The 288,358-nt window shown below is 46.7% G+C and overlaps 1 protein-coding gene, 1 non-coding gene and 1 pseudogene across 4 annotated transcripts; all 3 read left to right on the top strand.

Moving 5' to 3' along the window:
* Nucleotides 1–73,953: 73,953 nt before the first annotated feature.
* Nucleotides 73,954–253,713, top strand: MVB12B (multivesicular body subunit 12B). 2 transcript variants are annotated; one of them, XM_050760566.1, is made up of 10 exons: nt 73,954–74,135; nt 87,917–88,039; nt 128,487–128,594; nt 134,032–134,128; nt 139,870–139,999; nt 143,370–143,492; nt 169,237–169,331; nt 228,653–228,708; nt 231,213–231,272; nt 249,844–253,713. In XM_050760566.1, the coding sequence occupies exons 1-10, from the start codon at nt 74,055–74,057 to the stop codon at nt 249,928–249,930; spliced, it is 960 nt and encodes a 319-aa protein (XP_050616523.1). In that variant the 5' UTR covers nt 73,954–74,054; the 3' UTR covers nt 249,931–253,713. The 2 variants fall into 2 exon arrangements, with proteins under 2 accessions (XP_050616523.1, XP_050616524.1); XM_050760567.1 differs by lacking the exon at nt 73,954–74,135 and adding an exon at nt 81,162–82,819.
* On the top strand, nt 174,278–174,371 carry LOC126938162 (small nucleolar RNA SNORD116). The gene has a single exon (XR_007719988.1). It is a non-coding gene; the product is annotated as a small nucleolar RNA SNORD116 (small nucleolar RNA).
* On the top strand, nt 250,140–253,713 carry LOC126937261 (uncharacterized; annotated as a pseudogene). The gene has a single exon (XR_007719694.1). The product of XR_007719694.1 is annotated as an uncharacterized LOC126937261 (transcript).
* Nucleotides 253,714–288,358: the final 34,645 nt, after the last annotated feature.

The following is a 288,358-nucleotide window of genomic DNA, read 5'->3' as shown; positions in this document are numbered from 1 at the left end:
ATATAAAATAGATTCATCTCAACCCATAAGCCTTAGCTGATACTTTTATTAGGAAAAAAATAATTTATGCTTAATGCTTAATGGGAAAAACACTACAAGCGTTCCCATTAAAGTCAAGATAGAACAAAAATGTCCAATATTACTCTATTGGACTATTATTTAACGTTGTTCTGGAATAAATAACCAATGTAATTAAAGAAGGACATTAGAGGTATGAAAATAAGAAAGTGGGATATTAAATTATCTTTATTTGAAGATGATATGATTGTATAGCTGGAAAACCCAAGAGACTCAACTAAAAAACTGTTATAAACAATAAGATTGTTCAATAATGTAGCTGGCAACAAAATTAAAAGGAGAATCAAGAGTATATATGTATTATTCATACCCATATGCACATATTCAGTATTTTATCATAATGAGATATTAAGTAATTTTATCATAATCAGATAAAATATTCAGAATTTTATCATAATGAGATACTCATAATGAAAAATGTGTAATAGATAAGTGAATAAAGCCTTGAGATACTACTGAGGACCACACATGATGACTTTAACAATGGAAAGTTATTTTATGTTCTTGGGTAGGCAGTTTCAGTATGAATATGTCAGTTCTTTTTAAATTAATTTACAATGTATCAGCATCCCATCAAAATGCCAACTGTATAGTATGATGAAACCAGCCAATTCTAAAGTTCAGATAAAAATGAACAAACCAAAATAAGAAACTAATTCTTAAATGCCAAGAAATTAGGGGAAAATAGTGCACCAGATAATAAAACACATTGTAGGGCTGTAATAAGTAGAACAGTGCAGTAATGGCCCAGTACTTACATACACAGATGTCAACGGTAGTTTAATGTATGATAGAGGTGGCATTTAAAATCAGGGTGGGGGAGCGGAATATTGATCATTCAACAGTAGATCTTGAGATAACCAAGCAGTCATCTGGGGGGAAATAGTTGAACCTCGACTTTGTATTTTACATGAAAATAAATTCCAGGCTGGGCCTGGTGGCTCATGTCTGTAATTTCAGTGCTTTAGGAGGCTGAGGCGGGAGGATCTCTTGAGGCCAGGAGTTCGAGACCAGCCTGCGCATCACAAGGAGACCGCCCCCCAATCTCTGCAAAAAATAAGACAATTAGCAGGGCATGGTGGTGTGTACCTACAGTCCCAGCTACTCAGGGGGCTGAAGGAGTTTGAGGTTACGGTGAGCTATGATTGTGCCACTGCACTGCAGCCTGGACAACAGAGTGAGACCCTGTCTCTCTAAAACAAACACCCCAAAACGATCAAAATAAATTCTGGTGGCTCAGATATTTAAACATGGAAAATGAAAGCGTAAGCTACAAGAGACTGTACTTATAATCTTGGAATGGCAAAGACCTTTCTAATATGACATACACACAAAAAACACCCAGAAGCCATAGGAAGATTTGTAAATTCGACTACATTTTTTAACATTTGTAAAGCAAAAAGCATAAGAAGTTAAATCCCAAGAAACTGCAAACTGGATGGGATTATTTGCAACTCATAGAACAAATGAAGCATTCCTGAAAATGGAAAAGAACAAGAGCAATCCCAAGAGGGGGGAAATGTACAAAGGCTCCAATGCATACATTTCTCAAAGGGTGTGATATGGCCCCCAAAGAGCAAAAATTGCTTCTTGAGGGACAAAGTATCTCAGACATTGCAATGGTCTGTGGCCCTCCAAAGCTGTTGTCTTAATCCACTTATTTTTCCAGATGAGTTTTAGAATAAAATTCCATGTGTGTTACTTGGAGTTTCAAAAATTCTTAGATTAATTGGGGGAGAATTAACATCTGCAGAAAATCTGCAGTCCACTGTTCTCATTCCGGAACATTTCTTGCCGATTCTCAGATATTTCTCATTCATTCAAGCGTCCTTTCATATAAAGTTTTATGGCTCTTCCCACGTAGGTCTGCACATATGTTTTTAGTTGTTTAATAATTTGGGTTGGTTTTTTGAGTTATATTTTTATCCCAATATTACTTTATACATATTTATTCCTACCACATTTATTTTATAAACTGCCACTTTACCAAATCATATTAGGTTTTGACTCTTTACCCCTCCATTTTATTTAATTTCCAAAATGAAAGTATCATTATTGTTTTCTGGATATAAAAGTACTACCCATTCATCATTTTAAAATGCAAAGAACTTAGAAGAGTAGAAAGTGAAAGCCCTTCAGTAAGTCTACTTTTGGGGTAACCACGATTTCTTATTCGCTCTAAGTATTTTTCAGTTAATTATCTGGGGTTCCCAGATAGAAAAATCATCTCATCTTTAATTAACGTATGACAAGGTAATGTTTGGAGCATTAAATCAGTGCATTTTCTTTAAAAAGTAATTTTAATTATGAAATATGTTGAATATACAAAAAAAGTATAGAAAGTGATGACAGACACCCATTTCAGCGTTACCAGTTTAACACTTTGCCATACCTATCCCTCCCGTATTCTTTTCTCACTCTGCCTCCCCCAAGAATACTACTCTCCTAGAGTTGGTGGATGTCATTCCCATGTGCTTACAGCATAAGTATATATCCACGGCAATGTATACAAGTCTCTTGCGTGTTTTTTTAATTTATATGAACAGTGGCATACTCTTCATATCTTTTTAAAATCTGATTTTTATATTTACTCCTGTTGATACATATAGATTTAGTGCATTCCTTGTATCTGCTTGCTAGTATTTTATTGCATGAATATTTTTCCATTTCCTTTTTAAGGTACTGTAGTATTGTTTCTCTTTTTAAACTACTTCATGCAGTACATGAGAAACATTTTTATTCAGGTCTCTTAGGCACATGGGAAAATTTATCTAGGGGAGATACATGTAAGTGGAATTGCTAAGTCACAAGTTAGGTGCACCTTCGTCTTGATTAGTCCAATACTACCAAAATCTCTCCAATGTTGCACCAGTTTACTCTCCCACCAGCAAGAGTTCTTGTTCCCCCGAATCTTCTCCATCACTAGGTATCATCAGCTTTTAAGTTTTGCTGATCGATAGATGTGAAATGTATCTCCTTGTTGCTCTAATTTCATCCTGATTACCAGTGAGTTTGCAGAGTTTTTCACTTTTATTTACCATTTGGATTTTCTCTTAGAATTCTCTGTTTAGAGCCTTTGCCCATTTTCCCATTTTTCTTCTTATTGATTTGTAAACGTTCATTATATATTGTGGAGACTAATATTTTGTTGCAAATAGTTTCTCCCAGGTGGTGGTTTGTCTTTCACTTTATGATATGTTTATTGTACATAAATATTTTATTTTTAGGTAATAAAACGTATCAATTTGCTTTTACGATGTAGTGCTTTTTCTATCTTACTTAGCAAATCCTTCCCATCCCAATGTTCTAAACATGTGTTCCTACATTTATTTTTATAAAATTTTGCAAATTAGTCTTTAATCTACCTGGAATTTATTTTTATATAAAATAAGGTGGGAATCTAATTTTATCTTTTCTATGTGAATAAATCACCCCAGCATTGTTTTCTCCCTTTGTTTAATTTTAGAAAATGTCAAACATACACCAAAGTATAAAGAGAGAATAGGATCATAAACTTCATGCGCTCATCACCCAACTTCAATAATGATCTAATCACAGCCAATCTTATTTCACCTCTACCTCCAAATACTTCTTCTCTTGAATTATTTCGAAGGAAATCCAGACATCAAACAATTTCACCTGTAAATATTTTAGCATGAACCTTTAAAAGTTTAGATATCTAACCACCATAACACTATTAAATCAAAAAACAACCCCTTTATATCAATAAACAAATTTCTACAAATTATATCATTTTCTTTTTGCAGTTTGTTTTAATCAAAAACCAAATAAAGTCCATCCACTGCATTTGGTTGGATGTTTCCTAAATTTATTTTAATCTGTAAGTATCTCCTTTCTCATTTTTTCCTCTTGAAAATTCTTTATTTAAGAAACTGGACTGCTTGTTCTGTACAGAGTCCCACATTCTAGATTTGCCTGATTGTATCCTGTGGTATCCTGTAACGTGTTCATCTGCCCTTGTGTTGCCTGTAAGCTGAAAGTCAGTCAGTCAGTCAGCCTAGCGACTTGATCACATTCAGGTTTGATGTCTGGTAGGAGCATTTCCGACAGGATTTTGTGTACTTCCATCAGTAAAGGATATAATATCTAAAATCACATTTTTGGGATGTTAGCAACCATGGGAGATTATTCTCTAGATCCATCGCTTCATTAGGGCTTTTTCAAAAGGTGATATTCTAATTCCACTACTCCTTGATCATTTATTACAGCATCACTTATTAAATACTCCATCGTGTTCTCACCATTTGTGCAAATCCCTTACACACGTGGGTCGGTTTCCAGACTCTTTTACGTTCTTTTGACCTATTTGTGTGTCTTGGCACTAATACCACATTATTGAAACTACTCCATTTTCTTAGCTGGCAGGAGAACCTATCACTGAACTCATAGGCTGATACACACACTTATCAAAAAAAAGAGCTCTTTTTGACTCTCTGTGATTGCAGACATATTCTGAAATCAGCTTATCAAGTTCCAGAGAAAACTCTCTTTTTGTTTTGGAATGGTACTGCATCAAATCTATATATTAATTTAGATAAAATTTTCATATTTATGATATTGAGTCTTCACAGCCATTAACGTGACTTATCCATGGATTTATATCCTTCAAAGAAGTCTTCTACATCCTTCAAAGACGTTGCATAATGTTCTTTTTAAACTTCTTGCATATCTTTAGATCTTGTGAGTGGAATCTTTTTAGAAATTACATTTTTAAATGATTTGTTGCTGGTATAGAGGAATGCAATCAATTTTTGTACATGGAATTTGTATTCATTGGGCTTGGCAAACTCTATTATTCTGATAGTTTGTTGGTAGATTTCCTGAAAACTTATTTCAAGTGTGAGCAAGGGTATTTTTACCTGGGAATAATGACACTTCTATCCTTTCCAATCCATATATTTATCTTGCCTTATTAATTGTGTTTGTCCAGTACAATATTGAATACATGTGGTCATAGCAATCAGTTTTACTTGTTTTTTTTTTTTTTTTTTCTCCTTCTTCTTTATTTTTAAATGGAGACAGTCTCATTATATTGCCCAGGCTGGTCTCAAACTCCTGCGCACAAGCAATCCTCCCACCTTGGCTTCCCGAAGTGTTGGGACTAGAGGCTTGAGCCACCACACCCATTTTTGTTTATTTTTGCATTTAATAGGAATGGTTTTTGCTATTCACAACTAGATAGTATGTATAGTGTAACTTTTTTATACATACCTGATATGGTTTGGATCTGTGTCCCCACCCAAATCTTACCTTGAATTGTAATAATCTCCACGTGTCAAGGACAGGACCAGGTGGTGATAATTGAATCATGGGGGCAGTTTCCCCCAAACTGTTCTGGTGAGGGTGAGTACGTTCTGGCGAGATCTGATGGTTTTATAATGGGCTTCCTCCGTTGTTCGGCACTCATTTCTCTCTCCTGCCATCCTATGAAGAGGTGCCTTCTGCCGTAATTGTAAGTTTCCTGAGGCACGCCCCCCGACCCCAGTCATGGGGAAATGTGAGTCAATTAAACCTCTTTTCTTTATAAATTACCTAGTCTCAGGCAGTTCTTTATAGCAGTGTGAGAATAGACTAAGACAATACCCCTTATGAAACCAGGCATGTTCCTCTCTCTTCCCCAGATAACGTTTCGTAAATGAGCATTCAATTTTGTCATATGCTTTCTCCCACAATTGTTGAGCTGATAATATGGTTTTTTTTCTTTTCATATATTACTGGGCTAACTATGTAAGTACTTTTTAAGATTAAACTTTCATTCCTCAAATAATCTCTACTTGGTTATAATGTTTTCTTCCGTTTTTCATGTATTACTCAATTTGTTTCACTAATACTTTATTAAAGATCTTTGCCTCTGTGGTCATAAGTAACTGTGTTACAGCAGGCGATCCTAGTAGTCGCCTTCTCTGTTTTGGTATTAAGGTTGCATCAGCTTCATAAAATGTGACAAGGCACTTTCCTTCTCTCTCTATTCACTAGAACATATTGTACAGGATAAAGATTTTCTAGTCCTTGAGGTTTTGATATATCTCACTTATAAAATCATCTACACCTAGTAATTTTATTTTGTCTTGTTTTTGTGGTTATAGTTTAAAATACTGATATGATTTTATTAATGTTGTAGATCTATTCAAGCAACCCCTTCTTGGGTCAGTTTTATAAATTCCATTTATCTTAGAACATTGTTCAAACTTTTAATTTATTGTTGCAAAATTCTTCATAGCATCCTCCTTTGACTTATTATATCTGAAGTTTTGTTCCCCTTTTCATTTTTAATGTTATTTATTCGTGCCTTTTTCTTGATAAATCATGCTGGAAGTTTATATATTTTATTAATCTTTGCAAAGAATCAATTTAGGGTCTTGTTTCTCTTCTCTTCTGTTAATTTGTTTCATATTTAATTGATTTCTATGATTTTCTTTGTTCTCATTGTTATCATTGTCCTTGGAGTTTACTTATCTCTATTTTTCTGGAATTGGATACTTAACTCATTGATGTTCCATCTGTTTAAAGTACTTTCTTCTTTCAGTATTGCTACTCATATTTTTTTAAAACATGGCACTTTTATTTTTGTTTCATTTCCTAAATTAACGGGGCATTTTGGCAATCTACTTATAATTGATTTCTAATTTTATTACACTGTTATCAGACTATATGATCTGCATGACATTGCAATTTTCAAAAACTAGTCTGGTCTAGTACTAGGGTGACTTTTATAACTATTCCATAGATACTTGTAAAGACTAATTGTTCTCAAAATTTTCAATATAAGGTTTTAAATAACTTTATTCTTTCAACCTTGTTAACTGTGTTGTTCAAATCTTCTCATCTTTACTAGCTTTACTTTTCATCTCTTTGACGTATTAATAAGAGAGAGCACATTAAATATCTCCATGATTGTGGATTTGTCTTTTTCTTGTAATTCCAGAAATATTTTGCTTTATATATTTTGAATTTGTTGTTAGATGCATACAAGTTTAGGATTCTTACATGTTTCGGGTTGTTTCTTATCATCTTATAACATTACTCCTTGTTTCTATTTTTTATTTTTTGGTCTCAAAATCTATTTTGCCAGATCTTAATATAACTTTTAAATTTGTTTTTGGATTAAATTTCTCTAACATAACACCTTCCAGTTTTTAAAAAATTATCCAGTCATCACTGGGCATGGTGGCTCACACCTGTAATACCAGCACTTTGCAAGGCTAAGGTGGGAGAATCACTTGAGCCCAGGAGTTCAAGTCGCGGTGAGCAATGCTCACGCCACTGCACTCCAACCTGGGCAACAGAGCAAGACCCTGTCTTTAAAATAGGAAAAAAAAAAAAAAAAATCATTCTGACACATAATCCTTCACTATAGACCTGTTCACTTCCCCACCCCCAATCTAAGTATCGTTGTCCTTTAACTGGCAAAATTATTCCGTTTACACTTATTTTGAGTACTAACATACATTTCCTTGATCTTATTTTGAGAACTTTCTGTTTGCCATCCTTTTTCCTTACTTCCTCTCCCCCATCTCACCTCCTCATTTCCTGCTTTCTGTTTGATCAATCAGATTTGTTTATTTCCTCTCCTCCTTTCTTCTCCTAATTATTTGGAAAGCTTTATTTAACATCTGTTATATTTCTCTGCTTTCAGATGGTATGCTTAAATTTTTATAATGCATGCTTGAATGACCAAACTCTGAGTTAATCAGTATTCATGCCCTTGTCTCAAACCATTCAGGCATCTGATAACCACCCCCTTCCACATTGTCCATATTATCCTTGTCTAGAAATTTAATTCCACACTGTTTTAAAACTTATCCAAACTAATGCCCTATGTCATATCTAGTCTTCTCACTGAACAGCTGCTGAACTTTAATTTGTACTCCTACAGCTCTGGCTTTTGCAAACTTCCCTCTTTGTTTCTATCATCTGGGTGTGTGTGTGTGTGTGTGTGTGTGTGTGTGTTTATGTGTAAGGGAATAAATAGAACCCATACTTTGAAAGTATTACGGAATATTTGATCCAGGATTTCTAGGAGGATTCTAGGTGAGAGAAAAAGGGGTACCACGTCATCTCAGTTTGTTATTTCCTAAATTGAATGTCACGTCAAGATTTTCTAGGCATTCATATACATGAACTTAGAGAAGAAAATTTTGTTAAACATATAGAGTATTATATTGTATACACTTTCCTGCATCTTTCTTTTTTCTATCGGTAATAAGCATCTTTTCTTGTCAATATCTATGTATCAATCTGATTCATTTTAATGATTACAGTGTACTGCATAGTATGGATTTAAAATAGTTTATTGAACCACATTCTGTTTGATGGACACTTAGATTATTTCCAAGTTTTGCTATTATAGAGAATGCTGCAGCAGACAGCATGTACAAGCTGCCTTAGGAATGTGTGACAATGTTTCTTGCTCTAAGGTAGCAAAGACATGGAATTATGTTATAGAGTGTACAGTTTTTCATCTTAGTCCTGCCCAAATGCCCTTAAAAGCGGGAATGCCATTTTGAGTACATATAATACAAACTTCATATTGCTCTTATAATGTATGAATGTATTACCCCCATCTTGCCAACACTTATTACATTCAAACTTAAAAAAAAATTGCTAAGGTAATGAGTGAATAGTAGTACCTCTTTATTTTACTTTGCAGCAAGTTCCCTGATTATTAGTAAAATGAAGCATCTTTTAAAATAGGATTAGTGACCATTTTAATTTCCTTTTCTGTGGATTGCCTATCCACATCCTTTGTCCATTTTCTGTGGACAAAGATTGCTGGATTTTTTTTTTCTTCTTGATTTGTAAGAGTCCTTTCATCTTGATCCTAATCCTTTGTCTCTTAAATAGGTTGCCAATATTTTTAGCATGCTTGTCATTTTTCAAAATCCTTTGTAGTGTCATTTATCATGCAGAATTATGACTTACAGTGTAGTCAAATTTATTAAACTTTGCATTTATGGCTTTTGGTTTCTGTGCTTTATCTAAGAAGCTGCCTGTGCCCCAAGTTGATATTAAAATCTCCTACATTTCTTCTAATACAGTTGTTTTACATTTTCCTCTTAGGATTTTAATTTATTGAACTTTTTCCTTATGGATAGTGTGAGGTAGGATCTAATTTTATTCTTTCCAAATAGTATACAATTTTTCCAATATCATTTATTGAATACTACATAGTTTCCTCAAGCATTTGGCATTGTATCTTGTTTAAATTAATAAATCAATGAACACGGTATAGCTGAACTCTATTCAGTTTTGTTAATTGAATAGTCTTTTCCAGCACCAATAGCACACCGTTTTAATTCCTATTATTTTATAAAATTATGACTCTTACAGAACAAAAAATAGATTATTTTAAATATTCCTCTGGTCAATTCATGTACATTTGTTCTTCCACATTAACTTTAGAACCAGCTTGTAAAATTCCATGAAAAATCATATTGAGTTGCAATTGATATCTCATTGATTTTAAAGGCTATTTTGAAATAATTTGTTTTCCAAATGCTTTAAGCTTTTTATTGGCTTAAACTTCTGTTATGAATTTTTCGTTTCATTGCATGCAAGAAAATACAGCCTTCTCCCAGCAGTAAATGCTAATTGAGAACCTACTCAGTTGTATAGCCACTGTACTAGACTCTGAGGATTGAGTGGTCATGAGACAGACATTTTCTCTGCTCTCTTGTGGCTTAAACTTCCTACCTTTTGAAACTTATTAGCATTTCCTTTGTGGGTTAGAAGAATGATTAATTTTTTTTAAATGCTAACTGGAACGTGTTAAGATTGTATACTCTATATTTGTAGATTGCCGATTTTGAAATGTATCTAGTAAACAACCTTATTAATGAAATTATTCATATCTCTCATATTTTTATTTCTTTTTGCCTACTTGATTTGACAAAGACTAAGCGATGCAATAATATTAAGGTCTCCCATTAAGATTGTGACTTTGCAAAATTCATCTTAGTATTTCTCATAGCTTTTGCTCGTATATTGCTTTTTAAAAAATACCATTTGTTAGATTTTTTAATAAAGAAAATGTTAAAGAATATCCCATAATCCCACCATCAACATAATCTTTGCTAACCCCCATTGTGTGTGCCCATGCATGCACACACACATGGCTAGGAAATACAAATGGTAGAAAAACACTGAAAACAAAAACTCAAGTTTTCTGTGTCACTATCCCTCTTTCCACTGTTAACCATCGGCAGGCTTTATCTTTAGTAACCATCTTTACCTCCAGTGCTGTCCCATAGAAGCTTCCGTTTCTGGAACTTCAGTGACGAATTGGATGTGGGCTCTATCTAATGACACAGCCTCCATCACATCTTGGAGCGGGTGTTCTCAAAACCCTACCCCAGTCCTGTTGCCAATGCCTCCTGCTCTGAAAGTCCTTAAGGCTAAGAAGCCTGCCTTCTAGAGCAGTGCTTATCAGGCGTCTATGTGCACGCAGATCCCGAGGCATGCTGATAAAAGCCAGATTCTAATTCAGTGGGCTGGTGTAAAACCTAAGATTCTGCATTTCTTTTTCTTTTTCCTTTTTTTTTTTTTTTTTTTTTTGTTTGAGACAGTGTCTTACTCTGTCGCCCAGGCTGGAGTGCAATAGTGCGATCTCGGCTTACTGCAACCTCCGCCTCCTGGGTTCTAGCGATTCTCATGACTCAGCCTCCTAAGTAGCTGGGATTACAGGTGTTACCACCGTGCCCAACTAATTTTTGTATTTTTAGTAGAGACAGGGTTTCACCATGTTGGCCAAGTTGGTCTTGAACTCCTGACCTCAGGCAATCCACCTGCCTCAGCCTCCCAAAGCGCTGGGATTACAGGCGTGAGCCACCGCGCCCAGCTGTTCTGCATTTCTAACAAGGTAACCAGAGTGATGTTTGTGGGCCACCCTTTGAGGAGCAAGGGCCTGTCCTTAAACTTGGCTGTACTTCGGAATCCCTTGGGGAGTTTTATAAAATACTAATATCTGGGTAACACCTCCCAGAAATTCTGATTTGGTATGGGTTGCAGCCTACACACAGAGCAGCTGAAAAGCTCCCAGGTAATTATAATATGCAACAAAATTTGAGAACCACTGTTCTACAGATGCTGTCTCCTTCATCTCCACACTTGCTTTTGCTGCAAAGTTACACTCAGCAGGTGCTTGAACGGATGCAGTGCGTGCGGCTTTGGTAGGCTTTTCCCCTGGCGTCCTAGAGAGGACCAAGCTCTCTGCCATGTGCTTCTCAGAGTAGGCTTTCTTTGCCTTGGAAAGTTCCAGGCCCTGAGGATGCTTCTCACTTTGTCTTATTCTGCAATCATGGGGCATGTCCCTGAAGTTTCATGCTCCCTCAGGGTTCCCCTTCTACCAGGAAGGCACTGTTTTTGTCTTGTGGTATCTCCCAGAGTGAGAGATAACAAAATCAGAACGTTCTGGCTATGCTGAAAGCATCCATTGAGCAAATATATCTCACCCCATCTTTACTTCCTAAATCAGATCGTCTTCCCAGGAGATCTTCTCCATCATCCAGCATCGAACCGAGGCCTGCCTCCATCTGCCATTGTCCTACCTGACCCCCCTTTATTCAGCTTTATCTTTGCAGTGCCTTTCCTTAGAAAAAGTGGTCCTCAGAGTGGGTCCCCAGGCAGTCACCTCAGCATCATCTGGGAATTAGTTAGAAATTCAAAATTCTCAAGCTCCACCCCAGACCTACTGAAGCGGAAACTCTGTGGGCGGGACCCAGCAATTAGTGTTTTATCAAGTCCCCCAGATGATTCTGATGCCTGCTCAAGTTGGAGCACCCCTGCCTGAGAGCATCAGATGATGATTAATTTGGCCTGGGATAGTGTTCAAGCATCACTAGGTTAAAAAGATTCCCCAGGTGAATCTTAAGTGCAACCGGGGCAATGAAAACTGCTGTAGAGGGTCCTAATTCCTGAACAGGCCATTTCTCAGGGACCGAGTAATACCTTGATCTCCAGGTACAGTGGTTCTGGCAACTTGAAACTCACCTAGTTAGTGATGCTTCTAGGATTTTATACTGATCTTCCTCTTTTCTTAAATTTGTCTGGATTTTCTGTAACTCTTGGGATTAGGTGCCCCAGTATCTAAGGGGAGAGTTGTCATCTGCTCCAATGGTACGTGCTCTCTCTCTCTCTCTCTCTCTTTCTCTCGCTTTCTCTCTCTTTCTTGTTTTTCTCTCTTTCTTCTCTTGTTCTCTCTCCCTCCACCCCCCCGTCTCTCTGTGTGTGTATGTGTGTGTGTGTGTGTGTGTGTGTGTGTGTAAGGGGTTTCCTGGATATGGTTCCCTCGGGAAGAATCATTCTAATCTCCTCTCTGAGACCTTGCTTCTCTTCCTTAGTGAATTTCTGTGCCCTCAATTACCGTTTCTGGTCTAGTAACAGCTTAGACATGGCCCCTTCTCAAATGCTGTGCCTACATTTATTTCCCTTTCCTGTAAGTCTATTCTGCCTTCAAGATCACATTTGCCATTTCATATCCATCCAGTCTGTTCCCGAGATCTCAATGTTTCTCTCCAGAAAATCTGTCTCTTCCTCCAGCTTAGTGGAGCTGTTTTTAATTCTGTTTCCTTTCTTCTACTGCGTCTGTTGTGATCATCTGAGGCATACTTTGCTCCAGACACCCTGATTTCCTGGACAACTGAATTCTCAGAGACAGAGTCCTTCAAGTATGAGCTTCCTTAGCTCTTTTTGTAATGTTTTGTGTTTGCGATGTTACTGAGTTGTTCCTCTGTGAACCTAAGATGATAACACATCTCTTTATAACAGATTTCCTGTTCCTTCTTTATGTTAATAAAATATGCTATTTTGAGAGTGAAGCCTGGAGTTGAATCTCTAAATCCAAGGCCATGATTATTCCAGAGGCAACTGTAGACCATATGGTGGGGTATGTGGAGCCCAAGAGCCTGTGGGGAAGCCACATTAATTCCCAGCTCTCCTTAGCCCTGTACCACAAGGCAACATAGAAAGACGTGGGGTTTTTGGCAGCCTCTCTCCGCTGTCTACCTCAGCCTCACAATAGCAATACAGTGGTGCAGGCTCGCAAGTGGCATTGTAAGGCATGGAACTTGGATGCAGTATAAATTGTACTGAAAAATCATAATAGCGATAGGTAATTGTTCCTTCTCTTAATGTATAAAAGGTCTGTGTGGGCCGGGCGCGGTGGCTTACGCCTGTAATCCCAGCACTTTGGGAGGCCAAGATGGGCCGAGGTCAGGAGATCGAGACTATCCCGGCTAACATGGTGAAACCCCGTCTCTATTAAAAATACAAAAAAATTAGCCGGGCGTAGTGGCGGGCGCCTGTAGTCCCAGTTACTCAGGAGGCTGAGGCAGGAGAATGGCGTGAACCCGGGAGGCGGAACCCTTGCAGTGAGCTGAGATAGCGCCACTGCACTCCAGCCTGGGTGACTGAGCAAGATTCCGTCTCAAAAAAAAAAAAAAAAAAAAAAAAAAAAAAGAGGTCTGTGTGGCAGGATATCAAAGAGATATCTGCACTCTCATGTTTATTGCACCACTATTCACAATAGTCAAGATTTAGAAGCAATCTAAGTGTCCCTCAACAGACAACTGGACAAAGAACATATGGTACATATATGCAACGGAGTACTATTCAGCCATAAAAAGAGAATGAGATCCTGTCATCTGTAACAACATGGATGAAACTGGAGGACATAATAAAGTGTTAAGTGAAACAAGCCAGGTACCTGCTTGGGAGGCTGAGACAGGAGAATGACATGAACCCGGGCAGTGGAGCTTGCAGTGAGCTGAGATTGTGCCATTGTACTCCAGCCTGGGCGACAAGAGCAAGACTCCATCTCAAAAAAAAAAAAAAAAAAAAAGAAAAGAAAGAAACCAGGCACAGAAAGACAAGCTTCACATGTTCTCACTTATTTGCGGGAGCTAAAAATTAAAACAATAGAACTCATGGAGATAGAGAGTAGAGGAGGGTTACCAGAGGCTGGAAAGGGTAATGTCGGGGAGAGGAGGGATAGTTAATGTGGACAAAAATATAGACAACAGGGTGATGATAGTCAATACAAATTTATTATACATTTTAAAATAATTAAAGGAGTATCATTGGATTGTTTGTAACACTAAAGTAAGGATAAATTCTTGAGGTGATGGCTACCCCATTTACCCTGATGGGATTATTATGCATTATATGCCTGCATTAAAGTACCTCATGTACCCATAAATATATATATACCTACTATGTACTCACAAAAATTTAAAAATTTTGAAAAAGGTCTGTGTGGTAGCCTGAATAATGATGTTTCTGTCCAAAGATGTTTATGGCTTAGCCTCTGGAGCCTATGGCTATGGTAAAGGGATATTGAAGATGTGATGAAATTAAAGATATTGAGATGGAAAGATTATGCTAGATTACCCCAGTGGGTCCTAAATGTAATCATCAGGGTCCTTCTAAGAGGAGGCTGGAGGCTCAGAGTGAGGAAAAGTTGGTGTAACAACAGAAGAGAGACAGATGAGAAGATGCTACACTGTTGGCTTTGAAGGAGGAGGAAAGGATCACCAGCAAAGGAAGACAGAGGGCTTCTAGATGCTGGAAAAGGCACGGAAATTGATTCTAGATGCTGGAAAAAGCACAGAAATGGATTCTGTCCTAGAGCCTCTGGCGGGAGCATGAATATGCACCTATATTTTCAAGGTGATTATGCTCCTTGATTCTGACCCAGTGAAACCCTTTTAGACTTCTGACCTCTAGAACAGCAAGATAAGAAGGTTGTGTTGTCTTAAGCCACTAAGTGTGGTAATTTGTTACAACAGCAGTCAGACACTAACAGAGTCTATATATGGGTAAACTTTATTTTACCTATAATCAAAGTATACTGTCTGCAATGCCTGTCCACAGGGGCCCTGAGGCCTACTGGCATCTTCAGAGAACCTTGGGGCCCGTGCTGAGGCAGGCACTGTTTTGCCCTTTTGCCCAGGGTTAGCTGCAGCAACTCTTAGCCTAAGGCCTCAGGAACCAATTCAACCCACTTTTGCCAAGGCTTATGCCTGTATAAAAATAGCAGCTTGCCTGTAAACAAAAAAAAAAAAAAAAAAAAAAAAAAAATCTGATGGCCTGGTCCCCTCAAAAGCCTCGGTCCTTGAGTATTAATTTGCTCCCCATGTTCCACTGCTTGTTCAGTAGGCACTAGGCCCAGTGTGTCAGCTAGGAACGCTATCCTGAATATGCAAACTTCGCCACCCTAACTGGGGCCTTCTTCCCCCGAAGGATCCAGCCTGCCCCTGTACATTTATGGCTTATGGGGGGTGACCAGAATGGGTGCTTCCCATAGACAGCTGGCTCCTGAGAATGGAAGACGAAGCAGCTGAGCTACCCAGACCCAGCTCCTGCCTTCAAACTTCCCTACCAAGCATATCACCTCCCACTTCCAAAGACAGAACCCAGGGAGCAGACAGAGGCCAGGGGTGCTACCCAGAGGGACCTCTCTCCTCCTGGAAGGAAACAGCAGAAGTGAGGAGATGAGTTTCTCCCAGCACACTCATTGAACACTGTGCACCAATCAAGCCCAAAGTTCTACAGAATCTATCTCATTGAGTCGCTGCAACGACCCTATGGAGATCAAGTCTATTCGCATTACCATTGAGTTCTACACTGAAACCCAGAGAAGTGAAGCAATTTGCAACAACTACTAAAATAATTTTGTGCTTCCAATCAACTAATTCAGCAAGCATCTCTGTTCTGCCATGTTCTTGAGTTGATCCCAATGGCCCTTCCTCCAGAAACAAGAGCAATGCTGTGGTTGAGTGCCAGTGAGCATTGGTGGGTAGGAAGTTTAGTTCTTCTTCCTCTGTTTCTCATTTGCTATGGAGCCCCCACTGATCTGCACCTGGCCTTCAATATCATCACCCATGTGAAGCTTTGCAAGGCACGGGGGGCCCACACATCTCCCATAGGTCAATCCTGCGTAATTCTGGAAAGTCAGCCCCGAACGTTGCAACTGGAAACAAAATTTTGTTTTAGAAAAACAAATCTGACGTTGTCACTCCCCTGCTGCAAACCCCTATATGGTACCACATTGCTCTTAGGAAAGTTGCAACTGTTTAAAATGGCCCATGAGGTTCTGCCATGTCTGGTAACCTATTCACCTTGCTAGTCTCATTTCAAGTCACCTCCTAATTTCTTTTTCTAATTGAATTTTAAAATGTTTATCAAAGTACATGTATATGGTTTAGAGTCAAATAGCAGCATGAACTTACAACAAAAACAATAGTCCCCACTATATCTTCAGTTTACTCTCCCACAAGACAGTCACTTTTCATGCTTTCACTGGTCTGCTATTTACCTTTGTACTTCAAAATAATGGTTTATACTGCTAGTTTCACATTTTTAAAGAAAATCTGTTGACTTTTTAGTAAAAAAGAAGAGTATTTAGTTATCTTACACCACACCACACATATCCCCCTTTTCCCATCCTTCCAACATAGTTACATCACAATTTTTGTTGAGTACTCAATATTTATATAAGAACTGTATAAATATTGACCATAGCTGAGTCATGTAGTGTACTATTAATATATGCTTTTCTTGCATGATTTTTGTTTTCTCCAGAGTTAATAATTGCTTTGTTTTTATCATTTGCTAGTTTTCACCCATTTTTCCCTTTGCCTTTCTGTGGGATCTCATTTCCTGGATCCCATGCTTTTCTGTTTCTTGATTTTTCTCCCTCGTTTAGCTGTAGTCATATGTCTTCCAGTAGCATCTTGAGAAGGAACACATAAGAGCTAACTTTACTTTTTATCTTGCATATCTGAAAATGTGTTTATTCTACTCTTAGGGACAGTTAAATTATAGCTACATGAGCTTCAGAATTCTTGGTTGGAAATAGTTTTTTCTTATAATTTTTAAGTCTTTGTGTCACGTAGCTTGCAGGGTTGCTGTTGGGAAGGTATACTGTTCTGGTTCCCAATTCTGTCCATGTAACTTTTTCCTTTCAGGAAGTTTCCAGGATCTTCTCTTTATACTTGATGTTCTGAAATTTCACAACAATATGCCTAAGTGTGGGTCTTTTTTCATTGGGCTACAGTGTTTCCTTCCTTCCATCCTTCCTTCCTGCCTGCTGCCTGCCTTCCTGCTTTTCTTATTTCCTTTGAGACAGAATCTCACTCTGTCACCCAGGCTAGATTGCAGTGGTGTGATCACGGCTCACCGTAGCCTCAACCTCCTGGGCTCAGGCAAATTCTTCTGCTTCAGCCTCCTGAGTAGCTGGGACCACTGGCACAAGCCACCATGCCCAGCTACTTTTTTAATTATTTGTAGAGATGAGGTCTCCCTATGTTGCCCAGGCTGGTCCTAAACTCCTGGGCTTAAGCGATCCTCTCGCCCCAGCATTCCAAAGTGCTAGGATTATAGGCAGGAGCCACTGTGCCTGGCCTGGAGTGTTACCTTTCAATACTGAAATTCAAGTCCTTCAATTCTGGGAAATTTTCTTGTATTTTTTTTATAATGTTCTCCTTTTTGCTTTCCCTTCTCTTTTTCTAGAACACTTATTACCATCATTTTAGACCTCCTGAATTGATCTATTTCTTCTCTCTTTCTTGGTCTCTGATAGTTGGATGTTGGACCTCCTGGATTGATTATTTGATTTTCTCATACTTTATACCCTATTTAACAATACATTTTCTTAGCTGGGCAACATGGTGAGATCCTGTCTCTATAAAAAATACAGAAAAATTAGCCAGGTGTGGTGGCACATGCCTGTGGCCCCAGGTACTTGAGAGGCTGAGGTGGGAGGCTCACTTGAGCCCAGGAGGTCCAGGCTACAGTGAGCCATGATTGCACCACTACTCTCCAGCCTGGGTAACAGAGCAAGACCCTGTGACCAAAAAAAAAAAAAAAAAAAAAAAAAAAATCTGTTTTTATTCTAACTTCTGGGTTATCTGAACTGTATCTTCCAACCCTTTTGCGTTATCTCAACATTCCCTTAAAAAATATATATGTAAGGCCGGGCACGGTGGCTCAAGCCTGTAATCCCAGCACTTTGGGAGGCCGAGACGGGCGGATCACGAGGTCAGGAGATCAAGACCATCCTGGCTAACACGGTGAAACCCCGTCTCTACTAAAAAATACAAAAAACTAGCCGGGCGAGGTGGCAGGCGCCTGTAGTCCCAGCTACTCGGGAGGCTGAGGCAGGAGAATGGCGTAAACTAGGGCGGCGGAGCTTGCAGTGAGCTGAGATCTGGCCACTGCACTCCAGCTTGGGCGACAGAGCGAGACTCCGTCTCAAAAAAAAAAAAAAAAAAAATATATATATATATATATATTTATATTTATATATATATATATGTAACATTTAAATCTTATTTTATGACTGCAATGTATTGTCTCTTTTTCCTCCTAGTTGCCTTTTTCTATTTTTCTGAATCTTTGGTCTCTGGCTTTCGTTATAGAGTTTTCCACAAATACCTGGTGACTCTTGACTGTCATTCACGTTTAAAAGTGTGGTGTAAGAAGCTGACTGGGGCCGGGCGCAGTGGCTCACGCCTGTAATCTCAGCACTTTGGGAGGCCAAGGTGGGTGGATCACCTGAGGTCAGGAGTTCAAGACAGCCTGGCCAACATGGTGAAACTCCGTCTCTAGTAAAAATAAAAATAAAAAAGTTAGCTGGGCATGGTGGCCTTTGCCTGTAGTCCCAGCTACGGGGGAGACTAAGGCAGAAGAATCACTTGAACTCAGGCCAAGATCACACGACTGCACTTCAGCCTGGGCAGTAGAGGGAGACTTCATCTCAAACAAACAAACAAACAAACCAAAAAAACAAGCTCTATGCACCCGGGTGGGGCCTAAGGGTGACCAGGCCAAGACTGAAGATTTCATTAGAAGGCTTCAAATATCAAATCGTGGTCTCTATAGACCTTTTCCCCATGCCAGGTGGTTTCCCCAGAAAAGAATTCTCTAGTCTCCTGACCTGGAGAGGGAGGGAGACATGGGAACAGCTTGAAGCCCAACTGCCCACATCCTGTACACAGCATGGGAGGACAAGGTGGGAATTCCACCCTTTAATTCTTTCATGTGTTTTCCTCCCAGTTTTAGTCTGGAACTCACTCTTTCCTTTGCAAACGCCCTAAATCCTGAGTCGCCTCCAGTCAGCTTCTCAAAGATTCAACTTCTTGTCTTCTGCTGTGCTGGGAGGTATAGTTGCTTGCCTGGCTAAATGAGGTTTCAAGCTGTCCTCTCCTGTCGCTCCCTCTCTCTGCCCTGTGGTCCATGCCTGTGGTCCCAGCTACTCAAGAGACTGAGGCAGAAGAATTTGCCTCAGCCCGGAAGGTTGAGGCTGCAGTGAGCCACGATCATGCCACTGCACTCCAGCCTTGGTGACAGCTTGAGAGTCTGTTTCAAATAGAGAAAGAAGTGCCAGCCTCCCGTGTCTGAGCCTTTCGCAGGTCCCCAGGTCCCAGGGGCTGGTTATTTTGCTCCTGGCAGGCTCCCCTTCCTGCAGGCTGAGATGTCAGCTTTCTCCACTTTGCAAGTCCCTTACCACATCATCCATCTGCCCTCCAGCTTCCAAAATCTTGTGAAAATCTCCTGTCTGCTTTGGTCTCCTCTCCTGTTCTCTTTATCCTGTGGGTTTATACGTTTTTAAATTCCACTAAAGTTCATTTTGGTGAGGTTTCAGGAGCGGGTAGGAAAAACACATCTTCAAACAGCCATCTTATCTAACGTTCCTGACATTTCTCCATGGTTCTCTTTGTGTGAGCAGCATCTGCTTCCTCTGCAGTTCTCAAACATGCCAGAGTCGTCCTGCCTTTGTGCCTTTGTGTGTGCTGCCTCCCCTCCTGGAACACGCTCCCCTCCTTTCACCTGCTTGTCACCTGGCTCACAGTGACTTATCAGACACGCGTCAGCTTAAAAGTCGCCCTTCAGAGAGACTCCCCCAGTCCCGCGCCTCCTGCCTACCTAAAGCGGTTCTAGTGACTAATTTGTCACATACCAGCACTGCTGCTCCTGAATCTTCTGTGACCCATTCTTTCCCTCTCAGACTCAGGAGGTTTTCAGAAAGAGATAGAAAAGCCAGGAGGGGTTCCTTCCCGGAGCCTGGAGCACCCTGCGGGAAGCCCCTCGGGCCTGGGCTTCACTCACCCTCTGCACCGATGCCTGGCTGCTGCCCTGAGTAGCTGAGCCCATCCCTGGGATCCCTTCCAGCTGCTGGCCAGGAGCAAGAGGTCAGCTGAAACAAGGCCTTCTCTTTGTTCTCCCAGCCTCCCCACGCATCCTGGATCTTTTCGTTGCACTCTGTTTTTCTCTGTTCCTGTCACTCTCTGTGTGTCTCTCTCTCTCTCCGTCTCAGTGTCTCTCTCCCTGGCTCTGTTTTCTCCTCTCCTCCTCCTCCCCACCCACTTTCTCTTCTCCCATTCTCTCTCTTCTTTCCTGTCTACCCACATCATTTCCCCTTTGTCTGTCTCCACGTTCCTCCCGCGCCCTCCCTGGCTCTGGCTCTGAGGTTCCCTCTCTCTCTCTCTCCCTGGTACCCACGCACTCAGAAGGCACCTCCGCCTCCTTTCACTGCCTCTCTTCAGGTGCGTGGCTGCCAGGGCCTTCCTGCAGCGAGACCCAGGTGTAGTGTGGCCCGGTGGCCGACCGGACCGCCTGCTGTCTCACACCCTTGTAAGGTTACTATTTATCTAGTGCAACCGAAGTTGGCGCACACATCTGGCGCCTGGTACTTAGTGCAATTATTTATGATTTCCACCAAGATTTAAAAGCTCATCGCCGGCCTTGTAATGCAGTAACTGATTGCGCTGCTAATGTAATTAAGAAAAGATTATGATGTCCACGTGGCGTACCAGATGGTGGCATTCATAGTAATCGGCGTGCACAACTGGCAGACAACTGCACAAGGGCAGCCGAGCGGAGGCAGCTGGAGACCAGCATCTTCCTCCAGTCACTCAGGAAGGAGAGGAGACTGCTGGGAGTGCTGGACAGGGAAGGGTGGGGAGGGGAAGGGGAGGAGAAGAACCCAAGAGGAGAGGACGGCTCCAGCTCCCCTGATCTGTGGCTCCTAAGTGGGCTCTGTTTTTGCACACACACGCACATGCACTGATAAAGTTTTGCTCATACACATGCACTCAAGGGCACATGCAGACACACACACACACACACACACAGACCTCCACGAATAAGGGACTCTTGCCTTCGTGTATTCAAAAACTTTGATGAAGTGTCTAGTTGTGCTAAGCCCTGAAAATATATCAATAAATAAAACAGTGATTCCCTTCCTTGTGGAGCTCAACAGATTACAGAAGGAAAACCCACTAATCAAATTACCACAAGAATACATGAAAAGTTGAATTGCATTTAATATTACAGAGGGAGGTGGATTGTGTTATGAGGGCTTTGTGGGGCGTTTTACCGGGTTGGGGAGTTCAGGGAAAGCTTCTCTGAGGAAATAACAACTGAGGTGTGATCTGAAGAGTGAGTAAGAGCTAACAGGTGATAACAGAAAGCAAAGGTGTTTGAGCAGAGGGAGCATGTGCAAAGGCCCTGGGGTTGGGGGTGGAGTGGGGAGAGCACAGCTAATACACGAGTCTAAGAAAAATCCAAGGCAAACTTAAAGAAGAAAAACAAAACTGTGTGCCAAGACTTTTAATAAAGCTATGGTAATGAAAGCAGTGTGGTATTGGTGCAAGGGTGGACAAACTGACCAATGGGACAGAGGAGAAAGTCTGGAAACAGACCTACACATACACGATCCCTATAATGACAAAGACAACACCATTGCCCAATGGAAAAGGAGTGATCTTTTCAGTAAATGGTGCTGGGTCCATTGGATATCCATAAGAAAATAAGTGTGTCTTGACCCCTATCTCACACCACACACAAAAATCTATTCTAGATTACTGTGGAACTTTGCAGAGCTAAATGTGAAAGGTAAAACAATGAAGCTTTTTTTTTTTTTTTTTTTTTTTTTTTTTTTTTTTTTTGAGATGAAGTCTCGCTCTTTCACCCAGGCTGGAGTGCAGCAGCACAGTCTCAGCTCACTACAACCTCCGCCTCCCAGGTTCAAGCAATTCTCCTGCCTCAGACTCCTGAGTAGCTGGGATTACAGGCGTGTACCACCATACCTGGCTAATTTTTTAATATTTTTAATAGAGATGGGGTTTCACCATGTTGGTGAGGCTGGTCTCGAACGCCTGACCTCAAGTGATCCACCTGGCCTCAGCCACCCAAAGTACTGGGATTACAGGCATGAGCCACCATGCCTGACCCAGCCAACAATAAAAGTTTTACAGGAAAACATAGAACAGCTCTATGACCTTGGAGTAAGCAAACGTGTCCTAAACAAGTCACAAAAAGGCTATGTAAGAAAAGAATTTATAAATTGAATATATTAAAATTTCTATTCCGAAAAGATACCAGCAAGAGAGTGAGAAGCTAATGGAAAGAGTGGGAGAAGATGTTTACAGCTCATTTAATGAAGAACTTAGATTCATAAGATACATAAAATTTGCTACGACTCAATAAGAAAAAGACAAACCACTTTTTTTAATAGGAGAAAAAAACTTTAACAGGCATCTCACAAAAGAAGATATTCAAAAGGCCAATACACATATGATAAGGTGCTTGACTTCATTAGTCATAAGAGAAATGCAAACCAACTAAAATTACAAGATACTGCTACTACCCACCATGATAGTTAAAAAGACAAAACATCAAATATTAAAGAGGACATGGAGAACAAGGACTCCCATTCACTGTAGGTGGGTACTTCGGCAAATTCATTATCTACTAAAGCTGAATATATGCATACCCGTGGCCCAGCAATTCCACTTCTTGGTATGTGCCACACTAAATGTTTATCATGGACATGTACTAAAGTGTCCATAGTTGTACTGTCTAGTCAAAAACTCAAAACTATCTAAATGCCCATAAATAATAAAATGAAAAAATTTATCAAAATAGATAAATTGTGGTATATTCATGCATTTAAATATTATACAAAAATGCAAATAAGCAAATTACAAAAGGGTCTGATATCATAGAACCTTGGAGAGACTTGGCCTCAAAGACGCCATGTGTAAGGGAAAGTGGGAGTGGCACATGGGGCTTAAAACAAGGGGGTTGACTGAAGGCTGGTGGATAATGCTATCTATTCCTAGACCACCCAACCCTACTCCTACACGCAGAACACCCAGAACTCCAGTGTCTAGCCACCAGGCAAGAGGTCAGAGGGTTCCTCATTGGAGAAGGCCCCAGCAAAAAACACTACCTCATTCTAGCCCTACCTCATTTGGGGTCTTCGGCCCAACTACTCATGTACACAGGGCTCCCAGTCAGCTTTTCATTGCCTGCCTCTTAAATATAAACAGACAACCGAGATAAAATAAGAGAAATCAAGTGTATAAACAGAAAACGTGACTCCAGAGGAAAATCAAGATAACATGCAAAGTAGAAGAGTATTTCAAAAGAATCAAATTAGTGTGCTCAGAAAAATTAAAGATGAAAAACTTGTGACTAGACTGTACTGTACTGTCCATAAAAAAGGAGCTATCAATAAGAAAGGACTCTGAGAAATCAAAAATTGAAGTGCTGAAGTGAACAATTCAATAGAACTAAAAGATAAATTTAAAGGATTTTCCCAGGAGGTAAGATCAAGATAAAGGAGGCAGAAAACACAAGAAAATAAGAAACATAAAGGATTTATTTAAGGGTTTCAATAGTTGACTAATGGTAGATCCAGAAAAAATTTATTTTAAAAGGGGACATGGAGGAAGAATTAACAAAGATATAATACAAGAAGTTTTCTCACAGCTGAAGAATACAAATCTACAGAATAGACAGAACCACTGAATGCTCAACAAAGATGAATGCAAAATAATCAACATATAGACACACTGCCGTGAAATGTCAGAACACCAAAAATAGGCAATATAAAAAGCTTCAAGAAAGAAAAATATGTCATACATAAAGGATTAAGTACCAAAATGCCATCAAATTTTCAATAGTAACTAACATTGGATGCAATATTTTCAATATCATCAAAATTCTGAGAGAAATCACTTTCAACTGAATTTATATGCCCAGCCAAACTATTGATCAATGTGAGATTGAAAGAAAGAGCCTCAGAAAGTTTACCTCCAGTGCACTCTTTTTAAAGGAAATTATTTGAGAATGTGCTCCAGCAAAATGAGGGACTAAACCAAGGAAAAGGATACATGGTATCCAAGAAACAATGTGCCAACCCAGAGAAACAGCAAAGAGAAATCTCAGAAGAGAAGCAATGCACAGAGCCAAGGAGGAGCCAATCCACATTGTAGATGGAGTTCCTGGAAAGGGAGGGTATAATAAAATATGGAATTGGATGGGAAGGCTGGAAACAAATGAAAATATGATAATGGCAAATAGCACAAGCGGAAAAGGGCAGGTAGAAATTCCAGGTTGGGGGTTGGGGTGCGGAATGGTATTACAAAAATAAAATACAATCATAATACACGACTTGGCTCTCCAAAGGAACAGTATTTAAATAGTGTTTTTTGGCGTGGAGGGGTATAAGCTAAACGCTCACCTATCACAGCAGGAATACAATGACTAATGAAAGATACATAATAAATCAAGAAACAGAAATGGAAGCATATTATTGCAAGTGATCAGAGATACTGTAACTAGGAGCTGTAAAGGAGCTGAAAAGTGGCTTCTGGGATGAGAACTAGGGATTCAGGGTGGATGTGGGCAGAGAGGTATTTTTTTAACCAATGTATGTAACACACTGATGTCTTTTTTAATGGCCTTTAACTGTGGTTGCTGAGTAGAACTCTGATTACAGGTGGTCAAGAACAGATTCAGGGAAACTGGTTAGGAGAATATCGCATCAGTATCAGCAGGAAACAAAGGTTTATTGGACTAGATTTGTGGTTGGTGGAGATGGGGACAAGATGATGGAAAAAACGCCATTAGGAGATCAAATCGACAGTCCTTGCTGGTGGGTTGGGTGAAGGGATAGTGAGAAAGATGGGGATCCAGGGAGGACACCTAGTTTCCTGCTTGTGTATGTGGGTGGACAGTGGCCCTCCACTGAGAATCCTGGTCAAGAATCAAGTTGTTAGGAGGAAGTAGTGGACTCAGATGGAGACAGGTAGAGTTTAAGGTGCTTGGGAGGCAGGGAGGAGAAGATGCTAGACAGGAGATTATAAACACAGCTCTGAGCTCCCATCACATACCCCGGGCTAGGCAACAAGCCTGTTAATGCAGGTGAGCTCTCCTAGGGAGGGACTGAGGATGCCAGAAAGAAGTAGTTGATGGTATAAGGGTGACACTGGTCTCACATCAGATATATCCAGCACAGAGACCTGAACTGGTACAGATCTCAACATAGTCACACATCCTTACAGGCACACTTGTAACTCAGACCCCCCAAGGATTAGCCCTTACTTCAATTTTTTTTTTTTTCGAGACAGGGTCTCACTCTGTCACTCAGGTTGGAGTGCAGCGATGTGATCACAATTCACTGCAGGCTCTACCTCCCCAGCCCAATCAATCCATCCACCTCAGCCTCCTCAGTAGCTGGGACTACAGGTGCATGCTACCACACCCGGCTAGTTATTTTTTTATTTTAACTTTTTGTAGACACGTGGTCTCACTATGTTGCCCAGGCTGGTCTCAAATTCCTGGGCTCAAGTGATTCACCCACCATGGCTCCCCAAAGCACTATGATTACAGGCATGAGCCACTTTGCCTGGCCTAATATTAAAATAAGATAGTTCAAGCACTCATCCCCATGCTGTGGAAGACCTCCTCCAATATTTCTATCCTTGGGTTTCCAGAAAGTCCCTCCTGAGTCAGATCGCACTGTAGCTACCCTCAGCACGGGCCCCAGCCCCTAACTGTGGTCCTGACTTCCAACTTTGGCTGATTGTATCCACACCCTGCCCCATTTATTTTCCCCAAATGGCACCAACAAAGGTTGTCGAGTGTAGCAGACTTCTATTAAAATGTAGGGACAGTTACAGTACACAACAGGAAGCAAATTAAAACTCAGTATCAGGCATCATTGTTCCTAGAAATTTATTAGCTGTACTGCCTGTACAGGGAATTCTGTACTGGCCATGACTTCCCTTGGAATCCCTCCCTCCCTCCCTGTTAGGGTCCTGTTCATTCCTCTGGCCTTTCCTCCCCTCTCCCTTTGTCTTGTCTCTGCATCCTCCATCCCCTGCCTTCCAGGCTGACCCCAGAAATTATGCAAGAAATTCAGCTCTCTGTTCTCCTTCACCTTGCAGACCTTGCCAGGCCACTTACAACACCCAAGGGGGCTGACAATTTATTTCACCAAACAAAGAGCCATCTCTCATGAGATGAATGATGTCCGTCCCCTAGAACGGTAAACTGGCTGCCTTCTGGCCATTCTTTATTTTTATTTTATTTTTTATTTTTTCAGAGGCAGGGTCTCACTCTGTTGCCCATGCTGGAGTGCAGAGGCATGACCATAGCTCACTGCAGCCTCTAACTCCTGGGCTCAAGCAGTCCTCCCACCTCAGCCTCCCAAGTAGCTGGTACGACAGGTGAGTACCACCACACCTGGGTAATTTTTTATTTTTTGTAGACACAGGGGTCTTGCTATGTTGCCCAAACTACTGGTCTCAAACTATGGGGCTCAAGCAATCCCCCCGGGCCTTGGCCTCCCAAAGTGCTGGGATTACAGGTGTGAGCCACCACACCCAGGCTGGCTGTTCTCTAAAAAGCACCCCTCACACACACTCATATGCAGGCATCTACATTTACTTTTACATTTGCTCATGTGCACACATGCTCATAATTGCATGTACACACTCATGTGTACACATTCACACTTATACACACTTGGACATGCAGATGGGCTAAAGGCTTTTCACAGTGAGCATCTAGGGGTAGATGGAAATCACCCCCTCAGGTTAACCCCACCCCCAGTGTGAATGTGTGCATGCACATGTCCGTGCATACACTGACTCTGCTGCTTTACGCACTGAACCACTTTAAGGGAGTCTGTTCCTGAACCCGTGCCTGTTACCTGGGGAAAGGCCTCCCCTCTGCCCAGAAGCTAGAACTGAGCTGGTGAGCCTGAGTTGGCTAGGACTGTGCTGGGGTCTAAAACATGGCCCTGTCACAATGTCACAGAGGCGGCCTCACCCTGGGCAAACAAGCCAGGAATGGGGGGCTGTGGCAGGAATAACAGCCCCCTCAAAGACGTCCATGCCATGTCCTAATCCCCAGAACTTGGGAATATGCCAGTACCCACGTGCACAAGGGGGCTCTGCAGACATGATTCAGCCGAGGATCTTAAAATGAGCTGGGCAGGCCCAATGTAACCACAGGAGTCATGAGGGAAAGGGAGGCAGGAGTGTCAGAGAAGATGACAGGACAGTGGGGGAAGAGGTCAGAGGGCTGGGACATGGGCTTTGAAGATGGAGGAAGAGGTCCCAAGCTAAGGAATACAGCAGTCCCTAAAAGTTGGAAAAGGCCTGGGAAGGCTTCTGCCCTAGAGCCTCTGGAAGGAATGCAGCCCTGCCTTCCTCTTAATCTTAGCCCTGTAAAGCTCCATTTAGACTTCTTCACAACTGCAAGGGACTACATTTGTATTGTTTAAGCCACTAAATCTGCTGCCATTTGTTTTGGGTTTGTTTTGTTTTGTTTGAAACAGAGTCTCACTATGTTACCCAGGCTGGAGTACAGTGGTGCAATCTTGGCTCACTGCAACCTCCACCTCCCAGGTTCAAGTGATCCTCCTGCCTCAGCCTCCCGAGTAGCTGGGATTACAGGCATGTGCCGCCAGGCCCAGCTAATTTTTGTATTTTTAGTAGAGACAGGGTTTCACCATTTGGCCAGGCTGGTCTCAAACTCCTGACCTCAGGTGATCCACCTGCCTTGGCCTCCCAAAGTGCTAGGATTACCAGGTACGAGTGACCACACCCAGCCTGCTGCCGTTTGTTACTGCAACATTAAGAAACTAGCACAGGTGTTTAATTAGATCCCATTTGTCAATTTTGGCTTTTGTTGCCATTGCTTTTGGTGTTTTAGTCATGAAGTTCTTGCCCATGCCTGTGGCCCGAATGATATTGCCTAGGTTTTCTTCTAGGGTTTTTATTGTTTCAGGTCTAACATTTAAGTCTTTAATCCATCTTGAATTGATTTTCATATAAGGTGTAAGGAAGGGATTCAGTTTCAGCTTTCTACATACGGCTAGCCAGTTTTCCCAGCACCATTTATTAAATAGGGAATCCTTTCCCTATTTCTTGTTTTTGTCAGGTTTGTCAAAGATAACATGGTTGTAGATGTGTGGTATTATTTCCGAGGGCTCTATTCTGTTCTATTGGTCTATATCTCTGTTTTGATACCAGTACCATACTGTTTTGGTTACTGTAGCCTTGCAGTATATTTTGAAGTCAGGTAGCATGATGCCTCCAGCTTTGTTCTTTTGGCTTAGGATTGTCTTGGCAATGTGGGCTCTTTTTTGGTTCCATATGAACTTTAGTTTTTTTCCCAATTCTGTGAAGAAAGTCATTGGTAGCTTGATGGGGATGACATTGAATCTATAAATTACCTTGGGCAGTATGGCCATTTTCACAATATTGATTATTCCTATCCATGAGCATGGGAATGTTCTTCCATTTGTTTGTGCCCTCTTTTATTTTGCTGAGCAGTGGTTTGTAGTTCTCCTTGAAGAGGTCCTTCACATCCTTTATAAGTTGGATTCCTAGGTATTTTATTCTCTTTGAAGCAATTGCAAATGGGAGTTCACTCATGATTTGGTTCTCTGTTTGTCTGTTTTTGGTGTATAGGAATACTTTTGATTTTTGCATATTGATTTTGTATCCTGAGACTTTGCTGAAGTTGCTTATTAGCTTAAGGAGATTTGGGGCTGAGACGATGGGATTTTCTAAATATACAATCATGTCATCACAAACAGGGACCATTTGACTTCCTCTTTTCCTAATTGAATACCCTTTATTTCTTTAAAGAGCTTCTGCACAGCAAAAGAAGCTGCCATCAGAGTGAACAGGCAACCTACAGAATGGGAGAAAAATTTTCCAATCTACCCATCTGACAAAGGGCTAATATCCAGAATCTACAAAGAACTTAAACAAATTTACAAGAAAAAAATCAAACAACCCCATCAAAAAGTGGGTGAAGGATATGAACAGACACTTCTCAAAAGAAGACATTTATGCAGCCAACAGATACATGAAAAAATGCTCATCATCACTGGCCATCAGAGAAATGCAAATCAAAACCACAATGAGATACCATCTCACACCAGTTAGAATGGCGATCATTAAAAAGTCAGGAAACAACAGGTGCTGGAGAGGATGTGGAGAAATAGGAACACTTTTACACTGTTGGTGGGACTGTAAACTAGTTCAACCATTGTGGAAGACAGTGTGGCGATTCCTCAAGGATCTAGAACTAGAAATACCATTTGACCCAGCCATCCCATTACTGGGCATATACCCAAAGGATTATAAATCATGCTGCTATAAAGACACACACACACGTATGTTTATTGCAGCACTATTCACAATAGCAAAGACTTGGAACCAACCCAAATGCCCACCAATGATAGACTGGATTAAGAAAATGTGGCACATATACACCATGGAATACTATGCAGCCATAAAAAGGATGAGTTCATGTCCTTTATAGGGACATGGATGAAGCTGGAAACCATCATTCTGAGCAAACTAACACAGGGATAGAAAACCAAACACCACGTGTTCTCACTCATAGGTGGGAATTGAACAATAAGAACACATGGACACAGGGTGGGGAACATCACACATCGGGGCCTGCTGGGGGTGGGGGGAGGGGGAAAGGATAGCATTAGGAGATATACCTAATGTAAATGATGAATTAACGGGTGCAGCACACCAACATGGCACATGTATACATTTGTAACAAACCTGCACGTTGTGCACATGTACCCTAGAACTTAAAAAAATAAAATAAAATAAATTAAAAAAGAAACTAGCACAGGTGCCCTGAGGTGCTGCCAGCTCTTGGAGGCCAGAGATCAGGTGTTACCTCCAGCGAGACTCAAGTTCGGACCTCCCTGGGTCATTGCCCTGCAGCTATCTGAGGAGCTCACAAAGACTAAGGAGAAAAGTTCTTCCCAGGCTGCCAGGGAGCATGGGCTTTCCGGGACTGCGTGATGTGGCAGCAGGAGGAGGAGGAGGCTCTGGAGAAGGAGTTAGGCCTGATCATGAAGCAGCCCCTCCCCAGAGGCCACTCCTGCAGGAGGTGAAGCTGGAGGCCAGGGACCTCCTTTGAGGAACAGTGGCCACGAGCCCCTGGGTGTGTGGCTAAGGAAGGGGCAAACTCTGCCATCCTTCAGTCTCCCTTTGGAAGGGATTCCAGGTTCTTTAGCTGATGATAGCCAAGCCCCCAGCCTCAGAGGGGAGCCAGTCAATTTCAGCTCGTGTTAATTACCAGACCGGGCAACTTAGGTGCGGGTCTGTGCCGGCCATCTCTGGACCCCACGCTGGAAGAGCTGTCCAGCAAACACCAGTGAGCATGTGTAGGGGGCGGCAAGGGACAGGAAGACCAGGCCTATCTGGGGTTGCTACAGAAAAGGGGATCCTCTTGGGCCCATGCAATCATCCAGCCATGTTCCTGGGCCTTCTGAATGGAAAATTCCAGGGCATCCTCAACCTTAGTTCCTCACACACTTAGATGAGATCCTAAGTGTCTCTCTTGACTTTGTGCTCATAATTCCAGCAGAACCCATGGTTCTCCTGGGCTGTGGCAGCACAGCCTCCAGTATAATCCCAGGAAATGACCTTGGATGAATGTCTTGAGTTCTGTAGTCCTCAGTCTCTTTCTCTGTGAAATGGATCATGTAATAGTTATCAACCTCACAGTGCTGTTGTAAGGATTAGGTGAAATAATGAGTATAAACTCCCTGGAATAAAGCATAAGAAAATACCTCTTTTTAAAAATCTTTTAAAGTCTGGACACCAAATTTCTGGATCACATTCTGGCCCGTCACCATCTGATGCCCACCAAGCACTGGCTATCCTAAGAAAGTGAGTACCCTGGGCCATCCGGAATTTTCTGGGTTTTGCAAATGATTGGATCCCACCCCCACACTGGCCACTTTTCCAACTCCACTTCCCTATTGATAAATGTTCTGATGTAAATGACGAGTTGATGGGTGCAGCACAGCAACATGGCACAAGTATACATATGTAACAAACCTGCATGTTATGCACATGTACCCTAGAACTTAAAGTATAATAATAATAAAAAATTTTAAAAAATTTTAAAAAAAAGATAAATGTTCTCAAAAATTGGTGGAGAATCCTAGAAATCCTTTCTAAGTATTTATCTATGAATGCTAAAGGACAAGAGAGCAAGAGTGGTGTTTATTATGGTGAAAATGGAAAATTCCATGGCCAATAGCAAAGGTATTATTAAACATACAAAATGGGTTTGCTGACCAAAATGTTATGCATTGATATAAAGGTATCTATACATTTTCTGAAAATTATGATGATGTATCTGTATGGAAATAGAAATATGTTCATGATATATTAAAAAGCTCATTATTTAAAACTATTTTTAAAATAATTATATATGTAACATATAATACATACATTTTGATGTATATATGTGTGTTTATGTCAGATACACACAAATATCTTAGATTTATGCACACATCTTATATACATATACACATATACATATAACTTATATTTTAAAACATGTATATGTGTATATCTGCATGTGTGTATGAATGTATATACACAGAAAATGGAAAAACAATCTGGAATTAAATAGACCAAAAAGTTAGTGATTGAAATGGTTATTACTGATTAGTGGAATTTCAGCTGCTTTTTATTTTCTTCTTTATAGCTTTATGCATTGTCTGAAAAAAAGGCAATATGTATATACTAGTCTTTTCGCAATGTTAAAATAAGACATTTTACACACACAAACAGTATTGATGATGTAATAAAATATCATGAAACCACCAATCAACTTAAGACATATGTTACTTTTATTGACAGGAAAATTACTTTATTTTTTAAAATATGTGTTCCATGTCTTTGTTATTGCAAACAGTGCTGCAGTGAACATATACATGCGTGTGTTTCTTTAATAGAATGATTTATACTTCTTTGGGCATATACCCAATAATGGGATTGCTGAGTCAAATGGTATTTCTGTCTTTAGGTCTTTGAGGAATTGCCACACTGTCTTCCACAATGGCTGAACTAATTTACACTCCCACCAAGTGTATAAGCACTATTCACAATAGCAAAGACTTGGAATCAACATAAATGCCTACCAATAATAGACTGGATAAAGAAAATGTAGTACATATACATCATGGAATACTAGGCAGCCATAAAAAAGAATGAGATAATGTCCTTTGCAGGGACATGGATGGAGCCAGAGGCCATTATCCTTAGCAAACTAACACAGGAACAGAAAACCAAATACCACATCTTCTCACTTATAAGTGGGAGCTAAATGATGAGAACACATGGACACATAGAGGAAATGAAACAAAATAGGGCTTTTCAGATGATGGAGGATGGGAAGAGGGAGACGATCTGGAAAAATAACTAATGGGTACTAGGCTTAATAACTGGGTGATGAAATAATCTGTACACCAAACCCCTAGGACACAAGTTTACCTGTGTAATAAACCTGCACTTGTACCCCTGAACTTAAAATAAAAGTTTTAAAGAAAAGTTTTCTATTATTATTCAAATAAGAAATATATAAAAATAAAGTCTCTAGTTCACCTCATTTTTATTGAATTATGAAATTTTATTGAAAAACTTTAAAATGTAATATGAAAAATTGGAAAATATATGCCATATTTTTGGATGGAAAATCTTAATATAAAATGTCAATTCTCCCAACAGTAATGTATAAATGTAATGAATTACATAATAGTAGCATTATAACTCATTATAATGAGTTACATTATAATACCATCTGATTATAGAACCATTTTTAATTGGATGAAATGACAATAAAGTTCCTGTAAAAAGAATAAATGTCTAAGAATGGTCGAAAAAAATATAAAGGGAAATATCTTGCCTTGCCTTATAGATACTAAAATATACTATAAAGCCACTAGAATCCAACAATATGGTATTGGCATAGAATTAGTGGATTCACAGAAAACTCTGGAACAGAATAAAGAACCCAGAAATATGTCCTAGTATGAAAATTTAATACATAATAAATACCTCCTTAAGAAAAAAATATTAATAAACAATGCTAGCAAAAAGCAGCTATTTGTAAGAAAATGAAGTTGGCTCCTTCAAACCATATAAAAATTTAAACTCCAGTGGGTTAATAAGACTTCAATGTAAAAACAAAACATGAAACCTTAGAAAAAATTTTAGGTGAATACATGTATAATGCAGTATGTAGGGGGTCACTTTTACCTATGACAAGAAACCTAGAATCTATAAAGAAATAATCATTTTTGACTGCATAGAATTTAATCTCATCCAGGAAATTTTTATTTCAGATATTTTATTTTTTGGTTCTAAAATTCCCATTTGCTTATTTTTATAGTCTATTTCCAACTGAAGTTTTCTATTTAATCATTCATTGCTAGTATATTTTTCTTCATGTCCTTGAGCATAGTTATAACAGCTACTTTTAAATTCTCGTCTCTTAATTCTAACCTCTAGGTCACATTAAGGTTATTCTCCATTGATGGCCTTTTCTATTAATATGGCTCACATTTTCCCATTTCTTCATATGTCTAGTAATTTTGGACTGTATCCTGGACACTGTCAATGGTAAGTTGTAGAGACTCTGGATTTTATTATGTTCTTCTGAGTATCGACTTTTTATGTTAGCAGGCAGTTAACTTGGCTGAACTCAAAGTTCAAACTCTCCCCTCTGGTAGGCAGCAGCTGAAATCTCTGTTCAGTTATTTTAGCCACAGTTAGGATTCGAGGAGCCTCCCAAATGAATTCACAGTTCAGAAAACAGCCTGAAGTTTGGGTGCAGTTTTTAAGGAGAATTCGGAACATATCCCCCATGGAGTTCTCCTTCCTGGAATTTCCCCCTTTACTTTTCAATTTCTGTGAAGTCCTAGATTCTTCCCTGTGATTCCTTAGCAAGTAAGAATGCAGATTTCTATCCAACTTTTAACTGACTTACGTGGTGTTATGTGGGGCCTGCAGGGCAGTGACCCAGGGAGACCTGAACTTGATGGTAGCCAAGCCTCCAGCCTCAGAGGGGAGCCAGTCATGTAAAATGTAAAAATAAGAAACACTGTCATTCCCTTCTTACAAATGTCAGATGTTATAATTTCTGCCTGGTTTGGGTCACTTTTAGTGCTCCCACATAGCCTTTTGTCCAGAATTTATAATTGCTATCTGTGGGAGAGATTGTCTTTTACAAGGTACTCTGTCATTATTGGAAGTACAACTCTCTGACTACATACAATTTAAACTTTTTTAGGCCGGGCGCAGTGGCTCATGCCTGTAATTCCAGCACTTTGGGAGACTGAGGCAGGTGGATCACTTGAGGTTAGGAGTTCAAGACCAGCCTGGCCAACATGTTGGAACCCCGTCTCTACTAAAAATACAAAAATTAGGCCAGGTGTAGTGGGTGCCTGTAATCCCAACTACTTGGGAGACGGAGGCAGGAGAATTGCTTGAACCCAGAGGCAGAGGTTGCAGTGAGCCAACATTGCCCCACTGCACTGCAGCCTGGGCACCAGAGTGAGACTCTGTCTCAAAAAAAAAAATAAATAAATAAATTTTAAACATTTTTAGATGGCTAAATGTTCCCATAAGAAAAGCTAAAAGACAAGTACTGAATTTGGGGAAAATATATTCGTAACACCTATGACAGAGAAAGAGTTAATTTTTAGCTCTTACAAATTGTTAAGCAAAAGACAAAGCATCCAATAGAAAAATATTCCCAGGATATGAATAGGCTCAGAGAAGAGTAAACCCAAATGGCCAATAAACATATGGCTCAACCTCCTAGTACTCAGGGAAATGCAAATTAAAGTAACAATGAGATAGCACTTCTCACCCATCATACTGGCAAAAATTCAAAAGAATGTTAACACCTACTACTGATGAGAGTGATAAGAAAAGTATATTTTCATACATTGCTGGTTCAAATGAGAACTGATACTGCCTTTTTGGAAAGCAATATGGAACAAATCTATTTTAAAGATCTAAGTATATGTAGGCTTCAACCCAACAATCCCACTCATAAGAAATTTATCCCAGAAATAAACAAAAGCACTCGGATGTAGGAATATATAAAGGTGTTAATGTCACAATATTTGTAGTGGCCGAAGAGCTAGAAACAATCTGTCAATAGAAAAGGGTTTAAATCATTACACGGTCATGCCATGGAACAAGATGCAACCATTAAAAAAAATAGATTCAGCCAGGTGTGGTGGCTCATGCCTGTAATCCCAGCACTTTGGGATGCCAAGGTGGGCAGATCGCCTGAGGTCAGGAGTTCGAGACCAGCCTGGCTAACATGGTGGAACCCCATTTCTACTAAAAATACAAGAAATTAGCCAGACGTGGTGGCGTGCGCCTGTAATCCCAGCTACTCAGGAGGCTGAGGCAGGAGAATCACTTGAACCCAGGAGGTGGAGGCTGCAGTGAGAGCCAAGATCGTGCCATTGCACTACATACATACACACACACTCTATATATATCCATATATATTTAAATCCTATTTTCTTTTTTGATAAAAAGCTCAGAAAGAATAATGAAGGGGATGGGAGGAAACTTTAGGAGGTGGTGAAAATGTTTATGGCCTTGATGATGATGGTTTCACACATATACACTTATCCCTAAACGCATCAAGTTGTATAGATTAAATATGTACAGCTTTTTATATGTCAATCATGTCTCAATAAGGCAATTTTTTAAAAAAGAAAAGAAAGAGTCAGAAGAAGAAGAAAAGATGAAAGTGTAGTCTTCTGGGAGTTTCAGAACCCAGATTACAGAGTCTAACCTGCCCCTCCTCCACTGCGTCTCCTCCTACCTCTGTATTCCTGACACAGGTGCCTGGGGCGCTGTCACAGGAGGTCCTGGGCCTGGGACCTCCATCCTCATGCATTCTTCTTAAGGAACTGTCTCCTGCCAGCACCAAGTATCCCTTAAAAAGGCACCATCTCAGCAGCTGGAATGGTGCAGCACCGGCACAGGCACCCCCAGCTCTGCCAGACAAGGAGGTCCCGTCCTCTCTGTGACTCGAATACATCACCATACACCATGGATGGTGCTGGGACTTAATTATGTCCTCTACAAATTCATATGTCAAAATTCTAATTCCCAATATGATAGTATTTGGAGATGGGGCCTTTGGAAGACAATTAAAGTGATAGCAGATATTATTGGATCAGTGTTGAACTTCTTGGGTTGACCATGGTACTGTGGTTATGTAGGAGAGTGTCCTTGCTCTTAGAAGATGCTCTGAAGTATTTTGAAGTGAAATGTTCTGATGTCTGCAAATAACTCCCAAATGAGGCTGGGTAGGGGAAGAAAACAAATGTTGCAAGACGTTAATAGGTTAGTGAAGCTAGGGGATGGTAACTATTCTTTTCTTTCCATTTTTTGGTGGAGTTGAAGTTTTTCAAAATAAAAGTTGTAGGAAAGCTGGGTCCGTGTCTGGTCACTGGCCAGCTCCCCACGGCTGCTGTGTTGATCCTCCCCATTCTCCCTCCTGATCCTTCTTCCCCACCCTCCAGTCTGTTCTCACAGAGCTGCCCAAGAGATTGTCTTAAGACATGCCATTCCCATGACTAATGCTTTCTTTTTTTTCTTTCTTTTTTTTGATAGAGTCTCACTCTGTTGCCCAGGCTGGAGTGCAGTGGTACAATCTTGGCTCACTGCAACCTCCACCTCCTGGGTTCAAGTGATTCTCCTGCCCCAGCCTCCCAAGTAGCTGGGATTACAGGTGCATACCACCATACCTGGCTAATTTTTGTAGTTTTAGTAGAGGTGGGGTTTGACCATGTTGGCAAGGCTGGTCTCAAACTCCCGACCTCTGGTGATCCGCCTGCCTCAGCATCCCAAAGTGCTGGGATTACAGGCATGAGCCACCATGCCCGGCCGTCCTAAGGCTTTCTTGACTCCTAAAACAAAATCCAAATTCCTTACTGAGGTCTCTAACTCTTTCCACGATCTGGTCCCACTGGCCTGCCATCCTCAGCACACTCGTTGTACCCCAGCCTCAGGGCCTTTGCATAGGCTGTTCCATATGTCTGAACCCTCTGCTCCCAGATTTTCATGTGGCTCTCTTTTTCTCATTATTCACACATCTGCTCAATGTCATCTCCATCGAGAAGCCCTCCCTGACTACTTTTACTTAAATAGCTTCCCCATTCCGACCCAGTCGAACTCTCTCTCTCAACCCAACTTAATTTTCTTCTCAGCTTTTGTTTTGTTTGTCTCCCCTGCTGGAATGTAACATGCTCCCAAAGCAGAGGCTCTGTCTAGTCAATGATGCTCTCTTAGCACCAAGAACAAAGCCCCACACATAGTAGGTACACAACTAATACGTCTTGAATGAAGATGTAGATAGTCACTGATACAGACACATATAAATGCATGTGTTTACACAAACACACACTGTCACACAGGAAGACGCACAACTGCTCAGTAAAGTACACACAGAGAAATAATCACAGACATATCTGTGAACAGCACACAATTACGTAGCTCATATAAACACATAAACACACATTCATACAAGACATTCGGATGGACTCATGCACTAACACACATTAATCTTTACCTATACATCTACTAATCCACACACATACAAACATTGACATGCACAATCACGTACACCCAGACACAAAAACATGCTCACACAGCCACACATGTATGAAGAGTCAGGAGTGCAGTCATGAACGGACACCTACACACACACGCTCACCCTTGCCTGGCCTGGGACTGATGCCCTTGCTAAGCCTGGCTTGGATGGGCACCACTGGGCCACTCTGCAACCCTTGGCCCAGAGGACCTCAAACCTCCTGGCAGCACTCTGAGAGGGGGTGGGGGCTGCTAGGCGCCCCTAGAATTATGACTGCTCTGAGGCTGCCGTTAGGAGCAGCAATGTCACCGAGGCCATTAGCTGCCTGGGCAGGGCCGTAAAACACGCCTGGCTCGGCACCCTCTCCTCCAGCCACGTCTGTGTCTGCGGTCACCCTGCCCACAGGGCAGTGCCGAATGACAGAGACAGTGGCCTCTCATGGCCAGGTGCTAATGAGACGAGGTCAGCAGGAAAAAGCTCCCCAGTGCCCCCAGGTGGCTAATCACCTGGCCGGTCGACTGACGACCCTATGGGGTCAGGGCAGGCAGCAGGCAGTGGTTCTCAGTGAGGCAAGGCAAACTGGTCTATGCTCTGCCAGGAGCCAGCTGGATCCAGCAGAGGCTGGGGCTAGAGAGGCTATGGCCACCAGGGGAGGGACTGAGATGAGACCTGGCCCCCCCAGGTTGGGCTCTGCCAGTGCCTGGAACTACCAAGGCACACTCAAGGCCAGACACCAAGCAGCAAGCCAAACCCAGAGCCCAGCAGCTGGCATAGCCCAAGCTGCTCCAGGCCCTCTGCCCGGTGTGCCCAGGATGACAGTCTGAGCTCCCAAAGTCTTCTGGGAGCTGGATGTGCCCGTTGCCCCAGCACCCTTGTGGGAGACCCTAAGGAACCCTCCGTGGCCATCCTCCCCAGCCCCTGGTCACAGGGAACCTTTGCGTGACGTCCCCCTGCTGGGAGCAGGAAATGGAGGGACAGCTTCCAGAGGGGTCCCTACCATACATCCAAAAGCCTAGAAGCTGAAGAGAATGCAGTTTGTTCAGGAACTCAGTGACATAGCTGTGAAGAAGGACCAGCATGATGGAGGGTGGTGGTGGGAGGGGACACGGTGCGTTCAAGGCTTGAGAGAAACCCAGGCTGGCTGGAAAGGGGTGGGGGAGCTGAAGAACAGATGATGCCCAAACCGTGCAGGCCCAAGACAATGATTTGGGGTTTGAACCTGAGAACACTGGGAGCCACAAACGGGTAAAGAGTGATGCGATCTAATTTGACACCATGTCTCTGGCCGTCTCCTGCAGCATATGGCCATTATTCCAATACAGAAGTACAGAGGTGGACTGGGACAGGAAAAGGGGAGGAGACATCTTACATTGTGTCAGGGACTATGCACCAGCACCCCATGTTTTGCCAAAAGAATGCTGCTTGCACCTGGTGTTAAACCGAGAAGCTGGGTTCCATTCATTCATTCGTTTATGAACGCATGCATTCTTGTATCTACCATCACATAACCCTCATGGAGATAAGAAATAAACCAGCTCCTGCTGTCCAGGGGTGTACTGTTCAGTAGAGGAGGAGGAAAAGGGAAGGGGCAGGAGCTGGAACCAGCATTTATGGAGCGCCTGCTGTATGCCTCACAATCACCCACTGAGGGAGGTACTTCCCAGGCCGTTTCATAGACAAGGAAACTGAGACTCAGGATGAAGCCACCAGTCCACATTCTCACAGAGGGCTCCAGCCGTGGGGGCAGAAAGGTTTCAGAGTGACAGAGAGCAGCCTGAGCTCCTCCAAGGGTAATTTCAATCCTTGACTTCAGGCGGAGCAAGGTTCTGAAGTTCCCAGAAAGGATGAGACCCTCGGGGATTGGTCTGAGGGCCCAGCACTGCCTCCCCCTCAGCTGTGATTAATGCCTGACAGTCCCGCCACTTGCAGGGAACTCATCAGACTAATATTTCCTCATGTGAACTCCGTGTCGCCCTCAAATGAGAAATCCCAGCCCCTTCGCGTTCCGTGCCCCAGATGAATGGGCTCCCGTCCCAGGGCCCGTGAATGATGCAGCCCACGTCTGCAGAGGGAGGTCGATAAAGGCCCTTTATCAGCAGAACCATGGCTCCCCATGACCAGCCATTGGACCTCAGCTCCCCTGTCACGCTGCTCCCCTGGAGCTGACCCTGGATGCCTGCCAGAGACGGGGAGGCAAGGTCGGTGCCCAGCAGATTGGAAGAAAGGGCTCTGTAAGGGAGAGATAGGCCTTCTCCAGCCCTGCCTCCCATAGCTGAGGCTCTTGGGGATCAGCCGGAAGGGGTGGGGTCTGCCAACATTTTGCGGTGAGCCCAAGGAAGGCGTAAGCATGTAGCCAGCTAAGAGCAGATGCCTGCTGAAGGTAACCTAGAACCTCCAAAGTTCTGTGGAGTGGAAATGGAGGGTGTGGAACCAAGTGGTTCTAGGAACAGAAAGTGGTTGGTCTAGTGGTAAGAGAAATAGAGAAAATAGAAACAGTACCCAGTATCATTTCTTGAGTGCTCACCATGTGCTAGGCATGGTGCCAAACATCAATACGCGTTGTTGCACCTACTCCTCACAGAGCCCCGTGTAAAAGGAGGTATGATCCCCTTTTACAGGCGAGAAAAGTGAGGGCTAGAGCAGTTAAATGATACTCTGAGTGGAGGTGTCAAGATTCAACCTTAGATTTCCCTAGCTTCCAAGTTGTGCTTTTAGCTATTCATCATGCAGACATTCAACTGCTACTTGTGAAATGGCATCTTTGTGCCTGGCATTGAGCCAAGTGCTGGGAATACACAAGGCAGACATGGTCCCTGCCCTCATGGAGCTTCCAGTCCTGTGGGGAGCTGACCTCCCACAAGGGGACTGTGGTGCTTCAGTGGGAATGTGGGTGAGGCCTGGGTGCTCAAGGAGAGTCTCACCAAGGAGAGGGTAGCACCTTATCTTGTGCTTAGCACAGTGCTTCCTAGGAAGAAGCCAGTTCAACCCCGAGTGTGGGTCCTGAGAACAAGTCCTCCTTGAGGTGGCCAAAGGTGGGAAGAATCCAGGGCTGAACGTCAAAGCACTGAAGGCCAAAGCCAGGAAAAAGAGAGCAGCCATCCTGCCCAGCAGGTGCCCATGGGCTGATAGCGGAAGTGGAGTTGGAGTGTGGATGGGACAGAATCAACCAGAAGGAAACCTGGGGTCTCCTGCTTGAAGGAGGCAGCCAGAACTATGTGGATCCTGGCTGCGGGGCAGCTTGGGCTGGACTCCAGGTGGAGACGGAGAGGATGGATGTCCACACCCAAAAGGGATCTCCCCGCTGAGGGTGCTCCCTACCCCGACAACAGGAGATACGTGGAGTCAGATACACAGCAGGTGATCCACCTGTGGGAGGCCCCGAGCCAGAGACTCAGGGAGCAGGTGTGACTCAGGGGTGAGCTGGCATGCGTGATGAAGGGAGTTCAAGCCCCAGACAAGCAGGGTGGGTTCCAAGCTCAAGCTCCAGGCCCTGCAGGAAGAGGGACAAGGGTAAAAGCCAGATCTAAGTGGACCCACAGCCAGAGCGCAGGGTGCTAAGAGTAACATTGAAGGTCACCTGCTGACAATGCTGTGGCCAAGCGGCCACTCTCCAGTCAGTCAGGGTGGGCCTGGGGCTCCCACTGGGAAAGACAGGGTAGGCAGAGCCACCCACGCCTGGGGCTGCCAGGAGCTGGAAGGAGGGGGTGGGAAGAGCCTCAGTCCTGGCTGCAGAAGTGCTCCTCTCTCCTGCATTTTACCTGTAGTTTGGCTCTAGGACTTCATCATGTGCAGTTTCCCGTATTGTAAAGGATGGACACATCACACCCTCTGACCTTCTCCCTCCCTGAGCCCCACCTGTGCAAGGCTCCACCCTGTTTCTGAAGCTGCCTTGAACCTGACCCTCAATTCATCCTTGACCCTTACCCTGTCCCTGACCCCATTCCTGAGCCTCACTCCATCCTGAAATTTCTTCCCTCTCTGGGCTTCAGCCCCTCCCTGTCTTTTCACCCCTTCCTCAGTCCACCCAGTTCTAAGCCTCTCTCTTCCCCATCTGGTTACCCCATTTCTGACTCCTGCCCCACTCCTGCCATCCCACATCCCACCCCAGATCCCTCCCCATCCTTCCCACCCACACTGCCTCTGGAATGGGGTCAGGATTCAGCAAGGCTCTGGGAAGAGAGATGAAGGTATCTGTTGTTCATATTCCCTATAAATTATTTCAAAGCTGATCGGGCGCGGTGGTTCGCGCCTATAATCCCAGCACTTCGGGAGGCCGAGGCAGGCACGTGAGGTCAGAAGTTTGAGAGCAGCCTGGTCAACATGGTGAAACTCTGTCTCTATTGAAAATACAAAAATTAGCCGGACGAGGTGGTGGGCGCCTGTAATCCCCGCTACTCGGGAGGTTGAGGCAGGAGAATCGCTTGAACCCAGGAGGTGGAGGATGCAGTGAGCCAAGATTGTCCCACTGCACTACAGCCTGGGCGACAGAGTAAGACCCTGTCTCAAAAAATAATAATAATGATTATTTCAAAGCTGAGAGGTTCCTGTTTTCTTTGTGGTGGGGCAAAAATGGGAATTTCAAAATCTACTTTATAAAACAGGTGGGAATTTCAAAATGACCTCATTAAAATGCCAGATACAGTATCAATCCACACCTTGAGACATCAGAATAGTGGTCCCCCTTGTGCGAGGAGGGAGGATTGAGACTGGAGCAGGACACAGCGGGAGGGGGACTTCTGGGGGCGAGTGATGTGGTTTCTGGAGTTGGATGTTGCAAACACAGGTGTATTCAGTTGGTAAGATTCATCAAGCAATATATTTATTATGTGTGCACTTTTCGGTATCTATGCTATAGTTCAATAGAAAGTTTTTTTGTAATGCTCTGTAGCCTGGGCAGATTGGACCCTTAGGGCAACAGAGCTGGCTGTTGGGTCCCTGTAGCAGTGGGGACATGCCACCCTGGGGGCCTTTGGAAAAGCATAGTCTGGTTCTCTGTTCCCAGGACAGCTTCATCACAACAGGATGCTCACGAGGAGCCCCCCGCCCCCCTCTGCTCAGCCACACACCCCATTGTCCGCTGGGACCCTGCCTTGGTGCCAGCTGCCTTTCCTACCCTAACAGCTGTATTTTTCAGGTACAATATGACAGGCTCAATCTATTCCTGTTATATATTTCCCAGTAAATGGACAAGGTGAAAACAGTGTCAGTTCAAATCACTATCATGACACTTAATTCTGATTTACTGTACCTTTTGCTGCAATCTTGAAAGTGCCTGCATCCGTGGTGAGCTGGATCGCCCAGCCGGGCCCCATGGGGTCGACGTTAAGATCAGCTTCAATAAAAGAATTTAGGGTAAGGCAGCCCCAGGTGGGCGGGGGGCAAGCTGGGGCCCAGAGGACCAGCCAGCGGAGACGCTGAAGCTGCTGCTGCTCTTCCACACCTCCCTCCCTCTACTCTTTGTCCCCAGCCCGGTGTTTGCAGCAGCTGGGAAATTTATGGAGGCTCCATAAACGGGTTTTACAGACAGCTGTTAGAGCGTGTGGAGCAAGGCTTGGCTGTCGGGGGACCCAGTCGCAGGCTTACAGCCAAGACACTTAAATATTATGGCCCCACATATATAAAAAGTGTGCTGCGCACGTCCTCGGCTGCCTCCCTCCTCCTGACCCGGGAGCACGGGGTCTGGCCAGAGAATAGCAACGCTCGCAGTTGCTGGCTCGGCAGAGACAGAGTACCCGCCGCAACCCCTTGCTGCAGCCCCTGCAACCACCACCAGGAAACTCTGGCAGGGCTGGGAGCAGAGAGACTCATCCAAACAGCACTGCCAGCACGTGCTGGCCCCCGCCTGCCCCTGCCCTGCTGGCCCACTGCGCCAGGCTCAGCTCACCAAGTTCTCTTAGCCTCAGGGCCTTGTTCCAGCTGTTTCCACTACCTTGAAAGCTCTCCCGTCCTTTCTCCCAGTCCCGCAGCCTTTTCTTGGCCAATTCCTACCTACCCTTCCAGAACCCAGCCTAAATGGTGCTTTCTCAAAGGCACGGTCGTCACCCTTCAGAGTCAGGTCTCCTGCTAGAAATGCTCATAGCCCCCATGGACTTCTTCATAACATTTATAACAATTGTAATTAAATAATTATTGGTGTCATTATCTGTTTAATGTCTCTCTTCCCCACTGGACAATAAACTCTGTGAAAACAGGGACTCTATCTGAATGTATCCCTACTGCTTTGTGCAGGGCCTGGCACTCAGTGAATATGCAATGAATGACGGCATGCCTGCATGAATGAATATGCAAAGATGAATTCCACACAGCCCTCAGACAGAATACAGTGAAATGTGCTCAGTTCCTAAGAGCAAGAGAAGGATTCCGCAAAGAGAAGGCACTCTACAAGGGGGAATCCAGACAGGCTTCCAGGAAGAGGCGCCATCAGACCTCATAGTATAAGTAAAGAGCTTTCATTCAGAAGCCCCAACCGTGAAGCTTAAAATGTGAGACAGTGGGCCGGGCGCGGTGGCTCACGCCTGTAATCCCAGCACTTTGGGAGGCCGAGACAGGAGGATCACGAGGTCAGGAGATCGAGACCATCCTGGCTAACACGGTGAAACCCCGTCTCTACTAAAAATACAAAAAAAAATTAGCCGGGTGCAGTGGCGGGCACCTGTAGTCCCAGCTACACGGGAGGCTGAGGCAGGAGAATGGCATGAACCTGGGAGGCGGAGCTTGCAGTGAGCCAAGATTGCGCCGCTGCACTCCAGCCTGGGCAACAGAGCAAGACTCCGTCTCAAAAAAAAAAAAAAAAAAGTGAGACAGTGAATGAGTCCCTTAGTCTCGGTGAGCCTCAGCTTCCCATCTCTAAAATGGTACTGATGATGGTGCCTACATCACATGGTTATTGTGAAGGTCAAATGTACTTAGTACAGCACATGTAATAAGAGTTCCTTAAACTATATCACTAGTAAACACAGCCGGAGCTTGGTAATGCCAGGCAATGGGAATGACATGTATGAAGGTATTGATGAGAAATAAATATTTTCTGCTGCCTCAGAAGCCATGCCTTGTATCTCAGAAATTCACCCTGAGCTATTTGACCAGGAGAGAGTGTCTGACCTGATAAGAGTCAATCGTAGGCGGCTGGTCAGTGACCTATGACCTAAGGCCAGTGAGATTTCCTCTCATGAGTGATTGATTGAAGAGATATGAGAAGAATTGGCAGGAAGAGCAGAAACTGTAAGTTCCATGATGAAAATATCATGGCACAACAAAATAGAAATTAAGTAAGTGCAGGGGTCAGAGAGAGCCAGTTCAGCCCATCTCAAGCCTTATGATGGAAGTCTTATTTTTTTCTGTTGGAGGAGGCAGCATAGTAGTGCAATTAAATTCGACTTCTCGCTCACAAGGGTACCAGCTGTGTGACCCTGGACAGAATACTTAACGTTTCTGAGATTCAATTTCCTTGTTTGTAACATAGGGATGATAAAAGCATTATCTCAGAAAGTTGTGTGGATTCAATGAAATAATGTGGTGGACTATATTACTGGTATCCTCGCCAAGACCAACCAGCCTGTTTTCAAAGATATTGTGACTGCTTACGACTTGGCACTACCCCGGGGCCTCTAATCTTTTATGGATAGAAAACAGGCTGAGAGGCTGGGCGTGGTGGCTCATGCCTGTAATCCCAGAACTTTGGGATGCCAAGGTGGGCACATTGCCTGAGGTCAGGAGTTCGAGACCAGCCTGGCCAAATGATGAAACCCTGTCTCTACTAAAAATAAAAAATTAGCTGGGCGTGGTGGCATGCGCCTGTAGTCCCAGTTACTCAGGAGGCTGAGGCAGGAGGTGGAGGTTGCAATGAGCCAAGATTGTGCCACTGCACTCCAGCCTGGGCGACAGAGTGAGACTCCATCAGAAAGAAAGAAAAAGAACGAAAGAACGAGAAGGAAAGAAGAAAGGAAGGGAAAGGAAAGGAAAGGGAAGGAAGGAAGGAAGGAAGGAAGGAAGGAAGGAAGGAAGGAAGGAAGAAAGAAAGAAAGAAAGAAAGAAAGAAAGAAAAAGAAAGAAAGAAAGAAAAGAAAGAAAGAAAGAAAGAAAGAAAGAAAGAAAGAAAGAAAGAAAGAAAGAGAAAGAAAGAAAGAAAGAAGAAAGAAAGGAGAGAGGGAGGGCGGGAGGGAAGGAAGGAAGAAGGAAGGAACAAAGGAAGGAAGGAAGGAAGGAAGGAAGGAAGGAAGGAAGGAAGGAAGGAAGGAAGGAAATAAAACAGGCTGTGAAATATGCCTAACCCTCAAACTGAATATATTCTCCAACATGGAGAAAGGATAGATGGAGACTATGAAAACTGCCAATATTTGGCCAGGCATGGTGGCTCACACCTGTAATCCCAGCACTTTGGGAGGCCGAGGTGGGCAGATCACAAGGTCAGGAGATCAACACCATCCTGGCTAACATGGCAAAACCCCGTCTCCACTAAACAAAATACAAAAAATTAGCCAGGTGTGGTGGCGGGCACCTGTAGTCCCAGTTACTTGGGAGGCTGACGCAGGAGAATGGCGTGAACCCCAGAGGCAGAGCTTGCAGTGAGCTGAGATCGGGCCACTGCACTCCAGCCTGGGCAACAGAGAGAGACTCCGTCTCAAAAAAAAAAAAAAAAAAAGAAAGAAAGAAAGAAAATTGCCAATATTCAACCATTTTGGTTCACAAAAGTGGTCCCATAGAGTTCAACATTAGAAGAGGAAGGATCCCTCAGGATCCAAGAGCCCTGGAGAACACAAGACTAGGGCATTCCTTCCCGGAGACAGAATCAGAACCTGATCAAGGAATATTCCCTGTGCCCAGTGAAGGAACCCTTTGAAATGTGTGTACAGCCTGATTTCAAAATTTTCCAGTGCTCTGACTGCCATGTGACTCCCATTCTGATCCCTTCAAATAGGAGTGTTTAACTGAGATTGCCCTGTTCCATTTCACTATGGCATATTGGGTGGGAGGTAGCCAGTCTTTTTGGTTCATAGATCTCTGAACCAAAATGAGCCAGTTATTTCTTCTCCCTGATGAGTTTCAACTTGATCACAAGATCATACAAGATCCTGGACTTTGGGCTTCAGCCTGAACTAGTGGCTGGATGGAACTTTGGATTGCTTGCCTGGAGGTGAGCATGTTCTACATGTAGGAGGTAGAGGGAATTGAACATTTGGTGACCAGAAGAACAGGGCCAATCCAGATTTTTTTTGGCCACTAATGCCCCAGCCCCTTGAAGTCAGTCTTTGCCATGTAACTCACTTTGACCAACAAAATGTGAGTGGAAGTGACATGTCACTCTAAGCAGAAAGTCAGTTTGTACTAGAGTCAGTTTGTACTTGGCCACATTTTCTTTCCTGCTAAAACAACAAACACAACCAGCAATGGTCCAAACAGAGAATGCTCCAGCAGCCTGTATTCTGGAAGAAAAAAAGTGAATTGCCAAACCCTAGCCAACTTGCCCTGGACAGTAGCATGAGTGAGAAACAGACACTGTAAGACCCTGGGATTTTTGAGATTGTTTGTTACTGCAACATAGCTTGGCTTATCCTGACTGATCCAATCACTTAGCACAGGGCCTAGCTCAAAATAGGTGCCATGATGACTTTTTTCCTATCTCTTGAAAGCCAGAAAATCATATTAAAATTCCTGGAGACATACATAAAGTATGAGTTTGGTTTGGTAAATAATTCAATGGAACTAGAGTGAAGCCTACATGGAGGGGAGTAGTTAACAATAAAAGTGAGAAACTGAGGCTGGGTATGGTGGCTCATGCTTGTAATCCCAGCACTTTGGGAGGCTGAAGTAGGCTGACTGCTTGAGGCCAGAAGTTCAAGACCAGCCTGGGCAACAAAGCAATGCTCTGTCTCTACAAAAACTGTATATATAAAAATTAACTGGGAGAGATGGCAAGCACCTATAGTCCCAGCTACTGGGGAGGCTGAGGTGGGAAGATCACTTGATCCCAGGAGTTCAAGGCCACAGTGAGCTATGATCACACCATTGCACTCCAGCCTGAGCAACAGAGACAGGCCTCCTCTCTGAAACATAAAAATAAAGTGAGACACAGAGGCCAGATTATCAAGGACTTGCAATAGAAGCCATATGTTTGGCTGAACTTATTTTGTAGAGGGTACAAATAAAATCACCTTTACAATTCCAGTGTTAATTTTCCTATCAGAAGAAAGAGTGTCTTTCTTACCCTCTCACACCAAGTTAAATCTGAGATCCCCAGTAGGAGTCAGTTGAGGTTACGGCTATCTCACAGAGAGGAGCAGAAAATCCAATCTGTCCACCAGAGGGAGGGCCTGTGTTCCCGGCTGCTGGCTTCTCTGCCTTTCAGTGTCACAGCTGAAAACAGACCCGCCCAAAGCAAGAGGCATAAAAGAAACAATTGATAGACCTCCCTACGCTAAAATGTAAAACTCCTAAATGACCGCAGACACCATAAACAAGCTAAAAACAAGCTATAGCCTGGGAGAAAATATTTGCAATTTATATAACAGATAAGGGATTAGCATCCAGAATACATAAAGAATTCTAGCAAATCAATAAGAAAAAGACAAATGGCCCAATAGAACACTCAGCAAATGATAAAAAACAGTCGATTTATAGAAAAGGAAATTCAAATGGCCAATAAACTTGAAGAATGTTCAATTTCACTAGTAATCAAGGAAATAAAACATTAAGTGACCATGAACTATATTTCACTCATCGGATTGGCAAAAAAAAAGAAAAAAAATTAAAGCTTGATATGAAATGTTAGTGAGAGTGTGTGGAATTGGGGACTCTTGGATCCTGCTGATCATGATGCAAATTCGTATCACCACTTTGAAGAACAAGAAATCCACTTGCCCGTATCTCCCCTGGAGAGAATGTTTGCACATGTACACAAGGAGACCTCTGTGAGGGTTTTCACTGAAGTACTTTCCATAAGAATAAAAAATTGGACATAGCCCAAATATCTATCAACAGGGGTTTTGCTGAATAAACCATAGCATGGCCATACTATGAAGTATTTAAAAGAATGGGGTAAATCTATGACATCACCTGGAGAGATATTGTTGGGTAAATAAAGCAAGAAGCAAAAAATACTTAGAGTAGTAAATTTTATGTAGAGACAAAGAGAACGAGAAAAACAGAAACACCCAAAATATTTTTTTTACTTTTGTATGGATATGGATGCATAAAAAATATTTGAAACAATGATTCAAAAGGAAATAAGAGTAGCAATCTCTGAGACTTCAGGAAAGGGCTTTGTGTGGTGGTGGTGGTGGTGGTGGTGGTGGTGGTGGTGGTGGTGGTGGTGATGACAGTGGCAGTGGTGGTGGTTATGGTTGAGTGAGTGACAGGAAAGAATTAAAGGGGACTTGAGCTTTATCAATATTTTTGTATTTTTTACAGAAGACAAAAAGGAGAAAGTATTTATGAACTGCTTGTATAATTGAAAATTAATTATTCATAAAGAGAAAAACAGGCTGTCTGGCAGCTTGGTGAACCCCCTCCCACTGACAGAAAGACAGTGCAGAGCTAGGAGCACACACATCCCACCACTGGGACAGTCATTTTTCAGGGTGCAGTGGAGGGAGAAACAGTGTGTTAGTCAGGACAAGCTAACTGCTGTAAATAACAACACCAACATCTCAGTGCTTTAACACAAGTTTTTCTCTCACTCACTTCACGAGTTAATGCAGGGTTGGGTGGAGGCTCTGTTCCACACAGTCACTCAGGGGCCCAGGCCCCTTCCATGTTATGGTTCTGTCACCTCAAGGCGCTTTGCCTTTCAGGCCTAGAAGTAACCATACCTCACATTCTATTGGCCAGAACTGAATCAAATGGTTTCACCTAACTGCAAAGGAGGCTGGGAAATGTAGTCTAACTGGGTGCTAGGAAGAGGAAAATGGCTTGGTGATCATATAGCAGTCTCTGCTACACTCAGCCCTGGTGGCTCCAGCTTCTATTTACACAGTTGTTTTAGGACATATCCCAGCCTGTCTTCTCACAATAAAATGGAACAGGGACCCATTACCTATAAACCATCTAAAAATTCAGGTCTTAAACATAAACCGCCCAATTCTCCTTGCTTGGCACCCTGCAAATAAATGCCTTCCTTTCTCCCACTACAAACCTTGGTGTGGATATCTGGTCCTACTGCGCCAGCAAGGGCACGCCAAATCGGTTTAGGACTCCCAATAGCATCTCCCCCGACCTCCCTGCACCAAGCCATTTTCCCCAAGGCACCCTCATGCTGTCAGTTTAGGAGGAGTTTCCAACTCTAACCATCCTCTGAGCCTAGACCCGCCCTCTGTCCCCATCTCACTGTCTTGGTCATGGAGGAAAAAGGAAATCCCTCCCCATCCCCCAGATCCAAATGAAATGCCCACCCTACTTGTATGCCCCGAAGACTATTTCCTCCAGGAGGAAAGTTCACCTTGCTATACAGGGCTGGGGAATGCAAATTCCACTCAGAAGCAACAGGAAACTTGGAAAAGGTTCTGAGTAGGGCACTGAAGTGATGAAATCCATGCCTCAGGAATTGGTGATGGGGCAGCAGTGAGGGGGGTGAACTGGGTTTGGAGGTGATAACGGGGTCCTGCTGTGGTACTTATGCGACAGGATCACTTAGGCAAGTCTGGGGCATAGGAAGAAGATGAAGACACACTCAGCTCTCCTCAAGATGTGTCCTTGTAGCTCCCAGCATCCTGAAATTAGGTCAGCCGAGGGGATGGACTTCCAGACACTGCCCAGTCCCTGGCACAGGGCAGAGGAGCTAGGACAGGTGGGAGAAGCGCTTGGTGGAGGATGGAGCCCCAGGTGAGCCCCCGTCTTTCTGAGAAGGAGCGGCTGGGCTATGGAACAAGAAGCAGCCCAGGGGAGGGGAAGCTGCACGCTAAGGCTATCTTGAGGGCAGGAATGTGGCCAGGGCAGGCAGGGCCGGATTCATGAGTAGGTACCTGTGAAGTCACACCCAAGCTCCAGTGGGCCCTGAGCTTGGTTTAATGCTCTGCTGTGGCTGTTTTGAAATTCTTCGCAATTTTATCTTTGAACTGTGTTCTGTAAGTAAAGATATTAGGGGCAATGGAGCATGCCGTGAACAGAGTAGATAGCATGCAAAATGCACATCCCTGTTCCCCGTTCCCAAGGGTTTCCATGCCCATGAGCCCAGAATTCCAGTGGACCCATGATAACTGGGAGTCCATGACTTCCAAAGCAATCAGAAGGCAAGCGTGTTACTTCTGCGGCTAAGTGGGGTGCTGAAAGCCCCAAGAGGTCACACTCCCTCTGCAAACCAGAACTTGCTTCAAACAGAAAGAAGGTGTTCTGAGAAACGCGAACTACCAAGCAACCCTAGCATATCCTTTCCTGTCCATGATACTTCCCTGCATTAGCCAACCACTTGGCCAAAAACCACAGCGGGAGCAAAGGTACAGATAGCACAACCATTGTTCCTTTCCTTTCAGCCCTTCCATACTCATCTGTAAGCTGGAGGTAGACAAGTGTTAGGAGAGTGTGCGTATACCTAGAAGTGGAATAAAAGCAGGGAGTGAGTGTTGTGCAGTATTTCTGCGTTCTGGTGAGGACAAAAGTCATATGTCAATGTGAGCTATGAAATATGTGTATTGGTGGCGGGCACCTGTAATCTCAGCTACTTGGGAGGCTGAGGCAGGAGAATCGCTTGAACCTGGGAGGCAGAGGTTGCAGTGAGCTGAGATCACGTCATTGTACTCCAGCCTGGGCAACAAGAGTGAAACTCCGTCTCAAAAAAAAAAAAAAAAAAAAAAAAGGAAATATGCGTATAACGTAGGTGACTCTGCACATGAGTTAAATGCTCTAATGTTTGCATTTAAAACTGACTTTGTAAAATACAGAGTAAAATTTGCACTAATAATTTGAAATTATGTGTTTTTTATTTTTACTTAGAGTGACATTACATAGCAAACTGAAACCATTATAAGTCAATAGAGAGGTCACTGAGGAAAGAAGAAAACTTTTTCTTTTAATTTTTTTTGTGGTACTTTTCTCCTGCTTTTTGAACAGGGGACTTGTTTTCATTTTGGAACTGGGCCCTGCAAATGATGTTGCCAGCCCAAAGGCTTTTTTTTTTTTTAATGGAATCTCGCTCTGTTACTCAGGCTGGAGTGCAGTGGTACAATCTCAGCTCACTGCAACCTCTGCCTCCCAGGTTCAAGTGATTCTCCTGCCTCAGCCTCCCGAGTAGCTGGGATTGCAGGTGCCCACCACCATGCCCAGCTAATTTTTGTATTTTTAGTAGAGATGGGGTATCACTATGTTGGCCAGTCTGGTCTCGAACTGCTAACTTCAAGTGATACGCCCACCTCAGCCTCCCAAAGTGCTAGGATTTCATGCATAAGCCACCACACCCAGCCTGCGAAAGCATTTTGACTTGCTTTCTTCTTGACCAGGGATTTGAACTCTTCTGTAATCTGGCTCTATCTCTGATCCTGGTAGCAAATTGTCCCACGGTTTAGAGCTAGGTTTGAGCCAGGCTGCCTCGATTCAAGTCCCAGCTCAGCTTTTGCTGGCTGAGTGATCTCAGGTAAGTTACTGGACCTCTCTGGCCTCTATTTTGCCGTCTCTCGAATGGGGATTTTTAACAGCACCTACCTCCAAGGTTGTTGAGAAGGCTGCATGAGTGAATACCTGCGAAGTGTTTGCAACAGCCCTTGAGATTTCCAAATGGAACTCAGCTGTGTGAGCTGTTATCACGGCATTTTCCGTAATTCCACTGCCCAGTGGAGAAAGCCCCCAGGTGCCATCTCCTCTTGTATCTTGGTGCCACCAGGAAATTGGGCCAAACTCAGGCTGAGGAAGGGGCTGTGGCAAATGCAGCCCTGGACTTCATGTCTACAGGAGTCCATGCTGCCTTCAGGGCTCTGTGCAAGGCTGTGGAGGCGGTAGTGGGTCTGGGGTGGCACTGGGGGACATTGAGGGTCTCTTGGCCTCCATGTCTGAATTCATTTGCCAGGGCTGCCATGACAAAGGACCACAGACTGTGGCTTACACAACAGGAATTTATTTCTGGAGGCTGGAAGTCCAAGTCAAGTTGCCAGCAGGGTTGGTTTTTCCTGAGGTCTCACTCAGCGTGGAGATGACTGTCTTCTCCCCGTGTCTTCGTGTTCTTTCCTCTGCGTGTGTCTGCGTCCACATCTCCTCTTCTCCTAGGGACAGCAGTCCTGTTGGATTAGGGACCTCACCCCAGTGACCTCATTTCAACCTTTTTTACCTCTTTAAAGGCACTCCCTCCAAACACAGCACGTTCTGAGGTAGGGAGTAGGGGTTAGGACTTCAACACATGAATTTTGAGAGACACAATTTGGCCCACAACAATGTTTGTGAATGTGTGGCCGTTCCCGGCTGTCTGTGACTGTGTGATTGCACATCTGTGTTTCTGTGTCAGAGTCTGTGTGTCTGTCTGTCTGAGCGTCTGACCATAGAGGACTCTGTCCTTATAAATTTTGGGGGCTGGGGCTCCTGGGTCTCGGCTACCTTTGCTTATGAGATCTCAAAAGGGTTCTGTGTGGACTTGACTGTGTCTGTAAGTTGGCCTGCAATCCAGGATGTCATAGGTCGGGGAGACTGGGACCTCTGAGAACAGGATCTGTCCCTGTCTGGGCCCCTGTGAACGTTGTTCCTATCGTGCATCTGTCTATGATCTGAAATCTAAGTGTCTCTGGGCATGTGGCTGTAAGGCAGGATTTGAAAGGAGAGGGGAAGGATCATATTAATTTGAGATTTGAAAGGAGACAGAGTGTTTACAAAAGCAGAGGAACAGCGGGTTAAACATCTGTTGACGATGACGGTGAGGACAGCAGCTGAGGCTGGGCCGGCTCCAGTGTGAGCTCTGTGGCATGTTGACATCTTTAAAACTGTCACAAAACCAGATACAGAAGCAAAACAGTGGGACTGAGGGAATCTGCTGGTGGGGGCCGGGGCGGGCAGCGCAGGAAGCAGAAGGGTCTGGGAGGGGGACTTCATGAAGAGGCTTCTTTGTCTCGGGACCAGGGAAGCACACAGCTGACCCCTCCAACACTGACCTCTTTCTCTCTCTCCACTCATTTTCCCTGCAGCTGAAACAAATCTGTGCACCCCGAGGCCTGGGGCTGCCGGGTGGGTATGGCCCTCACTGCCAAGACCCCACCCAGACTGTGCTGGGGGCTTTACAGGAAGCTTCTCTGTTCCTCCCTACAAGTCTGCAAGGGGCAGAGGGCAATTATGATTCCCATTTAAGAGCTGAGGAGGCTAGGCACAATAGCTCACACTTGTAATCCCAGCACTTTGGGAGGCCCAGGTGAGAGGATCATCTGAGCCCAGGCATCCAAGACCAGCCTGGGCAACATGGCAAAACCCCATTCCTACAAAAACACAAAAACTAGCTGGGCTTGGTGGTGCATACCTATAGTCTCAACTACTTGGGAGGCTGAGGCAGGAGGATTGCTGGAGCCCAGGATGTTGAGGCTGCAGTGAGCTATGATTGCACCACTGCACTCCAGCCTGGGAGACAGAGAGAGACCCTGTCTCAAAAAAAAAAAAAAAAAAAATAGGTGGGGGGGAAACTAAGACCCAAAAAGACACGATGACTTGATCAGGCTGTAGCACCTAGGATTTCAGTGAGGTCTAATTGCTCCCAGGATTCAGAGGATGGTGCTTAGGTAAGGAATGAATAACTTGAACTGAATGATAAAATATTCTTTGTCCTATGAAGTGGAATCTATGTCCAGGTCCTGGTTAAAACCCCCAAGGGCAGTCAAGCATGGTGGCTCATGCCTGTGAAGCCAGCCTGGACAATACAGTGAGACCTTGTCTCTACAAAAATAAGAAAATTAGCCGGGTGTGGTGGAGCATGCCTGTAGTCCCAGCTATTCAGCAGGCTGAGGTGGGAGGAATTGCTTGAGCCCAGAGGTTGAGGCTGCAGCAAGCTATGATCATATCACTGCACCCCAGCCTGGGCGACACAGTGAGATCCCAACTCAATTAAATTTTAAAAAAATCTGACCAGGTGCAGTGGCTCATGCCTATAATCCCAGCACTTCAGGAGGCCAAGGCAGAGGGATCACCTGAGGTCAGGAGTTTGAAACCAGCCTGGCCAACATGACAAAAGCCCGTCTCTACTAAAAATACAAAAATTAGCCAGGTTTGGTGGCTGTAATCTCAGCTTCTCAGGAGGCTGAGCCATGAGAATCGCTTGAAGCCGGGAAGCAAAGGTTGCAGTGAGCTGAGATGGTGCCACTGCACTCCAGCCTCGGCAACAGAGTGAGACTCCATCTCAAAAAAAAAACAAAAAAAACAAAACAAAAAAACCCTCAAGGATGATAGCTAACACTTACTTTTCCCCCACCCATTTATCACAGCCATGTGATAAATGAGGCTGATCATTTTGATCTATTCTTCTTGGAAAACCAATGGCAAATAAGTGACAGGGATACTAGTGGCTCCTGAGCCAGGGAACAGACCTTTCCTGGGGAAGCAAACAGGGAGGGGTTGAGGTTCTCCCGTTCCTCTACTCTCCTCCGCAACCATAGACACAGTCCCGGCATTGGTTTGGCTCAGCTGTGAACTTGGCTTTGAGTCCCAGCTCCGCCAAATGCTAGCCTGCAATTTTTCCTTTCTCTCCTATTCTCCCCTTGTTTGCATCCCTCCTTTTATTTCATCCAATGGGCTTAAATGCTCAGCTCTTTCAGGCTGTTCTTTCATCTCCAAGTCTTGGGGTGCAAATTATCCCCTTGGTTGTACCCACTGGGTCTTTCCCTTGGTGGCTTGTTTGTGTGCTTTGTAATTTTCTTTTTTTTTTTTTTTTGAGATGGAGTTTCGCTCTAGTCGTCCAAGCTGGAGTGCAATGGCATGATCTCAGCTCACCACAACCTCTGCCTCCTGGGTTCAAGCAGTTCTCCTGCCTCAGCATCCCCAGTAGCTGGGATTTCAGGCCCCCGCCACTACGCCCAGCTGATTTTTGTATTTTTTAGTAGAGACAGGGTTTCACCACATTGGCCAATCTGGTCTTGAACTCCTGACCTCAGGTGATTCACCCGCCTCAGCCTTCCAAAGTGCTGGGATTACAGGCATGAGCCACCATGCCTAGACTGTAATTTTTGTCTATTAACTCACATGAAGCAGGGTCTGTCTTCCCTGGGTTCCCCGTGAGCCCTGGGTTGTGTCTATCGAGCTCTTTGAAGCTTGCCTCCATGGGGAGCCGAGATTTTCCTCCGGTCCCAGGTGAGATTGCTTACTAATTTCACAGGGTAAATGCCAGTGGCTCCAGGCTTTACACTGGGGCATGCTGTCGCCCTGGACTCCCATTTGTTTTTTCCATTCCTGGCCCAAGAGATTGGCAAGATTTTTTGCCTCCTTTGCATACCAGCAGGCAAAATTTTTCCCCCCAAGTTTTGATAGGTAGAGCTGCTGTGCTTGTTTATTTGTAAGCATGGTACTCTCTAATTTCCATGATATCAAGGCTTTGGGCCCCATCTGTGAGTGTTGACAAGGGGCGTTTTCCAACCCAAGCATTCCAATGGCCCCTGCACTTTTGGCTTTGACCCGTGGTTGATTTACAAATGTTTTGCTTAATTACCAAATTTTCCTTTTTCCTCTGACCTTTTGTCAGTTCTAACAGATTTTTAGAGTGGATACTAACTAGAAAGGATAGAGCTAGAGAGATGTCTAGAGATGTTATTTTAGTTGAACGTTTAAATACATTGACAATGCCTGATTATCAGCATGCAGGCCAGTTATGGAGCGGCGAGGTCAAATCCCTGCTCCAGGCCTGACTTAGCTGTGCCACTTGGATGCCCTGCTCCACTAATGGTCTCAGGCAACTGGCTGCTCATTGGGAGGACAGTGGGAGCCCTGGGCAGAGTTGTTCTGTCCCTCTTCCTCTGTGGCTCCTGGCTCTATGCACATAGCTCTGTTCCAGCCCATTGCATTCACAGGGCCCAAGGCTCCCAACACCCTCCCTCGCCCCAGCGAGCCCCTCAACCTCACATTCTGCTCACTGTCTCACCTCTGAATTTCCTCTTTTTCTGGTCCCTGGGGCTTCCTTTTCCTTGGCTGTGAACTCAATCATGCATTTATATTTTTTGTTTATATTTTGTCGAGAATTATAATGTACATAGAGCAGGAGGGGGAATTTCCCATACTGGCAGTTATGGCCTAAATGTGTCCTCCTCAAATTCATATGTTGAAACCTGATCACCAAGGCAATGATATTAGAAGGTGGGGCCTTTGGGAGGTAATTAGGTCATGAGGGCTCCGTCCTGTGCCTGGGGTTAGTGCCGTTATAAAAGAGGCGCCAGAGAGCTGCCGTTCCCTTCTACCATGTGAACACACAGCAAAGAGCCACCTATGGAGCAGAGAGCCCTCACTGGAAACTGAATCTGCCGGCACCTTGATCTAGGACTTCCTGGTCTCTAGAACTGTAAGAAATAAATGTCTTTTGTTTTAAATTACCATGTCTGAGGGATCTTGTTACAGCAGCCTAAATGGACTGAGGCATTGGCTCAGTGCACTGCATTAGTTAGAAGTCCCTGACACAATTAGCTACATGACTTTGAGCAAGATACATAACTTCTCTGAACCCCAGTTTCTTCGTGTATAAAATGAGTAGGCCCTACAATAAGAATATCTACATAATAGATTTTGTGAGTTTTCTTAGGCAGAGTCTCGCTCTGTCACCCAGGCTGGATGGAGTATAGTGGTGTGATCTGGGTTCACTTGGCTCACTGCAACCTCTGCCTCCCAGACTCAAGCGATTCTCCTGCCTCAGCCTTCTGAGTAGCTGGGACCACAGGCACCTGACACTGTCCCTGGCTAATTTTTTTTTTTGTATTTTTAGTAGAGACGGAGTTTCACCACATTAACCAGGCTGGTCTCGAGCTCCTGACCTCAAGTTATCTGCCCACCTTGGCCTCCCAAAGTGCTGGGATTACAGGCGTAAGCCTGCACCTGGACCCCAAATAGGTTGTTATAAGGCTTGTGTAGACAGGGGTGCCAAGAGTTTAACATATATGGTGTCTGGAACAGGATTGATGCCCAATAAGTGATAGGTGCTATTGTCATTCCTGCTTCTATTTTACATATAAAGGTCTGCGGCTTAAAGAGATTGAGTAGCTTGCCTAAAGTCACACAGCTGGACAGCGGTATAATCCCCAGATGTTTGCGTTTTCCCAGACCAGGAGCCAGACATAGGAGTGAATAGGTCTTCAGAATGACGTGGGCCACAATCGCTGTCTGAATACAACTTCATGAGAAACCCCAGTTGAGAACTGCCTAGTAGAATCCAGCCAACTCCCAGGTTTGTAAGCAAAGAAAACAATTCCTGTTATTGTAAGCCACTGTTTTAAGAAGGCTGGTCCCACAAAAATAGATAACAGGCACAGTGTCCTAACGCTTACAGGGCACAGTTAACTCCTCAGCAGATGCAAGGAAACACAGAGCTGCATCATTTGTTCATCCATCCTGTATTAGGCCATTATTTCATTGTTATAAAGAAAAACCTGAAGGCCGGGTACGGTGGCTCATGCCTGTAATCCCAGCACTTTGGGAGGCCGAGGCGGGCGGATCAACTGAGGTCAGGAGTTCAAGACCAGCCTGGCCAACATGGTGAAACCCCATCTCTACAAAAATTAGCCAGACATGATGGCTGGTGCCTATAATCTCAGCTACTCAGGAGGCTGAAGCAGGAGAATTGCTTGAACCCAGGAGGCGGAGATTGCAGTGATCTGAGATCGCGCCATTGCACTCCAGCCTGGGTGACATAGTGAGACTCCATCTCAAAGAAAAAAAAGAAAGAAAGAAAAAGAAAAACCTGAGACTGGGTAATTTATAAAGGGAAGAGGTTTAATTGACTCACAGTTCCACAGGCTGTACAGAAAGCATGATGCTGGTATCTGCTGGGCTTCTGGGAAGGCCTCAGGAAATTTATAATCATGGTGGAAGGCGAAAGGGAAGCAGGCATGTCACATGGCCAGAGCAGGAAGAGAGAGAGAGGGGAGAGGTGCTACACACTTTTAAATGACCAGATCTCATGAGAACTCACTCACTATCATGAGGACAGTACCACAAGGGGATGACACTAAACCATTCATGAGAAATCCACCCCTATGATCCAATCACCTCCCATCAGACCCCCCACTCCAATGCTGGGGGTTACAATTTGATATGAGATTTGTTGGAGACAGAAATCCAAATCACATCACATCCACTCACTCAACACACATTTATTAGCTCTTGTGTGCCCTGGGCTCTTTACTAAGCCCTGGGGATTCAATGGCAAATAAGACAGAAACATTGGAAAGACGGGAAATAAACAAACAAAAGCACCAGGTAGTGAGGCGTCAAGATTAAAGTAAAACTTGATGGTATAGAATGACAAACGGGGCTTTTCAACTTTTAGGTGACCAGGGAAGGTTGCTCTGAGGAGATGGCATTTAGGTTGAGGTGAATGTTAAGAGGAAATATGATCTGGAAGCAGACCACTCCAGGCAGAATGCAGATGCCATTGGGGGAGTGAGGTTGGTGTGTTTGAGCCTCCTTCAAGGGCCAGTATGGCTGGAACAGGGTGGATGTGGGAGCCGTGGACAGGAGGGGGTGCCTGAGAGGTAGGCAGGGGCCACAACATGGAGTGCTTTGTAGACCACAGAAAAGATGCTACGTTTTCTTCTAAATGCAATGGGAAGGCACCAGTGGGCATTTTTAGCGAGTGGTATATCAGTCAGAGTAGGATAGGCCACACTACAGTAACAAATAAACCCTAGAATCTCTGTGGCTTGCTCCAATAGACATTTATTTCTCTGCTACATCACAGTCTACCAGGTTTCTGGAAGGTTGCTTCTGAATGGTAACCCAGGAGCCCAGGCTGCCTCCATCTTGTGGCTCCATCACCTTGTAGCTTCAAGGTCACTCTGAGGTTATCTACCTGAGGGCAGGTAGAAAGGGAAGAGAGAATGGGGAATCCCACAAGGTACTTAACTACTGTAGCCTAGGATTAATACACAGCACTTCTGCTCACATCTCCATTGACCAGAACCAGTCACATGGCCAACCTAACTGCAAGGGAGGCTGGGAAACATGAAGGAGCACACCAATATGCTCCAGGGCCCCGGAAGCCTCTACCACAGATGGCAATGTACTCTGATAATATTTTAATTGGCATTCTGGTTTCTGTGTGAGAAATTTAAATCATCAGTAGTGGGAGTTTCAGCCACATCAGACTCTGAAATGACATCCTAACTCCTTCCCCTTTGGGTTTGTCATTTGTGGTCTTATGTGCCAGGTAAATTTTACCTCCTGGAACAAAAAAGCAAATGCTGAAAGTTGTGTCCTAAAGGGACATTCAGGTCAAAGATGTAGTAAAGCGTTCAAAGCCAGATGTTTAATCAGGGAGGCCCTGATTCTCAGACCTTGGGATTTCATGGACTGGAAAATTCCAAAAACAATTTGGAAACCAACAAAGAGTTGCCTACAGAGAAGCCAACAAAGAGTCTGTCTCATAAGTACCTATGCTGTCACCACAATTTCATAAAATAAAGTCCATCTTAATATTTATCAGTTGGAAGGAAATAATAACACAATGAAAAACATTCCAGCCAGGTACAATGGCCCATGCCTGTAATCCCAGCACTTTGGGAGGTGGAGGTGGAGGATCACTTGAGCCCAGGAGTTCAAGACCAACCTGGGCAACATAGCAAGATCCCATCCATTAAAAAAAAAAGAAAAAAGAAAAGGAAAGAAAATAACACTCTTTTCACTGAAAAGACATTTGACAAATTTACACATATCACACACACGTGCACATGTACCACACACTCGCCAGATAGTCACAGGTACTATACATTAGTTGGCCTTCTGGAATTGCCCCTGAGAATCTTTTATCATCATTAAATAAGTGAATCTGTGACATGACCCACTGTAGAAACACATGGAGTTGCCTGTGTGAGAAGCTGCTTGATGATAAATTACCCCGTTTCATTCAAAGAATCACCCTAAAAACTTTCAATTTGGGAGTTACACTGAAAATCAGTTTGTCAGCCAGGCACAGTGGCATGCACCTATAGTTCTAGCTACTCAGGAGGCTGAGACAGGAAGATCACTTGAGGTCAGGAGTTTCAGGATGCAATGTGTGATTATTGTGTCTGTGAATAGCCACTGCACTCCAGCCTGGGCAACATAGCAAGACCCTGTCTCTAAAGTAAAAAATAAATGAAATAAAATCATTTTGGCTTCTTTAACTGGGGCATCTTAATAGTCACCTCGTGTCCCTCTCAATTGGTAGCCATATAGGCTTCTTATGTTAATAACTGCTTATCTATTTGTGGTGTCTTTCCCCTTCATGCCCCCAAAGTGAAATCTGTGTATACCGTGTAGCTTCAGTTTTAAGCCAGAGTATTCCAAACATCCACTTACATTCAACATGTCCGGCCATTTTCATGCATTGTGGCAACACACAGACAGAAATGCAATTCTGTTTCCATCATGCCGCATTGTCCCTATTTCTCATTTCCCTACTTGCATTTCCATCTCATTGACAAGCGCTGGTCTGTGAACTCATGCTCAGAGGCTATAGGGCTGGGTGTGCAACAGGAGCCAAAAGCCAAAACCAAACACAGTGGTCTAGGAACTGTGATTCTGAGAGTCAAGGGTGGCCACATGGGCAATGGGCAGAAGCCTGGGTGAAGACAGGAAGAGTAGACACAGGCCTTGGTGCTTAGTGAGAGGCTATGGAGGACCTCGAAGGGTAAGCTAAGAGACCTAGGAATCTGTCAGGACCTGCAGGAACTGGCCAGACTTCATTCACTTCTGGAGCCTTCCTTCACCAGGTCCCCTTGAGTCCCCATGCCTGCAGTCAGACTGGCCTCCTTGCCATCCCCACACAAGACCTCTTTCTTATATTTTTGTGCCCTTTGCACATGACCTTCCTGCCTGAAGCATCTCCTTCCTGGGCCCCTGCCCCACCACTTCCGCTTGGCCAATGTGTATGTATCCGTCACAAGGAACATGCCTTCTCTTCTTCCGCACAGCTAAAAATAAGTTTGGTGCTCAGTAGAGGCACCTCTTTTACTGTCCTAAGCCTTGAGGCTGACAGCGTGGAGGTGAGGCACAAGAGAAAAAGAGGAGGCAAAGATGGCACCCAGGTTATTGGCTGAGCAACTGGAAACATGGAGCTCCTGATGGATGGGATGGGGAAGACCAAGGGAGGAGAAGGTTTGAAAGAGATGACCAGAGCTGAGGTCTAGATGTGGGATGCCCATGAGCTATTCAAATGGACACGTCCTGTAGGCTGCTGGATATACATGTTCAGGGTTCAGGGAAGAGGACCAGGCTAAAGGCATCAGTCTGAGAATCACTAGCATAAGTGGTTGTAAAAGAATTTTTGGATGAGGTTATGTGGGATGTGGCTCCCACTGGCCCTCAGCCTGGGACACTAGATCCTTCCAACTGGGCGTGGTCCTCCACTCAAGCCTCATGCCTCCCCCTCCCAGCTGTGCACCCTTCATACTGGCCCCAGCAAACCTCTCACCCTTCTGCGCCCTGCACATGTGGACGGCTTTCTTGGCTTGTCTGCCTATTGACTGCCCCTCGTTTCTCAAGGACTGGCTCATACCTTCTTTTTCTCAGTAGCTTGTTCCTGGAAAAGTGAATATTTCTTTTCTTACTTTTCCCACAGCACTTTGACCATATGTATTGACACCTTTGGCAAATGACCTCGCACTATCCTATAATACCTGTGTTGTGGATAAGTATTTTGAAAGAGTGTTTTCTCCTTGGCAGTTCCTTCTAGCACCTTAACCTGGTTCTCATCCCTCTTTAAAAGTTAGGCTTCAGCTGAGTGTGGTGGCTCACACCTGTAATCCCAGCACTTTGGGAGGCCAAGGCAGGTGGATCACCTGAAGTCAGGAGTTCAAGACCAGCCTGGCCAACATGGTGGAACCCTGTATCTACTAAAAATACAAAAAAATAGCTGGGCGTGGTGGTGGGTGCCTGTAATCCCAGCTACTTAGGAGGCTGAGGCAAGAGAATCACTTGAACCTGGAAGACAGAGGTTGTACTGAGCTGAGATCGCAGCCTTGCACTCCAGCCTGGGCAACAAGAGTGAAACTCCATTGCAAAAAAAAAAAAAGATTAGGCTTCATATCTCAAGGAAGAAGTGATCCAAAACAAAAACAAAAAATCAACAGCAAAACAAAAGCTTAATTTTGTAGCTTTGAGTTTTTACATTTCATTACTACAAATCTATGGCATCAAGAGAATAAGAAGACAAGCCACAGACTGGGAGAAAATATTTGCAAAAGATATAACTGATAAAGGACTATTATTCAAAATATGTAAAGAGCTCTTAAAACTCAACAATAAGAAAAAAACTGATTTAGAAATGGGCCAAAGACCTTAACAGACACCTCACCAAAGAAGATGATAACATAAGCATATGGAAATATGCTTCACATCATATGTCAGTAGAGAAATGCAGATTGAAACAACAGTGAGATACCACTATGCAGCTATTGGAATGACCAAAATTTGGAACACTGACAATAGCAAATGCTGATGAGGATGTAGAGCAACAGGAATTCTCATTCGTTGCTAGTGGGAATGCAAAATGGTACAGCTACCTTGGAAGACAGTTTAGCAGTTTCTTGCAAAACTAGACCTACTCTTGGCATAAAATCTAGCAATCAGGCTCCTTGGTATTTACTCAAAGGAGCTGAAAACATGTCCACACAAAAATCTCCACCTGATGTTTATAGCAGCTTTGTTCATAGTTGCCAAAACTTGGAAACAATCAAGAAGCCCTTCAGTCAGTGAATGAATAAATTGTGACACATCCAATCAATGGATTATTGTTCAGCCCTAAAACGAAATGAGCTATCAAGCCATGAAAAGACATGGAGGAAACTTAAATGCATATCGCTAAGTGAAAGAAGGCAATCTGAAAAGGCTACATACGTATTGTTGCCGGCATTGAATCCATATCTGTACAGGTCTGCAGCAACCTCAATTCTTGCCTCCTCAGAAGAAAGAACTCAACTGAGGGGCAGAAGGCAGAAGGAGAGATGGAGGCAAATTTTAGAGCAGTAGTGAAAGTTTATTAGAAAGCCTTAGAACAGGAATGAAAGGAAGTAAAGTACACGTGGAAGAGGGCCAAGCAGGCAACTTCAGAGATCAAGTGTGTGGTTTGACCTTTTGACTTGGGGTTTTATATGTGTGCGTACTTTCAGGGTCTTGCTTCCCTTATCCCCTGATTCTTCCCTTGGGGTGGGCTGTCCTCATGCACAGTGGCCTGCTAGTGTGGATGAGGGAGGGGAGCATGCGCACTGTGTTTACTGGAGTCATACTTATGCTCACTTGAGGCATTCCTCCCGTACCAGTCTAGCATTCCTAGAGGAAGATCATATACCAGTTAAACTCTGCCATTTTGCCTCTTAATGCTTATGCTTGAGCCCACTCGCCCAACTCCTGAGATCTTATTGGGTAGGTGCTGATCGCCAGTTTCAGGTGTTCTCTGACTATTAGAAGACTACCTTTCCCTAGCAACGGATGTTACCAAATATCGTTTTAGGAGACAGTCAACAACCACCTGACCATCAGCTGATGGTCGCTGACATTCCTGCTGTATGTATGTGGGCGAGTGAGGGGAGCCCTCTCCTGCCCTGCTCATGCCTGACCAGCTACCCACTGTAACAGTATGATTCCAACTAGATGATATTCTGGGAAAGGCAAAACGGTGAAGACAGTAAAAAAGTCAGTGGCTGCCAAGGTTCAGGAGGGAGAGAGGAATGAACAGGCTGAATACAGGATTTTAGGGCAGTGAAAGTATTCTGTGTGATACTCCAGTGGTGGACATATGTCATTACACATTTGTTCAGACCCATAGAATGTATACCACAAGAGTGAGCCCTAATGTAAACTATAGAGTTTGGGTGACGATGCTGTTTTAATGTAGGTTCATCCGTTGTAACAAATGTACCACTCTGGTGGGGGATGTTGATAGTGGGGGAGGCACAAGGGGGCAGTAGGGTGGCAAGGGTAGCAACCCTCTGTACTTCCTGCTCAACATTGCTGCAAACCTCAAACTGCTCTAAAAAATAAAGTCTATTAACAAAAACCAGTTAAGACCAAAAACAAAAACAAAACAAACAAACAAAAAAAGCCTTGGCAGAGAAATAGTCTGAAAGAACATATGCTTTCGACTTTTTTTTTAAAAAAAAAGAAAGCTTCCGGAATGGGTGTGAATGTGAGGAAGGCTTGGAAGATAAAACCAGAGGGTTTGGACGCTAATTGTGGGATGGGATGAGCTTGGGATGGGGCGAGCTAGAGATGGCACAGCCATGCTCCTTGAGTTCCAGAACCAACTGAGGTGGGGTTAGGGGCAAGTAGAGGAGATAAGCAAACAGAATCATAACACAGCTTTGGGCCAACACATGGGTCGATTTTCCTGGGACCACCCATTTTCCTGGCAACCTGTTCTTTCTGCAGGAGCAGCTGTGTTCTTTAATGACCCTGTCCTTCTAAATGGCCTTGATCGGGCCAGAGTGGTCACCTGGTCATAGCTAGACCCATTGGAATCTTTTCCCAGGATTTTTAAAGTGAATCTTAGATAGCCAATTCTTATTCAATGGTAGACGCAATCAGAGGATATAAAACTATCAGCAGTCTGATTCTGCCGTGTGGAAGGAGAAGGTCTGTGATCAGAGAATGAAGCTGAGATAAAGGAAGCTCTGGGCTTCTGATTTCAGTTATTCCTGAGTACACCTGTGGCCCTAAGCTTCCTGAGGTTTGCCTGGCGCAGGAAAGTGGCCACATAGATGTGATGGGACCCTGCTGTCTGTCTCAGTTTATTGGGTCTGGGGTAGTTCTGACTTTTACTGGGTCTGTCAGATCATCTCTCCATAAGTCTGGAATTGGAGTTTAGTGATGCCTTGTCAGAGTCTGCAGGCCACTGGGACTGATGTGACATAGACTGTGGGCTGAGAACACCATCATGGCAGCAATTGTTAGACTGTGGACAGAGAGGAGAAGAAGAGAAAAGTGGTGTGTTAGAAAGGGCAAAAAACAAAGGCAGACACAGGGAGAAGAGGAAACAGGAGGAAGCATAACCCCGGAAGAGGCCTGGAAATGTGCTTGCCATACGAGACTGCTTCCATGAGAGAATGCCAGTTGGTTCCATGAATTCTGTTTTATGCCTAACTGGGTTTGAGAGCATTTCTTTTACAGAAAACCAAATGATCACTGAACAACATCTGAATCTCCCTACAGCCTGTGAACATCTTGAGGGCAAAACTGACTCTGTTTGTCTCTCTAAATTCAGAAGCTTGGCCTGGACTCCCAGTGAGTGAAGAAACAGCCATTGTCCCGAGAATCAGGGCTGTATCCAACACAATATGCTTCAGGACTCTGGAAATCCTGCTCCAGAGTTTTGTAGACCAGGTGCAGTGGCTCACACCTGCAATCCCAGTGTTTTGGGAGGCTGACAGGGTAGGATCGCTTGAGGCCAGGAGCTCAAGACCAGCCTGGGTAACACGGCGAGATCTCTGCCTTAAAAAAAAAAAAAAAAAAAATCTAAAAATTAGTCAGGAGTTCAAGGCTGCAGTGAGCTAGGATTGCACCGCTGCACTTCAGTCTGGGCAGCAGAGTGGGATCCTGTCTCAAAAAACAACAACAACAACAACAAACAAACAAACACAAAAAAACAAACAAAGAGTTTTGTAGAGTGAAGTGCCAAGCATCGACTTTAGAATCTAACACCTCCAACTCTTATTTTCCATGATGTAACTTAAGAAAGCCACTTTATCTCTCTGAGCCCTAGTTTTTGTGGTTATAATACGGCAATCACACTCCCTGCTTTACAGGATTGATGTTGGTTATTGAGTGAAATCGTTTAGGCAGAAGGACCTAGTCCAGTGCCTGACCCAGAAGAAATACCCTGTGAATGGCAACGATCATGATTTCTAACAGTTGCGGATAAGGACCGACATTCATTCAAGAATTCTTTGTCGAGTGCCTGCTAAGTCCTACAGTGGTAAATAAAAGAGACAAGGCTCCTCAGGTGCCTGCCCCTGTGAAGCTTACAATCTAAAGAAAGGGAAGTCGCTTTTGTACCAGCTCTCTGCGGCACAAAGGCCCTCTCTATTAGGGAAGGTGTTGAAACAATCACAAGTTGGATCCGTTATTCTGTGGGGCCTCAGTGTCATAAAAGCAGGTCTGCATGTGTTTATGGCCTCTTCATTTCAACAACACTGTTTGTGGGTATCCTCCGTTCATTTCTCACATCCATCCAGTCAAAGTCTTGTGAAAGAGAGCCAGCCACATTTACACACCTGTCCCACAAACATGCTAATTCCACCTGCCTGCTTTCTGCTCCTACCAGCATCTGCATCCCATTTGAGAGCACAGATCAGGTCAAAAACTGTGCAGATCAGGGAAAAGTTCTGTTTAGCCAGCAAGACTCATAACTGATGAGATTTTACTCTCACTCTTTCAAGGCAGAATCAATCCATTCTAGTTCCCACAGATCAATACCAGAAAACAGCCCTAGGAGTAATGATGTATTTATTATTATAATTGAGAGAGCCCTTAAGGAGGACCAAAGAGGAAAGAAGTGAGTGGTGGGGATCTGAGCTCCAGGAAGCTGCCCGAGTTGGCCCTGGACCTGTGCAGGTGAGGCCTGGTAAGCGTGAAGACCTGCTTCACATAGCTCTCCACATTTAACCCATCTCTTTCAGAACAAGTACTGTTTGTGGCATTGAACACTTTCTGGGATCTTATCATGGATGAAATGCACTGACATTTTTTCCCCTGATCATAAAGGTCATATAGTTCATTATTAATTTTTTTAAAAACTTAATTGTTTTCTTCTTTGATAATGAAACAGTGATTTTTTTTTATTGGCCTAGAAATATGGCCAGTTTCAGGAAGTGACTGCCATTGACAAAGCCAATTTCCCATCTTCCCTTGCAGTGAGGAGGTGCAATGTGACCCATTTCTAGCCAATGGTATCTAAGCAGACCTGGTGGGGAGTTTCTGAGAAAGTTTTTGCTGCCAGGCCATGACATCTGAAGCTGGGGGAGGAATCCTGCACCCATGAGGCAACAAGCATGAGCAGAAAGACATCAAGTTAAGGATGTCAAAGAAGTGTGGATGGACACGTATTCTTAATGGCTTCATTCTTTCATAACAAGAACACTGAAGATGATTACTGGCCAGTAAAATAAACGTCTACTGTTCAAGCTACTGTTGGTCGGGTTTTCTGTTATTTTTATCCATATTCCTAAGTGATGCAAATATGCTAAAATAAAAAATGATAGTCTCCGTGTAAACCATTCCCAAGACAAAGCCACTGTTAAACAGTTAACATTAGGTATATATTTTTTTCAAGTATTTTATGCATATGTGAATACATATAAATAATCACAAATACATATAAAATTCATGGACTCATATAATAAATGCCTTCTGTTCTAGAACCGCTTTTTCACTTAACAAAATACCATGATATATTTCTATGTCAGTACAGCTTTTTTTAATGACTCAATCTATTGCTAGACATTTAGGCTATGTCCAATATTTTCTCATCATAAGCAATGCTGAAATAATTATCCTTGAACATACATCTGTGTGCACTTGTCTGATTGTTTATTGTGGATAAATTATTAGACATGGACAAAGGGTACGCAAATATTAAATGTTGACACATCTATCTAGAAAATGTTTATTGAGGGGCTAGTATGTGTAGCACATTTATGCTTAGTGAACAGAACAGATATGTCTCCTGTCTGGGTGGACCTTTTTGTATGCTGGGAAGACTGACAGTTGAATAGGTTAACAAATAGTGTATAGTTAAAAATTGTGATGAGTGATAAGCAGGAAATGAACTAGTGGGGTATGGAAATAACAGGGACCTACTTAGATAGATGACCTGTGAAGGCCTCCAAGAGGGTGACATTTGAGCTGAGAGCTCAAGGATGAGAAGAGTCCAGACCCTACAAGACTGAAAACAGTGCTGTAGGCAGGGTCACCTGGGGAAGAAAGAGCTTTGATGTTTAAGGATCTACAAGGAAGCCAGTGTGGTTAGAATGGCTGAGAGGAGGATGGAGGAGAAGCTGAGTCCATATAGCATGGGTCCTTGAAGGCTGTGCTGGAGCATTTAAATATCATTTTATTTTATGGAAAGTCACTGGAGGGCTTTAAGCAAGGGAGCGCCTGCTGCATTTTTATTATTTATTTATTTTTTATTTACTATTTATTTATTTATTGAGATAGGGTCTCACTCTATTGCCTAGGCTGGAGTACAGTGGCATGATCACAGATCACTGCAGCATTAACCTCCCAGGCCCAAGCAATCCTCCTACCTCAGCCTCCCGAGTAGCTGGAACTACAGGTGTGCTGCACCATGCAAGGCTAATTTTTGTTATTTTTCATAGCGATGGAGTTTCATCATGTTGCCCAGGCTGGTCTCAACTCCTAGGCTCAAGTGATCCTCCTATCTTGGCCTCCCAAAATACAAGGATTATAGATGTGAGCTACTGCACCCAGCCTTTTTTTTTTTAATTTTAAAAAAGTATTTATTTATTTTTTTAGAGACAGGGTCTCTCTGTCATCCAGGCTGGAATGCAGTGGTACAATCATAGCTCACTTTAGCCTCAAATTCCTGGACTTAAGTGATCCTCCTGCCTCAGCTTCCCAAGTAACTGAGACTACAGGTGCACGCCACCATGCCTGGCTAATTTACTGCTTTTTGTGGAGATGGAGTCTCACTATGCTTATTGATCTTGAACTCCTGGTCTCAAGTGATCTTCCTGCTTCAGCATTCTCCAAATGCTGGGATTAGAGGCAGGAGCCGCCACACCTGACCTATTATTATTTGTTAATGATTGTTCTAGTTGCTATTTTCCATTGTTTGGGTAGGGCAAAGCCAGGAGACCAGTAAGGAAATCACTAGAGTGGTCTAGGCCAGATAATATGGTTTGGAGTAGGCTGTATGGAAATATACAATTTTGTATATCTTATTTCTATACGTATATACAAATAGCTCAATAGATTAAAATGGCTATTCCTATTACATACAATAGATATATAATATACAATGGATATACTTGTTTTTATAGGAATACTTATTTAAAAATATACACATTCTCAGCAAACTAACACAGGAACAGAAAACCAAGCACCACATATTCTCATTCATAAGTGGGAGTTGAACAATGAGAACACATGGACACAGGGAGGGGAACATCACACAGTGGGGCCTGTTGGGGTGTGGGAGGTAAGGGGAGGGAGAGCATTAGGATAAATGACTAACGCAAGTGGGGCTTAAAGTCTAGCATGCCGTGAACCACCATGGCACATGTATACCTGTGTAGCAAGCCTTCATGTTCTGCACATGTATCACAGAACTTAAAGTAAAATATATATGTATACACACAGACACACACACGCACACACACAAACAGATCAATGGATAAAAACAAAGCATTTGTAAACAGAACTTAATATATGATAAAAGTGTATATTCTTACACTAGTGGCCCATAGTTTCTTCTGAAGTTTACATTACATTTTCATATTTGTTAGAGCAACATTTTATCATTATTCTTCCATTTCAAAAATTTCATGGGTATTTCCTCATACTTATTTATCAAGATAAGTTTCTTCTTTTTTGTTTGTTTGTTCATTTGTTTGTTTTTGAGATAAGGTCTTGCTCCGTTGCCTAAGCTGGAGTGCAGTGGCATGATTATAGCCTACTGCAGCCTCAAATTCCTGGGTTCCAGTAATCCTCCCACTACAGCCTCCCAAGTAGCTAGGACCACAGGCACACACCACCATACCTGGCTCAATAAAAAAAAATTTTTTTAGAGACAGGGTCTCACTATGTTGCCCAGTCTATTCTCAAGCTCCTAGCCCCAAACAATCCTCCCACCTTGGCCTCCTAAAGTACTGGGATTATAGGCATGAGCCAACACACTCGGGCCAATCAAGGTAAATTTTAAAATAATTTCTTCCTGTTCCATCTCACCTCACCCCTCAGATCATATTGGTTCCTTGATCTGAATTTTACTAAATTTATAAAGTGAGTTGGGGAGATATGGCATCTTTGCACTGTTGAGACTTCCTCCCCAGGGATTTGTTATATTTTTCCAATTATTAAGATCTTCTTTTATGTCCTTCAGTCAGGTTTCATAGTTTTCTTTCCATGGACCTTGCCATTTCTTGTTAAGCTTATGCCTAGTATATACTTTACAGTATTCATTGCTAATGTGAATATGTTTTTTTTTTTTTTTTCCATCACACTTCCTAAATGGAAATAACTGATATTTAGTGTTGTATTTGGAGGTCTCTATAAGTAATACCTCCCTCCCTATTCTAAGTTTGGAACAAACTGGGGCATAGACACAGGAAAGAGATATAAGACAAAAATACTACCTTAATTTTTGATGAAGCTGACTGGAAAAAGTAGCTTTTGATCTGTAGCTAAGTGGGCTTGCTATATTTCTCCCTGATTTGAGTAGATTTATTTCTATAGTGACGGGTAGTGCAGGACAATAGTATCACTCTGTCTCTTCACTTACCCCATAGTGAGAGCACATGGTAATATTTGCTCTCTGCAGTCAGCTGAATCCAAAAAGAGAACTCAGAAGCATCTATTATTGTCTACATTTTCCAAACTCACTCATCTTCCCTTAGAGTGGAGAGAGGCCAGGAGTCTTATTCTAATGGAAGTCCCTCTATATGGAAAAGAAGGCTTCTCCCTTCAGTACCATAAGACAGGGTAAGGAGAAAGAAGAAGAAGGAGAAGGAGAAGAGGGAGGAGGAGAAGCCTTCTCCCTTAACATTTAGGAAAACCATTGATTTTGGTGTTTATCTTATAACCAATCACCTTACCAAAGTCTCTGTGATTTTTAGTTGATTCTTTTTTATTTTTCTTTTTTGGGAAACACTTAAATCATAAGCAAATAATGACAATTTTATATCTTCCCTTCTAATATTTATATTTCTTATTTATTTTTCTTATCTTATTGCATTGGCTTTATTCTATAGCCATTATATCAGGCATCCTTTTGACCCCGACTTAAATGAGAATACCTTTAGTGTTTCACCATTAAATATGTTTGTTCATAGCTTCTGATAAACTTTGTCATGTTAAAAGTTTAAAGTTTCTTCCTATAATAGTTTACTAAGAGTTTTTAGAAATTTGTGGGCCTTAGTTTTGAAGTTTATAAAATACTTTTAAAGCATCTATCCCATTGATAATATCCTGTAATTTGTTTTCCTTTAACAATGCAATGAATTTGCAACTTCCCTAATGTTGAATTTTTCTTGCGCCTCTGGAATAAATCTTGCTTGATCATGGTGGGTTTTGAGTTGTTTTAATAGTAAACTGGATTCAAATGGCTAAAATTTTATTTAATAGTTTTACAACTACTATATACTTAAATGAGTTGGTCTATAGTGGAGGTTCACATATTGAAGATTTATCAGTGAGCTTTAGGAGGTGGTCCTGGCTCAGATGAGTCTGGGAAATGCCAGGTTAAACAAACCAAACAGGTTTCTTTACTTCTGGACTTCACAGAGGCCTTCCTTAATATACGAACACTTATCGTGATTCTCCAAAAGGTACACTATAAACGGCATGCAGTACTTTCTCGAGTTGCCTGCAGAAGCCCATTTTCAAAAACCAAATATTAAATTCTCTGGGGGACTCATGTTCTAGGTTAGTAATCTGCAGTTCTTTTTGGTATTGTCTGTTGGATTTTGGTATCAGGGTTATGCTAAACGTGGGAAATGAAATAATTGTTTTTGTTTCTTTTATTTATGTATTTTTCCTGTGTAACAGTTTAAGTAACATAGGGGTGATCTGTGCCCTGATGGAATGATAGGGCTTGCTGTAAAGCCATCTGAACCCGTGGCATTTCTGAGTAGTGAAGACACTGGGAATGCATAAGGGCACGGCTTCCCTACAGGATGTTTCCCCCGACAGCCCATTCTGCTTGGAGCCCTTTTCTTTAGGATCAAACAGCTATTATGGAAAAGCCTAGAATGTGTGAAAATGAGACTCAATGCGTTAGCAAATCGATGCTGATCACTCCTGCATGGTCCTCAGTTCCTAATGCTCCAGCCTCCTGGCAAGAAACCTTTCAAATCTTGCACACGCTGGCCTCTGTCGGGGTGCTTGGCTGGGCCGTGTGGGGGCATGGTTGGTTAAGGCGAGGAGTCCGCCTTTCCTACCAGCCACTCTAGCTGAGGGTCAAGCTCTGGACCCTCCCCCAACCATCCAGCTCCATTTTATCCTTGGCTTATGCCTTTCCCCAAGTACTGCAGAGTAGGACTCCAGCTAAAAACCTCTTCTAGATGCTTGCCTGAGGCTGGCCACAGAAACCGGACTCTAGGCTTCGGGGGATAAATCATCTAACCAGCATAAGGAGAGGCCTGAGAACTGCTAGGAAATTGGGGTTAGTTTGAGACAACTGGCTGAGTTCACCTTAGGTGAGCTGGTGGGTGGGGGAAGATGAGCTGAAGGATTCTAGGGTTCAGTGAAGCCTAGAATGGCTGGGTGGGCGGAGAGTCCCTAGAAGGGGCCAACTTCTAGCCTGAGGGCCTGGGGGCTTCTAGTGATCTGCAGCCGAGCCGAAGACTGGTCTTGGGTACGGCGAGGCCTACGAGAGCTAAGTGGGCTGAGGGTCCCTGGAAAAGACTAGCCTGGGGGTGGAGACCATCCATGCCCCACGCTCCAGAGGCCGGGGGCTGCCGGGGGCCTGAGGCTGGACTGGGGTCGCTGGCGGGCTCGGGGAGGCCCGGGTGGGCTCACCGGGGCCCTGCCTGGAGCTGACGGGCTGGGCCGAGGGGGAGGCTGGGGAGGCGGGGTGCCGGCCGGGGCGGCGGCGCGGGCTCGGGACGCCAGGGCTCCCTCTCCCTCCTCCTGCCCGAGCCAGCCTCGGGCGCCGGGCGCCTCCCTCGATCCGGAGCCAGCGCCAGCGCCAGCGCCGGGAGGCCCGGGGCCCGGCCAGCCGCCGCGGCCCGCGGAGGGAGCCGCCACCGCCGCCACTGCTGTTGTCGCCGCCGCCGCCAGGCCGCGCCCCGCCCCTCCGCCGCCGCCGCCGCTGCTCCCGGTGAGGCTCGCGCTCGAGCTGCGGCGCCGGCTCCTGCAGCCTGGGCCCCGGGCCCGGCCCCTCCCGCGCCGCCCGGGCGATGAGAAGCTGCTTCTGCGTGAGACGGAGCCGGGACCCGCCGCCGCCGCAGCCGCCGCCGCCGCCGCCCCAGCGGGGAACAGTTAAGTGAGGCCCGGGCGCCGCGGAGGCTCGGCCGAGCCGGCCCTGCAGCCGGGAGGGCGGGCGGGCGCGGGGCGCGGGACCTGGGCCGAGGGGCGGGCGGACGGGAGGAGCCGGGCCGCGCCGAGGCCTGCGGGCTCCGTGCCCGACCTGCGGCGGGGACAGGCCTGGGCGGCCTTTGCCGAGCCCCGAGCGCGCCGCGGCTGCCGGTGCCCGGGCTCGGCCCGGCGGCGAGAGGCGGGAGAAGCTGGGGGACCCGAGTGCCGGCAGCGCCCCCGAGGCCCGGGCAGGTGAAGGGTGCGGAGAGCCACCCCTGCCCGCGTGAGAGGGAGGCGGCCCACCTGGGCACAGACTGGGGACAGTCTGTCGTTTGACCGGCCTGGCCTGGGGTCCTGCTCTCTGTGGTCACGTGGGTGCAGACCAACGTGCATCTGCCCCTGGGGCATGACTGCCTCTGTGATCTGGGCACAGCAGAGAGGATATCTAAACCCTCTGGCACCTGTCTGCAAGGTGACATGCCCAGCCTGGGTACCCGAGACCCACAGCACCCATCCAGGAACATGGTGGGCACGTCGAGCACTCTACAGTGACTCCAGCACCAGTGAGATGCGAGGAGCAGGGGCTGGGACAAGAGCTGAGGCATGGCACCAGGGGACATCACATCCTTAGAGGCAGGCACCAGGGAACGGGGTAGACCCTAGAGCATCTTTTGTCCTCTTTGTTACCAACACACAACTGTTCTAAATCAGCAGCCCGTCTCACCAGGAAAGATGAGACTCTTCTGTTCCCTGCCCCTCAACAGCCTCTTGCGCAAGGCACTGAGGAAGACCACAGCAGGGCAAAAGGCAAATGGCGGTCACCCCTTCCCTGCTCCCTGCCCCCACCCAAGAACCAGAGCCCACTCCAATTGCTGCCACAAAAGCAGACAGCAGACCAGCTCCTCTTAGGGGCCTTTGTCTCTCGTGGTTCCTTCTCAGTATAATCTCATTGTACATTTCTCGACAGCTGGCTGGATCTCATCTCGTTTTAACAGGGCTAGGAAATCTTATCAGCAGCACCAGAAAAGCTTAGAAAGTTAAAAGATAAGCTCTGTGAAGCCTTGACTAGCTGAAAAACTCAGTGTGCCAGGATGTTTAGTTACAGTAGATGGTGACACCTTTCTTGCTTGTTGGAAATCATGTGGGGTACTTGGAGATACTGTACCAGGCTCAGAATCTTTAAATAGGGCCTCTGAGAGCTGCTTCTGCTTGGGACCCGGGCTCCAAGCCCCATGGGAAGCAGTTGATGTGGCGATTACTGGTTCATTTGAACCTAAACTTATCATCGGTAATCCACTTTTCATTCCCTCCTTCTAGGCTTTAGGTCACACTCCTAATTCAGGCTCAAGGCATTTTCCCTGCCCTGTCTCCATCCTGCTAGGGGCCTTTTACCACTTCCAGCTGGAATATTGTGCAGGGAGTTATGTTGTGTGCAGGGAGTTTAGAATTAGACCTCAGCTTAAGTCTTGGCTTTCCTGCTTACTTTGTGCCCTTGGACAAATTATTGAACTTTTCTGAGTTTCAGTTTCCTCATCTGCATAGTGAAACTAATGATCGTATTCATCTCATGGGATTATGGCGTGATGTAAATGAAATATTGCAAGAAAAGTCTAGCTCTGCCTGCTACTATAGCAAGAAGTCAGTAAACGGTAGGGGTTATTATGAGAGGTTTGTTAACGGATGAATGAGAGGAGTAGCTTATTTATTTTTAGAGTTTGTCTTTTTTTTTTTTTTTAAGTTTTTGTTTGTTTGTTTGTTTTTGAGACAGGGTCTCACTGTCACCCAAGCTGGAGTGCAGTGGCACCATCATGGCTCACTGCAGCCTTGAACTCCTGGGCTCAAGAGATTCTCCCACTTCAGTCTCCCAAGTAGTATAGGTACCTGCCACCACGCTCGGCTATTTTTTAAATTGTTATTATTTTTAGTAGAGATGGGGTCTTGCTATGTTGCCCAAGCTGGTCTTGAACACCAGAGCTTAAGTAATCCTCCCGCCTTGGCCTCCCAAATTCCTGAGATTACAGGCGTGAGCCACCACGCCTGGCCTATTATTTAGTCTTTAACAGGACAACCAGGAAGTGATGGTATAGTAGAAAGAACACTGGGCTTGGATTTAGGAGCTCATGTTTGACTCTCAGGCTACCTCCTGGACCCCAGGTGACCCTAAGTGAGTCACAGAAACTTTCTGAATCCCCATTTCCGTAATGTAAAAGTGTCTTAAGAATAAAGCCTACCCCATAAAGCTAATCAGTCAAGAAGGCTGAAGGAGCTAATGTATGTAACTGCACTGGGTACTGTACGAGGTGGGGCTTCTCATGAAATTTAAGTGCGATTCAGCATCCAGCAGCAGATCGTGGTGTTTTTTTCAGGTCCGATGTTTATACAGTCTGTTGAGGGGAGAGCTTTAAGAAAAAGAACACAAGAATATCCTGTGTTTGTACATGTTACAGAACCACGCCACCATGTGAGCACACTGCTGGATACCCTCTCAGGGCCTTGGAAGAAGTGTAGTCTCTATCCATTTCATGGAGGATCTGCTCCTGGGGGGATCAGAATCCAAATGGCATAGGCCCCTCTGTCTGAGTTTGCTGGAAATGCTCCATACTCAAAGGGAGACACCCTTTCCACACTGCAAAATAACGATGGTGCTGGAGTCAAGCCTGGGAAAAGTTGAAGGTGCTATGATGATGATGAAGATAACAAATGACTACATGGCTGGATGTGGTTAGGATAAGCACACTGTGTTGGAGAGCCTCCTTTGCAGGTTGGGTTGTGGAGGGGAGGCCTGGGTTTCTTGAATGAGCTCCTTCTCCCCAGGCTGCTCTGTCTCTCACCGAGGCCCACCCTGGCCAGCATTTCCCCAACTACCCACCCCTCAACCCCGGCTCTCCTTGGCCTTCTACTTGCTGGGCTGCCCTTGGGAATCATGGCTTCCCTGTGCTGTCTGCACTAGTTGCAGTGGGTTTGCCAGAGTCAGGTCTGTCTCCAGCTGCCTGGGAGGCAAAGCCACTGCAGAGTGTGCCTGACATTACCTCCCTTGTTGGGGACATCCTGTGGGCATGCATTTGGTTTACTTGACACGCGTCTGGCGAGATGTGGAGCTTGTCCAGGCAGAAATGTGAGAGCCCTGTGGGCCTGGAGCCCAGGAGTTGCACATAGTAGCTTTGTAGCTCCTACTTCCCTTAGGACTGGAGGGCCATCTTGTTGGACCTGTGGCAGGAGTCAACACGAGTTTGTTCTTTCTTTCTTTACACACACCACACACACACACACACACACACACACACACAAAAACAGATTCTAATCAGCAGAGCAGAATATTCAAAAGAATATCCCCTGATCTTTTAGAAGAGAGAAATAAATGAGTTCATAATGTGCTAAATAAGCCTGTGGTATTGATGAAAATGCAGATTCTAGGACCTCATACTCAGACTTCATTCAATCAGAATCTCTGGGGAACGGGACCTGGAATCTGCATGCTTAACAGACACCTTGGGTTATACTTCTGCTTACCAAAATTAGAGGCCTACAGTTCTTGACGCTTTCTTAAAAAGTGTTAAATACACATAACATAAAATTGACCATCCTGCTCATTTTTAAGTGCACAGATTGGTGGCATTACCCACATTCACAGCGTGGTGCAGCTACGCTGCAGAACTTTTCATCTGGCAAAACTGAAACTCTGTGCTCATAAAACAACCTTCCATTCCCCCTTTCCTCACCCCTGGCAACCACCATTCTGCTTTGTGTTTCTGCGAGTTTGACTACCCTAGGTATTCATAGAAGTGGATCATACGGTATTTGTCTTTTTGTGACTGGCTTATTTAGTTTAGCATACTGTCCCCAAGGTTCATCATGTTGTAGCACATTTCAGAATTTCCTTCCTTTTCAAGGCTGAATAATACTCCATTGAATATGTGTACCATATTTTGTTTATTCATCCATAGATGCATGCTTGAGTTGCTTCTATCTTTGGGCCATTGTGAATAATGTTGCTCTGAACATGGGTCTACAATTCTCTTTGAGACCTGATTTAAATGCTTTTGTGTAGATACCCAGAAGTGGAATTGCTGAATCATATGGTAATTCTATTTATAATTTTCTGAGGAACCACCACACTGTTTTCATAAAATAGTGGCTGTAAGGCTGGGCGCGGTAGCTCAAGCCTGTAATCCCAGCACTTTGGGAGGCCGAGACGGGCGGATCACGAGGTCAGGAGATTGAGACCATCCTGGCTAACACAGTGAAACCCCGTCTCTACTAAAAAAAAAATACAAAAAAATAGCCGGCCGAGGTGGCGGGTGCCTGTAGTCCCAGCTACTCGGGAGGCTGAGGCAGGAGAATGGCGTAAACCCGGGAGGCGGAGCTTGCAGTGAGCTGAGATCCGGCCACTGCACTCCAGCCTGGGCAAGAGAGCAAGACTCCGTCTCAAAAAAAAAAAAAAAAAAAGAAAAAAACATAAAATAGTGGCTGTACCATTTTACATTCCCACCAGCAGAGTGCCAAAGTTTCCAATCTCTTCACATGCTTGTGAACAGTTATTTTGTTGGTATGTTTGTTTTTGGTTGTAGCCATCGTAATGAGTCTAAGGTGAAATGTGGTTTGGATTTGCATTTCCCTAGTGGCAAGTGATATTGAACATCTTTTTGGGTGGTGGTTGGCTATTTATATATTGTCTTTGGAAAGACTTGTTATTCAAGTCCTTTGCCCATTTTTAAATTAAGGAATTTGTTTTTGTTGTTGAGTTGTAGGAGTTCTTTATAGATTCACATATTAACTCCTCATCAGATATATGATTTGCAAATATTTCCTCCCATTCCATAGGTTGCCTTTTCACTCTGTTGACTGCCTTTTGCTGCAAATTCTTGATGCTTTCTACACATTATAACTGTGTAGAAACAATATTATTTGCTATTCCGGTTTTGTAGGGATGGAAACTCAGGCCCAGTTTACTTTAACTTGCCTAAGGTTATGCAGTAAGTCTCAGAGCTGGGATTCAAACTTGGGTCCCTTGGACTCCAAAGGGGTGCACCCCTTCCATTCCTCTGCTCTGCCTGCCATTCCCCGCTTGGAGCTAATAGCATAAGGAGGCCCCATGGAGGTGTGAAGGAAGGGGCGTTGGTTGGAGAAATGTTCAGTTGCAGGCGGGGAAGCATGAACGGAAGGCCTGGAAATCTCTTCCGTTAGACCACTGGGGTGCCCCTTCCTGTAGCTCAACATCATTGCTTAGATCTTAGAAACAACAGAGAAGTGCAGACAGGTTTTTTAGTTCAGTTTGATTGTGTTTTGTTTATTTGTTTTCTTAAGCATTTTATAAGCTTGTTTCAGAGCCCATCTGCTCCTCGCGGTTCCCCGAGCAGTCCCTGTGTGTTCACACCACGGTGCCTTTGTTGAGGCTGTGTCTTCTGCCTGCAAGACTTTCACCACTCCACACACCCCCATCTTTCAGGGAGGTCAGTTCTTTGCTCACCTCTCCCTGCCTGACCAGGCAAAAGGAAGAGTCCCCTCTTTTGCAGTCCCTTTCTCTTGGGGTATTTCCCACAGCCCGTGAGCTCCATGTCTTATTCATTGCTCTATCACCCAGCACTGTGGAGCTTCTCCTTGGCTGCGCGCTCTCCAGTCTCAGTCCCAGCCTGAACCAATTAAATGAGAACCCGAGGATAGGGAATGGGAAAGCTGTGCTTCTACAAGCTCTCCAGGGCATTCTTCCTGCAGCCAGTCTAGACGCCCATTGGCCCCTGACAGGCCCACATCCAGCCTGGCTGCACTGAGTTAGATCTAAATCTGGAATCCCCTGGAAGTGCCGCAGTCCCTTCCCCCCTCCTCTGCAAGTGGCTAACCTCTGGGGTCATGGTGTGTGTCCTGCATGGAGGTATCAGTGACCCCAGACCCCGGGCTTTCATTGGAAGGGGTCTGACAGTTCTGCTATTCCCCCGCCCCTTTATGTGCCCCTGCCCCTTTATGTACCCTCCTTAATCCAGTGAAACCTAGCAATTTTGAGAGGATAGGAATTTTGTTTGTTTATCCTTCCCCATTCATTCATAATCCATTTATTGAGCACCCACTGTGAGGCGGGCATTGTGGTGGACATAACACACCTTTGAGTAACTTATGGTCTGCTAGGGAAAGCGTGTTCTAGCCTTCTGAGAGGCAAGGCTGTGTGTATGTGTACGTGTGCATGAGTGCATGTATGCACATACGTGTGCTAAGACTACATGCTTGGATGATGTCAGGATTCTGAGTGGTGGCACCTCTCTGGCTGGGCAATTGGAGAAGGTTTGAGGGGAATGGAAGGTGCGACCCTGTTTGGTTTTTTTTGAGACAGACTCTCACTCTGTCACCCAGGCTGGAGTGCAGTGGCTCGATCTTGGCTCACTGCAACCTCTGCCTCCCAGGTTCAAGCAATTTTTCTGCCTCAGCCTCCCAAGTAGCTGGGACTACAGGTACGTGCCACCATGCCTGGCTAAGTTTTGTATTTTTAGTAAAGACAGGATTTCACCATACTGGCCAGGCTGGTCTCGAACTCCTGACCTTGTGATCCATCTACCTCAGACTCCCAAGGTGCTGGGAATACAGGCGTGAGCCACTGCATCTGGCCGTGACCCTGGTTTTATTTATTTATTTATTTATTTTGAGATGGGGTCTGGCTCTGTTACCCAGGCTGGAGTGCAGTGGCACCATCTCAGCTCACTGCAACCTCCTCCTCCTGGGTTCAAGTGATGCTTGTGCCTCACCCTCTCTAGTAGCTGGGATTACAGGCACTCACAACCACACCCAGCTAATTTTTGTATTTTTAGTAGAGACGGGGTTTCACCATGTTGGCCAGGCTCAAACTCCTGACCTCGTGATCTGCCCACCTTGGCCTCTCAAAGTGCTGGGATTACAGGTGTGAGCCACCATGCCCATGCATGACCCTGGTTTTAAATGGTGGGGTGGGTGTCTGCAGGGGAGGAACCTGGTGCTCTTGGCTGAACTGTCAAGAGGAAGGAGGGGGAGACTGGAGGGCTGATTCTGAGGCTTTTCCCCATGGAAGATTACCTTTAGATTCATTTCATCCATTCATTCATTCTTTTCTCCATGGAAGATTACCTTTAGGTTCACTTCATCCATCCATTCATTCATTCGTTCATTCATCAAATACCCGATGAGTACCTGCTCTCTTGTACTTAAATTTTGGACTGTAGACCAGCTGTTTTAGTGTCAGCTGGGAGCTTGTTAGAAATGCATGTTCTTAGACCAGCTCAGGCCTACTGAATCAGTATCTCAGGGGGTGGGGTTCAGGAATGTCTGCTTTTCACAACCTCTCCTAGTGATTTTTGCACATGCTAAAGTTGGATAACTCCCACTCCAGAATGTGGACTTTCCATCTCATTATTGTAGCCTCAGTGCTTAGCCAAAGTGGCTCCGTACTCATTTGTGGACTCACTGTTCACACGCCAGGCCCCCGTAGGGACCGGGAATGTGGGAGGATGCTTCAGGGGGAAGATGGCAAGGTCAGCCAAATTTGAAGTATTCCTGAGCCATGTGGGCAAAGACACCAGACAGACACCTCTGAGTCTAAGGAGAAAAGCCTGGCTTGGAGGTATTTTGGAAGTTATTAGCATATGGGTAGAATGACTAGATGACTAAATATATGAAAAAATAATTCTCAAGACCCATGTGAAAGTCCGAGAGGGGTGTGGTGGCCTGGCTGGCCTGAAGACAGGTATTCTGATGATTCTGGCCGGGGCCCCTATTTGCCTGGCACTGAGATGATATTAGTGTTTTTACTCTGTGAGCACTGTGCCCCTCAGGGCAAGCTGTGACTCCTATCACCAAACACTCAGGAACCATTGCTTTTGGGACCCTGGGGATGGTTTCATTTGTAGGCATCTGCCTTCTGTTAGGGTCCTTTTTTTTCCTTCTCTACAGGGGACAATATGACACTATCCAGCAAGACCTGATGGGAGTGGACACAGACTACCCTCATTTGCAGTAATCATGGGCAAGCAGGTGGTACCCACAGTGTACCAGAGAATGCCCTACCCTCGAGTAATGTTCCCTGGTTTGCACAGAGTCAGGCCTGTAAGGGGCAGGGCTTTGGCCAGGACAGTGCTATAGAACTTGATCCTCGATTTATTTTTGGAAAGTGAATCCTGGAACCTACCATTGCTCCTTAAGGGTTGGAGGAATCTGAACCCTAGTCCTGCCTCATGTGGTTTATGCAAAATCTATGTTTGGTAATCAAATGGTTAATAGAAATCTAAGCATAGGGCAGACTGAATAGACATGTGCATACAGTGGATTCTTCTGTTGCAGGGAAGAGGAAGTGCTCACAATTGTTAGTTCCCTAGCTGGAAAATTATTTGCGATCTAGGAGAGCTTAGAAAAATATTTACCTTAGTTGCCCAACAACTTAGCAGTCCTTCTAGCAGCCAGTGACTTGTTGCCACCTGACTATGTCCACCAGCATTTGTCAGAGTGATTTGACTCTGACTGGTCACCAGGTAATCTGTCTAAAGTTCAGAAGGCGTCAGGATGCCACCCTGAAGCTCCACAGTGACAGCCTCTCAAGTCTGTGCACTGTCCCCCACAGGTGACCTCAAAGCCAGCTGCCCATTTAACTGGGCACGGCATGGACACTGGCCCCAGCTCTCAGCCTTCTGAAGAGGTAGGTCTCTGCACCTTTCTGTAAGGAGGTGGTTGGGTTTGTGTGTGGTGTGCATTGGTGAGGCCTGGCCACAGGTTCCCTCCTTGGGGATAGGCAGTCCCTTGCCTGTCCTTCTGACCCTTGCTTGCAATTTGCCAGCAGAAAGGTGTCAGTAATCCTGGGGCACCAGAGGTGGGCATGGATTCTTACAGACCATTGCTGCCGCTGGGAAACAGGCAAAGACCCTCTCTATGAAGGCCAGAGCAGCAGCTTTTACTGGGGGACAACCCATTTCCAGCAGCCACCTGCTCTTGTGGCGTTTCCCACGGCGAATGAAATGTTTATTCTTTTCCCTTCCTCAGCCCTGGAAGCTGGTAGATGTGAGCAGGCAGTTTTTGTCTTTGGTGCCCTTGACTTTGGATTTCAAGCAAGCTGATCGCAAGTTTGCCCTTCTGTAGGGATGTAATTAAGCCACGGTTTTTGTCATTTCAATTACAGTAGCCCAATTTAGCCTGCCCCCCTTTAATACTTTGAAATTACTCTCCTCAAAAGTTGTATGCCAGTCATGCTTTCAGCCTTGACCAGCAGTGCTCGCTGGCGCCGCTTCTGAGCCGGCGTCACCACGGCAGGAGGCCGAGATGGCGGGAGGCTGGAACGCGGGCCCACTGCCCACAGCACCTCCTTTGAAGGCAGCGCCCCCTGCCCCCTGCAGTTGTTGCTCCCTGAAAGCACTTTAAACTCCTCGGCCCACACCCCGCCGCTGGAAGGGCCTCAGTGGAGAGAGGTCTGAGCTTTGTTAGTTGCGTTTTGATTTCAGTACAGGAGTTGATAAAACGAGATAAACCCCAGGCTCAGGAGGGCCGTGGAAATTAAACAGAGATGATATCAAAGTTCCCCTGAGTTTTCAACTGTGATACAGTAGCTCAGTTTTCTCCCAGACTGGGGCCGGGAGGCACGCCTTTGATTCCGAAACAATGTTCAGCATCAGTTAAGCCCAGCACTGCTGACTTTCAGGGATTAAGCACACTGTTGTAGTAATTCTTTGATCAGCTACAAGGGAGCAGTGTGCCGTCTGTATGAAGGGTCTTTATAGTTAAAGTTCATTTCTCCGTGAACCTGGGATGACAGTCTTGTGCTAGGTGCTGCAGTGCCGGGAGCTGGGGCCTCCCCAAGCGCTATCTGCAGCACTGCAGGCGGAAGCTGGAAGCAAGCTTGCTCCTGGCTTTGTTGTGTGGTTTGTATGGTGCTCTTTGAATATGGCATGGTGGAAAAAATCCTCTTGGCTTAGAAAACACTTCACCTTAACCCTCCCCAGCTTTCCCATTCCGTACACATGTAGGCACATGTGCATACGTGTATGTGTATGTGCACACACACACACACGCTACTCTCCTGCCTTGCAGAGGAAGCCTCTCAGGAGCAGACAACGCCTGAACCGAGGCTCTGCAGTCCCCAGCCTTGGAAATGACCTCGCAGAGGCTGTATGCCCGCTCAGGGGAGAGGTCAGAATGGAACCTTCTGGGACCTGATTACCTGCGAGGTGAAAGTAAGAGGACCTGCTCAAGGTCCAGTTTGAGTCCCTGGCATCCCAGCACCTTTATTCCTTACCCAGCATGTATTGAGAATAGACTTAGATTGGCCCAATCCTACAGTTCTGCAAAATCTCAACATTTGTCTTGTCATCCAAAACACTGGGTCAACTTTGGAGGTTCCCTATAGAGACCTTCCTTGCAGCCACAGCTGGGATGGCACAAGATTCGCCATCTTGCTTCCCCCTCCTCCCGATTGGCCCTGCAACTTCCAGTTGGATATGGAGCCCCTGTGAGCTGTCGATCCTGCTCACACCGTGCCATAGATCAACCTATTCCCTACTGTGCGGTGCTCGGATCTCCCTCATTAGGCCTAAATTTACCTCCATCCTACACAAACATGGCCTTAGCTCATTTTTATTGTTGTAAATTATTTATGAGGGGAATGTTGAATCTTGAAACTGAGGTGTCAGGAAAATTAATCCCATGCTACTTTTATCCTTCTGTACTTTTTCCCCCCTTGCTTGACTTATTGAGCTGTGGCTAGAGAAAGAAAAGCTTTGGCATTTTAAAATATAATTAGTGTTGAAACTGCTTTCTCAATTGGATGCCTTTCTGCCTAGTACAATGGAAAACAGACCAGACCCAGGGAGGAAGACCAGTCGTCCCACTCCTGGGAGGTGACCCAGCCACCTACCAGGTTTGATGTGAGCTTCAACTGGGAAGGAGCCTGAGAAAGCTTCTTGAGAGCTGCAAAGCACTGTCCAAATGCTACAGACCTGTCAGTGTGTTTTGTGGGCAGTTTGGACTTTGAGATACAGATGGATGCTGGATGAGGAGCTGTTGATACAACCTGGGGTTGTTGCAACCAGGCCTCAGGATTTGATGTGAGAGGGCCCGCATGAATGGCCTCTTCGAGTCCTCAGCCGCGGGGCCATCCTTCCTGGCTTGAGGCTCCGCGCGGCCTGGGAAACGTGGAGCACTAGTTAATAAATGGCCTTTTGTTAGGAAGGTCAATTGAAGTGCCGGTAGAGACGCCGTTAAGAGTAATTTGCAGTCAGAAAATATGTAATTCAGGGCAAGCGGCTTTGAGTGATGGCCCCTGCCATGGATATCTTGGGCGTTTCTTATTAAAAGCTGCCTTGGTTGGTGATGGCGCTTGTTCCATGAGTCGGCCGCAGCGCGCGCGGCCCGGAGCCATTTGTCCATATTTCACAAAGGCCGCCTTCGTCTGTCCGGGGCACAGCAGCTGGGGGGAAGGAGAGAGAACGGCGGGCGTTGGAGATGCTCTGCGAGCAGCTCTGCGGGGCCCTTTGGCAGGCCAGGCCCAGCTCCTTTGTCTGCCTCAGCCGGGGGCCGTCTGCAGCCATCTTTGAACCTTCTCCTGGGCCGCCGCAGGGCATTGTGGGAGCAGCATGGCTTCTTCCAGGGCCTGGTGACCCTCCCTCCTGCTGTTGAGAGCGGGCTCCAGGCAGAGGGCCATTGTCATCATTGTACCGGGAGGTACGATGTGACCAGGGGGTGTGGCAATGAATCCACCAGCAAATAAGATATTGCTTATTCATGCTTAACCCCACTTCCCTCTCTCTTCTCCTTTTTCTTTGTCCCTTTCTTTTCTCTCTCTCTATGATAGTAGAGTCCATATTATCTTAAAAAAAAAAAAAAAGAAAACTTACCTCACATGTTCTTTATTAAATTCACAGCGTGATATTTTAGCACTGGCAGAATTCGTACATTCTGTTAATGAGTTGTTAATTGCAAAGCATTCTTGGTAACCAACAGCAGGTACCAATATTTTGCAAACTGCAGCAATGTTATTTTCATGTTACCAATACTACGGGATTTTTCAAGTGCTGAGCCCTTTTGATCAGTGCCTGCTCTGGATCTGCAGGTGCAGATATTTAATTCTAAACCTTTACTGGGGACATGCATGTGTATTCACTCAATAAATATTTACTTAATGCCTACTGTGTGCAGGAAGCACTAAGCCCTGTGTTTTATGCAGATAAACCTGCCTGGTAAATGAAACTTGAAAGTAGAAAATGATGCAGTGATGCAGTGTGATACCCCCTGCCCTGGCCGTTTAGAAGCTTATTTTCAGAAGAATTAGGTAAAGCATAACTTTGTTAAGCTTTTGTTGTAAACAGAAGAGGAGACTGCAGCTGTGCCAGGCACTTCCTAGCCTTGATCGAGGACTCAGCTCCATTGCACTGACAAGTCTGTTTCCGGAGCTTTTTGTGGGTTCCACTGACTTCATGGGAGACTTGCATACGGCATTTTGATTGTTCCTATTTAGGAGGCTGCAGTCATTTTTAATGGCCTCTGCCTTTTCTAATTCTAGGCTAGAAGCAAGAATATTCTTCCTGCCTGCTTAGTGAGGTAGGGTGTTTGGTTTGTGTTAGAAGCAGTAACCAGCCTTGAGAGATCTGGCAGACCTACAGCCAGTGGAGTTTAATTGCTGCAGAAGGAGGTGGAATTTGACTTGCTCTTTTTCACTGCTTGTCCTTTTAAAAGTACTTAGGTTCATTTACATATGGTGGTGTCTCTCTTATTTGCTTTCTGGTGCACTGCCACTCCAGCTGCCCAGACCCAGTGCTCTCTATATTCTACCTGTCTCCTCTGGTCACATCAAGAGGCAGTCAGCAGCAGAATAATAATTCCATTTTCCCTCCCTTTCTCTCAAAGTGCCCAGCAAGAATTATGATCATTGTTACTATTTGGCTTTGAGTAAGTGCCCACATGACCCGAGGGTAAAACACAACAAAGGGATCTGCCAGTCCCCTAGGGAGTGACGCCTATCACATTTCTGACCAGTTACCTGGACTTGTATGTCCCACACCCCACCAGCCTTATGTGCTTTTTTGAGCGCCTACTGTGTACCAGGGACCTCTCCAGACCTTTCATTTACATCTATTCTCTTTGACTCTCTTGGTGCTCACAGGAGCTCTGCAAGGGTCAGTATCATGACCTCGTTTTATAGCTGAGAAAATGAAGGGTCCATGAGGTTAAATTGCTTACTCAAAGTCACCAGCTAGTCAGTCATGGAGCCGGGAGTCCAACACCATTCCTTCACCCAAGCCCAGAACACTTATTTCTATGTTTACAACATTCTTTGCTTCTTTGCAAAGCTCTGCCTGCTGAAGGCCTAACCTTGGCTGTGGGTTTGGAAGTCTAGGCCTCCGTAGGAGAGATTGCAAGGGAGAGAGAGGAAAGGTGTTGTTAGGCTTAGCCATGTCTGACGTGTCTTCAGAGCAGCTGCTGGTATCTGTTCAGAAATCAAGCAGCTGATGGCGGAGTTAAGAATGACGTGCTCTTGGGTTTGAGTCAAACTTACCTCCTGAGAGTAGAGACAAGCTCTCATGTTAGCTCAGTGTTCAAAGCTAACTGGAGAAGAGTGGGGACCAGAGGTGATTTGAATTCTTGACCTAGAGAAAGGGTCACATAGGGTCAGGACTCATTCAACTAGTTCAGGTATGTGAACCTCAGGGTATTTGCCCCAAGATTCTGGTTCTGTCTGTTTGAGACTTTATATTATTCACATAAATGCTATGTTTGAATTTTATGCTTTCTTTTTCCTTTGCTGAACCAGGACCAGTCCACCATGCCTGAAGTCAAAGACCTCTCAGAAGCCTTGCCAGAAACGTCAATGGATCCCATCACAGGAGTCGGGGTGGTGGCTTCTCGGAACCGAGCCCCGACAGGCTATGACGTAGTAAGTCAAGATACTAGTTTGTACATTTTGCTCACTGATTCTACAAGTATTTATCTCCTGTGTCCAAGACCCTCTGACCCTTGCGTGTTAAGATGTGCTTCTTCCCTCTAGGAACTTAATCAAGGGAGGGTCTGGAGAGCATCCTGGTTTGGGAGTTAGAAGACCTGAGCCCATCTGGGCCATTTCCTGGCCTTGACCACCTCTATGATGGTCATTTTCACCTTCTGTAAAATTAAGGAGTTAGATTCATTGATTTTCAACTTCTGGTTGTGACATTTCATGAAAAGGATCCAGAGTCTATGAATGACTCCTCGTGGTTGTCATGTGTTGTCATGCATGTGTAAATATTGTAAAGGCATTGTCCTACATCTGTGTAGCTCTTTACAGTTTAAAATGTTTCCTACCTGTGAACTCATTTAACTCTCATGGGCTTTTGGAAGGCTGGGAGGGCAAGTAGCTGTATCGCCTCTTTGCTGATTAGGAGAACCCAAGCTCTGAGAAGTGAAGTAACAGAGTCCCAGTCTTTGGATATGGTGAATCATCAGGACCAGACTCCCTCCAAGTCCAGCGCTGTGGCTGACCACACCACCACAATTTAGTGGAGAACTTTCCTTGCTTTTCAGCAGACATCTGTGCAGGTAGTAGTCCTGATGATTGGTAGTAGTCCTGATGATTGGAACTGGTTATTTTGTTGTTTCCATAGGTAAATTCTGCTTCAGTTGTAAAATTCTGATTACATAGTACAGAGGAACATTACGGGAGTTTAATTAACATGGATATTATCATGTGTTCTGAGATTCTAAGGTGGTCTTAGGTTTACTTTCCTCACTTTGTGACGTTTTGTGCTTATTCACTGAAAATGTGCACCAAGAATACATAAGAGTGAAAGAACACAAATCTCATTAGCCAACACTGAAAACCTCCCACAGCAATTAGAATAGTGTCTGATGTCCTGCAGTGAGGAGGATGCAATGCCTGGTCCAGCAGAAGATGCCCCAAGGCAGCGTTTCCCAACTTCGGCACTGTTGACGTTTCGGGCAAGACAATCAGATAATTCTTTGTGCTATCCTGTGCTTCATAGGATGTTAAGCAGCATTCCTGGCCTCTCCTTAGTGAATACCAGTAGCACCTGTCCCTCCTCCCCTAGTGGTGACAACCCAGAATGTCTCCAGACATAGCCAGATGTCTCCAGGAGCAGGGGGTGGCTGGGCAGAATCAGCCCCCTTTGAGAACTGCAGTGGTCAAGGCAGATCTGTACTGGGTCAGCCAGTGCTGGGTCCTGGGTAAGGAAGGAGGAGCCTGTCCAAATGCTACACATCCCTTTTCCAACTGTTTGAAAGCTCATAAACATTTTAAAAGTGAAAAAGTGAAGGAATCTTTTTCTGACAAACATTTGAGTCTTTCCTGCTGCTTGACTTCAAAGCACGATTTGAATGTATAACTTTCCATAAAATAGAATCATTAGGCATGGCTTTGTGCCACGAAACTCTGGGGGAAGCTAATAAAAATGTTCCTGATTTGAGAAGCCAAAGTATCTTTTGATGAATTAGGGATGAAGCAGCAAGTCATGAATCAAGGCAGGGACTGGGAGTTCCCGCTGTGGGAGAGGACGGGCTCAGGGGTCACTCTCCTAGGAGGGCTTGTAGGGAGCTTGAGCCCAGGGCAGGGGTCTCCCCATCTTCCCATGCCCTCTTTTGTTGATCTGTATCTTTAGCATTCCGTTTGTACCTTTAGGGTCATCCTGCTTGCTTGGCTAGTGGGTGGCAGATGGCCTTTGATAGTTTGGTTTTCTGGAAGTCTTGGTAAGTCTGACAGGAGCAGAATCTATCCCTATCATTTTCTCCTAACATCGAGCTCAGGGCAGAAGAGCGCAGTGTCAAATGAGTAAAATTAATAAGCACATTTCATGATTGTGCTGTGCCGTGCATTTTAGTGGGAGGTGAGCAGGGCAAGGGGCTTGAGCTCATCCGCCCGGTAATTACCCAGCTCTGCACGGCCGAGGTAGAGACTGCTCCGGCTCCCTCTGAAAGCCCTAACAGGGAGAGAGGTGGGAGTCCCCTCTTGGTGCTGGCCTCTGGACTGTGTGCAGACAAGCGTCTCGTTCCCCAGAGGTCTGGCCCCAAGTTCAAGGAAGGCGGGGAGGGCATGGTGAGAAGAGAGACTTCTCATTCCTTTTATCTGGAGTTTCATATTAAGTCAACATCCAAACCAAAGTGCACGGCGCTCTGTGGTGGCTAGGCTGCAGAAATGCTCAGACAGAACTCCAGCAGATGAGGAAGCCCTGCTGCGGATTGGGCCGAGACCTCTCTCTGTCTGGTGTAGCTGCTGTAGGATTAATTTCTCCCTGCACACAGAGCCCGTTGAGTACTGCCACCACGCAGCCCTGCGAGTTAGGCACCAGATGGACTGGTGACCCTGAGTAGCACAACTGCTTTAAAATGAGCTTAGGTCCCATTGCTGCTCGAGGTAAAAGGTGCCAAATGTTCATTTATAAAAATTTAATTCAATAACTTCCCTTCTCTCTGGGTCAGGGGAGCCTTCTTAGGCTAGGGGGCTGGGGATTATATGCTAAACTTCTCAATTTATTGTTCCGATGTCTGCAGTCCTCTCTGAAAGAGCCTCCCTTTTCTGTTCTGCACCCACACTATCTGGGAGTGACTGGTGCTTCTCTCCCCTTGCAGTCAGAGTTGGGGTGAGGCTCGTGCGTCTTCGTGATGCCACGTGCCCGGAGTAGTGACTATATGTCATAGATGACTAGTGTTTGCCAAAGATAGTGCATGCGGTTTTATCCTGTGTGGATGGTCAGTTTTCACAGAATTGTAATGCTATAAGAAGCACTTCCTGCTACAATTCCTGTGTGCGGAATGTAACCTTTGATTTACAAGCCACTCTGGGATGTTGCAGTGTCTGTGGGGCATCAAGCTGGACATTACTGAGAATCATTGTTGGGTGTGTTTCCAGCGATATACATTTTACCTTTCACCCACATTCCTTTGCCTTTCTAAGTAAATGCTTATGACCAGGCGTGGTGGCTCATGCCTGTAATCCCTGCACTTTGGGAGGCCAAGGTGGGCAGATCACTTGAGGTCAGGAGTTGAAGACCAGCCTGGCGAACATGGTGAAACCCCATCTCTACTAAAAATACAAAAAAATTAGCTGGGCGTGGTGGTACGTGCCTGTAATCCCAGCTACTCATGAGACTGAGGCAGGACAGTCGATTGAACCCAGAAGGCGGAGGTTGCAGTGAGCCAAGATTGCGCCACTGTGCTCCGGCCTGGGCAATAGAGTGAGACTCTGTCTCTGAATAAATAAATAAATGAATAAATAAATGCCTACAACTCAGACTGAAACGGCAACACTATATTTATGAGATGACTCTTTTTCCATAAAAAACATGTCTTCCTTTCCTTGAAAATATACTTTTCTTGGTTAAAAAAAAAAAAAAAAAAGTTAGCAACACAGAGAAAGTGAGACGAATCAAACACTCCAGAACATTTTAATTTTACATTGTTTATCTGTCCACCCCATTTTTTGAGTACCTACTATGTGCCAGCTAGGAGCTGGGGAAACAGCGATGAGCAAAACACACACAGCTCTGCCTTCATGAAGCACACAGTCTGGAGAGGAAGACAGGCAATGATGGTTGCAAATAAATAAAAGATGAAACTGGGGGTAAGTGCTTTGAAGGAAAATCCTTATAGATGATTTATCTTTCAGATCTAGCTTTCCAGATAATTCTGACAGCATGAACCCCTTGCATCCTACTTCTAAAAATCACGGATCATTCCTTTCTTTCCATACCTGGAAGCCTGCTAGGTGTTGGAGCCTTTCCCAGGAGACCACCTCGAAGGTGCTCACCGTTCTTCAGCGCCAGCTTTCTTACCTGCCACCACATGGCTCCTTTTTTGTTGTTGGTGACATCTGCGAGGTTGTCCCATGGCTGGGTTCAGCTCCCTGCCCACCTGGCTGCTGCTGCTCTGGCCTTTCTGGCCTGTGCAGGGGTTGGACGCCGCTCTCCCTGCGTCTCCCCCTCCTCTGTGACCCTCCATGGTGTCTTAGTCCATTTGTGCTGCTATAACACAATCCCTAAGACTGAGTAGTTTATAAAGAGCAGGATTTATTTCTTACAGGTCTGGAGGCTGGGAAATCTAAGGTGAAGGGCCTGCATCTGGCAAGGGCCTCAATGCTGCATCATCCCATGGTGGAAGGCGGAGGGATAAGAAAGGGAGAGTGAGCAGGAGGGGACCACACACATCCTTTAATCAGGAACCCACTCCAGGGATAAGGCTGTTAATCTACTCATGAGGACAGAACCCTCAGGACCTAATCACTTCTTACGGGTCCCGTCTCTCAACACTGTTACATGGGGGATAAAGTCTCTAGCACGTGAACACTGGGGGCACATTGAAAGCGTCGCACGTGGCTTCCCATAGAACAGCTGAGACCAAACTTACTTTTAATGAGAACTTTCTGGGACTTTGGGGGATAATGGGAGTGAGATATTAAAACTCAGAGGATCTTGACAGCTGTGGTGGGGGTCCAGGTCCATGCTCAGACCTCTTCCTAGCCAGCCCTCTGTCTTACTGTTGGCTGACTTCATCTTGCCTACCTCAGAAAAGCGTTGTGAGCTGCCAGGCTAAACTGCGTCCTGGTCTCAGAGAGACTAGGAGATATTTTATTCTTTTTCCTCACGCCAATTTAAGACCTCCTCCATTCTCTTCTTGAGAAATCCCACCCAACACACGGGAGTCTTTCTGGCAAAGTAACCCTGAAGTGACAGATCAACCTCAGGCTCTGTGACTCTTTCGGAAAGTCCAGGTAAGGGATTCCCAAGCTTTAGTGGGCCTCAGTCCCCAGGAGGGCCCCGTATCAGAGTTCCTGCCTGAAGGTGCTTTCCACCCTCGGGCATATCTAGAAGAGCAAAGGCCTGATGATAATAAGCATAGGTTTCAGTGGCAGGCAAGGAGCCACTCCCCAGGAGGTCTCTCTGATAACCACATATAGGATAAAAATCCAAATTCTTTGATTTGGCTTTCATGATTTCAGTGTATCTTACAGTTTCACTTCCTTCTACTCATCCTTTCTCCAGCCCCATTGAACGGCTCACTTTCTCACATCCAGAATAAGCAGGAACTTTGTGCCATTGTACCTTTAAACCCTCTTTTTTTCATATTTCTGAAATGCCTATACCCAGCGCCCCAACTTTTAAGTAAAATTTTTCTCATCCTTAAAACCCAGGTTACATAGCCCCTTAGTGAAACTTTTTCTGACCGTTACTCATTCATTTATTTGCTCATTGGTTTCACAAATGTTTATTGGCCACTTAGCTATTGTCCAAGGCACTGGAAATCCAGTATCCTGAGAAGGCCAGGCTCCATCAAGTGAGAGGTGAGAGATGAGGATGGGCAGGGGGGTGAGACCAGATCATAGCCGCTAAGGAGTTTGCTATTATTCTGAGGGTGGTGGGAGTGATTGGGAGATTTTAAGAAAAAAGAGGCTCTTAGCCAGATTTGTGTTTTCCCAAGTTCACTTGGTTGGTACGGAAAACAGTTCGGGGGAGGATAAGCAGTGAGGCAGGTGGGCGTGTGTGGAGGCTGTGAATTTGTGCAGAGTGAGAGCTAGAGCCTGTGCCAGGCTATTGACAGTGGACATGTGAAGCAGTACATGGATCCTGGGGCTGTGGGAACTTGGGACATGGGAACCCAAATACGTATATTCTTTGATGGCAAGAATGGGTTGAATGTTGGGAGTCGGGGGAGTGGGGAGGAAAGGGAAGGATGAGAGTGCCACAGCGTGTCTTGTTGGCCAGGGGTAGATGCTGGTGTTCTCTGCTGGGACAGGAACGGAGACAGCCAGGTCGGGTGGAGGCAGGAGGGAGACTCTTGGGTCAGTTTTGAACACCTTGAGTTTGAGCTGCTTATATGACTCTAGCGGAGCCCTAGGACCGAAGGTCTGGAGAGGGGTCTGGGCACCATCTTCATATAGCAAGGACCGTGGGCATAACTGGGCTTGTCTGGGGAGGGTTGTGGGACTAGAAGAGAGGTTGTGCCATTTCAGACTCCACTGCCGTGGAGGGTCACTGGTTAAGGATGGGCAGAGGAGGAGGCACTCAAAAGGGGACTAAGCCTGAGCATCCAGAGAGGTAGGTGGAAAATTAAAGAAAACTAAGGGGAAAAGTGTATTTCTGTAAGAAGGTGTGGTGAGTAATGTTCAAAGTTGCCAAAGTGAAAGGAGCCTAAAGGGTGTCCATTGGGTTTAATGCAAGGAGATGGTTGTGAACTTGGTGGCAAGCTCAGAAGCAAGGATAGAGTGAACCTGCAAGGTAAGTAGGAGGTGGTAACAAGAGGTTGAGAGTGTAGATGACGTTTGAAGAGGAGAGGCCAGGGCGTAGTGGGAGCTAGAGGATGCCATGACCCCAGGAGCCTTTTCTCCCTTTGTTAAAGGTAGGAAAGTGTTCAGTGTGTCTAGTTGCTGATGAGAAGGAACCAACAGAAAGGAAAGGGTGTAGATATAGGAGAGAGGGACTGGCTGATGAAGCAGGGCCCATGAGGGGGCAGAGGAGTTGGGATCCAGAGCCCAGTCAGAGAGGGGCACCGGGTCATGTTTCTTTAGCCTTTGCCCCGTCCTGCCCCTGCGCGCTGGGAAGCCAGCCTTGGGCTCGGCCTGTGAGGGCAGCACATGGGCCAGCTGCCCTGAAAGTCTCCACTTCCCCTTTTTTGCTGCTCCCCCCTCCCCCTGTGTCTCTTTCTCTCAACACTATTTCTGAAACTAATTAGACAAAGAACCTTTTTTAAAAAACAACTGGACCTTTATAATTTATATATGCCCAAAATGTAATAGGAATTTTCTGAATAATTGGAGTTTCAAATGCTCGAACCCAAATATGAGGGACTATGGGGATCCTAGGAGAAGTCAGCTTCTCTCTGGGCCAGTGGGCTGGGTATAGGGAACATAGGGAGGGATAAGTTTAAAATCCCAAACCTCCAAACGAGGTCCTATTCTTTTACTTACTAAAGTAAGAGAAGGAAAAAGAATCTCAATGGTGATACGAGTTCAAACAAGCTTGCATTTTTATATAGTGCTCAAGGAATTTTAAAAAATCATGTTATGAAAAGCATGTGAAGATGGCAACTATATCTTGTTAAAAACATATGGCAGATATCAAGTGAAAATGTGGGACATTGGCATATCCCGTCTGAGCACAGCTGTCACATGGATTTTCAGAAAGCCGAAGCTGTGGTGGGGGGCTTTTCGGGGGGCAGGAAAATTGCCCTCTTTCCCCATGGGCTGGAGGACAGCGGCAGCCCAAAGCCTCAGGCAGTTGCCCCTCCTGGAACTCTGCCTCCATGAAGCGAATGAGGAAACAAGGGCGGCGGCAGCTTGTTCCGGCTGTCCTGGCTTCCTGAACACAGAGCTTTGCTATCGGGGGGCTACTAACTGCAGAAATAACCACAGACTTTGAGTCCTGCCACACAGATTGGTTTATTTTCAGAACCAGAGCTTGTTTTGATAAAAGGCACCAGGTGCTCCTCCTTTTTGTTTTGTTAGAAAATACATTAAGCTGAGATTTACTGAAAATGCGGAAAGTGGTTTTGTAACTAGCCCTGGGCCTTTGTTCCCTGTGGCCTGGATTAGCAAACCTCTTTTAAGGTCCTTCCCTCCACATTCCCCTTTGTCCTGCCACACCCTGGCCCCAAGGGAGCAGAGCTGCGGTCTGAGAGGATGCACGTGGCACACTTAGCACAGTGCTGGCATCCAGGAGGTGTGCAGGAGGCAAACATCAGCTGTCGTTAGGTGATCCCATTAGAAATAGTGGCCTAAAGCACCTGGTTGCAGAGGAGCTGGTCTTTTCTTCTTCTAGGCTTCCCTTCCCTGCCAACCGTGAATTTTTTGTTTTGACCCAAAGTTCCCACTAATGACTTGTTCCGTAGTTGGTTCATTTGGAAAGTGGTAGGGAACAGGCAGTGTTCTGGTACTTCCTTCTGTTCGCTAAAACTTCCTAATTCCCTATTTAAAAAGCCTTCTAACAATGAAACGCCAATTAATTGGATTGATGAAAAAAGATGAGGCGCTTGCTTTAATTTTTCTTTCATTTTTTTTTTTTTTCAGTTAAACTTTTTATTTTGAGAGAATGGTAGACTCACATGCGGGTGTAAGAAGTACCACAGAGAGATCCTGTTTACCCCGAGTGGTAACATCTTGCAGACTAGTACAATGCCACAACCACGATACTAACATTAATACAGTCAAGATACAGAACACTTGTTTTAAAATGTACCCAGGTTTTTGTTTTTATTCAGATATGATGTGGCCAATAAATTAGGAGAGGATTGCCACTGGAAAGATTATTACTCACAGTTCCCAAGAGGAGTAGACAGGCCACACCCTGCAGGGCCACCTGGGAAAGTGCAGGTGGGGAAGTGCAGGTGGGGAAGTGCAGGGTGGGTCAGGAAGCACAGGGAGCCAGGGAGAAATGAGCCAGGAAGGGCAGTGTCAAGCAGGGTGAGAACACTTAGAACTGATTAAGTTTGAATAATTTTGGCAGGTTCTGGGGTACATGGGTGAGTCCCTCTATGTCAGGTACCTGGCCCTGGGGAATCGTGTCCTGGACTGCAAGAGCCCATGAAAGCAGGCAGATGGAGATAAGAACTCAGCACTGGTTGCTCTACATATCCAAGGTGTGCACACGAGCAAGTCATTCACCTGGGAGGGGCAGTCCCTCCCTGCTTCTGTAAGGCCTCAGGATATCAAAGCATCATAAAATATAGAAAAAACCTGCCATAATACAATTTCTATCACCATAAGGATCTTCCATGTTGTCCTTTTATAGCTACACTCACTTCCCTTCTACTACCACCTTCTTCTTCATCCTTGATAGCCACTAATCTGTTCTCCATTTCTATAATTCTGACATTTCAAGAATCTTATATAAATGGAATTATATAGTATGTCACCTTTTGGAATTGGCTTAAAAAAAAACTCAGCATAATTCTCCTGAGATGCATGCAGAGAGTCTATTGTGTGGGTTAATAGTTTATTTCTTTTTACTGATAAATAGTATTCCATGGTATGGATATCCCACAATTTGTTTGATCATTTACCCATTGAAGGACATCTTGGTGGTTTTCATTCTGGAGCTATTATGAATAAAGTTGCTGTACTCACATGAAGGTTTTTGTGTGGCTGTGTTTTTATTCCTCTGGGATAAATATCCAGGAATGCCTTTGCTAGGTCATGTGGTAGTTGCACATTTAGTTTTTAAAGAAAATGTTAAACTACTTTTTGGGATAGCTGTAATGAATATATGAGGATCCAGTTTCTCTCCATCTTTTCCAGCATTTGTTATTGTCAATATTTTTTTGTTTTAGTCATTCTGACAGGTGTGTAGTGATAATTCATTTGGTTTCACATTGAATTTCCCTAGTGGTTAATGAATGATGTTGAACATCTTTTCATGTGCTTATTTGCCATCTGTATGTCTTTGATGAAAATTTCTTCATGCCTTTTACTCATCTTCTAATGGGATTGTTTGGTTTTTTGCTGTTGAGTTTTAAGAGTTCTTTGTGTATTCTAGCTATGAGTCCTTTGTTGGATATGTGGTTTCCAAATATTTTCTCCTAGTCTTTACTTGCCTTTTCATCTTAGCAGGGCCTTTCACAGAGCAAATGTTTTTAATTTTGATCAAGTCCAATTTATTGCTTTTTCTGTCTGTGAATCATGTTTTGGTGTCAAGTCTGAGAACTCTCTGCCTAGCTCTAGATCCTGAAGATATCTCCTGTTTTCTCCTACAACTTTTATAGTTTTACATTAACACTTAAGTCTGTGATACATTTTTTTCCTTAATTTTTGTATAAGACGTGAACTGAGTTCAAAGTTCCTTCTCCCCTCTTTGAAAGAGTAATTGCTCTAGCATTATTTGTTGAAAAGGCAATCTTTTCTTTTGAATTGCTTTTGAACCTTTCTCAAAAATCAACTGAGCTTATTGTGTGGTTTTCTACTTTCATTCTATGTGTCCATCCCTCTGCCAATACCACCCAATAGTGATTACTGCAGCTGTATGGTAAGTCTTGAAATTGGATACTGTATTAGTCCATTTTCTTTTGCTTATAACAGAATATGTGAAACTGGATAATTTATAAATAAATGAAATTTATGTCTTACAGTTCTGGAGGCTGGGAAGTCCAAGTTCAAGAGGCACATCTGGTGAGGGCCTTCTTGCTTGGTGAAGATTCAGCAGAGTCCCAAGACAGTGCAGGTCATCTCATGGCGAGGAGGCTGAGGGTACTAACATGCTAGCTCAGATCCCATCCTCTTTTTATAAAGCCACCAGTTCCACTCCCATGATAACCAATCAATCTATTAATCTGATGAATGAGCCCTCATGATCCAGTCACCTCTTAAAGGCCCCCCTTTTCAATACTGCTACAATGGGGATTAAGTATCAGCAGGATTTTTTGAGGGTACATTCAAACCATAGCAGGTAGAATGATTCCTTCTACTTTGTTCTCCTTTTCCAAAATGATTTTAGCTATTCCAGTTATTTGTCCATATAAATCTTAAAATAATATTGCCTATATCTAGAAAAAACTTATTGGGGTTTTAATGGGAATTAATGTTAAATCTGCATATCAATTTGAGGAGAATTCACATCCCCACTATGTTGAGTATTCCAATTCATGAACATAGTATGTCTCTTCATTTATTAGTTCTTTCATTTCTTTCACCAGCATTTTGTAGTTTTCAGCAAACAAGCTCTATAATGTTTTGGTAGATTTAAGCCTAAATACTTATTTTTAGATTTTGAGCAATTATAAATGGAATGGTACTTTTAATTTTGATGTTCACATGTTCATTGCTGTTACATAGAAATTCAGTTAATTTTTATAGGTTTATCTTACATCCTGTGACCTTGCTGCACTCATTATTAGTTCTAGGTTTTTGGTTTTGTTTTTTTTAAGATTCCTTGTGATTTTCCACCTGGGCAACAATCTCATCCTTTTTTCTTTCACATCTGTATGCCTTTTATTTTTTTTTTCTTGCCTTATTGCAAAGGGTAGAACATCTAGCACTATGTTACCTGTGAGAGAGTAGACCTTCTTGCCTTATTGCTGATCATAGGTGGAAAACATTCAGTCTTTCACTTTTTTTTTTTTTTTGAGACTGAGTCTTGCTCTGCTGCCTAAACTTGTGTGCAGTGGTGTGATCTCAGCTCCCTGCAACCTTCACTTTCTGGGTTCAAGCAGTTCTGCCTCAGCCCCCAAAGTAGCTGGGATTACAGGCATGCGCCACCATGCCCAGCTAATTTTTGTATTTTTAGTAGAGATGGGGTTTCACCATGTTGGCCAGGCTGTTCTGAAAGTCCTGACCTTGTGATCCACCTGCCTCAGCCTCCCAAAGCACTGGGATTACAGGCTTGAGCCACTGTGCCTGGTCCCAGTCTTTCACTCGTAAGTATAGTATTAGCTGAAGGTTTTTTGGTAGGTGCTCTTTATCAAGTTGAGGGAGTTCCTTTCCATTCCTGTTTTTCTGAGGGTTTTTATCATGAATAGGTGTTGAATTTTGTCAGATGCCTTTCCTGCATCAATTGATATGATCGTGTGATTTTTTTTTCCTTTAGCTTGTTAACATGGTGGATTAAATTGGTTGGTTTTTGAATATTAAACCAGCCTTGCATCTGTGGAATAAATTTCACTTGGTGATGGTATATAATTGTTTTTATTTATTGCTGAATTCTCTTTGATAATAGATTGTTAAGAATTTTTTTCTGGCTGTTACAGATGTCTGAAAAAGAAAGGAAAAAAATGTTGCGTTTGTGTTTATGAGGGATATTGATACGTAGTTTTCTTTCTGTATCCTGTCTTTGTCTGGCTTGGTAATACCAGATTCATAAAATGAATTGGAAAGTGTTCCCTCCTCTTCTGTTTTCTGGAAGAGACTGTGTAGAATTAGTATTAATTATTTTTTAGATGTTTAGATGTGGAAGTCTGGGATTCTTTCTCTGGCCTTGTTGGCATGGGTGGGTGTGGGGCCACTGTATTTTATGTGGCATTTGGCTGGAGTAGAGCAATTATTGTCTAAACGTTTTCTCTCTTGCTAGGCTGCCCCCTGACTAGAGAAAGCAGGCTTTTGTTGTTTTTGTTTGTTTGTTTTTTGGTTTGTGTTTATTGCTGTTTCTGGGTTGCTGATTTCTTTAGCTTCAAGTCTGGGATATATGAGGCAGAAAGAAAACCAAGGAACTCACCACCATGTTGTTCCCTGGGTCATGAGATCCCTAGCTGGTCAGACATATTCTTTCACCTTTCAGAGTCTTCTTGTGTTTGTTTGGTATAATTTCCAGTTTTTTTTAGTTGTACTTACTGGGAAGATTAGGGAAAAGTTTGCTTACTCCATATTCCTGGAAGCGGAAGTACTGGCTTGCTTTAATTTTATGTTAGTTCAGAGTTAGCCAAAGAACCTGTTTATTTCTAAGCCTGTCATAAATCTTTCCAAAACATTTAGGTTTCAACCTTAATATTATATATATAGGCAGGAAGTATGCTATTGTGTTCTTGTAAAATACTTGCTAGTTACTCCTTAAAGTCTGTGAGACTCAAAATGCTTCAGGGCCATCTTTCTCAATTTTTGTGGTCCAGATTTATAGTATTAAAAGGCTGTTTGCATGAGGGATGATGCAAATTAGGAAGAGGAGACATGGCTGGAGATGAGGATTGTGGCTGGTGAGCTGTATTGAAAGGTAGAGACCACTGAAGAAAAGAAAGAGTCCATGAGATGTCTCCAAGAAGGGGAGACAAGACTGGAAGGAAGGATCTGTTCTGGTTCTTGAAGTAGGCAGACATCCAGGGGATCTGTCAACTTGCTTCTGTTATTCATTCATTCATGTCTTTGTAAAGTATTGTTTTGTTTTAATAGCACAAGCATTATACTGCATAAATATACTTTCATTGTAAAAGATTCAAGCAATAAAGCCCTGTCCCCTTCCCTTTCCCAGAGGTAATTATCGTTAACAGTTTGGTCTGTATCCCTCCAATCCTTTCCCCACAAACCTGCAAATACCTATTTATAGAGAGAGGCCCTATAGTTTGGTGGTGACCTTGGTTAAGTTACTTTACCTCTTAGTGCCTCAGTTGTCTTGTCTCAAAAGTGAGGATTAATACCAGGACTTTCCTCACAGAATTGTGTTGAGGATTAAATTAGCTAATGTTTGTGATGTATTTAACAGTGACTGGCAGTAGCGTGAGTGTTGTGGCTGTTACTTAGTGTTATTATTATGTATTCTTATGCAGTACATAATGTGCCTTTTCTTTTTCCCTTAACATTATATGTAAGAAGTCTTTCCATGTCATGATGTGCCACTCAGCCTCTATTCTTCTACTTGTATGTTTCCCTTCTGTAGAGTAACTTAGTAACCACTGCGCTGCTGATAAAAATTTAGATTTTTCTTTTTGGTCTGTGAAAAGCAATACTGATGATGAGTATTCCTATTCATATATCTCTGGGTGTGTGCTGGTGGATCAAAGGATGTGTGCATTTTAAATTTTAGTAGTTACTATACCAGGTAGCTTTTCAAAAATGCTTTACCAGTTTATATATACTCCCAGTAAACAGTATACCCAAATAACTATTTACCCTTGTCCATACCATTACCCTTTATTGTCAGTGTTTTCATTACTTTTCAAAACTGGAAGCTCATTTTGTGAATGTACAGTTCTGTGATTAGCAATAAGGCTGAGCATCTTTTCATGTTTCTTGGCCATTTGCATTTGACTATCAGTTTCCAGTTTTTGTAGTTGGCTCATGTGGCTGGCTTTCTCTTCCTTGTTTCTAGGCTTCCCTCATATATTCTGTGTATGGATTCTTTGCCTGTTGTATGTGTTACAGATACTTTTCTCTTAGACTGTCAATCTTTCAACTTTGTTCATAGTATCACATTTTGTTGATACGTTTGTTCCTCTTATCAAAGTTTTGTTTTGTTTTTATGTCATCATATCTGTCAATCTTTTTCTTTCTTTCTTTCTTTATAATTGTTATTATTTGTTTGGTCTTAATTCTTTAAAAAGACCTGTCTAGATGCTAAAACTAGGAGGTGATATTTTTATGAGAAACAGTATATTTACAGAGTCTCAGAGTATCTTCCACAAAATACTTATGAATTACAAAGGAATAAAAGTGGGGAAACCAAGCAGATACCACTGTAAGCGAGTGATCCAAGTTAACATTACCAGTAATGAGACAAGTAGATGTCCTGTGCCTGCTGATATGCTACACTGAGAAGGACACAGCATGTAAATGACCATATGGATATGAAAACACATATAGCCGGGCGCGGTGGCTCACGCCTGTAATCCCAGCACTTTGGGAGGCCGAGGCGGGCGGATCACAAGGTCAGGAGATCGAGACCACGGTGAAACCCCGTCTCTACTAAAAATACAAAAAATGAGCCAGGCGCGGTGGCGGGCGCCTGTAGTCCCAGCTACTCGGGAGGCTGGGGCAGGAGAATGGCATGAACCTGGGAGGCGGAGCTTGCAGTGAGCCAGGATCGCGCCACTGCACTCCAGCTTGGGCGACAGAGCGAGACTCCGTCTAAAAAAAAAAAAAAAAAAAAAAAAAAAAAACACATATATACACACATGCATAGAAATGCAGTGTATACATATATAAACACAGAGAAAGAGGGGAAGCAAATATAGTAATGTTAACATTTTAGGGAATCTGGGCACAGGGTATATAGGCATTCTTTGAATTATTTTTGTAGCTGATCTTGAAATCTGAAATTATTTTTACATAGAAACTTAAAAAAATTAGAAACAGAAAAGCCTGACTATCCCAGGATAATAGAAATATCATCTATTTTCAGCTAATATACCATCTATTTTATTGATTTGGCTTTTTAAACATCAGAGTTTTATTTTGGAGTGGAGTGTAAAGTGGAGTCTAACTTATTTTTTTCCAATTGTGTAGCCGTTTTCCGAACACTGTCCTCTCCCTGTAGTTTTGATGAGCTGCAGTTGTCATACGCTAGGTCTTTGCATATACATAGATTTCTGCGTTACACTGATGAAAACACTCGTTTCCGATCCCACAGATGAAACCCACAGCAGCTTCTTTTTCCTTAATATAGGGCCTTTATGCAGGGAATACAAGACATGGGGGAAACAGAAATAAACTTTATTACCACCTCCTTCTGACCCCTGATGACCCCAAACCAGACCCCAGCTAGCAGGTGAGGGGCTGATCCTGGAAGCCCGATCCTAGGGGTCTGCAGAAATGCTGGGTGGGCTTTGCTCTTCAGGCTAGGATGTGAGGCCCATGTGCGTAGAGGTTGTAGTAGATATAACAGCAGCTACACTGCAGCAGGCTAGGGCCAGGGGCATTAACAATACTCAGGTTAGGTCGAATCATACCACTGACAGTAAATCATGCCTTTAGCATTCAACGCTACTTTTCTGCTTAAATTTAAAGTACTGCGTTTTGAGGACATTGTAACATCTTGCTTATAACTTAAGGCCTGCAGGCTTCAAATGATCTAGGAAGCAGCCTGCTGACCACAGGAAGAAATTTTGTTGTAGGGTGGCGTTTGCTTGGGGCCCCAAAGAGAGGGATATTCCAGACTGTTTTTAGGCCGTATTCTCTTTAATTAATCAATTTAACCTATTCTTCCACAATAGCTCACTGTTTCAGTGATCGCAGGTTTATAGCATCGTTTTGAAGTTAGCAAATTGTTGATTTTCTAAAAACTGAGGTAAAGTTGCCCGTAACGTAAAATTAACCATTTTAAAGTGAACAATTTAGTGGCATTTAGTACATTCATAATGTGGAACAACCACCACCTCTATCTAGTTCCAAAACATTTTTATCGCCCCAAAAGGAAATCCTGTACCCATTAAAAGTTGTTCCTCATTCTCCCTTCCCTGCCATCCTCTGGCAACCACCAATCTGTGTTCTGTCTCTATGGGTTTGCCTGTTCTCGATATTCCATATAAATGGAATCATATAATATGTGACCTTTTTGGTTTGGCTTCTTTCACTTCGGATCATGTTTTCAAGGTTTTTATAGTGTGTTTTAATGTCTGCTAGAACTATTTCCTTCCTCCTACTCTTTTTCAAAAATGTTTTGGTTACTACCACATATTATTTTTTCTACAATAACTTTAGATTCAACTTGTCAAATTGCACAAAATACTATGTTTTGATCCTCAGTGCAATTGCAATGAGTTAATAAGTTGATTTGAAGGGAATCGACATATTTGCAATACTGAGTTTTCCTATCTGGGGACATGGTTTGAATACTTAGGTCTTGTTTTAGTCCCTTTTAGTGAACTTTTAAAGTATCCCACAGATGTTTTGTCATTTCTGTTATTGTATGTATGTGTTTGGTTTCTGTTGCACATAGATTCTTTTTTTATAGCTTTATAATTGACATACAATAGACTCATATACTTAGAGGGTATGATTTGATGAGTTTTGGCCTATGTAGGTAAATGCCTGGGAAACCATCATTACAGTTAAGATAATGAATGTATCCATCACCCCTAAAATGTTCCTCCTACCCTTTTACAATGCATCCCTGATTTAGCTTGGGTATTTGTCACCCCGAATCTCATGTTGAAATGTAATCCCCCCATGGTAGAAGTAGGGCCTGGTGGGAGGTGATTGGATCACTAGGGCAGATTTCTCATGAATGGCTTAGCATTCCCCTCGGGTGCTGTCCTTTCAAGAGAGAGCTCTGGAGAGACCTGGTCATTTAAAAGTGTGTGGCACCTGCGTTCATTCTCTCATTCTTGCTCCTGCTCTGGCCATGTCACATGCCTGCTTCCGCTTCACCTTCCTCCATAAGTAAAAGCTCCCTAAGGCCCCCCAGAAGCCAGGCAGATGCCGGTGCCATGCCTGTATAGCCTGCAGAACCATGAGCCAGTTAAACCTCTTGTCTTTATAAATTACCTAGTTTCAGGTATTCCCTGAGACTAGCAATGCAAGAATGGCCTAATACAAGCCCTCACTCCCCCAACCCCATTTCTGGGAAACCATTGGTCTACTTATTTTCTGTCACTAGTCTAGGTTGCATTTTCTAGAATTTTATGTAAGTTCTTTATTTTGTCTGGCTTTTTTCTCTAAGAATAATTATCTTGAGATTCATTCATATTGTTGAGTATGTCCATAGTCCTTGTTTGTTTGTTTAATGAGTAGTGCTCTGTTGTACACTTGTATGACAGTTTACCAGTTGAGGGTTATTTGGCTTGTTTCCAGTTTGGGCTATTAAAGTAAAGCTGCTGTGAACATGCATATGCAAGTCTGTGTGTGGACATATGCATTCATTTCCTATGGATAAATACTTAGGAGTGGAAGGGTTGGATTACACAGTAGATGTATGTTTAACTTTTAAAGAAACTGCCAAATTATTTTCCAAGTGGTTGTATCATTTTGTATCCCAGCAGCCAAGCATTAGAGTCTCAGTTCTTCCACATCCTTGCCAACACTTGAGATAGTCATTCTTTCAATTTTAGCCATTCTAGTGGGTGTGTATTTGTTTATGATTTTAGTTTGCATATCTCTAACAAGTTATGATTTTGAGCTTTTTTTGCCATTAGTATGACTTCTTTGGTGAAGCATCTGTTCACATTTTTTACCTGCTTTTCATTGGGTTGTCTTATTCCGTTGAAAGGGTTCTTTGTACATTTTAAGTACAATTCCTTTGTTGGATATGTATGAACTATTTTCTCCCAGTCTGTAGCTTGCCTTTTCATTTTCATTTTCTTAACAGTATTTTTGAAAAGCAAAAGTTTTAAAATTTGATGAAGTCTAGTTTATTAATTTTTTTTCTTTTATAGTTAGTGCTTTTTGCATTACATTTACTAAATCTTTGCTAGCCCTAAAGTCAAGACTTTTCCTTCTAATCCCTTCTGGAAGTTTTATGGTTTTAGTTGTTATATTTAGATCAATGATGTATTTCAAGTTAATGGTTATATGTGGTATGATATATGTATCAAATATCATTTTTATATATAGCCGTCCATTTGTTCTAGTACCCTTTCTTTAAAAATATCTGTTCTTCATTGAATTATTTTGGCACTTATGTCAAAAATCAACTGATCGTAGATATATAGGCACATTGCTAGACTCTGTTTTACTGCATTGATCTATAAGTCTGCCTGTATGCCAAGTCCATACTCTTTGATTACTGTAGCTTTATAATAATTCTTAACACCAAGTAGTCTTTTAACTTTATTCTTTTTCAAAGTTATTTTGGTTGTTCTAGGTCCTTCAAATTTTAATACAAATTTATTTAAGAATAAGCATGTCAGTTTCTACAAAAAAAAAAAAAAAAAAGCCTGCTGGGATTTTGATTGGAGTTGTATTAAATGTATGGGTCAATTTGCAGATAGTTGACATCTTAACAATATTAAGTCTTCAGATCCATGAATGTGGTACATCTCTTCATTTATGTAAGTCCTCTTTAATTTATCTCAGCAGTCTTTTAGTTTTTAGTGTAAAATTTGCAGATCTTTTGTCTAATCTTTTAGATATTTCATATTTTTGATGCTATTGTAAATGGTATTTATCTTTACTTTAACTCCATTCTTGTTTATAGAAATACAATTGATTTTTGTAGATTGTCTTGGTATTCTGCAACCTTGTTAAACTCACTTATTAATTCTTATACCTTTTTGAATATTTCTTACAACTTTCTGTGTAGATAATGATGTCGTGTGTGAATAAAAACAATTTGACTTGTTCCTTTCCGGTCTGTATGCCTCTTACTTCTTTTTGTTACCCCCCTGCACTGGCTAGAGCATCCAGTACGCTATTGAGTAGAAGTAGTGAAATCAAGCATTCTTGCCTTTTTCCAAATCTTAGGGGGAAAGTGTTCAGTGTTTCACCATTTACATATGGCATTCGCTGTGGATTTTAAAATAGATACTATTTAACAGAAAGTACCCTTCCAGAGCGTTTTTAAATCATACATTGATATCAAATTTTATCACATGCTTTATCTGCTTTTATTGAAATTATCATAGGGTTTTCTCTTTTTAATTTAATTTTATTTATTTATTTTTATGGAGACAGGGTCTTACTCTGTTGCCCAAGCTGGTATCCAGTCTCAGCCTCCCAGAGTGCTAGGATTACAGATGTGAGCCACTGTGCCCAGCCTGGGTTTTCTCTTTTAATCATTTAATATAATGAAATATACTGATTAATTTTTGAGTGTTAAACCAAACTTCCATTTCTGGATTAAATCCCCCATGGACATAATAAATTGTCCTTTTAATATATTGTTAGATTCAATTTTCTAAACTTTTGTTAAGAAATTTTATGTGTATGTTCGTAAGGAATATGGATTGGTCTGTGGTTTTCTTATAATATCTGCTTTTAGTATTAGGGTAATACTGGTCTCGTATAATGAGTTGAGAAGTGTTCCTTTCTTGCCTGTTTTCTGAAATATTTAATGTCTATTTGATATTATTTACTCTGTAAATATTTGTAGATTTTACCAGTGAGGCTCTCTGGGCCTGGATGTGGGAAGGTTTTTAAATAACAGTTCAATTTTTAAAATAGATATAGTGTCATTCAGGTTATCTATTCTTAAATGAGCCTTGGTAGTCTGTGTCTGCTAAGGAATTTTTCATTTAATTTAATTTTTCCAATTCCTGGGCATAAAGCTATTCAAAATATTTCCCTGTTATCCTTTTAATGCTTCTAAGATCTGGAGAACATACTCTTTTTTATCCCCAATAATGGTAATTGGTGTCATCTCTCTTTTTTTCTTGCTCAAACTGCCATCCTGGACCAAAAAGTAGTTCTGTTTTTAGTTCTTTCCATTTTATTTTTAGTTCTAGTCTTAGTTTTATCAATTTAATCAATCTTCTCAAAGAATCAGCTTTTGGTTTTATTGACTTTTTCTCTTGTTTTTGTTTTTAACTTTACTGTTCTTACTTTTTAAATTTTTCTTCTGCTTACTTTGGGTTAAATGTTCTACTTTTTAAGGTGGAAGTTTTGGTCATTGATTTGAGACCTTTCTTCTTTTCTAACGTAAGCATTTAATGCTATGAATTTCCCTCTAAACTCTGAATTAGCTGCATTCCTCAAATTTCGTTGTGTTGTGTATAATTTTATTCCATTCACAATGCTATCTAATTTCTCTTCTGATATCTTTTTTGACCCATAAATTATTAAGATGTATGTTTTTTTGTTTCCATGTATTTGGGGACTTCTGGATATGTTTCTGTTACTAAGAATACTTTCCATGTGGCCAGAGAACATAGTTTTATGGCTTACAATATGAGTCAGCAAGCTTTTCTGTAGAGGGCCAGATAATATATGAGCTATATGTGAGCTATATGATCTCCATTGTATATTATTATGTTTTCAACTCTTGAAAAAATATAAAACTATCTGTAATTTATAGTCTATATGCAAACAGGCTACAGGCTGGATTTGGCCTGCAAGCTGTGATTCATTGACTTCAGCCAAGACTGTGATCCATCTTAGTGAATGTTCCACATACACTTGAAAAGAATGTATATTCTTCTTTTGTTGCAGTTGAGTGTCCTACAAATGTCAATTAGGTCAAGTTGGTTGCTAGTATTGTTCAAGTTTTCTGTATTATTACTGATTTTCTGTCAATTTGTTCTATCAATTATTAAGAGAAGGGTATTAAAATCTCTGACTATAATTGTGGATTAGTCTAGTCTAATTTTTCTCAGTGCTGTAAGTTTTTGTTTCCTGTATTTTGGTGTTCAGTCATTAGTTGCATAAACATTAAGGAATGATATGTCCTCGTGATTAATTGACCCCTTCGTTATTATCAAGTGACCCTCTTTATCTCTGTTAATATTCCTTTCTCTGAAATCTGCTTTGTCATATGTTAGTATAGCCACTACAGCTTTCTTTTGATTTGTGTTGGCATGAAACATTCTTTTCCACCCTTTTGCTTTGAACCTATCTGTGTCTTTATATTTGAAGTGGGTTTCTTGTAGACATCATATTATCTAGTCTGACAACATCTTCCTTTTAATTGGAATGTTTAGGCTGTTTACGTTTTACATGATTATTGATGTGGTTGGGTTTAAATGTACTAATCTTGCTCTTTGTTTATTTTTTCCCATCTGTTGTTTTTTCTCCTTTTCCTATTTTTCCAACATATTTTTTATTAATTATTTTTATCTCGTTTTATTTCCTCTGTTGGCTTACCAGTTCTATTTCTTGTTGTTGTTGTTGTTGTTTCTCAGTAGTTGCTTTTGAGTTTATACCACGTATCTTTAACTTATCACAGTCTACTTTTAAGTAATACACAACTTCATGTGTAGTGTAAGAACAGGATGTTTATTGCTCCTCTTCTGGCCCTTGTGCTATTGTTGGCATACATTTTTTTTCTACATATGTCATAAACTCCACAATACATTATTATCATTTTTGCTTTAAAATTTTATTATCTTAGACTTAAAAATAATAACATAGTCTTTTATAGTTATCCCTATGGTACTATTTCTAGTGCTCTTCATTGCTTTGTGTAGATCTGCATTTTCATCTAATATAATTTTCCTTCAGCCTGAGGAACTTTTTTGAACATTTCTCATAGTATTGGTTTGTTGGTGATGTATTCTCTCAGCTTTTGTTTGTATGAACAAAGTCTTTATTTTGTCTTTGTTTTTGAAGGATGTTTGCCTTGGGTATAGAAATCTAAGTTGGCATTTTCTTTCAGTACTTTAAAATTGTTGCTACAAATACAAAATATTAGCCGAGTGTGATGGTGCACACCTGTAATTCCAGTGGCTCAGGAGGTTCAGGTGGGAGAATCACCTGAGCCCAGGAAATCAAGGCTGCAGTGAGCTGTCATTGCATTGCTGCACTCCAGCCTGAGCAAGAGAGTGAAACTATGAAAAAAAAAAAAAAAAAAAAAAAGATGTTGCTTCATTATCTTATGGCTTGCATTGCTTCTTATGAGAAGTCTGCTGTCATTCTTACCTTTGTTTCTCTGTACATAGGGGGTCTCAGGCTGTCTTTAAGGTTTTCTTTTTATCACTGGTTTTAAGCATTTTGATTATGATATACCTTGGTGTAGTTTTCTTAATGTTTATTCTGCTCAAGAGTCACTGATCTTCTTGAATTTGTGGGTTTATAGTTTTCATCAAATTTGTAACATTCTGTTTATTATTAAAGTATTTCTTGTTCACTTCTCCCTTTCTGAGACTCTAGTAACATGTATATTGAACCACTTGATATTGTCCCACAGCTTAAATAGCTAGAATAACACATGGAAGGAAATAACAAAGATAAAATCAGAAATTAAAAGTAAGAGAAAAGGAGGGAGAGATGTTAATTAAGAATTGAGTCTTTGTAAAAAGCATAATAGATAAACGTCTGGCAAATCTAATAGTAAAATGAAATAATATAAAGATAAGGAAAATTTACTTGGGAAAAGGAAAGTAAGAAGATAGGAAATTTCAAAATTACAAAAGAAGATGATGTGTGGCTCTTATGTACAGCCATGTTTGACTAAAATTGAAAATCCTGATGAGTTAGGTAATTTCTACTGTTATCTGAGAAGAAATCCTAAAAAGCCTGTATCCAAGGAAGAAATTGGAAATATTGTTAGAGAATTATTTGCAACAAAAGCACTAGGCCCAAACTGCTTTAAAGTAACATTTTCTCAAATTATCAAGGAACAGTTAATTTTTATGTGATACAAACTATCCTAAAGCTTTGAAAAAAGATTGGAAGCTTCATCATTTGTTTTACAGAGCTAATTTAACCTTGACAATTGACCTTGCTAATGTAACTGGTACTGGTTCCCCCACCTCATTTTATTTTTTAAAATGGTTATTGGTATGGTTTACATGTCTTGCATAAAAGAAAATTAATTTTTGGCCAGGCGTGGTGGCTCACACTTGTAATCCCAGCACTTTGGGAGGCCAAGGTGGGCGTATCCCCTGAGGTTAGGAGTTCAAAACCAGCCTGGTCAACATGGTGAAACCCTGTCTCTACTAAAAATACAAAAATTAGCCAAGTATAGTGGTGGGTGCCTGTAATCCCAGCTACTCAGGAGGCTGAGGCAGGAGAGTTGCTTTAACCCGGGAGATGGAGGTTGCAGTGAGCCGAGATTATACCATTGAACTCTAGCCTGGGTGACAGAGTAAGACTTGGTCTCAAAAAAAAAAAAAAAAAAAAAAAAAAGAAAATTAATGTTTTAAAAATATATTTCTCTTACATTCAACAACCTCATTGAATTATTGTTTCTAATTCCCTCCCATGTTTCCTGGCTGTTCCATGACCCTTTAGATTATGGTTTAGAATGACAAACTTATGAGGTGTATATGATGGGAAATTATGTGATTACAAATTCTACCGTGTGTGTGGGGAGTGGCAGGTGATTGGGGAAGAATGTAAGAAGTGATTGACCTGTGGACTAAGCAAATACACATTCACTCTGTTCTCCACGCTCCTTTCTTAAGGCCTATTGGATTGTCTTCTAGTGCATCTCCCTAACTCCATTCTAATCTTCTCCGGTTTTCCCTGAACTGTTGCCAATGGAAACTTTCCAAAAAATGAGGTTACTCACCTGCTTAGAATTGTCCTCTGGCTCTCTGTTTTTAGACATAAAGACAAATTCGTTGTTTTACTTACCACCAAGTGCTGAGCACCTAGCACTCAGTAAGTGTCTATCCAATGGATAGACTTCACTGGCATCTGAGACTTGTTTAGATTTGCTCCTTCCCTACTTTTCGTGTTCTCATTCTGCCCCCGCTGAACTGTACACAGTTCCTCAGAGGTGCTGTGCCCATCCTTGCCTCTGTGCTTTCGTGCGTGCCCGCCGTTCCTCTCCCCGTGGAATTATGTTCTGGTTCTGTGTGTTTCGATAGCACCTTTTTCCTCCATTGCAGTGCTTACCACTCTTTAGTTACAGTTTAATTACAGTTACCACTCTTTAATTACTTTCCTGTGTACTGAGCCCCATGAGGAGGAGGCCACGGAGCTGTGCCATTCGCATAGGTGTACCCCCAGTACGCAGCACAGGGCCTGGTGCACACATTCTCCACCAGCATGCACAGGACATTTATTGAATTGAATTAGCTGGCTCCTTTCTGTTTTGCCTTTCTGTGTCTGGGATATTGGATGCCAACATCCAGCTAAGTTATGTTTGTGTTAAACATGAATTGAAATGCAATTACAGCTGGCAATGTGGTTTGAGAGCTGAGTAATAGAGTAAATAAGAAGAGTGACTTAGGCATGAGGACCAGTTTATCTCCTTTCCTTTCTTGCCTCCTGTCATTGGGCATGACTCATGAACGGCGCGAGTTCAACTTGTCTTCTCTTAAATCCCATCACTTTAACTCTTCCTGCCCTCCTTGTCTTGATGGGTCTCTTTCAGGGCCCCTTTGTTAAAACCAGCAAGAAGCCCAGAGCCAGGCCTTGCAGTCTGAGTTGGCTGGCGCCAGAGAAGGCTGCACTCCCCACTCCAGGGCAGAGGTGGAGCCAGCACCATGGTTGGGAGTGTGCACGGGGCTGCTGAAGTTTTGGCTGGATCACTAGTTTTCACTACTAATCACATCCTGCTAGGGCCCTAGCTAGGGCAAACACAGTGTATTTTATCAAAGATGTTGCCACTTTACCTTAGACCCATTGCTTTCATAGCCTTCTTGAATTGCATTCAGGAATTGTGTCTTAGGTTTGGACCCACCCTGAGGTTAATTGATTTGGCTTGATAGAAAAACTCCTCCCTTCTTGTTCTTTTGTTTGTTTGTTTGTTTTGTTTTGTTTTGTTTTGAGACGGAGTCTTGCTCTGTTGCCCAGGCTGGAGTGCAGTGGCACAATCTCCGCTCACTGCAAGCTCCGCCTCCCGGGTTCATGCTATTCTCCTGCCTCAGCCTCCCAAGTAGCTGGGAGGTGCCCACCACCATGCCCGGCTAATTTTTTTTTTTTTTATTATTAGAGGCGGGGTTTCACTGTGTTAGCCAGGATGGTCTCGATCTCCCGACCTCATGATCCACCTGCCTCGGCCTCCTAAAGTGTCTTTTTTTTTTTTTTTTTTAAGAGACAGAGTCTCACTCTGTTGCCCAGGATGGAGTGCAATGGCAAAATCTCAGCTCACTGCAACCTCTGTCTCCCGGGTTCAAGTGATTCTCCTGTCTCAGCCTCCCGAGTAGCTGAGATTACAGGCATCCGCCATCATGCCCAGATAATTTTTGTATTTTTTGCATTTTTGTAGAGACGGGATTTCACCATGTTGGCCAGGCTGGTCTCGAACTCCTGACCGCAGATGATCCACCTGCCTTGGCCTCCCAAAATGCTGGGATTATAGGCATGAACCACTGCACCCAGCCTCCAGACTGTGCAGTTGCTTATTAATATGCCTTTCTATTGTTTCTCTAAATCAGCTGGCGTGCTTATTTTATAAACCCACTTTCCTGGGTCCAAAGGGAGATTTCATCAAACTTTAGAGATGGAGCAGAGAAAGAGGGAAGCTTTTATTTATTAAGCCCCCACCACGACGGGCCTGTACTGAGTGGTAAATGGTCGGATGTAGCACTTACCTACGTGGAATTGACAGACCCAGACTGAAGGATTAAAATGAAAACAGAGATTGGAGCACCCTTCAGTGACCCTCTTCCTTCCCAAGGTTAATCCCAGTAGGTGAGTTCTCATTTCCACATCTTCCTGCCTGACTTTTGCTTGGAATTCCCTCCCCCATTGTGCTGTCAATCTCTCCCCCTTCTCTATGTCTTCCTTTCCATGAAGACATGCCCCTGTCCCCTCTGTTCTTAGCAGATGCTGCCTCCGCCACCCTCCCTTCATCTCACTAGCCCCGCCAGCTACCATCTTTGGATGCCCTACTCCCCAAAATCGTCCCTGCCCGCCATCTCCTCTTCATTATCCCCACTCACCCCTCAGTTCCTAAATTGTCTAACTCAGTGGCTCTTTCCTAATCCTTATTCTTCTCGACCTCATCTCGACTTTGGTTATTGTTGACCAATTTCCTCCTTCCTTAATATATTCGTTTTCTGAATGCAGAACTAGTACGTGTTCACTCTAGACTATGTAGAAGATGTTAAAAAGCACAAGGAAAAACATAAAAGCAACCTGTAATTCTACAACTCAGGAAAACTATTGTCCACACTTTAACTCTCTTTTAGTTTGTGTATGTATGTGTGTTTTAGCAGTAATGGGATTCTATTTATATAAATTTTATAACCTGCTTATTATTACATCATATTTTCTTAGTGTATTTTTGCAGTATTTTCTTAGATCATCGGATATTCTGTAGTCCTTCTTTCCTAAAATACTGCATTGCTTCCATTTGATCCCAGCTGCATTCAGCTTTGTTCCTCTCTGACCGCCTTTCTTACAGTAGCATCTCCCTCACTGTGCACCCTGCCCAGCTCCCACCCAGCCTCCTGCACTGAGCACTCTTCTCTCACTTGGCGTCCGGCCCTGCCAGGCGCCGAGCTTCCGACGGCACGCAGCCAGCCTGTGCTCTCCATAACATAACACCGGGCCTCCGTTTCCACCAGCCTGCTGGACAAGCCCACAAATCTTGACTGGCTGACACCTCAACCTGAATATTCCCAAACCGAACTCCTCTTCTGTTTCCTTACCATTCCCAATAGAAGACCCAACCCACAACTACCCTTCTTCCAAATGTTCCCACGAGACAGAAGCCAGAATCCTCCCAAGGATTCTCTGCCAGCCCTGCCTGCCAGCACCCCATCAGGCACTTCTTTATCTTTTCATCCTCCTCTTGTGTCTCTGCTACCACCTGGATGAGGTCCTCACAATTCTTGACGCGGGTAGTTTCTTCTAAGCAGTCTCTGGTGCTTCCCATCTCGGCTCCAGGTTTCTCCTGTAAGTGCCACTCTGAGAATTTCTCCCCCCTGCCCAGGGCTCTCCAGCCATGCTCCCCCTCTTGCTCCCTAGGGTGGGGCAGGTCCTAAGACAGCACCTGCCCTGCAGCCTCCCAGGTTCCAGCTCCTCCCACCAGATCTCTGTGGTCGTATGGTCTGCTGTCTCTGTCTCACCTGTGTGGCCAGTGGTCCAGCCAACCCCATGCTTCCCACACATGCCAGGGAGGACCCACACCCTGGCCTTTTCTGTCCTATGTTCTAGGGGTGTGCCTGCCCGTCTGCCCCTGCTTCGTTTCTGCCTGCTAGCCCTTTATGATACATCCCATCTGAAGACACCTTTGGTTCTGTTTATCCTCCCAGCAGCCTGCCCCTTCTCCTTCTTCTGCCTTATGCTTGCTTCTGAGAGCTCTCAGCACTTGGCGCTCCCTTACAGCACTGAGGTGATTCTGTCTGACACTTCTGGTGACACCAAATATCCATACTGTGTCTGCCCCTGCGCTAGTTGCTTCCACACACAGTATTTATTTCACACAATAACCCTGCCAGGTTACTGTTGCAATCTTGTTTTACAAGTAAGAAAGCAAAGCCTCCAAGAGCTCAAGGGTGTGGCTGAGCGGAGGTCAAACCCAGGTCTCCTACCTCTGCGTGGCTCTCTTCCCTGCGTCCTCACTCCTGATTCAGCTCACCTGGGAGCCATCCTCGAAGGGAGAGGAAGGAGTGCCTTACATATCATAAATGCCTAGTGAATGTCTGCTGAAAGAAAAGGAAAGACTTGTGGCCTGAAGAGATGAATTGCAGCCTAGTGATGATGGCCCATGCTGGGGAGGGCTCTATTTGATGCCAGGCCTGCCTGCATATCTAGGTGTGGAAGGGAAGCAGTGGTTTCCGATGCAACACCAATACTTAGCATAATAAGTGATTACTGTGTACTGACCAAAGCACTTTCTTTGGTGCTGTAACTACAACTGTATGAGCTAGGACCTATTGTTTCCATTTACAGACACCAAAGCCAAGGCTCAGAGAGGTTAGCCAAGGCCACACAGCCACTACTGGTTGGTGAACCCAGGATCTGAATCACATCTGTCCAGTATCAAGGCCCACGTTCTAAACTCTGTATGCTGCTGGCGTGGGAGGCTGGTATTGGGTGATTTGGAGCAAACATTGTTATCCCAGATTCCAGCCAGGAAGAGGCTTTGGAGCCTGCCCTGCTTTGCTTTTTCTTCCTTCCCTGCTCAGCAGATGCACCCTCCATAATGAGATTATCTTGAACTCCCTGGATACTGTGGTAGAGAGAGGGTTGGAAAACCTTGTCTTTAAATTTTTTTTTTTTTAAATATTGCATGACATTTAAAAAATTATCAAAGCTCATCTCAGAAAATCTAAATCATATAGAATGCTATCAACCAAAGAGTGAAAATATTACCTTTGTTTTTTCCTCTAATGCCAATACATCTCGTTGACAGTTTGCAAGTATCTTTCTAGACCTATGTTTTTCTTTTCACCAAAAAAAGTATTTATTTTTAATTAAATAAGGAACAGAAGAATATCTTTTATCTAAAAAAAAATTAAATAGTAACAGCCAAAGCTTAAGTACCTTTCAACCACACCAGTTTGCTCATTTTTCTTCCTGACTTTTTTCTCTGCATTTATATGTAAATGACTTACAGAAATATATCGTTGTAATTTGTGTTTTTAATATAAATTAGATCATGCCATCAGCTCATGCTTTATTTTTATGAAAGATGTACACGTGTCATGTAGATCTTTCTATGTTTTCACACTTTATATAGGTAATATCCTACGTGGGATATATGTCACACTTATCCGTATTTTTCAACATGGGATTTTGTTGTTGTTGTTGTTCGTTTGTTTTTGACAGATTTTCGCTCTTGTTGCCCAGGCTGGAGTGCAGTGATGCAATCTCAGGTCACTGCAACCTCCGCCTTCCAGGTTCAAGCGATTCTCCTGCCTCAGCCTCCCGAGTAGCTGGAATTATAGGCACACGCCACCATACCCTGCTAATTTTGTATTTTTAGTAGAGATGGGCTTTCTTCATGTTGGTCAGGCTGGTCTCAAACTCCTGACCTCAGGTGATCCGCCTGCTTGGGCCTCCCAAAGTGCTGGGATTACAGGCATGAGCCACCGTGCCCGGCCAACGTGGTTTTTTTTCTTAGTAGTGTTCTTGAGATATTTTTCCTTGCTGATACAGCTCTAGTTCATATATTTTCAAGTGGTATAGAATTATATTCCATGAATATACTATAACTTAGTTATTCATTCTTATGTTGGCGAGGATTTGGGTCATTTTCAATAATGCAATACTGTAAACAATGTTGTAAATAATATCCTTTTGTCTCTATGCTAAGGATTTCTCTAGGGAACAAGTTAGGAATAGAATTGCCAGTCATTTTCTCCTTTCTGGATATAATCATGTGCCCTCTGAAGTGGCGTGCAGGAGGTTCAGGTTTATACTCCACTCATTTTGTTAGACATTTGCGGTTTGGTCAGTGATTTGCTGTGAATGGTCGAGCACTGCCATTTTGCTTGTGGGTAATGTCTTTTTCTTATTGCTTGATAGGGGCTTTTTTTTTTTTTTTTTTTTTTTTTTTTTTTTTTCCCCAGAGTCTCACTCTGTCCCCCAGGCTGGAGTGCAGTGGCGCCATCTCGGCTCACTGCAACCTCCGCCTCCAGGTTCAAGTGATTCTCCTGCCTCAGCCTCCCGAGTAGCTGGGATTACAGGCACCCACCACCACGCCCGGCTAATTTTTCTATTTTTAATAGAGACTGGGTTTCACCGTGTTGGCAAGGCTGGTCTCGAACTCCTGACCTCAAGTGATCCACCCGCCCTGACCTCCCAAACTACTGGGATTACAGGCATGAGCCCCTGCGCCCAGCCTAGAGGGGTTTTTTATTTCCTTATTTTGGATGTTAATCCGTTGTCACTGTGCACTGCTCCCAGTCTAAGGCTTCTCTTTTTACTTTGTGTCTTGTGTCCTTTGTAGCATCCAAGTTTTCAATTTTAGGGTAGCAAGATTCATCAGCCTATTCTTTTATAGATGGTTTTGTACATGTCCATCTATTTCTTTAATAATTCTCTCTATTAAAACATAAATATACTCCACATTTTTTTTCTAAAAGTTTGGAAGTTTTGCTTTTCACATTTCATCTTTAATCCATCAAGAATTTGTTTTTGACAAATTGAGGTAGGGCTCAACTTAGTTTTTCCTCTGTAGTGACAATCAGGTGTCTGGGTACTATTGATTCACTAGTCCCTACTTCAGCCACTGATGTGTCACTGGCAGTGCCATGGTAGACCAGGTGTCCTGTGGCTGAGAGGAGCTGGCCTTCCCCTGGGTGAGGACCAGCCACGAGGCAACCTCTCGGCTGCTGATGCTGCTCTCTGCAGGCCTGTGGAGGTCCCAGGCCGTGTCATAGCTTGGCCGTCTGGGTGTGACAGAAATGGGAGCTCTTCTGGCCCAGAGCCTCCCTCCTGATGACCTGGAACAAGGAGGACATACCTGCTCCGACGCGGCCAGGTGCCCTGCCTGCGTGTATCTCCCATTTCCTGTCTCGTAGGCCTCCCATGGAACTGTCTTCCCTGCCTGGCTCCCTTCATCAATCAGGAGGTGCAGAGCCAGGGCTCCTAATCCCTTCGCCTCTTCAGGGGCTTTTGCTGGGAATCGGGATCTGCTTTCTGCCTCCCTGCCCAGCCTCAGGAAGCCGTCCCCTCTATGCCTGGTGTGGCCAAGGCACCTGTGCCACAGGTGGAATGAGGAAAGGGCTATCTTGTGTAGTCTTAGATGCACCAGGCTTCAGTCTTCGTGTATTTTTCATAGCGTACATTCTTTTCATGGTTCAATGGTTCACCCCCTAAAGAACCCTCCTCTCATTAGCCATTCTCTCCATCAACTCTTCCTGCCCCCAGCCCCTGGCAGCACCAATCCACTTTCTGTCTCTAAGGATTTTCCATTTCTAGACTTTTCATATAAACAAAATAATGTAATGTGTGGTCTTTTGTGTCTATCTTATTTTACTTAGCAAATATCTGATTGTGTACTATAAACAAGGCATGGGGCTAGGAACTCAGAAAAATATTCCATGAATAAGGTAAGATCTTTATTTTAAGGACCAGAGATAATAGTAAGTAGGTAACATTTTTTGAGTGTCTGCCATGTGCCAGGCCTTATGCTAAGTACTTCTAGAAATATTAATAGCTTTACTGAGATATAATTCATATACCACAAAATTCACTTTTTAAGAGAGTACAGTCCATTGGTTTTTAGTATAGCCACAGAGTTGCACAATTGTCACTGCTGCCTAATTTTGAACATTGTCGTCACCCCCTAAAGAACCCTCCTCTCATTAGCCATTCTCTCCATCAACGCTTCCTGCCCCCAGCCCCTGGCAGCACCAATCCACTTTCTGTCTCTAAGGATTTTCCATTTCTAGACTTTTCATATAAACAAAATAATGTAATGTGTGGTCTTTTGTGTCTATCTTATTTTACTTAGCAAACTGTTTTCAGGGTTCATCTAAGTTGCATTATGTATCAGTACCTCATTCCTTTTATGACAGAATACTATTTCATTGTATGGCCATGCCACATTTTTATCAGTTGATGAACGTTTGGATTATTTCCTCGTGTTGGTAATTAAGAAAACAACATGCTGTCATGAACGTTTGAGTGCAAGTTTCTATGTAGACACTTGTTTTCATTTCTCTTGGGTATATACCTAGGATTAGAATTGCTGGGTCATATGCTAACTCCATGTCTAACATTTTGAGGAACTTCCAGATTGTTTTCCAAAGTGGCTGCACCGTGTTACAATCCCACTAGCAGTGCAGAGAGCTCGCATTCGTCCATGTCCTTGCCAACATTTGGATTGCCTGTCCTTTTAATTGTAGCTACCATAGTGGTTCTGAAGTGGTATCTCATTGTGGTTAACTGCTTTTTGTGCTTTCTCTCATTTAATGCTTACAGATAACCCTATGAGGTAGATATTATTTCTATTGTCATTTTTAGGTGGGGCTCAGAGAGTAAAAGAGTGACTTTGGAAAACCCTAGTATGTAAGTGGCAGAGCTGGGACTTGAACTCGAATCTACCCAACTCCAGAAATCCAAGTTCTTGCCTGCTGGGATCATCAGGGAGGTTGTAGAGTGGCAGGTTCTTTCAGCCAGGCCCTAAATAATGAGAACATTTCAACAAGACAGATGCAAGAAGTAGCAACACGAGCAAAGGCAGGGAGACCGGAAATGGTGGGGCACAGTTAGGAAAGACCAATCTGAGGAAGGAGAACTAGAGTGGAGAGGGGGTACAGTATCAGGAGGCCCAGAGGGGTACAAGGCCAACAGGGCTGGGTGGTCCGCTGTGTCCCTGTGCCCCGTGAGTGGAGAGGACCACCTGGAGACTGAGGGAGATGCATTAGTCTCAGGGAACAGGTTTATGCTTTTCATTTCTTTTGCTAAAAAAATGAGACATTGGCCGGGCACGGTGGCTCAAGCCTGTAATCCCAGCACTTTGGGAGGCTGAGACGGGCGGATCACGAGGTCAGGAGATCGAGACCATCCTGGCTAACACAGTGAAACCCCGTCTCTACCAAAAAAAAAACCCAAAAAACTAGCCGGGCGAGGTGGCGGGCGCCTGTAAGTCCCAGCTACTCGGGAGGCTAAGGCAGGAGAATGGCGTAAACTTGGGAGGCGGAGCTTGCAGTGAGCTGAGATCCGGGCCACTGCACTCCAGCCTGGGCGACAGAGCAAGACTCCGTCTTAAAAAAAAAAAAAAAAAAAAGAGACATTTCAGCTGAAAGTATAAGAAAATGTTGCAAATAAAATCAGAACTGAAAAACAATTGAGAGTTCCTGCACTCTTCACTGTATTAGTTAAATGCCTCTTCCTTTCACTTTATATTTGTAGAAAGCATCTTGGGCGCACCACCTGTTAGGGAGTCCACGGATGGTTGGATAGGCTCCTTGCCTCTGCTGTGCCCACCCTGCTCTTACTGAGTTTAAGTGGCTCACAGTTGGCCGCTGTCTGGCCTGGGCCAAGTGCGTGTGTTTCCACTGTTGATGATCTAACATACCCAGAGGCCTTTGAGCTTCATTCTCGTTCATTGTGTCAGCCAGATATTTCCTTTGGAATGTCTGCAGGATTTCCTGGCCGCTTTCACTGCTTTCTGTCTGCTGAGTACACCTTTGAGTTGTGGGTGGGCTCTCTTGAAACAGCGGGGTGCAAACAGATTGATGAAATTGGTGGTTAGCTTGTCTTTTGAGAGTTTCTCTTTGGCAACGAGCACTCAATTCCAACGTTGGAAAACCTCTGACGGTTGAAATGATTGACTGCACAGCTCCTCGTTAGGTGGCTTAGTTGGATAGCTGATTTACAAAGTGCTTCTCAAGTTTAAATCCAGCGGATTTTTATTTTTCACCCCATCAAATGAAGTATTTACAATTATTTTTCTTATAAAAGCTATATATGCTCATTGCCAAAAAAGCAGAAATGCAGGGGGAAAAAAAGAACATTAAAAATACTCATAATCTCAACTGTGCAGGGCCAAACAGTGGTTAATGCTTTGCTTTATATTTGCCTAGATCCTTTTCTATACAGATAATTGTTTTGAAAACAAAATATAGGATTGTACTTTACAAACCATGTTGTAACTTACTCTTTCTCCTGAACTTCCCATGTTAGTATGTGTATGTGTACAAAGTTGTTTCAAATGGCTGTTGAGTCTCCTATTGTGAGGATGTCCTCTAATCATTAGAAATTTATCATCACCCACTCTTGCCTTTATAAACTGAGCCTCAATAAACATATCAATAACGCTTATCCCGTCTTACCAGGCTCCAGTTACAGAGCCCCACTTTCTGTCCCTTTAATACAACAACTTTATTTCTACCCTAGGGTCTTCACAGTAGCTGTCCCCCAGGCCCCCGGCCCCCAGATCTTTCAGGGATTAAGGGAATCCCTTAAACCAGGGAGACTGCTTACATTTAACCTCAGGGGTCGTTTTACAGTGAGCATGTCTTACAGGCCAGCCGCAGGTAGCCAGTGCCACTGTCCAGGGGACTGTTCAGGGCTTCCTGAACACACATCATCCTCTGTGACTGCTGCACAGTGGTCCAGAATGAGACCTCTGAACTCAAGCCACAGAAAGCAGTCAGAGACCTGGGCTGTGTGAGAAAAGGGTTTGTAGAGCCCTGTGTCGGTTCTGCGGCACTGGCAGCCACCATCCCAGGGACTCCCTGGGTGCTGCAGCTCCGCCTCCAGGCATCTGCATGTTGAGTTTTGATGAACTCTAGCAGTGGGGAAGGTTGGAATCAGCTGGACTTGCAGCTTTGGACATTGTCACCCACTTGGGAACACACTAACAAGCTAACTAGGAGTGAGATTATGTTGCATTGCTAGTCACGTCCCTGATGGCAGCAATAGCGGCAGCTTGCCTAAAAGAAATAACAAATTATCATACTATCTTCCGTGAGGTATTTCTTTTCTGCTTTTACTTTAACCAAGTGCTGCCTGCATGCACAGTTTAAAAAATCAGAGTGCTCATAAGAAAATATAGCAGCCCCCGCCCTGTCTCCCCACCTTTACTTTTTTATTTCCCAGAGGTGTTTACTTTCCACTTTTTAAGATTTTTTTCCCTCTAGTACTTTATCTTCGTATTTCTAAATAATTTTATTATATTCCTTATTTCTTGATTATTTTCTTCTCTTATAATCTCCTCCCATTAGGCATTATCACAATTTTTGGTGGATTAATACTCAGTGTTCACATAGATTACAATGCAGACATTGGGTACCACTGAATCAAGTAACATATTAGGAGTGTGTGTTCTTTCTCATACAACCTTTTATTTTTTCTTGGAATTAATCAAACTTGTTTCATTCATTTGAGGAGTTGTCCAGGTGCCTATTGATTTTCACAGTACGTTCTTAAAATGTCTTTTTAAGTTTTAAATTGATTTTTTTTTTTTTTTGTCAAATAGCCTTAGGTGCATTGTTTTCATTGTTCTAAATGCTCTAAGGCAGTTGTCACATGCCCATCCCTATTTCTTTCAAACACGAAAGTACAGTTCTAAATGCTCTCCCCTCCACATCCCCTCCTCCCCAGAGGTTGCTGCCCTGACGTCTCTTCCTTTCCCCGTCTGGGCCTGGGCGTGCTGCTGTCGCCTGGCTGCTGTGCTGTGTGGGTTCTGTTTCCTGGAGTTTATGGTTTCCTCTTTATTGATGTAATCCTCGGTTCTGCTGATGCATCCTCCAGTAGCTTCCTTAGAAAGGGCCCCTGGGAGATAAACTTTTTAAGTCCTTGCACATCGGCAAAGGTCTTTATTCTACCCTCACACTTAATCGATAGTGGGCTTAGGTGTGGAATTCCAGAGTTCCTCCGAATTTTGAAGACATTGTTATCTTGTCTTTTAGTTTCCAGTGTTGTAGTTGGGAAGCCTGATGCAAAATGATTCCCGTTCCTTTGTATGTGACCCGTTGTTTTTCTCTACAAGTATTTAAGGTGGTTCCTTTATCCCCAGTGTGGTGGGATTCTCTGTTCTTTCGTTTTGGAGTGGGTCTTTTTCATCCACTTTATAGAGACACTCAGGACCTCTTTAACACAGAGGCTCCCCCTCCCCTCTGTTTTTTATTTTAAAAGTTCTGTCTGAAACTTTTTGTTAGCTGGATGTTGTCTTGACCCTTCAGTTTTCATTCCTATAATTGATCTCTTCATCTTTGTACTTTACCTTCTGGAAGATTTTCTCAGCTTTCTCTTCCAGTGTTTATAATTTCTAGTCTCTTTATATTGTCCTCAAATTGTTCCTTTTTAAAAAGGTTTTCATAATACTGTCTATTCTTGTTTGGTATTTGCAGTCTATTCACCCGTCCCTCTGAGGATTTAATTACAAACTGGGTTCTCTGTCCTGAGCCAGCACTGCTTCCCCCTATTCTCTGTGCTTCCTTCAAGCTCCCTTTTTTCTATTTTGGGCCCTTCTGTCATGTCTGAGCCTGTCCCCAGTGCCTGGTGACCCTTTGTTGTGCGTTGGGATTTAAGATGGAGGCACCAGCTCATGGGCTGGAGCCCTGTGGGTGGGGGGCCTGCTGGCTGGTGTGCTACACAGTGGGGCAGACGAGCAGGGAGCTGGCTCAGGGATCATGGGCTGGTCCACCCTGGCGCTCTCCAGAGACAAAGCCCTCAGTGTCCAGTGTTCAGGGGAGGCGGCTGGAAGCAAGAAGGAGGCTAAGCGCGGGTGGCGGGGAGGGGCCTGCCATTGCCATTCAGTGTGCACGCATGGTTACTCAGTTACCCTCGTTTCCACTCTGAATTGCACCTCCTCCTCCACCTCCTCCCTACCTTCAACCTCCTTCCCCACCTGCCGGTGTTCTAGAGTCCTGAGCCCGTGCTGGGTTCCTTTCTGCAGAAAATACACCTGAAACGGGGGTGGGCACCTGGGAGTCTAACCACTTTGTTTATGAACTTGTTTCAGCCCACCCAGTTCAGCTCTAAACTTGCGCTTGCTCCCCCGCCCCTACCCCAGTGGTGTCTGGTGATTCTGGATCCTCAGCCTCTGCTCAGTATCAGCTCCCATGGGCCCCTTAGGTCACAACCCCTCCACTGGCTAAATCCCTTGCCTTCCGCGTTCCGCAGCGCCAGGCCTTTGTGCTGCCTCTCCCGTTTCGCCCTTCGTTGTGGAGGCTTCTGCACTCTCCATTTGATTGTTGGTTTAGAAGAATCCTGGCAGGAAGAGAGATAAACCATGTGTACAGTCCGCCACTGCCTAGCCCCAGGGCCTTCCTGCTCCCCCTGAGAGGCGGCTCCTACTTCCGGGGAAGAAATGCTAGGAGAGAGGTTGTGAGAATGTGTGAGTGTGAGTGTGCAAGAGCATGTGCGTGCGTGCACGTGTGCACATGTGTATGTGAGGCCCTGTAACAGACTCTGAAGGTTCTGCAGTCAGCAGACATTGAATTGTCTTGGGAACAAGGCAGCAAACACACAAGATAACCAAAAGAGTAGGTGGCCTCCGTGCTGAAATGGCTGTGTGCCTCAGAGTGGTGATTTTGAAGGGGATTCACTCAGCTCAATGGATTAAATCCTGGAAATTTCATTTGAAAAACTTCCCATGACCTTACTCGGGTAGCTGGCAGGGTATGTGGCTTTCACACTGCCCTGATTGCAGAGTGGACTCGTTCATTTATCCTTTCAACAAGGTTTGATGGAACCCATCCGTGTCAGGCATTGTGCTTGGCACAGGGGGTAAAATGGCAAGCAGAACAGGCACTGCCGTTGTCCTTGTGAAGCTTATAGTCCAGGCTGGGATAGCAGGGGGAGGGCAGATGTTCCTCGTACAACTATATCATTTGTGTTTGGAAAGACCAGATTTGGTCCCAGAGATTGGCGCTGAGCCCCAGGACAACTGAGGACTTTTTGAACCCTGATGTGGCCTGACATCACTTTCAAGGCTTGGTTCGCCGGAGCAGATGCCCTCTTTTTTGGTTTAAAAACATTAGCACTGTCTTTGGAGTGCTCATGCACTAAGGCGGGCACTTCGCATGTTCGTGGTCTCCTGTGTCCCTGGCAGTGATGCCCGCAGGGAAAGGCAGCATGTCCACTTTGCAGAGGAGGACAGGACTGGTTTAAGCTATTGGGTCTCAAGTTCAGGTCCACCTCTGAATTCCATGCTGCTCTTGCTGCACGCAAAGCATTTGGTCCTCTACCCCACACCCCACCTCCCCACAGCTTCCTGATGCTGGGACCTGAGGCTGACTGCTGAGTTCGTAAGCTTCTGCAGTGCCACCAGGAGGGCGTGGGCACCGTCAGGTAGACCCTGCCTTGAGTCAGGTATGAGAGCTCCTCTTGGCACTGTGACTTCAGCCCATAGATAGATCATTTATCTTGCAGATCATTAGCTCTCCTGACTTGGGATGGGAAGAATTTAGGTTATTAGGCACCTTTATGTGACTGGGCTGGGGAGAAGCCTCTGGGTACATCTTGTTGCTGTAGGGAAGACAGGCCACAAATACCCTCCTTGTTCCACCAGGGCCACCTTCCCAGTGCTCTCAAGGAGCCAGGAACTCACATCTCACTCCTCATCCAGTACCTGGTCCTGTGGGTCCCTGAACCATCCAGACCTCCGGGATCGTTCCAGAGCCCTTCTCTGCCCAACACTGCCTTCCTTGGAGGTTAGGGGAGGTTCTCTCTCTCCCTCTCTCTCTCATTCTTCCCACCTTACCTCCCTGGGCCCCTCATTATACCTTTACACATTTCCACCTCATCGCAAATGAGTTGTGGCCCAGGTCAAAGCTGGGCCTTTGGTCATCCTTTTTTAATGCTTCGCAGACAAGGACTGGGGGGCTCTAACTGCCCAAACGGTGAAGCGTGGGCTCAAACAGAGGGGCCCACACTGCCAGCTTCCCCCATTACATTTTCATTTCTCACTCCGAAAAAGGACAGCTCTAGCAGTGTGGTGGGTGGGGAGAACCATCACTGGCAAGTCCTGGAGACCTTTCTAGCCTTAGGTTAGAATGCACACCACCCCTCCGTGGCATTTCCAGATATCCAAACAAGCCCTTCTAGACTCCCTTGTCTCTTGGAAGGTTAAAGACACAGCTCCCTCTCTTCCAAGGCAGCTTGTGGCTCCACAGCCTTGGAGTGTCCTGCAGTTTCTGGTTTTGAAGGTTTTTTAGAAAGTATGCATTTATTATAGAGAGACCGTGTAGGTCCCCTTATTCCCTTTGTTTAGCGCATCTTTTATTTTTACATTTTAGTGGTTCTGAAATTGGGATGCATCGTAAAACAGATGCATGTGTTTGGATGTGGTACTATGCCTTTTTTGTGTGAAGGGGTGTTCCCCAAATGACTGCATCCTAGAATTGAGGAAATCCAGTAAAAAGTGCATTGGGAGACAAAAATCTTTCAAAACATGGAATCCATGCGAGAAAATGAGCATACAGGGTCCTTGGTATGTAGGAGCTGGGACCACTGCCTTAAATCTCATGTTTCCCTAGAAACTGTATGTGTGACCATTATGGGAAAAAATGCTCACAAGGCCTGACCCCCATTCCATCCTGTTTCTATCTGTGGGGGTGACATACTTGGAGCAAATAGTTCCTAAAATTATCCCCATACCATTCCTCCTTCAGCTTTCAGGTCAAATATATTTGCATCTTTATCATAAGGGCCTTTCTTTTCCTGTTGTTACATTTGCTAATTTACAATTGTTTGGTTTGAAAAACAAGGATTTTTTTTTTTCTTTTGCCTCCTGGCCTTTTGGTTTTTCTGAGGCAGCCTCAGAAAGCGTGGCTGTGGTGGGCTCCAGGAATGTCCTGGGGAGCCTGAGCCCACTGGGCTGGGGTCCTGGCTCCCGCCTCTGCCTTGAGCGTGTGACAGGCAGAGGCCATCCATGTGCCGTGGGGCCCGCGTAGAGCCTGCAGTCAGTGTGCAGGATGGGGCTGAATCAGGGCAGTTTTGTGTGAAGAATGGAGGCACTTCCAGCAGTTTGTCAGGATGGGCAGGAGCTTGTCAGGTCAAGGACTGGATCCCAAAGTCTAAAGCTCAAAAGGACAACCCAGAAGGAGTCAGAAAGTGAACTGCTCAGAGACCTCCTGCAGAGTTTATCCCAAAACAGTCGCTGCTCCTCAGTCTTCCTGGATGCTCCCCTTTGCGGTGCTTGAAGGAAAGTGTGCAAGGTTGATTCATACTCTCACAGGGAGGCTGAGTCAGAAAGCAGACCAAGCCCTGACCAGCGATTCACAGAGCAGTCTGGAAAGAAACAGGAAGAAAGCACCACCTTCTTCTAGCCTTCTCCTCCTCCTCTCCATCTCCTTTGCACTCTCTCCCACAAAGCCTGGTCTTTCATGTCAATATCCCCCAGCCCAGCCCCAGTCTAGGTCACAAGGGCTTCGATACTCAGATCAAGTCTGGCTGGCGTCATTCTCAGACACTTCCTAGTAGAGAATTTCTACAGCTGCAGATGAGAAAATGACTTCTTATTGAGACTAGAAACAGGGAACCCAGTGAGTCTTGTTTTGTTTTTCTATATCCCGATCCAGTTTCTGACTTTGAACACCACTCTCAGGCTTGTACCGAGAGGACGCAGGGTGGAGTGAAATGTCTCCGCCCTCCCTCCCACCCAGCCCCGAGGAGAATCCCATTGACTGAAGCACCCAGCTGGCCCCAGGGCCCTAGAGCAGGAGGCTGTGTCACCCTCTCCATGGGCAGCGCCCCCACAGGTGGCTCATCACACCCACTGGGCTCCTTTCTTCACCCTGCCCCATCCCCCCCACCACCCCCGAGTAAGTGGTAATAGCCACTTAATGTGCTGACTTAGCCAATCCCTTTTTGGTCCATTACGACAAAAGTTGCTCTTTTCTCATTAGAGCCATTTCTGTCAGGGTGTCTTTAATCAATGGCTTCCCCAGGGACAGTATTTTTAGAAGTTGTATTTTTCACACTCTCCCTTTTCCCCTTTTGGAAAATCTCATCCCAGTGCCTAGTGAAATGAACTAATGAGATGCCGGGAGATCCCAGGCTGGTGTTAATTGGAACAGGCACGAAAGAAGTGGCCCACGCACACCTTCGGTTCCTTCCTGCCTTACCTGCGATCCTTTTCTCTGTCTCTCCGGTGTAGGTTGCACAGACAGCAGATGGTGTGGATGCTGACCTCTGGAAAGACGGCTTATTTAAATCCAAGGTTACCAGATACCTGTGTTTCACAAGATCATTTTCCAAAGAAAATGTAAGTCTAGTTGTAGTTTCCATTTGCTGAGTGAGCACAAGTAATTTACACTCCTGTTTGGAATTTCCTCATTTTGTTGTTGTTGTGGTTTATTTTCATTGCCATATTAATTTATCTGTGGTTTTAGTGAACTGGGTAGAATCGGCAGCCAGCACTGTGTTTCATTTATTAACAGTATTATTAACCACGTACCCAAGTGTACCGTGAATTCCATTCAATTGTGTTCTCAAAAGGAAACCAGGAAATTTCTCTCCCAGCTCTCATTTGCCTACCTTTCCTCCAAGCAACAAATCACAGGATAGTGCGGCAGTGAGAATTCTCCGGTGGAGCGGGATTTAATGCTGGCCAGCAAAGGCAGCCTGGCTCAGGGAGGGTCCCTGTGACCCCACCCCGTCCACAGACATCATGCCTTTGCTTCCACAGTGACGTTTCCTCTCTGAGTCTCTGTGTGACATATTGCATTTCATTATTTTTGTAGGTAAGTATCCACTCATGCAGATTTCTCTTACTATGGTTTTTTTTTTTTTTTTAAAGTACTCGCACCTGTAAATTAGGAAACTTTAAAGACACCTACTAAGGTTTTTTTTTTTTTTTTTTTTTTTTTTAAACATCTAATAAGGTATTTTAATAGATGGCTTAGAAAAAAAGGAAATAGTTTTGGTGAGTATCTACTCTGTACAAGGCCTGCCCTGGGCACCTCATTCTGTCCCCAGATAATCTCTACAAGTGGAAGTTCCTTTCCATTGAAGAAACCAAGATCCAAGAGGTGACGTGCTTGTTCGAGGTTACTTCTCTTCCCCAGCCCCAAATAGGGAGGAGTTGGGATTTTCATTTTCAGGGCTAACATTTTATTTTTGGCCACATGTTATTGTCTCTTTGTCATGTAAATTTTATTTTGGGGAATATTTTTATTGATTTATATAAATTATATTATAAAAGTAATATTTATTTGCAGTTAAAAAAAAAACTGAACCCAGACAACAAACATACTCATTCAACAGCATGAAAGGGGGAAAGCGTTAGTCCTCCTCTCTGCCACCTGGCCCCGCAGGCCCGGGGTCCCATCACAGGGTCCTTGCATGTTCCCTTGGTGTTTTCTGAATGTCGGCCATCATGTGGCTCTCCGGCTTGTACTCTTTTCTGCCACCTATTCCTGTTGTTTGTGGTTAATTCTTGGGTAGGAGAATTATTCTGAACAGGACTGGGAGAAAAGTCGTTGCTTTATTTTTTTCCCCTAATCACAAGAGCAATATATGCTCATCGTAAAGTACAGAGTTTATAATGGAGAAGGGGAAGATCTTGACACAAAAGTCTGGAAGTCTTTTCAGTTCAGGCTTTTGAGTGTATTTTAAATACCAGGAAGGTGGCAGGGCTAAAGAACGGACAAGGGCACTATGAGCTTATAATGAGTCCCTGCAGGTCCCCCAGCTCACTGAGCAGCCTGAGGCACCCAGGAGAGGGCTGAAGGCTGAGTAGAAGCTTCAGTTAAAAATGAGTAGAGGCCGAAGAGGCTTCAGTTAAAACTGGCCTGAGGACAGCCATGATCTCTGTGATCATTTTTTGTTTTTGTTTTCATTGCATGAAATCAAAAACACTACGGGGTGTTGGTACCTAGGCTAGCAGAGTCCCTGCATCCCTTGGAGTGGGGACAGTGACAGGTCTGAATGTGACAAAGAGAAGTCACTGGGGCTTGTTAGCATTGAGTGTCATGGGTAAGTGTATTAAGGAAAACCCATTGATTTTGTCAACATGTGTTGAACATTAAAAAGATTTTTCTTGGGTGTGATGAAGGGATATAAGAAGAGGACAAGGGCAGTGTGAAAAGCCTCTATCTCGCTTTCGAAGCAGTATAGGAGATAGGTGCATGGTGCATACTGTTTTTGGAAAAAGAATGAATGGATCCAATAGTGGGATCCAAACGATCGAGTTCCAGCAGTTGGCAGGGGCCCACCTGCCAGCTCAGGAGTGGAGGAGGAATCGGAATATTTTAATCTGTTACAGCCAGTCTATGCTGGCCCTGTAGTCCAAACCAAGACTTTGCAGAGCATCATTTTTTACAGCTGTAAAGGAGGGATGTGGGATCTCAAGACTGGACAGATTCTTAATTAGGTGACTTGAGACTCCCAAGGTAGGAGTTTTGGGAGACTCCTTTGGAACCTAAATTCCTTTCCCCCAATAATGCTATTAATACAGAAACCTGGCTTTGGAGTGACATTGCTTCCTGGGGAAGGATCGAGATTAATTGCACTTTTCATGCCCTGTACTTTCTGCATTACCTGTAATAATAATGTACATAGATTAGGTAGGGAGGATATTAAACAGAAGGATTTATGAACATTTGAATATTAAGTTGGTTATCTGTGGCTACCTTAAATGCAAGGTTGTCAAAAATAATTACAGTATACTAGCAAATACTGGCTACCAGAGACAATATAAATACCCTGAGTCAGTGCATATTGGGCTTTTGGCATGAATCATTTGCTCAACAAGGATTGGGAATACGTTCTTCATATTTATGAGGAGGAAATGAAAGAGAGCACAGATGGGGGAGGGGAGAGGAACAGGCAAAATTAATGGTGTCGCAGACCCACTGTATTAAACCCAGTACAGTGGCAGCCCCGTGTAAGGAGCGACCACACTTGGGCTGTGGGGAGCTCTGACAGTGCAGCCTCCCATTTTGTATGCATGCAAGGTTTTTTTATGCTTTGTTTTTAATGGCCACACCACTGATGTTCAGGTTTTATGATCAGGGACATTTGTAGAGTGTGTGGAGGGTGAGGTCACTAAGTGGTTTGCAGTTGACTTCTGTAAAACCCAACTTGTCAAGTAGAAGACATTTGAGAAGGATATTGATGAATGCCCATCCATCTGCGGGGCAGGAAAACATGCCTAGTTGTTAATTTCTCAATGCAGAAAGCAGTGATGACATGGAAAAGCAACTGCCATGAAAAAAAATTATGATAGATTAGACCAGGCGATTCTGAAAGCAGCTGATGTTTGCAAGTTAGGTTAACAGTTCAAACCCTTCCTACACGGTCAGAGATTTATTCTGTGTTCTGAGGGTCCCACTTACCACTCCCGAGCCTGCACTGTACATTGCCTTCCCGAGGCCCAGCTACCTGGAATATCAGAATATCAAATTGTTGGCAAATGTGATAGTTCTGAGAGGAAGAAACGATTTCCTGATGACTGTGCCATAAAAACACTAGTCATAGGTTACACTTGCTACTTTGACCTTCCTATTTAAATTCTAATAATTTGTTTCATTTGTGTACTTTTGGTTCATAATATTTATTAGTGTATATCAATACTTTTGATATTTTTAATCATATAGTTTAGATTTGACATCTCAGCAAACCCAACTTGATATATGTGTGTGTGTGTGTGTGTGTATCTATATATGTATACACACACACACACACACATATGAAACGAAGTCTCCCTGTCAGCCAGACTGGAGTGCAATGGCACAATCTCAGTTCACTGCAGCCTCCACCTCCTGGGTTCAAGTAATTCTCCTACCTCAGCCTCCCAAGTAACTGGGACTATAGGCACCTACCACCACACCCAGCTAATTTTTGTATTTTTTAAAGTAGAGACAGGGTTTCACCATGTTGCTCAGGCTGGTATCAAACTTCTGACTTCAAATGATCCACCTGCCTCGGCTTCCCAAAGTGCTAGGATTACAGGCATGAGCCACCATGCCTGGCCGATTTTTTTTTGTTTGTTTTGTTTTTGAGACAGTGTCTCACTCTATTGCCCAGGCTGAAGTACAGTGACATGATCTTGGCTCACTGCAGCCTCAACCTCCCAGGCTCCAACAATCCTCCTACTTCAGTTTCCTAAGTAGCTGGGACAACATGCATGAGTGCCACCACACCCAGTCAATTTTTTTAATTTGTAGAGATGGGGTTTCGCCATGTTTCCCAGGCTTGTCTCAAACTCTTGAACTCAAGCTACCCGCCCACTTTGGCCTCCCAAAGTGTTGGGATTACAGGCGTGAGCAACAGCACCCGGACTCCAGTTTGATTTCTGACTCTGGCCTGGTTGAAAAATGTGTACCCAAAATTAATTTATTCAGCAAGTAATTACTGAGCACCTGTTGTGTGGCAAAATCCATGCTAGGCTTGTATTTATAGTAGGAACAGAGATAGTTTTGGTCTTCATGGTTCTTAAACTCTAGAAGCAAGACAGATATTAAGAAAATAACCCCACAAATTGATAGGGAGGGAAAAAGAGAGTGCCAAGAGGGAACATACACAGTTTAGATGATAAGAACTCCCTGCTTGGCTTTCGGAGACATGGCACAGTGCAGGTGGAGGTGGGATCTTGGCTCCCATGTGCAGAGATGGAGGTAGCAGCCCTTCTTCTCTAAGCGAGATGGAACAACAGCCTCAGAAGTTGCTGTCCAGGGCAGAGTGATGGCTGACCAACTAGATGCTTGTCCAAGGATGCTGAACAAGTAAACGGAGAGCATGCTCACACTGGGCTTTGGGGATGAGGCACTTCTGCAAAATGGGCACGTGGAGTGCATTGCTAGTATCCTAACAGGAGAGATTTGGGATTTGAGCCCATCATTCTTTCCTTAACTGGCTCTGACTAGAGAGGGGGAACCAAGCTGCAAATTACTCTGAAGATTTTAATGAAATCTCCAAAGTGCCCCCACATATTTAAGTTGTAGGGTAGATATCTTTAGAGCTCATTTCCAGCTTGAAATGCGCGCTGCAAGTGCCGGCGTGTTTGCAAAGAATTCTCTCTCGCAATTACAGAATGTGTACCGTCTTCGAAAGATATTTGTACACCAGTTACAGAAACTGCGCACTGTGGACCCCATATACTACCACTAAATAGAAACTTTAGGAGGCCCTTGTGCATGTCATTTTAGAAGACGTGTAATATTGAGGCAGCAGGACTTTCACTCTGTGTTAGTTTATGATTCTTGGGATTTTGTAAAATGTATCTAGCAACTGAAATGTGTGTCAGTATGCAGACTGGTGATCATTTAGGAGTGTGATTGGTTCCCTATTAGGTTTAGATGCATCTCTGTCCTACGAGTGCCTCAGGAATTTGCTCTTCCTAAAACCTCCTGGCCTTGAGATCTGATGCTCAGAGCTGAGTGGCAGCCTGGTCCCGGGACGTGTGTGCACAGCTGCCCTCTGCTGGGTTATGTCTAAAGCATCTCCTGGGTTGCTCCTGCCTCACCAAGGCTGTGTCTGAGTGAGTGGCTTTGAGGTTCTGCAGATAAAACTCCTTCCCGGGGGCCACACGAGTCCCTGTGTAACCACTGGGGAACATTAAGTGTCACCTACTCTAATTAACCTGCTGTCATAAAGCTGCACGAGTCATTGTGTTAAATATGCATCTTGAAGCCAAAATGGCAAAGCCACCACAGGCATGTTCAGATTAATAGTCTGTATCTCTTTTCTTTCTTCCCAAGAGTCATCTGGGGAACGTGTTAGTAGATATGAAGCTCATTGACATCAAGGACACACTGCCTGTGGGCTTCATCCCAATTCAGGAGACAGTGGACACACGTGAGTCATCCTTTAGTAGCACTCATCACAATGAGGGTTTTCTTCCTCCAGATATATTTCTAGGTGTTTTTTTATGTGCATTTTTCTTCAGAAACATTTTTGGAGGTCTTACTGCATGCCCATGAACAAACCCTGCTGCTTTTGATGTGTGTCTGGCTGGGTTCTCCAAGGAGTTTGCAGAGCATTCTGGGTAGCGGCATGTAAATGAGCAGAACGTCCCTTTCTTTTAGAATGGTGCTCCCTGCTGAATGGACTCACTGGGGAACGGAATGGTGAAACTGGATATAGTTTGTCTTTAGTCCTTCCTCTGGTGTTGCTGAAGCCAAGCTTGGCACAAGACCCAGAAGGAAGCAGAAAGAAAACAATCAAAAGACGCCCAGAGAACACAAAGCCAATAATGTGCCCATTTGGGCCCCATAGAGCAAACAAGAAAAGTGAGAATCAAAAAGACTGCAAATTAAAATTCATAGGTTCAGATTGGACTGAATATTCTGACCACTGAGCAGGTCCAAGCAGAAGTGAATCACTGAGGAATCGGCAGCGTCTTCAGGGTGCTGGAGCCCTTGGAGCTTCTTGACCCACACATGAGTTATTAAATGGTGCTGGAAAACCTCTGGCAATTCGGCTTCCTTGTTTTGGTGTAATTTAACTTACCTTGTTTCATTTTTAATCACTGGTCAGCCAACTTTATGATATCTACAACAGTGAAGTAGTGAATACAAAACAAATACAGAGAATCCTTTCATTAACACTCAGGGTGTGTTTATTAAATTCTCTGTCTCATTTTCTGTCTCATACTTTATTCTCTCATAATTAGCCCACGTTGGTCCCACTATTTTTTGCTGTTTTCTTGCTAGCACTTCATATGATATGAACTAGAGTTTCTGTCTCTACACAGATCCCACCTAACTGTTATTTTCATGAAACCAGCAGACCCCATTGTATAGCATATTTTTATTTTCGTGATGGTCTCTTTACGTTTAGACATTGGATTGCTTTTTGTCATTTATGATTTTATGTATTACCTGATAATCATAAGAGCTGATACTTAGTGTGCATTTACTATGTGCTCACCCCTGTGATAAATGCTTTACCTCCCTGATTTCATTTCATCTTCAGAAGACCCCTCTTATGAGACGGGCATTATTATACCCATTTCAGATATGAGAAAAGTGAAGCACACTCACTCCTTAGGGATTAAAGAACTTAGCCAAGGTCACGCGTCTGGAACTGGAGGAATAACTAGAATGCTCACATACGTCTTACTCCAGCTACACTTTTTTTTTTTTTTTTTTTTTGAGATGGAGTCTCGCTCTGCCGCCCAGGCTGGAGTACAGTGGCCGGATCTCAGCTCACTGCAAGCTCCGCCTCCTGGGTTTATGCCATTCTCCTGCCTCAGCCTCCCGAGTAGCTGGGACTACAGGTGCCTGCCACGTCGCCCGGCTAGTTTTTTGTATTTTTTAGTAGAGACGGGGTTTCACTGTGTTAGTCAGGATGGTCTCGATCTCCTGACCTCATGATCCGCCCGTCTCGGCCTCCCAAAGTGCTGGGATTACAGGCTTGAGCCACCGCGCCCGGCCTCCAGCTACACTTTTAACCACAGCACCACACTGGAAGAGCCTGTGTATAAGCACATTTTACAGATATGTTTTATATTAATGTATAGGGTTTTAAAAAATTAAGATATAACTCACTTACCATGCAATTCATCCATTGAACATGCACAGTTCAGTGACCTTTAGTAAAGGCAGAGTTGTGCAACCATTGTTGCACATTATATCACCCCCAAAACCCATTGTCAGGATAGCACCCCTGTACCCCTCAGCAATCACTCCCTTATTTCTCTCCAACCCTCACCTCCCCACTCCCTACCAGCCCTAGACAACCACTAATCTACTTTCTATATAGATTTGCCTATTCTGGGCATTTCATATGAATGGAATCATACAGTGTGTGGTCTTTTGTGACCAGCTTCTCTCTCTTAGCATAATGTTTTCAAGGTTGGCCCATGTTGCAGGATAGATCATTACTTCATTCCTTCTTATTGCCAAATAATATAACATATGGATATACCACATTTTGGTTATCCATTCAACTGATGGATATCTGGGTTGTTCGTACTTTTTGGCTGTTAGGAATGAGGCTGCTATGAACATTCGTGTACAAGTTTTCGTGTGGGCTTATGTTTTCGTTTCTGTTGGGTATCTACCTAGTCATGGAATTGCTGGGTCACACGGTAACTTGATATTTTTGAGGAACTACCAAATGGTATTTCAAAGGAGCTGCACCGTTTTTCTTCCCACCGGCAGTGTCCGTAGATTCCAGTTCCTCCACATCTTCACCAGCACTTTGTTATTGTCTGTCTTTTTGATTCTAGGCCCCTTAGTGGGTATGAAATGGAATCTCCTTGTGCTTTCCGTTTGCCCTTGTCTGATGGCAAATGACGTTGAGCATCTTTTTATGTGCTTGTTGGCCATTTGCGTTATCTCCTCTGCTTAGGATCTACAGTCTTCTCAAAGACTTAGATCACTTTCCTCCTTTTCCCCTGTGTTTTTCACAGTTTTAAAATTTGCACTGGTGTTCGTTCTTTGACAGTGAGTTGACTTCGAATGTCTTTATATTGATGTGCCGTGGAGCCGCAACGGGTTTTCCATTCTGCATTTTCCTCTTGGTTAGTTGGACCAGTTCACTGAGGCTCTGTCCTGTCTGGACTTGGGGACCAGCGGCTCTGGGGCCCAGGGGTCTTGGTTGGGAAGTTTCTCCCCTGTGACTGGGAGTGCACAGGTTGCTGCCCCAAGTGTGGACTCTGCGATCGGTCCTGGGCCCAATGCCAGGGGCCTTGTCACACAGGAGGGTGAGCAGCAGGGAGCCTCTTCATGTCCGGTTCTAGCAACATTTCCTGGAGGCTTTACCTGGGGGACAGAGGAGCCCAAGCTGACCATATAAGCCTTACAGTCAGCTCTGTATCATTGGAGAGTATTTAAGGCCCTGATTTTATAAAGTCAGCCAAAAACAGGAGACTCCTGTAATTCATTTAAAATATAGTTTGCTGTAATCCATATAGCACTGAAAAACTGGAAGACTGTTTGTTTTAGTAAAGTACTGTGTACTTTCTCTGTGTTCATTAGCATGACTGAACACATTTATATTGACTATGTATAATATGTTTACTTAAAATTAGGCCTGCTTAAGCATGTGTAATTAGTGGCTCCATCTCTTACCCCGAGTTTGCTGCAGACGGAGGAATGGAGCCAAGAGCAGTGTGGCAACAGCAAGTGAAACACCCGGCGTTAGTTTTCTTTGTGTAAAGGTCTCATCTTCTTCACGCCTTCTAAGGCCAATCTGATCAGCTGATAATCTTTGAAGGTGCAGAGTTGCTGTGAACAGTGCCCCCCATTCCCCAGGTTGCCGTCCCAAGTGTGGACTCTGAGGTTGGGTCTTGTCACACAGGAGGGTGGGCAGCAGGGGCCTCTTCATTTCCAGTACTAGGCTCATTTCCTAGACGTTTAGCAATGTTTAGGGTCTGGATTCAGAACGTTGTTACTCTCCGCTGGTAGATCTGCTCTAGCCCTCAGTTTCTGTGCCTGAGGAACGCACAAAGTTATCTGACTCTTCAAAAAACGACCCTACCCCCCTAAAAATATAATAACAAAAACAATTCCACTGATTTTCTTGTCCCCCTCCCCACTCCTGGCCCCTATAAGAACCCCCGGGCAGGGCTGTACTTCCCCTCATTCTGTTCCTCGATTTGAATGTGCTGTTGAATGTCTTACTTCCTGCCACAGAATTGCAAGGTCTTGAAACCCAATACCAAGTACGGGCATAAATTACACGCTAGAGGCTTACTTGCCAATAATGACAGTAAGATCCCACACAGCTGTTCTTTACTGAGCACTTACTGTGTGCCAGGCACCGGGCTAGGTGGATCATGCGTGTTGGCACAGTGCATCCAACCCACATCCCTGCGGGGTGGGTTTCATTAACGCCCTTTTACAATTTACCAAGACTCAGAGAAATTAAGTAACTTGCCTAAGGTCACAGTGCCAGAAAATGTTGCTGTTGGGATTTCAACCCAGGTCTGTCTAACTCGTGTATGGCTGCAGTTAGTTGAAACTCAGGCTTAAAAGCACAAACACACACACACCTCCCGTTGGTCAGCACTGGAGGTTGCTCAAGCACCAACTCCTTACTCTAAGGCTTGATAAGTAAGAGAAAAGAATCATGTGCTTATCCTTTTTTTTTCCTATACAAAATTTATTTCAGGGAGACCAAATAGTTGATGAAGGAAAGTTATTTTTTATATATAGAAGGATTCTAGCTAAAAAATGCAGAAGGAGGCTGGGCGCGGTGACTCACGCCTGTAATCCCAGCACTTTGGGAGGCCAAGGTGGGTGGATCATGAGGTCAGGAGTTTGAGACCAGCCTGACCAACATGGTGAAACCCCATCTCTACTAAAAATACAAAAATGAGCCAGACATGGTGGCACGCATCTGTAATCCCAGCTACTCAGGAGGCCAAGGCAGGAGAATCACTCAAACCCGGCAGGTGGAGGTTGCAGTGAGCCAAGATCATGCCACTGCTCTCCAGCTTGGGTGACAGAATAAGACTCCATCTCAAAAAAAAATAAAAGAAAAAAAGCAGAAGGAATGACAGAGTTCAAAAATCACCATTGTGAACCTTTAATAAAGCATGGATCTTAGCAACAGTCATCAGAGGGTGACAAAGTACTCAGAGGATGGCAGTTGGGGAACTGTATGACCGAGGGCCCAGGCCGACACCAGTAGAGCTCAACAAGAATGGCCCAGCCAGACTCCGGGCCTCACCATATGACAGCCTAGACTTACACGTGCCCCCGGACAGCGTGTGCATGTAAAAAACCTAACCTGAGTCTAATCAAGGCTTTAGCTCTGTCAGTCTACAGGAGGCACAGGGGAATGACCCGATTTCTCCAACCTGTCAGTGCCCTGAAGAAAAGGGAGCAGGAGTGGTTGCTCCAGAGTCAAATGGTCTGGGAGGCCTGACACCCAAAGGCAGTGCCTCAGCATCCCGGGGATCCGGATGCAGACAGACTGGAGAAGACGTGAATGTAGACTCTCTATTGGATGATACTCAGGAATTCTGTTCATTTTGTTAGGAATGGTGATGGCATGGTGGTCTTTAAAGAACAGTGACCTAGATGCCTACTGAGGTATTGGTGGCGACATGACGTGGTGTCGTCAGGGATTCATTTTAAATATCCAGCAAAGTTGCAGGGGTGGGAGGAGAGGAAACCAGCTTGTCCGTTGTGCACAGCATTGACACTGGGTGACGGGAACACGTGGATTCATTCCGCTGTTCTCTCTGCTTTGGGGTATGTTTGAAGATTTCTATGATAAAAAGCAGAAAAGAAAAGAAGTCCATGTGGTGAAATGTGTTAATGCTCAGGGCATCAGCGTGCAGGTTTCTGGTGGCTGAGCAGTGAGCAGATTGTGGTTGCGGCTCTTAGAAGCCACCCGGATTTACTGCAGGGTGTGCGGTCCCCTTCTCAGCAGGGGGTGTCTGGGTTGAGTCCTGCATGCAGAGCAGGGTGACTGCAGCCCCAGGGAAGGCAGGCGGCAGAGCCCAGCCCTTCTGTCTAGCAGCTTAGGTGACCTGCCACTTCTGCTGCCAGGAACAGGGTGTGACGAGGGATGTGGTTTTCAGAATAGAGATGGTGGTATCTCTGGAAAACTCATACCTTTTCTGTTGTCCTTTCCTTCAGAGGAAGTGGCTTTTAGGAAGAAGAGGCTGTGCATTAAATTTATTCCACGGGATTCAACGGAAGCTGCAATTTGTGACATTCGGATCATGGGCCGGACCAAGCAGGCCCCACCTCAGTACACGTTTATCGGGTGAGTCTTAATGACAGGACTCAGCTGCTACTCTTTCATGAGCGCACTCAGGCCGCTCCAGGCAATGAGGCCCCAGAGATTTCCATGTGGCCCCCAGGCTCTCAGCCATGGGCCTCTGTCAGCCCAGTGCTCCTCACTGCCCTTCCTGCTCAGCTGCGGCCTCTCTGCGCCTGGGCTCGCACTGCTGACTCTACCTTAGGGCCTTTCCTCCCCTGCCCTTCTGCGCATTCAGCCTTGAAGCTCCTCTGGGTCCTTCCCCGACACCCTGTGATGCCACCAGCCTCAGCTCTCCACACTCGTTATTCCCCCTATAGGAAAGGTCACAGGGACCTATTTTGTACTGTGGGGCCAAGGTCACTGGATGTGGTCATGAGTGAGGCAAAGGCCCTGCTGTCACAGAGCTGATGTTCGAAAAGGGACAGACGAGCAATAAACGAGAAAATAAATGAGATAATTCCAGAGAGTGAAGACAGTGGAACACAATGATGGAGTGGGGGCCTCTTCCGTGAGGGGGTCAGGAAGGTGACACTTGAGCCTGAATGTCAGAAAACCAGCCATGCACAGATGTGAAGGCAGGGCCTTCGAGGCAGAGCAGAAGCAGAAGGAGAGAAGTGGGAATGAGCATGGTACGTTCTGGGAGCAGAACGCAGCCCCATGCAGCTGGAAGAGCCAGGGAGAGTATTGGGACAAGGGCGAGGGTTGGCAGGACCTCCTAGGGCATGGCCTGGAGTTTATTCCAAGCACACTGGAAAGCCAGTGGAGGGCTCCAAGTCAGGAAGAAACATAAATATTACACAGCTCCATGATAATTCCCCAGTAAGCAGAGAACTGCTGAGGCCTGGGCCCGTTTGTGTCTTGTTTCTCCAGTAGCCTCAGCCCTGAGCATGGGGCTGGCTCTGTTGCGGCTCCATAAATACTTAGTTCAGTGAAATCCCAGGGTTTCACTTAGGGCTCTGTTGATTGTAAGTGACAGGAAACCCAACCCACTTTGGCTTGAGCAAAAGAAAGAATTTGTTGGCTGGCATCACAGAAGAGTTGGGGAAGCAGGACCGGCACGCCTGGAAGCGGAAGCTTGAAAGCCGGCACTGGGTTCTGGTTTCCCTGTCTCCCTCTGGCTGTGGTGCTGGGCTCTGTTCTGACATGTTTCCCCCTCGAGGAGGCCTGGTGCTGCAGTAGCTCCACCTGCTTTTTCATCCAGGTTCAAGTCCAGAGGCCAAGAGCAAGTCTGTGTTCCCGCTAGTTCAAAAGAAGTTCTAGAATTTAGTCTCATTGGTCTTGATTGATCTAGGTAGGGTCATGTGCACCCTGGGCTGGTCACGGTTTTCTGGAAAATTCTTCCATTGACCAGGCCTGAGCAGGAAGTAGGATTAGCTCCATGGGAACTCAAGGACTAACCATGACTGGTGCTGCCCCTACAATACAGAGGGGAAGTCAAAAGTCAGAAAGGGGGTTAGTGGATGCCAGCTGTCTGGAAGGAAATAGATGTTCACTGTCCTCGGTCAACTGAAATCCAGGTGTGCCGGTTACTTGGTGTGGCAGATGGTTTACAGCCCCCTCAGCCATGTGCGTCTTCCCTGGCCAGGCCTGGGAGGTGCCATGTGTCTCCCTGTGGGCTCCCAGAAACACTCTCTCCTCCTCAGCTTCTGAGGCCAGCCTCCTGGCTCAGGCCTGTACTCTGCTTTACTCTTGTTCATTTGAGCCCAGAGCTGCCTTTTTATCAGCCAGGGCCTTTCCTGATAGCCTAGACCCGGTGAGAGCAGCAGATGAGCCCTTGTGGCATTTGCTTGAAGCATGCAGGGAGCAGGTACCACAGAAATGCAGAGTTTCACCTCTGGGGGCTTCGGCTCTGGCATCGGAATGCTCTGTGTCAAGATCATGTGGTTAAGAAGGACTCTGTGATCATTCCCTTCCTACACACTCAAAAATCCTGTTTTGCAACATGGCTTACACTAATTATGTAAACAGGACTACAGGAGTAGGAAATAGTTAGAATAAACATACTTCAGGCACCTCAGAAGCACCCATTTACATACAAATGGCAGAAACCAGCAATTTCGTAATGAACTTTTAAATCTAATTTCAGTCGCTATCTTTAATTATAAACTATCCTGTTGTAAAAAGATTCCATTTTTAACCAATTTAACCAATTTTAAGGAAAAGATATTTACCAGTATGTACCTTGATAAAACTAAAGCCTTTTTTCCTTTATATCACTTTGGAAATATGGCTATAGTTTTATTTCATCTTGGGGCAACAGTTCTCTTCCAGAGGAAGACAATTCCAGTGTTATTTTTAAGCAAAGAAAGAGAATTCAGTATTCAGAACTCTAAGCCACTTATTCTTAAAAGTGGGCACAGTTCTACGTGTTACTTTGCAAGGGTTTGGGATTGTCAGTTGGGGAAGATAGAAACCTCACATTCCAAACAGCACCTCGAAAGCCTGGCAGCTAGAGGCCATGGCCCAGATGTGGAGAAATCAGTGCAGCTCACTGGAATCACTCATCTAAGAGGACAGGATTGTGGTTTTACATGGTTCCTGTGGTGTCCTGAGAAGCTTATTAGGGCTTCCCACAGAATAAGTCTTTTTCCATTGTTTTGAAGAGATTATATTCCTCTACATCAGGTCCCAAAGATGCAGTTCTGTGGGGCAACTGGGAAATTGGAAACTGAATATGGTGAACATGATCCCATCACTATTCCTAGGAGCGTGGCTGTCTCCTCAGCACTCGCGAGTGCGTGGTGTAGTAGGGGTCAGGGCTGTGGTAACTGTGTGAGGGAAGTCACAGGAGAGCTTGTGCGGTGTCTGGGAGGCCCCTTAGTGTCCACTCCTAGTTGTGTGGTTTGTGGGGCGAGTTTTGCAGTTTGAAGATGATTCCCAAACTGACCCTGAGAATGAGGCCGATGGCAGGTGACACACAGCTGGAAGAGGCTGTATGCTGAGATTGGGGTGTGTTATAGAGTAGGGGGCTAATTCATCTCATGGTTAAAAACCAGCATCTCCCTATCTGTCTCTCCTAACTGCACAAAGGACTTGATGTGGATTATCATGTCATACTCTACAAGGAAATGGCAAAACAGAAAGAAGTTTGGAGAAGCAAGGAAAGTACCAGTTGGAGTAGGAAGGCAAGCTCGGGGAGGGTGACACAGGCGGCCTTGTCCTGAAGGCCTGCCTAGATGGAACGGGTCACCCTCATGTGAACTGTGATGCCCAGAGCACAAAGGAGGTGATGGAACCCATTTCATGTGGGCAGTGAGAATTGATTCCCCGGCGTTTGAGGCCATGACTCTTTTAAGTTAGTTGGTTTGCTTTGTCACTCAGGTAAATGCTTTGTGCTAACCAGAGCCATGAAGATTTCTCTTTTTTCCTAAAGGGAACTGAACAGCATGGGGATCTGGTATCGAATGGGCAGAGTACCAAGAAATCATGACTCATCTCAACCCACAACGCCTTCCCAGTCATCAGCTGCTTCCACCCCAGCCCCCAACCTTCCCAGGTGAGGCCTCGTTGGGGTGTCTTGTGTTGTCCTGTGGTCTTGGGTCCCTGCATAACATTTTAGAACACCACCAAGTGTCTGCTGAAATAGTGCAAAGGACAGCTGAACAACTGTAGAAGCAATATATCTTTAGAGGAGATTTTTAAAAATCCACTTGGAAATCTTTGCATTACGTGAATGCAAAGGCCATTCTATAGTCCATTTTGTACGTGTTCTGCAGGCTCCTAAAACTGCACATTATGCAACTTAAAATTGGCTTGCTATTCAAAAGAACTGCTAGCTACACACAGACATGTGTTGTGTAGCCATGGAGTTGGGGTTACTGGCCTTAAGGTCAAATTCCTTCTCTATCTTGGCCAGCAACTCATTTGCAACCCAGAAGGGTAGGTGAGTTCTTATATTCTTCATTTTCATATAATTTCTTTTTCTAATGATCTATAAACTAAGAAATGGGTAGTTTGGGTATGAGAGAATAGTGAGGAGTTTTTCAGGAAATGCTAGTTTTAATCATTGTCTCCACAAAGAAACTTGGGTGAGCCAACTGTTTGCTCTGCAACTGATTTCAATTATAATAGAGGTAGTAACAGTCTCTACACTTTCTGCAAAAATAATCCTGTCAAATAAAAATCCTGTGCATCACTAGGAGTAAACTGAGGGCAAGGAACAAACAGCACTGATGGATTAAGCTTGAGAAAGGGACTGCAAAAGTAAAATAAAACAAGAACGGTGAGGCAGCAACACTTAGGGATTGACGTAACGGAAATGAGAATGGATCTCGAAGCTTCCACGTGGGTGAATAGAGATGAACAAAATCTGTCAGGAACCGGACAGAAGAGTCACCGGTGGGTCTTCCTGGGCCCTCCACAATACAGCCTGCCCTCCGGGACATGCCACCAGCTCTCTGTACTCTGTTCCTCTGTGCCAAGCCTCCGCCTCACTCGGAAGAATGCGCTGTAATGAGGCCCCGAAGCCCTGAGGACTCTGTCCTCTAGGACATCCCCCTATAAAGACAATCTGGTCTTTCTTGTGACAGTTTCATAAACCAAGAGTAGTATTTAAACTTAACTACCCCTGGAATTGCCTGGAACTTTAGAAGGAGTTTTTCAGTTTCCTTTGGCATAAAAAGTTAGAAATCGCTAATGAGCCTCCCAGAGTTGCAGGGTGAACAGTTGAGTCTCTTTGTTAGGTTCAGGAGTATGAGGCTAGCACCGCGCATCAGCACTTGTTCCTCTGTTTCTGAGCGAGAGCACTGTCAGCTCCACCCCGGAGGGCACTGCCGAGGGTCACTGTCACCTGTGCTCAAGGCTATCTCAGGTGTGTCACCTGCGCTGGGGGGTCAGCTAAGGCCATCACCTGTGTGTTGGGGTCCTCCATCACCTGTGCTGAGGCCCATCGCCTGCCTGTACTCGGGTCAGCTCAAGTTTGGGCTCCTTGCAGAGGCTGGAAAGCCCCCACAGGAGCAGTTGCCCTGAAGTCGTTACAGCTGCTCCCTGCTGACATCATGTGGTTTAGAAGGGCCCAGAAATGGGCACCACCTCAGGCAGGTTTTGACTTTCTGTGGATAAAGAGCGAGCACCAGTTTTCTCAGATAAAGCAGAGAGAGTGCTCTCGGAAACCTGCCGGTCACTGTGAGAGCAAGGCCACTTGCACCTGAAGCAAGGCGGCCGAGAACACTGAGCCACCAGCAGCCTGGCAGGATTGCAGGGCAGCGCATCAGACCCAAGTGTTTATAAGGCTTACGTACTTTATCACCTCTGCCGTACCGTTTATGGTTTACAATGGCTGCAAGGAAATTGGATCAGTTTTGTTTTACTTGCCAAATAAAACAAATGTCAAAATAGTCAATATAAAATGTATTCTAATTTGGCTGAGTTAAGTCAGCCAGTATGCAGCAGGATAATTGAATGTACATTAATGCTTCCAAGTAAAAACCACTTGTCTGTCCCAAGTTGTCCTGTGCAGTAATTTACAGGTAGGATGCACACCTATGTGAGCCTCTACCATAAGGGTTTTTTGGTTTTTGTGGGATTTTTTTTTGGTATTGTTTTCCTATCCAGTATCTTTGATTTTTTTTTTTTAATGAAATGTTGATTATTCATTCAAATTTTTCCATTGAAGACCAGCAAGGATGAGTATGCTGTTTTATTCCTTGAGGCTACAGGTCTCTGCACTCTCCAGAGAAGGAACCTGATCGCTTCCCCTCTGGTGAGCAGCAGTGGCTGGGGCTTGTGCTCCAGGTGCTGGGCGTCTGCCAGGAGCCTATAAGGTAGGGCAGGCCCCTGCCTCACACCAGCTCGGGGATTTCTTGTCTTCCCTCTCCCAGCTCCAGCCCCAGACATTAAGCTGCGCTGAGAGCCTCCTCCTCCCTTCCTGCCCCTGGCTTCTGCACCTTTGCTTCCGGTGCTCCCTGCACATGAGGTGTGTTTGGTTGGCAGGCCTCAGCGCAGAGGACTCCTCTCCCAGGAAGCCCTCCCTGAGGCTCCTGGACTGGGCCTGTGCTGGGTCTTCTTCTGTGAGCGCTTCCGGGACATCTCGAGTCCCTGGGGTGGTGTGGGCACGTGACCTCCGAAGAGCTCCCCAGCGCCCACCTGAATCCAGGCAAGCATTCAGTTTCACAATCAATGTGTCCCTTGCAACCCCTCCGGACGACTCCCTGTTCCCTGAGCACTGCGTGGGTTTTTTCCGATGGTGAGAGTAATCCAGGCTTGTAGAAAATTGGCAGAACGTAGAAAGCATGAAAAAACAGGAATTCCATTTCCCACGAGCAAATGCTTATAACCTTTTGTTATATTCCCTCGTCTTTTTCTTGTGTAATTTTTACATAGGTGATATCATATCGTGTAATAGCAAGTCTGCGTCTTGCTACTGTTCTCTCAAGTAGCCTCAACCGTAAACCTGAGAACCACGTCCAGTGCGGTCTTTGTGTGGCGTGGATCGAGCCGCTGGGAGCGCGGTGACGCAGCGCCCTCTACTGCCCAGCCGTGGCGGTGGCGGGGAATGCGGTTCTGAGCCGGAGCTGGTGGCAGGCCCTTTCCCTGCAGAGCGCTGGCCCAGGCTGGCCGGGAGGACCTAGGAAGGGGTGGGTCACAGATCTTGCTGCTTTCTTGAGTCTGTGTTCTTCTCCAAAGCCAAAACCATGTGCTCCGCCTCCATTTCTTGTGTCATCACTCAGATTTCAAAGAATTCCCTGCCATTTTTTGGAATGCCATTCATTCCAGGCTTTATTTCAGACAAAAGGTGGATCTTTGCATGGTCTGTAGGCCATCACCTGAGGACCTCGTGGTTCTAGCAGCACTGCCTTCTCTGTCCATAAGCAGGAACTGCCTCTAGAAGCAGGAGCTTCCCACAGAAGCTCTGTTATTGCAGAAAATGCTGTGGTGTCACCAGCTTTGGAGTTGTCCTTTCGAAGCGGGCAGGTCCCCAGGGAGAGGGATCCTCCTGGGCTGTACCAGTGAGTTGGTGGCTAAGGCAGTAGAAGGTAGCTTGGCAGAGCTCTTCTCCCTCACAGTGACGCTTCATCTCACACACAGACATCGCCACACACATCTCTTGACTGTTTCCTAGTGAAGAAGGGCAGCCGCTTCTTCTGGGACCCGGAGCCTCTTCATTTCCCTGGCCGCAGGCACTCCATCCCCTGCTTGCCCATGTCACGCATGTCGATCAACAGGAGAGGGCTGGCCTCGGGACGGAGGCACGGTGCCATCTCTGTGGCCCTCTTTGGGGCTGGGCCTAGCTTTGTGAGTCAGCCTCGGGCGTGCGATCGGATGGTGGGGTTTCTGATTTCGGCTCTGTGCAGCTGTCTGGGCCAGGGGAGCCAAGAGAGGAAACACCTTCCCGGCCTCTATCAGAGCAGCCCCTCCACCGTCTCGCACATGCGGGGCATCACCTGTTTCTGCTGGGAAGAAAAGGTTCCGCTGCTGCTGCCGGGACAGAGGTTGGGTAAAGCCCCAGGAGGCAGGTGGGCTCACAACCGCTGGAGCAGCAGAAGCCCCCAGTGTGATAAGTGAATGGCTCTGGGTCGACCCAGGAGGAGGCCCCTGGTGAGCTGCTGCCCTGTAGCTCAGCAAGCCGCAGAACCATGGCTTGATAAAGACATCAGAGGCATGCTTATCAAATTTGCAGATGATACAGAGTCATTAGGGTGAGCTGACGTGCTGAATGACAGAATCAATACTCTGCATCTCCTCTACAGCCAGAACAACCTGCCGGAACCACGGGAGGCGATGGGCGCAGGCCGAGAGGGCCTCCAAGGTTCAAAAAATTCCATCACACAGGAACCAAACTGAGGCCTTGCTTAGCAGCCGTGTGTGCAATGGCGGGGGTCAGAGCATGGGTGTGTGGAGTGCAGCCTGGTGTGCACAGCGGGAGGCCCTGAGTGGAGTCCTGCTCCTGGGGCGTGTCCACTGCCCCACACCACCAGGCAGAGGTTACCCGAATCCAGTGTCGAGTTTGAGGAATCCAGTTTGGACCTGAGTGGAGACAGGCCAACCTGCTGCAGACGTCTTAAGGGTCAATAGCAGCAGAGAAAGTAGAAGTGTTTCCAGGTGTGGATGGGGGGTGGAGAGATGGCTGGAGGCTCCAGAAGACAGAATTAGGTCAGGTGGACTGAAGTTACAAGGAGGTAGATTTAGGCTTAACACTTCAAAAAAAAAAAAATCAATAAAGACACCTTCCCCAAGGTGAAAATTCTGTGGCATCAAGAAGCTGACCTGAGGTGTGATGCGCTCCCAGATGCTGGGGGTGGTCAGATGACATTTGGATCCTTCAGACTGCAGGAGAATTAGAGCAATCAGTGTTTCTTAAGCCTTATTTAAGAAACGTGTCATATTCCCTCTCCCCACCTATAGAAATTCAGGTTCAGCAGACCTCCATGTTAGGGCCACAGACACCTTGAATTTCAGGACCCTCCAGTGAGCAGGGAGGGCACAGAGCAGCGGGCCTTGGTTTCAGAGGTCCCCAAGCCACCATCGATGCTGCTTCTGTATCTGACTTGCAGCCATTGCGTTCCTCCACTCACCAGTGCTGAGGTCAGAGGAGGAGGCATGGATAGTGGAGAGGTGCTGCTGTGCAGCCTCCCTAAGAGGGAAGGCTCAGAGGGGCCTCCCAGCACATCCGGGGCCCTTGGCGATGTGGACACCATGTCTTGGTCCAGGGTAGGCAGGCGTGAGCTGACAACAAGTGGTATTCTGTCCCTTTCAGAGTCTGTCAGAAACACGTAGTCTGGCCTCCAGGTGGCTGGGGTTTTCAGGACATCTTGTGTTTATGTGAACATCCATCCTGCGGGGGCTCTCCTAGAAAATCTGCAACTTGTCGTTCCAGTAGCCCCACCCCGCCCTTCCCACTCACCTGGGCTGTCCTCACCATGGTCCTGAGGGAGAAGCTGCTGCCCAAACTCTCCTCCCCACAGACGCCAGGCCACGGGCACATCCTGTGACCTTTCCCTGACACTGTCTCTCTTGGGGGAAAGGGTTATTTTTCCACCCGAAGCCACAGAGCATTTCCCAGCCATTGAGTTCTGACCAGCAGCCTCCTATGCAAGGTGCAGCTCCCGGTAGCCTCTTGGAGTGTCAGCCACGCCTGGGTTGCCCGTAGGAGGTGACGTGGTGCTCGCTGTTGCAGTCATCTTCCTGTAATTTGTCAGCTCCCAGCAAGTTGTCAGTCACAGGTTCGGAAGTATGTTTCTTAGTGACAGACATAATTGTACTTAACTTTTTGCATGGATGTTATCAATCTGTGACAGATACTCTGGGAAATGGGGCATTTTGATTGCAGAATATCTGTCACATGCATTTAGTCTTCCTCTCAGGGACACCAGAATTCAGTCACAACTTTTGCATGTCGATGTCAGGTTTTGAGAACATAGATCCTTGCTGACCTCAAAAATCGTTCCATCACTCCGATCCCAGGGCTGTCATCGGAAAGGTTAATGGCCCTTCCTACAGGAGAGGAAAAATCATGCTGTGGTGATCTAGAATTCAGGCCGTGCCGCCCAGGCTTGTCCCCCCATCACATCGTTGTCAGAAGCCCATGAGCGTGCCACACTCCGTCCTGGCCTCTCCAACCCCGCCTTCCCTCTGGACATGGGGATCAACTCCACTACTTTCTGATTAACTCACAGAGTAAGTCAGCAGTGGGGGTGGTGCCTTAGGTGACCGGCTGGAGCCCTGTTGTCCAAACTGACAGCCTCAAATCCTTCGGCTGCCTTCTGTCCATTTTCAATTGTAAGATGGTCCTTGTACCCCAGATGACATCTGTCACCTGTCCTGTTGTTGCAGGACTTGAATGTGAGGCCCAGAATCGCACAGATCAGGGAGGCTGAGTTTTCCTTTTCCTGTTGAGATGTTTACCGCCTGTTCGGAGTGGCAAAAGGCTTGGCACTGGAGGCATTTGCCTGTGAGAAGTTTCTCCCTAGGGTTCAGCAGGGGAAGGCTCAGTGCAGAGGATTGGAATTGAAATCTGTGGTTTCATGTAAGGTGCATCATTTATGAGAGGGGTTCTGTGTATCCCGGGTGATTCCAATGACTCCTTTTTTCCCCTAGTAATAAATTGTGATGTGGATTTTGAGCTCCGCTTCCATAGTTGCAAGAAATGGTTTGGGGGCAGATGAGCTGAGCAATGGAGCACTCTGTCCTGGTCCCATCAAAAGAGGGCTTGGCACACTGGGTGTGGTGGCTCATGCCTGTAATCCTAGCACTTTGGGAGGCTGAGACGGGAGGATCACTTGAGCTCAGGAGCTCAAAACAAGTCTGCACAACATGGCAAAACCCCATCTCTACAAAAAAATCAAATACAAAAATTAGCTGGGTGTGGTGGCGCATGCCTGTGGTCCTAGCTACTCAGGAGGCTGAGTGAGAGGATCACTTGAGCCCGGAGGTCAAGGCTGCAGTGAGCTGTGATCATGATCCCTCCATTGCACTCCAGCTTGGCCGACAGCACAAGACCCTATCTTTAAGAAAAAAAAAAAAAAAGGAAGAAGAAGACAAGGGCTTGGGCCCTGCGTTTCTGGCATGGGGGCCTTCAGACACTTCTGCAGGTCATGTCCAGGCATAACTATGGGTCTGGCTTCACTTGGAAAAATTGGATTTCCTCCTCCTTCACACTAAAGCCACACACGCTTTTCGTTTGTTTAACCCTAAAGACAGAACACACATTTTCGTTGTCTTTTAAGATGAAGACTGTAGCGCAGGGTTCTTTACACAGGAGCCCAGACATCAGCACTGGGGTGTGAATGATCCTGCCGCGCAAGCGGCACCTTCCAGCCGAAAGGACTGGCAGCCAGCCCTGTCTCAGAGACGAGCCCTCTGGAGGGGTCAAACCTGGACACTAAATCCAAGATGGATCAGGGGTGGGCTTCTGGGGCTCAGGTATTATTTCTGTAAATAGCCCGCATTTACATTCTTTGCCTATAACTAAAGTCCATGGTGGCCTGATAACTACATTGGGGAAGGCTTCCTGTTATCTGACCGCCCCCCACCTGCCCTATCCTCTCACATTAATTAGACAAGTCTCCTCTTGTCTCCGGGGCACACCATTCTCATTCCAAAAGCGTCTCTGCTCTGGCCCTCACCGTGCACCTCAGTTTGTACCAGCCCCTTCCCTCCTGGAAGAGTTACACTGGACTCCAGAATGCTTAGGATTGGCCCTGGCCAGCCCCGCCCCAGGCCTGTAGTAGCCCACATCACTTCTAGAAAGCCTAGCCCACATCGGTTCCCTTCTTCTCCTCCAGTTGCCTGCGTCGTACGGCTTGGCATCTCACAGTTCCCTATCATCGCTGCATGTATTTCTGTTTGATCTTACTGACTAGATTTGCTGCTTGCTGATGACAGAGATCCTCATGTTTTCTTTTTTCTCCTTTAAAGCCTCAAAAGAGGCTAGTCACACAGAAATAGCAATGATGATCCCATTGCATCACCATTCCTCAAAATTGAGCAAGTACTTTCAACCATGTCATCTCATTCCATGTTCACAGTAAGTGTTCACTGGAAAATGTGTGGCCCCAAGATGGTAAAAAAACTCTGAATTCCAGGTGGCTAGCATGTGTTAGGCACCCAGAAAGTATTTATTGGATGCATAAGGTGAGTTAGTTTAATGCATAGGACTGGACATCATATTTTATGCATCGCTCCTTCCATCTGTCCATCCATCCAGCAGAGACTTGTCATGCATTTATTAGGTATGAGGTACTGTTCAAAGGCTTTACAAATAACTCCTTTAATTCTTTATTTTTATTTATTTTTTATTTTTGAGACGGAGTCTCACTGTCGCCCAGGCTGGAGTGCAGTGGTGCTATCTCAGCTCACTGCAACCTCTGCCTCCTGGGTTCTAGCAATTCTCCCACCTCATCCTCCCGAGTAGCTGGGATTACAAACGTGCGCCACGTTTTTAATAGAGACGAGGTTTCACTATATTGGCCAGGCTGGTCCCGAACTCCTGACCTCAAGTGATCTGCCTGCCTCGACCTCCCAAAGTGCTAGGATTGTAGGCGTGAGCCACCGTGCCCAGCCAACTCGTTTAATTCTAATAATAGCTCTGTGAGTCAGTTACTATTATCAGCCCAGGTTTAAGTTGAGGAAACTGAGAGCGCGGAGGTTAAATCCCTTGCCCAAGGTCATACAGTTAGTAAGTGTCAGGGCTAGGATCTTCACCCAAGCAGGCAAGCTACTGTTAGTGTGCAGACAGACTGTCTCGAGGCCCCCGGCCGTGAAGCCTTTCATCAGGGAACCAAGCATGTGCCTGGAGGGGCTGGTGGGTAGGGGGGTTGCCCATCCAGGTGGCTCTGCCACCTTCCTGTGCAGCTTCTCCAGGCTTCTGACCAGCAGCTGGTGAATGAGGACTTCCCCAGGCGTGTGGGTGGGGAACGCGTCCCGCAGAGGCCTCTCTGGTCGGAAACCGCCCAAGCAGTCTTAGGGAGACGTGTGAACTTTGGCCGGTGTCCAGCACACTTGCACTGTGGTCGCCGACTGAGGGAACATGTGGAGGCCGCCCCGGGAGGTCCCAGCACCACCATCCCTCCCTCGCTTTGAAGCGGGCGTTTAAGCAGGGTTACGAGCAGTGTGGTTTATTCTGGTGATCGTGAGAGCGGCATGAAAGAGACCTACAGAATGAGGTTATTTGAATATCTTCAAAATGCTCGTGAACAGAGCGGTGGCCGCTCTTGGACCAGTATCAAACTTAGTTTTGGTGTCAGAGTAATTTTGAAGGGGAAATTTCATTAGAATGCAGTTCGGTATTGTTAGATATGAATGATGAGTTTAGGCTGAGCAATACACTTTTTGATATTAATTTTTAATACAGCTTCTTGGGAAGTCAGAGCTTCTATTTAATGAAGAATTGACGATTCGTCAATTCAGCTCCCACCTCGGAGCTGGCCTTGGGGTTCGCGCTCTCATGTCAGATTTTTGAGAAGGTATTTGATGCTTTTAAACATGTTATCTTTGTAATTTTGGTGACTTTCTAAGTGTCTTCTTTTTCTCAGTGGTCATGGTGGTTATGTGTGCTTTTTTGTTGTTATCGTCCCGAGAAGCAGGGTTAGAAATGGGAAATTATTCCCTTCTGAGTCCGGCTCACGAGTGCGCGAGGGCGCTTTGTGCAGTTGGTTTCAGCGCCAGGGTTTGGAGAAAGGCTTTTTTCAGGATTATGAAAATAGTTTTCTGTGTGTCAGAACAGATTTATCAGTTCACTTTAGGGTCGGTTTTGTGAACCAGACCATTTAGAGGAGGATATTTTACCTTTTATCAGAGTGGAAGCTGACAGTCTATTTGCAGGTAGCTCTGTGGAATGTTTCACTTGGGTCTCTCAGTGTAAATCTAGCTGCCAAATAAAGTAAAAATGGGCATTAAACCAGTGATATTTCCCAGGATTTTGCTACCACCCCCCACCCCCGCCCCAACTATGCTGTTCTATTTCGATGCAGAGTTTCAATTATTAATTGGGATATTTAATAAAATCCTTTGCTTGCAGTTACTTTTAAAAGGCCTTTTGAGTTTATTTCGGTTCATTTTTGCCAGTGGGTAGGGTAGAATTCAATCTGAATATCCTTCATGAGCAGCAGATGTTTTGTTTCCAGTTGAATAATAATATTAATAATTATTATTATTAGAATAAATGCAATTATTATTATCATCATTATTATTTCAGCTATAATTTTCTGGGCATCTTGTGTCAGACATTGTGTAAACATTATATATATACATATATATATATGCGCACACACATAGATGGATAGATACATAGTTGTAATCTTTATAACCATGTTATGAGGTGAATAATTGTGTCCTCATTTTATTTTGTTTTGGTTTTGTGGGGTTTTTTTTTTTTTTTTTTTTTTTTTTTTTTGAGACAAAATCTTGCTCTGTCACCCAGGCTGGAGTGTTGAGAAGACTGAAACTTGGAGAGATCATGACTCATCCGAGGGCAGGGAGTTAGGATTTAGAGAGGTTGTGAGCAGAGGAGAGGTCTCACCGTAACGCCCTGCCTGCCTTCAAGGAGCCTCAGGGCTTCCTGATTGAACGCTGCCCTCTGCTGTGAGCTCAACCTTGCGTGGGACCAGAAATCACCATCCGGCCTGTAGCCCCACATTCCACCTCCTCCTCAGTCATGGCTGTATTTTGCTAAACAAATTGTTTTCCACAGCTTTGAGATGGATTGGGCAGGGAGGAGACTAATGTTGCCTTTGGCTCTTTGATAGAGGATGTACTGCATTCGGTCCAGACTGCAGCTTGTCCTGTGCTCTCACGCACACAGCCCTTTATGAATCTGACTTTGGCAGTCCCCTGACTCTTGAATTTTCAAAAAGCGGATATTTTAGTAGGCTGGAAGAAGATGAAAAGCTAGCAGTGCCCATATGTTCCTTGTTTTTAAAAGTAAGGTCAGCGAGGTTTAGAGACTCTTTAAATATTTCAGTTTATAAGATTAGACTAGATCATCTGGAATGGAAGTGTGGTGCCCCTGGTCCCAGACTTGGCTTTTTTCTTCATTTCTTTTATATGGGAGGTAGGTGTTTTGGCATTGCAAGGTTCAAGTGTAATAAAACTTAAATGTAGTGAATAAATACCATGATTTGGAGTGTTGCTGTGGCTATGAAAGTTAGTTTCCTTTCTTCGTCTTTTTTTTTTTTTTATTAAGTAATCAGTGACTTGAAAAATAGCAGATTGGTACAAGGATTGTAACTTAAGAAACTGAAAACTCCCATGCTTTAAAAGAGTATAGTCTTTGACATTTTTCTGCGGAAGCATTTTCTTCACTCATTTAAATCTTCCTAGGCTAAGATGAAGCATTCATCCTGAAATGTACACTTGAATAGTTTGAAATTCAACACAAGTGTATCTTTTTAGTTAGGACATTTTCTCTTGGGTTATCAGTGGTCAGCGATGGTAGTGGTGGTTTTGCTTGACCCCAAGATATTTACAGACGCCTAGGATCTGAGCAAATATCTAGCCCAACCCCAAGTTGGGACTAGGTCTCGATTATTGGTGCAACACACCTAATGTTTTATGCCTGTCACCCAAAAAGCATTTTTACAGCCAGGATGTGCCCATAGTCACCAACAGTAACTGTTGGGAGACACGTCAGGGAGAGGTAGCTGTGGTCACTGCCCCGTACGACAGCCAAAAGCCCAAAGCAGGAGGGACCCTGCCCTTCTCCCAGTGCACAATGAGTGGGAGCTCTGTGTTCTGGCCGGCATTTCCCGTCACGTTCAATAGGACATGTTCACTCTTCATACTTCTTCAATTCTAAATTTCAGAAGTAATTTGTCACCGTAGAGGAGGGCGTCATTAATAACCATTATTTAGAACTGTCGAGTCTTCCTCTCTGTGTGTGTCTGAGTTAAGCATCCCCAAAATTGGCCTCGTTGGTGGCAAGCAGTGCCCCACATTGACAGATCGAGACTATCCCACCCCCACCCCCACCGACGCCCTCACAACCCAGTTCTTCCCCGTCTGCCTTTAATCACCGCGAGGGGGGCGACAGGGAATGGCTACAGCATGTCCTCCTGGAATTCATTAGTGTTATTACCAAAGACCGTGTTGTAAATTGAGATTTTTTTTTAGCTGCTTGGAAAAAATTTCTCCTTAACTATTTCATTTTATTGTACTTCAAAAAAAGAAAGAAAGATTTTTCTCGTCAAACTTTTGGAGCAGAATAGTTCGGAAACCCCGACTTCAGATCCCACTGGGTGTGGACCCTGAGTTGTAAATGAAGCTGAAATCGCATCTGGTTACTCTTGAGCTCTGGGGTGAGGGCCAAGGAAGAACCCCCAAATCTTCCGAGGGGTGGTGAAGAAAAAGAATTGCCATTCAATGTATGTTAATGCGCATTGTTATTCTTTAACATTAAAATTCCACTAAAGTACTAATAATTACTGTTAATATCTTTCGGTGGAAACTTACAGTAAAGGAGCAGTAGTGGAAACAGTATTTAAAGGCGAGCTGCCGGCATGATAAGAATGCAAATAAGCGTTATTAGCCTAATGATTTTGCCGTCGCCATGGTTGTGCGGCAGCAGTGTTGTGAATATGTCATCCGGCACCCGTGAATTTGGAAAGTGTGTCAAAACACAACTTCAATTAGTTTGCTCTAATTATGGCTCTGGAGAGTTGGTAACTACATCACTCCTCATTAAAAGAGATTTTCTTATATGGATTAATATAATATACAAAGGAAAGTTTCAAAGTTCCCGACGCCATTCACTCCCCCCATGAATGAGCCAGGGCGGGCCTGATGGATCCGGATCCAGGGTCTGTGCCTGCATTGGGCCCAGGCAGGGGGCTGGGGCAGCTCCCTCCTTCTGCCTGGCGATCCACTTCCTGCTGAAAGTGGCCACTGCCAATGGAGCCTTTTCCACAGGAGGGTCAGTGAACCCATCACAGGCTTTTAAGGAGAAATGGCTAACCTGAAACTATCAGGGTGTTCCTCCTTCTCGGCTTCTAGGTGGAGGCTGGAAGCAGAAAGGTCTCTGGACCTACTGTGGTCCAGTCCCATGTGTGCACTCAGCCCTTGGCCCTGTCCTGGGTCTTTCGGGGAGATTGTGTGGGAAAATATGTTGGTTTTGGTCACGCAGAATCACATGGTATCTATGAAATGTTAGTAAAAGTCTTTTCAGATAGCAAAGGTGTACATTAACGAAATATCCAAGCTGACATATAATATAATGACAGTTCTAAATGCTGTCATTGAGCCTTGGCCATCTTGAAAGAAGAGAGTTCACATTTTCTTGTCCTGTTGTGGACTTTCCCCTCCCCGAGGACACCTGTCCTGCAGCGCCCACTTTCTCGAGTCCCACTCTGCAGGGTTTGGATGGCCACCTTGTCACCTTGCCTCAAGTCAGCCTCGTGGGACTGTTCCTTGAGCTTTGCTGCCCCCACCTCCGTCATTCTGCTGAACCCCCGGCCACAGAGGCATGATGACTTCCATTGGGGGTGCTCAGTGATGCATTTTGAACCCAAGAGTTAAATTTCAGAATGCTGGTTGAGGAGGCCTGGGTTTTGGTTTTCCTCTGATTTAGCCACACAGTACAGATGATCCAAAATACAGCCTTGAAAACATTTTTGTGGGCCTTGCGTGTTCTCTTTGTCATCACTTTTGATGAGTAACTGTGTGTGTGTGTGTGTGTGTGTGTGTGTGTGTGATGAGTCCCTTGGGCCTTCTTTACACCACTCACAGGCAGTGCTACTTTGAGTGAGTTTTATCACTCTCTGAGCCTATTTCTTCCTCTGTGAAATGGGGATAAAAATGCCTCCTTTGCAGGATTTGTCATGAGAATTAAATGGGGGGACACAGAAAGCACCACCCTGGTGCCCAGTGAGCACCCGTGCATGCTGGCTTTCTGTCTGTGTCCAGGGTTCAGTGCAGAACTTAGCCTAGCATGAGCAGGGCATCCCCTTAGACCTTTCCTTTGCCACCACGTGGCTCCTGCCCTGCTACAGTTGCAACTCCAGTCACCAGCACCCCCTCCAGTGCCTCACAGCATCAGAGACCGGGCGCAGGCATCCTCCCCTGCGGAGCTGGGACTAGAACGGCTGTGCTCACAGGTGAGCAGCTGGGAAGGGGTTAAGATAGTAATTGTGTAAGTCTTCCAGGCTTTCTCCCAGTTCTGCGATAATTTGATGAAGAACTTCACCCTAATTAAATATTCAAATTAGGAATAAGTGTCAATATGGCTTCCCATTGCCTGGAATGATGATTAATTGTATTCAAAACTCTAGTGGCCCACTGTAATCTAAACCTAACCGTTGTGCTTGATTATTTCTGCACCACACTTGCCATGTTTTCGTTTTAAGATTTAAACTAGTAATTGATTTGCCATATGCCATCAAGCTGCACGTACTTTATGCATTTAGGAACTTGGGGAGTTTGGAATTGTGATTTCCTTCGTCTTCAGTGGCAGCTTTTTTTTCACTTGTCCAATGCCGAGTGATTTGGTTGTGTGTGTGTGTGTGCACGTGTGTGTATGTTGCCCATGAGGAAAACCCATTCTACAGTCAGGCTGGTAGGTTGGAGTTATATTGATCATGGCAAATGGGCTTCCTGAATGAAAAATGAACAGGTCTGTGTTTGCACGCACTTCAGGCCCCGTGTCATCTCAGTAAAGCAACAACATAGCATGGTGGAAAGAGCATTAATGCACATCCTAGCCCAGCCATTTTCTTTAGCTGTGTGACTTTGGGTGAGTTACTTAACCTCTCTGAACCGCTTTCCCCCATGTCTAGGGTACCGCTTCCCTTGCTGGGTTGTTTAGATTAGAGATGCGTATGAAGCATGAGGAACAGTGCAAGTGCCCTGTGAGTGGTAACTGCCATAGTCCTAAATAATTACAGGAGTGAAAATTCCAGGAGCAAAGCCTTCACGCCGGCCTCGCAGGAAAGCCACTCCCAGCCATGCAAGTCAAATCCCATTTCCTACCTCTCTGACTCCCGGAGCCTCCGTTGCCCATCCTTGGCTTTGTGACATCTCTTGGGCCACTGTCTAGACTCTGGAATTACTATTCCATTGCTCAGGCCTTTTCTCTCCGACCACAGTCTTTCCTTTTCGCAGGTGGGACCATGGCTCCCATGTCTCTAGATACCTCCCAGGGCCTAACGGGGTGCCTGGCCTGTAGTAGACTCTCAACAGATGTTTGTTGTTTTGGTTATTTCTTTTTCATGCCACTGTCTTAAAATTCAAGCCTATAACTGTATTGTCCTTTATGGCCTATCTTTTGATATTCAGAGCTTTTTACTTTGTGATATAGGAGATTTATGTTTGTGTTTCAGTTGACTTACAGATAAATTCCTAAAGGGGAAGATACAAGTTTCATTTGGTTTCTTAAACTGTCTTGGTGCCAGGCAGTGCCTAGCACACAGTAGGAGCACAATAAAAAAGTGCGCTCAGTCAGTCGCCACATCCTAATTATAGCAACCTTGTGTGCTTGTTGATACCAGTCCATCTCCCCTGGTAAGGGGTTGTGTTCCTTGGGTAATATTTGGAATTAAGTTTTAGGTCTAGGCATAGAAGGTTTATAAGATAGTGAATATAACTGTAGAGGAAATAGGTCTGTTTTAAGTTTTACAAAACCTTACTTGTCTTGGCTGGTGTCAATTACAAAACAAAACAAAAAAGCGACTCATCAGACTGTGAGAAATGATAGTAAACTTGGGGCATGGTGGTTTCTGTCTGAGGTTGGCTCCAAAATCAATATGAAAAGAAAAATCACCACCACTGAAAATATTTTAGAGCCTAGCGTGATTAAAATAACTGACTTTCTGTTTTAGTGGAACCAAGTTAGGAGAAAGAATTACAGTATCTCCTCACATCTCTGGGTCTTCACAGATCTCAATCGTAATTCAGAGCCTCACTTGGGAAACACAGGGGACTTGGAGCAGGAATCCTGGCTGTGAAGTCATTGAGGAGGATTCGAGTGTTAGTCGGGCCCTTCCAGCTGAAAATGATTCATTTTAATTACCTTCCAGGGCGATCCGATACCTGAGCATATGGTCTTTAAGAAATAAGGTTCCCCAAACTGTCAGCAAGTATGGGCAATGGTCAGGGACCTCTTTCTGACACCGTTGACCAGCCTTGGAGAGCGGGCACTCTAGAAGGTGCTTATTAAAATGCCAGCAGGTGCAGCAAAGGTCCCCTTCCCTGTGACTCCCGCACCCTGCTTGTGCCAGGTGTTTTATAAGAGCCTTTTTCTTCATTAAATGGCATTCATTAAGCACGTCCTTACACCTGGCACAGAAGCTGTGCGTCACAGATGACTTCTTCCCAGTGGTGTTTGCAGGAATAAAACGGAATTTCATTTAGCCATTTGCTGTGTTCTTCCCCTTCCTATCTTAACTTGACTTTTGTTTCTTCTGCTGCCCCCACAATCCATTCCTTTCCTTTGTACATGACCTCTGATCTTTGTCCACCAGCAGACACATTATATAGAAAACAAGATATCCTTTCAGCACCAAGCACCACCACCCTGGATGCTTTCATACGTGTGTCTCTTCTACTCTCCCAACCACATTGAGAAGCATTCTCCTAGTTTTTGCCATCTTTTTTTCCGATTAAAAGAAATAATTTCTCATCAAAAAAAAATTAACACTTAAAAAATAGGGAAGAGCAGTGGGGCAAATCCACACTCCCATCTTAGAGGCTTCTGTCATCAATACCATGAGCCTCTCCTGCCCCTCGGTCACCTCTGAGTTACTCCCTCCGGGCCCTTTGCTGTACCATAGCTTAGCTGTGTGTGCCCATGGAAAAAAAAAATTGTCTTATGGGGTTGTTTATAATACATCACTCTGCAACTTTGTTTTTGCTTGGCTTGTTTTTTGGTTTTGTTTTACTTAACAGCCATGTCTTTGGGAGTTGGCCATTTTTACAGAAAAACCTCTGGCTCTCTTCATCTATTCGTTTCATATAATACTTTGGTATTATATGAAAATTCCACATTTTATTAGCCTCCTCTTGTTGATGGTCACTGGGCTGCTCCCAGTCTGTTGCCATGACAAATGCTGCCCCAAGGCCCTGGTTCCTGTCCTTTCCTTCCACAGCTGAGATCATATTCCATACCCGGATCCCGAGCTTCTCACTCCAGCCCTCCCCACAAAGCCTGTAAACATGGTTTTATGTCTGCATAATATTCTGAGTCAGACATTGTAACGTTATTTCCAGTTTTTGAGGAGACCGTCATAATTAAGAGCATGAATTGTGTAATTTGCCCCATCGGCATTCAGATCCAAGCTCCTGCACACTCTGTGTTCAAGTCCAAGCTGTATCCAGCAGACAGGCAAGCTGTGGAGCCCCTCTGAGACACCTGTGGAGTGGGGGTGCTCTCAGCACCTCACTGTAGGATAGGGTTGGGGATCATAAGATGCATATGACAGGTACCCGCTGTAAACAAATCAACCGATGCTGTTTTTAAATTTTCTTAAATAGGTCATTTCCCACATTTCAGGTTCTTTCCTCAAATTTTAAAAACGGAAGAATGGAATGCTGGTCCTTTTGTCCCATTACTTCCCCATTCTTAAGTCTTAAATTCGAATCATCTGGAATGTATTACTGTGTTTCTCCTAGAGAAGGTGACATGAATAATCTTCTGTTGTTGTCTTCCTGCACAAAAGACAACTTGAAGTAGTACAAAATTGCTGAATCACAACTATTTTCACCTTCAAAACTCGGCGGCTACATCGTCTTCCAGCATTTAGTATGGCAGAGGAAAAGTCTGAAGTCACCATCAGTATTTGCCAGGATGAATCCTCTTTTCATTGCATTTTCTGGAATACTGTGAACCCCATTGGTTGTGTGTGTGTGTGTGTGTGTGTGTGTGTGTGTGTGTGTGTAAGGGGTGGGAGATAAAAGTGGCAGCTGCCTCTGACTGAGTGCACCTCTGCCTTGCTAGTCACCACTCCCTCGACGCTGCCCTTTGACAGTCTGGGAGGACAGCAGGCACTGCAGCTGCCTGGGCAGAGCCGTCTTCATTATATGTGGCCACTGGGTCCACAAGATTAATGGTAACATTTTAAAAATTCACACAGACCTGGAATCAGCACTAGAAAATACAGATTTAAATTAACAAGGAAAAAGCAGACTCCCATCAAAGGAAATAAATCGTGCTGGCAACTATTGTCACATAATAAAATGTATTCTATAACTGAAGGGCTTTTATATGGAGCTGTCTGCAGCTTAGTGGCCATGTTAATTGAATAAGGTGCCTAAGACTGACTTGGGGGAAAAAATGAAATTCCCCTCAGCATCTATTTAGCTGGAGCCGTCATCGTTGGCAGCATGTGCTTGCTGACCTATTTGTTTCAGAACAGCCGGTCCCTCCGCAGAGAGACGTGATGGCCACCAGAAGCATCAGGGTGAGCCCTGTCTCCTCCGGGCAGTTCTGTGGACGGGGGGAAGGGGGGGAAAGCTTGGTAACGCTCCCCGAGGATTTAGGGACTGTTCTAGTTATAATTCTCCAGTGACCAAACAGATTTTGGAATAATAATCCATCATTTGAGTCAAGTGGCAGAAATGGTTGTCCTCTGATGAACAGCCCTTGCTCCAGGGGTCTAAGACCTACTGGGGAAGGTGCCAGAAGGCCTTCACCTCCAGGCACTATCCTAAGTAGAGACAGTTTCTCAAGACTTTGAGTCTCCTTCTCCTTAGTCTGTGGGGGAGCTTTATGAACTCTCCTAAAATCTAAACTCACGAATCTGCCTATAGAGTGGTCAACTTCAGGGCCACTAAAATGACTCCACTGAAACTGCTGTCCATGGGTGCACCAGCCACCATCATTCTTGTGGACCTCTTGGGGTTTTTTTAAATTATTATTTTTATCTATTTATTTATTTTGAGACTGGATTATGAAACTGACTAATTTTGGGTTTTTTTTTTTTTTGGTAGAGTCGGGGTTTTGCCATGATGCCCCAGGCTGGTCTCGAACTCCTGGGTTCAAGCGACCCACTCGCCTCAGCCTCCCAAAGTTCTGGGATTACAGGCGTGAGCCCCCACTCCCGGCCGACCTCTCGGTTTTGTTTGATGCTGTTGAGCACCTGCTCATTCTTATAACTCCCTGGCTGGGAGCTGCAGAAGAGGTGAGTGTCTGATGCCCGTGGCCTAGTGCAGCTCCTGGTCTCTTCCTTCCTCCCTCCTCCAGGTACAGGGTCGTAATTGGGGCCTTCCTTCAGTCTCCTTAGACAGTTCAGCCTGTCCATTCTCATTAACCAGAGGCCTTTGTATGGGAAAGAAGTCAAAGAGTGTTGGGTTAACTGACCACAATTGCAAGCATTAAAATAAGGATTTTCTGTCTATGGATGCTCGTCCACAGACACTGGATGCTATGGTCATAGGCGCAGGCACAGACCAATAAAGAGTCTTTGAAAATGTTTTAAAAGACAGCCAAATATTTCATGAAACGGTGGTACCACAATTTTTTTAACCTGTCCTCCACTGTTTGATGGTTCATCTGATTCTAGCTTTTGGCTTTATAAGCAGTGCCGTGATGAATTTATTGTTTACGTAAAAATATCATGAATCAGAAATAGTTGCATTTTCCAAGCCATTAACCAACCCAGTCGTGAGGATGAGAAGGAGAGAAGTGACAAGGCTTCCTGGAAGTTTCCCCGAACTATCCCTATTGTAAGTCAGAATCAGATCAACAAGTAGATAATCTTAGAGGATTTTCCCTAACATTTGTTAAGCACTCATTGTGTCCTGGGCATTGTTCTCACGCCTGGGGACATGGTGGGAAGAAAAGGCGTGATGGAGATCATGTTCTGGTGATACGAACACAAGTCAGACAGCCCGGTGGAGTGGAAGGGCACCGCAGGGAGGAGGCAGGTATTATAAGAGTGGGTATGGGGGTGCCTCCTCAGAAGGGTGGCCTGACTGGGGAGGGAAGCCAGCCGCTGAGGTCTGGGGACAGTGGCAAGTGCAAAGGCCCTGAGGCAGAAACAAGAGCAGGGGCTGGAGGGACCAAAGCAGCTACTGAGGTTGGCGGACGTGAATGCAGGGAGAGTGGACAAGACGCGGTCAGAGAGGAGGGAGGGGCTGGAGCTGGCAGCACCTCTCAACCGTGGGCGGGTTTGGATTTCATCCTGATGCAGAGGAAAGGCACCACGGGTTCTGTTGCGGTGCTACACGGAGGCCCTCGTGAGCCGGACTCTCAAATAATGCCAGGGTGGCAAGAATGGGGAGAGTCGGAATAGGATTGAAGCTCGCGTGCTTGTATGTGCTCACACATGCCTGGTTCCGTGCTGTCAACCCTGCCTGGATGGTGGCCCTCTGTGCCCTGGGAGGGAACGCACCCTTGCCAAAGGCCATGTGGCTCCCTGGTGCTAGCGCTGGAATTTGGACCCACATCCAGCAGACTCGGGGCACTGCCCTTAACCACTACAACTGGTTTGCCTCCCTGGGTGTGCATTCCGGCCATTGGTCGTCCAGCTCTGTATATTTCCCTGTAACCTCTCGGGATCACTGAGCTAGTGGGCGGCAGAGGTGTCATGTCCCTGGCATCACTGATTTCAAAAGGGCCTTCAGGAGGGACCCTGTGGCCCGGATTTAGTCGTCTCATTTTATATACCCGATAGTGAAGCTGAATTGGGGTAACTCTGACATAGCAATAACCACCTCCGGAGAACACATGGACTGACCTCTTCATTCATTCCTGGCTTTCCCTTCATCAACTTTACCTCCCAGGGCCTCACTTTCCTATTCTGTTAAATGAGAATAATTACTCCTATCTAAAAAGGTTGCTGAGGGGATGAGGCCGGGTGATATATCGAGGCCCCCCAGCCCAGGTCCTGGCAGGTGGGGCTCCACCCCACACTGGGGAACTGGAATCTCATCTCGCCTGAGACCCAGCTGATGGCAGAGCCTTCCTCCTTGTCTCTCACTTTCAGACTAATCTGACACCAAAGCACCCCTTGGCCACTTCTCCTTCAGCAGGTGACTTGTCCTGTTTAACCACAGGTCACCTGTCCCTGGGGCCCAAACTGTTCATTCTCATTAATGGGAAGCCTTGATGTGCCTTTCTGTCCTGTCCCCATGTCCCCTGCTTCCTGTGTCCAGGAACAGTGGAAGCAGAAATGCAGGGGAAGCTATTTGCTGTGTAGGGAGGAGCCCTTCTCCCTAAAGCTTTTTCTGCCCAGGGGGCCTTCCCACCTGCTACTCTCTGACTGCCGTCCCTTACCCACTCTTGCATCAGCTACTTTAGCTGGAGTATTCAGTAACCTGATTTCAATTCAGCAGATCCCTACTGAGCAGTTATTCTGCAAAAGATACAGTCAGCCTGTGACTCGAATCCTCTTTTAATTTCACATTTGCTGCATCAGGCACACATTGTCTATAGTGTATGAACAGAAACTTTCTTTTTTTTCCCTCTTGTAAATTCCTGGTTGCTGCTGCTGCTGATTTCTTCTTACCCATACCGGGTTTCCTCCATAATGGAGAGGTGAGATTCAGGGTATAAAACAGAGACCCCTGGAGTCTAATTGGGAAAATACACACAGGGAGAAATGAAATGATAGAGACTAACAGCAGTTCATGTCAAAAAAGAAACCCACGAGTTTTCGTGGGCCAACTGCAGCACTTGATTTGGTCAACAAATGGTCAGTAATTGTCTACCCTGTGACAAAAAAGTATCCCAGAAAATGAAGTACAAAATTGATGATATTTGGCCCTGCTCCTGAGGAGGTCACAATCACATTGGGGACAATTTTGTATCAGATGACCAAAGTGTCTTGTGACACCTGGAGTGGGGTGAGAGAAGACACTCGGGCATCCAAGTCAGTCTGGGGCAAGCCCAGGAAAGGTTTTACCAAAGAGGGGATGGTTGGGTGGGATCTCGAAGTATGAATAGGAGTTTGGAGAGTAGGTAAGGAAGAATGGAGATTCCTAGGAAGAGGGAGTGGCATGGATAAAGAATCAGTCTTAGGCATGAGAAAAACAAGGCCTGTTCAGAGATTAACAAGGCTTCCACTCTTCCTGGAGGAGAGGGGAAGTAAGTAGTGGCAAGAGGCACAATCTGGAAGCGGGGCTGGTGTGCCGGGGATGTGGAAGTGTGTGGAGGGAGAAGACAGCTAAGCCAGGAACCTTGCAAACAGCAACCTCGCAAAGATTGGAGGTGAAGTGGGAGTTGGGGCGGGAGTGGTGGGCAGAAAGAATCATTTCCAGTGAAGGAAGAGAACTTGGGGCAGGGGGTGAGTTGCAGGGCGAGCCACGGAAAATCTGAGGCCCTGGAGGGACAATCAAGTTTGGTCCCAGACATCAGTATTGCATGGGGCAGCTTGAGAGACGGGCCCCTTGATTTCTCTGTTGTTCATATACTTTTTTGTTGTTGTTATTGCTCATATATATCTTTTAAGTCCTAAATTTCCCCAAAACTGTCCATTTAGCGGGTGTGTGGCAAGTCATGTTGACAGGAATGAAGTCTCTGCACAAAGTAGGTGGTGAATAATTGTAGGCTCGTGATCATTTGCTGCTACCATTCCCATCCCCACTGGCATCTTAGTTTTATTTCCTCACTCTCCCACAGACGGGCAGGGTTTTGAAATTGTAAATTGGATTTTGGCACATTTCTGCTTAAAAATCCTTCCAGAGAAAGGCAGAACCAATGCTGGGCTCCACGTGGCCTGGCCCCACCTTCTTCCTGGCCTTCTAGGCCTGGCAACCCTGGCTTCCTCCTAAGTCTGGAGGAAGTCAGACTCCCCACAGAGCCTCAGGTGCACACCCCTCCTCCCTGCTGCATCTCTCTGATTTCTGCCTATCTTCAGTTCCCACCTCAATGTCCCTTCCTCCGGGAAGCCTTCCAGGGAGCCTCCTCCTACCCTGCCCTTCATAGCACTTGAGTCTTCCCACTTTCCATAGGAAATTATCACACTCGTAAGCAAGTGTTCAGGTAACTTTATGGATATTTTAGTATCCCCCTGCCTGTCCTGCCACCACTGAGTCCCCCATAGATCTGTGTTGATGCATATTTGACCACCCAACAGCTCAGCCGGCCCCATTTTCTCCTCTGCCTCCTGGCTGTCCTCTTTGCCATCATCCATGTCCACCTGGCTCCCAAAGTTCTGCTAATGCTCCTGCCTCCTCTGTGAGCCTCCCTGAATGCTTCTAGCCCCTGGAGTATTTACTAGACTGCACAGATCGCTCTGCATCCTTGTTAGGTTGCGTGCATCTTTTTAGGGCTTTGGAGGCTTAGAAATCTTAGTCTGGCAAAATGAAGCAAAATACTTTCCTGGCTCCTGGAAATTCCCTCACTGGTACAGTGAGTGCAGTTACAGCACCTAACCCTAGATCCTTTTGGTCACACACACAAGGCCCTGTGCTCAGAAGGGCCCCACCATGGGTTTAATGCTCTGCTGTTGCCGTCTTGAAATTCTTGATAGCATTTGAACAAGGGCCCCATGTTATCAACACACCCTGGGCCGCGCATAATGTGTAACTGCTCCCATACCTGCCTCGAGGGGCGTTGTGAGGAGCCACAGGAGGATGTGTGACACCTGCAGTCCCAGGGCTGGCACCTGGTGATGCTCTCAGCAGGGTCACCTGTCATCATTTCAGTTCTGCTCAACCACAACCACAGTCGATAATTCACTCTTCTGTTTGCTCAGCTTCATTGACTAAGTGCTGTGGTCAGAGACATTGATGAACTGCTGAAAACCCTTCTACAGCTGCTCGTCGCCCTCGCAGGGTTCCCAGGCCTGGCCAGCCTTCAGATTCACCGCTGGAGCTTGTTCAAAGTAGATTTCTGGGCTGCACCCAGCCAGGCCCACGGGATCGGACTCCCCAGGGTCAGGGCCTCTGAGTCTGTGTCGTAGCAAGTTCCCAGGTGACTGACGCCTTCATTAATGCCATGACGGGAGTTTAGGAACCTCCATCCTAGGAGTTTGAACCCAAGCCTCTTGCAATGGTGTTTGGCGCCCTTTCCATCTGGCCCTGGCTGCATTTCTAGCTCCGCTTCCGACGTGTGCCCTAACCCTATGGGGAAGTGCTGGCTCTCTCGGACTCCCCGGTGGGTGCCTTTCACTCCTGTAACATCCCTGAGGGGTCCTGAAGCCCCATTCCCTTTAGCAGAATATATTGTTCCTTCTTTTCATGTTTACCAGCACTCAGTTTTTCTTGTTCCCCGAGCACATGTCACATTGCACTGTGATTTGTTTCTGCACCTTTATTCCCTGCAGCCTGAGCTGAGGGAGCTCACCTCTGTACCCTTAGTTAGCAGCAGTAACAAAGAATATTCAGGTTCCCTCCATGCAAGCCAGTGCACCCAGTGGACACGTTTACTGTGCATGTGTCTGCTGGTTCCCCGAAGCCCCGAGCATACGGTTGGTGCTTGGTTCAGCCTGGCTGGGCCGTGGCTGAGTGTCCGCCATGAGCTCTCACTGTGCGACTGGCAGACCCAATGCCTTCACAGCCCTTGGTGGTCACCTTGCCCCTAGAAGGGTCATTCCGCTTCCAGCTCAATCCTGGACCTGTGGGAAGATCCCCTCCCTGGAGAGCCTTTCCTCCCAGGACCCTTTTTTTTTTTTTTTTTTTTGAGACAGAGTTTTGCTCTGTTGCCCAGGCTCGAGTGCAATGGCATGATCTCAGCTTACTGCAACCTCTGCCTCACAGGTTCAAGTGATTCTCCTGCCTCAGCTTCCAGAGTAGCTGGGATTAGTAGAGACAAGGTTTCACCATGTTGGCCAGGCTGGTGTCAAACCCCCCCAACCTCAGGTGATCTACCCGCCTCGGCCTCCCGGAGTGCTGGGATTACAGGTGTGAGCCACCGCGCCCGGCCCTGCCAGGAGTGTCTATGCACAGCAGTCATTCTAGAAGGTCACACATGTGCTGTGTGAAAAAGGCACCCAGTGATTGACGGCTTACTTTATGTGATAAGCGTTCCCTCCACCAGTCTCTTCCTTTTCGGAAATGTCGGGTGTGGCCACAGGTTAGGCTCTGAGCTATTGCAGCACAGCCTCCAGTCATCCCACCAAGAGGTTTTGTTCTTGTTTTTTCCCCTGGACCTGTTGGGTTTTAAATATTTTCCTATTCGTTTAATTTTTCTTTTCAGCATTCACTACAGGCAGCTGGTGACCATGCCAAATGGATTGTTTACTTTTGACTAAATGCTCACTTAGGCTGTGTGTTCTTTGTAAGCTTTAATGGCTCACGCCTGAGCCATTAAAGACCGTGCTGTGTCTGTCTGGAAGGTGCTTTCCTGAGCACCTACTGTGTGCGCTGCCTGAGGGGGAACACACAGACACAGCAGTTGAGAGCGATGTGCCATTCTGATTTTCAGAGGTCATTAGTCTCCTGAACTCATAAGGCAGTAGTAATTCCCAACACCTTTATTTACAAAGGGCTTCATGTGCAGTGATCCTCAGCAGCCCTGCGGTGTAGGAATGGAAGCATTTGCATGGCTCCTGGAATAAACCAAGGCTGGTGTTCAGTGCCTGGGTGTTACGGTCCCACTGGTGCATTTTGCCCAGTGGGCAGAGATCTGGATCAAACCGCCACCCCACAGAGTGTCTTGGGCCTGCTGTAAGGCTTGGGACATACTTTCTTCCTCTTGGATGTCCTTTCTAGTATGGGGAAAAAAAGGTGGCTGTGATATCTAGAAACTTTCAAATTCCTTGAGAGGACTTGAGCCCGGTGGAGGAGTCACGCTTGATTGAGAAGGAGGCGCTGGCCAGAGCCACCATCTCTGCCCGCTGCTCTGTGCTGCATTTCAGCTGTTGATGGTGTCAGTGCTTCCTGAGTCTTGCGGAATGCTCCTGTAACCTCCTTTCTCTCCTCCTTCTGTTCCTCAGGCACATCTCTCTAACACTTCCTGCCACCTTCCGAGGCAGGAACAGCACCCGGACGGACTACGAGTACCAGCACTCCAATTTGTATGCCATATCAGGTACGTGGAGCCACTGTGCAGGCCAGCTACGGAGTCTGCGTCCCGGGCACCACCTCCTTCCACACGTTCTCTGCCTTCTCATGGGATCTGTCTGCCTTACCTCTCTTTTCTTCCCTGCAAGAGGCCTGTTCCCTGCAGGGACCAGGCCTTCCCTTTCCTTTGTGTCGCCTCGGAACTTAGAGAAGGGCCAAATACTCAGCATGTTTTGAAACTAATGATGAAAAACAATGTGTGGATTTCACAGACTTGAAGGGAGGTTTCCAGAGAATACTCGCCACATTGTTCACCTGCCAGACCCCGGCAGGCTTCCCACGGGGCCTCGAGAGCAGCGCCGAGCTGAGCCCTGGTCGGCTCACCCTCCCATATCCAAGTCTGTCCTCACCTCTCATTTCTCACAGCCAGGTTTGTGGCCACAGGGTACACTGGCGGTCTCCCCTCACACCCCTGGAGCATGAGTCTGTGGTTTCTGAACTCGCCTTGAAATTGATAGTGTTACCTTGGCGGGAACTTCATCAGTCCTAGTTTTCCTTTTCACCTTCACCCAGGGAGGGGAAAACTTACAAGCCTTATTACAGAATTGAGATTCATTAGGTGCTTGGCAGCACAGGTGACTTGCTAAGAGCCAAGGAAACCCACAAACTCGCCTCCGATTATCCTGGGCCGCCAGTCAGGGGTGTTTGTATGTAAGGGGAAAGTGGCAAATCGGTGCCACTTACCAGCACACACCCTTAATGGTGAGTGACATTTTGAACACAGGAACATGGCATTCATTCATGTACCATAATGAATCGGTTATTTAAAAGGTAATCTTTTTTCTAAAAATTGCAACTACAGGTTACTAAATAGATGAAATAGAACAATGGCATAATTCTTGTCAGTATTAGTTTTTCTCGTTATGATCACTCCCTAATAGGTTTGGAAGTATAAGCAAAAGCCAGTTGTTCCATGACTGGGTGACATTCCTGCTGGGAAGGGGAGGAACAGGGATGTTCTTAAGCCCCCGTCCCTGGCTCCACTCCAGGAGCCAGGCTCTCCAAGGGGAGAGCGAACGTGTTTGTCTAAGAACAGCATCTCCAGGGAGAATTTCTTTTGTGCTGTGGCTATTTCAGCAGAGTCGACAAGGAGCGTAACAAGTGTGGAAAGATGACCTATTTTGTAGAAAAGCTGAATATTTCCCCAGATGCTTAGTGGCATAGAGGTACAGAACAGGCCTGTGGAATCCGGCAGGGCGCCCCCATTCAGAATGCACACAAGGGAAGCTCCATCAAAACGGATGACTTTTTTTCTGCAGCTCGCAAATCTTTTTCCAGCCACAGCGTTCGGCTACACCCACTTTACCTGTGTTCTCTGATGGCTTTCCCAGCTGTTGGCGTTTCTGCAGGAAAGAGCCACGGAGTGAAATCTCCTATGGTTTGGCAGGAACACCGCTGTCTGCCTCTGGACCGCTGCTTCCTCGCCCCGCAGCTTTGATGAGGTGTTGTCTGGGTTCATTTCAGCTGTTAGTTTAGCAATACCAAGGTAACAGCCTCAAGACACAGGGGAAGCCATTCAGAAACTTCCTGTTACATTTATGTAAGTGGCAGTCAATTGGATTTTATCTTCCAAACAGAGGTAGTCGAGGCTGCAGCCCCCGGCAGCAGGCAGTTTCAGGCCTCCTCAGCGGCTGCAAGCACCAAATTGCTCTGCCAGGGTCTAGGACCGCTTCGTTGTGTTGCTGCCAGAAATACCCTGCAGGACCTGCTGGCTCCATAAGGCCTGCAAGCTCAGCACTGGGCAACTATGGTGCAACTGGGAAGCCTGCCCGCCCACCCACTGGCAGCCTGCCTGCGAGTCGTTCTGGCTAGGAGGGAGCAGAGACCACCCCCCTCATCCCCATATGAACGGTATTTGGCACCGAGTGGCCTATCTCAGTTTGGTATTGTGAAGTTAGGGTTTCCACTGGTTTCTTCCAAAAACAGTTAAGGCAAAGTGTGCCCCAGACCCTAGCCCTTGCCCAGTACCGATGCCTTGATAGCTGGAGTTCTGCTGATAGTGAAATGAATCATCAAACCGTTCTGCCTCTGAACTGGCCCTGGCACAGGTTCACTGCAGACTTCAGGAGCTGAGCCTTTGGTGCAGACTCCTGGCGTGCCCTGTGTCCCTCCTGAAGACATTCGATTACTGCTCCCTGAGTGTTCCGTCCCTTCCTAAGAGAAGTAGATTTCAAAACAGTGTAATTAGAAATTTGAAAAACAGCCCACACTTAACGTGTATGTATGGTTGTTAAAGTGTATTAACTTTTAAATGTTCGCTCAGTGGTATACCTGCTAGTAGATCCCTTTTCCTGTATCTTTCACTAAGACAGTTGCTCCCACCATGCCTGCTAAGGGTGAGACATGGCGCATAGTTGCAAGAGACACCAGTGGAGACGATATGTAGACCCATCCCTGGCACACAGCAGTGCTCATGATGTGGTCATGGAAGGAAGGAAGAGATGAAGGAAAGCATTTAGCCCCCTGTCTGCCTTGCACAGGAGTACCCTCCCAGACCCCTGGGCCAGGTAGCCATCCTGATTTGCTGCTTGAATGCCTGCGGTGTCTGGGACCACCACCTCCTACCAGCCCACCCATCCCTGTGAGATGCTTCCTCGTTAAGATGGGCTCTGTCTTCCTGTTTTTTCACATCCACCCAGCGATTTGAGATACTGCGCATTCTGCCGGCCAAAATCTGCCAGGTGTTCTACACAGTCCAGTCATATCTCTTTCTTGACCACAGAAGTGGGATGAGGAGCTCCTTCTAACTCAGTCCTGAAATCCTGAGATACTTGTGGCCTGCGCTCTGCTCTCTTGTACCCTAATCCAAACGGCCACGAAGCCAGCATCCATCCTCACACTTGTCCTAGCAGTATCTCCTAGAAAATACAGATGTGCAAAAAGATTTATCCACAAGGATAAGCACTGCCACTTCTCAAAAATAATACTTCAAGACAGGGGCGAGAGATGGATAGATCTTAAATGCCCCAAACAAAGACGAATGCTTAAATTACAAAACAACCATACAGTAGCCTTAACTTTTCAGCCATCCAGAAGTGATGACTTAGATTAAAAGATATATATGAATATTGTTAAGTGGAAAGAAAAACAGGTAACAAGTCAGAATGTGCAGTGTGATCTCATTTTAAAAATTACATCTAAGCTGGGAGTGGTGGTACATGCCTGTAGTCCCAGCTACTCGGGAGACTTAGGAGGGAAAATCCCTTGAGGCCAGGAGTTCGAGGCTGTAATGCGCTATTATGATGGCCTTTGGAAATAGCTGTGCACTCCTGCCTGGGGAACATGGATCTTGTCTCTTAAAAAAATTAATTAATTTTTTTAAATTAACAAAAAATACATCTAAAGGTCTGGAAAGGTCCACGCCTAAGTGTTTATAGTGATTTTCTTGGGACTTTCCTCTTTTTTTGGCCTCTTTGCAGTTACTCATTTTCCATAATAGCATGTGTTGCTTTTACAGTAAGAAAAAATATAGACCTGATGTGAACGTGTCATGTTCTTGGTAAACCCTGCTGGCCTGCAGGATCACCATTTTCTCCTGAGCGCTCACGAGCCGCCTCTGACTCATAATATGCTTTCAAAGTTTACTGCAGATCATTTCCAGACCACAGATCAATAATTTTCTTATTGTCCCTTTTAGAAAATATGATTTTTTTTCCCCTGTTATCCAGTCCCCTGAAATCACCTTTTCACTCGAGTTCCTCAGAGATCACTGTCTGTAATTCCAGCACCATCCTTTACATCCTGCTGTCCCTCTGGATGTGGACTGGTCAGGCAAGCAGTGGGCTGCTCCAGCCACCTCCCTGCCTTCCTTGCTCTTCACGTTCCCCATCACTGTGTCGCTCTGTAGGGTTTGAAGATGGTTTTCCCTAAAAAGATAAAATGATGGTCGCTTGGCTTGGCTCACTCTGTTATCCATCTGGATTAGGGTTGGCAAACTAAAGCCTATGGCCCAATCCCATCCACAGCCTGTTTTGTATGACCTGCAAGCCAAGGATGGTTTTAATATTTTTAAATAGTTGGACAAAAATAAAAAGAGTAATATTTAGGGACATGTGAAAATTATATGAAAAACTTTAATGTTTGTAAATAAAGTTTTATTGCAACACAGCCATGCCCAGTCCTTGACAAATGGTCCTTAGCTGCTTCACATTCCAATGGCAGAGTTAGCTGTGTGCAGCCAACACCGGATGGCCCACACATCCTAAATATTTACTCTCTGGCCCTTTACAGAAAACATTTGCCAACCCCGGTTAGGGTCATCACTCCTATGCCATGGGTGCTATGCATCCTCTTTCTTGCTCTAAACAAAATATTTAAAAACAATCTTTTTTGATGTTTCTTACCTTGCTGACTGTAGCTTTCCTGGTGCTGGTCTCACTGGTGTGACCCCTGTAGCTTTGTGCTTTTGGTTTTTTGAGCATGCCTTTAAGATCTTACGTCTTCGGAGAGACCTCTTCCGGGTCATGTGGATTTCTCTAAGTTCTACTCCAGTCCCAACCCTGGGATTTCCTGGTCAGGACTCTTAGTGGCTGTTAGTTTTCTTAAGAACATCTTATCTTTCCTGAAAAGTCTTCTATTTTAGTCCCAAATGGTGCCACCCTACCTTTCTTTTCTTTGAATTTTTTATATGTTTAGATGTCTGCCCATTCATTCATTTCTCTTTCATCTATTCTAGAAGGATTTAAGGTAGCTCCAGAAATACATATGGCCAAATGGAAATGGAAGTGAGGAAACACAAGTGAATGGAAACAGGATAGAAAGTGGGCGTGGCTGTTTGCAGGGGATATCTAGATTAGGTTCTGAAGCAGAGGGCTGTCCTTTAGGGATAAGAGAGAAACAAGCTAGTTGCTTTGGAAGAATTGAACTATTCTCTTGAGCCCGAAGAGCTGTCCTTCCTCATAAACAGGGCCCCGTGGGTCAGCACTGACTCCCACATATGCATTCCTTGGAAAACTGAATAAAATGAGCAAAAAAACCTCTGCCGCCGAAATGACTGCTTTTGTTTTCTTTATTTCTTTATTTCTGCACTTTCCCACATTATTGCCATATGAGTGTTAGTCCTACGGATACATATTAAAACTAGTAGAAATCTCAGAGGACGCTGGACATGAATGAGAGAAATGTAAATATTTATAACCTGGAGGCAGGGAAGGAGGGCTCCATAAAATGCTGTAAACAACATAGCAATTGCTTTTCAGTAATTATAACTGTAAGTTTGATAAGAATAGCGCATATATATATATATATCTCCGTGTATTGGGCAGACATCTACTTGTTTGAAATGAACCTAAAATGTCTGAAAGTTGAGTGAGATGTTTCTTAAGAAATGTTCTTGTGGTGGGCGTCAGGCACCTTATGGGGCTGGAGACCTCGGGGAATGTCGGGAAAGACAGATCTTCCCCAACCCGCTGCCCAAACCTGCTGCACCAGAGGCTTCCTGTATGGAGAGGCGCTGCCAAGGAGAGCGCAGTGCGGCTTTTCTAACCTAGGAAGGTTTTTTGTCTTATGGCAGGTTTTGCTTAACATACAGGGGACCATAGGATGGGAAACCACACCATACTATTCTCTTGTTGTATTTGTTGTTATAATCTGATTTCTATCTCCGAGTGCACAGTTTTTAACCAAAGAAAGCTTATTTTTTCTCTCTTGAAGAAAACGACATAATAAAATTAAGCAAATACCTATTAAAACTGGCATATAATAAAACCAAAAAATCTCAAACACCCCATGAACGCAGGGTGAGCCACCATGCAGAAACGCCGCAAAGCCACACAGTGCGGTGAGCTGTGGGGTAGGATTGCTTTCCTCTTTAGGACCTAGACAGATTGGCTCACTGACATCTTCATTTATCCATCAGCATTAGGCTGACTATAAAAGTGAAGGGGGCACACAATTGTCCCAGGACAGAAGCCTTAACCTGGATCTGTCCGGGCAGACTGGGGTGCATTGGCCACTCTGCCTTCAGCATTTTTTTTTTCAGTTTTCTTTTTGATTACTGGAAAAGCCAGCTTATTGCCCTCCACAGCTGTTCACTTTTTAAAATACCAGCCCCCCTTTCAGGATGTTTGACACCAGGAAAGATGTCGTTGTGGTCAAGTCAGTGTCCATCATCTCGTCAGTTTGGATCATGGCCCCTTGTACAGAGAGAAGGAGGATTTTATCTGTAACTCAGAACCGTGGGTGAGCCATGTAGCTCTGACATTGGAGTAGGAAAGCACAAAGCAATTAAAAATAATTAATGATTTCTGAATATCAGCCTTCTCCATGCAGTTTTAATCTAGTCCTCATTTAAATTGGAAGATGGACATTTAATTATCAGTATTATGAAATTCATGATTTATATATTTCATCCAATTGGATAAAATTTCTGCCACCAGCTTTTCATCTTATGATGAAAAAAATGTGTATCTTACAATGTGATCATTTAAAAACTCATCTACAGCATACCAAACAATTCCAAACATATTTTCCTTTCATTTGCAGTGATTACATGATTTCTGTCTCTCAATTAGGAAAAAAAAAAAAACTCACCCGGAAAATTGAGAATAAATTTAATACTTTAATGATCAGAAAGCACTGCAGGGTTGGGAAAAGGAAGGGTAAAAGACTCAAAACAATAGGGTACTTGAGAAGCACTGTTCTCTCCTGTGTCAGGTGTGCTGACACAACTGTTTGGCATGTTGTAATGTTCATGGTTTGATGCTGCAGAATTTGCATCCACATTCTGGGTGTGCCTGTGGTTCTCCTTTTCCCTGTGCTAGGGTGAGGGTGTGGGCTGAGTGAGTGTGCTCCTGATAACCAGCAAGGAGGGAAAGGGCCGCTGTCTTCTGGTGCAAGCCCCTGAGTAGTGTTAGCCTCTGCTTTCACAGGTGTCCCTGTGGCCTTTCAGTGGATATGTTCTCGTGGCTCGGGGTGGCATTGCATTTCCAACCCCGGCTTCCCTGAGGTTCTTCACGCCACAGAGGATTTTCATAAACCCCGACAACTGGCTCAATTGGTAGTGGGTGAGCGTATGGGAAGGTGGGCCAGGATCTGAGACAGGAACATCAGTTTGGCACAGCCACTGATAATAGCATATGGGAAAATTCCCGAATGAAGTGAAAAGGTATTTATAATAATTGTGCTTGAACCAAGGAGGAAAGAAGTCATTTTAAAGGCAGATACATTTTTATCATCACCTATAAGAACCATTTTTATCATCCCCTATAAGAACCCTTATCTATCCATCTCCTCTTGCCTTGACTGACAACAAAATCAAGTATAAAGAAAAATAGAATAAGAAAAAGAAGAAATGAATGGGAACGGATGGGGAATTGATCACATGGTGTATTTGTATATCCTGATGTAAAAGGTGCGGCTGACAGGTGGCCAGGTTTGCTCTGTACACAACCATGTGTGTGCTGTCAGGCGCACGCACGCTGCCTTGTTTCGATTGATGAATTGCCTGCTTTCTTGATTAAACCTTCCGTCACTTAAGAAACAAAAAGCCTGTGTTTAGATGGCAGAGTGGGACATGTCAAAAAAATCTGTCTCCTTTACCTTTGTGCAGATGTTGGGCACAGACTGTAACATGTATTATTAAAATGAATGTGGCATTTACTGTGCATTATTCCTTTCCTGGGAGAAAGGACTGTAAATTATATGCTAATAATAAGCTTTAACCCTTTCGAAATGCAAAAGATTTAAGAGTGCAAATATTCATGTAGGCCTGGCTAATTGGATGTGCTTTTCTACATCCACCATGGTGGCTGTGTCACTGAAGTTAATGAACAGCGTGTGCAGGCAGACACACAGGGCACTTGGGGAACTCCTGCCTCCTGGAGGTTTTCTGTAGTGCGAGTGCCTCCTCTAGGACTTCACAGAGAGACAGACCCTGAGAACGCTGAGCTGGGCTCTGGGTCATCTTACTCCAGGTGAAGTCCGTGGTCAGGATCAGCTCCCCAGCAGGTCCTCTGGAGCTGAGTGTTAAGCGTGGTCCTCTCTTCGCACGCCTGCATTCTCACTTATGGGGCTGGCCCTGGGCCTTCTGGGCTGCAGCCTGGCAGGTATCAGGCTTTGGTGCCCAGCCCTTACTTGACTGTCTTCCTTGACCAGGCTTTTCTATAGCCTCAGCCCGGTTGTTCAGGTAGCCGACTCATCTCTCCAAAGACCTCCTTGGGCCCCTTGCTCCTCAGATCACACCTTTGTGCCCCGCCACAGCCTGACTGCATTCATTCAGACCTCAGACCTCACCTGCCTGGTGTTGGGGCTGTGGACAACCAGCCCCATTCGTGTCCCACCAGCCTGGGTCGCTCCCTGCGTCCTCCTTGCCTTTGTCTTGCGCTATGCTTGCCCTGCCTGCCACTCCAGCAACTCAGATTTCACCACCTTCACTTCTCTCTGTCCCTGGCTCTGGCTCTGAAGGCGGTTCCCAAGCTGCTTCTCCACCAGGCTTTTCTGATTCCCCTCCCGCTACTGACGCTGTCTCCTGGTTTACCCCACACTACTCTGTGTTGGAGAGTTTTCACCTGTGAGCACCTTGAGAGGGCAGAGACCATATTTAGAGAGGGTAGAGGCTCCTCTCTCTCTTTTTTTTTTTTTTTTTTTTTTATTGAGGAGGTTATAGTAAACAAAGGCAAAGACAAGAGCAAGATTGTTCACTCCATTCACTCATCAGTCACCGAGAGCTGCCCTGTCCTGTGCTCCTGAGGGCAAGCCTGCTGAACTGACAGGGCATTTGGGGTTGGAAGCACAGGGTCAGAATCTTGACTCTGACACGTACTAGCCATCATACAGTGCTGCTGTGAGCAGTTGCCAAGGTTGTACACTGCACAGAATATGTGGATAGCATCCCCTAGAGCTGTACAAGGACCCTGCACAATGCTACTTGGGGCAATGCTAGTATTCATACCTTTAAAACAATGCAGTAATGCCCGTTTCCTTCCTGGATTGTTGTGAAGATCTAGGGTATGTAAGAACATTTTATAAGCCAGGAAGCAGTGTAGGAATGTCACTTCTCTCCATATTGACCTCCCCTGTGGGGATGTGATCCAAGAAAGAGCCCAAAGATTTGTTGAGAATTATCACATGGGACACGCTGGCTTGGGTCCAGCAAGGACTTCATCTTCTTGGCCGTGTGCTCCCTTGTATAATTTTGATCTATAAGATTACTTCTCAGAGTGCTCAGAGGAAATTTCTTCCTCAGTCCAGAGAAACTTGCAATAAAAGGCTCTCTGGCATGGCTCAGCTCAGTACCCCCTGGAAGCTGAGACATTCTGTCACGCATCACCACTTAGAAGTGGGCTATTTTCTGTGGCAAGCAGCCCACGATCCCTTTCTCAAGAAGGTGACAGAATGATGGCTTGGGGGCAGGAAGGAGAGAAGTGCTAGGCAGCGTGAGGCTGCGACTTCTATAAAATCTTCCAAGGTACCTTTGGTTTTTTGGAGGAAAAGTGCCTGGGGGGCTGATTTCTGCTCTAGGCTTTCATTTCTGCTTTTCCTGTGCCCCATGGGTAGGAAGAAGTTAAGACTTTTTCCAGTTAAGTCATCATGAAAAATAAAAATATTACTAGGTGACAGATACTTCAGTGCTCTTAAATAGGCAGCCACCTTCCCACTGTGCTTTCCTTCTCTTTTTGGTTTTTAAGCATGGCAGAGCTTAGGCAGCACGGGTTTAATGGGCCACATCCCCTTCTTAACTTGGAAAAGGCTTAAATCTGTGGTCGAGGCAGCCGAGGGCAGCTGGATGAAGCAGGGCGGGAGCCCAAACAGCTGGATGCAGGCCTGTCTCTCCCACCTACTGGCCGAGTGAGGCCAGCAGAGCACCCAGCCTTTCTGGATCTAAATTCCACGTCTCTCCGTATCAGCAATTGCAGTAACAACATTGATCATTTGAACATCGCAATAGTCGGCTCATTCTTATAGGACGCTTCCTGTGCACCAGGCATTGTCTGGTGTCGAAGGTGGAGGTGGTAGTGCCCACCTCCCGGGACTTAAAGCTGTGTGGGAAGGAGCCTTGTATGTTCCGCAGCCCGAGATGCCCCAGGCCTCACAGTGGCCAGCAAATGTGCATTTACTGGCCCTGGACTTCACAGGCATTCTGTCCGAACGCTGCCTTGACTGTAACGTTCTTAAACACACGAACACGGAAAAACCAACTTTCTGACACCTTTCTCCCTGTATGTTTATCTTCTTTGTCTAGTTTTTCAGCAGAAATATGCGCCCATGTGCCCCTGATAATTCCCTTCCTTAGAGACAGCACAATTGTAGACCTGGCCAGAGAAATGCTGAAGACAAAGGGAACCCCTTGAGCCCAGCCCGTCACCTGCTCTTAACACTGCTTCAGAGGTTTACTCTGGAGTGAAGGAAGTAGGGTGGTGACCAGACACTCCTGCCTAGAGGCAGCTTATACCAAATTAGCCTTTCGTTTCTTTCTCTACCTCTGTCTCTCTCAAAATAGTAAACTGTCAGCTGAGAGGGGAGAATGATGAAGGCAGCTTCTTTCATTGAAACACATTTAGGGAGCTAAAGTAGTTTTTGCTTTATTAAAATGGATTGAATTAATTAAATGAATTTACTGAATAATACCCAGGCTTCCTCTTACTTACCCTGCGTAAGGTGTGTCATATGCACTTGCCATGCATTGTGTTACTTAATCCCAACAAATCCTTACCAAGAAAACATTTTACAGATGGAGAAACTGAGGTCTTGAGAGCTTGTGATCAGCTCAAAGTTACAACCGCGATACATGGCAGGGCTTGAGATTCAGACCCAGGTCTCTTTGACTGCAGACACTGAGCTCGAAACCACGGTACCGAGGATGCTTCTTTAGTGCAGGTTGCGTGTGACCATTTCCCTCCCCTCATCAAACTGAAGGTTGGAAATGGCACACAGACCTGGCGTGAATCGTGCTAGGACTCACTTAGTGTACTGGGCCTCAGCACTGTTTACACTCTCACCTGGGCCCCTGGATGATCATCTCTGGGATCTCATCAGAGTGAGGCCTTTGACACTTGGCTGATGGCAGTGCCGGATCCAAAGGACAAAAGGAATAGGGGGTGTGGCTCCCATCACTCTTGTTGGGCAAAACGGTGAAGGTGGGGAGGGCAGGGCCTCCTTACTTAAAGTTAAGTGACCTTGGGCAAGGAACTGAACCCTTCTGTGCCTTTGTCTCCTTACCTGTAAAATGGGGGTGATGGTGACTTATGGTGAGGCTTAGAACCATGCCTGGGACACAGAAAGTGCTATTGATGTACTGCTGTGATTGTTGGTATCCACAGCCCTGCCCTCCCAACCCCTTCTCAGATCCTTTCCCAGCCAGGAAAGGGGATATACCAGGTACCTCAAAGAACCTCTGCCTTCATAGTGGGGGCTGCACTGGCCTTGCTGCTGTAAACCTATGTCTGGGGGAACCCTGCGCACTGGGATGTCTGTACGTGATGGCCTTCTCTTAGCCTATAGTGATGGTGGGCAGCCCAAGCCCATCGTTTCACTTACTGGGCCTGAACCCCGAGTTTTCTTCTCCCCTACTCTAGCTCTCCTGTTCCGTGAGTCTCCGCACCCTGCCCATGGGCAGAGCTCTAGTTTGAACTCGTAGTCACCTGTGTGCTGCCCTGCCTTTCCTGCTTGCAAGCATCGTTCTCTAGATTAGGCCTCCTAAAAGCCATCCTCTCCTAAACCCGAGCCCAAGGTTACTGAGCCAGTACAGCCTGTGAGCTTTCCCTGTGAGTGCTCCAGAATAACCCTCACCTGTGAGCCAGTCAGTCCCAGCCCCAGCTTCCACTCCTGCCTGCTTCCAGCCCTCTGTGTCCTCCAGCTTCCAGCGTTGCCGAGCTCCCTTGCTCAAGCATCTCTGAGTTAGGACAATAGTGGCAGGGCACTGGATTCCGGGTTGGGGTATTTAAACTCTCGATGGCCTGCTAAGGACGGACACAGGCGGTGCCAGAACTTGGGGAGCAGCTGGACAGTCGCACAAGCTTTGGTGATGAGATTTATCTTTCAACTCTTACACAGTATGAGGGTCCCCGTTTTGTGTCAGAACGAATGCATGTAACTGTTGACATTAGGACAAAAGAAATTCTGATCTTTCTTAGAACAGCGAAGCCACCTGTCTTGTTTGGACGGAGTACCTGCATCCATCCCCTGTCACACAGTTGGTGTTTGTGCCCCAAATACTGAATTGCTTTTTCCCTCTTTATTAATGGCCAGTGATGGTCCTAAATGCATTTATGTTTTAAAAAAAAAAAAAAATCTTTAGTCCTGCAGCCTGAAGTTTGGATGGAATATATTTATCACCTATCCCAGAGAATGAGGCTCCTGATTCCCCAGATTTGTCTTACAATTGTCTCTAAGACAATGAATGATGCAGCACTCTCCTCCAAGGTTGAGATCCTTTGTTAGAGAGCAGTTCCTCACGCCTGACTTGTTTTATAGCATGAACGAGCTCATGATCCACTGGCGAGGCAACATCCATAATTTTGAATGAGAGAGTAAAGCTTGCCTCGGTGGCCCTAAGCATTGCTTCTGGTGACACACTTAGAAGTCCTTAATCGCTTGCTACCTAGAGGCAATAAACGCACCCGTCTTTATGTTTCATCGACTGTGTGTTTACCTGAAATATGCCCTGCGTAGCAAAACGCCAGTTTCACTCCTGTGAGAAGGTGCTTGGCTCATGAATTACACGGCCCTCACTCACCCCTATTTTGCCAAAGGTGGTTGTGCCTTTTGTAGGCCCAAGACGTAACTTCTTTGGCCGGGAAACCCCTTGGCTATTTATGCTTCTTGTAAAACTCTGGCCATCTGCTTGGTTTCCAAGTTCTAAGAAAGGAGATCCACCTCTGGTCATCATGTGGAGTTCAGGGTTTGTTCTGGAGGGTGGGATGATGACGTCTCCTTCACTGGTGTGTGCCTGATGCCCATCCCAGGGCCTGGTGTACAGGAGACATTGCATGACACTCGATGTTTCATTAATTCTGAGAGGACCTGGGTCTTAGAACCAGTTCACCCTTTTGTTTCCCACCCTTTCCAGCTACATTACTTTAGACAGTTTATAGAACATTTCAGTCTGTTTTCTTTTTTTTTGAAATTTTGAATTGTATTTTCTCTTCTGAATTTGAGGATTAGAGATAATGTACATGAAATACCTAGGGCCTAGTACCAAGTGGGCGCTCCAGAAACAGAAGCTGCTATAACTGCCATACTGTTATTCCAGGGAATTGCTGCCTATTATATCAGAAAGCACTGGTCTCATTCACCCTGCAGTGTGACCCCACCTAAAAGTCCAGCTGGGGATGGAGAGGGTGCAGCTGACAAAGGGAGCTCATGCATGGTGGGACCCGGCATGGCTCAGGGAACCTTTTGGCGTAATAGAAGGCAAACCGTCCCTTCTGGTTCAGAAATTTGTAATTGCTGGAGATGTTATCTTGCTACTGGGTAAAATGATTTTAAAGAGAGAACTCAACATTTAAATCAGCCTCAATTTTCCGTGTTCCTTTTCATCAAGTCAGCTCTGGTTTGAGAGGGATAATATCAGCACTCAACCCTTTAAATTATTTTCCTTCTTTCCCTTTCTTTTTCTTTCTCTTTGGCCTTGGCTCCTTCCTTTCCAACCACTCTCCGCCCAGAACCTCTTATTTTAGCAAAAAAAAAAAAAGTTTCTTTCCTTGCTCTAGAATCACACCACCCACTGAGCACATCATCTGGAAGTCCCCTGTCCCCAAGCTCACTTGCTGCCAGGCCGGCGGCCCCCAGAGGCTCGAAGGCCACAGGGGCACACCGTCTTTTCTCAGGGTTGGAGAGAGTAGATTACATAACATCCTCAGATGTCCCATCTCATGGCAGGTCACTGCCACCATAAAGAGTATGGCTGTAGATGCTGGGGGACTGCTGCTTTCTTCAGGCTACATTTTCTAAAAAGATATCATACCTTTTCTTTGGATTTAATGAGGACAGACATTTTAATCAGAGGTTAGTCGTTTATTTTTGCAAACTATTGTTTTGATTCATCATTTTTGCAGATAATTAAATGGTTCAGTTGGCACAGTATGTCTACTTTATTAAAACAGGTAATTTTGGGGAAAAAAAGAGATGCTGTTTTTTGGATCACTGCACAAGAATTGCTTTTATCTTCATCTTTGAGCATAGTTTCTGGTTATTTTGCCAGGAGGCTGTCTTGTGTTCAGACGTTTGGTGTCCTTTCTGGTCTGGAGGGGCTTGCCCTTTGATGATTGGGATGTTAGCAGATACGCCCTTTGAAATGGGAAAAATGGGAACTGAAGAGTAAATTCTGTGCAGCCACCTTTTAGGAACACTGTTCGGTTTTAATTGGATTGGGAAAAAGAACCTACAAGTTATGAACTTTGCAGAGCAGCAGTTCTTATGCTAAAAACAGATTAATTGTAGCCCTCGCAGTGGGTGGAGTTTCAAAGTCAATTACTGCTTGTCCTATTATAATTTACACACATAGGATTTGAAAAAGTCTGCCACTTAGTATAAAAGTGAAAAGGTTACGTGTACTAGTTTGAGTATACCTATGCCTCTTCATTTGTAAATGCCTGTTCATGTGTAAATGCTTCAGCTACGTGTATGTGTATGGATATGCAACTCGTAGCTGTGGAACTGTAACTACATCTGTGGGCAAGATTCCTTATGAAGAGGAACCTTTAAGGTCTGGTTCTTTAAATCCGTAGTGGCTCAGCATATAGTCCTTTGTCTGGCAGTCCAATCCGCTTGTGGGCACAGTAGGTGGCCCCTGGAGAGCCTAAGGGGCACTCCACTCATGGGTCATGAACTAGTAAGGGAATAGCCCTTCAGGGGTCAATTTTTTAAAAACAAACTGCTCACAACATTTGCTTTCTTTAATTTTTTCCATGTTTGTGTCCCGCATCAGTTAATTTACTCATTAAATGGATTTATTTTAGATGGACCAATTAAAACTTTGGAAGCTTATTTTTTTGCTGAGCAGAGCAGACCTCTGAAAATACAATTTATAACATGGCTTCTGCCCTTCCACCGAGAGCTGTCTTATGGTACTGTAACCTCTGGTGCTTGTAGAAGTACAAAATTGCTGTTCTTTGTCCTCCAGCTCTGGGGCTGAGCTGCCGTGTGAGTGAGTTTCTCGAGCCTTCCCATTGTTTTAGGGTGAACAAGCAAGTCTGAAAAGTCCAGCCCAGCCCAGGAGTGGCATGCTGTATTTGTTTGCTTGCATAAACTCCATAGTTTAATTTTTTTTAATAGGAAGCTGCTATGTAGTTCGGATATTTAAACAGTTATTAACCGAATGACAATTAACAGATTGCATAGACAGATTTTCTTTTGAAAAGCTCTGAAATTGAGTACAGTTTGCAAAACTATCACGGCATAGTAATGACAATGAATTTTGATTTCCCGGAACTGATATTAGACTCCTTATTAAACTATGTGCATCTGCTTTTAATTTACTCCAAATAATTGGAAAATGCAATGAAGCTTTCCAATTAAAGCACGGCTTTATGCTGTTTAATAATACCCCCATAATATTATAGCTTATGAAGTGACAGGTGAGTTGGTGTATGAATAAAACATAAAGGCAGCAATAAGGGACAGAAAACCGGAGACAGTTGTGGGGATTTTAAATGCTGGATGTAATTTGCATATATTAATCTCTTCTTTTCAGCCTTATCAGGCGTTCTTCAGTATTTGAAGTTAAAATAGCGTTGACAGGCGGGAGTACGCTTAGTTTTTTCAAGGATTTATTACTTGTATAATTTCTGATCTTTAATAAGCAGATATGACTGATCCTCATAGTTCTATAGAAATCAGTTAATTGTTCCAGATGGCGTGTACTGATTATGCAAAATTACTTTTCACACCATTTTTTTTGTGATGGAGTTTGGAGTAAAATTAAATTTTTTATAGCCTTCTTATCATGCTGTTTTACAGTGGTTTTTCCACAGAAGTTGAATTTAATCTACTATATTACATTGACCAGCACAGTTATTCTAATGTAGCATTTTGTGATTTGACAAAGAATAATAGAACACATTGCTCATTGTTCATTACTGTGTCCCTAATAAAAAGGAACTCCTGTGTATAGAACATAGCTGTTATTTATGAAGAATGCGTAATTCATACAGTTAAAAATGCAAAATTATATTATGAAGTAGTTCCTTTTGAGGAGAGAATATCTGGGAAAAGCAAATGGAAATAGGCTTGTAGCTACAGATTTTACATGCTAAGGGAGGAGCCTTCTTTTAATGACCGGCGTGTTTAAGTTGTGCTACTTTCTCCTTTGAAGACGGAAAAACCCAGATAATCTCATTCTATTAAGAGAGGTGTCACTGGTTGACTTGTCTTGATTTACATAATCCCAAAAGTCTTTCATAATTGAATAGCATTTATAAAAGGTGGTTACACTTTAGTGTAAAGTATCCCAAAAAAAAGTCCAAAAGGCGTCAATGAGAATTCATCTCTAACATTTTCCAAAGTGTCTGTTTATCACCAAGCCCCTTGTGTTGGTGTCGGATCCAAGTCCAGGTGGTGTGTGCCCCTAGGTAACATTTGTGTAGGCTGATCCTCGTCCAGGTTCTCAGATAACACTCTCTCTATGGCTCAGCTACTAGTGGGATGTGAAGTACTCAGCCGACTCACTCCAAAATGGGACTGAGGGGCTGTCACCTTGATGCAGGAGTGGATGCAGTTTCCTTCCTTTGGGAGGACCTCTTCCCAGAGCACAGCGGGGTAGGGGTCGGGGGAGAAAGCTCTCTGTTGCATCAGAAATCCTGTTTGGATGTGCGGTATTTTAAATATAGCAATAAATCTATATAAAAATATTTCTATGTATACAGTCTGAAGGTTCACCTGTCTACAAAAGCGCCCATCATGTATTAAGTCTTATCAGGACTTGTGTAGACTTGGGACATATCTTTCTATTTTAAGGAGAGTCGAATCCCATGTATGATACTCACTCGATTGCTACAGGGTCCATCTGCTTGCTCCCGATACTTCTGGTCCCCCTCATCAGCCATTCCACAGGCTTGAGAACGCATCTTTGTTTGAACAGACTTGAGGAGGATTTGGATCTGTTTAAAGGGTTCGATTCCCTTGGCCCTGGGGGAATCAGACTTTTTTAAATATACTTCTACCAGCAACACTGATTGCTCTTCATACAGGGGGCCCTGGAGTGGAAGCAGGCCTGCATTGATGCCTCTGAGCAGGCTCTGGGGAAACAAAGACAAGCCACAGAAAGTAGCAGACCTGGGAGCTCTGAGAGCGCTGGGCAGGGAGCTCACAGGGTCCGCTGGGGGTGGGGGCGCTGGGCAGGGAGCGCAGGGTCCGCTGGGGGTGGGGGCACTGGGCACAGGGTGAGAGTTGCCCTCTGGGAGTCTGGGGTCTCCACAGGGACCTGAAACACAGATTCTGTTAGAAACCCAGATGTTAGCACTGCCAGTGCCGCACAGTACCGTGTACATTGTACTATATTCTGGTCTTCAGAATATTTTTGGTTAACTCTATTTTGTATCTATTCTGGTCTTGAAGGACATTTCACAGTAAGGTAATATATTTGGCTCCTAATAGTACTAGAATGACTAATTAAACCGAACATGAAGAAATGTGACTCCGAGCCTAACGCACGCTCACATGTACAGTACCAACTCAATTCTGTATTCACTTTACCTCCAGAACTTCAGAAACTTGAAACCTTTCACATACCCTCTTCTGTAAACTCAAAATGTATTTTTGTGAAAATGAAAACTATATGAAAAAGAGAATGCATAAATCAGAGATGATTAAAAATATTTGTTCTAATGCAGTAATAATTTGGTAGTAATGCTTTCATCAGTATAGCTTAAGGCTACATTAAGTGGACAGACTTTATATGGATTCTCTAATTTTAATCTTCAAAATGCTATCTAATGTCTCATTAAGACTTGCATATAATGTATCTTAAGTACAGTCATTAAATATAGTTTAGGGAGATTTATGTTCAGATATTGCTTAAAGATGTTTTAATAGGCCCATTTACTCTGATGATATTAATGAGCTCTTAATACAGACTAAGCTTCTAAAACTAGTGGTAAAGACTCCCAGCCTGAACACAACAACTTGGAATTAATGCCTGGTTTGGACAGATGCCTGAGGGTTAGTCCTGCAGACACTCCAGGGTCAGCACCAGCCCCTTGCTGGATGGAGCCTTGTGTTTCAGAAAGGGGCCTCCTGTAATGGGGTCTGGCTGCTGACTCCAGAGCATCCATTCTTCGGCCAGCCTGAGTACAGTCCTTTTTCCTCCCCTAAACTGTGCAAAGGACATGTGCTAACTAGGCCGAAGTACCCCTCCAAGGTCATTTGAGAGGCATTGACAGCCGTGGCGGTGGCACTGGGGCCTATGAGGGGTTAAAGGAGGCTGTTGCTGAACTTCCCGTGGAAGCATCTGCCAGGTAAGGTGTGCACAGTCTGGCATCGTTATGTGGAACAGCTTCCCTCTGCCATGAGTGAACTGTAAAAGGTCACATGGGCGTGCTTTCATCTTTCAGGCATTCGTCGTAGCTGAAATATACGTAATAAAGTAGTCCTGCTAATTCCAAATCAGAAAGAAAAAAAAGCCCAACAGGAACCTCCGCGAGCCCCTCACACACACGCACAGTTGTTCCCCAGGCCCCACTTTTAAATGCGTAGCAAAAAAATCTCTGTTTTGGTATTTCCCTCTTTCAGAGAAATATTGAAAAGTACACTTTTTTTGGTTTCAATTATTTTAAGGGAGGAAAAAAAAGAACCCGTGAGTTCAGAGACTTTTCTAATTACTAAATTGGTTTGTTATAAAAAGATAATAGCAAATTTCTTCTTTTCATAATTGGACATTTCTTCCCTGTAGGCTAATGCAGGCACAGCCCGTGCATGCACAATAAGTTGTGCTTTTGAAAAGCCATAACTAGCTAATAACAGCTACAGTGTCATCAGAGAGTAATGGTGTGCTGATTAGCATAATTAATGACAAATGGTGGTGCGGAATTGGTGGATTGGTTTAGCGGATGATGAATGCGGCGGGGCCTGGGCTGGGGCCTGCCAACTAGGCCTCGCTGGCTGTCAGCCCTTCTGTTCTCCCGATGCAGCCCTCATTAGTCACGATGGGAGGTGCCAGTTTGTATTCTGTTTGGAGCACAGAAAACTTAATAATCCAAGCAAATGTGGCTATCCCTTTTTCCTCTGTATTTACTCACAAAACCCTCTCACTCATTCCCATTGTGGCTGAACCATTAAGACACAGCTATTTCCAGATTCCTCTGTGAGGCTTGAAGGCAAAACAAAAGGGAGCGTAATAGAGAGAGGCGCGTATCTCAGAGCTTTCATCTGACCGTCGATGAATTTACTCTCACTAGGAAGACTTCTGTTGGGTGAACCCTGTTTATCTGTGTACTTTATAAGGGGAAAAGAGATGAACTCAGTAAGCGATACATTCTGTCCTAAAACAAGACTAGCACATTTATCTTTGACTTGATTAATCAGACCTAATTTGCATTCGCAAATGAGACTGATAAAAATGGATTTACCTTTTAACCTTTAGAGGAGGAAAGGTATTTCTCTGCAAGATTTCTGGGGCTATCGTTTCTTAACCGATAAGAAGCCACTCCTTTATCAATAAAGATGAAAATCCGTAATTTGCATTAGTGAATGGGACTAATTATTATATAGTTAATTAGCATCTGGAAATGAGGATTATCTTAATTACAAAGCACAATTTCCCTAATAGCTACAAAACTGTAAGTTTGATCCATGTGGAAATTGGTAACTATTATTATGTAATTAGTGATAACATTAATAGTGCAGAATATTTAGGTGTGATTTGCATATGCAAATGTGATATACCTGAGCCAAACAAGTGGACCATTAATAATTAGAGCATGATGTAGCTGACTGAAAGTTCTAGATAGTTGAATGGTACCTGTTACGCAGAATATCTAAATTAGATAGTAGAGTCAGCAAGGACCTTTTATATTTAGGTGGTCAGGGTGGGTTTTGCTTTAAGAATTAGTAGCTGCTGGGTTTAATAATGAAGCTAACTGCTTAGAGAAATAGCTAGCCCATAATCATCTCCTTGACTTTGATTTTTTCATGCTTCCCTGTATCCCTTGAATCCGAGATGTACTGTCCCTATGTACTTTCCCAATTCTGAATTTTGGATCTGTCTTACAATTGATGTGTACTTTTAAAGCAGTAACACACATGAGCATAGTGAATAATGAAATTGATGATGCAGCTTACAGTTCTTCAGGGGAAAATCAGACCTTTCTGAATTTTATCCACAGGGCCCTAGAGGCTCCTCCCATCAGAACTGGTTCTTTGTATCTTCTGGGGTTCTATCTACTTCCTCCCTCAGACTGACGCATGCTTCCCAAAGCCATGTACTCATGGTGGGGTGGATTTTAGAGTAGGCATGGATGGCCTTTTAAAAAATATCATTCATAATAGCTTGTCAGTGGATATCATTGTTCAGAATGGGACTAAAGTCAGTGTATTGATCAGTCTTTGCTCAGTTATCATGCCAGTAACAAACACCCCTCCAGATCACAATGGCTTACAGTATCACCATTTTGTAACATGGAACTTGGAACTAGAGTGACATGTATCACCGTGTCTTTGCTCTCTGGGACCCAGGCTGAAAGAGCAGCTCCCGTCTGTAACTTGCTATTTTTATAGTAGAGGGAAGAGTGAGACGTGGAAGAAACACTCAGTGGCTCTTAAAGCTTCTGGCCATAGTGGCAAGGCCTACAGCTGCCAACATGAGTGGGGCAGAAATGTATCCTCTTCCCCCAGCGTGCCTTTCACACGGCAGTGGGCAGATGGTCATACTCTTACAGGCAAGTAGGAACACAAACTCGGGGATGGTGACACTACCCACTGGAGGAAGCTATTTTGAGTTTAACAAGTGAGTGTTTGCTATAAAAATATAAAGTCAGTAATTATACTGGAAAAAAAATCAGTGAATCTGAGACATCAGACACCTTCCTAGAGTCTAGAAAACCCTGGCCGATAGTGCCTGTAGCTTTTCCCTGTGCAGACTTTTATCTTCAACCCATCAAGAGCTTGCGTCGTCCTGGGGTGTTGAGGAGACCTCAGGGATTTTGATGGGTATTCCAGCACAGTGGAAGCAGCACTGCTCTCTGGGCTTTAAGCCCCATTTTGACCGTTTCCAAACATGGGACCGTGATTCCTTTCTCTGGAACTCAGTATGCCTAGCTGCAAAATGAAGCTGTTGGACAGGGTGGACCTCCTGTCCCTCTACCCTTCCACCAATCCTGTGAACACTCTTTGAGGGCCAGGCACCCTGCAGGGGCTGGAAGAGGTGTCCTGAGAGGTTTTGCCTCAGGGCAGGAGGGACTGAGGTTCCAACTGAGCATGACCCGCCCGTCATTTCCTGTAAGAACCTAGTAAAAAGTTTGTTCCTAGACCAAACAGTTCACTGATATTTCTTCCGCTTTTAAAAACTAAAAAAACAGACACAAACCTTTTCTTACCTGAATGATGAAAGTTACATGTTCATTGTAGAAAAGTTACAAAATGTGTGAAAACGTTGGAAAGAAAATAAATATCACTTACAACCCCATTACCCAGAGCAACAGTATTTCAGTGTATGTCCTTTTAACACTTTTTCTATGCCATATATTTACATGTAAAAGTATATGTCTACCTAATTGTCTATTCCGGGTTCTTTTTAAGTCAGGTTTATCGAGATATATTTACATGTAATAAAAATCCAAGCTTTTTATATGCACATTTCAGTGACTTTTGACAAATGTCAAATTACATGACAGCCACCTCCAGAAACAAGATACAGAATATAGCCATGAGTCCCGCAAGTTCACTCGCCTCCGTTTCCAGTGGTTCCCTCCCTCTCACCAGTCCCTGGCAGTCACTTGCCTGCCCAATGCTGTCATATACATGGAATCATACAATATGTAGCTTTGTGTGTCTCTAAGCATAAAATTTTTGAGAGTCTTCCACGTTGTTGCATGTATCAGGAATTTGTTCCTTTCTAACACTCCGAGTGTCCGTTCTGCTTTGAGACCTGGTCATGCACCTCGTCCCTTGTCATTAGGTCAGGTGGTCCTCAGGCTGGGATTAATGGTTGTATCATCCTCCCTCTTATGGATACAATGTACTTTACCTAGCCAGTCCTCAGTGGCTGGGTTTTTACATTATCTTCATTTCTAAAAGTTCTACTTCGGAGAACATTCCTTTAGATAAATATATAGATAAACACATTTTTAAATATTTTGACATATGATGACAAATTGTCCCCCGTAACGGTTGAATTTGTTTACACTTCTGCATATATGAAAGAGATTTGTCTTGTTTGGTTTTCCACAAAAGACTTGCTAACTGGCAATTTTTCTAAAAAAAATTTTGTCAGTTTGGAAGGTGAGAGGGTATTTTCTTGTTAATTTACATTTCTTTGATTACTGCTAAGGGTACCTGTGTTGAGCCACTTGTGTTCCTTGAGACCTTTGCCTGTCTGTCCGCAGCGTCTCTTCCGTTGCAGTCTTACTTTTGTTTGTGGAGTTGCAGGAGCTCCTCACGCAACAAGGCCTTCTTTTGCTCTCACATTACTACTGCTTGTTTCCAGTTTCTGCTTTGTACTTTCATTTCATGTTTCCTTTATGTTTTGTAACTTTGCCATCACATTTTAGAAAAGCCTTCTCAGTTTTCTGGTATATTCTAGTACCTTTATTTTTTTAACATTTAAATCTGAAGTTCTGCTGTGATTTGTTTTGATGTGTGACAAGATGAGAGTCTATGTTTTTCCAAATTATTTATTATTGTCCCAGCATCACTTGTTAAATAATCTCTTTTTAACCAACTCATTTGGAAAACAATCTTATAATAACCTCTTACTGTGATGTATTTTGTGGCTTGTGCTGTGTTCCATTGAGATGAATGCATATTCTAATGGGAGGGTCATACTTTTAATTATTATAAATGTATGTATTTTAATTTCTTATCTTATTATTCTTTGTAGTTATTTTTCAGAATGTTCCAGGTAATAATAACTTTTTTACCTGTAGAAATTTAGAATCACTTTAAGTTCCAAGGAAAATACTTTCAGGATTTTGATTGAAAAAAACATTGTAGTTATAAATTAATTTGGGGAGAGTGGTCATTTAGAAAAATGCCCCATCTTTCCTTCCAGAGATATAACTATTTATTCAAATGTCTTTGTATATTATTCGGTAACATATTGTAGCTTTCTTTGCTTTCTGGTCATATAATGCCTAGGTTTTAAATTGTGTTGCATTGCCCATTATGTTAGTTTTGGTTTTGGTTTTGTTTCTTTTTGAGACAGGGTCTCACTCTGTCGCCCAGGCTGGAGTATGATCTTGGCTCACTGCAACCTCCACCTCCCGGGTTCAAGCAATTCTCCTGCCTCAGCCTCCCAAGTAGCTGGGACTACAGGTGCCCACTGCCACGCCTGGCTAATTTTTGTATTTTTAGTAGAGACAGATTTTCACCATGTTGGCCAGGCTGGTCTTGAACTCCTGGCCTCAAATGATCCTCCCCCTCAGCCTCCCAATGTGCTGGGATTACAGGCGTGAGCCACTGCACCCAGCCTGCATTGCCCATCATATTTTCATTGGTGATTAAATATTTAATTTAATATTGTTGGGTCTTTTTTTTTCTTTTTTAGAGGTGGGTGTTATCACTATGTTGGCCAGGGTAGTCTCGAACTCCTGGCCTCAAACAATCCTCCCGCCTTAGCCTCTCAAAGTGCTGGGATTACAGGCCACTCCACCTGGCCCTGTTTTTTTTTTTTCAAATCTTCTTTTGGTAGCTGGCCACCTCTCTGTATGCTTGTTATTTCCAATAGCTTCTAGTTTATTTACTTGGATTTTCTTGGAAGATAACATCATCTGCAAATACGGATCATTTTGTCTCTTTGATAACATTTATACCCCATTGGTTTTTCTTGCTTTGTATTTTTGGCTAAAACATTGAAAGCAGTGGCAGTAGTTTTCATTCTTACCTGGTTCCTGACTTTAATGGGGATGCTTCTAGTGTCCCACAGTTAAGTCTGATACAGATTTTTGGGGAATTTGGAAGAGAGGGCTTGATTGTGGTAAAGGACACACTCTCTATTCCTATTTTCCAAAGAGTTTTTTTTTTTAAAATAAATTCAGACACTAATTTGAATTTCATATAAAAAATTGGAATATTTTAATGTAGTGTAATATTTTTTCTCACTTATTGACAGATACAGATTATTTTGTTTGGATGATTTAGCATTTAGAAAGTTATTGTTACATTTCTGAAATCAATTTTTATTACGGTACATTCTTCTTTAAATATAGTACTAGATTTGAGCCGCTGCTATTTAAGTTAGGATTTGGGCATTTATATAAGTAAGATTAGGCTTTTTGCTTATCAAAATGTTATTTTTGTGTGATCTAAGTTTTTTTCAAATATAAAAATATTTCTAAAATATTAAAATGGCTGTTCATTTTGGGGAAAAAAGAACACCAAATATATATATATATATCCTGTCTGAACTAAGTGGACCTGGAAGCTAGGGGCATTTCGAGGATATGGACAACTATTTCAGTTTCTTTCACCATGAGTGATTTTTTTCAAGCTTTCTACTTTTTCTTGAGTCAGTTTTATCATTTGTATTTTTTGAAAGAAAATATAGGCATTTCACCTAAATTTCATCTAAATTTTAAAGTTTATTGTTACAAAATTTTACCTAAGAGTTTATATTTATCTTAAAATTAATATACCTATAGTCATATATATCCTAATGTTATTTTTCTCTCTCTCTTTCTTGGTTAACTTTGCTAGAGATTTATTTGCTTTATTTATCTTTTCAAATAACTGCTTTTTAAATTTATAAAGCCATTAGACTTTTGCTTTATACTATTTAATAAATTTTTATCTGTATTAGTTCTTTGTTTTGTTTTTTTTTTCTTTGAGACCATATCTCGCTCTGTTGCCCAGGCTGGAGTACGATGCCGCCATCTTGGCTCACTGCAACCGCCGCCTCCCAGGTTCAAGTGATTCTCCTGCCTCAGCCTCCTGAGTAGCTAGGACTACAGGCGCCTGCCACCACGCTTGGCTACTTTTTCTATTTTTAGTAGAGATGGGGTTTCACCATGTTGGCCAGGCTGGTCTCCAACTCCTGACCTCAGGTGACCCACCTGCCTCGGCCTCCCAAAGGGCTGGGGTTACAGGCATGAGCCACCACCCCCAGCCACCCTTTTTTTTTTTTTTTTTAACTTTCTTTGTATTTATTTTAGTTTTTTTATAGCTTCCTTTGAATGGTTCCCTCATTTGTTTTCTGTCATTTTTGATTTTTAATAAAAGTATTTAAGTTTATATAAATATTCTTGTATATTGCTTTGGTGGCATTCTGTAGCTTTCATATGTAATATTTATTTATAAATACTTAATTTTAGTTTTGATTATCCCTTTGACTCAAGTGTTGGAAAAGACATTTCTAAGTAATTTTTGAAACCTTAATTTCTACTTTTATTACATAATTATCAGAGAATATGACCTCTATAATATTTTGTTTTTTCAAGTATATTTAGTCCTTGCAGTCTAGTATATATATCAGTTTTACTAAATGCTTCATTGATACTTGAAAACACATCTTCTTTCTGTCACAGTGTTTGAGATACACACACCCCCACCACTAAAGTTTTTTGGTCAAGTAGGATGGATGGGTATGTATACCCCCATGTAGATATATACACCCCCATATAGATATATACATTCATTCATTCAATTTGACCAAAGAATGGTAGCTTTTGTTTTGCACAGTTCTTCTCATGTCAGTATCATTTTGATAATTGGTTTTATTTTGTATGTTTCTGTGCAGTGTTACTGAGGCCGTGAAGGTTTATGATGGTTAAAAGTCTATTGTGTATTTCACTCTTCATCAAAATAGAATTCCCCTTTTGTCGCATCTCGCATTTCTGGCCCTAAGTTCCATGGTGCTCCTGTCCCTTGTGGCCCTGGCTCTGAGTGCTGCCCCTCCTCCTCCCTCTGCTCTGGCCAGGTGAGGCTTCTCCTCTGGGAGTTTTCCACCTTTGCTGTGGTCGTCTCTTCTACCACAGAGAGCCCTCCTGTTCCCCACCACACCCCTGCCAGCCTCCGACCTGTCTGTGTCTCCAGCTCTTCCCAGAGCCCTCCCTGGCAGCTCCTGTCCTCCTCTGCTGGGTTCTGTGAGCACCACAGCCCCCTGTGCACCCTGAGCACATGCCTCTCAAGTGCCTTCCACCAGCTCATCCCCTGCTGCGGGCACCAGCCCTGCTTTCAGAGTTTCCCTGCCCAGTGAATGAATGCCCCTTGAGAGACCACACATTTGCTGCAAGTCCATCCCTGCTCAGAGCCTTTCTTTGCCAAATAATCAGCTTGTTATTAAAGGAGCTGATGGTCCTTCTAGACTCTTCTATTCTTATGGTTCACCATGGAACACCAGTTAATTCACTTCTAAAAAATTATTTCAAGAGCCTTGTGTTTGGCCATTTTGTGTGCTATAAAGAAATACCTGAGACTAATTTATAAAGAAAAGAGGTTTAATCGGCTCACAGTTCTGCAGACTATACAGGAAGCTCCAGCATCTGCTCCTGGTGAGGGCCTCAGGAAGCTTCCAATCATGGCGGAAGGGAAAGGGGAAGCTGGTGTATCACATGGCAAGAGCGGGAGCAAGAGAAAGAGAAGGGGGAGGTCGCAGGCCCTTTCAAACAACCAGATCTCGGTGAATTAATGGGGCAAGAACTCACTTATTACCAAGGGAATGGTGCTGAACCATTCATGAGGGATCTGACCCCCAATCCAGTCACCTCCCACCAGGCTCCCTGCCTCCAACATTGGGAATCACATGTCAACATGAAATTTGGAGGGGACAAACTGCCAAACCATATCAAGCCTCATCCCAGAACTTTGATCACTGGAAGTGCTTGTTTGAAACCTTCCCATCTTCCCTGGTGATACTCCAAGGGCCCATACCAGAGTGCTAGGCAGCGTGGCATAGAAGTAAGGGCCAGGGGTTTTAGAGAGTGGCTGCTTCCCTGGCTGGACATGATCCCGTAACTTGCCAATGCTTCTGTCAGCTGCCCAGCTCCTTGCACCAACGGGTGCAAGGAGCATCCGTTCACTGGACAGTTACCAAGGAAATTCCCATGTGCCCAGCCCCAGGGCCAGGACTGGTCAGTAACATACAGTCCTAGAGAGCCCTGGGCAGTGAGTGGGAGCTCAGAGCACACGGGGCCCCCACACACCAACTGGATGCGACCTGCCACCATACAAATACAACCTGCAGAAGTCGGATGTGCTGGTCCCTCTGTTGAGAAGGCTCGGTGGCCACAGGCACATATTGCAGTCCACAGAACCGTCCTGGCAGGTGGTGACGGCCGGAGAGACCCGCAGGCCCTTTTCCTTGCAGGTTTGCTGTCTGACAGACAGGCCTGGCCTCCCTGGTTTCCTGTCATTAATGTGGTTTCGGATGAGAGTGACCCCCCACAGCACCTCCTTGCTAAGGCTCATTTCCAGAGGAAGGCAGAAAGTCATTCTTCATGGTTAAGAGTAAGGACAGCCTTTAATTTCAGCGTATTTAGCCACTTCCTTTCTGCCCAGAGGCATAGGAATATTTCTGAACCTGGACAGAGCTGGCCTGGGCCCAGTATGTTGAGTCCCATGGGCAGGTGTGCTTAGGCTGGGGTGAGTGTTACATCATTACCTGCAGCGAGAGACTGGCTTTTGTCCTCTCGTGACTGGCCTTACCATGGAAAAGCAAGTGACTTTTGTGTCTGTTTGGTTTCAAGAATAATAGTCAATGTTTATTGAGCTAAGTCACCTTCATATATAAACTCATTAAATCCTTGAAACCACTCTGCTTCCCATTTTATAAATAAGAAACCGAGATTCAGAGAGGTTAAGTGACTTTCCCAACGCCACACAGCAAATCAAGGCAGTGGCCCATGGGTGCCTTCATTGTGCCTCCTACAGAATTCTGCAGTAGGCTTTCTCATTCCTCCACTCTTAGTTTTAAGTTGCTGTCTCATTTCCTAGGCTGAGCACTCCATGAGAGGTGCACTTGGCCTCCTCACATCTAGCATCAGAGTTAACTGTGAGAGCTCTGCAGTCAAGTTCATGTCATGGTCTGGTCTCCCCTGTGCCCAAAACCTGGGAGGGTCCATCAGGTGATGAGTCCTGCTGCTCCCTGCACTGTGCAGAGCAGAGCCCCTGGCCCTCCCTGGGAAGGAAGGTCTGGCTCCCAGGCGGGCGATGGGCAAGCTCCACTTCCTCTCATTAGGCAGCCTAATGGATGGCCAGCTGAGCTTGCAGATCTGTCCGGGGACTAGTGGACTCTTACCTCCTGCTCCCAGAGCAGCCTGGGAAGCCAGCCTCCATTGGGGTGGCACAGATGGCAAGCCCAAATGACAAAGTAAACTCCAATATGTCTTGGAGACATTGTCAGCCTGCAGCTTATTTGTCATGTCACGGCAGCTTTGTGGACCAGGGATGCACTCCCTCCCCAGCCCTGCTCCCTCCCCTTGTGAGGATTATTTACAGGAAACTGCATTTGGTAGGGCTGGTGGGGAGGGCATGGAGATGGAGGGGTGCCAGAACAGACGTTGGTCATTTTCTCATGTTTGGGAAATTAATAACACTTACCTAGCATTTATAGAGTGCTTCACCCAAACTCTCTTCAAGTCTCGTAGCAACCCAAAGAGGTGTCGACATAATTAATCCCAGTGTACAGATGCAGAAACCACGGCACAGAGAGCTCAGTCAACTCGCCCAGTCACACAGCTAATGAGAGCTGGGATTCCGGCTCAGGCTGGTTCAGTGGAGGCTGAAAGGGCACTTGCTCCTTGCTCAGGGCTGGGTGCTGGGAGGCAGATCAAGCAGGAGGAATGACACCCTGTATCCCAGGGATGTCCTGCAGCCCGGCAGGTGCAGACCAGCTGTGCCGCCCAGCCCCAAATGGGACACATTGAGGCAGGGAAGGGGCACTGTTTGGCCTTTCTCCCATGGTGACTGGGCCCTGCGGTGAGTGACTGGGACTGGGGCTGTGCTGGACAGCAGGGTCACGTACTCCACCCTAGGTGGCATCTCTGCATCACCGGAAGAGCAGGGGTCAGAGGAGGAGGAAGAGGCTTGGCAAGCTGAGTGTGCCCAGCCTTGCTTTTCACACTACCACTGCCGTAGGGAGTCAGGCCCTTCACCGTCTGGGCTTCAGTGCCTTTAGCTGTAGAAACAAAAATGGAGGCATGAAAAGCCCCATCAGAGAATTGCAGTGAAGATGAAATGAGATAAAGTTTGCAAACTGGCCCAGCCCACAGTAGGTGCTCACCACTGTAAAGAATGGCTGGGAAGCAGTGCAGAGGGGACCCTCTCAAAGGCCTAGGCCCTTTGCTGCACCTCCAGGTGGTCAGGGGTCAGGGGTACTTAGTAGAGGGTCTCAAGCAAATGATCCCAAGAGCTGCAGCCCATCCAGGCTCTGAGCAGGGACCCTGGAGACCAGAGACAGCAAGGCTCTGTGAGAACTGGATTCAAGCCCAGTGGAATGGTCAAGGCTGCATCTCCCTATCTCCAGCTCCCAAAGCAGTAGGAGTTCAAACCCACCGGGACAGGGGAGCTGAAAAGCTGGACAGAGGGATGAGGCACTGTGGGAGCTCCGTGGGGGGACATGACCCTCCCACTACCTTCCAGAGGCAGGAAGAGAGGAGGCACAAAGGCCCTGGGCGGGTGCCTGGGACTCATGTCATCTGGAGGGGGGTTATTTGTCTTTCCGATTTAGCTTTAAAGATGCCCCTGAACCCACAGCCTCTGGTCACAGGTAAGCAATGAAAAGCCAGGTGGAATATGAAGAGCAGATTAGGTTAGCCGTGTGACTGATCCCAGGCTGTTTGCCGAGTCTCTGTGTAAATTTCATGCAGGTTGTCTGATTGAGGACACCTGGAATGCCACGGGCTTGGTGGTTATGAAAGTCCCACTGTTTCATTCCTTAGCCCCGCTCACCAGTTCTGTGCAGGTTGAACCGTAACATCAACCCCATTCCCAGCAGCCCCCGTGCGTGTGGGAGGCAGGGGGTCCTTGTGTCCTGCACCAGCAGATGCACCTCCTTTTTCCCTAGCCGATGAAAAAAGGAAGAATGTGACTCCGTGCCTTCAGCTGTAGCGTGTGCTCACGTGCAGGCTCCCAGGGAGAATGCGGGTTTTAAACAATAGACCCGGCCTAACTCCTGGTGTTCAGGTGGAGGCCGTTCAGCCAGCCCCGAGCCCCAGCTACTTGCTGGTCATTCTGCTTGAATCTGGGACACAAAAGGTAAAGACGCGGCCCTGCCTTGGAGCCTGGGAGGCTTTCCCTCCTCGGCTCCGGCCGGCACTGGGGACTCAGCTCCAGGCGTGCGCAGACTCCGCGGGCCCACAGGGTTGCCTGGGAACCGGGGAAATGTGTTCCCCGTTAGAGCGCCGTCCATTTGGTGATTTGGGGGCAGCCGGTGCAACACGTTCGTTCGGCAGGGCCTCAGGTCGTTTGGCCAGACTGGAAATTGGTTCTATCCCAAATGTTGCTGGAAATAACAAGGCAGCTGTTCAGCCTCTCTGTTCTCAGTTAATAAGTGAGAAAAGTGTGTGAGCCCGGCAGAGGAAAGAAGGAGTTGTCAGAGCCCATTTCCCCCATGCCTTTGATCTTGCTGACGTGTGTGTGTGTGTGTGTGTGTGTGGGTGGGTGGGTGTGTGGGTGGGTGTTGGGGGTGGGGGTGATTTGGGAGTTTGGGTGAGTTTTCTGGCCGAAGTAATTGGAATGTCTTAGGAAGCGGGGAAGGAAGGGAATTTCAAGGGTAATTGCTAACTGATGCCAGAAAGAAGAAAAAAATGAAATGCTTAGGCACTTCATGGCCCTTTATTTTCCAACCATTTCTGCAAATTGCAGTCTAGTTCTTTCTCGGAAATAAGTGACCTGCTAATACAGGGTGGGGGATAGTGGCTGTAGGACAATGGGGTTTAATTTTTAAAAGCTCTGGACTCAAGTCCTAGCTCTGCCCCTGAGACAAGTCACTCACCTTCTTTGAGCTTCAAGTCAGTCTTCTGTCAAGAGGGGCCGAAAATGCCTGCCTCCCGGGATTGTGGTAAAGACTAATTAAGAGAAGACTGGCTGAAAGTGCTTTGTCAGCTGTGAAATACGTGAGGAAGAGAAAATCCCTATTTCTTCAAGTTCAGCAGGTTTTTAGTGAGCATCTATTTTTGCCAGAAAACCCCACAGAGGTGCCACCTCCCCGTGAGCATCCCCGCCCACTCCAGTGCATTGTCAAGGACCCATGAACTGGTCAACTGGGTGAGCAAGCAGGGGAGGGGTGAAAGGTCCAGCTGCAAGCAGGGAAGCAGCTGAGGGCTGGGAGCCGACCTCGGCCTGGCTGGTTAGAAGGGACTCCCGGAGCTCAGGAGTGTTGCTCTTTGCCCCTTCTCCCTTCTCAAGTCTGGAGTTTTATTTTCATGCCTGAGGTTGGAGGTCCTAGTGACTTCTTTCTGCCCGTGTGGACTGTAGAGAAATCTGCTGCCGACAGCAGCGGCCTGTGTATCACTGGCTGCTTCATGGAAGAGGTGTTCATCTCACAGGCTTGGCCTCTGCTTGCCCATGAGGCTCTTGCGGTTTCTTTCTTCTCACCATGCCCCATCTGACCTGTGCATAGCTCGTACATGCACACGATCTCGCATGCGTTATGTGACACGTGTGTGTACACTCTCACATGTGCGCATACATACCATGTGCATGGTCTTGCACATGATACACAGCCTCACATGCATTCGTGCACACATGACACATGTGCATGCTCACATGTGTGCACACATGACGTATACACAGGTGGCCTCCCCTCCTCTCTGGATTATCAAGGATACCATCCAGCTTACCTTCCAGGGCTGGGACAAGGGCTTACCAGGCCCCGACAGGGCAAAAGACAATGAGAGAGACAAGGTGGAAGTCTGGTGTCCCATCGGGGAAAGTCTAAGTGAGAAACAGACGCGGTGAGGCAGAGAGCACTGGGAGACAGGAGAGGCGGGGACCTCAGAGTCAGCGCTGCCACCACCCGCTAGCACCTCCCTTTGGTCCCTTCAGTATTTTAAAACCTGCTTTCTGTACTGAGAAATAGCCTTTCTTCTTTTATTTTCAAACTTCAAAGATCAGTTTTGAAATAAAGTTTTTTCTGATGAAATTCCAAAGGTTTTACACATGTGTGAAAGGAGAAGTTTGGCTGTTAAAATGTGTTCACCCTGCCCCTCACTGCCCTGACCCACCAAGGTCCCACCGTGCCTCCACTTTGTTCTCCTAAATGCTACACCAGCTCACAACCACCAATAGCGTGTTGTTCCAGCCTCTTTCCTTCATCCCCCTAATTTATTTTTGTTCAGCTAGAGCCTGGTGGGGCAGAATTGATTTTTTTGTTAATTGGAAGAAATCTTTCCTGTTTAGGCACTGTTTACCACTCTGCAGCTAATCCCATCGAGCCTCGGGCTCAGTAAGCGGGGACACCCAAGTGGCCTGGGGCTGGGTGGTAGAAAGGTGGCCCCCGGTCTTAGCCAAAGGAATGCCCTATTGAAGAGTCAGGATACATTTGCAGTGGCCAGGGGTATGGGCCTTGCATTTTTTAACCCCTGCCCCATAAAGACCCATAAAGACCCAATTAAATAAGTGAGGTGGAGGTGAATGTTTTCCTCTTCTTTTTCATTTTACTTTTGTTAAGCACTACATAATGCGCATGCCCCGTAATACAGTGAATAGCCTTCTGGCAGGGGTCGATGACCATAATAGAGTTTTTTTTTTTTATCAGCCAGGAAAATGCTTCCTTAATCAATGTTCTTTAAATGCTTTGACACACGGTAACATGCACCCCAGAGATGCACATGCCTCTCTCCACCAGACTCCACTGATAGGAATACTGGGCAGCCCTTTCTTCCCTTTCCCTCCGGTGAGCCTGTGGGTGCGCAGGGCAGCCACTCCGGGGATGAGCGAGCATGCGCCATGATGGCGATTCCAGGAAGGATCTTGAACCGTGTCCTGGCAGGGCTACCTGGGCCAAAACCTTATTTCTAGGCCCCTTAAAGGTGTCCAGGCTTCAGCTCCCTCCCCAGTAAGACCCGCAACACTGTTTTGAGCTGGCTAGAGGTAAATTTATTTTATTTTATTTTATTTTATTTTATTTTATTTTATTTTAGATGGAGTCTCGCTCTGTCACCCAGGCTGGAGTGCAGTGGCGTGATCTCAGCTCACTGCAACCTCCGCCTCCCGGGTTCAAGCGATTCTCCTGCCTCAGCCTCCCAAGTAGATGGGACAACAGGCGCCCGCCACCGCGCCTGGCTAATTTTTGTATTTTTAGTAGAGATGGGGTTTCACCATGTTGGCCAGGATGGTCTTGATCTCTTGACCTCGTGATCCGCCCACCTCAGCCTCCCAAAGTGCTGGGATTACAGGCGTGAGTCGCCATGCCCGGCCCTTATTTTATTTATTTTGAAACAGGGTCTTTCTCTGTCACCCAAGTTGGAGTGCAGTGGCAGGATCATCACTCACTGCAGCCTCGACCTCCCAGGCTCAGGTGATCCTCCCACCTAAGCCTCCTGAGAAACTGGGACCACAGGCACGTGCTACCATGCCCAGCTGATTTTTTTGGTATTTGTAGAGATGGGGTCTTGCCATGTTGCCCAGGCTGGTCTTGAACTCTTGGGCTCAAGTGATCCATCTGCCTCAGCCTCCCAAAGTGCTGGAATTGCAGGCGTGCGCCACCAAACCTGACTGAAGTGAGTATTTGAGCCTGTAATGCTCCCTGTTACAGTTTTGCTGTTGTGGTGGTTCTAAGACAATAAACTTGGGTAGGTCATTTATCTTCCTTCCCTCCTTCCTTCCTTCCTTCCTTCCTTCCTTCCTTCCTTCCTTCCTTCCCTCCCTCCCTCCCTCCCTCCCTCCCTCCCTCCCTCCCTCCCTCCCTCCTTCCTTTCCTTCCTTCCTTCCTTCCTTCCTTCCTTCCTTTTTCTCTCTCTTTCTTTCTTTTTTTTTTTTAATGGAGTCTTGCTCTGTCACCCAGGCTGGAGTGCAGTGGTGTGATACCGGCTCACTGCAACCGCCACCTCCCAGGTTCAAGCAGTTTTCCTGCCATAGCCTCCCAAGTAGCTGGGATCACAGGCGCCCGCCTCCACGCCCAGCTAATTTTGTATTTTTAGTAGAGATGGGGTTTCACCATGTTGGACCTGGCTGGTCTCAAACTCCTGACCTCAGGTGATCCTCCCACCTCGGCCTCCCAAAGTGCTGGGATTGCAGGCATGAGCCACCACACCCGGCCTCATAGGTCATCTTGAACATCTCTTCCCAATACAGTAATTAGACCTTAAATGTTTTTGTTGAATACTTACCCCCAAGATATTCCCAAGTCTCCAAATTTAAAAATAGCTCTTTAGCACACGATTTCTCCCACAGAATGTAGTAATGGAGACATGAAACATTCAGGTGAACTTCTTAGAGCTAATGGTTCTATAAATAAAAACTGACATCATTCATAAAGCTATTTAAACAAATTTTGTCACTAAAATGAATTTATATATTACATCATTGCTAATAATGATTTTAACTGTGAGTTTTCTTTTTGTAAAAAAGAATTGAGCCAAGACCCAGGGTTTTTTATAACAAACTGACAGGATTCTTGACTGGGGTTTTCATCCTGCCCCCTTCTGCTTCCAGCTCAGATACTCGGAATATGGTAGAATCCTGGCTGAATCATAAAGATTGCCTGAGAGTGAGAGAGGAAACGATCAGTTACTCTTTGGCCACTTTGAATGTGCAGCTTCCTTATCCTCCTGGGATATGGGGTCTGAGGCATCACCTTCCTAGAGGCCACGTCCATCTGCATTGCAGGGTGTTCTGTGCAAGAGCCGTGCTCCCCTCAAGTTTCTTCACCTGAGCTAGTAATTGCTTCACCAGCAGCAGGCTGCTGATAGCACCCCTCTTTAACTTCAGTTTATAAAAGAAAAGAAAAAGTAAGCGTCTTACAATTCCGGAACCTCCTTTCCTCTTGGGCGCCTACATATGGCCCCCAGCTTCATCCTGAAGCACCATCAAGAATCCTATGCCGTCTGCTCACGAGTTTAACCAGCTCTTCAGCTCTCACCAGAGTTTCCTCCACAGTCAGAAGCCCTTGCACCAGGCTCGCAAACCCTCTCTTATTTCCACATTGCATGTGTGGCAGGCTCATTCCTTCCAGAGTAGAACTGAACTGCACCCTCGGCCCACCCTCCCCTTTTTAATCGATGTCAGTTCCTTCCCTCATCCGCACCCCAGCTGAGTCCCTCCCCTTTCTTACACCCTTGGGATCCCTTCTTCCCTCCATCACCAACATTAGCAGTTGGCTCTTGGGTGGGATCAGATTTTTAAAATAAAGAGACGAAGTGTTACTTCAAGGGAGGTACCGCTTTTGCAGGAGAAAAGTGGGGCACCTCTCAGCCAGGCTGAAATGTGGGAGCTGCATCTGACCGGCTCGCTCACTGGCCCACCTCCCCGTCCCACCTCCCCACTCAGGCATGCTGCCCCAGGAACCCCAGTGTGTGTGCCAAGTTTAGTGACACATGTTTATGTCATGACCTTCAGGACTTCCACCAATCCTAGCCACCACGAATGTTGTATTATTTTTTTTAATTTTTGTATTTTAGATTCAGGGGTACCTGTATGTTGTGTACTGGTAGAGATTGGGCTTCTAGTGTACCCATCGGATGTTAGAGTCTCAGGTCCCAGAGAGTCAGATTTCAGGGGCGAGGACACAGCTGCCAGTACTTCCGTTTTCTCTGCATTTTGTCACACCTCAGACAACACTTAGGTTGAGACTGAATGGAAATAGGGAAGTGTCGCCTGTCGTTCTACTGAGGGAGAACAGGTGATGTGTGTTTGGGATTTTACAGGCAGAGCATTGAAAGCCCACCTTGTGTTTTCTGAACCTTAGGCACAAATGAAATCACGACTTGGTGCTTGTCCAATAGCCTTGCTGGAGTCAAGCTGAGAGCCCCTCTCCACCAAAACCAGACAATAAAAGTGAGCAAAGAGCTTGTGCTCTCAAAGTATGTCTGGCAAAAGATGATTTGGGGACTTTTTCACCATAAAGACTGAGCAGAAAGCACGTAGCCATTCTCACCATCTCCTTGAGCTCCCGGACTGCACAGTCAGTAGCCCTGCACTCTCCCTCAGCATGGGGCAACCTTGACCTTTGATTGTGCGGTCCCTGCCAGGTCTCTGCTCAAATGGTTTTTCCACTGACCCGATAAATGATTGCATAACAGTCAGGAGACCCCTATTCAGACAACACCCCATTCTGTTACTCGCCCACCAGGTCACACTGAGCAAGCGGGTAAACCTCTCTGCGCCCAGGCTCAGCTTCACCAGGCCCGGGGTAGAGACCAGGACAAATGAGATAATGGGTGTGAAGCCCCTAGGAACCCTATCAGGCACCACACACACGTTTGTGTGTGTCTGAGAAACCTATTATTTCTAAGCCGTTTTGGGGCCTCTGGGCTGCTTCTTTTGGGGGGCTTTCTGACCCCTGACCAGAGCCAGCATCCTCACTCGACACTGGCTCTTCACTTTGCCTGCCTGCTGGGTTTCTCTTTTCCCTGAGGGTCTGGTCTTTTGGATTCACATGATATTCTTCCTCCCCTGGGGCTTTAGGGAAAGTATTTTTAAGAACAGGCTCCGGGTCTCCCGTTGGGCCTTGCGTTTCACGGTGGTTCCCCCTCATTCCAGCCTGCAGTTTGTCCCCGACAGCAGCCCTGGCACATTGGTATCATTCTAGGCTGTTAGGTTCCATTGAAATGGGTCCTTCTATACTTTACTGTGACCAGAGTCCCTTGAAAAAATTCAGGGCAGATTTTCAAATGGCTGGAAGTCATTACTCAGGGAAGCACAGAAAGGTTCAAGAAAGGGAATCAAGAATCCAGCACAAGTTAGAAATACTGTGTTCCTTAGCTTCAAAATAGGAAGAGCTCAATTTGAGTTAGGTAGAGAGAGACCGAAAAAACACCCTCTGTCTGGAATCCAGAAAAGGCATTCACAAGGCATCTGAATGTATTATCTTTCTACTACTGAAAGTCAATACCTTAGAAACCTTAAGTGCTGAGAAAACTTACTGAGGATATAAAGATGGATGACCAAGGATCTCTCAGGGTTCTTTTCATCCTGCAAGTTTGAAGGGCTCAGATCACAGCAGGTCTGGACCTAAGAGAACCCCCAGGTTGGGTTACATACTAAGGAAAAAGTAATCAGTTGGCAGGTAGGGTACCTGGCTGTGCTTTGGCACCGGTGTTTCTTGATGCCTTGTCGTAAACTCGGTTGGAGTGTCACGAGCCTGGCCTGCTGCGTGGTCCCAGTGCAGGCCTCCCCTTGACTGCACTGGCAAGGCTCCCTTGCCTCTCCCAGCCATAAAACGGGCCAATTGTGTTTTCCTCAGGGGACTGTGACCCACGGGGACAGTGTAGCATGTTGCTCGGCACAAAGTCCAAGGCCATCTCCAAGACACAGCTGCATCACTGTCTGATGACCAGTGCTGCATCACTGCCTGCCCCCAGCACCATTGGTCCTTCCAGGTAATGGAGAGCCCTGCTGGTGCAGAAAAGCTTCACAGAACTGTGCCCGTGAGACCACGAGACCCTCACCCCAGTGGCACGCAGGCACCCCGTGCACAGCAGCATTTCTCACGGTGCCATTGTGCCTGCGGTCCCAGAGTCAAAGACTCCGGAGGCTTGGGGCTAAGGATGTGTATTTTAGCACGCAGCCCAGGTGACTGTGGCATGCCCGCGGGTTTGAGAGTTTTGGAGCGGAAGGATGCCTCTTCTGGATGTGGGGCAGCTTGGAGGACACAGTTTTTATAGCGCTCCCAAAGGCCGTGCTCACCTGCAACCATCCTTGCCTGCCCTGCTCGCCTGGGCCTCCCACTCTCCCACAGGAGCCGCTTGTCTCAGAGCCAGAATTGCCAGCTCCAGCCCACCCATCTCGAGGGAGAGAAAGGGCTCCAGGGCTCAGTGATGGTTTTCACAGGCGGGCTTCATGAGTGGAGCCGCCCTCGTTGGGAAGCAGCTGCCCCTGAGATTTGGGGCATGTGCTTTGGACTTTGAATTTAGGGCTCCCATTTGAAACCACTTTTCCCCAGCCGTGGCCTCTGCAGTGTCCTATAACTCAATCTTAGTGGCTCTAGAGGCCTACGTGCCTGTCTTCTTGAGGGATCCCCTAGGGATCCCCAAATCAGTTGGCTGTGTGCCCCATGGCCGCTGGGCCTGTAACACTCCGCCCAGCTGCTCTTGCTGGCTATAGCTCTGCTCAGACCTCCCTGGCAGGGTGGACGGGCTCCGTCACCACACTCACTGCACGATGAGGCGACTTTGTTGCCGCCTTGCTGGACACATCCCTGGGAAGGTCACAGGCACTCGGGCCTCAGTGTCTCCATCTGAAGAAGGAAAGCATTCCACAACATAAGTCGCCAAACTAAACTTCTGGCTCAGGTCTTCCCACATTCTTTGGTTTGTTTATCCTCAGAATTCTAACATCTCTGCTTCAGCTCGCATCCAGCTGTGCTCTCGGTCGTGCCAGGAGATGCCCCCAGATGCTCTGCTTCTGCTGCACTTCCTATCTATTGCAGAAGCATCTGCTTGGGCTCCATTTCTTTCTCTATCCCCTGTGTAGAGAAGTGGAGCCAGGAGTAGCCAAGCAGCTAATGGCAGGCCAGAGGGATGGGCATCCCCTCTCCCTGACCGGGGTCTGGAGGAGGGAGGGCCAAAGGATGGATTTAGGCCTCAGCACGTTGGGGAGATGATGGGGGTGGTGGCGGGCAGTGGAGGTGGGGGGGAGGGCAAGTTCCAGAGTGATCTCCAGATGGAATGAGAAGGCTCCCTGAGTTCAACCCTGGCTCCAACTCTGCTGTCCAGATGCTCTTGGGGAGGTTCCTTAACTGCTCTTTGCCTGAGTGGCCTCTGTAAAATAGGAATAATAATAATAATAATAATAATAATAATAATAATAATAATAATATACACACATGCCTCATGAGGTTGCCTTGAGGATTAAATCAGTCAATACACAGAAAACCTCAAGACTACAACCTGACACAGAGCAAGCATTTGAAAAACGTGAGTCACCACCACCGTTCTCTTTGGGATTTACAGAACTGGTGACTGTTATGAGGTCTGGGGACAGGTCTGTGTTCCTCCCAGACCCTGGGACCAGACATCCAGGTGGGTGGCAGAGCTATTCACCGGGATCAGGAAAACAGAAACTGGAACCTCATAAGGAAGAGAAGTCCACCTATTCTTCCTTTTCCATGGAGGCCAGGAGTGATGCCTTGATCCAGTTCCCTTGTCCCCAGCTGGGCCTGTGCATGGCCGTCGCAGCACCCCCACAACCCCCGCAGGCTGGCCCTGGTGGCTTCTACGGGGATTGCTGTCTGTCGTCTTTGGATCACGCTGCTGGAGAGTAGCTTGCACAGATTCCCAAGTTTGTAATTAAAACAATCGAGAAACAGTTTTCATATATATATATATAAAAAAAAGAAGAGCTCTTTTAAGCAGATGTTGTGCTGTGAGCCATGTAGGAAAATTATTTTATCATCAACCCAGCCCGCCTATCTCAAGGCTTGAAAGAAACTAAGGGAACGTCTTTTCTACTAACCCAGCGTTTTTTAGCTCCTAATATCATTTCACATTTAAAGGTGACAGCAATATCTTTAACGTTTTTCTATTGGATTAATAACATTTAATGTTCGAAGCAATAAAGCGAAATGTTTTCGTGAGGGTGCTTTATATCACTAGTGGAAAATCCAACTTTAAAAAAAAGACCACACACACAAAGTAATAGACGTGGAGAGCTGTAAACCCAGAAAGGGAACCCCGGCGTGGAGGTGGGAGCCTGGGCGTGGAGGTGGGTTCTGGGGTGGGCGTGTGGGTGGGTGTCCAAGGCCCTGAGCCCCAACTGGCCGGCCAGCGCTGGGAGGGGTTCGGTGCCCATGGGGGTGAGAGCATGGGGCCCTCGCCCACCCGCCAGCCATTCATCTCCACCCAGCAGTGGAATATGACAATGTTAGCATTTTTCATTTCCCTGACGTTACCATTAATAAAGCAATGATCCAAAAGAGGCTTCGCTGAGTCTGTGCTTTATGCTCCCATCACTCACGACTAGATAATTTCACACAGGATCGTTTTAAAATTAAATGACGATAAAAACGCTCTGCTGTTCTGTGTTTGCCAGTTCATAGAAGTCTATCAAGTCATTAATGTGTCATGACAAACTGCTCGATAGATACAAGAGTAATTAATTATTTGAATAAATAACAAGTTGAACTTGGAGCCTTGAACCACAATGACATACGCATCCCATTAGGGGCGTCCTGGAGCCTCCGCGGGGCACCGGTACGAAGAGTTAAAATGCAGGCCAGGGTATTGGAAGTGATGAAAACCAATTTCGTAAACACAGGATAATATTTTACAGGGAGAAAGCCGAAGTGTCACATTGCGGTGCCCACGTGAGGTTCGGTGTCAAAAGTTCCCTGGCAGCGGCCATTCCAAGACACCACTTGATCAGAGATGATTTCAGAGAACAATTATACAGATTTTCATAATCACCATTAATCTCTGCATATTTTTCAAGATAATTACAGCAATTATTATTTAGATTTCTCTTTTATATGCCCATTGTAGAAAGGAACAAGTGCTTATTATACTGGATAGTTCAGAGAACCTTGGATGAGAATTCTTTGTCATCTCTGCGTTCATTATTTCAACTCGCGTTGCCTCTGAAAGTTCATCAGCGGCAGAAATTAGAATAATACCAGCAGGCCCTGTTATTAAATCTTAAGGTTGAGCTGAGACCGTGGTTAGAGTGGCTGGCGGAATTGTTCGTTTGTGGGACTGCTGAGCTCAGGTGAAATTACTGTCAGGTGGCAGGAGATACCCCTGACAGGTACAGGCAGAGATGGGTGGCCGCCTCACCCCCGTGTCCCCTGATAGGCGGCCGCCTCACCCCCGTGTCCCCTGATAGGCTTACGGAGTGAACTCACAACCAATATTTAGAGGATACATTTTCATGACATGCCCTTTAAAGATTAATATTAAATCTGAAATCTGGATAATTGATGGCATTCTGCCTCATAGACACAGCGACCAGATAGAAGGCAGCACAGCACATCCCTGCTATTTCCAGATCAAAGCGCGTCTCAGTTCGGCATCAGCTCCGTCTCACGCTGCACCTTCCGTCTCATGTCCCGGCTGTCCTGTGGGCTGGTCCACTCAAGTTGAGTCCTGGGCCGGTGGGTGTGGTGTGTGCTGCTCTCAAGAGAAGCCTTTTCCAAGGGAAATGGTTCTTGACAGTCCTGCTGGTTGGAAACAACCTCTGTGTAGGTCGGTGTGTGTCCTCCTGCCCCCCGTCCCTAAGAGGCTTGGGTTCTAAGGGCTCCCATCCTCTCACACGCACCTTGAGGACTGTCAGCCACATCCAGCTCAGCTAGATGATACGAGTAGCTATGTGAGGGGTAGGAAAGCCAGGTATTCTGTTTTGGACTGAGAAGTCCAGTATTTCTGCTTGCTATAAAATGAGAAAAATACAAGGCATAGAAATGCCTTTTTTCTCCGTAAATTAAGTTTTATTATGAAGAGATGACGTGGTTCGAATGCACTCAAGTGGTACCAACTCACACAAAATAAAAGTGGGGTTTAGATTGCTGCCAATGCTCTATGGCAGGTCCCTCTTTATTTGGTCTATCCCTGGCCACCATGGTGACTAATCTTTTGGAATCACCTGGTGGCTCTGGGGAGGAAGAAGCCTGGGGCCTTCTGAATAGCCTCTCCCAGGTGGCTGTCCCCCGAGGGGTCACCCCCCAGCCTGAGCTCCAGAGCTTCCATCCCCAATTCTCTGGGTTCTCCTGAAGGTGCTCAGGTCCTGGGGGACTTGGTCCCACTAACGAAGGTCAGAAGATCCCTGTGCTGTGGTACCAAATGTCATATTTTATACCATTTTCTTAACCTGTAGGGAGTCTTTGAAATCTTAAGCAAAATTTATAACAAGGTTATAGCTTTCCAGTTTGCACAATGCTCAAGCCTACTATCTTCATCACTCCAGTACTTGGGCAGATAAATGAGTGATTAAATCATGGAATCCGAGTAAGGAGTTGGGATGTCCCTGTTTCATAGAGTCCTAAAGAATCCCCATTGTGAAGCAGCTTTCTTCTGGGCACATGGCTTTATTCACTCATTTGTCCATCACCTCATCCAGGCCTTGGCTACTGAGAGTTCCCCCACCTACAGGCCCTGGGCCTGCAGGGACCATGGTTCCCTCGCAGAGCTCATAATCAGGGGAAGACATCCGGGCAGATGATCGGAGCACAGTCATCCACTCCGATGGGTGGTAGCTCAGGAGGCAGCCCAGGGGGTCATGTTTCTGCTCTTTGAGGAGTTCACAAGCAGATAAATAGGAAAGGGCTCTCCAGGCTGAGCCCACAGCAAGGAGAAAGGCCTATCACAGATGGAAGGCTTGACTCAGTAGGAAGTGGTTAGTAGGCCAGGAGAACTAAATCCTAAGTGTAGGGAGCAGAGTGGCAGGAAGGAAAGAGCCAGCTAGAGAACAAAGCTAGGTTGAGATCAGCCTGGAAGGGCCTGGACCGTAGCATGTGATATGACCCTATAAGCTTTAGGAAACCGTTGAAGTTTTTAAGTAAAGGAATGGCACACGAGGTCTGCACTTGAAAGAGAACTCCAGTGATATTGACGTGGGAATATGTGTCTTGGCCATGAATGGCATCTGCTGGGAGAGGGCCCGGAGGGCACTCCCTAATGTCCCTTAACTCCATGGAGCTTGCCTTCACTTTCACACCCTTCTTGATTATATTTTCTCCACTTCCATCTCTATATAACTTCTTCAGGTCACATGGAAAGGTGTTACCCTCTCTTCCTTCACATGGAGGAAGGCAGTGGATTTAGGAGATCACCGAGTCCACCCAGCTCTGCCGTTGACCAGCTTTGTGGCCCTGACTAGTTCCTTCCCTTCTGGGCTTCAGACTCCTTCTGGGGGGCGTGGGAATGCCAGTGCCAGGGCCATTGTGAGTTTTAAATAAGAACACCTGTAACTCCTGACATGCTTTGCTTCCCTTAGACAGATGCTCTCTTGTGCCGGTATTGGCTTCAGACACCCAAAGCATCCAAGACGCTCTCTCTCTTCTTGCCCTTTGGTTTCAGGGGAGGAAGGGAAGGCCCAGGACCTACTTTTACCTTTGCAGAACATTTTTGAGAAGACTTTATGAGTAGAATCTGGGTGAGGACTACAGAAATCAGCTGTCATGTAGGATGGACCAACTTAGTGAGTTTTATATATTGCATCCTCAGGTTTAAAGCCAGGTTCTCAAATCACCAATACATATTTAATACTTGGGGTGACTCAGCATTTGTGAGAATGAAGACTATCAGAGCTGGATCTTAAACATCTTCTAGGCCAGGGCTTCTCAAACCTGGTTGCACATTAGAATCACTGGGGAGCTTTGAAAAAATGCTGATCCCCAGAGCCCACCCCTCAGACCAATTGAATCAGAACCCCTGGGGTTGGGGGTGGCAGGCAGTGATAATCTTTTCAAACTCACCAGATGAGCACCAGGATGAGTCACTGATCTAGCCCAACCCTTTTACTCTCAGATGGGGACACAGACTTGATTGCCTGAAAGCTGGGCCCCCTGATGCCAAGGCCAATTCTCTTCCCATCATTACTTATTCAGTAGGTTTCTTTGGATGCCATTATATGCTAGATGCTGTTCTAGGAGCCGGAGGTGCAGCTGTCATGGAGCTTACTCTCTAAATGCACAAGTGGCCTCCAGATTGGTGGGGCAGGGGGTGGGGGGAGCACATTGAAAATAGGTCCTTCCAGCAGTGGGTCAAGAAAGTCTCAGCCTCTGCACATTATTGGGGTGGTAATGATAATAATAGCTAACACATGCTGAACATTTATTTTATATGTGTTATCTTTCTGAATCCTTGCATCTCCCCTAGAATAATCAGCCCCATTCTAGAGGCTCAATAAACATGTTTCATGGGTGCAGAGCTAGTGCCTGGTGGGCCGGGCATTTGAACCTAGGGCTGTCTGACACCAAAGCCCTTTCTGTTAACTGACTTTATTCTAAGGCAGCCAGTATAAAGATACAAAGAGAGCAGTTTCTGGAGAAATCTATCTGAATTTCCTCTCAAAGATGTAGCCCCTCCATCAGTTAGTTTTTGTTGCATAACAAACCACCCTAAACTTAGGGCTTAAACCAGCCAACATTTATAATTTCTCATGGCTCTGTGGGTCACTGGGTGATTATGCTGGTCCAGGTCAGCCTGACTGGAGCCGGATGGCCTGGGATGGCCTGAGATGGCCTCACTCCCTTGTCTGTAGTTGGCAGGTTGACTGCTCCAGGGATGCCTTAGCTGGAGATGCTCGTGTTTGCTCCACGTGATCTCTCATGCTCCAGGAGGCTTCTCTGAGCCTGTGCATTTGGCCGACCCAGCACTCCAAAGCAAGGGAAGTCTAACCCGGGTTCACAAGCATGTTTACGTCTCTGCTGGTGTCATAACTGCTGATGTCCCGTTCACCAAAGCAAGTCACGTGGCCAAGCCCAGATTCGGGGGTGAAGAAATAGATTACGCCTCTTGATGGGAGAACTGACAAATCATATTGCTAGGGGGCACACATACGCGGATAATGGGATTTGCTGCCATTTTTGCCACCTACCACTGCAGGCCGCACGAAAGAAGCCTTCTGGTCCTGACAGGTGCCAGGAGTTGTTAAGGAGGAAAAAAGTATCGTGTCGTTGAATTTATTTACATATACTTTAGAGCACTTTCTATGGTGCCCTAGAGATGCATACTTTATAATTAAGTAACTCTGGTGTTTGTGATCATTTCTATTACAAATTGGATATCAGCCCTGGGATAGACCTATAATAACCTTGTGTATGCCACTCACTTTTGTGGGAAATCAGATTTTTTTTTTTTTTTTTTTTTTTTTTGAGACAGGGTCTGGCTCTGTCACCCAGGCTGGAGTGTAGTAGTGCGATCTCAGCTCACTGCAACCTCCACCTCCTGGGTTCAAGCGATCCTCCTGCTTCAGCCTCCTGAGTAGCTGGGACCACAGGCGTGTGCTACCATGCCCGACTAATTTTTGGATTTTTTTTTTTTTTTTTTTTTTAGTAGAGACAGGCTTTCACCATGTTGCCCAGGCTGGTCTCAAACTCCTGAACTCAGGTGATCTGCCCACCTCGGCCTCCCAAAGTGCTGGAATTACAGGTGTGAGCCACCGTGCCCAGCCGGAAATCAGATTTGATTGAAGTAATTTAAACTGAACATCACCTTTTCTGGGGCTATAACGTGAGGACTCCCCCGGGTGTTGTAGATCCTATCCTTTACTTCAGTATCCCGTACCTTGTGTAATATCCCTTGTTTGACGTTTTCTCATAATGAGATTTGTTATGCATTTTGGCAGGAATCCTCCTGAAGCCATCGATAGAGTCTCACTCTCAGTGCATCCTTTTGGGAGGCCCACGGTGCTGGTGTGACCCAGTACCGGTGAAGTTAGCTTCGATCACCTGGTGAAGGTGCTGCGTGGCAGGTTTCTTCACTGTAAAATTACTGCTTTTACCTTTGTAATTAGTAGGTAATTTGTGGGGAATACCGTAGGCCTATGTGAATAACTTGTTCCTCATCAGATTTTCACCTGTCACTTTTCGCATCCATTGACTTTCATAACTCTGCCATTTCTCCAGTATATAAGGACGAGGTTTCCCTTATCCTCAGCCGATTTCTTTCTTTATATTGGTATGGACTGTGGTATTCTTACGCATTGTTGTCATTTTTTAGTTTGATGCTCAAATGGATTCGTATTTAGCCAATGGGAACCCCTTCGGGCTGGCTCTCGTGCCTTTCTGCTGTGTTCCTGTGATTCTTTGAGAACCTCTTTACTTTCTGGCACAACAAGATGTTCCTGGCCTTTTCCCTTCCTGCCCAGCACGGAATCAGCCACTTCTCCAAAGAGCTCCTGTCTCTTTTAGAGGAGACACTAGAAAGCAGAGTCTGGATATGAGGAGTCCCATCGCCTCCGAACTGCCATTGCCTCAGCAGAGAGAAATGTACGCACATGTGTGTGTAGAGAGAAATATATGTACACATATACCTGTAAGTGTACACAAACACACATAGATGTGCGCTTATGTATCTATCTGCAACCACATATTAAAACTGACTTTATAATGATACCTCTGATTTTGATCCAGTATCACAGAGTACATTCTGATCTTCCCATTGTTTTTGCCAGCTTGGAACATTAACATTCCTCAGCTCTGTCCCAGGCCTCCCTCTCTCACCATGTTCCAGATATTTCATCTTCTCTCATGGCCTCAATTATCACCATGTTGGTTACTTCCAAACTCACCCTCACATCCCCGCCCACCAGGCCTCATTTCTGGATCTCCACCCCGCAGCCCTCACCCATCCGTCTCGCATTCTCGGTCATGATGTTCTAACAAGTGTTGACCAGTTGCCTCCCCTTGACTGTCTCCCAAGCCCCTCAAACCTGACACATGCTCAGCAGGGCCCACGAGTTCATCTGTGCTGCTTTTCCACTGGCCCCCATGCCCCTGTCAGTACCTGGCATTTCGTTCTCCCAGCTCTTTAGGCCAGGATCCTGGAGTCACCCTTGATTCCGCCTTGCCCCTCTGCAGCCAGTGACCAGGTCTCTTCATTCTTCCATCTAAACGTCCCTTGGTCTTCCCCAGCTCCTCCATTCTTACTGCCACTGCCCTCATCCAGGCCACCAGTGTCCCTCGCCTGCTTCAGCATCAGAATTTCCTCCCTGGTGTTCCTGCTCCAGCCTCACTCCCTGCAATTCATTCTCCTCTCCACAGCCAGGGAGACGTTGTTAAAACCTGAATCTCGCCATCTCTCTCTCCAGCTCAAAGACCCTTTAGTGGCTCCCCAGGGACCTCATGATGCCCTTCAGGCCACTGAGAATGGCCATCAGGGCTCCTGGCAGGCTGGTTTTTGGTTGTCTCTGGACCCTACTTCTGTGCAACAGTGAAAAAGGCTGAGACAGAGCTCTAGGAATTGATCTGGAAACCTCTCTGACAGTCAAGTGAAAAAAAGTAAATTGCAAAACAGTTACTTATGCAGTGATGCTATTTTTATTAAAAACACAAATACATACAAAACAAAATTCTGGCCAGCTGTAGTGGCTCATGCCTGTAATCCCAGCTACTTGGGAGGCTGAGGCAGGAAGACCCCTTGAGCCCAGGAGTTCAGGGCTACAGGGAGCTATGATGGCACCACTGCACACTGGCCTGGGTGATAGAGCAAGAGCCCATGTCTGAAAAATAAAAAAATAAAATTCTGTCTTTTTTCTATACATGCAAACACGCAGGTGAACGCATAGGAAACAGGCCGGCGGGACCCCAGGCGCTGTGTACAGACCACTACCAAGGCTTGCTCTGAGAAGGGCCCAGGGATCAGTGGCTCTGGATGCAAGGGGTGCTTTAACTTAGCTATCCTATTGGAATGGTTTCCTTTGAAAATATATTCCTGTGCTGAAGTATGAAAGAGTGCAACTTAAAAATATTTATGGGTTGGTTTTGAGAAGGTAAAAAGAGCGCTGGCAGAGAAAGCACGTCTTCCAAGCCTGAGGTTCCCTGCTCCACAACCGGGGGGTATATGTGATGCTCAGCCCCAGGGACAGCGTGTTCAGCAGTCACAGGCCATGCCTGCCAGGCCCTTGCTTTCAGTTACCTGCCTTGGCTGCAGATCACACTGCCTGTTTTAGAGCTTGCCTTCTTCCAGAGGATTTGGTCGCTACTAGAGGTAACATATCTGCATTGGACCTTGGTTCTGCTTTTTGTTCTGCATCTACAAAGCTCCTTTGGTCTCGAGCTCACTGAGGAGTTTCTGTGTTCGTCACTGTGGGCAGCAGGTGTGTGCACTGACCCAGTGGCCTCTCAGCCACCAGGGCACCTTTGTACTCACGTGGAGAAGTATCACTGAGTTGTGTTTTATCTTTACCTTGAGCAAAATGCAGTTGATCCCTACCCCAAGCCATTAAATATTTATAACGTTAAAAAAAAGTTTCTTGAATGTCTCTGAGCCTCTCTTTTCTAAACTGTGGAAGAAAGAAAATAATACCTGGATTGCTATGATGTTTAAATGAGATAAAAACATAAGGCCCTAGGTGCAAACTAACTGCTCAGTAACTGTTAGCCACTAGTGTTAGTATTAGTCAGTATTAGTGTTATTACTGCTGTCCAGAGGAAAACACCCTTTTGCGGTAGACCCCTTTCCGCCTGCTTTCACGTAAAACCAGGAGTGCAACCATATTAAATTGCATAACCCAGGGGCCGTGAGTCCCAACCCAAAGACATTTGGAGGGACAAAAGCAATGTTTGCTGAGGAGTAACTCACTGGGTGCCCCAGACCGTGGCTCTCCCTGGTGTCTGCTGTCTCTGGTGTTGCAAGTCAAGCTCGACTTGAAAGCAAGATCCAAGCTTCTGAGTCTCAGTGAGAATGTTCTTATTGTTGTGTGTCAAGTTTCTCGTGGGTGTGGTCTGTGGGGCAGCTGCCCTCCCTCTGTGCTCCCACAGCTTTCAGAGAACTGACCTGGACCTGCATGAGGTTCTGCAGCCCGGCACTGCACCCTGGGCCCTGGAGGGAGGGACTGCCCTGAAGGAGGAGGTGGGTGGGCTGGTGGCCCTAGATTCCTCCCAAGATGCTGGGAATGCAGAGGGATGAAGCGGGCCCATCAATTAGAGTCTCCTGTGTAGAGACGGGGAGCCTAGGAGGAGTCGGTGCTCTGTGTGTGTGTGTGTGTGTGTGTGTGTGTGTGTGTGTGTGTGTGTAATATTCAGATTGCTCATGCCAAATGGAACCTCAGAGAACGTTCGTTTGTGGTGTGAGGGTACCCCGGTCTGGGGGACCCAGTGAGTCACTCCTTGGCACACATTGCTTCCGTCCCACCAAACGTCTTTGGATTGGGTCTCACAGCCTATGGATTGTGTAATGTAATATGGCTGCACTTGTGTTCTTGCGTGAAAGCAGGTAGAAAAAGGTCAACCGTGAAAGGGTATTTTCCTCTGTACACTAACACTAACACTAACACTAATACGAACGGCCAACAGTTACTGAGCAGTTAGTTTGCACCTAGGGCTTAATGTTTTTATCTTGTTTGAATGTCATTGCAGTCCAGGTATTATTATTTTCTCTCTTCTACAGCTGAGGAAACAGAGGCTCAGAGACGTTAAACACTTGTCCCAAATTACAGAACTAGTTAGAGGTGGGGCCTGGTCTGAACTCATTTCCTGCAGAAACAGTCAGCTGCTTTTGACATAAAACCGCAGCCTTGCCCCCATTTTCTGAGTGGCTGCCATGGTCGGGCTGTTCTTTCCTGTTGCTGTCTGGTCCCTCAGCGGTGCTGCGGAGTGGGCACGATGATCCTCGTTTGACGGATGAAAATCTGACTCGGAGGTTAAGTGACTTGCCCAAAGCCACACAGCTAACAAGCACTGGGTCCGGCTGAACGCTCACACGGGTCCGACTCCGGCGCCTGTACTCCATCCTCCCATGCTGCCTCTCACGCAGGGGACGCGGGAGGCTCCGGCAGTGGCTGATAAATCACTCCTTTTGGCTTATGAATAACATGGCAAAACAAATTACTTTGGGGATCTAGAAGGAAGTTGTTGGCCCTGTGTAAACTCAATTGGAATGTCACTGAGCAGACAGCTCTGGAGGCATCTACAAATACCTTCCAAGGAATATCCCCAAAGTGAAATCACCAAGAAAGCAAAACAGGCTCTGTGTTTTGGTTTGCAAATGAGTTTTGAGAAATGGCCTTGAGATCTTGAGTTGCTGGCATTTTTCCCATCACAAATTGTAAAGGACTTTTGAAACGCCACAGGAAAGGGGAGAAGAAAGGCTTGGGGTTGCTGACTATTTACAGCTTCAAGCCCCGAGCAGGCACACAGAATTAAAGGCCTCCCACCACTCCAGTTGCATTTAATTTTATTCCGAAAATGACTACCTGCCAATAAGCCTCATTGTTCACCAGCATCTCTGCAAGTACTTTGAGGTACTATTACCCGAGTTCACTTAACACCGCTTGACAACTTTAAGCAGATAACAATTGAGATGCTGGTAATGGAGTCTTTTTTTTTTTTTTAAATTTTTACATTTTTACCACATGACTTTATGACTCTCTTTATCAAGCGTGTTGAAATTAATCCATGTGCTGACTGGAGTATTTCCTCATCCCGTCTGTGTACTGACACACTGGGGAGGGATAAGGGTTGGCAGCTCTGAGCAACTAGGTATTCCGGGGCGATGGGTGGTCCTTAGTCCGGAGCCCTTGGGAATTGGTCGGTGGTGGGTTTGTGTTGAGCCTGCAGAAGTCTGAGGTGTGTGTTTGGAGGGGAGAAACAAGGGATGGCTCTGGAGGACTGCCTTGGCGGGTAAAATTATAGTTCCCATACGAAGGGAGGATGCAGGAGCTATAATCCCATCTCGTTGCCAGGCAAAGTTCCTACAGATTCATGGCAGAGCTGTCTGTGCAAGCAGGAATCCAATTTTATGTCCAAACAAATGCAGCATGCAGATTGGACTGACTGCTTCCCCAAGAATAGCAAAGACAGGCGTTCAGGTCAGCTGGCAAAAAAAAAAAAAACCCAGCACCCCCTTTTTCCTTCTTTAAAATAGGGGGTGGGATTAATACAGTAGCAGATTAGAGCTTTATTTATTTAAACCTTGCAGAATCTGTAAGCATTCACAATCCCCTTGACTTGTAGTGCCTGATTGTAAAAAGAACAGTTGAATGAGCTCATTGTTTTCTGGGGTTTTTCTTTAATGTATTTTACAAACACTCTGGTGACAGGCCTGACACGCTGATTTCTATGTACTCGCACTTCAGTTTGGGATTACAGCATTAATAACAGAGTTCCATGCATCATGCCATTTTTAAGCATGATCGTTATGATAAAGGGCATATACTTAATTACAGGCCTGCTTAATTACAGCTCTGTTGAAGCTCGTTTGTTTAGGAGAATGCTAATTGCGCCACAGAGCCAGCAGCACATCCTTGCTTTCATCTGCTGGTGGTAGCTCGATGCTGTGGATCAGCATTTTGTTAAAACTGCCACCAAAAATTTTTTAAAAAAATTTAAAAACAAGAAGAAGAAGAAGAAAGCACTGGTCGGGTACTGAAAGGAAACCTGCCCCAGCACATGGCTTTTGGTAAGAGCAGAAGCCACAGTTAGCTGACCAGCCTTCCCTACGTGGTGGGTACTTTATCTCTGTTGTCTTATTTCATTTTTCTCCACTCTCACCCGTGGAGACAGCTGTAGTATTATGCCCACCTTACAGACAGGGCAAGTAAGGCTCAGAGAGGTGGGGTGGCCTGTGCACAGCTGCACATCTGCACCTCCTGAGCTGCAGCAAAAACTCAGGCCTGCCAAGCTCCAAGCCCCTCCTTCCCTGCCACAGCCCCCCATAGACCCAGTGCAGGTTACACTCTGGGTTTGAATCCTGGCTCCAGCCAAGGCTCATAACTCCTCTAAGCCTTGCAAGCGGTGTATTAGTTCATTCTTGCATTACTATAAAGAAATACCTGAGACTTGGTCATTTATAAGAAAAGAGGTTTAATTGACTCATGGTGCTGTAGGCTGTACAGGAAGCATGGCAGCATCTGCTTCTGGGGAGCCCTCAGGAAGCTTTCAGTCATGGTGGAGGCAAATCCAGAACAGGCTTATTACATGGCCAGAGCAGGAACAAGAAAGCCAGAGGGGAAGGCGCCACACATCTTTAAACAACCAGATCTCGCAAGGACTCACTCACTATCATGAGGACAGCACCAAGTGGGGGGAATGCTGCTAAACCATCCAGAAGAAATCCTCTCCCCGCATAATTCAGTCATCTCCCGCCAGGCCCCACCTCCAATACTGGGGATTACAATTGAACATGAGATTTGGGTGGGGACACATTCAAATCACATTAAGTGGTAATGTTGAGGCTTGAGTTATTTGATGCATGTTCACCACCTTGTGTGTGGGCAGTAAGCATGAATTTCCTTTCCTTTTCTATTTTGTAGAACTGGGCTTGGGGAGAATTCCTCTACCTCCCAGGTTTGTTGGGGGTGGGGGGCTTTGTCATGGCACACTGAGAGCTCTAAGGCCTGGAGAGAGGGCCGCTGTGTACCTGGGTGTCGTCTTTGGCTCTGCCAAGGAAAGGGCAGGTGCTGTCCCCGCATCTGGGTTGTGACTGCAGACTGGTCAGGTAGTGTCGGCAGGAGAAGCCTCATCCAAGTCCTTAGGCTGCGTGGAAGGGACAGGTCAGGGGTGAAAATGTGCGTCTCATTCACAGCTCTGTCTCCAGTTCCTCGAACAGCATGTCACCCTGCATGGGACTCAGAAATAGACTAAATGCTAGAACATCACAGTCTCTCTGCTCTAAAAGAATAACAAAGACAAAATGCTGGTTTCAGCTAGGGAAAAAGAAAGGAAGGAAGTAAACGTGGCTCCCCAGGAGAAGCCAGGACAGAGATGATTCATGAACATTCTTTTGGAACGCATGAAGAATGCATGCCGTTGATTTTAAGAATTATGTTTTGCAAACCTCTAGATATTTTAAAATACGAAAAGGCTGCCCAGATGAGAGGAGACGTGGATGTTATGGAATTAAGAGGGGATTTAGCAGTCCCACCGATCAGCTTTCTGCCCAACACACAAATTCCCTCCCTAACTTCCCAGCAAGTCGCTGTCTGCGTCTAGCCCCGTATGCTGTGACCACCATGAAAACATGTGCAGACATTTGATTATGTTCACCTCAAGTCTTCTCTTATCTCAGTCCCCACTTTTGCTGCAGTTCTCATGTGCTGGACACCATACTGGGCTCTGGGGGTGCTGGGCAGGGTGCTAGGATGAACAGAAATGGACAGGATTGTGCCTTCCTGGGCCATTGAACCTGATGGCTGCTTCTCCTTTCCCTCCTGTGGTCTAGCTTCAGGTTCCCTCACCACCCTGGCCTCCTTAAAGGCCCCTGGGATGACCCTCTGGGAAGGTGGTCCTGGCTCTGAGCGCCCCACTCCAGCTCCAAGTAGACCAGGGCGAGTGACTCCTCATCCGGGCACCAGGACTGCAGCACTGTAACCTTATGATGCTCCGTTTAAATAGTCAGATCACATCATTGACTTACTCACCTACAGCCGCCTTCTTTCCTGTCTCCTGCTGTTACTCCGCACCTCTTCCATTCCATCCAACACAGCTGGGTTTCTGGACCTACATTACGGGACTCTTCGTGGGTCTCTAGTGAACTCCTTCCATTACATTTGGCCCATGGTCGCAACTTTTTTTGACTTTCTTGGTTTTCACTCTGTTATCTGGTTTATAGACTGCCCACCTCGGCTTCCCATCAGGCATGCATTAGATAAGCATATCCTTTGTGTCTTCATTTGAGTCATTGATCATGCCCTGGGCACCTTTCCCAGGGGTTATTCAAGGTTAGCATTGGTCTCTTAATCAGCTTCTTGAATGTGTGATTCAACCAGTTATGGATTCTGCTAACCTCCGCAGTAGCCACTTGTATTTATCCATCTTGTATACATAGATAACATGAGAAATTTTGTCAGATGCTTTGCTGAAATCCATATTATTTCAGTCTGCCTTAATCTTTGATATACTAGATTGTCTAAAATAAGTGGGATTTGGTGGGCAGATTATCTGCTTAGCAGAGTCTCGCTGGTCCTGGTGGCACTTGCTTCTCTTTGGAGCCTCCTTGTGCTGGTGAGAAGGGCACTGTGAGAGCCCCACTCCTCTCAGTTCAGCTGCCACTGTGAGCTTCAGCCCATTGGATCCTATCACCTCCTCTTTCTTTCCTCTGAGTTTGTTAAAATCTGTTTTCTAGGCCATGTGTGGTGGCTCACACCTGTAATCCCAACAGTTTGGGAAGTCAGGCTGGGAAGGTCACTTGAGGCCAGAAGTTCGAGACCAGCCTGGACAGCATAGTGAGACCCCTATCTCTACAAAAAATAAAAGTCTGTTTTCTAGAAGAACATAGGGAGCATCTGACTGTGCCCCTCCTTCTATCACAAACTCTCAGACGGTGGTGGTCTGTCCCGAGGCTCCCGTCTCTGTTGCTTTACCAGACAGCTCCTCCTTGCAGTCAGGATTAGGTCCAAGCAGGTCCCCTCATCTCCTCTGCCACTGGTCCAGTCAGGAGCGTGTGGGCCGAGGGGTGGCGTGAGGCTGTGAAAGTCCTGAGGGCCTGCCTTGCCGCTGCCTGTTGCCCCTCAGACATTTCAGGAATGGGTCTTCCTTCCCTCCCAGTGGCTGCTGTGGGGCATCCCACAATGATCTCACATCTCATCTTTGCCTCCTCACTAAGGTGTTACTGCTGAGCCTGCCTCAGGGCCAGAAGGTGCCCTCACCCAGACACCTCGACGCCTTCATGTGGAGCAGGTTGACCATGGGCCCCACCAACTCCCCAGGGTGCCCCAGAAGGTCTGGGAGGGAGGGCTTCTCTGCTGGAGGCAGGTGTGGGGAGGGCCAGCAGACAAACAGGAAGTGCCTCTGAGGGACTTCAGGGCCCACTGGGAGGCGGGGTGAGCGCCCTGCCCACTCCCTGCAGTCTCTCAGTGGCTAAGGGAGGGCCTTGTCCTCATCATATATGGGTGTGTATATGCATATACATATGTATACACTTGTAATGGAAACATACAATTTATAACTTACATATTCTATATACAAAATATAAATCTATAATCTATGTAAAGGTATATTTTTACATAATATATGTGATATGTATATTTGTGTGTTAGGCTGTTCTTACGTTGCTATGAAGGAATACTTGAGACTGGGGCATTGATAAAGAACAGAGACTGAATTGGCTCTTGGCCCACAGTTCTGCAGGCTGTGCAGGAATCAGGGCACTGGCATCTGCTTCTTGGGAAGCCCCAGGAAGCTTCCAATCACGGTGGAAGGTGAAGGGGGAACAGGCATATCACATGGCCAGAGCAGGAGTGAGAGAGAGGGCCAGGGGAGGTGCCACGCACTTAACCAGATCTCGTGAGAATCAGTCACTACCGTGAGAACAGCACCAAGCCATGAGGGATCTGCCTCCATGAGCCAAACACCTCCCACCAGGGCTCATCTCCAACACTGGGGATTACATTTTAACATGAGACTTGTCAGGGACATATATCTAAACTATGTCAATATATATACAAAAAAATACTGTTGTTGATAATCTAAGTTTTACAAGTGTATAGTCCATTTTCATACTGCTATGAAGAAATACCTAAGACTACATAATTTGTAAAGAAAGAGAGGTTTAATGGACTCACAGAGCCACATGGCTGGGGAGAGCTCACAATCATGGCAGAAGGCAAAGGAGGAGCAAAGGGACGACTTACATGGCAGCAGGCAAGAGAGCATGTGCAGGGGAAACTCCCCTTTATAAAACCATCAGATCTCATGAGACGTATTCACTCTCATGAGAATAGCATGGCAAAAACCCACCCCCATGATTCAATTACCTCCCACTGGGTCCCTCCCACGACTCGTGGGGATTATAGGAGTTATAATTCAGGATGATATTTGGGTGGGGACACAGCCAAACCATATCCACAAGTTACTTTTTTCTCCTTGATTTGTATTAAAGCCCTCAACTCAGAGCAGCCAGTCTGGGCAAACCCTTTCTTCCTTATCTCCTAGCTGACTAGCGAGGCAAGAGCGCAGCGTGACAGGAGGCCTGGCTACTGTGTTCAGAAAGCCAGGCTTACAGGACTACCTATGTTTCTAGATCCTTCTCTTTCAAAGACATGACCATCAGTTGGAAGGAAAAAGAAACACACGCTGCTTGTGGGAGCAGGGAGAAACTGCTTCACGGGTGAGGGGGTTGACTTTGGAGCGATGGAAATGTTTTGGAACTAGATGGAGGTGGGGACCGCACACCGTTGTGATGTTCTAAACGCCACTGAATTGTTCACTTTAAAATGGTTAATTTTATATGAATTTTTTAAAACATTTCCCTCCCTGCTTAGATCTTCCCAGTCCCTGGAAGTGATTCCCTGGCTTTTTCCATCCATGGCTTTCATCTCCAGCAGCAGCAGGCGGGGGTGGCAGCGAGCAGGGTCCCCAGGTCCTGAGAGAGGTTAGGCACTTGCCCCAGGCTGGAGCCCCCTACCCAGTTCCCCAGACCCCTGTGCATGGAAACAGCAGCCCTCCCTGTCCAGCACAGCCCCTGAGCCCCCAGGCCCTGACCCTGGACTGGGGACCTGGAACTCAGAGGTGACTCACACATGCACCTGCCAGAAGAGGAGAGGAGACACAGGCCTGGCCAGACCCCAGGGAGAGCCTCAGGGAAGGCATGCTGCAGGAGAGGCACTCAGAAAACTGGGAAGGACAGTTGAGGTGCAAGCATAGAGGGAGGAAGGGATGGGCAAGCCAGGAAGAGGGTCAGATGCAAGGGGCCAGGGCCTTGAATGCCAGTCGAGACCCCCATCTTGGAAATCCTGCCCTTCTCTGTCCATTGGAGGCACAGACAGTACTGACAGCCTCTGACTAGGGTGGCCTCCATGGGAGGAGCCCCCCTTCCTCTCTGCCATCCCCAGTACTTCCCAGCCCCCTCATGTCCTGGTGTAATCAGGTCTTTGCACATCACCTTACCACCTTTTTAACACACAGGTTCCCTAGACATACAGTGACATGTAGATAGAAACAGCTGACACCAGTGAGAGGCAGTTCTTCACCCCCAAATACTAATAAGGTCTTTAAAACATCAGAGGCAGAAAGCCTGGGGAATGAATGGAGAGTGGGTTCTACAGGGGAGCAAGGAAGGCGTGGTCTCCAGCTTGCGGGTGTGTGCAGAGGCTGAGCTCGTTGAGAAACTCCCCGGCATTGGGTCCCGTGCCTGTGAGCACTCGCTATTTCCGGAGCCTGTGCACAGTACTTGGGCGTGCAGGGAGGACTCTGCTGCGGACCCTGCTGTCTGTCTAGCAGGCAAGAGAAGCCGTGGAAGAGGTGGGTGTGTGCAGAGAGCAGGACATGTGGACCGTGACGGGTGAAAACAGTGGGCTTCGGGACTTTACTGGGGAGGTCCAGTAGCCTGTACTATCTAGAGCTTTGGGGCCACTGCTGCCTACCTTTGTGACCCCAGCAAGCACCGACTTCTCAGAGCCTCTGCTTCCCAATCTCTAAAATGATCAGAAGTGTTACGAGTGCCCAGCCCATCTCAGCAGCACTGGGAAGGGCCTGGAAGTCAGGTCGGGCCCACGGTGGTGGGAGCTGGCACACCTCTTCCTGGATATCCGGTGGGACTCTGCCCCTCTCTAGAAGGCTTTGTGGCTCTTCGAGGCTCCTTTATTCATTGCCGAACTTTTTCATCTGTGAAGCATCACACACGCATAGGTGCTCAGAGTTCACGCACAGGTCTGCATGCGGGATGTACTGAACGAGATTGAGGCCCGAATGCGGGACATACTGAATGAGATTGTTTGGGGCCTTCCCCTCACCCCACTTTCTGGGGAAGTGTTGCCTGTTCGGGCCCTTTGTCCCGTCTCTTCTGGCAGCTCACAGCAGGTTGCCAGCACCACCTGAAAAGGCCTCTGACCAGGAGTGTCTGAGTCCAGCAACCACACTAGACAGCACCCCTGCTAAGAAAGGAGGGTGCAGGGAATGCAGCGGCTGCTGCCACCTGTGCTGTGTCTTTTTCTTCATGCTGACCCAAGAAGGTTTCATTTCTTTCCTTCCCTAAAATAAAGCATGAATGAGTTCTATGATGTTTTATTTCTGTATGAACATAGCATGAGCCATTCAGCTTTTCTTGCTGATTGGGAGGATCTGTCCCAAGTTTCTTCTCCTTCTCTTATGTCCTTTCCTCTTGTTTTGTTGCTTTCTGCTTCTACTACTCTTCTTTGTTAGGACTGAGAAAAAAAAAATATGACCACTGAAGGTTCCAGAGAAGTCATCATTCCAGGAGACATTGGGGGAAGCAAAGATTGTCGCTCTCGGGAGCACACTGCCCAATGCTGCCCCCACACTCTACCTGGCTTCCATTCTGCTCACTCCGTTTCTCCCTGAAACCACAATTTACCGCAAAGCCACCACCTCAGGACTTTGGGGCTCCGCATCCCTGCACTCATGACCAGGCCCCGCACGACTACGGTGCATGTTCCCGACTCTTCCCAGACCTAAGGGAGAAGCTGACACTGGAGAGGCCCCTACCACTGTCCCAGCAGCCACATGCTGCCGTGTTGGCTCTGCGAATGCTGGCGTCACATCTCATCCGATGTGACCTGTTCCTCAACGTGGCAGGATTTCCAGTCCTGGTGTGGCACCAGAGTCCTCCTCTCTGAGGTTGTAATTTGTAGAGAAGTGCTCACTTATGGAGGCACACCCTGGGTCACTTTTGTCCGTGTGCTTTTGATAGTGATCCCCTGGGACAGGGTGGAGGGAGGGGCGGCCACAGAAAAGGAACCACACCCCTGGGCCCCTGGTTTTTCCGTTTGTTGCATCCCCGTTCCATGCCCTTTCTCTCGTGTCCTGTTAAAATTGAGCACACTGGTGAGCCTCAAGTCAGCGCTTGACGCCCTGGATCTGAGCGACTGAGAGTGACAGCCACTGTCGCCCTCACCTGCCAAGCACCCGCTCTGTGCCAGCGCTGGCCAGGCTCCCCACCCACTCCACTTCCGATGCACAGGCACCCTGTCATGTAGGCAGTGCCGTCTTTTTAAACGTAACTTCAGTTTTTCATCTTTTAACTTCAGTTGCTCATCTGCAGTCACCAGCTGAGATTTGAACCCAGCCAATCTGACTCCTAAGCTCCTCTTTCCTCCCACTTAGACTTTTCCCCTGAGCCCAACAGCACCTTAGAGCATATCTAATGCACGTGCCTACTGCCTTCGTCTCAGTGCAGCCTGTCCCCACCAGCTGTGTCACCTTCATCCGGCTGTCAGCCCCTGGTGACTCTCCCGTTACAGATCAGAGACCAGATTCCAGGGGTGGAGAGTGGGGGTTCTAGACCAGCCCCTCTCTGCTCCTAGAGCTCTTGTCTACACAACTGCCTGGTGCTCAGGGGATGACGAGGCGCCTGCCTCTCTCAGCATGTTGTGTCCTGGCAACAAGGGTGGGACCTGTCCTTTTTCATAGCTCCTGCACCCCTGTGCTAGGTGTCACCTGGCTCCATCCAGTGACGGATTCATATTCTCTGTTTCGACATCTTCGGTTGCTGGACAACTAAAAGCCATCTTCAGTACCTTTAATGCCATCTTTTTTTTTTTCTTCTTTTGCAGCAATGGATGGTGTGCCTTTTATGATTTCAGAGAAGTTTTCTTGTGTTCCAGAAAGTGTAAGTGTTATGCATGATCGCCCTTCCCCTCTGCCACCCCCAGCCTGAGGTCCCTCCATCCTGATTTACACAACACGCAGGGCTATTCTGGTGGCACTCATGCTCCTTCCCCCATCGGAATCTTGTCTGCCTGCGTGTCCTCTCTCTCACTGGAAGCTGAACCCCACAACCCAGTGACAGGAACTCCTGAGGTTGGGTCATGTGCATCTCTGGCCCTATCAGCCAGTGCCCCATGTAGTAGATGTTTGAGAAATGAAGAAAACAACAGCTAGGGGATGGGAAAGTAGCAAGAGACTGTCAGACAAGCTCAGGTGCACCGAGCCTTTGCCATGCTGCACGTGATTAACCCGACCTGAGCTTCCCTGGTTGTGAATGTTCTTTGTCTCCCAAGTCCAACTTAGTAAGTTTTGTTGTTTGTTATTTAAGGATGACAGTTTCCTGTAGAAAGGAGGCTGCCTCATTTTCCCATTGTCATTGCTGCATTCTGTGCTCTAACATGGGGGCCGCCACGCAAATGTGGTGCCTCTAGCTGTGGTCTCCTGCCCATGCCAGGCCACCATGGACCTCACCATCCACATCAGCACTCTCACACAGGCCAGGCCCACGCCATCTTTATCAAAGGGACCGAGTGAGCTGGCCAGAACCAAAGGCCGACTTCAGACTGTGAGGGCAGTGGCAGTGGGGTCTCTGCCTCTCGCTGCTAGGGTCGGCCCTCTGATGACGCCAGCCCCCAAGCTGGCAGTGGCCCCCTCCCAGCTGCACAGGCTTGGCCGACACTGGCTCAACAAACCCGTTTCTGGTTTTGATCCTTTCTGCAGAAGTTGGCCTTGAGTAGCTAATAAACATGAAGGCCCCAGCTTGGGCACAGCTAAAGAATCCTTCAGTGTTTTTCTTGGATCCAGCTTAAAACCACCCGGCTTGCGATTTGACCTGCTCTGTAGTTTCCATTTTCGTGAAATAGAATAGGCCTCCTCTGAACCCTTCTGGTAAGCAGCTTAATCTTGAAAAATGCTCGTGACGTGACATGCGGAGCTCGAGTAACTTCAGCCGACTCCACAGGGCCGCGTTGCCATGGCGACGCTGGCGCCTCTCCCGCCGTTCCCTGGGAGAGGCTGCTCTGTCCTGCTCACCAGCTCCAGTTGGGAGAATTTAGTGGGGTGGTTAGAGCCTAATGACACAGCAGCTGCACCTCTGCTGGGTCCCGGGCAGCATGGGCAGGCGGCCCCGCTCTCGCGCCCCTCGGGCTGGCAGCACAGAGAGCACCACACTGTTCCGTGGCTACCGGCAGAGCAGCCGCCAGCGAAATGTGTGGCTCGGTGGCCCCGTCCCAAGATCGCCCTCGCGAATGTGCTGCTGCCGCCTCGGCCAGGGCTCCAAGGCTAGGCCCGGTGCCCTGCGCTCCCTGCTCTTCTCAATGCAGTGCCCCGCAGCCCCGCCAGGGGGCTGTCGCTTTGAATGGACGAGGGAATGAGGAAGGGATTTAACCCGCTGCTGCATCGCCAGGAGGCGCTGAGACCGGTTTTGAGTCTGGGTCCTCGGACTCCAAAGCCGGCCTCGCAGGAAACCCCTGCTGGCTTCGCGGAGGCTCCAGCTCCACTCCCACCCCTGGGCTATCGCCCTTCAGGACCATGAGAGCCCTGGGGTTCTGTCGAAGGCCCTCAGGTTTAGCCTGGGCCCCAGGAGGCTGGGCCAGGGACCCCGCTGGGGAACACAGAACACTTACGTGCCCAGCAGGGACTCAGACCAGGAGCCACATGGACTGGACGCCCTCCGCCCTCCAAGCCTCTGAGTCCAGGCTTCTGTGGGCCTCCAGCTCACTCACTGCCATGCGTATTTGATTTTTCATGCTGTCTGTTGAAAAGCCAGCATTTTTTTTTAAGTCTCCAATCTTCATGAAATTATAAAAACTCTCATTAAAATGCAATGTTATCATTTTTTACCACATTGATTTCTCAAATGATAATTGATGGGCAGTTGTTTCATTTACCTGGCATTTCCAAAATCCCCCCAGCTCCTGCCCTGGATTCCCCCTAAGGAACTCTTCCTCCCTGGGGTTCCTTAAACCTCCTGCCTTACCCAGACACAGTGGCTGGGTGGCCTCCGGGGAGAGCTTGGGCACCTCCAGTTTACAGCTGCAGCGAGAAAGAGCAAATCTTGCCTTCGTGTTCCGCTGGCAGGGGGAGAAGAGAGGTGAAGCAGGGCAGCCATGGTCAGTTCTCCAGGAGACCTGGACCCCTGTGAGTGCCACCGACCACAGCTAGGCAGAGGTCCCGCTGCACAGGGGCTGGTGCCTTGAGGGCCACATTCCTGCAGCAGGCTGTATTGTCACTTCTGCCACCCCCACGCATGACCGAGAATCCCACTGACTGTCTTCCTGTGGAAAGTGGGTGGAGAAACGCTAGATCACACCATGGCTTGAGACATTAACATTGTCATGCATAAAAGTAAGTGTGGGAAGAGCATTTTCCAGTGATTTAAAAGGGCGACTTCATCTGTATTTTCAGATGCAGCCCTTTGATCTCCTGGGAATCACCATCAAATCTCTAGCAGAAATCGAGAAAGAGGTAAGCAAGCCATCGAGGAGGGGAAGGCAGGCCTGGGCCATCGCCCGCACACCGGCATCTCTCGTGTTCCCCTAGGGACCCACTCCAGGAGAGGGACGGGTGGAGGTGTCCCTTTCTTCTGAGAAAAACACTTTCGTTTCACCCAAATGTGTTCCTTAGATAAAGTAACTTGATTCTAATGTATTTCCTACTTCCAGTCAAATATGACCCACATCTTGTCTTCTCTAAGTCAGAAGGTTTTACATGACAGACGGAGCCTCAGTTCTCCTTTTTTAAAGGGAGTCTCAGCTTTGGGAAGGTGGAGGTTGGAAGACAGGCACCAGGTTGACTTTTCTTCCTCCATTTGTTTTGTTTTATTATTTGCCACCAGGAGGAGTTTCGGGAAATGACCGAGCCTCTCCACGATTTAGGGGCAGGTCAGGGAACCTTCCACTGTGCTTCATAAGCTGGAACGCATCTGGCAGCCTGGCTTCAAACAGTTTGCACATTTTCCTAATAAGAAAGAAACCCAGGACTGGTGTGCGGATGATAACTCTGAGGAAAGGGGGTTGAGTCAGACCACCAGGGCCCTCCTGTTTCCTTAAGACAGCACAGGGTGTGTGGCTTCTCTTCTGTAGAGCGGGTTGTTAAGCAGTCACACGCCACAGCCAGCTCTCCTCCGAGAGGAACATTCATCTCAAAGATGGAAATGGTAGAACCATTTCAATATTCTCCATTCCTTGGGGTTTTCTCTCGTGTACCCAGCTAGCAGAAGCCGGTTGCATTATTGAAAGATGGCTGAAATCAAGCAAAATTGAATCAATGTAGTACAACAAATTTCTAAACCTGTCATAGCAAAAACAAGACAAAAAAGTCCCCCTTTGTCTTTGATTTTCAGTCAATCATAAAAACCAACCTGATTGTCATATATAGATTTTTCTTTTTTTGATAACTCAGGGAAAAAATGGCTGGCTAGGACATTAGAAACATAGGCGTGCATAAAATTTCACGCCTGCCCCTCTCAGAGCAAGGGAGCTGTGGGTGGCCGTGAGGTCCACCTGCTTATGGACGCCCCATTTGCACAGGACCTTGCCCAGGGGATGTGGGCAAGGCCTCAGAGGGGCTGCGGCTGCCACAGGTGGTCACCAGGGCAGAGGTTACACTGACATACCTCCAGACCAGCCCCACTCCACCGTGGACGGGGGCAAGTCCCATCCCCACTGTTGACCCTGGGATCACAGCAGAGCCTGTCTCATGCGGTGCTTTGTAATGCCAAATGGGTATAGGTGGGACGTGCCGGTAGCAAGGGCCCCAGCGTCGGGCCATCTCCCCTCCCATTCTGCACCGGCCTGCCTGTGGGCCTAACAGTGGCACTGTTTAAGCACCTGCTGTGTGCTCAGCCTAGGGCCTGAGGCTTTCCATACATGATCACTGGTTCCTACCCCAGGCCTCATTCCTCCCTGTGTCATGGGGAGAAATGGAGACTCCGAGAGCTGGAGTAACTAACTGGCCCAAGGCAAGATGGAGACCCAGTGCGTCGTGCTCCAAATCCTCTCCACTGTGACGGAAAGTGGTGGCTCTGTGTCCTTCCAAGGGGGCGCTCTAGGCTGGTGGGAAAATGGGGCCTAGGAGGCCAGTCAGCCTAGTTCCTGACCCTGGTGGGCCTTTGAAGTACTGGGGTGGGGTGAAGTGGGTGAGGGTCCCAATGTGGGGCCCAGGGCGTGTGGTGGGAACCTTATTCTCTTCCCCACTCTAAGACTGAAATCTGTGATTCATTACAATGTAGTGTCTCAATGTCAGACGTTCCGAGTCACAGTGTGGCCACCCCTAGGAGGTGCAGAGCTAGGGGCGGGGGCACACCTCGGAGTCAGTGCCTGGCTAGAATTTCAGATCTTCCACTGACTTTTCTGAGCCAACATTTCTTTTTCTGCACAATCAGGATAGTAATAGTGCTTAGTCCAGAGTCTATGTGGGTTTAATTGCAAAGGTCCAGTGAATGGCCTGGACCATTGCCTGCCTCAGTGGCTGCTGGCTGCCACCATTATCACAGCCACCACCGTCACCATCATTACCATTCTCCTTGTCCACAAAGAAGGGCGTGAGTCGGCACAGGCCCACCCATTCCGCTGTCCAACTGCTCTGTTGCTAGGGCCGAAAGTGCCATCCCTATGGACCAAAGCCAGCTGTATTTCTTGGTTTTAGCGATGGGTTTAAAAAAAAAAACAGGTCTGGGCCAGGTGTGGTGGCTCACGCCTGTAATCCCAGCACTTTGGAAGGCTGAGGCAGGCAGATCACCTGAGGTCAGGAGTTTGAGACCAGCCTGGCCAACATGGTAAAACCTCGTCTCTACTAAAAATACAAAAAAAAAAAAAAAAAAAGCCAGGCGTGCATGGTGAAGCACATCTGTAGTCCCAGCTATTCAGGAGGCTGAAGCAGGAGAATCACTTGAGCCCAGGATGCGGAGGTTGCAGTGAGCCAGGATTGCACCATTGCACTCCAACCTGAGCGACAGAGTGAGACTCCATCTCAAAAAAAAATAACAAAACAGGTCTGTATTTGCTATTAAAGTAAATTAAAGTCGATGTAAAGAAACGTGGGGAGTGGGGAGAGGTTAGAACCTTAAAACAGGGTAGAAAGCCGTAACAAGTATCGCCGCAGTCGAGAGCACCACAGAGTTTTTCATTTCACTTGAGGATTTAAAAGTTCCTTATGCCACCCATTCATGTGCACAGCCATTCGTGTAACGTTGATGTCCACACACTCTGGCCAGCTGGCTCCTTCCGCAGCCGTGGCAGAGGCTTTTCTCCGTAAATAAACCTGAAGTTGCTTCTTTTAGCCACTGAACTCAGCATTGCTCGTGGGAGTTGGGGGCTCAAGGAGAAGTGGTACCCGGAACCAAGCGACTGGCTGTCACTCTTGGGCTCTGCGAGTTTGGCCCTGGAGTGGGCCGAGTGTCCCCTGGGTCGAGATGAGTTTGATTTTGTGCCTTTCATTTATAACAGGTCTGGCTGCCCTTGATGAGGAGCCCGGGGGTGGAGAAGTCTCTGCTCAGAAATTTGCTTTGTTCACTGTAAACCTTGGTGTTTTATACCATTAAATTAAAAAAAAAAATAGAGCAAATATAAGTGGGAGACTGCTTTCAGGTTCAGGGGCATAGACCTTTGACCACGCTCCCACTTGTCCAGAACAGCTCCCCAGGCTCACCCGGGATTCCCAAACAGGGTGGCGAGCCCGGCCTCCAGGGAGAGGCTGCTCTGTACCGGGCAGGTGCTGCCCTTCACGATCCCTCTGAACCCCGTGGGAGGAAGTGGGGTCCACCCATTTACAGAAGTCTGGACCCAAGAAGTTAAGTGATTGGCCAGCCTCCCACAGCAGCAACCCAGAGCTGAGCAGTGGGGCTGAGTGTGACCTGGCTGAATACATGACCGTCTTTATCTACTACAGAGTGGTCCCAACTTGAAGGGAAATAGAAGTGTGAGCTCTGAGGCAGCACTGTCCTCTCCTCCCAGAACTGCAGCCAGTGTCCCTCCTGCCAGTGTTAACTGTCCTCACCATGCTCTGCCTGGGGGATGATTCTGAATTGAAGCCCAAACACAGTTGCCACCATTCAGCTTCAGGGACGGCCACCCTCCAACAAACCGTGTGACCCTGTGCACTCTGAGCATGGAGGTTAGGAACATGGGCAGCCAAAGGGAGCTCCCCAGAGCCAGCCAAGCACAGCTGCCCCCACCCCCACAAGGACACAGATGGCCTGGCCCAGGAGCTGCCCAGCACTGATTGACAAATGGGGTATCACCTGGTTAGGGGTGGGCAGTGTCCCTCAGCCCCCAGCATCCTGAGGGGCCCCAGGGAGCATGCACTGCTGGGCCCGCACAGCCAGGCTGCCCTGGAGAACTGGAAGGGGAGAGCTCATTCAGATGCCCGTGTCTGCAGGGACCCTCGTGGGCTGTGTAGACGGTGGACAGGACACAGCCTCCCAATGTGGATGCCTGGGGTAGGGGACAAATCTGCCATATAGGTTTAGCTCTGGGGCAAGTTCCCAGGCCCCCTCACCCCCAAAGTGGAGCACAGGCCTGCTCATCCCAGCCCAGCGTGTGGCATGGCGCAGTGGTCAGGGCACCCGGCAGCTGGTGGAGCGTGGTTAGAGGTGGCTGCTCTGCTCTTCACCAGGGTCTCCCCAGGAGTCGTGGTACCTGATGCACTTGGGTGAAATTTCACCAAAAACGCCCAAGGACGGTCATGTTTTAAAGTTAAAATCAATATATGCGCCATTGAGCAAATTTTGAAGAAAGGATTTTTTGAAAGACAAAAAACCTTCCATGATTCGGACTTGCTCCGTGATGGCGTGGGTGGCTAAAAGTGAAGGAAGCCATAATTCATAGAGAAATTCCAACTCAAACGCCATCACCCTGCTGGCTCCCCGTGACAGAGCAGCGGCCTCCTGCCTGGCCATCTTCCAGCGGCCCTGTGCTCCTGCCACCTCTGTCACCTCGCACCCAGAGCAGGGGCTTTGCCGTCCTCCCAGGGCCTGCATACATGAGTCCCAGGCATGAGGAAGTGAATTTTTACCTCATCTTCCCTCAGCCAGGGAGGTGACCAGGGGCTGGTCAGTACCAGCCTCGTGGCCACTGTGGGCAGTTTTCTGGTCCCGGCCCCACCTGTCCATGCCTTGTCCCCTCCCCTCCAGTTTAGCTCTGCAGGAGGGCAGTGGGTGACCCGGTGGGGCTGTTGTCCCCGTGAAGCCCTTACTGTTCTCCAGACAAAAGGCTGTCTGTGTCCCGGAGCCTGGAAAGTGTAATTTCGCAGCCAGCGCCCATGATGAAGCATCTTCTCTGGGCGTGAGGAGATGGGCGTATAAATATTCTCTGTCTCTGCCGCTCTTTATTTCCCTGGTAAGCAGTTGCCCCATTTCTCCAGCTGACGGATTCCCCATTGCAACCGGGGTGGGAGCTGCCTGGCTCTGCAGTCCAGGCAGCAGCTTCTAAAATAATCCTCATGTCTTGGTTACCTGTGTATCCTCCCTCCCCGCCCGCGGTCCCGCCCTGGCATCCCTGGAAGACCTCACCATCCCGGCCGGGAGGCAGCAGCGCTGGGTGTGGGTTTCAGGCTGCGTGCATAACTACCCGCAAGCCTTGTGAGAACAGGACTGAACCTTTCCTGCAGTGACAGGGCACCGGGCAGTGGAGAAGTCCGGAGCGACCTCCAGCCCCAGGTGGAGCCGTTTCTACCAGCTGCCGACCTCAGCAGAAACCACAGTGATCCCCATTCCCTGCCGGGGGTGCCACCATCAAAACTGCGGCAGAGGAAGCACTCACTAGCCTGCTGCGCTCCTGGTGGAGCAACAGCCTCCATTTTCATTCGACTTTAAAGCCGAAAGATGAGGGAGGGTCTCATTAGTAAAGGGACACTCTAATATTAATCACCCCCTTAAAATTGACAAGGGAGGCAGTTCATTTAACCACTTAATTGCTGCAGGGTTTTATGGGCCGCTGTTTGCAGACATATTTAATGAAGAAGTTATAAATCTAAGGGAGCTTACAATTTTAATTTTATACCTAAATATTTTCCTTGTTCTCATGTTTGTAGTCAATCCTCAAGAGTGTAGTCACGTGGAATGTTCTTTAAATGAACATATTTGCTAACTGGCGTGATTTCAGTTTTTAAAACATTGGTTCCAGCAATTAGGCATTTTTTTCAGTTCCCAAATGACTAGAGAAATTCGTCTTGATTATAATTGCTCTTAGCCACGCATATCTAATTTGTGTCTTTTTAAGTGTTAATTAGTAAACAGTTTGAGCTGACATCTTTATGTGTTTGTGCGTTGAAAAATGGGGCTTATTGCTTATTTAGCTTGGGGCCGATTCCGCTAGTATTTACGTCACGACATTGAGGTGGAATTAACAAAAATGCATTTGGCAGCATGAGGTAAAAAGGATTTTTGAATTCAACTTTTAGATGTCCGCATTGCGCGAGCTTGTGCGGGTCTCTTCAAATATACGAGGTTAGTGTAGATTTGGGACCTATGTCCCACAGGAATAAAGTGAGGCAGATTTTTGTATCAGTAATGAAATGGCAGCGTCCCAATTTTATAAAAGCAAAATGTTCCTATTCCCGCACAATTGTTCATTCTTTCTACTTTTGGAAAGCTTTCCTGGTGCTTATTAAATGTTGAAGAATTTTGTGGCGCGAACTGGTGAGCCTGAAAAATGTGTGGTCCCTTTGCACCATCTAGTGGTAGAATCTTAAACTGCAGCAGGAAATAAGGTGCCTTTTCTCTGCCTATGAGATTTAACATTTCACCACCCAGAATCCTTGTTATTTATTTATTTTTCAGTTAGGAAGCTGAAATGTTTGGGGAAATAAATCTGCCTACCTCAGATATTCAAAGTTATGTAAATAAACAGAAGCCAACCAGTTCTGCCCCTTTTTTTTAATATAGTGCTAAAAGACGCAAAACTGTCACCCAAATTCCTACAGAGCTGTCCCACTGAGCTGAGCTAATTCCAGCCCAAAACAAAGAGACGTAACGAATGAGTTAAGTAGATGGCCTTGCAGAAATCATGAGAGAAGTCTGAGGCTTCTTTTCAATACAGGATACAGCTTGGGACCACCGCTTCACAGACTCTACCAGCGTCTGACCACAGTGTCGGAACCAGTTTTATGCCACAGACAAGATTAATTCTCTTCCCATAAATTGTGGAGGTTGTTTGGGCAGTTTATCATTCTAAGCAGCTCCCCTGCCGATCAAAATTGATTTTTTAAATATTTAATGTTTTCCTGAGTACCAAGGTTGTCCATGTTTATAAAAATGCAAACATTACAGGAACATGTAAAAGGTGAACCTCCCCCTCCGTCCACTCCTGGGGCACATGCACGCACGCACGCACGCACACACGCACGCACGCACACACGCACGCGCGCACACACGCGCGCGCACACACACCCATGCACACACACGCGCACACACGTTCAGCAAGCTCATGCAGTACCGCCGGCCGCGACCTGGCTCTGCACTATGTAGTATGTCTTACACGTCTTCACATGTTCCTTTACAGATCAGCCTTACTCTTTTTAATGACTACATGTTGTTCCCTTTTATGATTATGCCATAATTTATCTAACCAATCCACTGTCGACTGACTTTTGAGGTGTTTCCAATTATTCACTATTACGCCGCTGCAATAGATTTCCTTGTACACGTGCCCTGGCTCTCCTGGGTCTTTCCCTGGAAGAGGATGCATGTTACCATTTGCCTTTCAAACAGGATGGGGCTATTGGAAGTCCCGCAGTGGTGCCTGAGGGAACCTTTCCTCACATCCTTATTCTAGCTAAGACTCACTGGGACCTTCATGTGCCCCTCCATTTAATTAATAATCTTTGCTTATTTTGGCCAGGTGCAGTGGCTCACGCATGTAATCCTCACACTTTGGGAGGCCAAGGTGGGAGGATCACTTAGGTCCAGGAGTTTGAAACCAACCTGGATGACCCCATCGCTACAAAAATTAAAGTTATCCAGGCACAGTGGCTTATGCCTTTATTCCCAGCTACTCAGGAGGAGGCTGATGTGGGAGCATCACTTGAGCCCAGGAAGTTGAGGCTGCAGTGAGCTATCATTGTGCCACTGCACTCCAGCCTGGGTGACAGAGACCATGTCTCTTAAAACAAACAAACAAACAAAAATCTTTGACCATTCTTCAAGTTGAACAACTTTTGAGATGCTTATGAGCCACCGTGTTCTCACGTGAGCCTCTTCTGCTTGCTGTCTGCTCAGCTGTTTTCTATCAGCTTCTGTAGCTTTTGCATTGATTTTTAAGAGCTCTTTATGTTTTAAAGGCAGCAAAATTTTCTCTATAAGTTCAAATACACATGCTTTAATCACTGTCTTTTCACCTTGTAAATGATGTGTGTGTTCTGCTGTACAAAAGTTTCCAAATGTTCATGGGCAATTTTCTCTTTGTTTATTTGGGCTTTGTGTCGTAGAAGATTATAAAAACATTCACCCCTATTTTCCCTTATTATTTTACATATTAAAATATTAAATACTTTTCAACTACTTAATCCATCTGAAATTTATTAGAAGGTAAGAACTACAGACAGCTTTATTTTACCCTAAAACATTGGCTGGTTTTGTCAATATTGGCGATCTTTCTTTGACTCTTAAGTGCTACTTTTATCATATGTAAGTGGACCAGTGGACATTTTTCTTGATTCCGTTCTGCTCCATTATTCTATTTTTACATTATTACCACACTATTTTGAATCTTACAGCTTTATAGTAAGTTTTAGTATAGGGTAGGGTTGGTTCTCTCTTTTTTCCCCCAGAATTTTACTAATTTTATTCACAGGACTATTCTTCCAGTTGAACTTTAGAATCCTGCGGGGGAAGGAAGTTCCAGAAAGCCCACTCTAGATTTTTGTTGGAACTGCATTGAGCGCATGGTTGAATAGAATAGTAATTGGAATCTCAGATCAAGCGTCTCTCCATCCGGAAACAAGGGATGCCTCTTGTTAGCCCAGGTCCTGGTCCTTTCTCTTTAGGTCGTTCCTAGCTGCTTTATGTCTTTGTGATTTTTGTAAATGAGGTATTTTTTCTCATTCTATTTTCTGACACTTATATGTCAAGAAACCATTGATTTTTGTGTATTATTTCTGAAGCTAGATATCCCTCTGGCTTCTTTTACTGTTTCTGATGGCTTTCCAGCTGCATTTCATCGGTTCCCCAGGCAAGCAGTTACATCGCCAGCAAATGCTAAGGCCTCTATCCTGGCAAGGTTGTTCCTCTTCCTGTGTGCCATTGTCCAACACCTCGGCAGGGACTTGCAGGTCCCCAGGCCTCCTTATGTCATCCATATTTTTAATGGAAGTTTGTAGTTTCAATATTAAAGCATAGTGCTGCGGTTTGACTTGCTATTTATAGACGTTGTCTTTTTTTTTTGTTAAAGCGTTAGCCATCTATTTCTATTTTCCTAAATGTTTTTATCAGAAATGGATGGTGGCTTTTGACAATTGTCTTTTAATCATCCATTGAGATATTTTTTTCTCCCCAGGCATATTAATATGATGGATTGTATTAATAGAGTTCCTAATTCTGAGTGTCTTGGAAGCCCCCTCCCCCACTGCCCTTTTGGGTCTTGTCGGCAGCCAATGTCATCCTAGCAGCCGCCACCACCACACAGCTTGTTCCCGTGGTGGCCCAAGGCATTCATCATATGAATAAGAGAACCAGGCTAAGCCTGTAGAAATAAAGTGAAGCAGAGGTGATGTTTGCCAGGCAGAACCACCTGCCCTGGTTACCGCTGTGAGTCACACCCGCTCATGCAGAATTGAAGTCAAGGTGAACATCTCACCTTTTGCAAGTCCTTCAGAGGAAGATTTTTCCTACCCTTTTCTTATGGTTTCTGGGAACTTTTGCACCTCTAGTTTTAGGTAAAGTAATGCCTACTAAGATGAACAAGTGGAAGGCTACTTAGCACGTGTGTAAAAATAAGCATCAAGACAAAGGGTGGGGAGGGCCCCTTCCCGGAGCACCTCACAGCTCTCATTTTCCACCCAGTAACCAGTACTGGCGATCAGTGTGGTTTTAAATCTCTTCTACAAACAATCTAGAAGAGGAGAAATACAACGACTCGCTTTTTAGGTGGTATTCAGGTGAATTCTAAAATGCTGACTCAGTGACCAGGGAGCCCCCCATGGTTGTTTGCAGACACCAAAATAGCATTTAGGCTGGGCCTGGTGGTTCACACCTGTAATCCCAGCCCTTTGCCAGACCAAGATGAGTGGATCACTGGAGCCCACCGATCTTGAGAGTTTGAGTTTGAGATCAGCCTGGACAACATGGTAAAACCCCATCTCTACAAAAAATACACAAATTAGCCAGGTGTGATGGTGCATGCCTGTGGTCCCAGTTACTGGGGAGGCCAAGGTATGAGGAGGTCGAGGCTGCAGTGAGCTGAGATGGAGCCACTGCACTCCAGCCTGGGTAACAGAGTGAGATCCTGTCTCAAAAAAAAAGAAAAAAAGAAAGAAAGAGAGAGAGAAGAAAAGAAAAGAAAAAAGAGAAGAGAAGGGAAATGGCATTTATTCAGTGGCCAGGGTATCTGACAGTGCACAGCCCTGCCCAGAGCCCCCACCCAGAGCAGCACAGCTGGACATGCAGGTGCCACAGGGAGCGAGGGGTTGGAGAGAGCGAGGCAAGAGCAAGGCATGTTTTTGTCTTTGTTCATCATGCAGCCATCTTCATTTCCACCACAAAATGTGCTTTCTCCCATTTTTTTTTTTGAAATACATAGTTTTCTTAATCTATCTTTCATTTTCCTACTTTTAATAGTCCCAGGTACGAGAAACATTTTGCTTTCTTGCTGGCTGCGCCCGCATCATCCTATACATGCACGTGCAAGACACAGTCACGGTGGTGAGATGGCAGTGGACAGTCTTCCCAGCTGGGCACTTTGTAGGGAGTGCTGGGGACTGTGGCAAACTGGAGAGCACAGGCCTCTGGAAAGGAGGCCACCTCCACCCACCACCCACCTGTGAGACTGAGGGTTTACTGGGTGAGAATGAGGGTCTGGAATTGTCATATCTCCCTATGTTTTTTTCAATAACATCTAGATAAATATCGGCATCCTATGCAAAGTCTTTTCACTTTTCAATGTTTATGACTATTGTAAAACACCACACAGGCCAGCACTGTGTGAAGCTGCAGCTCGTACACTGCCTGCAGAGAGAAACAGACCAAATCACTAGACTTAGACTCAGTTTCATCATCCACAGGCATGACGTGCTGCGTGGACGGGCCCTGGGCTTGGTACTTGATGTGCATGAGTTACTGTACCATGGGATGGGCTGACATTCAGTCATGCCCAGAAGCCCCAGGGCTGTGCCAGCACAGTGCTGCTGACACAAGGACTAAAAACCAGGATGACCTTCTACCTGCCCAAGAAATGAGCCCCTAAACTAGCTGCTTTCTCTCCTTTGCATTGAGCTATGCCCAGAGCCTGGTGTGTCTCTTCACTCACCATCGACTTGTCCATCCACCTACCCACTTACCCACCCGTCCATCCACCTACCAATCCACCCATCCATCCACCTACCCATCCACCCATCCATCCACCTACCCATCCACCCATCCATCTACCTACCCATCCATCTACCTACCCATCCACCCATCCATCCACCTACCCATCCATCCACCCACTTACCCCCGCATCCATCCACCTACCCATCCACCCATCCATCCACCTACCCATCCATCCACCTACCCATCCACCCATCCATCTACCTACCCATCCACCCATCCATCTACCTACCCATCCATCTACCTACCCATCCATCTACCTACCCATCCACCCATCCATCCACCTACCCATCCATCCACCCACTTACCCCCCCATCCATCCACCTACCCATCCACCCATCCATCCACCTACCCATCTATCCACCTACCCATCCACCCATCCATCCACCTACCCATCCATCCACCTACCCATCCACCCATCCATCCACCTACCCATCCATCCACCCATTTACCCCCCCATCCATCCACCTACCCATCCACCCATCCATCCACCTACCCATCCACCCATCCATCCACCTACCCATCCATCCATCCATCTGCCCATCCCCCCACCCACCCATCCACATTTTAACCCATCCACTCATCCTCCTGCCTATCCACCCAGCCACCTACCCATCCACCCATCCATCCATACCCACCCATGCACTCACTCACCCACCCATTCATCTATTCACCTACCCACCCTTCCACTCACCCACTCCCCACCCACCCACTGCTACCCACCCACTGTTCACTCATTCCTGCATTCGTTCTAGGCCATGATCTCTACTGGGCTCTGGAGCTACAACTGAGGCTCCACAGCTGCCCTGAGCATGAGGAGGGTATGGAAAGTGTTGTTGTGGTCCGTTTTCCCCGGGGAAGGAGCACGCTTCCCAGAGCAAGTGTCCCTTTAGTGGTCCTTAAGGACAAGGAAGAGTGTTTCTGACAGAACTGGCTGGGAGAGGAGGGGGAGCCACGCAGGGGAAAGACCTCTCCCCAGGAGGTGGGGCTCAGGGCTCTGCATCAGGGTGGGGAGCTGGGAGTCACTTGCCCTGCTCCTGGACGCAGGCCAGATCCTGGGTGGAAGGTGCTTTGTGAGCTAGGGTGCCCTGAAGGTGAGGGCACTCTCCGGGCCCTGAGCCCAGGGGACAGGCAGCCTAAGGCAGGGTGTCCCTCAGAGACAGACCCTCGGCATTGTCATCGCCCTGTGGGAGACCCAGGCTTGGAGGAGACAGGAGGGGCTGGGTACCAATGAGGATTGACAGAATGACTGGGATGTAGACTAGTAGAGAGGAAGGGACTGGACTGGCAGATTGCCATGCATTTATTCAGTGACCCGGGCTGGGTGCTGTGCTGGGCGGTGAGGACACAGCAGTGCCCAGACACACAGGCTTCTGCTCCTGGAGCTCTTGGCTCCAGGGAGCAGGGGCTGAACTGGCTGGAAGCAGGGGCGGGGGTGCCCTAGAACCACGTGGAGCTGGTGGGGCCCTTATTCCCCCCCCGGTTTAGGGTGAGACCCAGCCCCCAGCTGGATCTTTGGCTCCGTGCTTTTGGGTTGTGGTTCTCAGGTTAGAGCTCATGAACCATCTGGGCAGGCTGTTAGGAAAAGAGAAGCGGCTTCCCAAAGGGTCTGCAGGAGCCCTCACCCACCCCTCTGTCCACACCCCGCAGTGTGGTCATTGAACGCGTCTCCCAGCTGTTCCCCAACCCGGAGGCCTTGGTCAAGTGGCGTGGCTTCATGGGACCTCGGCTCACTCCCCAGTAGTGGCAAGGGGGTTCTGTCCTGCCAGACTATCCAGCTCCCTACTCTTGACCACAGGGGTCACAGCCCTGAGCTCCAGGCCCAGCTGCAGGGCCTCACTCTCAAAGACAGCACTGAACAAGGAATCCGCCTCATCTCCGGGGCATGAGGTGGGCATCCTGGCTTCCCCGTACCCCCAAGGCCCACCTGCTCATGAATAACCTTCCTCTGGGCCAAGCACTTTCTTGCGCTCTCTGGACCTGGGGCTTCCCGCTGGGTGTGCAGCCTCTCCAATGTCTCTAGAGCCATGGCCCAAGTAGGAAGCAAGGACTCCCATGGAGAAAATGGGAAGGCTCAGACCACAGAGTGTCAGGCGGCCCCAGGCCGGTGCCTTCCCCTCTGTGGCCTCAGCCAGTCCCGCAGCTGCTGGAAGAAGACGTGCAGGGATTCTAAACCGGACAGTTGCTCAGAATCACCTGGGTCCTTGTCAAAACACCGGCGCCCACACCCACTGAACTACTGCCTGGGGAGGGGCCCCGGAATATGCCTTAGAAAGCAGTGGGCAGCCCACCCTCGTCTTGCGGAAGAGGCCTGCAGGATGGGGCCATGGGACCCTGAAGGCCCGTCCCGGGAATACAGCACTTCAGGCCTTGCCGTATGACGTGGGCAGTGTGCTGGGCCCTGCCTCTCTCCTTCAGTGTTTCAGAAGCCAGGGCTGCATTCCTCATCTTCAGGAAACACATGAGGACATGGAGCCCCTTGTGTAAGCAAGCTGAAGCTTTAGGATTTTAGAAACAGGAAGAGCCTGTATCATGGCCGAGGCCGTGGGAGCGCCTGAGATGGAAGGGGATGACTAGAGTGCTGAGCCGGGGGTTGGAGAAACAGACAGGTGGGGCTGCGGTGCAGCGTCTCCCCCACCTCTCCCTGCCTGTGCTAGGGCCAGGCCCATCCACCTGCCCAAGCCCACCCATCAGTGTCTGTCCACCCGTGCACCAGACTCTTCTCGTTGGCCCCAGCCTTGGCCCCTTTAGTTCCCTCCCACCTGTCCTCACCTGGCCTGGCCCAGCCCCTGCCCTCTGGACTACACCATTCCAGACCCTACCATGATTCACCCACGAGCTCACTAGTTCATGTCTGTCGGTCTGGCCTCCATGCTGGAGTTGCATCCCAGGAGAGGTGGATGCCAATGTCTAATGCAGGTTTCCCAGCCAGCACAGCACCTGCCCCCCTCCCCCGACGCCTCTCTGGGCCCAGGCCTGGTCCAGCACTGCCCAGCTCACTCTGGGACCTCAGGAAGTCAGATCCTTTCTTGGGCTTCACTTTCCTCCTCTGCAAAGCTCGGGTGCTGGGATCAGCCCCTTACTGCCCTTTCCCGTCTGGAGCCTTCTAGAGCGCTCAGTGTGAGACCTGGTGTGGGAAGGAGGGAGGAGCCTGGAGGAGCAGTGCACTTGCCTTCCCCTCTGGTGATTAGTGCAGTTAGTACTGAAATCACCTGAGTGTTTTCAAAAAATGCTGGTGTCCCGGTGCCGGTTAAACCAGGACCACTCCTGCCAACCCCGGGTGGGGCACATGCATCACTGTGGTTAAAGCCTTTGGTTCTGATGCGTAACCAGGGCTCTTTTCACTCTCAAGGCACTTGCACACGAAACGTCCTAGTTGTGAGTAGACCACTAGGTTCTACTGCCCCCTCTTTGCCTCGAAGCTGGGGCTGAAGGGACTTTGCCTCCTAGGTGCTGCTGGAAGCTACAATTGGCACCTCCTATCGCAGGACACTGGCCTCACTATGAGAAAAGGCTTTTAGAAGCTGAGACTCTCGCACCGTGGCCGGAGACGCCTGCTGCCATCAGTGGCAGGGTCCCCAGGACCCCTGGCAGAGCCTCCGGGACCCCTGGCAGAACCCCTGACAGTGACATCTCTTTCCGGAGAGAGGCCCCAGGCCCGGGCTGCCCAGCTACTGCAGTGGCGGCCTGTGCCCACCAGAGGGCGCAGGCCCGGCGCTGCGCAGCTGGACGGAGCTGTGCGGACCAAATGCTTTTTAATTGAAAATTTTTTTAATTCAAAAAGGATTTGCTGTTTGTTCGCGAGTGCAGGTTTTTCTTATGCAGGAGACTAATGTCTTGAGTAAACAGATCCGGGCCCAAATCCACCTTCAAAGGTACTCGCTGTTTGCCCAAGGGAGTGAAAGGGCTTCCAGAAGCGGCCCCGTCTCCTGGGTAAACACGGCGGGAGGAGCGGGCAGGGACCGCGTCTGCGGGAAGGCGGCCGCAGCCAGAGGGGATTATGTCGCGGGACATATGTTGAAATTTCATTTGGGGAGTTAGGGAAAACAAGAAGGGGGGTGGGTGACGCTTTTCTCCAGCCAAGATAACCTAAAAAGGGAAAAAAATCCCGAGGGAGAGAGGGTGGGGGCGCAATCTGTGCGCCCTCGCGGGGACCGGCGCGGCGCGGGCAGGAAGGGGCGCCTTCTCCGCCCTCCCCCAGCCCGGAGGGCCCAGCCATGCCCTCCCCGCGACCCTGTTCCCACTCCTGGCCACAGAGACTGGGACAGCGGCACAGGGTCCCCAGGACAGCTCCTCTGCCCAATCAGCCAGTTGCTCACAGAGGCGTGGAAGCGTCCTGCTCCCCCGCTCACCATCCAGAAAGCCCCCACCAGGCCCGGGCCTAGGCCCTCTGGCTGTGGACACTCGGGCTGGGGCTGCAGCCGCCCTTCACCTGCTCTCTCTGGCAGGCCAGCCCTCAGCACTCCCTGCCACTCCCAGGAAACCCGGACCAGCAGATACAGCAAGGCCTACTGAAGGAGCAGAAGGCGCGGCCCAGGAAGCCTCCCCCAGCCCCTCCACTGCCGTGCAGACACCTGGCTGTGGGCTTTCTCCCTCTGTCATCTGAGATGCTTCACCTCTGCAGGCATCTCCCTGGCATGGCCTTGGAGCATCCAAAGTGGAGCGCCTCCAAGCCATGTCCCACCCCCGCCTCCCCCCCACCACCCCCACCACCCACCCACCCCCACCCCCTCCCCCGCCAGTCTTTCCCCAGCTCCTCTCTGAACAGCATGTGGTCTCTGGCCCTTCCCTCTCTGCACATCCACATCCACACCCATTCCCAGGTCCCAGTGATTGGGTCGTAGAATTGTCTAAACCGGTCCCCAGAGCAGCAGCATGGGGTTACCTAGGAGCTATTTGAAATGCAGATTCTCAGGCCTGGCCCCAGACCTATCCAGTCAGAATCTGCATTTGACTGGGACCCCCGGGGACTGGTGTGCGTTCAGGGTTGAAAAGCCTGCTGCATGTTCTCTCCCGAGCCAGGGCTGATGGCCTAACTATCCACGCCGCAGGCCCTCAGCCCCGCTGTCCCCACAGGCAGGTGTGCCCGTGGCGCTCTTCTCTGCACCTTGGCACCTGCTGCCCTAGGTGCTGTCAATTCTCTTCGCCAGTCAGGCCCCAAATCTGCTTTCAAGATGTGTATGCCCCCTGCCCCGCGAAGCCCTCCTTGCCCTCTCCAGTGGTCCCCACGCCCCGTGCATGTGCCCTCGAAGGTGGCCTTCATGCTGGGCTGTGCTGGGCATGCCCGCCCCGTCCTCTGCTACCCTGGGAGCCCAGCGCAGGGCGGGTGTCTGTGGGGGCTTGATGAAGCCAGCCAGGGAATAAATTCGCCGCTGTTCCCTGCCGTGCATGTGCCTAGGCGGCCACCAGGTGGCAGTGTCCTCTCAGCGTTTGGCGCCGCCCCGCTCCTCAGCCTCCCGGAGCCGGAGCCTCCTGACCGCGGCCTGTGCCTGGTGGTTGGCGAGCAGGAAAGTGGAGGGCTGGGGCTGCATGGCGGGTTCTGTGGAGCAGCCAGACGTTCAGTGATAGCTTGCTCAGTGCCAGGGTGTGGCGGGCCCTGCGCTGCCGTTGCTCATTCCATCCTCCGGGCAGGCCTGGCTGTGGGCGCATCACCCCACCTGAGAGATGAGTTCACTGAGGGCAGGAGAGGAGAGGAGTCCGCGTGAGTTGTCCTGCAGCCTCGGGTCCTTCCCTCTGCACCCTGCCAGGCAGCAGAATCTGTGAACAGGGCTCCCTTTGGCTTGGCGCCCACATGTCTGCTCAGCCCACCTTGCACACGGGGCAGGGCCAGCCTCAGCCCCAGCTGAGACCCGGGTCTATCCATCTGTCCCGGGTCGGCCTGGGGACTGTGGAGCAGGGGCAGCCGTGGACATAGTGCTGGGCTTTGGCCGTGGATGTGGCGCTAGTCTGTGGGCATGGCTGCAGTGCTGGGCTACGACTTGCTGGCTGCCACAGCCTCCCCACCAGTTTTCCACTTTAAGGGAAAAGGGCTCCCATGCCCCTTCATGGTTGGATGGCATTTGGGCCCCACTCTGCCCCTGAAGGCTCAGCCCTGCAGCCCTCCTCACTCATCGGGGCCCTCGGGAGGGCTCCTTGCTACAGGCGGCTCGATTTGGGCAGCAGGGAGGGCTGGGCAGGCCCGGAAGGCCACCTGCTGGCAGGCAGGGCGTGGGCACCCCGGGACCCTCCCTGGGGCTGGTTGCAGTGCTTGGCCTCCTCCTGGGGCGGTGTGACCCCTACCGTGTTCCTGACGGCCTCCCTTCCTGGACTGCCTGTCTACAGGTGTTCCCCAAGGGGCTGCAACTCATGGTCAGCTCAGCTACAGGGCAGCTCCACTTCCATCTGCTCTCTGCAGGGGAGCTCTTCTTATGGCAATTCTACTGCTAAAACTTTTTTTAATATTTAAATGCTTGAAAACCACTGATCTAATCTAAGTTCCTGCTTCCTAAAATCCATGTGACCACGAGGCTGCCTTGACGTAGGGTTCCAGGCTGTTCCCCACACCCAGCACCTTGCACCTGTGTCCAGCCAGGCAGCTGCCAGCCCATTTCTGTGGCTGGAGTGCCCCGTGCCTGCTCTGCCCATGTGCCCGCTCTGCCCACATGCCCTGCTTTATGTTTGGGCACCAAGACCTCACCTGGCATCTAAGTGAACTACAGGTGCTCCCAGCCCTCTCAGAGGTACTTATCCCTTCTCTAAATTTCCATCAGACTTGGAACTCATTTTGGTGAGCCAGGGTCGCTTAGGTAAGCTGGGGTCTCTGGTGTGAGGCTTAACTCTTGTCCTCAAGACAGGGAGCAGCAGGGCTGAGCCGTGGAGGAAGGTCCCCTCCCCAGGCAGCCACTCTGGCCCCGCTGTGGCCTGTCAGGAGTCCTCAGCAGGGGTGCCTCTGAGGACTCTGTAAGGAAGGCATGGGGAGGGTGTGGACGGTGCCAGGGACAGCAGTGGAGGCCCTTCCCATGTCCCTGGGCACCACCTGGTATTGGTTCTTGCTTCAGCGGAGCCAGCATATCACAGGTCCCCGGAGCCTGGCAGCTGAGACCAGCCTTGGCGAGGTTTGGGTTTGAGAATCTGCCCTCACCAGCAGGGGCACGAGAACTGTCCTGCTGGGCAGAAGGCCATGACAGTCAGCACAGGCCTGGCAGGTGGGTGGCACCATGGCTTTGCACACTGCTGGCGCCAGGCCTGGCCTCACAGGGAGCAGGCAGGGACTGTGGAGGATCGCCACAGGAGCCTGTCACCCCCGCAGGCGTGTCCACACACACACGCCACATGCACAGTTCACGGGCACAGCTCAGGAGCCCAAGAGGGCCAGCAGAGGGCAGGCTCTGGCTGGCACCAGCCTGGCCAGCAGCCCTATGTCAGGATGCCCCATGAGGCAGCCCAGGCCTCTGCCTGCTCTTGATCTGAGGTTGTGGAGGGGTTTCCCTGGTGTCCCATGGACTGACTGTGTCTCTCTGTCCCCACCCACCCCTGCAGTATGAGTACAGCTTCCGCACAGAGCAGAGCGCAGCCGCCAGGCTCCCGCCCAGCCCCACCAGGTGTCAGCAGATCCCGCAGTCCTGAGGAGCCAGCGGCCACCTGCGGGGAGACCACCGCCCAGACTACTGACGGCAGGGGCTGCTGCCCCCGCCTCCTCCTGCCACCTCCACCAGCCCTCCCTCCCACACTGCCCCAGCAGGGCTGGCCCGGAGACTGGGCAGCTAAGTGGGCGTGTCCTATCTTCAGTTGGCCTGACACCCTGGCCTCCCTGGGGACGTTGTTCATAACCATGACTAATCTGTGTGTGCTGTAGTGACCAGCGGCTCCTAACGTGTCTGTGTGATGACCAGTTGTCCTCCAAAAACCTCACTCACCACGGAGTCCCCCTGAGGGCCCCGGGCAGTTGCCCCGGCCGCCCAGTGACGCCCACCGGCTCCCTCCGTTCCCTCCTGTCACCTACCAGGGCAGACCCCACTAAGCCGCTGAGTCCCTTCCTGGAAGACCCTGGGGGCCGATAGCTTTACCTAGGACTCTCCAGGGTCACTGATCCTCCCTGGCCTAGGGCTGCCAGGACCAAGTTCCTCTCTGCAGGATCTCACAGCAGCCCTGAGAAGACGTGGAAGGAAGAAGCCAGTGGCCCCGGCGTGGACCCTGCCCTTTGGACATCCCATGGACTTCTCACCCAGTCGCCTGGAAGTCGGGGAGCAGCAGCCCTGCCCCCGGCGGAGGGGTTGTTGCTTTCTGGGGAGGAGGACGGTTGACGGCCCTGCCTGGATCCACCACCAGGACGCTGTGCTCGGCCACGGCGCGCCTCCCCCAAGGGCTCATCTGCGCAACAACCACATGCCAACGATAGCTCCAGGTGCCTCAGCCCGTGCCCTGACCCAGGGACCACAGGGACACCCTCTGAGACGTGCTGGCCCTGGGAGGATACAGGCGCATGGGCACCTAGCCCCTCTCGGAGCCAGGCGTGTCTTGATGGTGTCTGCTAACAGGAACAAGTCATTCTGAAAGGTCCCTCTGACCCAAGTCACCAAATTTGGGCCAGAACTGGCATTTCTCCTGAGTACCCACTGGTGCTGGCGTCCTCACAGTGCTGGGCGCCAAGTTCAGCCCCAGGCGCGTTTGCCTAAGCAGTGGTGGCTGCCATCTCTCAGGGCCCGGGCCCTCACGTGAAGGGCTGCCTCACTCTGTGGTGTCAGGCATTGGACTGTGTCCTGATTCCTCAGAGTATGGAGACCTGATATCTTTGGGTCCCCAAGAGTTGGCTCTTGGATGTGGGGGCTTGATGCCGCGGTTGGCGGCTGTAGTATCTGGGTCCAGGGAAGCCACTGCCTCAGCAGGGACAGCCTCTCCCGCTGCAGGCCCTGGGCAGCCCACAGTAGTGCTAGCTGAGGCCCAGAGGAACAGGAGGAAAGGGAGGTAGCGCCGGACAGTGCAGCTGGCCAAGAGGCGGGCGGGGCCAGAAATACCTCATGCACCTGCACCAGCCCCTCCGTCTCCAGGCCCCAGGCCCCTGTGTGGACCCATCTTCCTCCTCTGCCACCCCGATCTTCACTCGGATACCTCTTGATTTCTGTGGATTAGGGAAGCAGCCACTTCTCCCTCCCTGAGACCCGAGGACGCCCCTGGTGGGGGTGGCCTTCTCAGGCCTCCTGGGTAGCACAGCAGCAGGACCTTGTCATAGGACTGATGCTGAGCGGGGAGGGGGCTGCCAGGCTGGCCGCCGATGCTCCGTTCACATAAGCCAGTGTGGTTCTGGGGACCTGAGGAGCCCCGTGGCACCCACGGGGGGCACCTATGTCTGCCGTGGCTCCTCGGGTGGTGGCCCGTGTGACCAAAGCCAACAACAAGGGTGACTTCCGGCAGGCAGGGGCGGCAGGAGGGCAGAGGGCAGAGCTCTGGCCACTTCTGCCCACTTCATTAGGGTTTGTGAACTTTGTCCTTCGACCTCTTTTCGTGCCCTGGTTGTGAGATCGCCTCTGACAGATAATGCCAGGGGCCCTTCACTCCACTCCCGTGACTGGGAAAAGGCCTGTGGCAGCTCTGCCGGACCCTAGGAGGCTCAGAGGCAGTGGTGTGGGAGCCCTGTCTGCAAGGACGCAGAACAAGCAGCGAGGGCGGCTGCAGGAGAGGAAGGGGCTCCCACAGCCCCCACTGACACCCCTGCAGGCCCCTCTCGAGCTGGGGTCCCAGCCAGGTGCCCCCGCATGCCCTCCTGCAGTTGCTGGATGGACAGGACCTCCAGGCCACCAGGAAGAGGACAAACTGCGTGGACTCAGGCGAGCTGGAGCCATCTTCTCCATAGCATTACGGACTTAGCATAAGAGTAAATGACTGTGAACGTTGTAGTAAACGGCAGCTTCAGATAAGCAGTGACAGTGTTAAGGACAAGTTGGTGTCTGTGGTAGGTTTTAGGCTGCTCCTAACCCACCATTTATTGCCTTCTGAGAGGTGGGTGAGGACAAGCGTGTGCCTGTGTGTGTGTGTGTGTGTGAGAGCACGTGTGCGTGTAAGCCCACCTGAATGGGGCTGGTGCGGGAAAACTGAGGCATGGAACTCTGGCTCATACCTAGGAATTGAGAGCTTTTCTGTCTTTTGGGAGAGTTCTTTTCTCCACGAGCCCTCTGGCCACTGTGGGAGGGAAGGACAAGGTTTCCCTTGGAAATGTGAAGAAGGTCTTGGCCTCATCCCTCAGGTCCCCCCCGCCACAGCACTTCCCACCACTGCTGCTGTCCCTGCCGGCAGCCTCTGTCCCTCCAGAATGGCTAACCAGAGCACACCGTCCCCACCACCTCCCCTTTCTCTCTGGAAAGTTGAAGTGTCTTTCCAGAGGCCTTGGAAATGGCACAAAGGTGACAAGGAGCAGGTGCTTTGCTGCGGGCTCCCTTGCAAATGTATAATTAAGGCCTTTCTTCCCACCCCAAGTCCAAGAACAAATGCCAGCCACATCCTCCACCACTTGGAGAGATGAGAACCCAGTGGGGTCGTGTAAAGGAATTGGAGGTCGGTAGGAGGACAAGAGGGACTCCCGTGTTCTAAGCACCTGCTCCCGGCCAGGCTCTAGGCCAGGCTCTCTAAGCACATTTCTCCTTTTATTCCCCCTAAAACCAGAGTGACCTGGAAGTAGATGTTCTTTGCTCCTTGTTAGAGTTGAAGAGGCTGAGGCTTGACCGGCTGCTAAGCGGCAGAGGCGGGGGTCGGCCCCTAGCCCCCGGGCCAGCCATCCCGTCGCAAGCCTGTGCTGGGGATGCTCTTTCTGTTTCCAGTCCTGTCACGGACTTCCCAGCCGCCACTGGGCCCTGCCGGTCACCAGGCCACTGTGCAGTGGGTGCTGAGCACAGTCAGGAGTGGCCTACCCGCACTCCTCCACCAAGATGAGGGCCCTCCAGAGCCTACAGGTGTCTGTGGGGAATCCCAGACTGCAGCTTCTCGGAGAACTGGGTGGGCCTGAGGATGAAGGCAAAGGAGGGCCTTGAGGAAGCAGCCTCCGGGCCTGGCAGCCACACGGCGGCTGAGCTCATGAACTCGGTTCGCGGCCTGCCTTGTCCCCAGAGGCCACGCCAGGCACTCACCCCTGAGCCCACAGCCTCTGCTTGGGCTGCCTGGCACCCTCAGGGCGGCCCGCTCTCCTCCTGCCACTCTGAGCACATGTCCGGGGGTTGCCACCAGTGACGGCTTTGTTTTCCCAGCCAAGGCCATGGAGCTGCTGTGTGACTGTGTCAGGCCTGGACAAGGCCCTTAGGGATGACGTCCCCGCTGCATATTTATTCAAGGTGACTCTTGTACTTGGCAAGGGAAGTCCACTGTGTGATTGTCTGTATTCTTAATATAATTTGTTAAATAAACGTTTGTTTTAACCTCTTTCCCCAGTTTGCTGTCGTGGTGTCTGAAGCCAGCAGAGGTCAGTGTCCTTCAGGGCAATCCCCCAGCTCTCTCTCCCCTAGCAGGGCTCTTGTCACCACCTGGCCTGTCAGCCTTCTAGAAAGGACTGGCGGGCTTCTTTGCCCCTCGTTTAGTTGAGACCACCTGGTTACAATCAGTGGGATTCTGGGGGATGCAGAAAGTCCCTCTGTTCTCTGGTGGCAGCCCTCGGGGTGCTCCTGGAAGGAGAAAGCTCCAGCTGCTGTGTAGACAGGAGCGGCTCCTGCAAGGTGGCTCCGGCGGGGAGGGCCGGAGTGCTTGGTGCCTTTCACCTCCTACTCGCCTGGGGCCCTTGTCTGAGGACACACAGCACATCGGAGTCTGGGTGGTTTCAATCCTGTCCCGCCTGCTCACCTGCTTGTGAGAGGCCACTCCAGACACCCGCTAAGGAGGCGGCGGTGCCCAGGGACAGGCGCCACGCTCCTTGTGAGGAGCCAACAGCTCAGGTTCCACCATCAAAGCTCTTTGCCTCCTCTTAGCATGCTCTGTGCGTCTGGGCTAGACACCGGTCTGCCTGCAGCCCGTTCACACCAGACTCGGGCAGGAAGGAGCTGGAGCACGGCCACCTTAGCTCAGCGCTCATCTCAGGGGCACCAGCCCTGCCTCCTCCGCATCCCAGACCCCCGCTCTGGGATGTCTCAGGCCTCTGTCCCACAGTAGGAGAGGAAAAGCAGCCCAGAAGATCAAATAGGAAAGCCGCGGTGCAGACAGAACAGCCGATGCTGGGTTCCAGCTCAGGCCTCGCCACTTCCTGACCATGTGGCCTTCAACTGGTCACCTGCGCCCTGTATCTGTCCAAAGGGACACAGTTCCCCGCCTCAATGGCTTGCCCTGGGAAGATGGAATGAGGATGCAGGCAGGGCATTTAGCACACACGTGCCAGGTCTTTCTGGGGGGCCTTGATTCTATGTTACTGTCCACAGAATGTACAGAGTCCCTCCTCTATGCTGGGTCTGGAGACACCAAGGAAGTACAAGTGGTGGTCTTTGGTATCGAGGACAAGGCTTCAAGCACTGCTTGGAAAGGCAAACAGAGCAATGCCCAGGGCCCCGGGGCTGCAAGGAGCTGAAATCTGCTACACTGGCCTAAGCCAAGGCGGTAGCGACCAGCCCAGGAGGAGGCCCATGGCGCCCAAGGCAGGTGCAGCCCAGCCTCGGAGGGCCAGCCCGGCAGCCCCTGTTCCTCCCCTGTGCTTCCCACGGGCCTCATGCACCTGAGCCCACGTCTCCTCCTGCGCCTCCAGCTGCTGGTTCCCAGCCTGACCACCATCTCAAGCCCCTAATGCTCCGGGGCTTGCTTTTCCCATCTGCGTCCCCCCGCAGTTCCCTGCAGCCTTTCTCTGTGCTTAGCTCTGTCGCTGGTCAGTCACTCCAAGCTCCAGCCACATAGTTCCAGCAGCCACCTGGAGGTATCTATTGTGGAGGTACCATACTCACCTTGAGCTCAGCACATGCCGAGCTGAACGAACCATCCTATCTCAAGTCCTAAACGGCCCCTCCTCCTCCAACCCTCCCATCTTTGGGATAGCTCCACCATCTCCCCATAGAGTTACCCATGCCCCTACCTGGAGCCCTTTGGGATCACTCCATTTGCAGCTGGACAGTTCTGTCATCTAACTGTTTTCAAACCCAGCCAATATATTCTCTTGTTGCTGCTGTGGTGTTAGTTCTGGCCTCAAGTCCTCTCGTTTGGATCGCAGCATCAGCCCCCTAGCCACACCTGCCTCCCACATTGCCCTGTCATTCATCCCCCACACAGCCCAGATCCACCCAGCAGGACTCCTCCACTTACCCTGCCCTCTTTACCCTAGGAATGAAGGCTGAGTCCCCATGAGTCCATGCCCCTCCCTCCTGGGCCTGGCTCACTTCCCACTGATGCCCCTGCTGAATTATTTGCAGTTCCCCAAACCCTTACCTCTCATATGCTTCCCGGCCTTTGCACATACTATTCCCTCTGCCTAGAATGCTTTTCCCCCATTTTTCTACCTGGAAAACTCCTATTCATCCTTCAAGACCCTGTTCCTGCACCTCCTCTGTGATGTCCATCCTGATGTCTCGGAGGCAAAGGTATTTTCCCATTCAAGCTGCCTGTGCCTTGCACACGGGACCACATGTCGCTGCATTGCAGCCACCTGTATCTCTCATTAGATTATGTGCTCCTAGAGGAAGGGGTCCATGTCTCTGTCTCATTTCTCTTTTTTTCTTTTCTTTTCTTTTTCTTTTTTTTTTTTTTAGATGGAGTCTCATTCTGTCGCCCAGGCTGGAGTGCAGTGGCGCAATCTTGGCTCACTGCAACCTCCGCCTCCCAGGTTCAAGCGATTCTCCTGCCTCAGCCTCCCGAGTAGCTGGGACTATAGGCACCTGCCACCACACCCGGCTAATTTTTGTATTTTTAGTAGAGACGGGGTTTCACCATATTGGCCAGGCTGGCCTCGAACTCCTGACCTGGTGATCCACCTACCTTGGGCTCCCAAAGTGCTGGGATTATAGGCGTGAGCCACCGCATCCAGACCCATGTCTTATTTATTATGCCTTCCCCCACCACTGTATACCCAGAGCACCCAGCACAGGCCTAGAAAAATGGGGGACATCAGCAAATGCTCTCTGGACGAATTCCTTAGAGTGGAAGAAGTAGACAGATGAACTAGACTCAATTGCTGAGGAACCCCTGAAGGACAGACACCAGCGATACAGGGCCCGTGATGACCAGCGGCAGGCCTCCTGGACATGCCCTGATGCTGGCCCCAGAGAGATCAGACGAGGACGGGAAAGCTGAGCTTTGTCTGGTTCATCTCTGAAGCTGCAGGACCCAACACAGGGCCTGGCTGCAAGCTGGCATCAGTCCATGGTGGTGATGGTGGGACAGGAAGGTGAACTGCCACAGGCTGCTGTGTCTCTTTCTAGAACCCAGCTCTGGGGGATGCCAGAGAAACGGAGGAGGTGGATGGATCACAAGATCCAACACTAAAATGGCCAGGGGCTCAGGTCTCAGGGACTGGAGAATTTCAGAGATAAGTCGATTCTAAACTAGATATGGATAATGCACATAAAAAAAAAATTAGAAGCATGGCTTGCTTCATAAACATGGGCATCAGAAGCCTCAATAAAGTCTTTTTTTTTTTTTTTTTTTTTTTTTTTTTTGAGACAGAGTTTATCTCCAGTCATCTAGCCTGGAGTGCATTGGCACGATCTCGACTCACTGCAAGCAACCTCCGCCTCCTGGGTTCAAGCAATTCTCCTGCCTCAGCCTCCTGAGTAGCTGGGATTTCGGGTGCCTGCCACCTCAACTGGATAATTTTCTATTTTTAGTAGAGATTTACCATGTTGGCCAGGCTGTTCTCGAACTCCTGACCTCAGGTGATCCACCCGCCTTGGCCTCCCAAAATGCTGGGATTACAAGTGTGAGCCACTGTGCCTGGCCAGGAAGCCTCAATAAAGTATTGAGCAGAGTGAAAGATGGTCGGGTGCCTAGACGACAGATGACAGAGGTCAGTTTTCTGGCTGTGCCCATTCATCCCTCCCACGTTGCCCTCGGTGGGTCATTTTCATCTATTTGCAGGCTGGGGAGGGGTGTCAGCAGAGGGAGCACAAGCGGGCAGCTGCCTGGCCCTGAGCCCCCTCCTCCCCCCACCCCACACCTTGGGTCATGTTGCTGCAGAGATGCAGGTCTTGGGAATGGTGGTGTGGGGGCAGAGGTCTGTGAAGGCCCTGAAGGCTGGACTCCTGATGGGGAGGGCACATGGGCAGAGGTTGGCACAGGTTGGAACACCCAAGACACATCCATCCCCAGCCTTCTCATCCTTCTCTGGAGCGGGCACAGGGTTCTCAACTTCAGCTGCACGTTAGAACCTTCCAAGAGTGGGTTAGAATTCCTGTGCCCAGACCCACACCCAGACCAATCAAACAAGAATCTCTGTCTGCAGGAGGTACCAAGGATTCAGTAGTGTTCAAGCTTCCGAGGTGATTTCAATGTGCAGCTGAGAGTAAGAACTCAATTCTGGCCGGGCTCGGTGGCTCACGCCTGAAATCCCAGCACTTTAGAAAGCTGAGGCAGGTGGATCACCAGGTCAGGAGTTCGAGACCAGCCTGGCCAAGATGGTGAAACTCCATCTCTACTAAAAATACAAAAATTAGCTGGGCGCAGTGGCAGGCGCCTGTAATCCCAGCTACTCGGAAGGTTGAGGCAGGAGAACACTTGAACCCAGGAGGCAGAGTTTACAGTGAACCGAGATTGTACCACTGTACTCTTGCCTGGGCAACACAGCAAGACTCCATCTCATTAAAAAACAACAACAACAACAACAACAACTCAATTCTGAACTTTCACCACTTCCCCAGTTACATGTTACCAGTCAGTGGAGCTGAGTCCCAGGGAACTATGAATTCCCAGGGGCAGGTGGGAGAACAGACACCAGAAGAGCTCATCCACCAAGGGAAGAGAAGAAGCTGAGCAACCCACACCAGCAGAAGCAGAAGTCATAGATCAGCCAGAGCATGAGGTAAATATAAACAAAAGGCATCCTCCAAGAGATGTGGGAGGACCCTGGCAACATTGGGCAGGGAGAAGTTGTTTGGAATAAGAGCCTGTCAGTTTTGAAATACTGACAGACCTAGAGAGACAAAAACAGATAAGCTAGTAACTGCACTTGAAGATTTTAACCCACCTCTCTCAGAAACTATAGTCAAACTGCCAAAATATGAGCAAAGATATAAAATGTTTGAATAACCTGATTAATAAGCAGAGAACTTTCAACCCAGCGTAGATCCCATATCCTTTCAGAATCAGCTATGCACTAAGCCACTAAAGAAACCTCAATAAATTCCAAAGAGCCAACATCGTATCTAAAACCATCTATGATCATACAATGAAAAAATAATAAATATAAAGCAAAATGATAGCTTTTTAAAATGACACATGATTGGAAAATGCACTACAATTAAATAAGAGGAAGACATAAGGGAAATCATTAACATCTTAGAGGAAAATAATAATGAAATCACTACATATCAAAATTTGTGGGAGGCCAGGCATGGTGGTTCAAACCTGTAATCCCAGTACTCTGGGAGGCCAAGGCAGGAGGATCACTTGAGGCCAGGAGTTTGAGACCAGCCTGGGCAACATAGTGAGACCCCGTCTCTACAAAAAAAAAATTTTTTTTAAATAGCCAAGCATGGTGGTGTGCTCCTATAGTCCCAGCTACTTGGAAGGCTGAGGCAGGAGGACTGCTTAAGCCCAGGAGTTTTAGGTTACAGTGAGCTAAGATTGCACCACTGCACTCCACTCTCCTGGATGACAGAAACCCCATCTCTAAAAAATAAAAATTAAAATTAAAAAATTGTGAGCCAGGCCGGGCACGGTGGCTCAAGCCTGTAATCCCAGCACTTTGGGAGGCCGAGACGGGCGGATCGCAAGGTCAGGAGATCGAGACCATCCTGGCTAACACGGTGAAACCCCGTCTCTACTAAAAAATACAAAAAAACTAGCCAGGCGAGGTGGCGGGTGCCTGTAGTCCCAGCTACTCGGGAGGCTGAGGCAGGAGAATGGCGTAAACCCGGGAGGCGGAGCTTGCAGTGAGCTGAGATCCGGCCACTGCACTCCAGCCTGGGCGACAGAGCAAGACTCCGTCTCAAAAAAAAAAAAAAAAAAAAAAATTGTGGGACATGATTGAAGCAGTAGAGACAATGAAATTTACAGTTTAAATTTATCCAAAAGCAAGAAAGATTGAACATAAACAAGCCACGCTTTTTACTGAAGAAGATAGGAAAAGAGCAAAAAGTAAATGCAACGAAAGAGGAAATAATGACAATACAAAGAAACGATGAAGTCAAGCAAACAGAAATTATAAACAAAGTCAAAATTTGGCTCTTTGAAAAGACTGAAAGAGACAAACTTCAGATAAGGAGAAAGAAGAGGGAAATAAGAATTAAAACAAAAGATAACTGCAGATATAACAGTTAACTAACAAGAATATTATTAGTAACCATGTATTAATTACCAAATATCTGGAAAAATATAAAATGTCAAAATTGGTATAAGAAAACTAAACACCCGGGCATGGTGGCTCACGCCTGTAATCCCAGAACTCTGGGAGGCTGAGGCAGGTGGATCACTTGAGGTCGGGAGTTTGAGACCAGCTTGACCAACATGGAGAAACCCCGTCTGTACTGAAAATACAAAATTAGCTGGGCGTGATGGCACATGCCTGTAATCCCAGCTACTCGGGAGGCTGAGGCAGGAGAATCGCTTGAACCCAGGAGGCAGAGGTTGTGATGAGGTGAGATTACACCATTGCACTCCAGCCTAGGCCACAAGAGCAAAACTCTGTCAAAAAAAAAAAAGAGAGGAGAGGAGAGGAGAGGAGAGGAGGAAGGAAGGAAGGAAGGAAGGAAGGAAGGAAGGAAGGAAGGAAGGAAGGAAGGAAGGAAGGAAGGAAGGGAGGGAGGGAGGGAGGGAGGGAGGGAGGGAGGGGGAGGGAGGGAGGGAGGGAGGGAGGGAAAAAGAAAGGAAGGAAGGAAGGAAGGAAGGAAGGAAGGAAGGAAGGAAGGAAGAAAGGAAAGAAAGAAAGAAAGAAAGAAAGAAAGAAAGAAAGAAAGAAAGAAAGAAAGAAAGAAAGAAAGAAAGAAAGAAAGAAAGAAAGAAAGAAAGAACTAAACAACTATTAAACAATGTAAATAAAATTGGGTGCAGCACACCAACATGGCACATGTATACATATATAACAAACGTGCATGTTGTGCACATGTACCCTTGAATTTAAAGTATAATAATTTAAAAAAAGGACAGAGATTGAAGTTAAAAAAAAAAAAAAAGTAAATAAAATTTAAAACCCTTTCCTCAAAATATCCCTGGGACCAAATCATCATATGGGTGAGTTTACTCAGACTCCCAAGAAATGACATCCCTTTTCTGACACAACTCATCCTAGAAAATAGGAAAAGGAGTAAGAGGCAGCCCAGTGCACCTTAAAAGATGAGTGGATTCCAAACCAGATAATGACAATACACAAACACACAGAAAAAATAGAGATTGGCTTTGCTTTATGAACATGGATATAAAAATCCTCAACAAAATATTATCTAACTGAATTCAGCAGTATATTCAATATTCATTCATTAAGACTGAGTAGGGATTATCCCAGGAATGCAATAATGGCTCACAGTGGAAAGTTCATTAGTGTAATTCATCTCATTAATGGACTAAAGGAGAAAAATGCCACAATCAATTGATGCAGAAAATGCATTTGGTAACTATCTTACCAGGAATTCTCTTCAAGATAGAGACAAGTCAAGTATGCCCACTACCGTCATTTCCTCAATGTATATTGGTGGTCCAAGCCAATGCCATAAGACATGAAAAATAAATTAAGTATAAGCATTGAAAAGAAGAGGCAGAGTTGTCATTCTCAGCAAGCTATGTAATTATTTACATAGGAAACCTAACAGAATCAACAAACCATGAGAACAAATGGAAGAGTTAAGCAAAGTTGCCAGATATAAAAGCAACTCCCATGGGTGGACGCAGTGGCTCACACCTGTAATCATAGCACTTTGGGAGGCCAAAGCGGGTGGATCACTTGAGGTCAGGAGTTCAAGACCAGCCTGGCCAACATGGTGAAACCCTGTCTCTACTAAAAATTACAAAACTTAGCCGGGTGTGGTGACAGGCACCCGTAATCCCAGCTACTCAGGAGGCTGAGGTGGGAGAATTGCTTGAACCAGGAGGTGGAGGTTACAGTGAGCTAAGATGGCGCCATTGCACTCCAGCCTGGGCAAAAAGAGTGAGACTCTGTCTCAAAAAAATAAATAAAATAAAATAAAAGCAACCCCCAGAAATAAGTAACATTTCTCTATGTGTCCAACAGCAACTAGGAAATAAAACAGAAGATAAGAGAACCTTTCATATATACATAAAGTATTTAGGAATTAGCCTAACAAAAATGGCCAAGACCTGTATGAAGAAGATTTTTGAACTCTTGTAAGAGACAAAGTATATCTAAAGAAACAGCAAGATACCCTATGTTTATGGATGGAGCAGCTTAACATTCCAAGACCCCTTTCCACTAGAACATTCTAAGTGCCTTAAGATCAGGAATCTTTGTTCTTCATGTATTCCTCTACGAATAGGGGAGTGTTTGGCACAAAATTGGCCCTTGTTAAATATTTATTCATTGAATTAATGTGAAGATGCCAGCTTTTCTCAAATTGCTATATTCAGCTCAAATCACAATTTAAACGAATCATAAAAATCACAAATTCTTTTCTAAAAATAATTCAAGCAAGAGTTGTGGGGAGACTTGACAAAGTTATTCTAAAATGCATGTGGAAGAATAAAAGTCCACACTAGTTAAATAATTTTGAAAAAAAAAAAGAATATAGTAGAATGAGGATTCACTCTTCGGGAGACAGACACTGCAAAACTAATGAAAACAGCGTGGTGCCATTCTAATGTAAGGTGTTCACCACTGGGGAAACTGGATATGGAATTTATGGACGCGAGGTTTTTCTGTAAATCTAAAATGGTTCTCAAATTTTTTTAAAAGGCCAGGCGTGGTGGCTCACGCCTGTAATCCCAGCACTTTGGGAGGCCAAAGCGGGCAGATCACCTTAGGTCGGGAGTTCGAGACCAACCTGACCAACATGGAGAAACCCCGTCTCTACTGAAAATACAAAATTAGCCAGGAGCAGTGGTGCATGCCTGTAATCCCAGCTACTCGGGAGGCTGAGGCAGGAGAATCACTTGAACCCGGGAGGCGGAGGTTGTGCTGAGCCAAGATCGCACCATTGCACTCCAGCCTGGGCAACAAGAGCGAAACTCTGTCTCCAAAAAAAAAAAAAAAATTAAGCAGTGTGGCACTGATCCTGAAATATGATGATACATGGGTTGGGGAAGGTGGCTCATGTACCGACGTGTGTACACACTGCTGTGGGAAATATACCTACTAGTGGAATTAGCTGGATCACAAAAGAGGCATATTTGCAGAATTCGTAAACATTTCCAAATAGTCTTCTAAGGTGGTTGTAGCTATTTACACTCACTCCAGCAATGACAGTTCCAGTTGTTCCACATCCTGAACAAAATTTGGTATTGTCCAACTTTATGATTAGCAGTGTTAGCAGATGTGAAGCTGTATTTCATTGCAGTTGAAATTTGCATTCCCTTGTTGACTAATGAGGTCAGGCACATGTTCCTATGTTTATTGGTCACCTGTAAACCTGCCTTTGTGAAGATCTGGTAAGTCTTTCACCCATTTTTCTATTGAGTGTCTGTCTTTTCCTTGCTTTACTCCTTATATTCTTTATATATCCTAAAAGTGAGCCCTTTATCATATAAACATGCAAATATCTAGGCTGTGGCTTGCCTTTTCACCCTCTTAATGGTGGTTTGGTTTGGTTTGGTTTTTTTGAGACAGAGTCTCACTCTGTCACCCAGGCTAGAGTGCAGTGGCACCATCTCAGCTCATTGCAACCTCTGCCTCCTGGGTTCTAGCGATTCTTCTGCCTCAGCCTCCTGAGTAGCTGAGATTACAGATGTGTGCCACCACACATGGCTAATTTTTGTATTTTTAGTGGAGACGGGGTTTCACTATGTTGGCCAGGCTGGTCTCGAACTCTTGACCTCCAGTGATCCACCCTCCTTGGCCTCCCCAAGTGCTGGGACTACAGGTGTGAGCGCCATGCCCAGCCCTTAATGCTATCTTTCAATGAACTGAAGTTATTAATAAACATTGACCAAAGGCTGGGCGTGATGGCTCATGCCTATAATCCCAGCACTTTGGGAGGCCAAGGTGGACGGATCACCTGAAGTCGGGAGTTCGAGACCAGCCTGACCAACACGGAGAAACCCCATTTCTACTAAAAACACAAAATTAGCCAGGCGTGGTGGCGCATGCCTGAAATCTCAGCTACTCGGGAGGCTGAGGCAGAAGACTCACTTGAACCCGGGATTTGGAGGTTGAGGTGAGCCGAGATCGCACCATTGCACTCCAGCCTGGGCAACAAGAACGAAACTCCATCTCAAAAAAAAAACATAGTCCAATTTTCAATCTTTTCCTTTATGATCGTGCTTTCTGTGTCTTGTTTAAGAATGTTTGCCTATTCTCCCAAACCCTTTTAAAAAAATGTTTGGCTTTTTTTCCTGCCAGTACCTTCCCTGGAAGATGAGTGAGGAAGGGTTTCTGGAGGAGGCAAGGTACGCCCTGAGCTCTAGAGGGGGCCGGACTGGGATGCATTGCCCAGGGAAGGTCAGCAAATGTCAAGGGGGGAGGTATTTCATTGTTCACTGGGCATCGGCAAACGTTTATGGAGGACAGCAGGGGTAGCCTTATGTGTGTCATCACCACAGTCCTGCAGTTAGGGATGCCCCATTTAGCAGATAAGGAAACTGAGGTTCCAGAGAGTGCTCGGAAGCACACAGTCAGACAGGGGCACCTCAGGGCCCCCAGCCCAGGCATGTCCAACTTCAGTGCCGCTCCCGTGCACGGCCTGGATTATACGCACCTAGAAGGAAGTGTCCTGTGGGGTTAAGGTGAGGACAGCTCATGAAGTCAGACAGGTCCAGTTCAGGGCCCAGCTTAGTCACTTCCCTCGATGTGCCCCTGGGGCTCTGGGATAACAGCAGCCAACAGCCAGCAGCCAGCATCAGGGCTTTCTAGAGGAGGAATTAAGCAAACCCGTTACATGCTTGGCCTGGGGCAAGGCACATGGCCTTGTGGGAGTGCAGCAGAGGGCGTTTGGCCATGGGGAAGCCCCACCAGGCCCCTCCACGGGCAGGAAGGGGGACTGAGGGTCTGAGGTCGTGTGAGCTGCCTTCCCCCACCTGTTCCCTGGCGTTGTGCAGATTCAGGAGCACGCTTGGAATCTGCTTTCAGGTTGAGCACCCGCGCCAGTTCGCTCAAGAGAGCTTCCTGCTGGGGAAGAGGAATGATATGGGGCCAGGCCTCCAGCACCCCACGTCACTGACTGGGGGGCGCTCCCTAGGATGGGTCCTGGCAGGGGCCGAGACCACCTCTCGCAGGCCCAGGAAGAGGCACTTCGCAGAGAGGCAAAGCCCCTTGGAGTCCCATTGCCCAGCGCGAGGGCCCCAGGAGGTCTCTGGCCTGCTTTCTACCCTGGAACATGAGGGTCCTGACACCTCCCTTTCTAGGTTGCCGGGCAGGGTGGACTTCCGGAGCCGCCCCGCACAAGGCCCCTCCCACCGTGACCCCGCCCCGTGACCCCGCCCCGGGCCCTGCCCCCAGACACGGGTTCTCACGCGGTCCGGCCGCGCGGGGGCGCTCGGTTCCCCGGCCCTCGCTGGGCCCTGCGGGAACGCCCTGGCCCGCGCTAGGGATGCTCGGACCCCGGCAAACACCAGACGGAGGTCCGCGGACTGGCGGCAAATCAATCCCACGGCACCGCGCCGCGGACGTGTGTTTGGAAGGAGGCTCGCCTGCCGCGCGAGTCCCCGCCGCGCGCCACCGGGCTCCAACTCCCTGCGGCGTCCGGACCGCGTGGTCCCGGGGCGGCTCCCACGGACTGCGAGGCCGGGCCCAGCTGCGCTCGCCTTGTTTGGGAATGCGGGTCGGCTGGGGAGGCCCGAGCAAGCCCCCCAGCTCCACCTGCCCTTAAAGGGTGGACTTGGGCAGTGACATCAGGAGCCTCAACATTCGCATCCGGAAAATGGGGAGGTCAACAGTCCCTCTTTTAAAAGGTTGTTGAGAAAGTTAAAGATGTATCACTATTGCCCAGCTTCCAGGCCTTAGGCAAGCCACCTGCGCCCCTCCCTGAGCCTCAATTTCCCCCGCTGTAAAATGGGGATAAGAAAAGTCCTCCCGTCAGAGAGCCATTGTATAATAAGATGAGCTTGGCCCACGCTGCTGGGCACCCTCTGAGCTCTCAGTAAATGGAGCTATTGGGGTTGTGCCCGCTCAGCAGAGGCCCCACCTGCAGTCCCAAGCCTGTGCCCCAAATCCCACGGGTTGTCATTTAGGGATCCAGGCCCCCCAGTTTGGGAGCTGGTGACTTAGAGTGGGTGCTCCCTCTGGTCCCTGGCTGGAGTGGCGGACTCGCTGTGCAGCCACGGGTGTCTGGGCAGGAGGCTTGGCGGCAGTGCCCCTCCCGTGGCTGCCCTTCAGGGCCCGCTCTGGTTGAGTCACACGGCGAAAACACTCCACTTTTTGACACCATCCAGAAAATAGAAATGTCCCAGGCGCCTAATCCTTCCCTTCCTTTTGGCAACTTAAACTGCCCTGAAACACAGCCAACATATTGAACGCAGTGTGAGCGTCCACACCAGTGTAGGCCTCCCGCAAAGCCAGCCTTGGGGACTCGTGGAGCAAAGCCACGTTCCTCTGTCAGACTCTGCCTTGCTAGGTATGGAGTGACCCTGGCCCCTACCAGCCGGCATCTCAGCCGCCTTCAAACCCGCCGACCTGAGGGGCGCGCCAGGAACTCTGACTTCCTTCCCAGCCAGGGCTATGCCGCCCCCACTCCCCCCCAGAAAAATATTTGAAATGGTCTTTGACTGAAATGAGATTAATCCTCAGTTCCCTGACAGTGTCTTTGGGCATGTGTTTTTATAACCTCCCTTTCAAATGAGAACCATTTGTCGCTGGGAAACTGTGGAGGCCCTGCCCCAACTGCTGGGCCAGACATCACCGGCACCTGATTGAATGTCACGGACAGTGCGAGGGGTCAGGGCTGAGGTGAGGGTCGTGTACTCAGGGCCAACTGTCCTCTGCTGGTCTCTGCCTGGGTCCCCATCTCTAGCCAGTGGCATAAACTAGAGGATATGAATTCCAACCTGGATTCCCCCTACCACCACAATATGCCCTTGAGCCAGTAGCTTTGCCTCTCTGAGCCTCACTTTCCTCATCTGTAAAGTGGGGGAGATGATGGCCCCTGTCACCCAAGTGATGGACAGAGCCTAGTGCCTGAAGACAACCCACGCTTGATGTTTGATGAGGCTTTTGAACACAACCTCAGCTCCTTCGGAACTCCTGGTGGGAGGGCAGAGTACCGCCAGGCTGGGACCTTCCAAGGGCCGCCAACGTTCATCCTAAATATGGTTCGAGTCTCCTACTCTTCCAGACTTGCCCCTAAATGAGAGGCCATCTCTGCAAAAAACCCGAGTTGCTGATGCTTGCCTAGGGAGAGAGCTGTGCGTAGAGGTGCCACCATGCAGGCTCTTTAATTAACTCTGAGCCCTGGCTCGGTGGCCTCCTCTCCTGGCACAATCCCCCGCCACCCCCACCACTCCAGGTCCTGTTTGAAGTCTGCAACACCCCCCCTCCCCCCTTTCCTGCCGTCCCTGCTTGCTGAAGCAACTACAGCCCCTTAGGGCTCAGCTGGGAGGGATTTATTAGAGATTTTCAATCATGGGGTCTTGGCTCAAACTTGTTGCTTCCTCGAAAATCTCCCCAGAAGTTGGCTACATGTGAAACTGAGGCGTGAAGGAAGGACTCGGATGATCTCAGGGTTCGGAACTCCACCTGGGCCTGTCAGAGAATTCATAGCTCCTCACTTGGAGGAAGAGAGCACAAAACAGCAAGAAAGATGCAGGTTCCTGGGACGATGTGGAGGTACTGGGCTTGGTTCACTTTTAAGTAGCTGCTTAGAAATAGTGTTTGAGCTTTGACCACCACTCCCGCCCCAACCATGACCCTTGAGTACAGGTGTCTGATCTCTGCGGTGTAAACCCCCATTGGTCTTGGGGTGGGAAAGCGTGGGATGGAATCCAGGTTGAGAGTCCTGAACGGTGGTAGAATCAGGGACCAAAGCCACGCTGATGTGCCATTTTTCTTCATCCGTGTGGCTTCCCTCCCCAAAGGCATTCCCTGGGCAGCTTTCAGGCTAAGGAGCCCACGCCCTTCCACGGGAGCCCAGCCAAGAAGGGCCCGGGACAGAGGCTCCATGCATGGTTCATTTTCCTCCCCCTCTGGGCAGGGCTGACTCATTCCATTTCTCAGAACAATCTTCGCAATGATGGATAAGCTGAGGCCCCAACTGCCGTGGCTCTGGGGAGAAAAACCATCTTTCACAGTTTCACATGAGCCTACCGCTTCTTTCTTAACAAGTGCTGAAAGCGTCACAAACAGAAATACCCCGGGCTCCCATGACCAAGGAGATGACTATATCAGGCCGCAGGGCTCAGGAATAGGAACTAGCCGGCCATGCGGCCCCAGGGCGCGGTGTCCGATTCCCTCCCAAGGATGCTCGGCCAACTGCGCTTTGAAGCCGTGGCTGAGGCTGCCGCGCTGGGGAGGAGTGGGACCAGGGCCGGGCCTCCCCTGCACGATGTCCACAGATTCCCTGAGATAAAGGAACCGCAGCTTCGTCCAACTTGTGCTGAATCGCTCTTTTCAAAAGCCCTTTCAGATGGTTTCACTTCTCTGCCCGCTTTGTTGAAAGATGTAAAAATTTCAAACCACCACAAAGTAAACATTTCAAAACCCTCTCTTTTCCAAATCAGTCACATTTTCAAAAAAATCTCTTGAATTCCATCCCCCGCTCCCCACTTCTTTTGCTGTCTTTGGAGTGTTTTTCATTAATTTAGAAGCAGTCCAGGTAAAGCTGGTGTTTTCGAGCCGTGTTTTACGGGCGGGAAGTAGCTTTGTTATTTAGTAGATGTATTAGATAAGTCGATGTCTTGTCAAAATCAAGCAGGTTTTCTTTATTAGGGTGAAATCGTAATGAACTCATCTGCTTCTAATATTTATAAAGAGAAGAGAGGCCATTAATTCTACTGCTTGTGAATAAAACCATCTGTGATTTCTTTCCATTTGCTGGGTTTTGGTTTTAATATACATTTTTCACAAATAAGCACAGAGATTTTTTGGTGAAAATGTCACATTCAGGATCTCATAAAGAAAGAATGCAAAGAGGGAAAAACTAAATGTTTTGTTAGCTCAGTAATTTCTCACCTTGCAGAGTGGGGAACACTTGAGCCAACGTTAGCACATTAGGTGATAGAATCGCCGTTCCCCGCTAATGCAATCCATGACATGTGACAAGGCAAACCTCGTCCGTTTTGAAGTTTGTTTTCCTTTGGGAATTACACAGTTCATTTAACCTAATCTGTCCTGACACTTGAATTATAATATTATGAGCTTCTTCGGGGAAGTAAAACAGTAGTTACCTGCTTAAAAGCAAAGCAGAAGTTAATAAAGTGGGCAAAATGTCAAGGAAAAAAGGCTAATCGAATCATGGTGTCATTCTCTAGAGAAAATATAGTCAAGTTGTATTTTTTTTTTTTCCAGTGGAAATCTTGGACGCCTAATGACATATTTCTGTCCAGGAAGAAATTTGAACTCTGAAGCCGAACTTGATTAAACCTCAAACCGAGAGACCTTGCCCAATGGGACCACGCCAGGACTTTGACTTCTGGGTGTCAGAGCTTAATTAAAATATTCATCCAGCTGCTCTCCACTCGCCAAGGGGGCCCAGAGGAATTAAACCAATAAGCTTAATTCTATTAGTTCACCTGCCTGTGTACATAGAGATGCGGAAGACCATCTACTGATTCAGAAAAAAATAATCAGACCCACCCTGTAAATTCAGCGTGGGCAGCCGTCACTGCAACAGCAACACGGTCCCCCCAGCAAATGTAACATTCAGGAATCTCGACTCCTGTCTCCGAACACACACAGCTATTTTTAAGACTCTTCCAAGAAAACCAAAATGTCAAATGGGTCAATATAAGGATTGATGTGTGCGCGTGTGTATGTTATGATTTATGTGTCGTTTATAATAACAGGTAACATTTATTTTGTGCCACAATGCCGAGCCTTTCTCATTCGTGTCTCAAGGAAACTATCACTTCCGCTCCAAAAAGTCAACACTATCGTTACCCCCACTTGACAGATGAGAAAACTGAGGCTCTGTGAGATGAAATGACTTGAAGCCCAGAATTCTCAGACCACAGAGGCGGCTAAGCATTTAACCCCTAGTAATGAGGGCTCTACTGAAATTCGGATCTTTGTTTCACATTTGAATCGATGTCGTGTCTGCCATGCACACACCTAGTAGAACCTTTGGAAAGTACAGAAGCTGTAAAGTGAAAAGTCAGCCTCACATCATCCCCACCTCAGCCGCCTGTTCCCTCCCCTGGCAGCCAACGCAGACAATTTGTCTCTCTTTCTCTAGTGGAGGCTTATACCAGCCAATGTGGGTATGTCTCTTTTTGTAAAAACAGATATGGAGCATAACAGGTACACTGGTCTGCAGCTTGCTTTTTTTCATTTAATAATATATCTTGGGAGAGTTCTCCATCTCGTTCCTCTGAAGACTACACGTCATTCCATTCAATAGAAGGAGCAGATTGGCCCCTATGGGATTGTCCATATTCAACCATTTTTGACCAGCAAAAAAAAAAAAAAAAAAAAAAAAAAAAGGCAATTTCACGTGATTCTGCCTATATACCATAATCGTTTACTGAATCTCCTATGATGGGCGTTTGGTTAGGTGGTTTCCTATCTTCTGCCCTTATAAACAGTGCCATGATGAGTATCATTTGCACACACCAGTGAGTATTATCTGTAGGATATTTCTAGAAGTGCCACTGCCTCTGTGACCCTGGGTAAGTCAAGTTCCTTACCTTAACCCCGAGTGTGAAACAAAGCAGCTGCTGCATTAGATGATTTCTGAAGCCCCTGGCAGGCCCTATTGTTCTGCAAAACTGTACTTCCCACATTTGTAATTCTATATCATAGCTAGAGATTACTCACCACGACCTTGTGAATATAACCACAGCTGAAGCTCAGGGTCCCCCAAATCACTGTGGAAACAAATGTTTTCCACCAAACGCTAACTAACTCCCTGCTGACCGTATTTGTCAACCAGAGAATGAGACATTTCCCGGTGATCAATACAAATGGAATAGAAATCTATCCTGGGCGGCAACGGCAAGACTTGGTTTTCAATAAGGGAACCTCCAGAGGATATTGCATTCCTATGACAACAGCCGACAGACCTTGATTTTTAGTGTCAGAAGCTGTTTAATGCAAAGGTCTGTGGCCGGGGCCTGGCCAGGCGGTGGGTGGGGGGTTCGGGCTGGAACCAGGTCCTGAAAGGCTGTTGCAGAAGCCTGCTTGCCGCCCGAGCCCACTGCCCATCCACAGCCCGCTGTGGGCCACCTGTTCACGAAGCAGCCACATTTGCCAGCTGGGCTACAGTGGAACTGGCCGGGCCAGACAGCTAGACAGAGATGATGATCCGTAGCCACAAATCTGGTTATTTACGGCTCGCCCGTGGTCCCCAGTGACCGGGCAGCTCTCGGATGACAGCAGTTCATCTTAAACAAGACCAGGTACTTGGGCAGAGGTGGCAGAGAGCACAAACGACCATCCTGATAGTCTCTTTTCTGGCTGTAAATTTATCTGGTAATGGAGGGACTCAGAGACACCCCGCGTTACTTGTGGTTTGCAAAGTCTTAAGAAGGGTTAGTTACAAACTGCCCGAGACAAACTAGGATGTTCTGAAAACACAATTCTTGCCCAAACAGCCGAGACAACTCTGGGTTCCATCTCTTGATTCCTCTACCTCTTTTAAAATTATCTGCTGAGACAGACCAGGGCTGGGAAAGGCGGCAAAAACAGGAAAACGGCTGGCATGGAAAGGAGATGGGATCGGCAGTGATTTATTTCCAGCGATGTGATATTTTAAGTTATTGTTGTTGTTATGTGTGTGCAATAAATCATATTCTAAAGTATCTGTTAATAGAGTGTTTTATTCTCAAGAAATGATTCTCTTTTAAACAATTATTTCAAGTAGATGGGTTGTTTCTTGAAGTTGAATCCTCAGGTTTTATCAAGAGATGTGACAATGAGAACACGACAAGAAATGTTTCCACTGGGAAATTTCGCTCCTTAGAAAAGGTCTTGTCCTCGTAAAAACGTAGAAGAAAAACAAGAAAGAGAGCCTTAGACGTTATTGCTTAAAATATTTCGTCTGAATATATGTAAATGTATTTAGGCCTTTGGCTTTTTAACCACCAAATTCATGTTTAGGAATTTTAGGCACCACAGTGAGCTTTCTCTCCGAGTTTCCAAAGGCAGCTCTCAAAATTGCATCTACCAAAGCTTTTAAAATCAGGTACAGAGGTCCCCCGAGGAAGGTCTTGGGGGATGATTACAACATTCCTCTGTGCAACACAGTAACACCCGACCCGGCTCGTGGGCGCTCTCGGACCCTCTGTTGAAAGCAACTGACTAGGCTGCGGCTTAAAACTAATCTTGTCCTCGGCTCCCTGGCAAGAGGTCAGCAGGCGAGTCGTCCAGAAGATGATCCCCAGCCAGATCTGAAGGGTTCTGAGAATATAACAAGTTGTAAAAGGGCAGGGGAAGGGGGAGAGAGAAAGAAAGAAAAAGAATAGAGGCAAAATTAATTTTCACAATTAAGTATATTCTTTTTTTTTTCCGTGTAGTTAATTTCCAGCCGCTCACGTTTATTGCACATTAATTATGCATACAGCTTTTGTGCAACTTAAAAAGTGAGGAATGTGATCCTTATTCTTTTATGGAGGCTCCGGCTGCCGTGCTGGAAGCCTCCGCGGCTTCAGGTCAGAGGGGCAGGAGCTGAGTCCGCCCTCTGCGCGCGAGCAGCCAGTGGCAGGGCCACCTCACCCCCAGCCAGTGCCAGGGATCTTGGATTCCCCTACCTCAACTTTCTTAAAAGCATTTCCTACAGCAGGGGTGGTGATCGGGGGCCGAGGGAGCCTGGACGATTGGCTGGATGTGTTTCTGGACTGAATCTTGGGGAAAGGACCCTGAACTAACCCCTGACCAGCCTCCCCATCAGCTTGCCCTGGCCAGTATCCGTGTTCAAGCCCACTGGCCCAGGCCTGGGTGTGAAAACAGTAATGTGATGAACAAGGCCTTGGCCGAGAGGCATTGGGGGCACATGTCCTTCCTCCAAGCCCCTCTGTGTGCCACAGAACGCCGAAGAGGTGGGAGTATTAACTGGGCTGTAAGATGCTTCCCCCAGTCCCAGCCTCAGACCCCTGATGACCCCCTAAAAGCCTCAGGGAGGGCTGGGCAGGTGGTCCGTCTGCCAACATGCTGTATGACACTAGACCAGTGCCACAGCCTCTCTGTGCCTTCTCCAAATCTGCATGGAAGTTCCCCTGGATACCAGCAGGCCCATGTCTTTCTCCCCGGGAGGGCTCCTTGAACCTGAACCCCCCCCTGCATCCAGCTCAGAACCCACCAAAGAGGACCCTCCCATGCAAACAGATGTCAGGGTTCACCACTTGGCACATCCACAGTGTGGGGCGCAGACAGCCCCTTCACCAGCTGCCTGAACTTCAGCCAAAAGCACAGATCCAGGAGCCCGAGGCCCCTCATCCCATCCATGGAGACCCTCTGGGACTCAAGCACGGTTATCCACATTGGACCAGGACCCTTGAGCTCTGCTCAGCGCTAGGCTCCCTGTGTCCCCGGAAGCATACTCTTCCGCCTCAGCCCAGGAGCCAGGTCACTTCATCAGGACAGAGCTCCCACCTGAGCCAGCCTGGGTGATTTCCTATGCAGATCCTAAGCAGACAGAGTCAGGACCCTAACCCAGCCTCGCTGCCCCCACTGCTGTGGGCACTTTGGCTAAGGTGGCTCCCTGTCTCTGGTCCAGTTCCTCATCTGCAAATGGGATTCAGAATTGGACACAGAGTTGGGTGGAGCATTGTCTCTGAAGCACCCAGCCCAGTCTGAGTGCCCAGGAGATGACCCGAGGGGTGGGCACAAAGACCCATTTTACAGCTGAGGAAACAGATTTTCAGAGGCAAGGTACCCTGCCCAGCCTGGAGGTGACAGGGCCAGATGTGTGAAGGCTCCTGGTGCTGTCCTGGATCCCGCCACCGTCAGCCCCCCAGGGTTTAGAACCCAACCCCTGCTTCATCCACTGATGGTGGAGACAAGAATTTAGAAGAGGAAACTCACGCAACCGTTCCCCCTCTCCCGTGGGGCGGCTTTTGTGGCAGGCCTCCCGAGCCTTCCACACCAAATAGGTGGCCGCTCCCACTCCTCGTCCGAGCTCCCCACGTTCGCAACCACAAACCAGCCACCAGGCATCAGCCCCAGAAACAAAGCCTGCAGCGAGCAGAGCCAAGTTTCCTCCCACCAGCCAGGCCCTGCAGCCGTAACAGATCCCACCGCAGCCAGCAGCCGGAGCTTCATAACCAGGGACCTGACGACAGCCCTGGCTTCCACCCCAACCCCTGACCCAACCGTGGGAGGGGGGCAGGGGCCTGGGCCACCCCCTTTTCTCTCTCTCTCTTTTTTTTAAAATAAAAACTGCTCTCCCAATGGTCCTGCTGGGATAAACTGTGAAACGTCTCTCCCATTCTCTTCTGGAATCCTGCAGTGACTCTGGGACATACTCGAAAAATAAAATTGTCATCATAAAGAAATCAACCATGCATAATCACAAACAACATGTTGAACATTTATTACTCTGTGTTCTGACAAACTAAAATGTGAAAACATGCCAAAATTTGGCTTTCATAAAACAATTTCTCATCAAGTTCTTTCCTTTGACAGAATGCCTCTGTTTCCATGCCTAGCTGGTGAGATCTGCTTCAAACACGGTAGCATTTCCAGAAACGGGTCTTGGGTTTGAGACTTGTATGATCCCCAAAGCATCTCTCTGGCTCTGTTAGATTTCCTCTGATTGACAATATTCTCTCCTAGTGACAATATTCTGGCTTTCCTAGTAAACAGTAGTGAGCAATCGGGTCACACAGGGACAGGGGTGGGTGTCACCATCATTCAGAAACAGGAAACTTTACCAGGCAGTCAGTCACGGGCACCAGAACCCTGCTTTTTTTTCTAACTGTGGCAAAATACAGATCATGCAACATTCACTCACTTAACCATATTTAAAAGTACAGTTTGGTGGCATTAAGTACCTTCACGTTGTTGTACAATCATCACCCCATTCATTTCTAGAACTCATTTCATCTTGCAAAACTGAAACTCTGTCCCCACTAAATAAGAATGCCCCACTCCTCTGTCCCCCAGCCCTTGGCAATCCCCATTCCATTTTCTGCCTCTATAAACTTGACTTCTCCAGATACCTCACATAACTGGATTCATTCTGCATTGTCTTTTTGTAACTGGCTTATTTCACTTAGTATAACATCCTCCAGGTTCACCATGTTGTACCATGGGTTGGAATTTTGCCCCTTTTTAAGGCTGAATAATATTCTGTTCCCAAAGCCTTATTTCTAACATTACACAGAGCACAGACCCACATTCTGACATGAGAAGACCCCACAGCTGCATCTTCAGACATCCATACATGCACCAAAATGCACCCTCATCCCCTCCAGGCTCTGGCACACCTATGAGGACCACCCTCCTGGACCTGTGAGATCCTCAGTTACACCCACAGATAAACACAGTCACCCATAGCCTCCATTTGCAACTCTCACCTGGGCATGCCCCCATGGACACCCCCCATCAGAAACGCTCATGGGAGATTTTGCAGATTCTTGGGGACATCATAGCTGGAAGATCCAGGGACCCATCTCAGCCCTGGGTCGAGGTGGGGGGATTTTGGCGCTTGAACCCCTCTGCTGTTCCTGTCTCCAGGTCCCCTCCACAGGGTAAAGAAAAGGGTTGCTCAGCACCTGGGAAGGCCCCACGTCTCCCCACCCAAGCTTAGCTTCCATGACCCCGAGGGGAGCTGAGGACTTGGTCAGGGGGGAACTCCAATCAGCCCAGGTCTCACAGAGATTCGAGCCCAGATCCAATCTGCACGCCGAGCCCCACCCCCACTCTTCTCCAGATGGGGCAGAGCTGGAAAAACAGGACCCTCTATGCCCAGTAGCATGAAAGGGGACCCAGGGGTGGCCTCTGGCCAGGGACGTGTTCCCTGTGCACATCCCGAGAACCTACTGTGTACTAGCGCGGTGCTGTGCTGCCCCGGAGATCTCAAACTTTGGAATGGGAGTGTCATTCCGTCTTCCTCCAGCTGCCCTGCAGGGGGACCAAGCTCAAAGGAAGCTTTGCGAACAGTAATACAACACAGTACCTCCTCATCTAACACAGGTCCCAATGCTTACGCCTTGACTAATTCTCAAAATCCTTCCCTCTCAAATCACTGCTAATTTTCTTCAGATGATAATGGTGTTGTGGTTAAGAGAATGTTCTCATTCTTAGACATGCACACGGAAGTATTTAGGGATGATGCCTGGAACTTACTTTCAAACTTACAGCAGAAAAGTACATAGCTCTAGAGATGTATCTACACAGACAGATAAAGCAAGCGTGTGACATGGTTGTGTGTGTCGGCTCTAGGAGGGGCTCTGAGAATGTTCCTTGTGTTCTTCCTTCGACTCTTCTGTATGTTTGGATATTTTCATCATACAAATTTGGGCAGAAAAGCCCCTCGCCCTCATCATGCCGCTCCTTTGATTACCCCCCTCCCTCTGCATGCTGTCATCATGAAGTGACCAGGACGTGGAAAGAACGTTCTGCCGGGTACACAGGCAGGAATATGCAACTTCCCACCTCCCAGCAGAGGTGTCGTGTGGCTCAGCCCCGAGCTGCTGAAGGAGTTTCTTTAGGACGGGAGCATGAAGCTACCCCGGAGCGGCTTCCCCACCACACGTCATCCCCAGGGACCTAGAGAGAAACAGGAAGGCTGTCCCCAGACACTGAACAAGAAGGTCTGTCCCCAGCCCTCTCTCCTCATGCCCTAGCTGTGCTCTGCGGTATTCCAAACAGCTGTGAAGTATGTGGCAGAGAATCCACTGCTCATCAGAACCAGAAAGTGGCTGGGTGAGGTGGCTTTGCCAGTAATCCCAGCACTTTAGGAGGCCGAGGTGGGTGGATCACTGGAGGTCAGGTAAAACCCCGTCTCTAACTAAAAACGCAAAAATTAGCCAGGTGTGGTGGCACATGCCTGTAGTCCCAGCTACTCAGGAGGCTGAGGCAGGAGAATCACTTGAACCCGGGAAGCAAAGGTTGCAGTGAGCCAAAACCATGACACTACACTCCAGCCTGGGTGACAGAGTGAGACTCTCTAAAAAATAAAAATAAAAAAAATAAAAAAATAAAAAATAAAAAAACGAGAAACCCTTCCATGAATGCAGGACCATACCTCTTTGACTCCTGCTGTCTCCCCAGCACCAACCCAGGGCCTGGCACACAGCGGGGACTCAGAGTAAATTAAAGCTTATAGCCAATGTTCTCTCTTTCACAAGTTAGAACAAATTTCAGGTCATTCCTCATGGCCTGCCAACTGCAGAGACAAGAGGTGAACGGCCTGCAGTGAGCGGGACCCCAGCCACCCCCGCCGCCTGACTTGGGCAGCTGCAGCTGGGGATGAGCGAGCCGTAGCCGGGAGGAGGCTGAGGAGCCTGGCGGAAAAGTCTCAGGAGCCAGAGGCTGGAATCAGGGCAGGAGGAAGGCAACTGGGGTCAGAAGATGGAGAGCAGGCCAGAGCCAGGACGTTCTGGAGCCTACGACATCTTCCAAGTGAGGACCCTGGAACTGGGACCAGGTGGTCTCTCCCTGGCCGTTCAATGTCTGCCGGCCAGGAACGAGGGCCTCCCCGGACAAGGAGGAAGCACCTGAGAGAGTGTTTGTTTTAATCATCGGAGATCAAAGACAAGTCCCACCGGGCTGGTGGTCCTCCTGGGGTAGCCAGGCCCTCTCCTCTCCTCCTGCCCCAGAGTGGATAACTCCACACCCCCCATTCCTTCCAGAGCTGCTGCCCAGGACAGCCGGGGCTCAGGGAGACCTCTGGACACTGCATCCTTCCAGGACATAGAGAAGGAGGTAGGGATCGGTGTCCAGAGACCTTAGAACTGAGGCCTTGCTGACTTTATGGTTGTGACCTCACAGAAAGCCCAGTCATGGGTAAGAGAAACGAGAGAGGGATGGTGCAGCTAGAAAACTGCCGAGTCCAGGGGGCCAGCTAAGGCTCCCCCACCTTCAGGAAGACCAGTGGTTGAGAGCAGGCCCAGGGATGACAAATTCGGTCCCATTTTGCCTCTGATCAGTGAGCCGCCCCCAGTTCTCAGAGCCTCTGTTGGCTCTTCTGGAAAAGGGGCACACGGGTGCTACTGCCATGAATAGCATTTGTCAAATACTTGGCTCAGAGCCTGATGCAGAGTGAGTGCTCCGTAAGCAGCCAGCGTTCTTGTCATCAGTGCTGTTAGCCTGTGTGCCCTCATGATGCGGGGGACCTCCTGGCTGCTGCGATTTGCTGAGATGCGTTTAAGGTGTTGCTTCTACTGGGGGACCAGCAGAACCTGCGTGATGGGCAAGTGGGTCTGGATATCAAGCCCCGCAAAGAGGCCTGGGCCAGGGACACCCCCACCGGGGCCTGCCATCTCCCTGCCCCACACGCCTGGGTGCCCGCAGGAGGTGGGCTGGTCTGTATTGCCCGAGGACAGAGGCCAGCGAGTTTGTCCCTGCTCTGTTTGCCATGAAAGAGCAAAACCACCACAGGGTTCAAAGGAAAAGAGGAAAACCCAGTAACTCATCCCAGACGGTCTGTCCGCTTTATCAAAGCTGATTTCAGGGAGCAAAGTTCCCACCAGGAGAGGCCACAGCCTCATTAGAGAGTTCTGGGAATGATGAAAAGCCAGGCCGCCGTGCACATCCCTGGGACAATTAGGCCTTGTCCCTCCGCCTTCAAAGGCAACCTCGCTGTCTCTGCGCGTGTGTGCACACGTGAGAGGGTATGACGGTATCTCCGTGGGTGTCTTCTTTCCTCTCAGTATTTCTTTTTGGCTCTCCCTGTCTTTTTCTGTTCTCTCTCCTTTCCATCTACCCTTTAACCCCTCTTAGTACCCAGCCTCTCTGCATGCTTGAGATGATCCCTCTTGTGCCCACTGGGTACCTAGATGTCTGGATGTCCCAGACCAGACAAAATCTGCCCCAGGAGGTTTTGTCCCCATATCCTCAGAGGAGGCCCTAGACACTGCCTCCGGCCACCAGACACCAGCTTAGCCAAAAGATGGGAATGGTGCAATCACTTCTACGGATTCCTTCCTCTGAACTCTAATTCTCCCCATCATGAGGACAGAATGCAAACTATTCCCCCACAGCAAACTCCGGTTTCCGGATGCCTCTGTTGGATGCAGCGGGATCTGAGCGGAGATTCTTCTCCAAATCCCGGCTAGCAGCCTCCCCCGACCCCCAGCCCTATGGAATGTTTCTTACCCACGGCAGGAGTTACAAGCAAGGCAGTAACACATTCCTCCACACCCCGGACGCTGCCAGGGCCTTAGGTTGAGAGGCGTTCTAGTGTCCAGAGACACGGACCCATTTCAGGGATGCCACCCCAAACCGATCCACGCCCCAAATGCACGCAACGCAGGCCCGCCTGGGCCTGCCCATGCTGCCAGCACCCTGGCCCCTGGCACCATGAAAGTTTCCTAGAACGGACAACACCATGTGTGAGATGCAGATTCTTACATCAGGCAATTATTGGAGGGGATCGGCCTGTTCCTTTAAGTGAGAAGGCAAATTCTACATACTTGTTTTTGTCATAACACCAGAGGAAGCGGGCGCAATATTTTCGAAATTAGAAACAGCCTTGGGTCTCTGCCCCTCGCTGATGGTACTCGGGTATTAATCCATTAAGGCAATCAAAAGAGCTTAAATAAAAGTCTGAAGCCTGCAATATACATGTCAATGAACAAGCGGTAAAACTTCCTGAAAAGGTGATTTCAAAGCCATATTGCCCACGCTTGGCAAATTGCATATTTAATTATTTTGTCAGTCCCTCTTTCTCCTCTAATCTTTGGAGAAAATGCCTTTGACCATGCGAAACCAGTTAGGATAATTAAGGTATGATGGAATTAGGTGTCGGCTGATTTCTCAGAAAGATGCCATCCTCTAACCTGGTATGAGATGTGTGCAGGCCCCAGAAGGCAGACGGCATTGTAATGTCTCCCTTTCTATAGAAAGATCAAAGGTCTTTTGCCCCTTTCAAGATGTTTGTAGAATTTGTTTCCCAATTATCCCACATTTGCGCGCTGGGACATCCTAGTTAACTCTTTGATGGCACCTCTGGAATTGGGCAGTAATTGACATCAAGCCGCACCTCCCGGCTCCAGGCTGCAGGCTGAGATTTCGATCTTGGGTCCGTGTTCAGAGAGGGAAGAGGATGAATGCGAGATAGAAATGGGGTGCAGCTTTAGGTTTTTCGTCCCTTTGATTCCAGCCCCACTCTGCACTCAGTGACTGAGACTCCCCTCACCGGTTCAGACCTGGTGGGCGCTGGGAAACTCCTCCCGCTCTGATTCTGGTGTCAACCGGGCCTCAGATTTGGCCTTTGCAAAATTTTACCATTTTAAAGGCAAAGCCTGAATGCCTTTGAAGACTATTCTGGAAAGCAAATATATTGAATACATGAATTTCCCACAGAAGAATGTTTCTCCTGGTCCAGGAAGATGTTTAAAAAAAAAAAAAAAAGTGATCAAATATTTGGGAAAAGTGAGAAAAAGCGGTCAAGATTTGAAGTTCTAGTTATGGCATTTTTTTAAAAGCCCATCCATCTGCACACTGATAGTTATGGCATTTTGAAACTAAATGGGATTAGAATAGCACACCGAGGTAGAAGGTCAAATGTTAAAATATTTTAAAGACAATCTCATATAAAGACTTTTTCTAGTATGTATTTTATTTACTTTTCATGTTTCCTTTTTTCATGTTCTGTTGATCTTTCTTGACTCTGCAAATATTTTTTCCTGATTGCTTTGTTCAAACAATTTGTCTTCAACATCTTTGTCTTAGCTTAAGAAAGAGAGATGGAAAGAAAGAAAGAAAGAAAGAAAGAAAGAAAGAAAGAAAGAAAGAAAGAAAGAAAGAAAGAAAGAAAGAAAAAAGAAAAGCCTTCTGAATCTCTTTATATGCAAACACAATGACTTTCTCGGAAATACTTTTTTGAAAAAGCTCTCAACAATTCGAAAAATGAAATACCATTGATCCAGGGAACCATATTCCCAAGGCTACTCCAGGAAATTTCTCTGATATTTTGTCTTATTCTGTCCATTTTAACCCTTAAAAATTCACCTGTGTCTGACAAGTTTTAAATTGAGGCGATGAGGCCCCAGAGACATCAGAAGGAAAAGTTTCCCTTATAATACCTCCTATTTTCCGTATCCTTCCAGAGAAACCGGGGATCACAGAGGCTGCCTCCCGGCACTGCTACGTTCTCTACAAACAGCAAACGCGAAATGCCGCATTTCCCCGATAAGTAATTTCCATTCTAAGGGATTCCACTCCCCATTCCAAGTTCCCTCCAAAAATGTATATTGAAAGAAAACAAATCACAAGGAAACTCATTTTCTACTCTTTGCAGCAGAAAAGGGCTGGTGACGGCTTTCTGGTGTCTGCACAAGCTTGAGAGCAAGTGACTGTAACCTGGGTTTCTGCTGCCAGAGAAGGGGCCTGGAAGGTTCTCCCTGTGAGGAGATGGGGCAGCCCTACTGGGACCCTGGGTAGGATTGCCAGATTTAGCAAATAAAAATACAGGACATCCTATTAAATTTGAATTTCTTATGAACCAGGAATATACATATGTGTGTGTGTGTGTGTGTCTGTGTGTGTGTGTGTGTGTGTATATATATATATATAGAGAGAGAGAGAGAGAGAGAGAGATGGAATCTCGCTCTGTTGCCCAGGCTGGAGGGCAGTGGCACAATCTTGTCTCACTGCAACCTGCTGGGGTCAAGCGATTCTCCTGCCTCAGGCTCCCGAATAGCTGGGATTACAGGCACCCACTACCACTCCTGACTAATTTTTGTATTTTTAGCAGAGACAGGGTTTCACCACTTTGACCGGGCTGATCTCAAACTCCTGACCTCAGGTAATCCCCCTGCCTCGGCCTCCCAAAATGCTGGGATCACAGGTGTGAACCACCATGCCCAGCCAGGAATAATTTTTTTTTTAAGCATAAGTATGTCCCAAAGGTTGCATGGGACATACTTATACTAAACACTTATTCCTGGTTCTTATGAAATTCACCTGCCCTGGTGTGTGCCATCTGGCAGCCCTAGCCTTGGGTTCCCAACAGGGTCCAGCAGGCTGCACAGGGACATCCCAGTTTTCCCATCTCAAAGCAAAATTGAGTCCATGAAGAAAAAAGTGCTTTGTGCTGGGCCGGGAGCAATGCTTGCCTGGCCAGCAGCTTGCTGTGTGACAGACTTGTCCCATCTCCTCTCTGAACCCCAGTTTTCCCATCTGTGAATTGGGGGTTGGGTAGGATCTGAGACCTGCAGGAGGGAAGGAAGCTGCCAGGCCCTGAGCGAGTCTTTCTGTGTCTCACCAACTCCTCTCTTTGCAAGCCTCTCAGATTACTGCCCCCGTCCCTGCTTTAGGATAAGGAAGCTGAGGCTCCAAGGGAGGACGTGCCTGGCTGGGTCACCCAACAAGCGCGCAGACAAAAACACTGAGAAATTTCAGTTGGATTTTTTTGTTAAGCACCAAACTGTTCACTGCAGGGAGAATCGGGACTTCGTAGGTTTCCTTGATGCTTGCTTTACAGTTTACTACTGTGTGTTTTGATGACCTGGGGTAGAGGATACATTTTTAGGAACTTTGGCCGTTCAAAGTCGGGACTTGTGGGCCTGGCTCTCCCCAGCCAGCTTCCGTCCAGGCCCCTGAGATGTGGGGTTTCCCAGATCTCTCACCTCCTGCACTGAGCTTAGGGAAATGGCCTCAGAGGCTCCTATGAGACCTCGAACTGCCAACCCTACTGGGGTAGCCTAGCCCCTGCTCCACACGGCAGGGCTGGGTGGGCACAGGGGTCTATTAATTCAGATCGTGTTCTCAGAGGAGAATACCACTTCTCAAGGGAGTGCCCCCATTCCCGCTACACACAAACCACATTCCTGCCCCGGGTGCTGGTATCGCCCTCCTGGCCAAAACCCGGTTAGGGGCTGCCATCCTGTTTCTTACAGCTCCTTAGAGGATGATTATCCCACTGTCTCAGCCCCAGCCCCTCCTTCAGCCAGTTCTTTTTCCTATCCTCCTCAACTCCCTCCTGCTGTCGGAGAAATGTTTTTGGTCCTGCTAGGCCTCCAGGGAGACAGGGAACAGCTGGTCAGCATCTGCTGCTCTCCGTTAGCCAAGGCCCCTGCCCCCTGGGCCTTCCGCTCCCCGGGCAGAATAATCCTGCTTCCTCTAACCTTTTGGCTGGGTCCCGTGCTCCGGGGCTTTCATCATGTCCTTCATACCTCTGAAGCCACTCCAGGCTCCCTGGCCCTCCTGTGGCTTCAGTTGGGCCAGGCCAGGCGGGCCGGCCAGGGCAGGGGCAGAGGGCAAATGACCCTCTCCCCTCCCAGTCCAGAGAAGTGGGGGATGCGGGCAGCCATGTCTGGGGAAGGAGGCAGATGTCATAGCTGTGCCAGGTTCCTCCTACTGTAGGGTGAGCCTGAGCTTGTCTTCTGGAAAATGGGGACTGATGCCCTTTCTCCAAGGTTTGGTAAGAGGATGCCATGTGGTGGCACAGGTAGGACCGCCTGCCTCTGTTCCAGGTCACCCTGAACTTCTCTTCCCCCATTGGATGACCTTGGATAAATGACCTCACTTCTCAAACTTCAGCTTTTTCACCTGTAAAGAGGTAGTTAGGAAGATTCCAGAGATAAGGTCCTAATGAGCCTGGCCCTGATCCACAGCGAGAGCTGTGCGGCGCTCGTATTCTCAGTGACACGGCTGTGCGGCGCTCGTATTCTCAGTGACACTATTGCTGTTTTATTATTAGTCATCCCAGGCCAGGAATGTGCACGCCCGGGGGCTCAGCTGTCCGGCTTTGCTCGACCCTAGAGTCCTGGATTCTGAGCCTGTTGGATTCCGCTGCAGCCTGCTCCTACCTAGGGAAGAAGGGGCCTGTAAACACGGCCAAGTTAGCTCTTCCTCCTCAACACTTCCAAAATCCATTTGGGGATCTCCTCTTTCCAGAAGCTTCCGAGGCCCCAGAGAGAGGTGTCTGCCAGTCACAGGGCCACAGGAGGGCTGAATCCAGTGGCCCTCTCCCTTCTCTCCCTAGCTTGGGTTCCTTTGCACCACCCCGTGAGCGGGGTGTGTGCGCCAAGCTGACATGGGCACCTACAGGTAAGGCCTGGTGGGCTGAACCGTCCACACTCAGCATTTACAGACCTGAAATGAAAACCAAGCTCACAGAAGCTCCAGCCACCATCCTGGCCTCAGGTCACGTCCCTCAGAGACCCACCACTGTGAAGGTGTCCCAGAAATGCCAGTTGTCTTTTGTCCAAAGATAGCATAAGCTGTTTTTGATTTAGAAGGGATCACCCCATCCCAACACCCGGTTCTCAGAGGCACCTCATTCTGGAAAGAACTAGAGAGGCCATCTTGTTGGTCTCCTGCTACTGACCTTGGCCATCCCCCATCCTCCTCCCCACAGGCCTCTCTGAACCCCCAGACCCCAAGTCTTGCTCTGCAACTCACAGGGCTAGGAATGGGCCCTTGGTGGCATCCACGACTCCCCCTTGCCACAAAGCACATCTGCACAGACACCTATCACACACCTCACGATTCACTTGGTGATAAAAATTGAAAAGAATCCCAGAGAGATTTTTATTAAATGCAAACTTCTAATTACTCCTTTAGTCATCTTTTTTCTAGTGACTGAGCTACAACGTATTTTCCTAGCAATTATTTTTAATATCCCAAAAATTGCCCTTAAGATACGCAAAACACACTCATGTGAGAGGTAAGTTCCCTTTTCCCTCTATCTCAGTTATTAAGAAAATAGGAAGTTAAATTTGTTCACAATCACATTTTCCCAGCAGATTGTAACAGGGGTCACACCTCCAAAACGAACGAGGAGAGAAAACCAAGAAATAAAAAGGAGAACGTCTTGGCGTGTTTGCGATTCCTGCTAAGGTGTGTAGGTTTGAGGATGAGATTTTCCTGGCATCAAACAGCAGTGAGGCCCAGGATCCCCCAGGATCCTTCAGGGTCCCCCAGGCTCCATAAGAGGGTCAAGGACTTCAGAGTCGGACCTTACCTGCGGGTGTCCCCAGGGGCAGGCTGGACTCAGGAGCTGACCGTGCCAGGGCTGGGCCACAGAAGGTGAAGGCGCGGTGCGTGGAGGCCCTTTGTGGACAGGTGCATGGGTCCATCTCTCTCCGAGGCGCTACCTGCGGTTTACTGGACGTTTATTAGAAGCTCACACAATATCATGAAGCACCTGCAGGCAATAAAATCCCTTACATGTGTGAGGCCTTGAGGAAATTAACGGCTCCTCCCTGGGGATGCATATTTTGTGAAGATGTTTATTACAGATGAAGTGCTCCCGGGGTGGGACATTAACAAGTTGTAGAGTGATAAAAGGATTTTTATCCTTTCTCAGTGACAGAAGTAGGAAGAAGGCTTTAACGGAATCTATAAAAGACCTACTTCCTAATGAATTTTCTTAACTCTTTATTAATGGGGCTGGCTGTGTGGAGTCGGGGTCCTCCGCTGTGCTGCCTCGTTGGACAAGGGGGATGGAGCGGGAGAAGGGGCGCGGGGGCCGGATGCTGGATCCAGAGCGCACGAGAGGGCTCCGAGTGAGAATCCCAGGCCCGGAAACCCATCCATGAGTGTGCTCCAGTGATGAAGGCACCGCCCCAGGAAACTCATTTGGAGGGCCCTCGGGGTGATGGAGTGAGTCAGGCCAAATGGCAGGTTCCGAGCCCCACTTTTTAACCCCCTGTGTCCCGCTCCAGCCTGCAGGCCATTACTGAGATGAAAGCCGGGAGAATGCCTTTGGACCACGACTGCGGAATCTAATTGAATTATATGAATGCAGTTAAACGTCTGCTTCAGAGAGGCAGGGCTCACTTTCAAGATTGGATGCTTCAGGAGTTAATGGGCTATTTGAACAATATAGGCCGAGAGCCGAACACAGGTGGGCTGTGTTAATAACTTTATTTAGACTTGCTTTTTTTTTCCCTTTGAGGCGCACAAGCCTTCCATTAATGCATTCATTAGAGTTTATGGGCAGGCTCTGGTTTTCTCCTAATGACACTGTCCAGACCCGGCTCCCAGCTAATTGAGGCCAGCTGCCCGGCTGCCCCGCCCCAGCCTCAGGACCCGGTGTCACCAGGATTAGCTATCGGGCTGGGGCTGGAGCAGTGGGGGAGGAGTCCTGCTTGCCCTCTCCAGTAGGTACAGGAGGGAGGAGTCAAGGGATACCCCAGCACCACTCAGGCCGGTGAAGGAGCCCAGATGGGTGGGCTGCCATCCCCACGCCCCCGGGACAGCCTCTGCCACCACCACTGGGGCCCCCTCCTGGTCCTCCTCCCCTTTGCAGTCACAGTGATGTTTCAAGAGACCAATCCGACCCTGTCATACCCTGCTGAACAGCCCGCCATGGCTCCCCGCTGCCCTCAGACGAAAATGCAGACTCCGTCTCTCCATCCAGCATTCTTCTCGTGGGTTCCAGCCTCCTCTCACTCTCACCTGGTCCTGGTTCCAGATGCATCCCCACCTCCCTCCTCTCTTTGTTGTGGGCCGACAGCCAGTACAGCCTCACCCTGACTCACGTGGACCCACCCTCTCCCAAACCTGCAAGGCCCAGTTCAAATACATCCTCCTCCAGGAAGCCTTCCTTTAATGCGTGAATTGGAATCCTATGAATATGTGTATGTCTTATCATTGGCCTCTCCTTCCACTAGACCATGAATACCTTGAGGGCAGGACCCGAGTTTGTTATTAGTATTAAAATAGCAATAACACAGCCGGGCATGCTGGCTCACACTGTAATCCCAGCACTTTGGGAGGCTGAGGTGGGCAGATCACTTGAGGTCAGGAGTTCGAGACCAGCCTAGCCAACATAGTGAAACCCCATCTCTACTAAAAATACAAAAATTAGCCAGGTGTGGTGGCAGGCTCCTGTAATCCCAGCCACTCAGGAGGCTGAGGCAGGAGAATCGCTTGAACCCGGGAGGCGGAGGTTGCAGTGAGTCAAGATTGTGCCACTACACTCCAGCCTGGGCGAAAGAACGAGACTCCGTCTCAAAAATGAAAAAAATAAAAATAACAATAATACGCTAGTGGTCAGGTCCCCACTTTTGAAGCATTTACTATATGTCAGTTGCTTTATAAGCATCGGTTTATTAAACCTCCACAGCACCCGGAAGGGATATTTTATTGTCCCCATTTCACAGGTGAGGAAACTGATGCTCAGGGACAGAACATTGCTTGTTCAAGGACACCGGCTCTACCACTTACCAGCCGGGTGAGCTCCCTTCCCCTCCCTGATGACTGTGTCTGTATTGAGATTATAGCAGTGATGTGCGGGCATCGGTCCATGTCAGTTTGCAAGAGCTGCTAGTTACATTTTCAAGAATTAATGTTACAAGCTGGTTGTTAAACACAGCCTTTGTTAAACATTTAAATTATGTACACTTAAATAAATGATATTCAAATAAAAGGTAATAAACACTCCAAACTCATCCATTCCTGTACGTTTACTTCACTTTCCCATCATCTATGCCCTTAAGCTCACACCTACTGTATCTGTAATGCCACGTGATGGCGGCTGTGGCACATCTGTGCCTAACTCCACGTGCTCCATCATGTTCATAGCTTGAAATCAGCCATAGTAGGAGTATTTACCCCATAGACATGGGCAAACTCCACAAATCAGGGCTTTTTCCCTCCAGAGAGCAGGTTGTGAGATGTGTAGCAGCATGTTACTAGGTTATAGAGATAAGCCAAGAAAGAACTCCGCCCACAGCTCTGAGTGTAGTGCCAGGTATACACTAAGCACTCAATAAAAGTTTGTTTTGCTGAAGATTATTTGAGTGATGATGACAACAATACCAGTGATGTCATGCTCCCCATGTCCCCACCCCTAAACCACTCCTACTAGTCCAGACCTCTATCCTGAGCTCCAGAGCCCCATGGCCCAGGTTCCTAGACACCCAAAACAGAATCTCCTCCGTGAGGCCTCCTGGGTCAGAGAATGGCATCTTCATCCCCCACAGCCAGGCCAGCAGCCCAGGCAGCCGTCGTGCCTCCTTCACCATTTCTTGTCTGCACTGGGGTCGTTCCCTCTCACTGTTGCCCATCTCACTCCCTCCCTCCAGCCCGCCCTCCTCCAAATGGGCATTGCCACCATCCCCAAGCATGAAACTGACCCTGTCACCTTTCCCTGGGTCCTGGTCACCTCCAGAAGGTCCGGGCTCATCGGCCATCATCTGAGGCTCTGCCCGGCCTCCTGCTACTGCCTAGGAGTACACAGTGCCATCGCCTGCCCATCCCTTGGGTGCACTCTGCCCCAGCCATGCCAAACTGCTCACATTGAGGGACGGCATTCTTCCAGATGCTATTCCGGGTACTGGGGCTACAGGGTGGACAACACAAAATCCTTGTTCTCTTGAAGTTTTCATTTTAGTAGGTTAAAACGAATTTTAATTTAAAAAGCAGCGTGTGCGTGTGTGTGTGTGTATGTGTGTGCGTTGTGTGTGTCTAATATCAGGTGGCATTGTTATTAGGTTGGTACATAAGTAATGCGTTTTTTGCCATTAAAAATAATGTCAAAAAGCTCAATTACTTGTGCACCAACCTAATAGCAAGGAGAAAAATAAGCAGGATAAAGACCAAGACAGTCACCGTGGGAGCTGCTGTGTTATGTGGAAGTCAAGG

Source organism: Macaca thibetana, chromosome 15 (assembly GCF_024542745.1).
Source record: "Macaca thibetana thibetana isolate TM-01 chromosome 15, ASM2454274v1, whole genome shotgun sequence".
Lineage (NCBI taxonomy): Eukaryota > Metazoa > Chordata > Mammalia > Primates > Cercopithecidae > Macaca > Macaca thibetana.
The sequence above is the reverse complement of the archived record's forward strand: the minus strand, read 5'-3'. Positions and strand labels throughout refer to the sequence as shown.

Coding starts and splice junctions, on each gene's coding strand:
- MVB12B (XM_050760566.1), top strand. CDS start 74,055: ATGAGAAGCTGCTTCTGCGTGAGACGGAGCCGGGACCCGCCGCCGCCG. Junction 88,040..128,486: donor CCCCGACAGGCTATGACGTA/GTAAGTCAAGAT, acceptor TCTCCGGTGTAG/GTTGCACAGACAGCAGATGG. Junction 143,493..169,236: donor CCAGCCCCCAACCTTCCCAG/GTGAGGCCTCGT, acceptor TCTGTTCCTCAG/GCACATCTCTCTAACACTTC.